The following is a 258,304-nucleotide window of genomic DNA, read 5'->3' as shown; positions in this document are numbered from 1 at the left end:
ATAGATAGATAGATAGATAGATAGATAGATAGATAGATAGATAGATAGATAGATAGATAGATAGATAGATGAACCACTGGAGTCCCAAAGAAATGCTGGGCTGCCAACCACAGTAAAAGGGGCTCATGTGAGCAGGTCAATCACAGGTAGTCTAGTCATGCAACGGCTTTTCCGTAAACTGAGATACCCACCTTTGGAGGCGTCTCGGTTTTAGAGCATCCTGGTCCCACATGGGTGTGGCCTCTGGCATGTTGGGGGTGGAGCTCAGTTGCCCTCAAGGTTTGATTTGTCAGCACTGCAGAGACAAAAAAGGATGACAATTGTTAGTGACTGCGCCCCCTCTCATTCTGAGGTGGTATTACGCACCTTAACAAAGTCCAGATGGTGATCCTCAAATGCCCATGCATGAGAATAGATAGGAAAGGCACTATAAAATAGATAGATATGAAAGGACTACATGCCAAAGGCAGGTAAATATTCAATCTTCTTTATGGTATTGATAAACAGGTATAAATTCATTACATACCATAAACATTTAGATTTAGGGTAAATATACATACATATATACACAGACACACAAACACATATTTTATTTATGTACATATACAGTGGGATGCAAAAGTTTGGGCAACCTTGTTAATAGTCATTATTTTCCTGTATAAATCGTTGGTTGTTACGATAAAAAATGTCAGTTAAATCTATCATATAGGAGACACACACAGTGATATTTGAGAAGTGAAATGAAGTTTATTGGATTTACAGAAAGTGTGCAATAATTGTTCAAACAAAATCAGGCAGGTGCATAAATTTGGGCACCATTGTTTTTGAACTAATTATTGGACCTCCAATTGGCTTGGTAAGCTCAGTGACCCCTGACCTACATACACATGTGAATCCGAGTATTTAAGGGGGTCCATTGTAAGTTTCCCTCCTCCTTTAATTTTCTCTGAAGAGTAGCAACATGGGGGTCACAAAACAACTCTCAAATGACCTGAAGACAAAGATTGTTCACCATCATGGTTTAGTGGAAGGATACAGAAAGCCGTCCCAGAGATTGAAGCTGTCTGTTTCCACAGTTAGGAACATATTGAGGAAATGGAAGACCACAGGCTCAGTTCAAGTTAAGGCTCGAAGTGGCAGACCAAGAAAGATTTCGGAGAGACAGAAGAGACGAATGGTGAGAACAGTCAGAGTCAACCCACAGACCAGCACCAAAGACCTACAACATCATCTTGCAGCAGATGGAGTCACTGGGCATCGTTCAACCATTCGGCGCACTTTACACAAGGAGATGCTGTATGCGAGAGTGATGAAGAGGAAGCACAAACAGAGCCGCTTGAGGTCTGCTCAAGCACATTTGGACAAGCCAGCTTCATTTTGGAATAAGGTGCTGTGGACTGATGAAACTAAAATGGAGTTATTTGGGCATAACAAGGGGCGTTATGCATGGAGGAAAAAGAACACAGCATTCCAAGAAAAACACCTGCTACCTACAGTAAAATATGGTGGTGGTTCCATCATGCTGTGGGGCTGTGTGGCCAGTGCAGGGACTGGGAATCTTGTCAAAGTTGAGGGACGCATGGATTCCACTCAGTATCAGCAGATTCTGGAGACCAATGTCCAGGAATCAGTGACAAAACTGAAGCTGCGCCGGGGCTGGATCTTTCAACAAGACAACGACCCGAAACACTGCTCAAAATCCACTAAGGCATTCATGCAGAGGAACAAGTAGAACGTTCTGGAATGGCCATCTCAGTCCCCAGACCTGAATAGAATTGAAAATCTGTGGTGTGAGTTACAGAGAGCTGTCCATGCTCGGAAGCCATCAAACCTGAATGAACTAGAGATGTTTTGTAAAGAGGAATGGTCCAAATTACCTTCAACCAACTGTGGCCAAGGACCACAGCTCAGCATTCAACACTGTTGGACCCTCAAAGCTGACCATCCAACTTCTCAGTTTAGGACTCAATGCCACCCTCTTCAGCTGGATTAGGAATTCCTAACCAAGAGACCTCTGCATGTATGGAGTGGCATCATCACATCCTCCATGCTGGCCCCCGAGTATGGGCACCTCACAGGGTTGTGTGCTGAGCCCCCTTCTGTACTCCTTATCCCCTATAATAGGTCCAGCTCCTTCATTACATTTGCTGATGATACGTCCACCATGGGCCTGATCACCAAAAAAGATGAGTCCCCTCATCTGTAAGTGGTCTACGTAGTGACTCAATGGTGCCAGGACAACAATGTCACACTTCGTGTCAGCAAAACCATGGAGCTGGTCAGAGACTTGAGGAAGCAGGAGGAAGACCACATGAACATCAACATCGGAGGGGATGCTGTTGAGTGGCCGAGCAACTTGAATTGACCATCACTGCTGAACTGAAGCGGGCACAGCACATCTCGTCACATGTTGAGAAGGCTCTCTCAGATGCCAACCCCCATTTTACCATCTGTTCTTAGGACATTCTACAGGAGCCCGGGCCGATTTTGTCCTCACTGGCTGAATCACACCCTGGTATGGTGCCTGCTTGGCACTGCAGTGGGTGGAGAAGAGGGTCACACCCAAGTGCCAGGACGAGTAGAACATTCACTGCCTAACAAAGGATCATCACCCATCGTTTGCAGCCACTTTTTCTGGTCATCCCCAGTTGGCAAGGCCACCAGGCGATTCAGGGTGGCTTCTGCCCACAAGTCGAAGTTCACTGAAGAGCCAGACGTGATATCAGACAGTGCAGGAAACCCCAAGTAGGTATGTGTGTGTACATGTAAACATCTCAGAAACGTCAAAACCTCAGAAAGAGCAAACACGTGAAAGAATCGTAAATGTGTCATTGGCACAAATAAAAAATAGGAAGCTGGTGCCAAGTGACATTTTGTTGCTTTGTGTTGTCTGGCCGGGAGTTTCATCTTCTTGCTGCTACACGCCTAACTCGTCTAAGCCAGCACACGATTTGAAGTTGAGGCTTCACGTTTTACTGACTTTAGTTCATTCATCTGTGCCCACTCCGCGCTGGCACCTGCAATTATTAGTTAACTTTGGGTCGGACGCTCGAATAAGACGACTGAACCCCGAGGCCCCAGTGGCAGGACTTACAGCTTGGCGGTAGAGCACACCAACCCTCCACCGTGATGTTTCTCCACTCTGTGCTGTGCCAAGGCTCCTGTGCCAAGCTGTCGTCCTGCCCATGGAAAGGCACCCTCGACACTGGGAGTCTTGGAATCGACTGATGGAATCTCTGTCCTCAGATTAGACCCTGTTGTTATGCAGTGACGGGGGTCCCTAGGACTGTGGCTGTGTGCGACTTTGTCTTTTATAACAGACCGTGGACCCTCCAGAGGTTTTTTTTTTTTCCCCAGGGGTCCTGTTGACTGGAGTTTGTTGGGTTTTTTTTTTTGGTTTTCCTCTGCTCCACTGTCCACAGGCCACAGCTCAACAATTCAGTCTTCAGACCCCTCCACACGTGTCCCACTTTGTGCTAAAATCATTTCACTTCATTTTTCAACGGTCAAGCAACATCTAACAGAGTCTTGAGACTTTAGTCAAGTTCATATATTGTGGCAGACGACCAGAGACCTTGACCCACCAGGATGCCTGGATCAGAGGAGGACCGAGAAAGGAGCAGTATCTTCCCTGGACACAAGAGGGCAGCCCCCCGATTTCCATCAAGGGCCACGGATACGGAGTTGGGAAGCAAAACCCTGTGGGGGTTCCATGGCTAAACCAAGGGGCTGCCTGGATGGTTCCTGAGCCCTGGAGGGCAGCACTTCTGCCACACCATCACCAAGCACCTGGAGCACATCCGGGGCGTTATAAAAGGGGCCGCCTCACTCCCTTCGAGGAGCTGGAGTCGGGTGGAAGAGGACAAAGCTCAGAGGAGAGGAGTGGAGGCGGTGAAGGAAGGCTGGTCATTGGAGAGGCCCGGACTGAGGGTGACTGGCGCAGGGGCACTGGACTTTACTCACTGTAAATGATGTAAACAAAACATTGGTTTCTGCCTGTCTGTGCCAGGGCTGGTCTTTCCACAATATATATATAAACTTGCTTCCTCGACCACACCCGGGGCACGCTACGTGCCAGCCACTTTACGTCTCTGCCGCTCGCATTGTGAAGGTTCTAAGGAGATGCGGTCGGATCAGCTGCTGTCTTGCTGCTGCTGCGTGTTCTGCTTGTCGCGCTGCGCGGCGATCATTTAAAAGCTTGTACAGCGGCTGTCCTTTTGTCTCACGGGACGTCAAAGTGCCTTTCCGAGAAGATCACATCTCGACACAAGATTTTTTTATTATAATAGAGAGATATATTATCTATCCAGTGGAACCTCGAGATACGAGTTTAATTCGTTCCAGCACTGAGCTCGTATAGCGAATTTCTCGTATCTAGAACAAACTTCCCCATTGAAAATAATGGAAATCCAGTTAATCCGTTCCGCACCCCCAAAAATATCAACATAAAAATCAATTTTCCTAACAAATAACTCTGATAAATAATATATACAAGTGGAACCTCGGTTTGCGAGTAACTTGGTTTACGAGTGTTTTGCAAGACGAGCTAAATTTTTTAATTAATTTTGACTTGATAAACGAGCGATGTCTTGCAATACAAGTAGTATGGATACACTTTGTCTGCTGAGTGTCATGTGATCACAACTGAGCTGATGGTTCTTCTCGCTCGCGGGTCTCTCTCTCTCTCTCTCTCTCTCCTTATCTCGCTCGCCTCTCTCTCTCTCTCTCTCTCTCGCTCCTCTTGAGTTTAGAGAAAAGCCAAGCAAAATGACACCTTTTATGGCCTAACTAAAAAGATTACAATATGCAAGCTTTCGAGGCAACTCAGGCCCCTTCTTCAGGCGAGATGTAATCAAAGCTTGTATATTGTAATCTTTTAAGTTAGGCCATAAAAGGTGTCATTTTGCTTGGCTTTTCTCTACATTCATAATGGCTAACACGGTACAACAACCTAGTACTCCTCTTGAGGGCAATCGTCTCCTATTCTCCGTCTGCATGTCCGCAATATTTTTGAATACGCTTATACGGAGAACTGCTACAGTGAAACAATGAAATTACAAGCGCACAAACGCGTAGATCCTCACACTACGGGAGAACAAGGAACACTGAGTGAGCCGACGGGCTGGCAGCGTCAGCTTGGGTGTAGGTGCGGAGCGAAATGACGTGAATGGACGGGGAGATGATCACGTGACTCCTCCACCCGCCTTAACTCTCCATCCCTCCACAAACACAGTCTCTCGGATCCCAACTCTCCTTTATATATATAGGATATATAAAGATTAAATCCAATGTCTGTCTGTCTGTCTGTCTGGTATTCACGAGAGATCGGGTTGTTTTTCTATAATTCGCTTGAACATTCCGGTTGATTTTTGCGACTTCTCGCATTTCGCTATGTATCACAGTTCATCTGCAGCACCGATTTATTTGCACAAATCTCAGAGAGAGGCTACGGGCCGAGGGGAGGGGGAGGGGGAGGCGGGACCTCAGAAATGGGGAGCCGGGTGGGGCGTGTCTTACCACTGCTTAGCTAGCGAATGAGAGAACTACTTAACAGATTTTTTCCTAGAGCTTGCTTAACATTCCGGTTGATCTCATCACGCTAAGTATTATAGTTCGCTTGCAGGAGTGATATAGTTGAGCTAAACTGAGACAGAGGCTGCGGGCCGAAGGGAGGGGGCGGGGCCTCAGGAGGGGCGTGTCTTACATCCACTTAGCTAGCGAATGAGAGAACTACTTAACGGATTTAGATCAGGTTTTTTTCTATAATTTGTTTGAACATTCCAGTTGACTTTACGACTTTTCTCATCGCGCTAAGTATTCACTTGCAGGAGTGATCTATTCATGCTAATCCGAGAGCGAGGGTGTGGGCCGAGGGGAGAGGGGAGCAGGTGGGGTCCTAATCACTCCTTCACTCGCCAGCCTCCATTCGAGTCGCTCTACCTCTCGCCACGTGTTGGAGCGCACCTCGTCTCCGCTTACCTAGCGATCCCTGTTTGGTCAGCAGACATCATCATCTAGAGACTGTTAAGGGGTAACGTTTGACGTTTTTCAGAGTGAGATCAGAGCTACGTGTGCTTTAGTGGGTAGCAGTGATATTTTCGTAACAAAAACGAGAAGTAGAACTAAAAATATTGTTTTTCGTTTTACAAGCATGAGAACTTAAATTAAGGCAAACAGAGAAACTAAATAAAAAATAAAAATGAGGGATATGTAAATGAACTAAAACAAGAATGAAAATTGAGTAAAAAACAGAAAAAAACCCAGCAGTTCAGTCCGGTTCAGTCGTGCAGGGGCGTTGTTTGCAGGTCAGCTACGTGGCGGTGTTTACTATGCGGTGATCTTGTAACTTGGGCTTACTAGAGTCCCGTGGGCGCAGCTTCCGTAAAGGACCGCCGTTTGTCCGTTGAGCACATTTGGTTCGTCGGGTTGAAGCAGTAAGCACGTGTGGCTGACGATGGTGAGTTTTGCACAGATGTTTGTGGGTAGGAAGTGAGAAAGTAACGTCTGGAAATACTTTAATTACATCGCAGATGATGATGAAAGCAAATGTCGCGCATGCGAGAAGAAGAAAAAGGGTCTCGGAGTTTGAGCGCAGGACCAACTGGACCAGAACTCACCCAGTGGAAGTCGAGCACTTCTCCGGCACCAGGGCTGCACTTCACTACTGGCAGCAGAAACTCAACCAGGGGCCGAGGACCTCGTCTGTGCACCTCGATCACACGCGTTCGGCGAGCGAATATTTTCACTTTGTGGGTTGCAGCCTGAACAAATCTCTCGAAATGCCTGCTTGTTGAAATCTCAACAGCGAGCGACGTGCTGCACAGGCGGGTTTCTTGGGTTGAAACGTTTGATCCTGCCGACTACGCTCGATAGGCCACTTCATCTGTCTGATCACGGATAGTCAGGCCGTGTTTAACAGCATTATGACCTGTCGGTGTATTCACTGAAACATAACTGGCACTGAAATGCGTGCAGGCCGGCATTTGTGGTCTTGCAATAGAAAAAAAACTAAAATTGTACGTAAATTACGTAAATAAAATAAAAACTAACATTTTAAACAAAGAAGTAAATAAACATAAAAATTGTTGACTTCACTGAAAACTAGAATGAAATAAAAATGAATTTTATAAAATAAAATAAAAACAAATGACTTTGGCGGTTCTCAAGCTGGGGGGCGCGAAGATGTGAAAAAAGAAAACAATGAAAAATACATCAATTGAAACTAAACAAATGAACTTAAACTAGAAATAAATATAGAGTTAGATAAATGTCGATGAAAGTTAAGCAGGTATAATAAAACTTGTCACAGTGCATCTGCAGCAAAAAATATAGGAATACATTTTATTAGGGTTTCAAAAAAATGTTAGGGGGGGCGCAATTAAAATTATTATGAAAACTCGGGTTGCAAATACTTAAAGGCTGAGAAACGCTGAATTACATCATCAGAACTGAAGTATCACTGGAGGGTACCTGCTGGTTGGCAGAGATATCACCGCCATGTGCTTTTCTCCCCACATGGGAGACACTTGCCCGTCAGAGCTGAACACCATCAGCTACGGTGCCAACGTCTGCCGATTTTAAAATTTTGCCCTGTTTCACTCCTACGTGGGTGCAGCCGTGGGGGATAGCTAGTTGAGGTCTCCCATCGACACGAGTGTTCAGACCTCTGGTTGTCCCAATCTGGTGATCGTCGTTGAGATGTTTCGACACCTTGTTTAGAGTCCACCGGTGGGCAGCTCAGTGGAATTGCATGTGATTAATAAAAGCAAACAGCTGCCTATGGGAGGTCACACATTTGACAAAACACAAAGCTGTGGGGTCCAAGAAATTGTCTGGAGAGCTCAGATTGTGCCGAGGCTCAGATCTGAGGAAGACGACGGAGAAAAAAAAAAGTCTGCAGCACTGAAGGTTCTCAAGAGCCCGGCGGTCTACAGGATTCTTAAGTGGAAGACGTTTTGGAACAACCGTGACTGTTCCTAAAGCTGACCACCCGCTCAAACTGAGCAGTCATGGGACAAGGGCCTTTGGTAAGAGAGGTGACCAAGAACCTGAGGGTTACTCTGTACTGAGAACCTGTGTGGAGATGGGAGAAACTTCCAGAAGGACAACCGTCACTGATCCGGGCTTTATGGCCGAGTGGGCAGACACACGTGGAAGGCACCTAAAGGAGAAATGAGATTCTGGAGTTTGATGAAACCAAATTCATCGTTACGTCTGGAGGAAGTGCTCACCACCTGTGCAGCACCATTTGTGTTCTCGTGGACTTGGTGGGACCTACCAGGGGTGTTCACCTGGTTCACCTCCTCACTCACTTGATGATAGACACACAGCAATCCCACCCAGACAAAGTCTCACGTGGTGTTCATCTGCCAGTCCCCCCTCAGTATTCCACGTTGGCTCCTCTTCATGTCACCAGCGCTAACAAACACGTGGGTGTCCACGCGACACACCAGGGTCCAGCAATCTTTTGGTTCTCCGTCGCTGACCACCCAAGCGAGGTCTTACTTTTACTGCACTCGTTCTTATTCTATTGAAGTACGACCACCCAGTCTTGATTAACTCGATGGACAAGAAAGCAGCAATCTTCTCAAAGTTGGTGGCCTTTCGTTACTTCAGTCAGTCAAAATGAAAGATAAAGTATAGAAAATCTAAAAGCAATGAGTCGTTCATAATACAAGGGGAGGGGGGGGAACCCAAAAATAACGAGAATTTAAAAAAAAAATCATATATTTCTCAGAACATTTCCAAACACAATACACTTGTCCCACCACTTTCTCCATTGTTCTAAACTGTTCTGAAACTCTTGCAAAGTGATGGCCTTCAGTGACTCCATCGTTCGCTTCTTGGCCTCCTCTACATCCTGAAGATGCTTTCCTTTAAGGTCCCTCTTCAAACTTGGAAATAAGAAAAAATCACAGGGTGCAAAGTCCGGGGAGTGAGGAGGAACCACTGTCATCCCGTTTTTCGTGAGAAGCTGCCGTACACTCAGTGCTGTTGTTGTGATGCGGAAGCCCCTCGCCTGATCACCACAATTCGGGTCGTTTTCTCTGCACCGCATTAAGCAATCACTTAAGCAATTCAAGGGTGCTGCTTGGCCAAATGATGTAAAGGGCAGTCTAGTACCTGCACTTAGCGGCAAACGTTGGAACTAACGGCTAATTATTTTAGGTCCCCACCCTCTCTTATATAATATAATAATAAAAACAGACAAAAAACATAATAAGAAATAAAATAAATAGCAAAGTCTGGATCTAAACAATCTTAGAAAAGCCGACTGAAAATCAGAAAAGTAACGGGATGGATGTCGTCTTTGGCGGCTTTTGATTTAGTGATCGCCGTTATTCCTAAGTTACGTTGGCCGTATCAGATGCCAATCGATCTCTGATGTCACTTCCTCTTTTGCTACCTTCCTGGTCCCTCGGGCAAGCCCAAGTGTGGTTTTTGGGACATGTGACATTGTACACATTTAATTGGACGAATCTCCTCAAAGCCTTTCCCAGGTTTTCAACTAATCGAAACGGGTTGTGGTTCTTACTTAATTTTCCATTCACAGGTTATAAACGAATTGAAACAGCTGCAGTCATAAACCAACTGAAACAGAGGAATTAAACTTATAAAATATTGGTGCAACACAGTGTATTATGGTAGTATTTCCCTCTACTTACCCTTTACCTGTTCCCTCAAGGGTAAGTGTACTCGTCATGTTCATTATCAAGTTGGTCTACCGTTGCACTTTAAGATGAATACACACATACATAGCTATACGCATACACACAGACCGTAACCACAACAGTGCCCCATGAATGACACACACACGCTGATTAACCTCCAGCACTTTAAACCACACAAGTGCTTTAGGAATAACACAACCTGTCACTCAGCACTTCAAGAGACTTACTTATTATCGGCACGAACAACATACAATGTTTTAATGATATCTCAGACCTAAATATTACTTTTGGTCTACAAGAATACATTTAAACATACAAAGACTCAGCACTCTTGACTGCATTGGCCATTTATCAGCCAAGAATGCCTGTCCTGTTCCCTACTATTGAGTGGAGCTCTCACCCTCAGCCTTAATAAACCTCACAGCACAGAGGTAATGGCAAATCTCCGGCTGCGCCATGTGCTTAAAGAAATCTAACTTATTACTTCAATCACTCTATAGACATTAAGACAAAGCATAGAAAGTTAAAAGCAGCTTGGTATTTATTATAAAAAAAATAATAATACCACTGGAACAAAGAATAATAGAAAATTGGAACTGATAGGAAAGTCTGAATATATATAGTCTTTAGAAAAAACTTACAAAAAAAAAGTAGAGATGACAAGGATGAATGTCCCACGGCGGCATTTGATTTGGCAATTGACATTCATGAAGGTGCTATTAACTGACGATCGGATGAAAGCTGGTCATACATGTCTTTGTTTTCTTCTGTGACGTCGCTCTTCCGTCATCACTGTTCTCTTCTTCTTCTGCTGACGTTGCTTTCAAAATGAGGCATATTTATTATAACGTTTCATGCTGTAGTTTCACAACACATGAATGTTCCATGCACCCGATTGGCTGGCTGTCAATATGATGGATGAATTTTGCTCAAACTCTTTAATCTATCTTTTCCCAGATAATAAAGCTTTTTGATATTGGCTCATGTCCTCCTTTCCCAGGCTGTAAACCAAATTGTTGTCCCAGATGTCCATCCATAAAGTAATCAATAGCCTGAGGTATCGGCAAGTCTTCCTTTCCCAGGCTGTAATACCAATTTAGCACTATGCTGCTGAACAACTGTTATAAAAGTGAGGTGTAAGGGAAGAAGATATGCCTTTTTATTATAACGCCTCCTACATCTGAATTCATCTTGATGGGATTGAGCAAAATATAATAATAAAAATTTAGAAAATAATTTGTAGATTTTATACACCATAACACACAGGAAGAAGGTACAAGAGTGCCTGTGAATAAAGTCCTGTAAATTCACTTCATCCTGCTTCGTTTGAGAAAAAAAGTTCAAACGTAACAGAAGCTGCAGCTCCAAAACTAATTTTCCACTCCAGGACTCCATTCCAGCTTCAGGGACCGGGAAACCAGACAAGAGTTGAGGGAAAGCCGAACGGAGCAAAGTCAAAGTCCAGAGATATCCGCCATGAAAACCTGCTGCAGGAGCTCAGACTCAGCCGAAGGTTCACAAAGCAAAGATGACGCCGGTTTAGTGGCCTGGGGATAACTCTGTGGATGTCCTGGAGGGGCTTTAGAGACTTGAACCCAATGGAACAACTCTGGAGAGACCTGAGCAGCGCCGTCCACCGAACCTGATGGCACCCGAGAGGATCTGCAAAGCGGGGAAGGCCAAACGTGTGAAACTCGACCCGCGTCAGATTGCCAAGAAGACCCGCCTGCTGCAATGGCTGCCAGAGTACTGAGGAAGCAGTCAGAATATTTGAGCCGATGAGAGGTTTCGGTTTCTTATGTAGAATAAATCAACAGACACTTCTTAAATCCTGTCTCCGCTTTGTCATTCTAGGGTCTCGAGGGTTGCTTGATGATAATGAATAATGAATTGAAGTGATTTGAGCACAAGGCCTCAACATCACAAAACGTGAAAAAGGTAAGGCACCCGACATCGTTTAGAATCCGCAGCATTGCTGGGCTCCGTTTATGTTCACCCGTTTCAGACTCCTTTGTCCTGCTGTCTTTTTGCTGTTTGTCCATGGCATATAGTCATTCGTAAAGTTTGTGTCTACCTGAGAACGGTGAAGAGCGCCATATGGGGTGGCCGGCCAGACGTCCTGATTTGAGTCCAACCGACAAACCCCCAAGTCGCGCATGAAAACCCCAGTTGAACAAAAAACGTACGTAGAAAAGAAATGTATTCAGTTTTTGCATTGAATATCTAGATAAAGAGGCTCGCTAGTTTTGGTACACAGCCTGGCGTTCCACCGTCTATGATTAAAATCGTTAGCTGAATCCGCGTGTTTGAATGGCGTGTGTTTACGGACAGCATCTGCTCATCTCGTCGTCATACGTTACTCGTGCTCATCATGGCTGTTCGTGTGTAATGCGTTTTGAAAGTGAAGTGACGCCGATATAAAGGCGTCTCGACGGACAAGGCCGGTAGTATCTGGATAGCAGCGTTCTATTTACATATCGCGTCATATTCTGTGAAATGTAAAACACGTTACAAGTTACATCAAACAAACCCGTGCCTACATTGTGAATGAAAAAGAAATGATAAGCGAGGTCTTCTGTAACTCCACTTATTTACTTCTACTTATATGTTTAGGCTTAGGGTCGGGGATGAGAGCCATGAAGGCGGGCGCTGGTACACTGGTCTGTAAAATGAAAGCTAATTTAACTTCTTCATACCATCCCAAACCAATATTCCTATAAATAATAAGTCTATGTAGCTATAACGCTAAAAATGTTTTTTTTATAAATACTTTAAATATATTTAAAAACGGTAAAAAAAAAAAAAACCCTGCACTTACAATGTAGTGGTTCAAAAAGAGTGCCCCCTACAGTTGATTATTGTAATTGCAGGTAAAAAATAAGTTTATTCCATGGGTGGGGGGTGACTTGATTTGAACCTGGTCTTGTAAAATTTGACTTGCTGGTATGGAATGTTGATTTTAAGAAATTCAATAAAATGTAAAAAAAAAATATATAAAATATTCAAATATTTCAAAAAAAATATTAAAAAACACTACGTTGAGGTACCCTGTGGTTATAAATATTTTATGTTTGGGAATTAAAAAGGTTAAAAGCCATACATTCAGTATAAGGTTTAACATCAGGGCGCCGTGCAGCGAGTCTTTAGCCTTAGGGCCCCTCTTTACTGACTTTAACTTAAGTATTTAAGTCGTAGAAACCCTACACGTTTATATTTAAAATTGAATTACAATGATCTCTTTCTTTGCCTTCCTTAATTCCTTAACGTCTTTTTTGTTTTTCTGCCCCATTGTGTGATTTTTGGAAATCTGCCAGCCGTGGCGCCACATCAGAATAAAGTCAACTGGGACTGGCAACAGCCCAATAATTAGGGAGAAATAAGGAAAAACAAATAAATAAATAAATAAAAACAAAAAGAAGGCGGCAAATACTTCATAAATCCTTCAAGCATGTAGGCAGATGGTTTAAAAAAAAAAAACATACAGCATTTATATTACTAATTCCACCTCAGGGGAAAAAAACATGGCATCCTGACGGCTCTGCGCTTCACACTCCTCTCATCTAACTCAGGCAGAAGGCAGAACTGCTCTGGAATCGTTTACTGCGCCTTTCATTTCAGCAATTAATAGAAATAAAAAGCCTTGACGTGAACCGGGAATGGCCTGCAGCCTCCGTTGGATCGAGGAAACAAACCCAGAAGGAGTCCAGGAGCCCAACGAGCTTCTTCTGGCAGCACTTCCAGGTGTGGCGGATGTGCTGCCAAATAGGGTCCTGTAAAAGTCCAGGCGCCCCCTGGTGAGCTTCCCTGTTGTCAAGCCAAGGGGGCTGCCCTCTGTTGGTCCAGGGGAGAAACAGCCTTGAAAATACACTCCCCCCCGGTCCTTCCATACTCAGGGCATCCCGGCCAGGTAAGGGCTCTGGCTGTCCACCACTATCTCTCTTATGTAGATTTCTCTTCTGGTTCGTCCTGATTCCACTTCAAAACCGGTCCCGCCCACAGGGCATTTCTCGATTCCTATTCGTCCTCTTCCAAACCCTGCGGCCTCCCATACACCTTGCTATTTTCTCTTTACTGTGGCGGTTGTTTCCTAAGCCTTTGTTATAAAATGGACGACAGTATCTTCTCTGTCGACAGGTTTTTGTACAACGTCATCTCTATTCTGAGACCTGGCAACGTCGTCTCCAGCAAAACACCCGTTCACAACTTCACAGGGAGCCAGTGACGTCGAGAGAGAGTCGGTGTGATGTGTTCAGTGGTTTAGAACAGCAGGTTATCATCCTGGCAGCAGAATTTTGAAGAAGTTGTAAGCGATGGATACGTTTTTGTGGGATGCCAGCTAGAACAGCATTACAGTAATCTATAGGTGAGGTGACTCGGGCATTAACTGATACTTCAGTACTGTGTTGTGTAAGAACAGGATGAAATCTAGAAATGTTTCAGAGATGGAAGATGGCAGTCTGAGAAATGTTACTTATACGGGAGGAATTATTTAATAATAATATTTAATGATTGCCATTATTAGTGTATAAATAGATATAAATAATTGCATGTAAATGATTCGCCAAAATCTGTTGAATGTAAACGATACTGTTTTAAACGTTATTGTTTTTTCATCAGAAAACTCGGCTTCCACGTCTACCTGTTAGTTTAAATGGCACTTTTGCCACTCGCAATATGGCGGACGTGCTGACGTATCGTGTCAACTGGGCAGCACAGTGAATGCGGCGTCTATCTATACATGTCTATCCTCTCGACCATTGGCATTGGTTTTCGCTCCTTGCTATTTTCATTATACTGTGATGGTTGTTTTTTAAGCCTTTATTATAAAATGAACGACAGTATCTTCTCTGTTGACGGGTTTTTGGACAACGTCATCTGTATTCTGGGATCCAGCAACTGCCTATCATTTCTTGAAACAAATCGTCTCCAGCAAAACACCAATTCACAACTGCGTCTTTCAAGAACTATTTCTTTCTTCTTGATTTCTAAATTTGTTTCTCACCGTTTTCCGTTCCTATTCTTACACCGCCGCGTGCTACAGCGGGCATCAGCTAGTATATACAGTGCATCCGGAAAGTATTCCCAGCGCTTTATCACTCTTTCCACATTTTGTTCTGTTACAGCCTTATTCCAAAATGGATTAAATTCATTTTTTACCTCAGAATTCTACACACAACACCCCATAATGACAACGCGAAAAAAGTTTACTTGAGGTTTTTGCAAATTTAAAAATAAAAAACTGAGAAAGCACATGTACATAAGTATTCACAGCCTTTGCCATGAAGCTCCAAATTGAGCTCATGTGCCTCCTGTGTCCCCTGATCATCCTTGAGATGTTTCATTGGAGTCCACCTGTGGTCAATTCAGTTGACTGGACCTGATTTGAAAGGCACACACCTGTCTATAGAAGGTCCCACAGTTGACAGTTCATGTCAGAGCACAAACCAAGCATGAAGTCAAAGGAATTGTCTGTAGACCTCCGAGACAGGATTGTCTCGAGGCACAAATCTGGGGAAGGTTACAGAAAAATATCTGCTGCTTTGAAGGTCCCAATGAGCACAGTGGCCTCCATCATCCGTAAGTGGAAGAAGTTCAAAACCACCAGGACTCTTCCTAGAGCTGGCTGGCCATCTAAACTGAGCGATCAGGGGAGAAGGGCCTTAGTCAGGGTGGTGACCAAGAACCCAATGGTCACTCTGTCAGAGCTCCAGAGGTCCTCTGTGGAGAGAGGAGAACCCTCCAGAAGGACAACCATCTCTGCAGCAATCCACCAATCAGGCCTGTATGGTAGAGTGGCCAGATGGAAACCACTCCTTAGTAAAAGGCACATGGCAGCCCGCCTGGAGTTTGCCAAAAGGCACCTGAAGGACTCTCAGACCATGAGAAACAAAATCCTCTGGTCTGATGAGACAAAGATTGAACTCTTTGGTGTGAATGCCAGGCGTCATGTTTGGAGGAAACCAGGCACCACTCATCACCAGGCCAATACCATCTCTACAGTGAAGCATGGTGGTGGCAGCATCAGGAACTGGGAGACTAGTCAGGATAAAGGGAAAGATGAGTGCAGCAATGTACAGAGACATCCTGGATGAAAACCTGCTCCAGAGCGCTCTTGACCTCAGACTGGGGCGACGGTTCATCTTTCAGCAGGACAACGACCCTAAGCACACAGCCAAGATATCAAAGGAGTGGCTTCAGGACAACTCTGTGACAACTTTATTTTTAATAAATTTGCAAAAACCTCAAACTTTTTTCACGTTGTCATTATGGGGTGTTGTGTGCAGAATTTTGAACAAAAAAATGAATTGAATCCATTTTGGAATAAGGCTGTGACATCACAAAATGTGGACAAAGTGATGAAGCGCTGGGAATACTTTCCGGATGCACTGTGTGTAGTAAAATAAACAGAGGGACACTGTCAAAGGTTCGAGGAAATTCCCCATATACTGTTGCACACAAAAAAATGACATCTTTACAGATAAGAGTTCAAGAAAAAAAAGGAATGAGGGAAGTACATATGGGTGGGTCTGCAGGAAGTGATTGGGTGGTTTCTTCAATTCTGCCAGGAGAGAGGAAAGAAGGGATAGAGGGCAGCGCCAACCCCTGGTTTGGTGGGTAACTGCATCTTTTTCAGCCCAGAAACTGTCTTACAAGCGCACGTGTGTGACAATATATAACTATATATACAGTATATATTGCTGTGGGTATAGAAAGGAATCCCCCCATTCCACATTCCCATTTATTTTTGCTTTACAGCCTTAAATGAACACACACACAAACCAATATTTCTTCCCAGCTTTACTTACTCAATGCAACCTCTGACATCCAAGTGAAAGACATCACAGCTACATTTCAGAAAAAGTATAAGAAATCAAAAACAAGACTGGGCGGCACGGTGGCACAGTGGGTAACGCTGCTGCCTTGCAGTTAGGAGAGCTGGGTTCGCTTCCCGGGTCCTCCCTGCGTGGGTTTCCTCCGGGTACTCCAGTTTCCACAGTCCAAAGACATGCAGGTTAGGTGCATTGCCAATCCTAAACTGTCCCTAGTGTGTGCTTGGTGTATGTGTATATGTGCCCTACGGTGGGCTGGCACCCTGCCCAGGGTTTGTTTCCTGCCTTGCGCCCTGTGTTGGCTGGGATTGGCTCCAGCAGATCCCTGTGACCCTGTAGTTGGGATATAGCGGGTTGGATGATGGATGGATGGAAAAACAAGACCTCCTGAGATTCGTAAAGGATCATTGAACCCCTCGATGTCAATGTCATTTGCTTTAATGCCCGCCTTGACTCTGTTGATTCTTCTCTATCAGCTTTGCACACCCAGACTGAGCCCACTCAATATTTGCCCCCCACACTTCTTTACAGTTTAACTCTTCAAGTTCGGTCACATTGAGTGGTGAGCGTTGGTGGTCTGCTATCTTCAGATCTTTCCACAGATTTTCACTGTGATGTCGGTCTGGACTCTGACTGGCCACACCAGGACATTCACTTTTTTCTCCTTCAGCCACCGTGTGGTCAGTTTTGCTGTGTGCTTCGGGTCGTTGGCGTGTTGAAAGGTGAACATTCTGCCCGTCTTCACCTTTCTGGCAGAGGGTAGCAGGTTTTTTTCAAGAACTTGATGGCATTTTGCCCCTTCTAATTTTTCCTTCTACCCTTACGAGAGCCCCAGGCCCCCCACCACAGGACGCTGCCCCCTCCATGCTCTACTGTAGGTATGGTGTGTTGTGGATGGTCAGCTGCATGGTGTACCGTTTGGTGTTGAGGTCAAATAGTTTGATTTTGGTCTCATCTGACCAGAAGGCCTTTTTCCACTTGGCATCAGAATCTTCAAGGTGCATTCTGGGAAAGCTCAAACGAGCCTTAATGTGGCCTTTCTTGAGAAGTGCGACCCTCCTGAACAAGTCACAGTTGTGGAGCGCTTGTGAAATTGTTGTCACATGTACACCATTAATGACCACTCTGTGCCCTCAAATCCTGTAACTCCTTCAAAGTGGCCATTGGCCTCTCAGTAGCCTCTCTTACCAGTTTCCTCTTTGCTCTCCCATCCAGTTTGGAGGATCCAGGGAGGGTCCCAGTAGGACCAAACACTTCATATGATGGACTTTACTGGGCTCCTTGGGATTGATAAAGCCTTTGAGATGTTTTTGTCTCCATCTCCTGCCTCATGTCCGTCCACAGCTCTGTCCCCGAGATCTTTTCAAAGTGGCTGGTCACCCATAGTCAGGTGTTGGCAGTCAGTTGTACCACCAAGCAAGGGAATGAATGGACCAGGAACAGCTTCACTAATCACACGGATTACAGCTGATCACAGGTGGAAGGAAACCAGTAACCGCAATGGAAAAGGTGGGCACTGACACCTGACTGAGTTTTTATTAATCTCACGATTTCTTGTTTTTGAGTTTTTAAAATTCTTCTGAAGTGTAGCTGTCATGTCTTTCATTTGGATGTTAGAGGTGGCATTGAGTAAGTAAAGCTGGGAACAAATATTAGTTTGTGGGAATATTTCGAAGGGGGGGATTCTTTTCTACACCCACTGTATGTATATATTAACACACACATCAGTCATACTATACAGAAGGTACAGAAGACCCCCATAACTGCTACTATTGTACTGTTTCTAACGAGCCGTTTCATGTCTTTATAAGTTTCTTTATCAACACAAACAGAAAGACAAACCCGTAATTAACATTTCTACTCACAGACAGGTGAAGATGTGTCCTCAGGCCACGTGCGGCTGCCCAACTCCAACTCCGATCTCATGCTCTGTGTGTGACAGAGGGGCTGGGCTGTGCCATCTGTAATGTCGAGACCCTCTAGTGCGTCCACAGGGTCCACTGTACCCCATTCTTCTTCTTCCCTGCCTCTGTTGTCGTCCGGTGGAAGAGGTAATGGTGACAGAAGGCGCCCGTGTCTCACTTCCAAGGAGCCTGCATGGACCACCTCGCCAGACCGCCCTCATGTTGAATTGTCTCCGGAGTTTCCTTGCCGTCAGATGCCTTCTTACAGTCAAGGGTCCCAGGTCATGGGATCGGTAGGAGAAACCCTGCCCGCTGGTCACGAAGCTCAGGGGTCCATCGTGGTTTTCTTCCTCACCAGATCCGGACTTTTCCAGCACTTTGTTGTTATCTTAGCACTTTAGAAGCCAAAGGCCCCTTTAGGCCTCAGCCAGCCACTGGAGTAGGGAGTCAGGCTGCCCGGGATTGAGCCTCCTCCGGGTGGGTAGCTGGGAGTCCGTCCTGCTTTGTGCCTCCTGCCTCACACGTTCTTGCCATGCTGATGTGCTATGAATCATAAAACTGGGGGGGTCCCGTGCCCCCCCCCATCTGTGGTACCTCAATGCATAAACATAAGAAGTGGAGCAGATTTAAGGGGGCGCTCATAAGGAGGGAGGGGGAGCGGATGTGGCTGAACTCGGACTTGGAGCCCCCGTTTCACAGCAGCCATCAGCTGGTTTTCGTTTCACCTTTCCTCACGTTGTGCCAGGTGGTGCCAGCAGCAGACGCGAGTGATGGCTTTTTAATTTTTTTTTTCTTTCTGCATGAAAAGGTAAATCAAAGATACTGTAAATTTAAATGACTTTGAAATAAATCCCAGCAGCCATGCCCCTGGCTCTTATTGTTCTAAAAGCAGTCTGCCAATCACAGGACTGGCACCTACCCCATTCAGCACAATAAAACGCTTCTTATCTTCCACACCAAATGTTATTTTTGGGCTGAGCGAAGACCGACTGCTTTGACTTTCCCCAACAGATTTCCAGGAATTTTTTTTAAAACGAGACCACCAATCTGAGGGAAAATTGACGATTGGTACCAGCAGCGCTGCCAGTCATGGTCTTGTGGCTTCTGAATCGAAGATGCTGGAATGAAGGCAGCCTGGTGGCGCAGTGTTTAGCACGGTTGTGTCGTGACTCTGCCGTCATGGCCATAGATTCTGATCCACAAGGAGTCTGCGCCTTCTCCCCTTGTCTATGGGGGGCTTTCCTCTCAAGATGTGCAGGTTAGGGTCACTGGCGACTCCAAATTGACCCGGTGAGTTTGGGCATTAGTGCGCCCTGTGATGAACCGATACCCGCATGAGGGCTGCTTACTGCCCTGCACCCAGTGCTCCACTCCCTGGAAGGGTATTGTTGTAGAAATTTAATGGAAATGTTTGAATCTTAAAAGCCCGAGCCCCTTTTGAAGCCTCGCAGCCTGCCTTTTGAGTTTGGGGTCAGGCTGTCCGGGGTGAAGCTCGCTTTGTGTTACTGGTGCACTGCGACCCAGCAGGCCTGAGAATGTCAGGTTAGTTGTGTATACACAGTGTAGCCCCCCCGGTGGTCCCAAAGGTCACCCCATCTGTAATCTGTCATTGGATACGTTCACTGCCTGAACTCGCCTCATCTAATTTGTTACGGACGGGACTGTCAGAGTTTGTCTTCTCAGTTACTCTGGGCTTATGGGTGTTTTCTGTTTTATTACTTATTATTTTGTCATTGTTCCTTTTTTAATATCATTTATGTTAGCTTTCTTTGTCTCTTTAAATGTCCTTATGTTCCCTTAAATTCTGTGGGTGGGACACCCCCAAGAGGCGGGGCCACAGTGATGTCACTGCTGCTGGGACCGCCCCCTGGTCTCATAAGCCTGCCAGACAGAGGAGACCCAGCAGTAGAGCTCCGAGAGTGTGAGGCGTCTTCTGAGGATTTCCTGCTTACTGAAGTTCGTTTGCTGTCTTCTGGTTGACACTCTGGGACTGCCGTGCTTTGGGTTGCCCTTTTTAACAAAATCCTCGTTGCTCTTTTCAGTATTTTGTTGCATTTTTCTCTTTTGCTAATAAACCTCTCTCTCTTTTTTTATTATAAAGATTCTGCCTTACCTTTTAGTTCACAAGTCAAAGGTTTAATGTCCCCGTCTCCCTTGTAGAGAGCATTGTGATATTTTCTGGGACTTTCTGAGAATACGGACTGACCTCTTACTGCCAGCCCCCCATGTGAGGCCTGCATGTAGCAGTTAGGGAACAACTGGATTAGGATGAGCCTCCTCTGGGCTGGCCAGTGACGGCCGTGGCCTATCGACTTATAGCGCATCATATAGCGCCTTTCACATCCATTTTATTTACTGTCCCTACAAATAATAGAGGGCCTTTCATTAGCCATCGACCTGTCTGACTATTTATTTATTTTCAGGGTTTTGTGATTTTTTTGCTCTATGTTCTGAATTTACTTTCTAAGGATTGTATTATCTTTGCTTTAGATTGCCCTTTGTATGCAAATCTTTTTTGCCCTTTTGAGTATTTTGTTAAATTTTTTTCCAATTTTGTTAATAAATCTTCATTATTTTTTTTTTATAAGGATTCTTCATTACTCTTTAGGACATAAGACGGAGGTTTACGGTCACCCTCTCCCTTGAAGGGCATTTTGCCATTTTCTGGGATCTTCTTGGTATTTTAAACTTTTAATGCCAGTTTCCCATTTGAGGCCTGCTTAGGCTGATGCCAGCAGGTGGCGGGTAGTTGGGGAATTGGCAGGATGACAATGAGCCTCTTCTGACTGAAGGTCCTGGCCTATTGGCATCTATCTCTCTGATTTAATCTATCTATCTATCTATTATATAGTGCCTTTTATATCTATCTATTATATAGTGCCTTTCATATCTATCTATTATATACCACCTTTCATATCTATCTATCTATATAGTGCCTTTCATATCTATCTATTATATAGTGCCATTCATATCTATCTATCTATTATATCCCATCTTTCATATCTATCTATCTATCTATTATATAGTGCCTTTCATATCTATCTATCTATCTATCTATCTATCTATCTATCTATTATATAGTGCCTTTCATATCTATGTACTTACCTACTGTATATGTGCCTATCTATGTCTCTCTCTTATGTAGTGAACTGTATATATTGTCTCTATTAATTAATTAAGTAGCACTTATCAATCTTTTTAATCCAGTGCATACAGAATATGTGTCTATCTAGCTTATATAATATGCTTTTCATAACCACCTATCAAGTTCTCTCTTATGTAGTAAATCCATTCATCACATAGCATCTTTCCTATCTATTCATCTATTTTATCTTCTGTATGTATCTATTATGCAGTATAGTGCCTTTCATATCCAACTACATATCTAATCCAAAGTATCTGCCTATTATATCTGTCTGTCCATTATTTGGTGCCTTTTAAATCTATCTCCATATTTCTACTGTATAATATCTGCCTTTCCTATCTTTCTATGTAGTGTATATACTGTTGTCACCTATTTATCTATTTATTAAATAGCACCTTTCATATCTATCTATTTTTTATCTTTATATGTCTATATATCTGTTTCTTATATAGTGACTTTCATATCTATCCGCCTGTTATATAGCACCTTTCATATCTATCCGTCTGTTATACAGTATAGTGGTTTCATAGCTGTCTCTCTTATATAGTGTATATGCTGTCTCTACCTATTCATCTATTTATTAAATAGCACCTTTCATTGCTCTTTATTTCTCATCCCTCCTAATCAGGATTGTGAGGAGCCAACCTCAGCTGCAATAACTGAAAGGCAGGCGGCTGTCCTGGACTGGACCTGGGGCTACAGAGGGTGGGCGCGCACACACACACACACACACACGCTCAGTTCTGAGTCCTCAGTGGTCTCTGTGTGTGAGATTATTTATTTTTTTCCCCAAATTCCATCCAGACTGTCAAAGCTGACCTGCGGGTCCTAGAGCCGCTGTGCCCACCCTGCTGCCTGCCAACTGCGCACACAAGTAAAGGTTCGAATGAATCGCCCGAGCTGAAAGCGCGCTGAGATCTTCCCTCACTTATCTGACGTCGGATTTTGCTCTGCCAGTTTTTCCCCAGTGAAGTTAAATTCCCAAGTGGCAGCGCTGCCCGGCCACTAATATCCCACGATCACCAGATGCCATGAAAGCGTCCCCTCAGAGGGGCTCGTCCGTGTGGCCTCAGGCCGTCCCCTTCTGCGGCGCGGCGCTCCGCTCATCTCGAGGTCTTTGGCCCGTTCAGGTGGGCCGCCGGCGCCGCTGCTGTCCGTCCGATGAGCGCGCATTGAAAGCCAACGTGAGCTTTAGACGCTGGGACGGCTGTCTGTATAGCGCCTTTGGATGGCGAGTGTTGCGCCGCCCACCTTTACTTTTTGTGATTTTACTGGCACTTTTGCGTTTATAGGCAGCGAAAGGGTTTGGAACAAAAAGAAAGTATCCAGTGGGACTTAAAGGACATTCCGAGGCGATTATCAGGGAGGCAGAAAAATCAAACGTAATGAAAAGAGACGGCCGGACCCCCCAGACGCCAGGCGGTGTCATGAAGATGCAGCAGGAATGCAAAAGACGCTTCTGAGAGTCCCTGAGCGAGGGGCTAAAAATAAGAAGGGGCGGCGGCACAGTGATTAGGGCTCACAGCTCCGGGGACTCGGGTTCAACTCCAAGTCTGTTCGCGGCTTATACTGACATTAGTAACGGGGGGCTCAGTGCTTAGCGCGACGGGTTCATTGGGAGCGAGTGCAGCGGTGAGAGTTAATGGGAGTTTAGCCCGCGTAATGACAATCATGACAAAGGGTGACGTGGTGGGACAGCCGAGCATGACTGCTTCACAACTACAGGGACCCCGAGTTCAATGCCTCGCCGTCTGTAAAGAGTTTGGTCCCATTAACAATAAAAGGTGGCACGGAGTTTGGCACAGCTATGTCACAGTTTTGTCACAGACTGGGTGGAGTTTGACTCTCATAGTGACAATTGTAAAGGGTGGCTCAGTGGTTGACGACATCAGGGACCCGAGTTCAATTGGAAGCTCACTGACAGTTTATGGGAGTTTGGCTCGCATCACATCAATTAAGATAAAAGAGTGAGACGGCGGAACGGAGCTTAGCATGGTGGCCTGACAACTACGGGGACCCCTCAGCATCTGTACTGTAAAGAGTTGGCCGCCTCTGATAACAAAATGTGGCACCGAGTTTGGCACGGCGCTGTCACAGTCAGAGCGAGGTTTGACTCTCATAATGACAATCATAAAGGGTGGCTCAGTGATTAGGGAAGGTGGCGCACAGTTTGTGGGACCCCTGAGCTCAATCCCTCACCGTCTGTAAAGAGTTGAGTCTCTCTAATAATAAAAGGTGGCACCGAGCTTGGCACAGCTTGGTCACAATCAGTGCGGAGGATGAGTCACATAATGACAATTAGTAAAGGGTGGCTCTGTGTTCGTCAACCCCCAAAGGTCATGTGAAAAGACCACTTCCTCTTAATACAGTGTGCTAAATACTAAAACCATATGCTTCATCACAAAAAAAAAAACATTTCCTGGGATGCACTTACTTTTTCACATACCAGTAAATCCCCCACGGAATGTAGAAAAGGAAAGAAATGGAATGTTCTGGAACAGCCAAGTGAAAGCCCAGATCTGAATCCCATCAAAACGCCTGGGGTGCACTTACTTTTTCACAATGTAATTTTTCTTTTTTTTTTGATCTGGCACTAATTCGATGTCGATCGGTCTCGATGTTGCAAATCATTTTTCTATCGTTTTTCTAGGATGAAAGCGAGTGGGGGCCATGTGATGCGTGACGGCTAAAGAGCTCCATGCAGCATACGCCCCTCAGCGGGCACTCGCAGGCGGGCACCTGGAAACACAGCAGAAGGGCCTCACAGATGGAGCTGATGGCTCGTTTGCCTGGGATGGTTTATTATTTATTAAACAAATACAGAAATGGCTCCGACACTCCACCGCGGACAGGGGGCCACAAGTCGCCCGGCTCCGACTACTCAGAAATCCCTCTGTGGAAATAACTGAGAATTCCGATGTTAGCCAGAAATCCGAGGGACGTCGGCACGACAGGCAAAAACAACAGAGCAAGGCATTAAAAGCGGCAAGCGCACGGCTAATTACACCCTGAGAGTGCGAACGGGGGGACGAGGAGGGCGGCTTGTTTGCACATAATGGAGGAGGAGGAGGAGGATAATAACAGCGAAGGCGCCTCTCGGCCGTACGGCAGATCCATGAAACAAAACACAACAACTAATTAAACAGCATGAGGCCCCCCAGCTTATTAGTGCGGCGGGTGGAAATGATTAATCGCTGGCCTGTAATTGAGCCGCTCTTCAACACACGAGACCACCGAGGCGCACGCTTTCCTCCCGCGGGGTCTCCAGTAGCCTTTGGTGTTCTCAACCTTAACGTCCTGCATGCTGATGGGTGACACGATTGAGCCTGGAAATGGAGGCTTTTGTAGCTTTTGCCCTTGAAGAGGAGCCATATTGTGTACCGTTGTCAGAGTGACATGCCGCGTTTCTAGGGGCGTGGTCTCTGGGGTCATGACCTTGACTACACGTCAGCCTTACCCGACCTGCTGATAAAATCCTTCTTTTCTTTGTGACTTCTAGTGCGAATGCTGGTTTTTTGACTTACTGCGCGCTATTTGTCTTTAAATTTTGCCTCTCGTTTGGGTTTCGGTCGCTTCGGTTTATTTTTTATTTTCTTTAGTTTTGCCTTTCGCTCTGTCATCTGCTTTCCTGCCGACTCAGGACAACCCGAGGCTGGCCAGCCGTGTTAGTGAGCGGGCGATGGCCGTCACCTCGGTCCAGTCTAATAGAGATGAGACTGCAGGCTCCAAAGACCCCACCGACAAGGCCTGAGCCCGAACTCCAATGGTTGGCTTTGGCCTACACAGGCCTTAAACGGGGGGCCCCTGGCTTGTAAACGTCAAAATACTCCTTCAGTATTCACAAAATATGTGAAAATGTCCTTCAAGGGAGGGGAACCAAGAAACCTCTAGTTAGAAAAGACAAAACCGTCATAAATATGGCATATCTAACGAGCCACATTACTGTGTTACAGACAGGCAATACAATCAATTTAAAAATTCGGATATCTCTTACCCTATGTGCACCTTCAGTGCCTCTGTTCAGTGTCCACGTGTGTCTGAGCCCCTCTTGTTTGGCGTTCCCTTTCTCCAGCGCAGCTCCTTCTTCACAGACTCAGTCATTTTGAGGCGCCCTGCTCGTCTCTGTCTGCTTTTGTACTTCCCATCTTTGACGCCAACTCTCAGCGTTCCTCTGACGCCTTTATTCCTTCTAACGTGTCTCACACTCGCACTTCCTCTTTCATTCCCACCGCTAAAGGCAAACTGACCATTCAGAACGAAGCTGAACTGACCAATCAGAGTGCTCTGAGGGGGCCGGACACACACACACACACAGAAAGCTGAACTGACCACTCAGATTTATCTGTAGGGGGGCTGACACACACAAACACACAGAAACTACTGAATTGACCAATCAGAGTGCTTGGGGGGGTGGGGGACACACTAACAAACAGAAACTGCTGAATTGACCAATCAGAGTGCTCGGGGGGATGGGGGACACACTAACAAACAGAAACTGCTGAACTGACCAATCAGAGTGCTCTAAGAAGGGCGGACACACAGACTGCTAAACTGACCAATCAGATTTCTCTGGGTTGGTGTTGGACACACACAAACACACAGAGACCGCTGAACTGACCAATCAGATTGCTCTGGAGGAGAGACTGTGTGTGTACGGGTAGGAAGTTGCTGTCATGAGCTGCTTGGGTGCGCATTGAACCAGGGTTGTCTTGATGCATGGGCACGTTAGGCAGTTGCCTGGGGTCCCCACGAGCATAGGAGCCCCATGCTAATCTATGTATGTTGTGACTTGCTGAGTGGTTATGTGGGTAGGGGTCCCAGTGCACTGCTTTGCCCAGAGGGTTATAATGCTGTTAAAACAGCCCTGCATTGAACAGCCATCCTCCCTCTGGGTAAGTCAAGCGAGGTGGGCACATGGAGACCCCTCCATTGCCAGGGTGTTTCTGCTTAATGAAGTCTTCACTCCTCGGGATGCCAGACGTCATAACAGGTAAGCAGCCCCCTGCGTGTCTTTGTCTTTCACTCACAGAAATAAAAACAGAAGAGACGAGACTCCACCCCTCTAACCCCGCCTCTGTCTCCGCCCCCTGACTCCACAAAGCAAGAAATCGACGTTCATTTTGGAGTCAACTGTCATCAGGGGTACACATCACAGAACTAAGCTGCCATATTTTTAACTCATTTCTTTAATGGCCATTAAAAGGGTGTCACACGTGACGTGTGAACCGGGGGCTTCCTCAAGGCTCTGATAAGGTAAGCAGTACCACTCCAGGAAGACAGGGGGTGCTGTCACTAACAGCTTTGTTTTTCTGTCCACAGCCCTGAAAGATGGCAGCCAGATGATGGCTGACCATGGTCATTGAGACCCTCATGCACCAGACCCCCAGACTGAAGTTGGTGTCTTCTTTCAACCTGACATGAGAGACACGGCACAAGACCCTTGCCTGCCATTCTGAACGGGCACTTCATTGTTAATGCTGGTGGCCGATGCTTTTGTTTTTCTACTATTTAATGTGGATTACCAGGCTGGAACTTGAAATTTTGAACCCGTGTCTGACTACTGTGTTCACAACAGGGGTCACATTTGGACCCCGCCTCCTTTCTCTTACAGGATGCTTCACTGAAGGCTTCATTCTGATTTCCATTTCCATGACCAGGCCTGCAGTGAAGCTCTTTTAATTATCTGTGCCCCAGCTGGTGCCAACAGGCTGCCCTCCAGGCCCATTTTACATTCACCGCTGGCCTGTGTGCGGTGGCAAACCCTCAGAAGTTCGATGCTAATGGCAAAATCCGCCCACTGACTGGCAGAATCCCGGCACTTTCAGGGCAGTAATTGCATTTCTCCCTCAGCTGCTTTTTCTCAAGTCCTCCGGTATGAATCACTAAACAGCGTCAGGTTGTATTTTTAGACCAGCCGCCCCAGTTTGAAGGAATGTGTGTGTCGGTGTGACCCCGAGGACAAATCACTCCCAGCGATACCATCGCCCATTCAGGGGGAGATTTGGGTTTTGTTGTATTTTACACAGCAAAATAAGATGTGTTGGGATTTGAAGAGGGCCTGCTGGTCGACGTCCAGTCTGTACGTGGCGGGCACTGTGATCAGCCTACTGGGACCCCATGCCAGGCACTCGCACATCAAATTGATGAGCAAAGCAGCCATCAAGACGTGCATTCAGTTCACTTTGGCTTTGGTGTCCTTTTTTTAAATTTCTTTTTTTCCCCCCACTGAAGGGTTACAGAGAGTCAGAAACGAAACAACATCAGAGCAACAAAAAGCAGCTTACGGGGAGCCCACACAGTAACACGGGGGGACCACCCATATAACACATGGACAGAGACGAGTCAGAGGAGCCTATGGCTTCAAACCCCTGACACAGGGCACATAATACAAGAAATGGAGACACAAAAGGCGCAGGGTCAGCTCATTGTTGTATAGCGCCTTTCACTGAGTGCAGGGCCTAGATAGGCAGATATGACAGGAACTACAATGACAGACAGACAGACTGGTAGATGTGTAAGGCACTATATGATAGATAATAGACACATAGGAATGCACTAGAACAAACATGTCTTAAAAATGTGAAAGGCGCTATATAAAATAGAGATAGAGGGAGATATGAAAAGCAACAGAATTAAATGCTATATAAGGCACTACATAATCTATACTAATAAAAGGCAAAGCCCTCACTCACTCACTGACTCATCACTAATTCTCCAACTTCCCATGTGGGTGGAAGGCTGAAATTTGGCAGGCTCATTCCATACAGCTTACTTACAAAAGTTAAGCAGGTTTCATTTCGAAATTCTACGCATAACGGTCATAACTGGAACCTACTTATGTACATATATACCAGCCATAGCCTGCAGCTCGGTCGCTGTGTGAGGTGGAGTTGCATCCCTCATCGTCACGCCTCCCACGTAATTGAGTGGCTGCCCATATAAGGCCATCCATCAGCGACAATCCAATAGAAACACTCTGCCGCTAAATATTCGCGGGTGAAGGACTGTGCTTATGCAAAAAAAGATGAGATATGAAAGGCATACTATTAATATTTAGATAGGGTTTCATATGATAAAGATGAAAGTCAAGATAGGAACTATAAAGATAGATAAGAATGAATCCTTATAAAATAAAACTTTATAAAACTAATCATAGATATGAAAGGCTTTGTGTAATAGATGCAAAAACAGAATCAGTAAATAGAAATGAATAGCATTTGATAAAATAGACACGTTTAGAAAAAGACATTAAATAATAGAGAGATGAAAGGCACTATGTGATAGATAGATGTGAAAGGTGTTATATGATAGATATGAAAGGCGCTATATGATAGATAGACAGACAGATGTGAAAGGCGCTATATGATAGATAGATATGAAAGGCGCTACATGATAGATAGACAGACAGATGTGAAAGGTGTTATATGATAGATAGATATGAAAGGCGCTACATGATAGACAGACAGACAGATGTGAAAGGCGCTATATGATAGATAGGACCCCAAAACAGTCAAAAACTAAAGCAAATGTTGCCCACTTTAGGGGGCCATTCCCAGAAGCCCCACGATGAGGTGAATTGCCGACACCTCCTAGGGTCTCGTTGGATGTCCCATGCAGGTTGGTCGTGTGCTCTTTTTCTGTCATTTTTGGTTTTGCTTTTCTTTTGTTTGGCTGGAAATCTGTGACCGATTTGTGGGATTCAAACTCCATGGCATGGTGGGCATGACATCAGTCGGGGTGCGACACCACAGAGGCCAATTCTCCATTACAAAAACAGACCTGGAGACCCGACAAGAGTATCAGCTCTTTGGGTTCCATCAGTTTTCTTATTCCTTTTGAGTTTTGCACTTTTGGGACACTCGCTCTCTCCCTCCTTCAGCACCCTGGAGTTGGTGCTCACCATGAGCTAGATGGCTAGGTAGGCTCTCACGTCAGGGTGGCCATAGGGCTTGTTATTTGTTTGTTTTTTCACGTTTCCTGCTGGTGCCGTTTCTTTAGCGACTCAGCAGTCTGTTTATTCGTTTCCATTTCTTTAAGCTGTGCTGTTTGTGTTCTCGGTTCTGTCCCAGACTGGACTTTGCTTGTTCTCTTCATGTCTGTGGTTGGGGGTCACCTCCCACAGTCCAAGGACGTTCCTCAGTGTGGCCTGTGGTGCACTGGCCTCCTGTCCAGAGTTGGTCCCTGCATGTACCCAGTAAAGTTGGCACGGCCTCTGGGTCCGCTGATTCTCAAGCAGGCTCAGTGGTGATGGAATTACGGCTGGTAATAAAGTAATAATTTAATAGAGTGACGGCCCACCATCCCCATATGCCTCCTGGCCGACCCGTGCTTTTATTATTCTTCCATTTAATTTCTTTCCCCTCTGCCTGCTCTCGTTTTCTATTCTTGGTGTCTCCTCAACTCCCAGCGTCTCCATAAGCTGAGCGGATCAATGAGTCGGGTGGGTGGCCGGTGGTGCCGATGACTCACCGCTGGCCCACTCACACTCTCCCAAGCAGGCGGCTGGCAAGCCCACCCAAGTTCCGCTTTTGTTTTACCCGACGCCAGACAGGCTTTCCTGCTGAAATAAAAGCTAAAAATTGAAGTGGTGGTCACTTTCCTGCTGATACGGGGGTGGGGTTTGGGGGTTTTATGGGGGGCAGGGTGTCGTTCCTCATCAACAGGGGGTTCAAACTCGTCTCCTTTATGTATTTAGTGTGTGACGCCAGATGAAGATGCATAGCCACTCATTCATGTGCCCCTGACCACTCTCTGCAGTTGTGGCCCCCTGGTCAGGACCTCACAGTGAACATGTGACAAAAAAATAAGGGAGGACACACTGAAGGAGGAAGACGATGAAGCGATGAAGTCTTAGAAAAGAACTAAATAAATAAGAAGCACCCGTCGAGTCATAGCTCCCGATGCCCAACGTGCCCCCCCACTTCTTCTTCACTAATTTTCTGTCAAGACCCCTGAAGGGCCGTCTATTTTTACTGTACACAGCTATAGGTTACCTTCATGTCACAGGGTTTTCCATTTTAAATAGCAAAGCCATGGAGCCGTAAGTTTCAATTAAAAATCATTCCTGTGCCCAGCTAAGGGCGCCCTTCATCGCCGCCTGACAAGAATTCCTTGGATTGGCCTGCGAAACCCAGAAGTCAACCTATAAATAAAATTTGCACCGACGCTCTGGGTGTTTGGCTTGAAACGCCACACACAACACTCACTTAGGACTTTCACTTGAATTTCAATGTCATTCATCACGGTGGTCCGGTTAGCCGCCGACGTAAAAACAGCTTGTGTGCCCCTCGGGATGATCTCCACTTATTTAACTATTTCTGAGCAGAATGCAAAAACGTCATTTTAGACCACAAGACCACTTAGAGGAGTAAAAAATTAAAAAAACCAAACAATTCAACTTCAAGGTCACTTCAGCTCCCTGCAGTTTTTTTTTTGTTTCGCTTGTCGCCCTTGGGAGAGGAAACGGCTGTGGCGTAGTCGAGTGGATCTCTGAAAGGCGGCGGCAGCGGCCCTCGTGAACCAGCCGTCGTATCCTAAAATGATCCTCAAGAGTAGTTAGAAAGTGGGGAGAAGCTCACAGCTGTTTGTCAAGAACAATAATAAAATTGGGAGCGGACCCCCCTCGACTGTCTCGTATACTCGGTGTCACACACGTGCAAGACAGTAGGAGGCAGCTAAAGGGCTTGAGTAGTTGCAATACCCGCACCTCTTTCTCAGTTACTTGCAGGCCGTTCCCGGGAAATCCTGCCAGGTTCCGGCACCCTCAATGACATCACTCCCAGTCCCAATGACACCACTTCCGGGTCCGCCCCCTAGATGATGTCAATTCCAGTCCAGAAGACCCCACTTCCCAGTCCAGCACCAGAGATGATGTCACTTCTGGTCCTGACGACAAAACTTTGGGGTCAGCCCCCTAGATGATGTTACGTCCGGTCCAAAAAGACACCACGTCTGGGTCTGCCACCATAGATGACATCACTTGCAGTCCCAATGACACCATTTCTGGACCCACCCCTAGTTGACGGCACTTCCGGGTCTGGCACCATAGATGATGTCACTTCCGGGTCCCCACCACCCCCAGATGACACCACTTCCCGGTCCAGCCACCAGAGATGATGTCAGTTCCAGTCCAGAAGACCCCACTTCGCAGTCCAGCACCAGAGATGATGTCACTTCTGGTTCCGATGACACCACCTCCAGGTCCAGCCCTAAAGTTAATGTCACTGCCTAAACGGGCCTGTAAATCCGCCATCTTTACTATATGTGATCAGTTCCGTTTTGGACTCAGTCTTGTCAATAACTCTTTAAAAATGTCTACATTTGCGGCCAGGATACATTATATGGGTGGCGGCCCCAAACCTTCTTGATGTCTGGTGTGTTTATTTGTGACATCAGATATGAGGAGTACAATGATTATACATTATGTACATTAAAGGACCATCAATGACAAATCAAATTACCGTATACAGTAATCCCTCGCTATATCGCGCTTCGACTTTTGCGGCTTCACTCTATCTCTATTACATTTTCTCATTCTTAGTCATTCTGGTGTTAGTTTGGACCATAGTTTGCATGTAGATAGACAAATCTATCTGTTATAGAGTGTCTTTTATGTCTACCTGTTTCTCGATTATAGTGCTTATATTATCTTGAACATCTCCTAGTCTTTTGTTCTTACACATTTACAAACTCCCCATAGCATTGTATATCTATCTATCTATTATATAGTGCATTTCATCCATCCATCTATCTATCTTTTTCTTTATGAAAGAGTGATTTGAAAAGGGGCTTTGACTCTGCAACTCAGATAAAGGAAGACCTTTTATCCCATCAAGTTGTTACCTGAATGTCGCGACCTCCAAAGACTCGCCGCAACAATGTAGAGAACCCAACATGGCGGAGATTACAAAAATCTAAAACTGTACAAGAAACAGTCCAAAAAAAAGTTACGACCCTTAAAGGCACTGGGATTTCATCTTCATAAACCTTATGGTCCCCAAAAATGAGTCTTAGAAAAGACACACACACACACACAAAAAAAAAAAAATTAGACACAGAAACCAAAGCCCTAACAGGACCATGTCCTTTATTCTGAGCAGGACCTACGCTCCTTTGCCCATCTGCTGTCACTCACGACACGAGGAGAAGCCACTTGCTCCGTCAGAGCCGTCTGATTAGCCAGCAGCCCCCTTGGCCGTTGGGAGTGTTTGGAGAAGACGCCACATGTAAATAGACGGTCAGGTTGCGTCGTCTCATCACCTGTCAAATTTGTTTTTCCCAACTTGTCATCTGACACCCACCGCTCGGTGGCAGGTGCCCAAGACAGATTGACCGAGCCCGTGAAATGGAAAGCGATTTGCTCCCAGAATAGCAGGCCATTTCCTGACAGCTGTGAGGATCTGTGGTTACTGTTCTACATTTAGACCTGTGGTTTCCAAATTCAGCCCTAGGGGACCACCGTTGCTTCAGGTTTCATAATCGGAGAGTCCTTTAATTGGTGCTCACATTACTTGCTGGGCTTTTCTTCGTCTCTTCTGCCTTTACAAAAGAGTAATAGTGTAAGAATTATATTCATAGCTTGGCCATTCTTTTTCATTGTCAACTTTCCTATTAATACACATTTGTCTGTTCAGCTAACTCCCTTATATAATAGTTCTGTAATCACCACAAAAATGACTATGGTGTAGTCGGCAGGATAGAGAGGCCCTCTGAGGCGTTATGAAAGGCCCAGGCCTCTGTGTCAGCACAAGAGAAGAAGCAGGGAGCCATAATGGCACAGGGGGAGCGAATACTTCATTTTATTTGCTAATAAACGCGGCTTTGCATTAAAATCCTGTAATGTGTCTGCACATCTTGGGGCACCAAGGAAATCAAAATAAATCCAGGGCACCTGGTGATGGCACATTGTCACTTCTCTCCCACAGGGAGTTGAGCAGCACAGGAACGTGTCATTTGCTGCTGGCAAGTGACAGTATGGGACAAGGGCACACTGGGCACCAGGGACACCCGTTAGGTCTAAGCTGGTGAGTCCTATCAGAAGCATGTTTAGGGGTATGAGTGTGAAAGGACCACTCATGTCTGCTTTAGAGTGTGTGTCAGAATAGTCAGTGATTTAGCGCGTGTGCATTGGGGGGAACTCACTCACCCTGTGACAACACAATGGCATTTCTGACACTTTAATCATTTAATTATCATTAGAAAGAGACCGAGCCGTCACCATCTTTGAATTCTCCTAATGCATTCTCAGCTACAAAAGGGAGAGTCAAAGGTGGGCTTTACTCTTGAATCGAGGGAGCCCTCATCAGAGAAGAAGTTTTGACAGGCACTGTCTGTATTATAATACCTCTTTAATATATTTTAAAAATGGATATACATCTCTGAAAAATGAATAGATTTAAATAAAGTGAGAAACAAGCACCAGGAATTCTGGCAGTTAAGAGACACTCCATTCCGTGACAATGAGCTCGGTATCATTTTTGTTTTGTTTTTTTCCTCTCTTCTGCAGTAACTTGGAATAGAACGTCATATGAATTTCAAACGCATTACAGAGTCATACTCGATACAACATTTACTTACGGCAGGAGGACTCGGGCGGGCGTAGCATCACATTCGGAGATGACAACATTGGAGTTTTCTTTGTCTTCTTCACATTCTTAATTATTCACACCTGAGATGCCCCCCCCCCAGGTTGCATTTGTATACTGAATCCCCCTATAAGACTTGACCCTCCCCAGCCCATGGAAAAGGAAATGAAAAGAAAAAAAAAAAGACTTTGGCAGATTTATCCATCTTGACGTAATCGTATTCTGAGTAAACCTTAACATTCCTGTACCTTCCTTTATAACATTTAAGAAAAAAAAATTATATATATATATATATATATATATATACAGAATATATATATATATATATATATATATATATATATATATATATATAAATGACAACACTTGAAACAAAAGTTCCAAATGCAGCAAGCAATACTATGATGAAGATGAAAGCCCCTTTGGTCAAATCTCTTCTCAGGGTTAACACTTCACAAAATCAGCCTCTCTGGTGTGCCGCTGTGTGGATGTAAACAGTTGCAATACGTGAAGAGCAACGACATGGAAGCCACGTTGACGTGTGAGAAGGGCGACTGGCACTTTAACTGATGACAGCTACTAAGATTAACTGAGCTAATAACGGGAGAGTGTCATGGGTGGGAAAAAAAAAAATTAAAACGATTTTCATACCAAAACCTAAGAGTTACTTGGAGTATAATTTGCTGTCCCCCCCCACCCTAGTGACTTGAATATTTTGATGACTTTTTTTCAGTGCACCCCATTCTTCCTTAATGCTGATCAGGCCGAGTCCAATCCACTTGTGGGGTCTTAATTACTTTACATACTGAATAGGATTTCAATTTCTTTAGGGTTTGAGAGTTCATCAGAGTAAGGAAGGTTCGGCGACATCGCGTGAAACCCACAGTGAAAGTAAAATGCCGTCATCATCTTGCGTATCGCTTGATAAAATCTTGTACTTTAGTCCGGAAATCCTCCTATGGAATAGAAAAACAAAAGAAGAAAAAAATAAATAATTCATTGGCACTAAATATGCCAAACATATGACACAATTCATTGAGATTGTAACGACCAAAACAGAAAGTACTCCTGGAACTCCACTTCATAAAACACTTTCATATTACACAGACCCTCTGTGGGGTCCGTCAGCGGTCTGTTCAATGCTTGTATGGACTGGGTGATGGGGGGTTGTGGGGTCCAGCAGCTGTGGGGCATCTGATGGTGAAGAAAGATTCACGGATCTTGACTTTGCTGACAATGCTGTGATCTTCGCGGAGTCAATGGAGGCTCTGATCGAGGCGCTCGAGAGACTGAGGGAGGACTCTTGAGTGTCTGGGCTTGTGAGTTTCCTGATAAAAACCAACATCCAGGCCTTTAATGACCTCTTGGGCACGGCCATCTTCAGTGTGTTTGTCTGCGGTGAGAGTGTCGACCTCGTCAAGAGGTTTACTTACCTTCGCAGTGACATTCATGTCTCTAGTGATTCCTCCTATGAAGTTAGTAGACGGATTGGGAAAGCATAGGGGGTCATGAGGTCACTTTAAAGGGTTGTGTGGCGCTCCCGATATCTACAAAAGGACGAAGGCCCAAGTCTTTAGAGTCCTGGTGCTTGCTGTCTGGCTATATCGTTGTGAGACATGGACGCTATCCAGTGACCTGAGACGAAGACTGGACTCCTTTGGTACTGTGTCTCTCCGGAAAATCCTTGGGTACCATTGGTTTGACTTTGTCATTACCTGCATTGTGAAGGAGCTTCAGCTACGGTAATACGGCCATGTGTGTAATTCCCTGAGGGTGATCCAGCTCGTAGGACCCTTGTTGTTGAGGACCAGGCCAAGGGGTCACCCACGTAACACCTGGCTGCGGCAGATAGAGGGTCATTTCCAGAGGGTGTGACCGGACCGCATGTCTGCCTGGGGGGTTGCCAACCGGGATCCAGCAACGTGCTGTACCAGTGCATGCTCCCCAGCTTGACTTGACTTGATATTACACAGACGGTGGAGTCAGAAAGTCTTCAGAGCCCTGCATTCACCTCACACCATACTGCGTTGTACATTTCATTTTAAATGTATAAATTTGCCATTTTTGACGATAAATCTATACTCAGTATCCCATAATGACAGAGTGACAACATTAGGGATGATCCGATCAGGTTTTTTAAGGCCGATCACCGATTTTATGTTACTTGATCCCCCTTTATCCTTTTATAAACTTTTTAAACTAAGCAAAGAACCCTAATGTCCCAAGTTAAAGTGTATTTTTATAACTACAGATGACCCCCTAAAGTCGCGGGGGCTTATGTTCCTGGAGAACCCAGGAATTGTGAAAAACTGTGAATTTTGGATGACAGTCATACACGGAGCTGCTGGAAAAGCTGCCACTCACGGTGGCACCTGAGTCATCAAGGGCCTGAGTAATGGTAATTCCACCAGCAACCAGGGGTTGTCTTTCTCAGTTACTTGCAGATCATTCCCAGGAAATCCCACCAGGTTGCTGCACCCTCGATGATGTCACTTCCGGTCCCTGGCAACATTACTTCCGGTTCTGGCCCCAGAGATAACGTCACTTCCTTGACGGGCCTTTAAAGCCACCATCTTGACTGTCTGTGATCAGTTCTGTTTTGGACTCAGTCGTGTGAAAATCTCTGTTTGATTATTGAAAATTTAGCTGCCAGAATACAATATACGGGTGGCTGCCCTAAACCTTTATCATGTCTTTTGGCATTATTTGCCACACACTCCAATTGAGGCCCACTGACTTGGGGGGGAGTTGGTAACTCAGCTAGATGATTAATAATTAAGAAAGTGACTGGAATGAAAAGCAGCAGCCACTGAAGCCCTTCGGGATCTGAGGTTGACATCCCTGCTTTAAGACAACAAGATCAGCAAATACACTTCAGAGTGGGATTCAGGCGATTCTAAATTATTCATAAAAGCACACAAGCACCCACATACACACAACACGGCTGAAGAGGTGAAATTATCCGCCCACACAGAGTGAAACTAAGATTACCTGTTAGCACTTCACATCAACATTTACCCAAACACACGCCTTCCTAATCAGAAAATCCTGAAACCTTCCCTACGTGTCACCACAATTCGTAAGTTCACGCTGCGTGCAGAGTTCGCCTTCTTGCCTTGACACAATCATCTAAGTGAAAAAGCATTTGAAAACTCATTGAAAGCAATGAGCGAGGCTGACTATTGTTCAAACACAGCAGAAAAACTGAAAAACGTTCCACTCCAGTATGAATTCAAAGGGAATTTAAAAAAAAAAATATCCCCCAAGAACACGGCCTTCAATGAATTTGGAGTGCAGGAAGACGGCAGAGAAGGGGTTCACCTTGTTAAAATGGAAGCTGAGCTGAGCTGTGTTATGACAGTTTATAAAAGACAGAAAATAATTTGAAACTGTCGACCTCAGCTTCTGCAATAGGAAGCATTACAGGCCTTTTATCAAATTTCAACAAGAAAAATCATCCTTTGTTCCTAATGTACAACTTTTGCAAACGGGAAAAAAAAAGTCACGTCTCTTGAAACACAAAAGAAGCAGGAATGTGGGTTAAAGATAACTAGAGACACGGGCTTCAGTAGCCGTCGGAGGAAAGAGATAAACGTTACGAGGACGTACGAGGCGCACACCAGCCAGGGAGCGTTTTTATCGACTACACTGCGCCAGGTTAAAGAACCGTCTCTAGAGAAGGAAGGCAGACGGCACACCAAGGCATTTTGGTAATTGTGCTTTAGCAGCGGCATCTAAATTAAAGTCATAAATTAAAGCCAAAGGGCAATGCAATCAGTAAAAGCAAATCTGCTGTCATACTGATATTCTTACGCATTTCTTCTAGATGTAGCTGGCGATTAGAAGTCTGTGTGGTATCTCGACAATTCCAGTGTGCACTGTGCTTAAAAAAACTTATTCACCCCAGCCACAAGTTTCCTTATTTTATTGTTATACATCAGGGATTTAATTTGAACTTTTATTTTGGCCAGCACTCAACAGCCACTAACAAGCTAACAACTCGACACGCTTTTTAAAAGAGCACACTTAGTCATGGCCCGGGACGCCCTTTAGACCTGCTGGAGGTGGCGGTGGAGCAAAGAAAAAACTGAGCACCATTACAAACAATGCTGCACATCCTCTCGCTGATACACTAAACCAGAGGACTTTAAGCCAATGAATCATTCAGTGTCTAGAAGCGCTATGGGGGCACCTATTGGGCTGCTTCATACCTGCTGCAACTTTTAAACCTAAAAAGTGAAGGCAGATCTCTGCAAAGTAGTCTTTCGCTACACCAAAGAGCCTTAGAGCCTGGTCACTTTTCAGGGAGTGGATGAATAGGTGGTGCATTCCTACAAGTACTTTTAGGGGGTCCACATGAACTGGTCTCAGAACACAGAGGAGCTACAGAAGAAATGGCAGAGCAGACACTTTTTTCTTAGGAGGCCATGTTCCTTTGGGAAGTGACATCCTTCACAACTTCTATAATATTGTGATGGCCAGTGTGGTGTGCTGGGCTGGTCACATCACTTCAAGTGAGATCTACTGGATAAACATGTTAATTAAAAAAGGGTAAGCTCAGGTATGGGATGCCCGCTGGACCTGCTGGAGGTGGCAGTGGACCAGAGAATGAAGACAAAACTTAGCATCATTACGAACAATGTTGCACATACTGTCTCTGACACAATAACACTGAGGAATTTAAGCCATTGAATCATTCAGCAGATGTGTCTAGAAACACTATGGGGGCTGCTTCATACCTACTGCAACTTTTTAACCTAAAAAGTGAAGGCAGATGTCTCCAAAGTGGTCTTTTGCTGCACCAAAGAGCCTCCGAGCCTGGTCACTTTTCAGGGAGTGGATGAGAAGGTGGTGCGTTCCTACAAATACTGGCGGGGTCCACATCATCTGGTCTCGGAACACAGAGGAGCTATAGAAGAAGTGGCACCAACACTGAGGACTTTAAGCCAATGAATCATTCAGCAAAAATGCAAAGGGGAGGGGGGCTCATTTATACTAATGTTATATATGGCCTTTATAGCACCTCACTGGGACTGCCAAGTCAGACATTTTCTTTCTTTTTTAATTATTGTTCTTTTTAGTCATTCTGGTGTGTGACCAGTCCATATTATGTGTGTATATTTATTTATTTGTTTATATATCGACTTATGTATTTATTTATTTGAAGAGGTTCTGTAAAAAGCCACATGTTCCCTTGGGGACAAATAAAGTTCAATGTAAATGAATCTGGGTGAAGGTTAAAGGGCATGAATGGCAAATTCACCCGTATGAAGTTACACCTACAACACAATAAAGTGTGCAGAAAATGAAGGAGTCAGAATCCCCTGTATCAGTTCAACCAAATATGCGTGCAAAAGTATTCAGTCCCCTTGAAAGTCATCCTAATTTTTGTTCACATATTTATCCATTCAGTATTTTTAATGTGAACTCTTATGCTGTAACAATACATTTCCAAAGTCTAAATAAACCACTTTCTGTTCATATTCAACTGTACATTAACAATCATGGGGGCTGAAAACTTTTGCACACTACTGTATATCATTCATTGAATTATTTATGTGAAATGGTGGATGAGCGACAATTATTTTTCTTTATATTCATGGGGAAAAAAATTGAAGGGGTCTTACTGCAACTCTGAATATGAAATACAGTACCCAAGGCTCTTATTTTAAAACGATTGAATTTCACTTTTACTGAATCCATCCAACCTGTCCGTATTATCTCTGACACAGATTTAACCTACACTCGTCAAATTTCTGCACAATAATAAAAATTATTATTATATCCATTTATATAGCATTTTTCTCACTAGTCAAAGTGCTTCAGTGAGTAGGAATGTGGTATAGTGGGTCCACGGCTCCGAATGAATAGCCAGTTTTTAAATAAACATTCGCTGCACTTGTGGCTAAATGAGGGGGCATGGTAGTGTGGCCGGAGCGGTTCCCAGGTGCCATACGGGCATGGGCATTTCAGCACTGAAGTGCACAGGTGCGGAATAGCCTGTGCTGGGAGCTGCTAATCGCCGCACTTGTACCACGTCCCCATTATAAATAGGAGAAGCACGAGTGCAAGAGGGAGAAGAAGAAAGAAAAGATAGACGGAGGTTAGAGAGAGAAGATGGCAGGAGGCGAAGGAGCCGGTGCGGGAGCGAGCGAGCGAGTGAGAAGTAGGCAGCTGGGAGGAGAGCCCTGGTCGGGTGTAAGGCAGACACACTCAGGGCAGTCGGAAGCGTCGCTCCTACTGAGCTGTCCCGTTGAGCAGGAGCGACCAGGGATGTGAACGGCTCACCGTATAAGACCAGGATGACAGCGGGAGTCGGAGGTCTGGTATTGGAACTCCAGCGTGAGTGCCCTGACCATTGGTGGAACCTAAGTCTCAGTCCAAAAATGTCACCGTACAAAGCCAGAGGGTGGTAGGCAACCTGTAGGTACGGTGATTCCCCTGTTGCAAAGCCCGATGGGAGAAGCAGAGGAGCCGGCAGCTACAAGGCGGCATCGGGTTTTTTTTTTAAATGAAACTTCTTCCAGCCATTATTTTAACCTTGTTTTAATGGATTTGTTTTTGGATTATTTTAACGTCCACCTTTGACTGTTTTTAGGGATTATTTATTTATGGAACTTTGATGCACTGCACTTTATTTGGACACTGTTTTGTTTGTTTGTTTAAATACAAGCACTTTCTCTCCATCCCCTTGCTCAGTTTGATTTGTCCCCATCAGTCAGCTCATCCAGTCATAGCTATAGACAGTGTTGGGTTTCAGAGGCTCCCAAGTACGAGGAGAGGGAGTGCGGAGTTGGACTTGCATCATCACAAGGGAGCCACTTCAACCACCACTAATGTGTACGCACCATCCAGCTGGATAATGCAACGGCAGCCATTTTTGTGCCAACACACTAACCACACATCAACTGTTAGGTGGTGAAGAGGCCAGTTAGAGACAGCGGGATGATTAGGGGGGCCAGAATGATTAGGACACGAAGGACAATTTAACCAGGACATCCGGATACACCATACTGTTTACATAGGATACCCAGGGATATGTTATGACCACAGGGAGTCAGGACCTCGGTTTTACGGCTCATCCGAAGGATGGCGCAATTTTTACAGTCCAGTGTCTCCATCACTGCATTGGGGCATTAGGATCCAAACTCAGACTACAGGGTAAGCACCCCCTGCTGGTCTCACACTAACACGTCTTCCAGCAGCAACCCCAGCTTTTCCTGGTTGGTCTCCCATCCAAGTCCTGGCCGGGCCCAAACACGCTTAACTTCAGGTAGAGGACCTCTTCTGAAGTGCAGGTGGTATGGTGCTCTGGCGTCAGGTTTACAAATACTGCAAAACAGAGACGTTTTCTTAAGCTACTGGCTCTTAAAAACCTCATTCATTTCTTTATTTCAAGCAGCACCGACTAATGCAATGCTTTATAATCATGGTGTTCAAATCATTCACTTACTGCGCTACGGTTAATTTAAAAAATGTCAGGAAGGATCAGAGCTAAAACGAAGAAACATGGCCATATAACTTCAGTTCATTACTTCAACGGCCTCCGAGTAAAGTCAGAGTTTAAATCCTCCATTTCACATACAAAGATCAATGGTTGAGCCTCTCTCTTTCTGCCTTAACTTGCCAAATTTATTAGTGACTACACTCCAGGGCATACAATGAGATGTCAAGATGCAGGCCTCCTTAAAATTCCAAGGATAAATAAAGCTTGTGTAGGAGGAAAAGCCTTTAGCTATTAGAAACAAAAATAAAAAAAAACTGTAAAATGATCTTCCTACCGTATTAGAGAGGGCCCATCGGCCTCGGCATTTAAATTACAGCTCAGGACTGGTTACTTCAGCGTGGCCTACAACTCTCTGAGCCGCTTCTTCATAATGTCTCTACATTGTTCTCAATCACTTTCATTGACATCTGTCCCAGTGGTTCTCAAACCGTGGGGCAGGCCCCCCTAGGGGGGCAAGAAGTAACAAAAACAGGGGCGCGAAAATGTGAAAAAAAGAAAACAAGAATCAAAAATATGACAAATACATCTATTGAAACCAAAACAAATTAACGTAAACTACATTCTGATACTAGAAAAATAAATATAGAGTTAGATAAATGTCGATAAAAGTTAAGCAGGTATAATAAAATGTGCATCTATGATATATCATTAATTAAAAAAAGAACAAATTTGTATTAGTGGGCTCCTTTAAAAAAAACGTTAGGGGGGCGCAATTAAAACTGTTATGAAAACTCGGGTCGCAAATACTTAAAGGTTGAGAAACGCTGGTCTATCCCATTCCCTTCACTTCTCATAATCTGCCTTAGACGTTTCACAAAGAGGTGGACTCGGCCCAGTTGTCAGACATCTTGTACTGAACTGAGGTTGTTGTCATCTGCCTGTGAAGTGATCTGTTTAGAGCAGGGGTCACCAAGTCTGGTCCTGGAGGGCCCCAGTGGCTGCAGGTTTTCACTCTAATCGTTTTTTTTTTTTTAATAAGTGCTCTGTTTGTGCTGCTAATTAACGTCTTGTGAATTCATTTTAATTGAATTCCTTCATCGTTTCTCTGAATTGCTTCATTTCTTTCCTTAAATGGCACCCAAACAGAAATGAAATGTGAAGTGACGGAGCCAACAGAAGACCAACTAAGTCAGGGCCTCAAACTCCAACCAATTTCACGCCAAGCAACTGCTTAATGAGGTGCCAATTCTTGTTGTTAATTAAACCAGTTCTTTAATTTCGTGGCTTGTTGCTGCTCTTGTGGTGCATTAGCAGACATTTCCGAAATTGCTGACTTCCTCTTTTTAAGAGCACCGTTAAAATGTTCTGTGGACCTGAGGAGATCAGCATTCCTGAGACCTTCATCTTTCTTTATTTTCAGATATTGTATGATGGACACCAGTTATTTTGGCTCATTTTGTATCTCATTATTGTTTGGCTGCTATTTAAGGAAAAAGAAACAATTAAGGGGTCTGAGTCTTCAAGAGTAAATCATTTAAAATTAGTTCAAAAGAAGTTAATTAGCAGTAAAAACAGGTCACTCATTAAGAAAAGGGTCAGAATGAAAACCTGCAGCCACGGTGGGCCTCCAGGACTAGAGTTGGTGACCCCTGGTTTATAGAGTAGCTGAGTTGGGTGGGATACAAAAAGACCACCTGGGACATGCAGTACTGTGTCAACGGCCATTTTAAATCTTCATGTCACACGCTGCATCAGTATAGCAGTGGACACTAGACAGGCCTTTCCTACTGCATTTATGGTTAGGTCCACAAGTAGCTGGACAGTGACAAAAACTTCATAATTTTGGCTCTATTAACCACCACAATGGATTTGCAACTAAGAAATCATCACATGATATGAGCCGTTTAGGAATGACAGACATTTTTCTGCATAGCCCTCCCATTTCCAGGGGTTCAGAAGTATTTGGACATCTATCCCACAAGCTGTTCCATAGCCAGGTGTGGGCAGGACCCTCATTATTTCATTAAATATTAAGCAGGTAGACGGTCTGGAATTGATTCCAAGTGTGGAATTTGCATTTGGAAGCAGTCACTGTGAACTCTCAAATGGAGGTCCAAAGAGCCATCCATGACAGTAAAAACAGGCCATCATTAGGCAGAGAAAACAAAACAAACCCATAAGAGAGACAGCAGGAACACCAGGACTGGTCAAGTCAACCATGTGATAGATTCTTAAAGAGAAGGAACACATCGGTGGGCACAGTAACACTAGAAGGTCTGGTTAACCACAGAAGACAACTGTGCTGGATGACTGCTGTCCTTGGTGAAGAAGAACCCATTCACGACAGTTAGCTGAACAAAGACCACTTTCCAGGAGGTGGGCCCGTCATTGCCAAAGTCTACAATGAAGAGGAGATTTCATGAAAGTAAAGACAGAGGGTTTTACCACAAGGTGCAGACCACTGGTAAACCTCAAGCATATGATGAACAGATAAGAGTTTGCCAGAAAATATTTTCTAAAAGCTTGTGCAGTTTTCTTTGGACAAATGAAACTAAGATCGATATGATGGATAAGGAGGAGTATGGAGAAGAGAAGAAACTGCTCATGATCTGTAGCATACCACATCATCTGTGAAACATAGCGGAGGCCGTGTTATGTATGACCTGATCATGCATGGCTGCCAATGGAAGTCAGTCCCTGGTGTTTATTGATGATAGGACTGCTGGCAGAAGTAGCAGGATGAATTCTCAAGTGTAGAGGGCGCTATACTGTCTACTCAGATTCGGCCAAATGCTGCAGAACTGACAGGATGACACTTCACAGTACAGATGGACAATGAGCCTGAAACATAATGTGATGGCAAACCTGTAGCGGGGCTGCATAGTAATAATGTATTCGATGTGTGAGCTGAGTGCGTGTTATTTCCATCGTCCCGTTTACTGTTCGTTATGTGTATGTCAGTGAACATTGTCCCCGTAAATACAGAGGAGACGGATGAGGGAGAGAGACCGCAGCCCCAGGATGGACGGCACCTGTTTACATTCAGTTACATCCGGCTCTTTACTATCTAAACGATCAGGAGGGAAAGAAGAGAGGAGAGGGAGGAAGGAGAAAGACGGAGATCTCATTTAACGACAACGAACCACCATTTCCTGCTATTTTTCACATCGTGCTTTGTATCCAGTTTGTTTTTCATTCCGCCGGAATCACTTCAGCTCAATCATCGCCAGAAACCCCGGGGTTGGACTGCATTATCCACCATACGCCGAGGAAACATGGCAAGATTGTTCCATTTCTCCAGGAGATTCAAACACATCCATTCTTTGTTGATCAGTCATCCATATTCAGGACAATAATATACCTGAACTCAAGTTCACGATCATTGTCATTTCAGTATTCATTCATTATTGTTATTATTTGTGTTTGTTATATGTTACAGGGGCAAGAGAGGGTTTGTTATTGTAAATATGGTGTTTTCATGTTGCTGTTTTGGTGGAGGGATATACATATCTATATATATATATTTTCTATGTGTGGAATTTGCATTTTTTGTTATTGTGTTTCATTTAATATATTTATACACCTATTTTACATATCTGCTTTTGTGTGCTTGTGTTTAAACCATCGATTGAGGAGAAAATATTATTTGTTAGAGGTACGGTTTGATGTATGTAGGTTAACCTTAGTAATTCATCCAGGCCATAGGTCTTGGTAGTGCCGGCTGGGTAAGGGGTCGGCCGTTACAAACCAAGTGCTTTTCAACACAAAGAAGTGGAATATTCTTCAATGGCCGAGTTAATCAACTGACCTCAACTCCTTGGCCGGGATGCCAATGAAATAGAAGGACCGGGGGAGAGAGGATCACTGAGGCAACACCTCCTCGGGACATAAGAGGGCAGCCATCCTTGGGGGCTGTGACACCAGGGATTCCTGCAGGGCATGGTGGGAGCTGGAATTTGGTGCAGCCCTGTTGGGTTCTGTGGGGGCCGCCATGGGGGAGCTGCAGAGCCGTTTAATGGATTTCCACCGCACCTGGGAGTGATTCCAGGTAATCCTGATGAGCAATCCCAGATTCTGAATAAAAGGAGCCACCTCACGCCACGCTGGTAGCTGGTAGGTGAAGGACAAAGCTTGCTCGGAGAGAAAGAAGAAGGAACTGAGCATTACTGCTGGTGCTTTTGTACTGTGCTCTGTAGTGAGGAGTGGGGAAAGCGCTGGTCTACAAGACTTAAACGTGCATTGAGCTGGACTTGGTGTCTCTGTGCCTGTCAGAGTCCGGGTTTGGGGAGCTGTATGGTCCCCCAGTATTCCACAACAGTTATCTGGTGACGATGTAGGAAAAAAAGAGCATACAGTGGATTCAGGATTCAGAAAGTATTATTGTGTGGTAGATTTAGTTTTAGAATCACCTAACCCTAAATGGGGGGCGGCACGGTGGCGCAGTGGTAGCGCTGCTGCCTCGCAGTTAGGAGACCCGGGTTCGCTTCCCGGGTCCTCCCTGCGTGGAGTTTGCATGTTCTCCCGTGTCTGCGTGGGTTTCCTCCGGGCGCTCGGTTTCCTCCCACAATCCAAAGACATGCAGGTTAGGTGGATTGGCGATTCTAAATTGGCCCTGGTGTGTGCTTGGTGTGTGGGTGTGTTTGTGTGTGTCCTGCGGTGGGTTGGCACCCTGCCCAGGATTGGTTCCTGCCTTGTGCCCTGTGTTGGCTGGGATTGGCTCCAGCAGACCCCCGTGACCCTGTATTCGGATTCAGCGGGTTAGAAAATGGATGGATGGATGGATAACCCTAAATGGTCAAATTCTGGCAAGCCAGAAGCTGCCAGTAATTTACCACAAATTTAACATTATTATTATTATTTTTTTTTTTTACAGTGTAGGCTTACTCTAGACAATATTTCACTTTTTACTTTTTTTACTGTCATTTTACAATAAAGGTATCTCGCTCTTGGTCAGAACTCTGAATATGACAGAAGTACCGAAGGCTCTTATTTTAAAAGGCTTGAATTTCACTTTAGCTAAATCCATCCAACATGTTGTCAAATTTATCAGCTGAAAGTGACATCTACAACACAATAAAGCGTGCAGAAAGCGGAGGGGCTCTGAAAGCTGTCCGAATCCACTGTACATAATTAAAGAGCCTATTCTAAGAATTGTTTTTTCTGTGTTTCATTAATTAAAATATTCCCATCTGGTCAGCAGTAATAGACATGGAGTCCTTAGTTCTCATTTGAGCCTTTTCACTTGAACTTTACTTATCTGCCATTAATGTTGAAGTTGTATTGCCTTATCATATCCAATTATTATTTTGGAAATTTTAAGCAATTTGTATGGACAAACAATTTTGGCAAAACAAGCCGCTATATCCAGACTGAGAGTGTCCACTAGCTTATTTAAGAATTTGAACATTATTGACTGAATTAACTTTCAGGAAATTCATTTTATTGCATATTAAAATGGGAACAATCTGATTCCAATTTTGGTTTTCCATGTATTGGTTATTACTTACTACAACCCCCCTTTCGGGCTCTCTGTCCAACTTACCTGTAACTTTAATATTTCTCTCACCTGTATGATTAGCTCTACCTTGATGAGGACTTACTAACTCTTGCGTTTGGTACACTTTAAAATCCATTAGCAAACTGCACTAATTTACAACCCATTAAATGAAGTCGATCCACCTACACAGATTAGCAGCTACAAATATGTCCTCCAACATTAGACATATTTGTACTTCTAAATAAAAAAAATCCACTCTCCCTTCAGGCATTTATTTAAGACAAGCGATTATGCATTTGAAAAAAAATATGTTACATGGAGAATTGACAAAAGAAAAGGTATTTATTTAAGACATTTTACTAAATGGAAAGTAATTAAATCTAAACTGATGTCGAAAATTCAGTTTAGTGAAGAAAAGGGAAGGTAGAAAATGATCAAATATATGAAGATCAAATAAGAAATTCGTTGCTCCTGCTGCCAGTGTATCCTAAATGAGCTTTTAATCATCACATCACAATCCACATTAAATGAATTGGCCTGATTAAGACTTTTATTTTAATTACGCTCTTATCTGACGCAAAGGTTAGGAATGGTGATTAAATCATCTATAGTAAGGAGAAGACTGGTGGCACATCTGCAAAGTGGAGTCTTTATAAATGACTAGCAAAATACCTGCGCTTCGCAGCGGAGAAGTAAGTGTGTTAAAGAAGTTATGAAAAAGAAAACATTTTAAAAATAACGTAACATTTGCTTTCTATTCGTTTGCATAAGCACAGTCCTTCACCAGCAAGTGATCAAAAGTCTTGTTTATACTCTGCGTCCTCTCAGTAAACTTGTATCTCGCGAATATTGTATTCATCTTAGGCATGACAAACGCCAGCGGCAGTGTGTTTAAGAACTTCATTTAAAGTTAAGCTTTACACCCTGCTTTCCTATTCGTTTGCATAAGCACAGTCCTTCACCAGCAAGTTTAACTCCGTTACAAAGTGATCAAAAGTCTCGTTTATACCCTGTGTCTTTTCATTAAACTTGTATCTCGTGAATATCATATTCGTTGTAGGCATGACAAACACCAGGGCAGCCTGTCTATGAACTTAATTTAAACTTATGTTTACACCGTGCTTTATTTCCGCAGAACCTGCACTTATGAATATGCTTGTATGCGTCACTCGCTTCATATTCTTTTGCTGTCTTCTCAATTGTGTAATGCGTTTTTCGTTCAGCGGTCTTTGGAGCTCTTGCTTGTTGTCTGCGTACTGCGTTCACAATCAGTTCACGTAAGCCGCTCGGAGTACATGCATCGAAGGTTCTCAGCTGTGCTTGTGCTATCTTGTGCGATCTTGTGATGTCCACGGCTTTATTGAATGTTAGCTAAGACCCAGCACTTAAAAGTTTCTCTTGCACTTTCGCCGAGTTTGTGCCAAACACTAGTCCATCCATGACTATCTCATCTTTGTTTGCATAAGCACAGTCCTTCACCCGCGAATATTTAGCGGCAGCGTGTCTATTGGATTGCTGCTGACGGACGGCATTATATGGGCAGGCACTCAATTACGTGGGAGGCGTGGTGATGCAGGACGCAACTCCACCTCACACGGAGACCGAGCTGCAGGCTATGGTCGTATATATGTGTACGAAAGAAGGTTCCAGTTATGACTGCTATGCGTAGAATTTAGAAATGAAACCTGCCTAACTTTTGTAAGTAAGCTGTAAGGAATGAGCCTGCCAAATTTCAGCCTTCTACCTACACGGGAAGTTGGAGAATTAGTGATGAGTCAGTGAGTCAGTGAGGGCTTTGCCTTTTATTAGTATAGATATACCCGGTGAATCAATGGCAGCACAGAGAACAGGGAGGACAAAATCAGCACGCTAAGGTCACATCAGCCACCTTGTTTATTTTATTTAATTTTTACGATTACCACCTGCACTTCAGAAGAGGTCATCCGCCTGAAGATAAGCTCGTTCAGGCCTGGCCAGCACTTGGATGGGAGACCATCTAAGGAAAAGGTGGGGTAATGGCGAGGCCAGCAACAACAACATTTATTTCTACAGCACATTTTCATACAAATGATGGAGCTCAAAGTGTTTTACAGGATGAAGAAAAAAAAAATAAGAAAACAGAATTAGGGAACACTAACTAACATAGAATAAAAGTAAGGTCCCATGGCCAGGGAGGACCAAAAAAAAAAAAAAATCTGCAGGGATTCCGAGGCCACGAGACGCCCATTGGGCATTCTACCGAACATCAATGATCTCAATCAGTCCTCATGGTATTCAGGATTCACATGTAAGAACTTGATGATGACAGTCACGTGGACTCCTAGGGGGGCGCTTACCCCGTGGGGTCTGAAAGTGGAATTGGCACGTAGGCTTATTTTGCTCAAGTGGAAGAATCCTAACTCACCTCTGTTAAGTCAGTGGATAACTGATGTTATATATTATCTAAAATTGGAAAAAATCGAATTCTCACTTAGAGGATCTGATCAATAACATTTTAGAATAAGCATTTAAATTGAAGCGGATTCTCTCTCCTCCTTTTTATTCAATTTATTTTTATTCTTTTAACTATTTACTTATTTTTCAATATTATTAAAGTTTTACTCTGCTGGCCAAGCTCTCTTTCTCATAGGTGGGGGTTGATTTGATTTGTTAAACTTGACTTGCTTGTATGGTATGTTATTTGATTTTAATAAAATCAATAAAATGTTTAAAAAATAAATAAATAAATAACAAAAGTGGAATTCAATGATCCCCCCCAGTGCAGTGATGGGGACACTGGGCTGTAAAAATGCTGCCGTCTGTTGGATGAGACGTAAAACCGAGGTCCTGACTCTCTGATCTCTGGGAGTCCTTCATAAAGAGTAAGGGTGTATCTCGATGTCTACCACGGCCTTGTCATTCTGACCCCCTAATCACCCCTCTATCTCTCACTCCATTACCACCTAACAACTCATATGTGGTGAGCATACTGGTGCATAAATGGCCGCTGTCGCATCATCCAGGTGGATGGTACACATTAGTGGTGGTTGAAGTGGCCTTCTAATCGCTGAAGCTCTTGGAGGCAGTGAGAAGAGTGCTATATAAATGTAAAGAATTCTTATTATTGAACAATTCAAACATCAGCTGAAGTTTCAAAGTCAAACTAATAATCGTTATACAGGTATGCGCTGCTTAATGTTTTCGATACATTCTGTGAAACAGGACGTTAAGTGATTTGATGTTGTATAAACAACATATTCTATACAATACTGTGCAAAGCAATATGGGATATTGTGTGAGAGAGAGGACATGCAGGTGGTGGGTGTGACAGAGCAAGATGTAGAGGACAGGAAGATATGCAGCAAGATGATCCGCTGTGGAGACCCCTAACGGGAGCAGCCGAAAGAAAAAGAAATAGCGTACCTGATTTAATTAAATACAGAGACATTACGCTACAATGCTTCAGAGGTGCATGATACGCACGACTGCATGCTGCTGCGTACGAGTTGTGCTTATAAGCAGGAAAACTTCACATTAAAATAACAATGGCTTTGTATACAAGAGACATGAGATACATACAGAACATGCTGTACGCATGAAGCTGCTGTATGAGCTGCATTCATTACATCCTCTGCTCCGATTGGGATTTCTAAACTCTATCACGGCCTTTACGGAACCACAGATGTACATGCGGTTGGATGTCGCCCAAATGGATGTTATGCGGCGCATGGCTGTATGAGGATACCCGTATTATTACCACAATCTGTGCAATCTCTACAGCACTTGTACTCCACACATCAGGGCATTATATAACCTGACATTCAGTTAGCCTTCTTAACGGCTTCTGTCTGGCAGTTGACAGTGACGAGTCCACTTGTTCTTCTTCCGGCTGCTCCCGTTGGGGATTGCCACAGCGGATCATCTTCTTCCATATCTTTCTGTCCTCGTCATCTTGTTCTGTTACACCCATCACCTGCATGTCCTCTCTCATCACATCCATAAACCTTCTCTTAGGCCTTCCTCTTCTCTTGTCTGACAGCTCTATCCTTAGCACCTTTCTCCCTGTATACCCAGCATCTCTCCTCTGCATATGTCCAAAGCAACGCAATCTCGCCTCTCTGACTTTGTCTCCCAACAGTCCAGCTTGAGCTGACCCTCTAATGTCCTCATTTCTAATCCTGTCCATCCTCGTCACACCCAATGCAAATCTTAGCATCTTTAACTCTGCCACCTCCAGGTCTGTCTCCTGCTTTCTGGTCAGTGCCACCGTCTCCAACCCATATAATACAGCTGGTCTCACTACCATCCTGTAGACCTTCCCTTTCACTCTTTCTGATACCCGTCTGTCACAAATCACTCCTGACACTCTTCTCCACCCATTCCACCCTGCCTGCACTCTTTTTCTCTTCTCTTCTACAATCCCCATTATTCTGTACTGTTGATCTCAAGTATTTAAACTCATCCACCTTTGCCGACTCTACTCCCTTCATCCTCACCATTCCACTGACCTCCCTCTCATTCACACACATGTATTCTGTCTTGGTGGTCCTACTGACCTTCATTCCCCTCCTCCTCATATCTCCACCTCTCCAGGGTCTCCTCACCCACACCCTACTCTCACCACAGATCGCAATGTCATCAGCAAACATCATAGTCCGCGGGGTCTCCAGGCTAATCTCGTCTGTCAGCCTGTCCATCACCACTGCAAATAAGAAAGGGCTCAGAGCCGATCCCAGATTTAATCCTACCTTTGTCACTCCTATCGCAGACCTCACCACGGTCACATTTACCTCGTTCATATCCTGTACCACTCTTACATACTTCTCTGCCACTCCCGATGTCCTCATACAATACCACAGCTCCTCTCAGTCACCCTGTCATTTGCTTTTTCCAGGTCCACAAAGACGCAATGCAACTCCTCCTGGCCTTCTCTAAACTTCTCCATCAACATCCTCACAGCAAAAATCATATCTGTGGTGCTCTTTCTTGGCATGAAACCATCCTGCTGCTCACCAATCATCACCTCACTTCTTAACTGAGCTTCCACTACACTTTCCAATAACTTCATGCTGTGGCTCATTTATTTTATTCCCCTGTAGTTACTGCAGTCCTGCAGATCCCCCTTATTCTTAAACATCGGCACCAGTGACAGTGACAAATCCACTACGACTCCTAAATCTTTCTCATAAGCTGTATATTGAATGTACAAACCTCCCATTGTGTATACAAATCTCACAATTTTACTTCCTACGTGTAATTTAGATTTATTTAGAGTCCTGGAGACCTCGGCCATCAAACTGCCTCCCCCATTTGGCCATTCCACAGCTGAAACAGTGCTTGGCCAGCCAATCCGATGAAAGGACCCCTCTACCCCACGATTCCTGCGATCCTCCATCAGGGATGACTTTACCATAGGCAGGCAAAACAACTTGGCAGGTAGGCTGTAGCACCGAGTGCCACATTTGAGTACAGAGAAGAGAAACAGAATAGCTGATCAGTGTAAAAAAAAAAAAAAAGCCAAATGTGGTTCAATGCTGTTTAGAAATAAAATGTGAAAAACATCCAAGGGGTCAATACTTTTTATAGACACCGTATGAGTGGGAATTGTACTCCAAATCCAACTACTCTGTGAAAAGAGTCAGACACACACAAAAAAAAAAAAAAGATGTGGGTGCCTATACATAGGAATAGGATTAATGACAGAGAGTGCCATGCCACCAGCAGGCAGCGCCATTTGTGTGACACCTGATCACAACCATATGCAAGATCATTTGACATTTGGATTGGATGCACTCACGTATAAGTCGGGTCTTTAAAAACCCGAAAAATAGATCATAAAATCAGTCCCCGACTTATACGGTCGTTCAAATACTTTAATTTTTTTTTTTTTTTTACATCTTCTTGCCTCCTCCAATCTCGTATCAGTTTCTCAGGGACTTCAAATTTTGTTGCAGTAGCGCAGTTTACCAATTTCTTTTGCCACTTCAACGACTTTTAATGTGAAACCATCTTCCTATTTTCTTCTGATCGTAGATAAGGGATGCTCTTACGATAAAGGTGTACGAGATGCGAAAAACACAAAACAGTGCAAATGTCACTTCGGAATAGTTCGGGTATCACCGTGTGGTCACGTAGGCACAATAGAGAGAGAGAGAGAGAGAGAGAGAGAGAGAGAGAGGTTAGGAGTACGTGCTAATACAGAGTATTGCCGCACCCACATAGAAAGAAAAGGCTGTGTGCTCTGTGGTTACTCTCTTAGTTGGGCGATGGCATATCATAATCCCTTGGACCAATTGCGTGAGTTTTCCGCATTCAACTTATACGACCATCCATCCATCCATCCTCTTCCGCTTATCCGAGGTCGGGTCGCGGGGGCAGCAGCTTAAGCAGAGAGGCCCAGACTTCCCTCTCCCGGCCACTTCTTCCAGCTCTTCGGGAGAATCCCAAAGGCGTTCCCAGGCCAGCCGGGAGACATAGTCCCTCCAGCGTGTCCTGGGTCTTCCCCGGGGCCTCCTCCCGGTTGGACGTGCCCGGAACACCTCACCAGGGAGGCGTCCAGGAGGCATCCTGATCAGATGCCGAGCCACCTCATCTGACTCCTCTCGATGCGGAGGAGCAGCGGCTCTACTCTGAGCCCCTCCCGGATGACTGAGCTTCTCACCCTATCTTTAAGGGAAAGCCCAGACACCCTGCGGAGGAAACTCATTTCAGCCGCTTGTATTCGCGATCTCGTTCTTTCGGTCACTACCCATAGCTCATGACCATAGGTGAGGGTAGGAGCGTAGATCGACTGGTAAATTGAGAGCCTTGCCTTACGGCTCAGCTCCTTTTTCACCACGACAGACCGATGCAGAGCCCGCATCACTGCGGATGCCGCACCGATCCGCCTGTCGATCTCACGCTCCATTCTTCCCTCACTCGTGAACAAGACCCCGAGATACTTGAACTCCTCCACTTGGGGCAGGATCTCTCCCCAACCCTGAGAGGGCACTCCACCCTTTTCCGGCTGAGGACCATGCTCTCGGATTTGGAGGTGCTGATTCTCATCCCAGCCGCTTCACACTCAGCTGCGAACCGATCCAGAGAGCTGAAGATCACGGCCTGATGAAGCAAACAGGACAACATCATCTGCAAAAGCAGTGACCCAATCCTGAGTCCACCAAACCGGACCCCTTCAACACCCTGGCTGCGCTTAGAAATTCTGTCCATAAAAGTTATGAACAGAATCGGTGACAAAGGGCAGCCCTGGCGGAGTCCAACTCTCACTGGAAGCGGGCTCGACTTACTGCGGCAATGCGGACCAAGCTCTGACACGGTTGTACAGAGACCGAACAGCTCTTATCAGGGGTCCGGTACCCCATACTCCCGAGCACCCCCACAGGATTCCCGAGGGACACGGTCGAATGCCTTTTCCAAGTCCACAAAACACATGTAGACCGGTCGGGCAAACTCCCATGCACCCTCCAGGACTCTGCTAAGGGTGAAGAGCTGGTCCACTGTTCGCGACCAGGGCGAAAACCACACTGTTCCTCCTGAATCCGAGGTTCGACTATCCGACGGACCCTCCTCTCCAGAACCCCGAATAGACTTTTCCAGGGAGGCTGAGGAGTGTGATCCCTCTATAGTTGGAACACACCCTCCGGTCCCCTTTTAAAGAGGGGACCACCACCCCGTCTGCCAATCCAGAGGCACTGTCCCGATGTCCATGCGATGTTGCAGAGGCGTGTCAACCAAGACAGTCCTACAACATCCAGAGCCTTAAGGAACTCGGGCGTATCTCATCCACCCGGGGCCCTGCCACCAAGGAGTTTTTGACCACCTCGGTGACTTCAGTCCCAGAGATGGGAGAGCCCACCTCAGAGTCCCCAGGCTCTGCTTCCTCATTGGAAGGCATGTTAGTGGGATTGAGGAGGTCTTGATACTCCTCCCACCGACCCTAGCGTCCGTGAGGTCAGCAGCGCACCATCCCCACCATATACGGTGTTGACACTGCACTGCTTCCCCCTCCTGAGACGCCGGACGGTGGACCAGAATCTCCTCGAAGCCGTCCAAAAGTCGTTCTCCATGGCCTCTCCAAACTCCTCCCAAGCCCGAAGTTTTGCCTCAGCAACAACCGAAGCGCGTTCGCTTGGCCTGCGGTACCTATCAGCTGCCTCCAGAGACCCACAGGACAAAAAAGTCCTATAGGACTCCTTCTTCAGCTTGACGGCATCCCTCACCGGTGTCCACCAGCGGGTTGGGGATTGCCGCCACGACAGGCACCGACCACCTTGCGGCCACAGCTCCGGTCAGCCGCCTCAACAATAGAGGCACGGAACATGGCCCATTGGACTCAATGTCCCCACCTCCCTCGGGGCGTGGTTGAAGTTCTGCGGAGGTGGGAGTTGAAGCTACTTCTGACAGGGGACTCTGCCAGCCGTTCCCAGCAGACCCTCACAACACGTTTGGGCCTACCAGGTCTGACCGGCATCTTCCCCACCATGAAGCCAACTCACCACCAGGTGGTGATCAGTTGACAGCTCCGCCCCTCTCTTCACCCGAGTGTCCAAGACATATGGCGCAAGTCCGGCGACACGACCACAAAGTCGATCATCGACCTGAGGCCTAGGGTGTCCTGGTGCCAAGTGCACATATGAACACCCTTATGCTTGAACATGGTGTTCGTTATGGACAATCCATGGCGAGCACAGAAGTCAAATAACAAAACACCCTCGGGTTCAGATCGGGGCCATTCCTCCCAATCACGCCCTTCCAGGTCTCACTGTCATTGCCCACGTGAGCATTGAAGTCTCCCAGCAAAACGAGGGAATCCCCAGAAGGTATGCCCTCTAGCAACCCCTCAGAGACTCCAAAAAGGGTGGATACTCCAAACTGCTGTTCGGCGCATACGCACAAACAACAGTCAGGACCCTTCCTCCCACCCGGCGGAGGGAGGCCACCCTCTCGTCCACGGGGTAAACCCCAATGCACAGGCTCCAGTGGGGGCAATAAGTATGCCCACACCTGCTCGGCGCCTCTCACCGGGGGCAACTCCAGAGTGGTAGAGAGTCCAGCCCCTCTCAAGGAGATTGGTTCCAGAGTCCAAGCTGTGCGTCGAGGTGAGTCCGACTATATCTAGCCGGAACCTCTCGACCTCGCGCACTAGCTCAGGCTCCTTCCCCTTCAGAGAGGTGACATTCCACGTCCCAAGAGCCAGTTTCTGTAGCCGAGGATCAGACCGCCAAGGTCCCCGCCTTCGGCCACCACCCAACTCACACTGCACCCAACCTCCTTGGCCCCTCCCATAGGTGGTGAGCCCATGGGGAGGACTTGGGCTCCCTTATACGACCGACATTATAAAAGAAAAACTAGAAATGATATGGTAAAATCAGACCCGATTTAAATGCCTGTTGAAAAATATGACAATTACATTTTTTTTTTCCTTGCTTCCTCCAATCTTGCATCAGTTTCTCAGGCACATCAAATTTTGTTGCAGCAGTGCAGTTACCAGTTTCTTTCGCCACGTCAACAACTTTTAATTTCAAACCAGCTTCATATTTATATCTGATCATAGATAAGGGATGCTCTTACGATAAAGGTGTAAGAGGATGTGAGATACAAAAAACACAAATCAGTGCAAACGTCACTTCGGAATAGTTGGGGTATTACTTTGTGGTCACGTAGGAACAATACATAGAAATAAAAGGCAGTGTGCTCCGTGGTTACTCTCTCAGATGGGCATTAGCATATCGTAATCCCTTGGACCAATAGTGTGAGTTTTCCACATTCAACTTATATGACTGACATCATAAAATACCGGCAATTATATGGTAAAATCAAGACCCAACTTATCTGCTGGAGAACTTATCTGCGAGTATATACGGTAGTCCTCAATGTTCATGTTTACCAGCGTGACTGACAGCCCCTCAAAACAGGCAAAGGGAATGCCAGCAGAATTCAAAGTATAAGAACGTGCAGATGATAGTCTCACCTTTGTTGAAGCACACGATTTAAAATACTTATCGGGTTTACACCTCCTCGATTACAGCCTGCCACCTCTTGATCCAAATTTATTGTGATAAAGTTGTTTGTCCTTTCTGTCTGATGGAAGGCTAATCATGGCAGGAACACAAAGCCTTTTACGGTCTCGCTGCCTCGCTTGCTTTCCTTTGTTAGCCGAGGCGTCAAGACAAGGTTTCATACTGATGATCCTCCACCAGCTTACCCTTTCATTAAAGCTTAATCTAACACTCCTCCGCTTTCACTGGGATTTCTTCTTCACAATGTCCACATTGTCAGTAAATTGGGACTTCAAAGGGCAGAGAGTTCGAAATTGCACCCAAGTGTGTAATAATATACCAAGTTATCCTCTTCTTTATTTCTACAAGTGTCAAAAGGAATAACCTGAAAGCGTCACCAGCACAGAAATCAAAAAGAAGAAAAACTCCTAAAGTGAAGCGAAGGAATCTTCACTTGCAACTCAAACAGTTCTCTTATATATTGTGGGCGACACTCTCAACCACGATGAACAACAGAGCCATATAAGACACAAGCCCAGAAAGACCAGCGCGTTGTATTCTAATACACACACAGAGTCCCGTCCACAATTATTGGATTAGAATTGTGCTCTATTGTCAGACAAAACAATAAATGAGCTTACTGCCAACACACACTCAAGGTAGGTTTGGCATAAAAAGAAAGATGGCTGCACAGAAAAGAAACTGATCTCCAGTGTCAAGTATGGTGGACGTTCTATGATGTTGTGGGGCTGTATTTTGCTCTAAGGCCCTGGGAACCTTGTTAGTATACTTGGCATCTTGGACGCCATGAAATACCAGGAGATTTTAAAATTTAAACTTGGCTGCCTCTGCCAAGAATCTAAAACTGGCTCGTTGCTGGGTCTTGCAGCAGGACAAACGACGCAAAACATTTGATCAAATCAACACCGAAATGGTTAAAGGAACACAAAATGAAGCTTCTGCCAGGGCTGTCTCATTCCCTGGACCTAAACACCGTTGAAAACCTTTGGGGTTCTTTAGGAACGCCTCATCTATTTGACACAGGAAAGATGACCTTTCCTTCTTTAGGGTCTATCTGACAAGTAACAAAAAATAAGAACAGATGGCCCATTAGCATAATAAAATAAAATGCTGAAGTAAACTATATTATTTCTTTTTGATTAAGTAAAGAGAAGGGAGAGGAAGAAGAAATTATTAAAAGCCAATCGAAAATTTTAACTTTACTCTTCTGCCTTGCAATGTAAAATCCAGGTACTCATCTGTGACTGTATAAAAATCTAATTGACTGAACTTGTCCGGTCTTCCTCGGGGGGGTTTTCCTCCACAACACACACACACACACACACATATACATATACATATACATATATATATATATATATATATATATATATATATATATATATATATATATATATATATATATACACACATATATATATATATATACATATATATACATATATATACATATATACATATATATATACATATATATACACATATATATATATATATATTATACACACACAGAGAGAGTGAGAGAGATACACACACACATACAGTATATATATTTTTTTAATTATATACAAACACGGTATGTGCATCATGGTTTTCTTTGCTGTCAATTTAAAACTAGAGGTTTCAAATCCAGGGGCTCAAGAATAGTCTTTTTCTATTGATAGATAGATAGATAGATAGATAGATAGATAGATAGATAAAAGGCACTATATAATTAATAGATAGATAGATATAAAATATATATATATATATATATAAAATATATATAGTATATATAAATAGAGAGCCAGCATTCAAAATAATGAACTAAGACTCAAAAGGCAAACCAGAAATGACTCTTTTTTTTTTCTTTCTTTCTTTCTTTCTTTCTCTCTGTTGCTAAGTCATAACACACTGGTTGGTATGTTTCCGTCAGCATTGTGATGCATCACAACAGTAACAGCTTGTTAAATAAATCCGAGCAATCTGTTAACCTATGAAATGTAAATCTTTTTATCCTCACAAGAAGCCTAATCCTGTAACATTGCACCCCGAAGATACACAACCCAGTTATGACTCGACGTGCACTAAGAAACATCGTCCGCTCCAAACCTTTTCCATTCTGATATGTTGTATGGTTGACCGAGTACAGAAGTAAATGTTAATTTGTGCCTTCAGGTTACATGATCACAGAATATCTGACCTACATTTTTGAGGATATGGAAGTGGGCTCAGCTCTGTAAAGCAGCATCGTCTTAGACATTTGAACTTGAAAGGTCGTCACCAAGTAGGACCATAATGACTACATGCCAGTAGAAAGGATGCGAGTCTACCTTGTCACGTAGGTGGTGTTCTGCAGCTTCAATATTCAAGGGATCATCAAAGTTCAGCAAATCCTGAAATAATAAGAATCAAAACAAGTCACATTCAGTATAGTTATTAAAAAAACAACCTTGTATTTGTTACATCATAAAGTACTCCTAATTGACTTTATTGATGCTCTATCACTAGCAGCTTGCCAACTGGTGATCTGCTTCCAGCTACTTAATAAAATGTACCAGAAACCTTTAAGAAAAACAATTTTAAACAATAAGAACAACTTCAGTCGCACTTCAATCATCAGACAGATGGTCTCCTATTATCGTCAAGCACTCTCTGGTAAACTGAAGAACACCTAATGGATTCTGCAATGGTGAGCTGCCCAGGCCCTGATGTAGCAAAGCAGTCCCAACAAAATCAACAAAATATAAAATGTATAGTTATAAAATATATAAGTATATATAAGCATAAATATATAGTTATAATTAGAAAATACTGTAGAACGTCAGAATCAGGATTACTTAAATACAACAAAATTGGTGGCTTGAGAGGAAGTTAAATACTTACAGTAAACAGTGAATTCAGGCCCCAAACAACATCCTGCAAAAACAAGAATAGGATGAAAATGAAAAAATAATAAGAACAATAAGAACATATTGCCAAGATATTAATCAATAACAGGCAGACAGAGACACAATAAATGCTACCACTTGTGACACAAATCCTTAAAAGTCTAAAAGTGTCTGTCACGTGCTTTAGCAGACAGGGGCAGACCAAGTGATGAAGAAATATTTAGTCTTCATCACGTTTCTGTATCTTTTACCCTGTTGGTATTGTTAAACCCTATTAGAGTGTGGAGGAGAATACAGAATTTGATATTCTTTTTACGTTGGTATTATAATGATTTGTCAGGTAAGCAAGATAGTAGTTTCAGGTAGGTTTGTTCTTACACACTAATGGTGGTGCCAGCGACCTGCTGCATGCGGATGAGCTTTGCAGTATGTAAGTACACGGGGTACTCTATACGTGTGACAACAAAGACCCTGTAAGATCCACCTTAATACAAGGAGCTGTGTCTGTGCGTCATTCTGGTTTCTAGGTCTCTGTCATTCCTGCAGATGCAGCATCACAAACATTTTTAGTAATAACATTCCATTTGTCATTCCAACAGATGGCATAATGCAAACATTTGTTGTAATAAACTGCATTCCAACAAACAGCACAAACATTTTAGTAATAACATTGCATTTGTCATGCCAACAGATGGCACAACCATTTTGAGTAATAAAATTGCATTTAACATTCCAACAGATGGAAAAAAAAAATTTTAGTAATAAAATTCCATTTGTCAATCCAATAGATGATGCAACACAAACATGTGTTGTAATAAACTGCATTCCAACAGATGGCACATCAAACATTTTTTAGTAGTCCAATAGATGGTGCAACACAAATATCTGCTGTAATAAATTGCACTGCATGCGTCATTCTAACAGAGGCTGCAACTCCACCATCAGCAATGCTTTTATGAATCCCACACCAAAGTGCGCATAACTGAGCCATTTGTATTACGATTCTCATTCCAAGAGATGTTGCTTCACAGACATTTGTAGTAATTAAATGCACTGCATTTGTCATTTGTACAGATGGCGCATCGCAAACATTGGCACCACTTTAAGGAGTCCCAAACCAAATAGCATATGACAGAGGCCTAGCAAACCCGGATGGCGTGAATGCACCAGTGCACATCTCCATCAGTAATTGCAATAAAATCGTCCATGTGGCTGAAATTTCATCGCAGCAACTCCAAATCGTACTCAGTATGATGCCACCCCATCCACCCCCTTCCGGCCTGACAACGTCCTAATGAGATGATGGATGGTGTCCTGGGGGATCTTCCCCCAGATCTAGACCAGGGCATTATTGAGCTCCTGGACAGGCTGAGGCGTTGGATGGACCAAAACATAATGTCCCACCCTGAGGTGTTCTACTGGATTGAGATCAGGCGAGTTTATTGGGGGGGCATGGGGGTTTGTGTTGGGGGAATGGTGGGGGGCTTAGTCAATGGGATCAGTTCCTTCATCCTCCCGCCACATGAGGCCAGGCATTGTCGTGCACCAGGAGGAACCAGCATAGGGTCTGACAATGGGTCCGAGGAGGTTACCGCGATACCTAATGGCAGTCCTGCGGTGCCCTTGTCTAGCCTGTAGAGGTCTGTGCGTCACCCCATGGATATCCCTCCCCAGACCATCACTGACCCACCATCAAATCGGTCATGCTCAATGATGTCACAGGCAGCATGATGTTCTCCACGACTTCTCCAGACTCTTTCACATGTGCTCAGGGTGAACCTGCTCTCAATCTGTGAAAAGCACAGGGTGCCAGTGATTGACCTGCTAATTCTGGTATTCTATGGCAAATGCCAATCGAGCTCCATGGTGCCCACTAGAGGACCTCACGCCACCCTCATGAAGTCTGTTTCTCATTGTTTGGTCAGTGACATTCACACCAGTGGCCTGCCTGCCAGCTGGAGGTCATTTTGTAGGCTCTGCCAGTGCTCATCCTGTTCCTCGTTGCCCAAAGGAGCAGATAGCGGTGGGTCCTGTTTACGGGGTTAAGGACCTTCAACGAGGGGCCCTGTCCAGCTCTCCTGGAGTAACTGTCTGTCTGTCTCCTGGAATCTCCTCCATTCCCTTGAAACTGTGCTGGGAGACACAGCAAACCTTCTGGCAATGACACGTATTGATGTGCCATCCTACCTGTGCCACCACTGTAGGGTCCAGGTATGGTCTCATACTACTAGTAGTGACGCTGACTGTAGCCAAATGCAAAATACGTGACAAAAGAGATGAGGAGGGAAAATGTCCGTGGCCACCCTCCACCTATTTAGTTTATTTAGTTAACCCATTCATTCCTGTTTTGGGGGGTCGTCTCTCATTGTAGCCCCTCTAGTGCACCAAAGCAGCTGAAACTGATGAACAAGCCCCTCTGCTACTTCACTGACCACATCAACAGCCCACAAGTGTCACTGACTTGATGTTATACTCGGATTAAAAAGCGTTCCTTTCATTTTTTGTATATTTTATACTTAAATACTTTATATGCCCACATTGGGTATATAAAGTGCTACTTTTGGACTCTAATGAAAGTGAAGTTTGACGCCCCTGCCTTAAAGCCGACATCTCAGTGACATACTCTTGATGTGCTGCACACTACATGATGATGGCATCACCCATTTTTGTGACACCATTAAAAAAGGTGAGGTTCAACGTACAACTAAGGATATGGCTAACTAAACGCAGTTAGGACGTGCATGCTGGTGGCACACACAAAAAAAAAAATAAAAAAAAATGGGAAAAAGGCAAGAATATCAAAGTCACACAGAGGACTGTTGCTAAGCAACACAGCAAAGCCAAAAGTGACAGCATGCCAGTCTTCAGCAGTTTTTTTATACACTGGAGATGGGATGCTGTCATTATGTGGAGGTGTGGGCTCAATACTCATCCTGTAAAACATTTGCTGCCCACCCAAAACGACAACACTCTCAGATCTCGGCTTAGGACCACCCCAGTGGTGACAGGCTGGTTCACATGGTGTTATGATCAAGTGTTTCAAGATGTGATGAACCTTCTCAAATGTCATTCTGGTTGTTTCTTCATCAAGTAAAAAGCTCAGAGTGCTTGAAAGGGAACGACATAAAACAGTGTGGCAGACGGCCGGGGGTCTTACCCGGTCGGGACGCCCATCTGAGGAGAGCAGTACCTCCTCCGGGAAATAAGAAGGCAGCTCCCATGGTATGCAATGGGGCTTGGAGCTTACCAAGGGGGCATGTAGTCAGCATGGGGCACCGGAACAGCTCTGGAGCTTTGGTCTGTGGCACTTCCGTCACACCAGGAAATGCTGTCAGAAGAGGATCAGGAAGCACCTGGAGCACTTCCGGGAACAGTATAGAAGAGGACACCGGAGTTGGGAGGCAGAAGAACGGAGCTTCTGGGAGAGGAAGAAACGAAGGAGAGAAAGAGAAGGAAGGAAGAGAAGTGTTTTGGGCTTCTACTTGACTGTGTTGAACTTATGGGAACAGGGAAGGTGTTGCCCACAAGGCAAAAAAAAAAAAGAAATAAACGTGCTGTGAAAGGCGCTATATATGCGCCCGACCTGACACAGACTCACAATAGAGGCACGGGTAAAATCAACAAATAAACTTTTCTTCCCCGTGTCCCTCACCCTAACCAAGTCCCAAAGCACACCAAATAAACTAAAGTGAAGCACACACTATAACACACTCTTCTCTGCCACTCCTCCCGGCAAGTGTTGTCCTCCTCCTCCTCCTCCCGACTCAGGCTCTCGAGTGGAGGCCGCTGGCTCCTTTTATTAGGCACCCAGAAGTGCTCCAGGCGCTTGATTGCCGAGTCCCGGCTGCACTTCCGGGTGTGGCAAAAACACTGCCCACAAGGGCCCAGAAGCTCCCACCGCAGCACACCCTGGAGGCGCTTGTGGAACCCAACATTGCTGCATCAAACTCCAACTCCCATGAAGCCCTGCGGGAGTCCGAGGAACTGCTGCAACCCGGGGAGGCTGCCATCTAGCATCCAGGGGGAGGTATTCGGTCTCCCATGCTTGCTCTCCTGGAACATATGCTGAAGGGGCATCCCGGCCGGGCAGGGGCCCCCACCGTTCGCCACAGTGCGTGCTTTTGGACTTCAGCGTGTCCTGTGCCAGACTGTAGCTGGGCTGATCTTCTACAACAGTTAAACCATTTACGTCAAATTACCATCAAAGTTGGATAAACACACAACAGAAGACAAGATGAGGGCGGCAAAGTGGCGCAGTGGTGGTGCTGCTGCCTCGCAGTAAGGAGACCTGGGTTCGCTTCCCGGGTCCTTGCCTGCATGGGTTTCCTCCCACAGTACAAAGACATGAAGGTTAGGTGCATTGGCGATCCTAAATTGTCCCTAGTGTGTGCCCTGTGGTGGGCTGGCGCCCTGCCTAGGATTTGTTCCTGCCTTGTGCCCTGCGTTGGCTGGGATTGGCTCCAGCAGACCCCAGTGACCCTGTGTTAGGATATAGTGGGTTGGATAATGGATGGATGGATAGAAGACAAGATGCATTTTATTACCGATTGTAAATGCATTTGCAAACATTTCCAAAAACATCTCTTCATTTTGCCATGATGAGATATTGAGTGTAGTTTGATAGGCAAAAAGCGGAAAATCTAAATTTAAATGAACAAAAACAATGAAGTGTGCAGAAAGGGAAGAGGTCTGGATATTTTCTGAATCCACTGTATCTTGTGCTAAAGATTATCTTTAATTCCACCGATTCTTTATTTCTACATTCGGGGGGTCACCTTAGCCAGCAACCTTGTGCTTTATGGCCTGGCAGAAAAGACCACACTGATGGAGAAACAGCTAAAGTCCTACAGAGAGACTTGGGCAGATCTGTAGCAGATGAGAACGTCAATGGAGTAAATGTAAAGGAATGACAAGTAGGCTGAGGCGGACCAAAACATAACGTCCCTCCTAGAGGTGTTCTACTGGATTGATGAGGGGGGGGCTTACTCAATGGGGTCAATTCCTTCATCCTCTCGCCACATGAGGCCAGGCATTGTCATGCATCAGGAGGAACCAGCATAGGGTCTGACAATGGGGCCAAGGATTTCATCCCGATACCTAATGGTCATAGCTTTGTCAGCTATTAATGGTCAAGGTGCTGTTGTCTCACCTGTAGACGTCTGTGCGTTCCTCCATGGATATGCCTCTCCAGACCATCACTGACCCCCCACCAAACCGGTCATGCTGAATGATGTGACAGGCAGCAAAATGTTCTCCACGGCTTCTCCAGACCCTTTCACGTCTGTCACATGTGCTCAGAGTGAACCTGCTCTCAATCTGTAAAAAGCACAGGGCACCAGTGGTGGACATGCCAATTCAGGACCTCTGTGGCAAATGCCAATCGAGCTCCATGGTGCTCACTAGAGGACGTCAGGCCCTCACGCCACCCTCATGAAGTCGGTTTCTGATTGTTTGGTCAGAGACATTCACACCAGTGGCCTGCCTACTGGAGGTCATTTTGTAGGCTATGGCAGTGCTCATCGTGGTCCTCCTTGCTCAAAGGAGCAGATAGCGGTGGGTCCTGCTGATGGGTTAATGACCTTCTACGAGGGTCCCTGTCCAGCTCTCCTGGAGTAACTGTCTGTCTGTCTCCTGGAATCTCCTCCATGCCCTTGAGACTGTGCTGGGAGACACAGCAAACCTTCTGGTGATGCCACGTATTGATGTGCCATCCTACCTGCAACACCTCAAGTGTGCAGAAAGGGAAGGAGTCCGGATATTTTCTGAATCCACTGTATCATGTGCTAAAACTTATCTTTAATTACACCGATTCTTTATTTTTACAATCGGTTAGGTCACCTTAGCTGGCAACATTGTGCTTTATGGCCTGGCAGAAAAGACCACAATGATGGAGAAACGGGTAAAGTTCTACAGAGAGACTTGGTCAGATCTGTAGCAGATGAGAAAGTGAATGGAGTAAATATAAAGGAATGACAAGTTGGACGTCCTGACGTAAGGTGTGAATACACATTGGAAGGTCTGAAAGTTCACGAGCAGCAGCTGGGAGTCATGCTGGACTCCTCACTACCTAAGACAGTGGACAAATGGGTTTGGTCCCCTTACAGCCCCCTGAGAAGTGAGGACATGAAAAGCCATCGTCCCCTTTGTACCTGCATTCCTTTAATGTGCAAAGCAAAGCAAGTGTGACAAGAAATCAAGTGTTGCTTATTCTACAAAGATCTTCTAAAATGGCCGTGACACATTTGTTGGGACCCCTAGAAGAGATCCTCAATAATTGGGCTTGAGTGATTTTTCAAACTCGACGTTTTCTTGAATTCGTATTTCGCAGGCATCTAATCATGCAATCGGTCATTCAACCGAAATAAAAGGAGAAAAGTTGCCACTCTGCTGTTTGGTGTCATCGTGTGTCCCACACTGAACCCGGACCAGAGGAAAGCCAAGGAGAGAGTCGTCTGAGGAGATCAGAGAGAAAATGAGAGACCAGCATGATGAAAGGCAAAAGGTAGATGATCATCTGCCATCAGCTTGATGTTCCTGAGACCACAGCGGCAAACATTATGAAGAAGCTGAAGACCCACGGGACTGCAAGCAACCTCCCTGGCACGCAGCCGTAAAAGGAAAATCGACCCCAGAATGGACAGAAGGAGAGTGAGAATGGTGGAGAAAAAGCCAAGGACAACTTCCAAACATAGACAAGTTGAACTCCAAAAGGTCAGGGTTCAGCAGTGTCTGATCGCAACATCAGGACTCAATGGAAGAAGAGCCAGGAGAACTCCACATCAAAAAGCCAGAGTGGGATTTCTTAAAATGTACACTGACAAGCCACAAGGCTTCTGGGAGAGGGTCCTTTGGAGCTTATAGACAAGTCTCATCAGCTCGATGTCGACAGACAAAGAACTTAAGCTTTCAAAGAAAAGACGACCAGACCTGCTGTGAAACATGGAGGAGGCTTTGTGATGTTCTGGGGGCTGGTCTGCTGTGATTGACACACCGGGGGGATTGCTCTTGAGTCTGTGCAGCGGACAGTGAAGTCTCAAGACAGTCCAGACATTCTGCCCAATGTCAGAAGGCTCTGCCTCATGGAACCCTCACGTTTGTCAGTAGATTGGATTACTCTCTTTCTGAAATTGAACGGGGCGTCAGTTACCTTGATATACACTGGAAATGGTGGGAGTCTTACCGAATGATTTAATTAATTACTGGAACTACTGAAGGCAAAACTGATAATTAACAAATTGATTTGTTAACAATCTATTTCTTTCTCTCACATCTACACACCGTTTCCTAGATATATTTGGTGTCCTTGGGTGGTGTCACACACGTATGTGCGCATGGGAGGCAGCTAAAGGGCCTGAATGAGAGCAATTCCATGCCAGACCAGGGCTTGGCAGAGTACACTAACTCTTTCTCTCACTTCTCTGCAGACCTGTTATGGGCTATTCCGCTTGGACCTGACGCCGCCTCTTCCGGTTCTGCCCAGCTCACCGAGGATGTCGTTACCGGTCGCCAGGCCTAATGACGTCACTTACGGTTCCGGCCCCACAGATGATGTCACTTCTGGCCCTGTCCCCAAAGACACCGCATGTGTTCCTGGGCCTACTGATGACTTCATTTCTGGCCCCGCCCTCAAAGACATCACATCCAGTCCTGGGCCTATTGATGACATCACTTAAAACCCAAAAACCACATCCGGTTCCGGCCCTACTGATGATGTCACTTCCGCCATTGGCCCCAAAGACACCATGTCCGGTCTGGGGCCTATTGATGATGTCACTTCCAGTCCCTGGGTCCAATGACACTACTTCCGGTTCTGGCCATACTGATGACATCACTTCCGGCTCCGGCCCCAAAGACACCACAATTGGTCCTGGGCCTATTGATGATGTCACTTCCAGTCCCCGGGCCCAATGACACTACTTCCGGGTTCCGGGCCTACTGATGACATCACTTCCTCCGTTCTCCTTTAAAGCCGTCCAATCAGTTCTGCTCTGGACTCCAACCTGTACACTTCAGTACAATGATTTTCTAAATTTGCAGCCGGGAAATTTCATCCAGGTGGCTGCCCCAAACATTATTGGGGCTCACTGTCGAGTTTGTGACAGTGGGCAAAACAGAAATCCCTCACATCTGAACTAAGTCCCTCCACGGGACCCCACACTCATTTTTCTCCCTCAATTTGCCGTCCCCGGGTGGGCAGACGTTCAACTTCATTTAGTTTCCTACAACTGCATGAGCAGAAGTCACTGCTGAGCTCTCAACACCAAGGACACCAATGGCCACATTTGCAAAGGAAGGCGCCGTACTCGCCGCCGCATTCTCCGTCATCTTCAGTACAGCCGATAACCCAACACAGACCCCCAATCAGACCAATGGCGGCAGCTCATCCTGAGCAAAAAGCAGCTCAGCTACAGCACCTTAACAGTCACTCATTCAAGCCAACGTCACCCTGAAGAGACAGCCATGCCGCATCGTCTCAAGAATTACACGAGCTACTGAAGTGAAAAAACAAACCGAAAAGAAATCCACTTATCGGAATGGAAAAGTCGTGCAAAGATAGCAGAGTGAGGAGCCATTAAAAGAGATTCATGGGCCCTGGAATCCCACTAAAGCACAACAGCAAATCAGCGGCCCTCTCGAGACGAAACTCCCTGCTGCTGGCAATTATCAGTGTCACTTTCCTCGGCGACTAGAAATTGTTCCATTTTCCTCTAATAAGAAAATTGCTTACAATCAAGTGAAAAGGGGGTCCTTCTTCAAGGAATCTTACATTGTTTTAATCAAATCATTATGATATGACTCGTCTGAACGATAGAAACGGGGCCAACGCAAATTGACAAAACACAGTAAAGCATCCGCCATGGCAACAACGTGTACCCGGCTGAACAGAAGGCCGCCTTGTTCTTCTCATTCAAATAAACACAATAAGCAGGTGGACTGGTGGAGAGTTCAGACCTACTGGATCTGCAAAGAAATAACTCCATGTCCAGTTTCTAAAGGTCCATTATGTGTCTGAATAGCCACTGCACAAAAGGTGCTGTGTATGTGGAAACAATGCTACAAAAGGAGAGTTTTTATTCAACCTACATGACAATGGGGGAAAAAAAAAATTCCTTTAGCCTTGGCAGCACACGACCCAATAACAGACGGGGGTCCGTGAGTCCAGTAACATGGCGGAGGAGGTGGAAAAAAAATGAATAAAAGAAATTAGGGTTAGACAATTCTAATAGTCAAAAGTCTGTAACACGCCGGCACACACGTGCGCTTAGGTGGCCGCTAAAAGGACCAAATGAAGGTAATTCCACGCCAAGCCAGGGGGTTGTGGGGCGCACTGATCCTGTCTTGGTTATCCCTGCAGATCAGATACGGGAAATTCTGCCCGATTCTGGACACGAAGATGTCACTTCCAGTTCCGAACATGAAGACGCCATTTTCCAGTTCTGGCTATGAAGACGTCACTTCTGGTACCCACCGTGAAGACGCCACTTCCGGTTTCCGATCACAAAGTCACCAATTCCGGTTTCCCACCACAAAGACGCCACTTTCCGTTCTGACCTTGAAGACATCATTTCCTGTCAGGTACCTTAAAACCCAGGCCACTTCCTGTTTTCAGTCAGTCAGTGGTGGACTCCTCACCGTTCACAACTTTGCTACTTATTTTGCCTTTTGCCAGCAGGGCACAAGTGTACGGGGTGGCTGCCCCAAACCATTTTCTGTGTGTCAGGGCTATTTATTTCACAACTCCAAGAGATGTTTGTGGTTTGTTTTGACAGAAATCAATTGTTTTTTTGTTTTGTCGAAGGTACCATCAAAGTGATTCAAAAATGCAGCCAAGACATTGCTAGCGTTTTACATATTACTTATTTGGCAGACGTCTTTATTCAAGGCCACTTATGATATCGATGATACAACTGGTGACATTTCTTTTGGTTTTCCCAGGCAGGTCATATATATTGGTGTCAGAAGTGGGATTTGAATCCACAACCTCAGGGTTTGAAGTCCAAAGCCTTAACCGCTACACCCCACTGCCTGCCGGTGTTTGTAAAGGCTAGTGCTGCTTGAAATAATTTTTAATTTACGATTCACATCTGACTGCAAAGCCCCATTTTCTGTGTCCTAATGGTCAGCTCCTTTCGCTTACCCTTAAGTTATTTATGTTTCAAAACTAATTGGTTATTAGAGAAACCCCGCTGAAACCCGTCACTCAATTCTCATGAAACACGTCGGTCTATACTTTCTTGCAGAATGAAGTGTTATTCCATGTGACATCATTGAAAAGATAATTCTGAGATGCTAGCCATATGGTTGGGATATACCTGACGCTACAAGACGATGTCACGCACATGTGACTAGGAGGATGCAGTATGGACCAAGTGAAGGCAATTCCACGCCAGGCCAGGGGGTGGCAGGGTGCACTAAACCTTCTTCTGTCGTCTCTGTAGAGCAAAAACGGGAAAACCGGTCTGATTCAATTCTGAAGACGTCACTTCCGGCTGCGGCGCCCAGAAGAGCATCCAGCCCCAGAAACACGTCATTTCCTCTTTTCACATTTAAAGCCGCCTTTTTCCCCCCAAGAACTCTCAGTCTTGTGTCCCTGATGGAGTCCAAAACATCTGACTTGATTTTCATAACCCATTGCAGCCATGGGAAATTATACGGGTGGTATAATAAGTATATACGCTTAATAGGTCACTGTGCTCTGTACAAAAATATTTTATAAATCCACTCACATGACTTAGCACACAGGGGCTCATTATTTAGAACTGCCAGGCAAGCATTAGAAGACAAGATAAGGACAAGTGCAAAATGGGCATTGTACTATTTCTGTGTGTCAGAGTCAGCGTGACATTGGATCTTCTTTTCCTTGTTTGGCATGGCATGATTTATTGAAGTGGGGGTCTGAACATGGAGAGAGAGTATAAAGCCTTGGCACATCGCCCGGCACACCTTTGAAGCCGACAGACGGATGGGAGATAACGTCATCCATTTATGAAAATCCTTCCAGCACAGCGATGAAAAAGTCTTGTGAAGGCTTCCTTCATCTGTTATGCCATGTAAACGGTCATTAAAGAAGGCTAAGTTATTTCTCCTATGTGATTTCTTACCGCTGTATCAAGGGAGGAGTATCGCCTTTGAATATTATATCTATATAGTTTTGGGTTATGTAAAACGCCACAATTACAAAAGGACTTATTCCAACAAGGGAGCTAGCGCCCCCTGCTGGATACAGCCTGAAAGAGACAGACAGATGTGGTCAGAAGGGGTGGAGCCTGAAAGAGACAGAGAGATGATCAGAAGGGGTGGAGCCTGAAAGAAACAGATATGAGCAGAAGGGGTGGAGCCTGAAAGAGACAGACACGGTTAGAAGGGGTGGAGCCTGAAAGAGAGAGACGTGAGCAGAAGGGGTGGAGCCTGAAAGAGACAGATATGGTCAGAAGGGGTGGAGCCTTAAAAAGACAGAGAGATGTGAACAGAAGGGGTGGAGCCTGAATGAGAGAGAGATGTGGTCAGAAGGGGTGGAGCCTGAAAGAGAGACATGTGGTCAGAAGGGGTGGAGCCTGAAAGAGAGAGAGATGTGAGCAGAAGGGGTGGAGCCTGAAAGGGACAGATGTGGTCAGAAGGGGTGGAGCCTGTGTAACATAAGTTTAATATGTCACTGTCCTCTGTACAAAAATATTTTATAAATCTACTTTTCTTTTTACTCACTTGCACAGTGGACACAGATTTAGCACACAGGGGCTCATCATTTAGAACTGCTAGGCACGCAATAGAAGACAAGACAGAGACAACTACGAAATGGGCATTGTACTATTTCTGTGTGTCAGAATCAGCATGACATTGGATTTTCTTTTCCTTGTTTGGAATGGCATGATTCACTGAAGTGGGGGCCTGCACATGGAGAGAGAGAGTATAAAGCCTTGGCACATCGCCCGGCACACCTTTCAAGCTGATGGACGGATGGGAGATAACGTCATCAAACCGTGAAAATCCATCCAGCGCAGTGACAAAAATGGCAGACTGTATATATCAAACTCCCACTTTGGTGAAAAGTCTTGTTATTGACTTCCTTCATCTGTTATGCCGTGTAAACCGTCATTAAAGAAGGCTAAGTTATTTCTCCTATGTGATTTCTTACTGCTGTATCGCTAAGGGAGGGGTACCACCTTTTTATATTATATGTATATAATTTTGGGTTATGTAACACACCACAATTACACAAGAACTTATTCCAACAACGGGGCTAGCGCCCCCTGCTGGATACAGGTGGCTGCACCAAACCTTTGTTTAAGTGTGTCGAGCCTTATCATTTCACAATGGGTTAGTTTGTGGACAGTGCTGCTACTCCAGCCGTGTACTGAGTATACAGTGGGGGTTAATAAGTATTTGATCCCCTGCTGAATTTGAAGAAACGAACAGTCTCTAATTATTATGGTCGCTTCATTTTAATGGAGAGAGACAGAATATCAACCAAAAATCAAAAAAAAAAAAAGAAAACACATTACAGATTTGCATATCATTGAGTGAAATAAGGATTTGATCCCCTACAACCCAGCCAGAATTCTAACTCCCACAGACTGATTGATTGCTTGATTGATTGATTGATTGTGTGGCACACAGTAAGAGGCCAATGGCCACTTTGAAGGAGTTACAGGATTTGATGGCACAGAGTGGTCATTAATGGTGTGCATGTGACAACAATTTGACAAGCGCTCCACAATTGTGACTTGTTCAGGAGGGTCACACTTCTTAAGAAAGGCCACATTAAGGCTCGTTTGAGCTTTCCCAGAATGCACCTTGAAGATTCTGATGCCAAGTGGAAAAAGGCCTTCTGGTCAGATGAGACCAAAATCAAACTATTTGACCTCAACACCAAACGGTCCACCAATGCAGCTCACCATCCACAACACACCATACCTACAGTAGAGCAAAAAGGGAGCAGCGTTCTGTGGTGGGGGGCCTGGGGCTCTCGTTAGGGTAGAAGGAAAAATTAGAAGGGGCAAAATGCCATCAAGTTCTTGAGGGTTGGGTGTTTCAATGATCCTTTACGAATCTCAGGAGGTCTTGTTTTTGATTTTTTATAATTTTTCTGAACTGTAGCTGTGATGTCTTTCACTTGGATGCTAGAGGTGACATTGAGTCAGTAAAGCTAGGAAGAAATATTGGTTTGTGTGTGTGTTCATTTAAGGCTGTAAAGCAAAAAAAAAAAATGGAATATTTCGAATTAGTCTTCTCTATGCCCACTTTAACATTGCCATAAGGGGAAACATTTCAATGTCTTAGCATTTCAGCTTCACAGCAAAAGGGCAAAGCTTTCCACTCTGTGAAAAGTGATGTGAATCCTGAAAAAAGGTTGCTGGGCCAAAGATCAAACCTGGGGGTCTGGGCAGAGAGGATGAAATTGCGCAGGACAGGAAGTTCATTTACAGCAAAGGCACAGGATTAACCCTGCAATGAAATTAAATGACCTGTGAGTGGGCACAGCTGAGGAATAAGAAGCACAGATGCCTGCGGTCTCGAGTGTGACGTCATCAACTTCTCTTAATAATAATAAAAGAAATCACAACTACTATAAATGAAAACGCACAGAAAATGTACAAGAATAAAATGAAACACATTTCACTGCTTCTGGATAAGCGCCCAGCAATGTGATTCATCTGTTAGTAAACAGGCTTTTCAAAGCCTCCCCCCGGTGGGTGGATGTTAAAGCCTCATCATTATGTACCCTGACCGAATATCAGACTGAGTCACACGCACCACACAGGCCACCACCGTTTATTGGACTCGAAGAGCGGCCCCCCGGTCTCCCAGAATCATTAGTGAGAAAAGACAGTCACAGGGTACGCACCGTCTCCTTAGACATCGCAGAGCCGTATGATCAAAACCACCGATCTGCATGCTGTAACTGGGCAACTCGGTGGAGAGGAAGTGGATTTAGCATTATAAAGAAATAAAAAAATGGAGAATTTAGTAACTAATCCCAGTGAGGTCTGAGCTGATGATGTGCCATTCATTAAACGCATGTCTGTTAAAGATGGAAATCTGCGCTGACACACACAGACAGAGTCACACACCGGCCGCTTCCAGGTGGTCAGAACACGTAGGAGAACCTTTGGCAATAACCACACTTACGTATATGTCTGTACTAGCAAAATACCCACGCTTGGCAGCGGAGAAGTAGTGTGTTAAAGAAGTTATGAAAAAGAAAAGGAAACATTTTGAAAATAACGTAACATGATTGTTAATGTAATTGTTTTGTCATTGATGAGTGTTGTTGTCATATCTATCTATATATATCTATATATATATATATATATCTATATATATATATATATCTATATATATATATATATCTATATATATATATATATCTATATATATATATATATATATATATATATATATATCTATACACACACACACACAGTGGTGTGAAAAACTATTTGCCCCCTTCCTGATATCTTATTCTTTTGCATGTTTGTCACACAAAATGTTTCTGATCATCAAACACATTTACAAAGCCTTAAGTAATCTCACTCCATCTTATATTTCAGAATGTCTCACACCTTATATTTCAAATCGTAACCTTAGATCTTCAAATGAGGGTCTGCTTAGAATTCCAAGAGCTAAACTTAAAAGAAGTGGTGAGGTGGGCGGCCTTCTGCTGTTAGGCACCTCAAATCTGGAATACCCTGCCAATAGGAATTCGCCAGGCTGCTGTGGTGGAGCACATTAAAACACAGAATCGAAAGAGTTCAATGATTATTAGAAATTCTACAGCCAATAATGGATACAAAGCCAAACTTCCAAAAGCATCATACTTTACACGAAATTTATCTGAAAAACATGGACAAAGAAGTTTTCTTGGATTTTTATATGAATCTGAAAGATCACGCTCGTATATATAATAAACCAACATGTGATGAATTGTCAGCAGTAATAGTTTCAAAAGACGTAGATATCAAAGACAGAGTTGATGTGTTCGTGTTTACTCAAAAGCACAGCACGATTCGTCTCAAGCAGCAGATCCGGGAAATGACGAGCGCATATAGGGCCCGGGCGGGGTTGGCAAGTGAAGTGAACAGTGGGCAGAGCCCCATAGTATTAAATAATAATAATTACTAATTATATTATTATTATTTTACTATTGAGCTTTTCCCATGCTCAAAGCGCTTAGCCTTGTCCTAAATTCCTTTAAATTCACACACACACTGAGGAGAGGCAAGACACATGACAGCCCGCATGGAGTTTGCTAAAAGACACCTGAAGGACTCTGAGATGGTGAGAAATAAGATTCTCTGGTCTGATGAGACCAAGATGGAACTTTTTGGCCTTAATTCTAAGCGGTATGTGTGGAGACAACCAGGCACTGCTCATCGCTTGTCCAATACAGTCCCCACAGTGAAGTATGGCGGTGGCAGCATCATGCTGTGGGGGTGTTTTTCAGCTGCAGGGACAGGAGGACTGGTTGCAATCGAGGGAAAGATGAATGCGGCCAAGTACAGGGATATCCTGGACAAAAACCTTCTCCAGAGTGCTAAGGACCTCAGACTAGGCCGACAGTTTACCTTCCAACAAGACAATGACCCTAAGCACACAGCTAAAGTAGCGAAGGAGTGGCTTCACAACAACTCTGTGACTGTTCTTGAATTGCCCAGCCAGAGCCCTGACTTAAAACCAATGGAGCATCTCTGGAGAGACTTAAAAATGGCCGTCCACCAACGTTTACCATCCAACCTGACAGAACTGGAGAGGATCTGCAAGGAGGAATGGCAGAGGATCCCCAAATCCAGGTGTGAAAAACTTGTTGCATCTTTCCCAAGAAGACTCATGGCTGTATGAGCTCAAAAGGGGGCTTCTACTAAATACTGAGCAAAGGGTCTGAATACTTAGGACCATGTGATAGTTCAGTTTTTCTTTTTTAATAAATCTGCAACAATTTCAAAAATTCTTTTTTTTGTCTGTCAATATGGGGTGCTGTGTGTACATTAATGAGGAAAAAAATGGCTGCAATATAACAAAGAGTGAAAAATTGAAGGGGGTCTGAATACTTTTCGTACCCACCGTATGTCTCCATTATATAATATTTTGTAAGGGGTTTGTAAAAGAAGTGTTAATGTTTGTGAAGCAGCATCTACTGGAATGACAAATGCAATGCATATGTGTCTGTCATATGGTCATGTCGTATGGCATTCATAAAAGCAGTGTTAATGTTTGTGATGCGCCATCTGTTGGAATGATCCATGCAATTCATGTTTCTGTTATATGTCCTTTGATGTGGGATTTATTAAAGCAATATTAATATTTGTGAAGCACCATCTGTTGGGAAGACAAATGCAATACATATGTGTCTGTCATATGTCATTTGGTATGGAATTCATAAAAGCAGTGTTAATGTTTGTGATGTGCCATCTGTTGGAAAGACAGAGGCACAGCAAGTGGACGGACACAGACACTTCTCCTTTTATTAAGGTGGATAGGCAGCTGAAGATCAAGTTTACTGTAATCTTTCATTTGAAGCTTTTATTAAGGAGACAAACAAATAAATGAAGAAGTGATCTTGATGCTTAAATGAATCACTCATTTCAATGGCAGAACTACACAAAGCCTTTTTGTATTTTTGTTTCAATTTTTCTTACTTTAACTGACATTTTCTTGACAGACAAATGAAAAGAAAGCCCGAGTTCTTGTTGCAAGACAGGCAAGGACATTACTACAAGAGAAACCTGATCTTAAAGATAAACAGCAGAAACGTGCACTGCCTTTGAAAAGCAATGCATTTATGCCTCGTAGTGACTAAGGACACACGCGGCACCTTCCAGAACCCGTCCATGTTTGCGGCCAACTCTGTACAAGACAACTTCGCTTTGCTCTCAAGGTTGACGGAGCCGCCGGTACTCATCCACTAAACTAAACTGTGACCACGTTGCCATGGGAAAACACCTACTCAATATCAGCAAAATCCAGCGACAGCAGGGCTGGGGAATATCTAATAAAAATTTACAAATTGTTCAACAGGAAAGAAAAATTTTAGGAGAAACGTGTGTTTCACAGAATCATCGGAAAAAAACTGAAGACCTATACGTGTGAGCCATTTTGAAAACACACCAATCCAAAAAGTGTGAGTCTACCTAGAAAATACGGTTAACAAATGCAGTATACGCTCGTAGTAAAGCTAAAGGACTCCATGACATATTGGTCTTCATACCAAACTACACTACTTCAGTTTAGCATATCGTGTTCAGAAGGCAAACAGACTGTCAGGTTATATAGCGCCTTGATGTGTGCAGTACAAGTCACAGGAGGATCTGCTCAAGCTTTATAACACACTGGTGAGACCTCACCTGGAGTCCTGGGTGCAGTTTGGGTCTCCAGCACTAGAAAAGGAAAAGAGAAGAGCAACTTGGCTGATTCCAGGGCTACAGGGGATGAGTTAGGAGGAAAGATTAAAAGACTTAGGAGTCACAGAGGACACCTGGTGAGGCCTCATCTGGAGTACTGGGTGCAGCTTTGGTCTCCAAAAGGACAGAACAGCACTAGAGAAGGTCCAGAGAAGAGCGACAAGGCTGATTCAGGACTACAGGGGATGAGTTAGGAGGAAAGATTTAAAGACTTAGGAGTTGTAGAGGACTCGTCACTATAAACTGCCAGACTGTGTACAGAAGTCATTAAGAAGACAGACTGTCAGCTTACATAGCGCCTTGATGTGTGGAGTACAAGTCACAGGAGGTTCAGTTCATGCTTTATAACTCACTGGTGAGGCCTCATCTGGAGTACTGGGTGCAGTTTTGGTCCCCAAAATGACATAGAAGCTATAGAGAAGGTCCAGAGAAGAGCGACAAGGCTGATTCAGGACTGCAGGGGAAGAGTTAGGAGGAAAGATTAAAAGAGCGGAGCCTTTACAGGAGATGAAGAGGAGACACGAGTGACGTGTTTAAAATGATGAAGGGAATTAGTCCAGTAGATCGAGACGGTGACTTTAAAATGAGTTCATCAAGAACACGGGGACACAGCTGGAAACTTGTGAAGGGTGAACATTAGGAAGTTTTTCGTTACACAAAGAACGACAGACACTTGGAATAAGCGACCAAGAAGTGTGGTGGACAGTAAGACTTTAGGGACTTTCAAAACTCGACTTGATGGTTTTTTTACTTCGAAGAAATATCCTGACTAGAGCTGCTGATCAACTGCATCTCTGCACTAAAACATAAGTAATATGATAGTTATAATTTGTTACTAACCCTCACTTGTTCTGTTTCTCTTGTCGGTACTCAAATGTGGCACTTGGCGCCGCTGCCCACCTGCCTAAAGTAAAGTCATCTCTGATGGAGGATGGCAGGAATCATTGGGTAGAGGGGTCCTTTCATCGGATTGGCTGTCCCAGAACTGACTCCGCTGTAGAATGGCCAATAGGGGGAGGCAGCTTGATGGCCGAGGTCTCTCTGAACAAATCCAAATCATATTATGGGATATTATCTACTGTTGAATTCTGCTCCGTACTTGTGATATTTCATTTGCACTATTAGATTGTATTGATGATTACTTGAGTTCTGTTGTGTATTGTGTTGTATTGACCCTCCCACCTTTTTTTTTGACACCCACCCTACCTGGAAAGGGGTCTCTCTTTTTTAGTGCCTTTCCAGAGGTTTCTTCCATTTTTTTCTTATCTTCTCAGAGAGTCAAGGCTGGGGGGGCTGTCAGACAGCAGGGCCTGTTAAAGCCCACTGCGTCACTCCTTGTGCGATGTTGGGCTCTACAAACATAAATTGTATTGTATACCACTCAGGTAAGAGGACTTTGTCTTAAATGCTACAGTACGGGGGTCCTTCACTTCTCGTTTTGGGCAGCCACAGTGGCTGCAGGTTTTCACTTTAACTAATTTCTTAATTAGAACACCACCACTGCAAAAGAAAAACTTAAGGGGGCTTAATTTAAGACAATTCACTTATTACGATTCAGGACCCTTTTAAATAGCTGCGGTGAGGTTTTACTTACTTTTGGATTTCTCAACCCCCCACCAGTTAATAATGAGATGAAAGTGACAAAGGAATCGCCTGCTGTATAACGCAGAAAGGAATATGGAGAAAAAGGGGTGTGAGGCCTCTAAAAAGTCCCACAAAGCAGGCCAGGGCCTTCACTGGCCTGTCCAGATGTAGCCCAGCCTCACCCCAGGTTGCCTGACCCCAGCCAGGCTTAAAAAGGGAGCCCTGGCTTCTAAGATTCAAACAAAAAGTATATGAGGGAGAGGAATCGCAAAAATTCTGGCAAGATGAGACAAGTCCCAACGTGAATCTTTACAAACTGAGAATTTACTGAGAAAAAAAATAGAGGACTCAAAAGACGAAAATAAAGAATTGAGAAGAGGATATGCAGTGGCTATCAAGGCAATAAAAAGGCAAAGAAACTCAAGACAAAGTCCAAGGACAGAAGTGACAGTCAGAAAGAAAAAAACTCCAAGACCACCTCCTTATAAAGGCTGGGGGGTGGGTCCAGCAGTAGTGATGTCAGAGTGGCCCCGCCTCTTGGTTTACTGGAGTTGGTAAAAATGTCTCACTTCTCACTCTGGCCACATGTACTGTACATCCAATTTCACATATTCAAATAAGCTATTTGATCTTCTAGCCTTCTGATAAAAATATAACTTTTAATGTTTTAAGTGTTTAATGTTACTCAAAGTTTCTTTAATAAACAATATAAAAAGTCCGCCGACGGCATCGCTACGGCCTTTAAACGCAAAAATAAACAGGTTAGGGTGGCCAAAAAGTACCCCAGGGCTTCACGCTGGCTTTGTATCGTGTATGTTGGGAGGCTTTCAGTCACATTGTTAGAAACTGCAATCAGCATAACCTGCCGTTGAAAAAACGAGACAAAAAAAATAAAAACACGCAGGCGACTCTCCACCCAGAAAGGATTTGAACCCTGGTCTCTGGTGCTGAAGTACAAAAGCACTGACCCATCACACCCCCCAGTAATTAAATAGCCGACTCCATTACTTCAGCCCTAAAAAATGCAGCAGATCAAAGGTTGGGGGTCTTTTTTCCTGTCCATGTTAGTACAACCCATGCAGACATTTCATTGTAAAATATACCTGAAGTCAATGATTAAAGTCAAATGGAAGTAATTGGATTTTTCACAGTGCTGGAAAATAAACGGACTACAGTTTCAAAAGAAACAAAAAGTCAAATTATCTCAAAAAAGAAAAATAATCGCCTATTTATCTGAGAAGTACTTTAAATTCTACCTTGAATTGCATTTGTAACTGCTACTCTGTCGACAGCGAGTGCTGATGGGACGTATTTGAAGGAGATTAAAATTCTTAGACCAAAATAAGCTGAACAAATCTGGCAGCCAATTTTAAGTGGTTTTAAAAATAGTAAGCTTGAGAGGAATTTTAAACCTGTGAACTTCTGCACGGCACTTTTTTCAATTTGATACGTCAATCATAAAATCCTAGGCATCTTCATAACATACTTGATGGATAAACAGAGAGGTCCTTGAAGAAAACCTGCTCTGGAGTGCACGCCACCTCAGACTGGTGTGAGACGGCTCTCCTTTCAGCGTGACAAAGACACAAAGCCAAGACGACGCCAGAGTGTCCGCGAGTGGCCCGGCCAGAGCCTCGAATTAAACCCCACAGAACATGTGGGAGAGACCCGAGGATGGCAGTTGATGGAGACTTCCCATCCCATCTGACAGAACTTGAATGGAGTAAACTGCACAAATCCAGGTGTGCAAAGCTTAAAGAGACTCAAAGCTGGACTTGCAGCCAAAGTACTGAGTTAAAGTCCGGCATACTTAAGTGAACAACAAACTGTTAGTTTATGATTTTCAATAAATTTGCAAACCTTTCTGAGGTTAGGGATCTGCACTGGTAATCGGAAGTTCAAATCCCATAAAACGCCAGAAGTGACTCCACACCATTGGGCCCCTGAGCAAGGCCCTTAACCTGCGATCGCTCCGTCCTGGGTACGCCATTATTCTGCACCCAGTCCTGTGAGCAGGTCCTCCAACTGGCAAGGAAAACTTGTGGGTTTGGTGGCAGGAATGGCAAACCTCACAATCTTCAGTGTGGTGCTGAGGTGTCACCAGTTGCACGGCTGCACACAGATCTCAATCCGGATGGTTTGCCATGTGGTGGGTGTGGTAACGCGATGTAATCAACTCCCCCTCTCTTCAGAAGACATGTTTTCACTTTGTCATTATGAGATGCGGAGTACAGAGTGATGGGGAAAAAATCGCAAATTTATCCATCCACCTTAATACGAGTTGTTGTGATGTGAGATTTTGCATATAACTTGATAAATGTTTTGTTTGTCTTTATTTATAATTTAGGCAAACCATTGTAATTTAGTGTTACTTTGGCGAGAGGTAATCGTGTTTGCCCCCTTTACCCCCTTTACGACCGTCTCTTTGTAATTTTATGACAGGATTTGGGGGATGCGTCTTAGACCAGTTTGATGAGTATTTCTTTGCTAAAGTCTTTTCTCCCATCCCCCACACAAAGCAAGTTAGCTTAACATATGGACTGGGGGTTGGGTGGTGGGTGGTTGGTAGGAGATAAGATGTTCTATTTCACCCATTGGTCAGAGGTATGGCTGTTAGGAATTGGCTTGTCTCAGAGGCCTTTAAGTACCATGATGTCCTATTGGCTGTAGGGGTTGGACAGAAAACCTATAAGTTTACTTGCTCAACCACATTCTCTCTATCTAACCAACACCAATTTCCCCTTGGGATTAATAAAGTATCTATCTATCTATCATATGATGAAGAAGCATCTCTCTTGCTAACCTGTGATAATGTAGAAGTATCTTTCTCTTGCTAACAACTGAAGAAGACCATCACACCATGAACTGATGAAGACAAAACAATGAAGAGCACAGCTTCAGCCATTTTGAAAAGACATGTGGCTAAAAGCTGAGCACCAATGATGCCTTAACTAGAGACATTAAGTAACTACAAGTCTGTGTGCCACCTGAATTATACATCACCATTTTATCAGGTTGTATGGCTGCCAATATTCAAATGTACTTTGCATTTTGTTATTATTTATAAATATTATCAGCAATACATTATTTTATGTGTAACTTAACTCCTGCTTGTCTTTTTACTACATCTAATTGCCTGAGGTTATAGATATAGAAGGGAAGGTGGGGTTAAGTTATAAACAATAATACCTTATAAAGAGTGGTAAGTCTGTGAGATTAGGCATTCTAAGGCTACATATTAATAATACAATAGGGAAAAGTGGATCAATATATACATTACTCTACCAAGATAAAACACGAGTTAATATGAGTGCCCTCTTCTACGCGGTGGTGTGCTGGGGAGGCAGCATAAAGAAGAGGGGCGCCTCACGCCTGGACAAACTGGTGAGGAAGGCAGGCTCTATTATAGACACGGAGCTGGACAGTTTGACATCCGTGGCAGAGCGACGGGCGCTGAGCAGGCTCCTGTCAATCATAGAGAATCCACTGCATCCACTGAACAGGATCATCTCCAGACAGAGGAGCAGCTTCAGCGACAGACTGCTGTCACCATCCTGCTCCACTGACAGACTGAGGAGACCCCACACTATGCGACTCTTCTATTCCACCCGGGGGAGTAAACATTAACATTATACAAAGTTATTGTCTGTTATACCTGCATTGTTATCACTCTTTAATTTAATATTGTTCTTTATCAGTATGCTGCTGCTGGAGTACGTGAATTTCACCTTGGGGTTAATAAAGTATCTATCTATCTAATAAAAGGATCAGAGTCTCCGTGTCTGTGTATATCTGTATGTCTTTGCCATTCTAAAAGGTGGTGCTATCACAAACATTTTTAGTAACAAAATGTATTGCATTTGTCATTCCATCAGATGGTGCAACACAAGCAGTAACAGTGTTTTTACGAATTCCATCTGAAATGGCATATAACAGAGACACAACAAGGCAAGGTGCACTGCAAACACAGACGCTGAGGTCTACTAAATTAATTAGAGTTCAGCCTCTCAGACAGCTGGAATAGCCAGTTTTTACTAAGAAAATGCATTGCATTTGTCATTCCAACAGATGGTGCATCATAAACATTTGTAATAACAAAATGCCATTCGTGCGTCATTTAAAAAAAATGGAACATCACAAACTCTAACAAGAATCCTATACCAAATGGCAAACAACAGGCAAATTCTGCACAGAATTTTTCATTCCAACAGATGTCACATCACAAGCATTTATAGTCATAAAATGCACTGCATTTGTCATTTCAATGGATGGTGCATCATAAACATTTGTAATAAGGCATTTTAATGCACCATCTGTTGGAATGACAACTGATAAACATTTGTAATAATAACATGCCATACATGTGTCATTCAGAAAAACAGCACATTACAAACATTAACAAAGCTTTTACGAGTCTTATACCAAATGGCATATGACAGGCATCTGCACTGTGTTTGTCATTCCAACAGATGGCACATCACAAACATTTGTAGTCATAAAATGCACTGCATTTGTCGTTTCAACAGATGGTGCATCAAACATTTCTAGTAAGGCATTTTAATGCACCACCTGTTGGAATAACAACTACATTTTTTTACCATACGCATAAAGGAATATGTTCCAACAAGATGGGGCACTGCAAACATTAACACTGACTACTTTGATTTGAACCCATCTTAGACAGGTGGCACAGCGAGTTTAAAATGTAATCAACGACACAATGAAGGGTTTAGGAAGTGAGGGGGTCTGGATGCACTCTGAATCGCTTGTAGGTTCTCTTCAAAAGGCAATCTTAAATATAATTCACACTTTCCTCTGGCCCAACAGTTCTGGACCAGCTGGCTGCTGACAGACTGGAGTGTCACTGTGAAGGTCGGTCAGTCGTTTGACTGTCAAAGCTCACAGAGGAGGTGGCAGACAGCAGATAAAATTTATTAAGGACAGTCTGCCATGCTTATTAAGAGCGAGCAGAGAAGGGACTTTGTGCTTTGAGACCAGCAAAACATTTGCTCAGGTGGCCCATAATGAAAATCGACCAATCAACTGCCACAATGGCCAGGAAATCAGAGGGCCTTAGCTGCTTGTTTAGTTTTTTTTTTTTGTAAGATTCAGAGTGGGCCTCTCTGTCAGCTTCAGATGGTCCATTGTCAGGAGAGTCACAAGGGAGGCAGAGAGCCGCCATCTTAGAACCTGTCAGAGCTCCACAAAATATAAGATTCACTTTGGTCTGCCAAGGGGAAAGGAGAAATGAGAGCTGCTCAAGGATTTTCTTATAAACGAACAGAGAAGGGAGGAAACTTTTATAGGCTGGTAGAGAATGAAAACATGGAAGGACAATGAAGGATCAAAAGAGACGAGAAATCAAAGGACGGACGTTTGTGTTTCACATTCCTTGTCAGCAGTCTGAGACCCGAATAATCTCAGGCGCAACAGAAACAGAACATGAGGGTGAAGTTCTCTCCATTGCAAAACTAATCCAAAATTTTTGTTTTGCTTATGCCCTCTAAAAAATTGGAAATTTAAAAATAAAATAAAAAAAAAAGAATCTAGGCATAATATTTATAAAATCAGGACAATTCCTTTCCTGTCATTTTGATCTAAATATTCTTCCTGTTTGCTGTCACTGAATGCAGAATTCGCTTTGAGAGCAGGCATAAAAATATAAAAATCATCAGGGTTCGAAACAAAGAGCTAAATCTCTCTATTATATAAAAAAAATCCTGCGACGAGACAAGACTATTGACATGAGATTTTCTCAAGTCCCGCAAGATGAGACTTTGGCCATTAAATTTTTTCAAGTCTTGTCCTCCTCTCTACCATTTCCGGTTCACGGCCCACGCCCGCGGTCCTCTCACCTCTCATTCATGTGAATGCTTTTGTCAGTCACAGTTCCTGCACTCTCAGCACTTATAATTTTTTACGTTTTCCTCACTTTAAGTTCCCAACAAAAGAAGACGTATTCTGTCCAAATCTTAACTGAAGAATTTCATACTGAAGGGTTAGCAACAGAAGAAATGAGAACGCGGGCAATCCTAGAACCGAGAAACGATGAAGTTAAATGAATTAACATCAAAAATGATGATCTGTTACACGTCAGATTGGTTAAATGCGTATCAATAGACTATACTGAAACAGTTGGTGGTGATGGTGAGGAAGATGAAAACATCAACTTACAATATCACAAAGAATATCTACAACCGTTAACATCGTCTGGTCTTCCACCGGTCGAATTACTGTTGAAAGAAGGATGTATCGTAATATAATTGTGTAATTTATGTCTGAGCGATGGGCTATGCAGTAGGACGGGATTAGTCGTATTCAAAATTGGTCAAACAAGTCTGACATGTAAAATTTTAGTAGGTGACAAGAAAGGTAATGTAGTCCATCATTAGGGGATAACATGAGACACCAAAGGAGATCTTGACATGCCATTCGTATTAAAACGTTTACGGTTTCCCGTGAGAATAGCTTTTGCTATGACAATCAACAAATCACAGGGGCAAACATTCGAAAAAGTCGGTTTATTTATAAGAGAAAAAGAAATTAAATTTGTTCACGGGCAGTTATCGTTGCGTTATTACGATGCAAGTCCAAACACGGAATCAAAATTTAGTAAGATCTTGAAGAAAAGTTAATTCCAAATAAAGTTTCACAAGAAAAGTGTAAGTTTAATAAGTATTTGCGTGTTAATTTCAAAACCAAATAGAACAAAAATGTATAACGCAACAAATAAATCTAACGCAACAAGAAACAATTTTCTTTCAAATTATTACGTTTTACTCTTTTTTTACTATGGTTAATTACTTGCTGTAATGTAAAATAGTTAGTTCTATTATGCACATGTAATAATTCCCATGAAAATAAAAATCTGTTTAAATTATACATCCACTTCCTCATAGGCGAGCGGCAGATCCGCGAAGTAGCTAGTGTGTAGCGCCCACCGGGGGGTTGGCAAGTGAAGCCAGCAGGGGGGAAAATGAAAAGGCTTTGTGGAGAGCGGCCGGGCCAACATGAGTCACACAGGGACCTGAAGCTTGGTGGCACTCGCCTAGTGTAGGATTTGGGTGGCACCGTGTTCAGCAACGCAGCCTCACAATGCCAATGTCTGATCATCGCCTGGGGAGAGTCTGCACATTATAACTGTGTTGGCATGCGCTGAAAATGGGCTATAACTGGTGGATAAAAATCTAATCCGTTGAATCATCACAGAGAGACTTGGGCAGCAGACAGGCTTGGGTAGATCTGAGGACGATGAAATTTAATGCCAGGAAACGTAAAGAATTACACATAGGAAGTAAAAATGTGAGGCTTGAATACACAATGGGAGGTCTGGAAATGAAAAGTCCACCTTATGAGAAGGATTTAGGAGTCGCAGTGGACTCGACACGATCAACGGTTAGAGAGAAGACATTAACCCTTAAACTGCCACATACTTGGGGGGTTAATGCACCCCTCCGGACGGCAAATACTTTTTTGCTGCACTTTTTAAGGAAACGTCACAATTCACCAAGAAAAAGTGAAATTTTACTGGAACACTTTTTTTTCATGCAAATAGCATCACAATTAGTGCAACACTGATCATTTTACACACAGCCAATGAACTGCAAAAACTATTAAAAAAAACTACTGCAAAAACCTATTATTATATGTAGATGGTGCAAGTGACGCCATTGATGACATTCAGTAAATCACTGAGCCAACTGCGCTTGAACTGGCTGCACACAAGCACACAGACACCAACGCTGATGCCAGCAGGACAGTGATGCTGATTTGCCTTATTGTGCCAGTGGTCACGAGCTGGCTGCGCAATGAATGTCTAGCACTGACTGCTTAGCTCTTGTGGGTTGGCAAATTGCACTGGGAACCAAAGCTGGCAGGGGACTAAAGCCGGTTGCGGTGGTTTAAGGGTTAAGAAGGCTAACAGAATGTCAGGTTATATAGCGCCTTGATGTGTGGAGTACAAGTCACAGGAGGTTCTACTCAGGCTTTATAACACACTGGTGAGGCCTCATCTGGAGTCCTGGGTGCAGTTTGGGTCTCCATAAAGACATAACAGCACTAGAGAAGGTCCAGAGAAGAGCAACAAGGCTGATTCAGTACTACAGGAGATGAGTTATGAGGAAAGATTAAAAGGCTTACAAGTTGTAGTGGACTTGACACAAGAACTGCCAGACAGCGTTCAGAAGCCATGAAGAAGGCTAACAGAATGTCAGGTTATATAGCGCCTTGACGTGTGGAGTACAAGTCACAAGAGGTTCTGCTCAGGCTTTATAATGCACTGGTGAGGCCTCATCTGGAGTCCTGGGTGCAGTTTGGGTCTCCGTAAAGACATAGCAGAAGGAGAGAAGGTCCAGAGAAGAGCAACTTGGCTGATTCAGGGCTACAGGGGATGAGTTATGAAGAAAGATTAAAAGAGCTGAGCCTTTACAGTTTAAGCAAAAGAAGATGAAGAGGAGACCTGACGGAAGTGTTTAAAATGATTAAGGGAATTAGTGCAGTGGATCGAGACTGAGACTTTAAAATGAGTTCACCAAGAACCTTGCACGGCCTCAAGGTGGCCCGTCAGCCTGACCAGAGCGGCTCCCACCGTCCACTCTACGGACCACACTTGAGCCTGGCAGGGGAAAGCCAAGTGTGTAAGCTGGATGTGTCCATGCAGCTGCTTTGTAGACATGATGTGGTTCTTTCTGGTGCCTTTAGATTGATTTCCGTCTCTTCTACTCTGCATCAAGTGTCGTGAAAACTTTCAAATTTCATTTCGTAGTTATGAACAAACATGCAGACGCAGCAAGGTTTTTATATAAGTGATAATCGATTATCATCTATATTAAAAAGTTTGTATGCAATACTAGCTAACGTGGATTTGAAATCACCTAGCAATATAAAATTAATAAAAAAAAAGTGCCAAGCACAAATAAAAGTACATAAAGTTTGATTCCTGCTATTCTCTTGTGAGCCCCCGTCTGCCTTGACATTCAGATCCAGGCCTACCTGTGCTTGCTGGCTTTTTATTTGCCCTCCCTTCATGTACGAGGTCTGAAAGCCCCTCTGGATTACTGGGATGCCACCGCGCTGTTTGCTAATCTTGACAGCTCACGCTGGCGGCTCCACCGTAAACGCATTTTACATTGAAATGGCCGTGCTGCTCCGTGTCTTTTAAACAGAATTTATATTACAACTGCGAATTGTGAATCACTCGTAAAGCTCCTTTGATGGTAGGTGACGTCTACATTTGTTCTGCTAACTCTGAAGCCTCTCCTCAAATCTACTGGTGCTGCATTTTTAAATTCTTACCAGGGTTTATTTTCACTGGTCACTTGTCTACTCTACCAAATGCCAATGTTATGGTGCCTGCCATTTAATGGCACTTATGTCATGGAGGACAGATGGGCATCTCCAGCTGGACGACAGCATGTCCTCTTGCCAAGATGGGAGATGCCTGGGGATGGACAAGCAGAAGCTGGGGGCCAGGAGCAGTTCCACCCCCCCACATTAGGTGGCAGTAGTCCGCTGGCAGCTTGTATACCTGCAGAGTTTCATAGGAAATGGAGTCCGGAATTGCAGACTTGTTAGGGTCACTGGTGGCAGCAAGGGGGCACGGTTGGCGATTTCCCAAAAAAACCTGGAAGTGCTCTCCACAAGTCATGCCAGGTCACCAGAAGACTTTAAGGGTCCAGCATAAAAGGAGTCCAACTCAAGGGGTCAGAGGCGGGTGGCAGCATCGTCTTGTACGATTATTGGCTGTGCCTTATTATATAAATGTGTTTGGTGGATTAAAAATCAATTACTTGAAGCCATGATTGTGTCTGTGGTTTGGGACTCAGTGGCACCCCCTACTGGTTGGACTCCATAAATAATCAAAAAGGTACAACTTTTAAAGTGTAAAGAACATGGGGATTTTGTTTTAAATATCTACAGAAAAAGGTTTACTTTGACTTTGGAAATGAATTGTTACAGCAAAAGACTTCAGAGTGAAAGCGCCGAATGGATAATCGTGTGGGCAAATATTCTGTCAGGCCGAAAATGACGAGGACTTTTGAGGGGGCCGAATACTTTTGCATGCCACTGTAGATGAACTTCCAGACCCGAGAAACAATGACAGTCCGGCAAGTCGCGCATCTGGAGTTACTCAGATGCCAAACGTGCTCTTTGCTGTTTCCTGAAGCTGAATGCCAAAAGGCCCCATGGGCCTAGTTAAGCAGGGCCTGCTAGACGATTCACTTCTATTAGAGTAGAATACGAACATCTGCATGGCCGATGGCAAGTGCAGTGATCATAAAGCTTCTCCCGAGTTTCCATTAGTCCTTTATTTTTCAGATACAGCATTATAAATGTAAGATTCACTCATAATCAGTCATTTAGAAAAGTTCATGTACAGTAATAACATGACGTGACAAAGTCGGCCCCTCTCTTTCAACTCCATCTTCTTAAAGACATTACTAATAATCTTGTCAGCACTACAATAAGTTAGACCTCACAACAGCTTTAACAGATGAAGTTATTTTTTAAATTAAACAATAAGTGAATATGACAAAGCCATGTGCCCACATTTTCACATCACTGGATAAATTAGAACAGACTGTCAAAACGTTTACATGAATAATCCTTGTCATACGTGCACATCAGAGGATAATAATAATAATACATTTTATTTATATAGCGCCTTTCCCATGGCTCAAGGTGCTCTCCTCATGGGCTCGATTGCGGTATGTGTTATCCCGCCAGGATGAGAGGGGGCGCTGTTGCCAACGTTCTCTTCTCCCAGTGAGAACACTTAGCCCCGCCCCTTTCGGTCCGTGCATTATAAGCAGCCTGGCTGACCAGAAGGAGGCGTCATTTTCCGCTAAGAGCGAGTGGCCGGACGGAGCTCTTACTTCGACAGCCTGGCACTTGTTCCTTTGTCATTGTGCCCGAGAGGCCATTCACTTGATCGCCTGAAGGTGCGAATTTCGTTTTTGGACTCGCGTATGAAACACGACGAGCAGGTTGGTATCCTAACGTTCCCTACACCTGGACACATTCCATATACTCACTTTATACAAGAATGTCCGGACCCTTCTGGCCAGGTTGATTTGATACAAAATGTGCTCTGTTCTGTGCGGTTTAACATATCGAGATGTAAAACCCGGCGAATAAAAGCTGAAACTCTGACCGCTCTTCTCATCTTTTTCTTTTGATCTGCCACACAAATGTCTTCAGTGCGCAGCAAAAACAATTTAATTGTTGCTCCATTACTTTTGGAGGGGACCGTATTTATATTTTCTATTCCAGTCACCTCTACTGGTATTATTATACTGTAATAACTGGCACATGGCTTTCAAGTTTGTATCCTTTGTCTTTATATCTAGAGCAATTTAAGCAATAATGTTAATTTTAGAGCATCTACTGTGTGGGAGATCGCCATCTGATCCAGCCTGGAGGGTTATCAGGTTGAGGGCACCCCAATACAAGGAACAGCATGGCAGAAGTAAGATGCATTTTGTTGGTTGGTAAGAGGCATCTGACCAAAAAGAGTCTGAGCTTTCATGGTCCTCGGGGACGCCTGTACGTGGCTCATGCTGGAGATGGGGGTCCTTAAGCCGAGTAATAGAGAGTGACTGGCAGGGCATGCATCACTCATACTGTGCTTATGGGGATGGGCGTCCGAAGGCAAAGCCCGGGCACACTGACTTCCAGTTTAACAATGGGTTCCTGTGTGAATTACTACAGAGTGACTGGCAGTTGGGCATCCCTCATATGTCGCTCTGTGTGTGCCTTATGTTCAAGCTGCACAAGTAGACCAATCTAGAAATGAATGTGGTGCATCTCGACTCACTCATCCTACGGCAGTGCTTCTCAATTATTTTCTGTCATGCCCCCCCTAGGGAGAAGAAAACATCTCGCGCCCCCCGTGCGACTATAAGTAGTATCATTTGTCTATAAAATTGTTATAAGTACACCTCTGCATAACACTGTATCCTTATTAACGTATAAGAGAATAAAAAAAGAAATATTTACAACAAAGAATAGCTTTATTAAATGTAACAGAAAAGATTTAAAGTGCATTCTAAATTCAAAAAAAATTTAAAATAAAAATAAAAAAGCATGTTCCCCAAGGTCAAACGCGCCCCCCCTTGATGGAGCCGGGGGGGCCCCACTATTTGAGAAGCACTGTCCTACGTCAATGCATGCAGACACTCTAAATCGGGGGTCTCTGTTGTGGTGTGAATTTTGCATACAAGTTGATAAATATTTTATATGCCTTTATTTGTAACTTAGGCAAAGTAAATGTAATATTAGTGTTACAATAGTGAGAAGCATTCATGTTTACCCCCTAGGACTAAGTCAGGATAGTGAATTTTACGACAGGGTTGGGGGAAGCGCCTCAAATAATTTTGGCAAGTGATTCTCTGCTGGACCCTCTCAGTCAACCCCCACAGTAAAGCCAGACTGCCTAGCTGGCAAGCTTCACCCTAAAAAATGGTTTTTGGAGGGCAGGTGTGGAGGTATTCTGTGCCCCATTGGTCTGAAGTATGCCTCTTTGGAATTGGCTTGTATCAGAAGCCTTTTAGTAACATGACACCCTATTGGCTGTAGGGTGTGGACAGAGAATCTATAAAATTTACTTGCTTTACCTCTCTTTCTCTCTCTCTCTTACCAATTGATGAAGGAGCATCTCACACACCATGAACTGAAAAGGACAACCCAATGAAGAGCACAGCTCGGCAGACATATTGAGACAGGCATGCAGCCTGTTCTGGGGAAATCTGACCACAAATGAGACATTTTAAGTAACTAACAAGTCTGTGTGCCACCTGAAACTACACATCAGCATTTATCAGGTTGTATGGTTGCCAATATTCACTTGTACTTTGCTTATTGTCACTATTTATGAATATTATCAATGATACATTATTTAAAGTGCAACTTAACTCCTGCTTGTCTTTTACTACACCTAACTGCCTGAGGTTATAAATGTAGAAGGGAAGGTGGGAGAAGTTGCAGAGTGGTGGCTCTGAGGCTAGGGATCTGAGCCTTCCGATTGCCAGTTCGAATCCCATAAAATGTCAAGAGAGACTCTGCTCTGCTGGGCCCTTAAGCAAGGCCCTTAACCTGCAATTGCTGAGCGCTTTGAGTAGTGAGAAAAACGCTATATAAATGCAAAGAATTATTAAGTTATAAAGTACAATACCTTAGAAACAGGGGTAGGTCTGTGAAGGTACATATTAATAATACAAAAGAAGAAAGAAGAGGAATAGAGAACTCTACCAAGACAAAACAGTCTACAGCTCCGGTCCTGGAGGGCCGCAGTGGCAGCAGGTTTTCATTCTAACCCTTTTCTTAATCAGTGACCTGCTATTTAACTCCTTTTCCTTCCATTTTAATTGACTTGCTTATTAAAATTTGTTCCCCTGAGCGTTTTCATCGTTCCTCTGAATTGCTTCATTTCTTTCCTTAAGTGACACCCAAACAGAAATGAAATCTGACGTGAGCCAACAGAAGACCACCTAAGTCAGGGCCTCAAATCAGTCCAACCAGTCGCTTAATGAAGTCTTGTTAATTAAACTCGTTCTTTAATTCCATGGCTTGTTGCTGCTCTCATTGTGTCAGAGCAGACATTTCTGAAATTGTTGATCTTCTCTTTCCTAACAGTACTGGGGACCTGAGCAGATCAGCATTCCTGAGACCTTCACCTTTCTTTATGTTCAGGTATTGTGCGACGGACACAGTTTGCTGCTCATGTTTTGGTTCGTTTTGTATCTCATTATTGTTTGGCTGCTAATTAAGGAAAAAGAAACAATGAAGGGGTCTGAGTCTTCAAGAGCAACTCAATTAAAATGAAAGGAAAAGCAAAACCAGGTCACTCATTAAGGGTTAGAATGAAAACCTGCAGCCACTGGGGCCCTCGAGGACCGGAGTTTGAGAACCCTGACCTAGGGGTTCATTTTCTCCAGCATTCATGCCCTCCCCAAATCCGGTCCTGGAGGGTCTCCGTGGCTGCAGGTTTTCATTCTAACCCTTTTCTTAATTTAGTGCAATGGTTTTGCTGTTAACTCTTTTAGAGTTTCTAGAGTTTTTTTGCAGGCAACTCTATTTACTGAAAAGCACGCAAGGTTTCACATGTAAATCAACGTAAAACGTCTGTTGCTGTGGCTGCTGTCGACGCCTGATCAGTGTCTCTGGTGGCTGTGGAGGGACAGCTCGGTGGCCAGTAGGAATGCGTGGAGGGCCAGCTGCCTGGCCTGTCTTTGAGTGGCAGTGTGACACAATCTGGTTTGTACCTCTTCTCGTCGTAACTGGTGCTCCTCCCAGGCAAAAATGGCAGTGGGCGCATCAGCTACACAAGCACGTTCAGCACCATGATCAGCTGAAGCCGGTACCTCACTTACGTTTTCATCTCCATCTTCAGATCACTTGCATCAAAATCGGAGTCCAACAAGTCAGAGTCCGATTCGGCGATAATACACAAAATGTCGTCCACGGAGTATTTCACTTTGTGCATTCCCTTTGGTTTCTCGCCAGATGTCGATGCCATTTTAGAGGTTGTTTGCTCTTCGTTACTCACGCATACGCAGCTAATCGAGGTCAAATCAACAAAGCTAACTTTCCTTCTAGCAAAAAAAGTTGAACTAAAACCGGTTATCGTCCTCTGCCCCTGAATTTCGACATCCGCCCTGAAAGAGTTAATTAACTTGTTTAGAACGAAGTTTAACTGACTCATTCTTTATAATTTGTTCCTCTGAATTGCTTCATTTCTTTCCTTAAACAGAAATGAAATGTGAAGTGAGGGAGCCAACAGAAGACCACCTAAGTCAGGGCCTCAAACTCTAACCAATTTCACTCCAACCAGTTGCTTAATGAGGCGCAGAGTCTTCTTGTTAATTAAACTCGTTCTTTAATTCCATGGCTTGTTGCTGCTCTCGTTGTGCCATAGTAGACATTTCTGAAATTGTGGATTTTCTCTTTCCTAAGAGCACTGGGGACCTGAGCAGATCAGCATTCCTGAGACCCTCACCTTTCTTTATTTTCAGATATTGTATGTTGGCCACCAGTTGTTTTGGCTCATTTTGTATCTCATTATTGTTTGGCTCCTAATTAAGGGAAAAGAAACAATTAAGGGGTCTGAGTCGTCAACAGCAAGTCAATTAAAATGAATTCAAAAGAAGTTAATTAGCAGCAAAAACAGGTCACTGATTAAGAAAAGGGTTAGAATGAAAACCTGCAGCCACTGGGGCCTTCCAGGACTGGAGTTAAGTTATTAAAATCTGACAGAAAAGGCAAAACTCAATAGCAGGACTTCCATTATTTATTCATTGTTCCATTGGTTTGTGAGCGTAAAGCAACTTAAGAAATGACAATTAAAGACAAAACTTTTTCTTTTTATCAAACCAAAAAAAAAAAAAAAACACACATCGCTGAGCAAATGAGGTATAAAATGCATTATTTGTATTTATTGCATTTAGCAATAGCTGAACAAAATGAAGAAAACCGGTGCTTCTCCTCCTGTTCAGTGAACTTAGAAAACAATTTTATTTACAAGCAGGAAAAGGCAAATCTTTAAAGACGTCACTTATCAAAAACGGGAAACAGAAAGGCAAACTGAGGACCTGTTGCACCATGTCTTTGATCAGCAGCTTCTGAAGGATACCTGGCCTAATAAAAGAGACGCCATGGCAGTTGATTTGAGAGTCCAGAACAGCAAAGATTAAAGAGACTTGGAGGAGACGGACACGTCAGGAAAGTACGGGTAAAAATAAAATAAAACAACAACTGACTGTGATAAAAAATGAACTGACATCACAAACAAGAAGCCAGCCACATGTAAAAGCTTCTGTAAAGAACCTGATCACACAGTTCATGACTGCCAAGTAAAAGCAACATATCATAGTTGACTGAAATACGACACAAATAAATGTAATTTAATGTCAGCTAATAGAATACAAAAAAAAATAACAAGCTATAACCTACCAAATGAAAACATACTGTGCCTCAAACCTGTCATAAGAAGAAGAAGAAGTCAAAGCCAGCAGTATTTTCATAATTACTGTCGTTACTAATAACCGAGGAGTGAAGAAACAGCAAGCACAAATATTATTACAGACTGACTAATGCCGTGTGAAAGAAAGAAAGACGACTCCATTTATTTTGTACGATGCTTTTCAACAGTGAACTCAATCCCAAGGCGCCTAATAAATACACGGCAAAACTGGTCATAATATCCACGGCTCGCTATTTATAAATCGAAATAGCTCCTCACTGAATACGGGGCGCTTTATTTATTCTTTCATCATGTTCTACCTCATTTTTATTTATTTATTTCACCAGGCTATATGTTGTTGGCTATTGCGCCATAGCTTGTGCTCTGTAGTTTAGTTTTTATTGTCCTGTATTATTGCACTGCTACCCTGTTAATAATAATAAATAAATGTTTATATTTAAATTGTGTTCTTCTCACGACTCAAACTGCTTTGCAAACTCCACGCAGGGAGGACACGGCATGTGAACCCCACGATGCGAGGCGGCACCGCTTGATGGTTGTATTCTGAGAGGCAGACACTCCAATGTGAATTTCATGACTCTTGTATACTGGACATATGACAATGAAGCTCTGACTGGAATGAAGATATTCAGACATACTGTACGCATACCTCATATACAGGGTGGTCCAGATCTAACTATGCAACTCTTAATGCAATGCAGGAAAACAATACAATTTCGGGTGATTGGCGCTACCAGTCTAGTCAAACATTTTGTTGATTTGGGAGATTGCGTTCCTGTGCACTGCAGGCGGTCCAAATTCCTCCAACATCCTGCGTTGCACGCTGTTATACCGTAATGAAAATTGCACAATTAGATCTGGACCACCCTATAGAAGCGACATGTCCTGACTAACAGGTACAAATCTCCACACATAACACAAGTAAAAACGGTTCTCACTACAGTAACGGATTGATCTCAAGGCCCTGACAAAAATCTGACATCATCAAAAAGTAAATTTAATAATGGTGAACAAGTAAGAGAAAAACTGCCACAATGAACGGGCAGGTGGACTACAGTGGCTGCACAATAATAACTGCACCCAAGTCTGTGGCATCCCACTTATATCCTCCATATATTTTTTTCAAACATTATGTTGATATTTACAATTCACATACAGTATAGAAATATGAATTCCTTTGAAATTTCTGTTGTCATCTTCTGTATCCACTACTTTAAACCAGGGCTGTGGAGTCGCTAGATAAATGCTCCGACTCCTCAGTTTCTAAATATTCCGACTCCTCTATATGTATATACTATGCTAATGTATTTTCTACATCCATTGAAGGAAAGGAAGGCAACATACATGTCATTTCACCACAGAACTACTGGCTAGGAAGCCAACACTCTACTATAATGCCAGATTAAAGACAAACACAATTGATTGGCGGCCGCTGATTGCGTGTGTCCACATGGACGGGCAGATCCAGCTTGCCGAAAATCTCGACCACCGCCTCCATCCAAAGTAATGTGATGCCTCTGTCTGCTGCAGTGGCTGTCTCCTCTGTCAGCCAGCCGGAAGTTTAGTGCATTGTGTCAGCAGAACGAGCCTCTGCTGGAGACAGGTAGGGAGATCTGTGTTCTCGGCTCCTTCGGCCCCCTTCACTAGCGCATAGCAAAGGGGAGCCGACGGAGCTGAGAAACACCAGATGATTTTCAGGCGTTTGGCGTGATGACTCGTTGAACGGCCGAAAAATCGTCAGTGCATCTGTAAATGTATGGGGGGCTTTAGGCTAGGTTCACAGTTCCCTGTAACAGTGGAACACGACACAATGGAAAGCGGTGCCGCACCTTACCTGTGCATTACATCCCATATAGTGGCGCATACAGTCAATGAAAAGCATGCTTCATGGTTACTTGACATGTTCGTTTTGTGGTAACATTATGCACTGCATGCATTGGGCTTTATTCTTACAGCAGAGAAGTAGTTCATTATGACTGTTTGTGAATTGGGAAATTTCAACTTACTTTTTTAATTCCCATTTAAATTTAGTAGGAGTAGGAGTCGGAGTCGGTTAACTTTTTGCCGACTCCGACTCCAGGTACCCAAAATTGTCTCCGACTCCACAGCCCTGCTTTAAACTGATTCTGATGTGTTAACCATTCAACAAAAAAAAAATCACTAATAGAGAGAGAGAGAGAGAGAGAGTGTGAGTGTATATATACTGTATACTATATATATATATATATATATATATATATATATATATATATATATATATATATATATATATATATATATATACACACACACACACACACACACACACGCACACACACACAGGGTGGTCCAGATCTATGGATGACTTTGATTAATGCGGGGACCGATTCCAGTTCGGTGCAAAGACAATTCTTCATGTCCTCAGTTCGCACACTTCTTGATGGTCTGGGATTTTTTGGGTGATTTTCTATGTAATAAACTTATGTTACAGGGTAATGAAAATTGCATAATTAGATTTGGACCACCCTATATATATATATACACACACACATACTAGGGGGCTTCGCTTGCCAACCCCCCCACTGGCCTGCACTACACGCCAGCCACTTCGCATCTCTGACGCTTGCATAAGTGGATTTCACTTTCAACCAAATAACAAAACTTTAAATTCTCACGGATTAACTCTTCATTGGGAAGAAACACAACTTTTCCCTGATAGCAACATGAATTAGATGATCAACAAGTCTCCGACTTAAAGTTTAAAGCCAAACAATATCTAAATACTTCTGTCATATCACCTATGTCCATATATATATATCTTTTCGCTGTTCCGTTTTTTCACCGAGTAATAATTTCCATTTGTTTGCGCTAATGCGATCTTTACTATCATTTTTTTGAGACTTTCGAATTTTAGTACTTTCACTATCTCTAACCCACTCTATATGTGTATTGTGTCAATATTTTTGAACCTCTTTAGGACATTCTACTTTATCTTCTACTCTTTGTCTTTTATTTCCGGCCCTGGGTGTGGTTAAATCTCTTGGCACAAAGTCTCGTCCCGGGATATTTTTTATTATAATTATATATATATATATATATATATATATGTATTTTTTTGTTTCATATGTCTGAATTACAGTGTGATTATTTGGATGGTTACCAACCAGGTAACGTTTGTAGTTGGTCGGCCGGTCAGTAAACATTCACCACGTCCTCTCAGTTGTGAGAAGCAGATTATAGATATGTGATACAGTATGTGCCAAATAAAACAAAGAGCGTCGAACCTCGGACATCAGTGCCTGAGGTAAAGCCTGTGACATTGCGCCACAGCAGTATCCAAATAATCAGATCGTGAGTCAGGACTATGAATGTAATACTCTGATCTTCATTCTGTCAAGTAAGCGAACCAGCCACCATGGCACAAATGCTTCCCCTCAGGTACAGACGACCGAGGTTTGATCCCTGTAAAAGGGGAAGCAAAGGTGCGTACACCTGATGAGCCCCAATAAGGGTAAAACACGTGTTGTGTACTCTTTGTATTATTTGGCCTCTATTGGAATGGATTTTGTAATTATAGTGCAATAAAATGCATTGCACCATCTGTTGGAATGACAAATGCAGAGTATGTGTCTCTACTCTATGCCATTTGGTATGGGAGTCATAAAAGCAGTATTAATGTTTGTAATGTTGGAATGAGGGACATACAGACAAACAAATGAAAATCTTTTAAACATTTTCCATATAAAATCTATAACTAAAAACAAGTGTTAAGAGTAGGATGCAGCATGGTGGCCCAGGGTTCAGCTTACATATTCAGCGTCGCTCTGTGTGTTCTCCCCAGGTCTTTCTCTGGGTACTCCAGGTTCTCTCCCACATATCTGTATATATGCAGCGTGCAGGTGTGTCCGTGTGTGTATTTATTTGCTGTGCTACCCGTCTAAGACAGGTAGAAATCTGAGTAATCAACGTTGACCTCGCCATCAACATTTGCAGTGCAAAACTGAAACGTATTTTGTTCTGAATATAATAAAAATTGCAATGCATTTGTCATTCCAACAAATGGCACCTCACAAACATTTGTAGTAATAAAATGCATTACCGCAAATGTCTGTGATGTGCCGTCTGTTGGAATGAGAGACACAGATACACACAAAGGGACACACAGATACACAGACACTTGTTCTTTTTTATTAAGGCAATACATAATGTTTACTGCATATAGACACACACACACAGACACATACATGTATGATATACTGTATGCACGTAGTGTATTTCTATTCAGAACGAGATCAGCGTAGGTTACGTGACCAACTATCATTCAGGGAGTCAGAGGTCTTCTCCAAGACACTCATTAACAGTTAAGCAAGTTACAACAATGAATAACTGATCTGATGAGCATCATCAAGGCTAGCAAGACCCAATCCAAGCAGTTTGGATAAGATGCGAGTTCACAGACAGACAAAACAAATGCTCTTTGTGAATAAATCCAATACGAACAAATACATCAGCATAAAAGTAATGAGGCCCAAAAGAACTGATCAGGAAAGTCGTGTGTATCACAGGACTGACCTCAGGTTCGCGTACAGTGAACAAGTACAAATGTACAGTGCACGGAGTCGAGCGCTGCCCGTTTCCAGCATGTTGGTGCAATTTCAGCCAAGAGCTCCGTCTAGGAGTTGCTAGTAAATCTTTTTTTGCCCACAGCCATCAGACAGTGTCATGCTGGCCCCTACTGTGCTGAATGTCACCCTTACTAGTTATGACATTCACCCTTCCATAGGGACAATACACAATAAATGCATTAGCTCTAACAATTCAACACCAAACGTGGGCAAACCTGACAATGAACAAGTACAATTCAGACGGATTTCAAACCGAGATGAAAAAAGTCTACAAACAGGGAAAATGAACTGACAGTTTTGCAAGTTAACTGTTACTATCAACACCATACAAACCAGGGCTGTGGAGTCGGTAGATAAATCCTTCGACTCCTTAGTTTCTGGTACCCTGGACTCCGACTCCTCTGTATTTAATATGCTGATGTATTTTCCATGTTGACTGAAGGAAGGCAACATCCACGTCATTTAACCATAGAACTACTGGCTAGGACGTGGACTCTCTACCGTATTGGCCAGTTTGAACCCCTGAACACACATCACCTCCACCTACACCATTACACTTGTTTACACTCAAATCAACTTGTTAGACACATTAGATCTGAAATCAAATGAAAACCCTTTTTGTAACGTACCATAATCCAGATTACAATAAGTGAATGTCAGGATGTATAATCGCTCAGCTGAACTTCACGCTAGTAGTAACACAACTATGCACTGGGCTTTATTCTTACATCAGAGAAGGACTTCATTAGGACTATTGTTTGTGAAATGGGACATTTGAACTTGCTGTATTATTTTTTCATTACTATTTAAATGTATTAGGAGTTGGTACTTGTTTGCCAACTCCAGGTACCCAAAACTGTCTCCGACTCCATAGCCCTGATACAAACCTAGTAACTTCTTCAAGAAAATGTTGACCTTCACCATTTGATGAAGCCATCAATTAATACGATTGTGCACTGATGTACCTGCAGTTTGTTATCCTTTCAAGTCGGCCATTTTCACATACTGCTTCTGTAACTGATTTATACTAAAGTTCAGCATAACAGGTACAAAAAACGACACTCAATAAGAAGGCCATCATTGTCCTCCAAAAAAGCACCTTCCCACACACAGCTTCCTGGCGAAGACAGTGACTTAAAAGAGATGCAAAGCTGACTCTCAGTGGCCATCAAAGGTCCCTGGGCATCCTTCATAAAGCGCGGGTTGAATCCCGATGTCCTGGCTAAACTGCCCATCACAGCCTTGTCCATTCCGGCCCCCTAATCATCCCTTGTCTGTAACTGGCTAACTCTCACTCTCAGCCCTTACATCACCTAATGTGTGGCGAGCGGACTGGCACAAGAATGGTTGCCATCGCATCATCCAGGGAGTACTACACACGGTCTATGTAAAGTGCTTTGACTAGTGAGAAAAGCGCTATATAGATGTAATAAATTATTATTTTATTATTAAGAAATGCACGTATCACGATACTGATGGGTACAGGCATCCAAATAAAGTGAGAACTCTAAAGTGTTGTATATTTATGTGCTTATTCGCGTCAGTTAAATGGGTTGAAATCAATAATTATTATAAAACAAGATAAAGAAAAGTGATTACAAAATGGTCACATGTCCAATCCTTTGCACACAGCACCTTAATTGTCTAACAGCTGAGAATTAAAGTGCAGTCCAAATGAACCAAAACAGCTTCCATCGGTCAAATATTAAAAGGCCAAGCATGAAAGCTTAAAAGTTTAGCTGAGCAATTTAATGAAGATAAAAACAAAATACCTTTAATGTTCTGGTCGGTGCCCAGCCTGTTCCATCTATCGAATGTTCTCTCAGCAGACTGCAAATAAATCACCAAAAGATCAAATAAAAACACACAAACTGAAAGACATGAAGTGTGATTAATGCACATTAGTGCTAAGGCACCCAAACAACACCAACTACTTGAGCGCCATTTCTTTATTAATTATTCATTTCTAAAACATGCAGTAAATGACAATTTCCGCCAGCAATGCGTTGTAACATTTTAAACTTATTTACAAGATACAAGAATTTCAACTAGATTAATAAGTAAGGGCTTTTTTTTTCCTTCCAGGGTACAATAAAACAGACACAAAGACTAATGGCGCAGAATACATTGATAAAGCGAGTGAATCAAGAAATCAATCGATTTGAAAACAGGCTGGAGAAATGCAGACGTTACGGCAATATGTCATAACGGTCACATTTTCCATTACGTTCGACCACAGTTCAGCACATGAATTGTGAAAATAAAAAAAAAATAAAAAACAAAGACTCCCTTCTACTTGTTTATCTAGTGGTGTATGAAAAGCAGGAATGTCTGAGCCCGCATAATTACAAATCAATGCTTTTATTGCTTCACATCGTGCGGTAAGTGAAAAAGAGGAAACGAGAACAAAGCTACAGTGCTGTGACTGTGCAGGCCAATTACGCAAACTGGATTATGTTGGCACGGCGTAACATTCTGGTGCGTTCAGCGACTAAGTCAACTGATATAAAACTTGGAGCGGTCCTCATTTTTTATTTACTTCCTATTAATCTGTTTTGTAACAATAAGCACCTATTCAAATAATTAATAGCAATAGCAGAATACAATTCTATGTGTTAGTAGACTCCATTAAATAAATATGTCAGTCATTTTCTAACCGGCTTTTTCCTGCACAGGGGTGCTGGGGCCCATCTCAGCTAGCATAGGGCGCAAAACAGGAACGATTCCCAGGACATCGCAGGGCAGCACGAACCCATATGGGCTAATTTAGGATCGCCAATGCATCTAACCTGCATATATTTGGACTGTGGGAGGAAACCTACACAGACACGGGGAGAACATGCAAACCCCACACAGGGAGGACTCAGGATGTGAACCCTGGTGTCTCCTTACTGAGAGACAGTGGCGCAGCGCTATCACTGCGCCACCATGCCACCCTAAATAAGTGTGTGTTTTAATCAACACTATATAGGGTGGTCCAGATCTAATTATGCAATTTTCATTACGCTATAACTTACCGTATTTACTCGTGTACCATGCGCCCCCCATGTAAGACGCGTACCCTAATTTTTACAAACAATATCTCGAAAAAAGTTTTGCCCCGTGTACAACGCACATTGCGATTGTATAATAAGCGTTTAGAGAGAGAGAGAGAGAGTGCTGTCGAGCGTGAGGGAGCGCGAGTGAACAAGCGAGCAAGAGAGAGAGAGAGAGAGAGAGAGAGCGAGCGTGAGTGGGCGGGCGGGCGAGTGAGTGAGCCCAATCAGAAGAAGTAAACATTACAGAATTACATTTCCTCGTGTATGACGCGCACCTGATTTTCTAATGCTAATTTTCGGGAAAAAATGTGTGCGTGGTACACACGTAAATACGGTATTAAGTTTATTACATATAAAATCACCCGAAAAATCCCGGACCACTGAGAAGTGTGCAAACGGACAACATGAAGAATCATCTTCGCACCAAACTGGAATCGTCCTCACATAAATCAAAGTCATCCAGACGATCTGGATCTGCATAATTAGATCTGGACCACCCTGTATATATAAAAGCCCAAGTCTGAAAGTGCAACGATTTTATGTCACGCTTTAAATCTGGCTTATTTTAAAACCTACATATATATGTTTGGTATCATTCTTTTCAGAATTTATCGAACTTTGATGTGATGTTGTAAGATTTTCAGATTCTTATTCCGTTTTTAAATTATAAACTAAACTATCAAGAAAGTTGCGGTTTTGATTTTTGATCGAGTAAACTTTCTTTCACAGGAATAATAATAATAATAATTCTTTGCATTTATATAGCACTCTTCTCACTACTCAAAGCGCTCAGCAATTGCAGGTTAAAGGCCTTTCTCAAGGTCCCAACAGGGCAGAGTCCCTTTTTGGCATTTACGGGATTCGAACCGGCAACCTTCCGATTGCCAGTGCAGATCCCTAACCTCAGAGCCACCACTCCACCTCCGGAATAAAGAAGGTCAAGTTACGATGACCCATTGCATACCACTTTAGTTTTTTTGTGATTTTTCCTGTTATTTAAATGAGTCATTTTTAAAAAAAAGTTTGTTTTTTTTTATCTATAAGAATGTCAGTTAAAATGAATGGATCGTTTATTTAGTCCAATCGGTAAGAAAGTAAATATTTGATTCTCATTTCATGATTTTTACTCCGTTAAATAATAATTTTTCTTTTACATATTTATAGACATTCATGATTTTGACTCCAATATATAATCATTTTTCTTTTGTACATTTACAGATTTTACTAATATTCTGGCCGCAACTGGAGGTTGGGTTCCAAAGGTGCCAGGGGGCTTTGGCACCCCTAGTAATAATAATTGTTTACATTTATATAGCACTTCTCTCACTACTCAAAGTGCTTTACAAAGAGGGTAAGGAGCAACTTCAACCACCACTAATGTTGTAGGATCACCTGGAGGATGCGATGGCAGCCATTTTTGCGCCAGTACGCTCACCACACATGAGCTATTAGGTGGTGAAGTGGTGAAAGAGATGGTCAGTTAAGAGACAGGGGGTGATTAGGGGGCCAGAATAACCAAGACACCGGGACATCCTTAACTCTTTGCGAAGGATCTTTAATGACCACAAAGAGTCAGGACTCTCGGTTTTATGTCTCATCCGAAGAACGGCGCCATTTTTACAGCCCAGTGTCCTGTCACTGCACTGTGGCATTGGTTTCCACATTCAGAGCACAGGGTAAGCGCCCCCTGCTGGTTTCACCACCACCTCTTGCAGCCGCAGCCCCAGCTTTTCCAAGTGCTGGCCGGGCCTGAACAGGCTGAGCGTCAGGTGGGTGACCTCTTCTGAAGTGAATTTTTAACAGCAGCACTTAACAATTGAGTAAAAACGAAGCAAACAAATTAGCAAATGTGAAATTGGAAATTTTAACACATTATATTACAAGTTGGAGTCGGTCTATCGATAACCTAATGATTTGTTTTCTACTTCACGGCCCAATACAGGACTATAACCGAGTGTCCTGCCGTTGTGATTTCTGCACTAATTGTGTCTGAAAATTGTGAATTGCAGTTTTTATTTCATTAAGAAGGGGAATCCATTGCAATTTTAAATGATATGTAATCTAATTTGATAAGATTAAGGGTTTGTTTTTTTTTTCTTATCTAAAACTATTTTATTAAACGACATCTCACGAGTCTTAAATGTGTACTTTTTCTCTCTCGCTCTCCGAGTTAAGCCGCATGTTGTGTTCCATTACAACTTGTCTTGAATGAGAAAGGATGAGTCACCGGTGCTCACTGTTAGTCCCCACGCCATCTCCTGCAGAATCCGCTCCAACTGTTTGTGTTTTAAGCCATGTGCTGGTGATGCCACCGAGAGGGCAGATGTCGGTTGTACTTGCAGACATACAGGGCCTAAAAAAAGTATTCCACCACCTGGATATTTCCAGACTTTATTGTGATACAACATTGCATCCCAATGGATTTAGTTAAGAAAAAGACTGAAATCAGATCTCTGAAAAGTGAGCTTCATGAATTACAAAAACTGAAAATAACTGACTGCAGAAAGCGCTCACTGCCTTCAAGTTGGTATTTAGCAGATGGCAGCCACGCCAGCCTTGTGTCTGTGCACACAGGTCTCCGTCAGTTCTGCCACTTCTTCCCCAACTCTGTTTTTCTTTGTAAAACTCTGTCAGGCTGACTTTCTTCACAAAAGCTGAAAACACCCGTAAATATGGCGCTGCTAAAGGCGGTTCGTTCCGGTAATGGGTGATTCCTCAGAGGAAACCGTAAAACACTTTGTGTTCCTGCCATGATAAGCATTCCTTCGGCAGAAAGGACAAACAACTTTATCACAATAAATTTGGATCAAGAGGTGGCAGGCTGTAATCGAGGAGGTGTAAACCCGATAAGTATTTTAAATCGTGTGCTTCAACAAAGGTGAGACTATCATCTGCACGTTCTTATACTTTGAATTCTGCTGGCATTCCCTTCGCCTGTTTTGAGGGGCTGTTAGTCACGTTGGTAAACATGAACATTGAGGACTACCGTATATACTCGCAGATAAGTCGGGACTTGATTTTACAGTATAATTTCTGGTATTTTATAATGTTGGTATAAGTCGAATGCGGAAACCTCATGCTATTGATTATGATGGGATTATGATATGCTAATGCCCACCCGAGAGAGTAACCACGGAGCACACAGTCTATTTTTTTTTGCTATGTATTGTGCCTACTTGACCACACGGTAATACCCGAACTATTCCGAAATGATGTTTGCACCGTTTTGTGTTTTTCGTATCTCACACCCTCATACACCTTTATCGTAACAGCATCCCTTATCTACGATGGAGCGTTCGATCAGAAGAAAATATAAAGTTGGTTTAAAATTAAAAGTCATTGAAGTAGTGAAAGAAATTGGTAAGTGTGCTGCTGCAACAAAATTCAATGAGTCTGAGAAACTGGTGCAAGATTGGAGGAGGCACGAAGTAAAAAAAAAATTTAAGTGTCGTATTTTTCAATGGGCGTATAAGTCGGGGTATGATTTTATGATTGATTTTTCGGGTTTCAAGACCCAACTTATATGTGAGTATATACGGTAGTTCTTGTTTATCTACCCATGATCAGAAAATGAAAAGAAAGATTTCTTGCCGGAGATGGAGCTCCTTGGAAAGAGTCCAGCAGATAAGCAGATTGTAAGCTCCACTTAAATGTCTGTGGCTTGTCTTATAGAATTTGCCAGAAACTAATCAGTAAAATCAAGCCCAGACTTATCTGCGGGAGAACTTAAAATGTGAGTATATACGGTTAGTAACTGGGCCATCGGGGAACTGTGATCTGAAGACTGCATGAACCCACCCAGGTTGCATAATTTGGTGACACTTTACATTAAGTGTTCATAACTACACTGTAACTACTATGTAATTACCTGTATAAGTACAGTGTAACTACTCTGAACATACTGTGTAATACAAAGTAACACTATACAGTTACAGTGCAATAATTTATCACTAGTTACGATGCATCCGTACTGTCAAAATGTAATAAAAACTTGTTCACGAGTAAGGGAAGAATGGCGCGTGAGATCAACAGGCGGATCAGTGTGGCATCCATAGTGATGCGGGCTATCCATCGGTCTGTCGTGGTGAAAAAGGAGCTGAGCTGTAAGGCAAAGCTCTCAATTTACCAGTCAATCTATGTTCCTACCCTCACCTATGGTCATGAACTATGGGCAGTGATCGAAAGAACGAGATCGTGAATATAAGCGGCTGAAATTAGTTTCCTCTGCAGGGTGTCTGGGCTTTCCCTTAAAGATAGGGTGAGGAGCTCAGAGTAGAGCCGCTGCTCCTCCACATCGAGAGGAGTCAGATGAGGAGGCTCGGGCATCTGATCAGGATGCCTCCTGGACGGCACCCTGGCGAGGTGTTCCGGGCACGTCCAACCAGGAGGAGGCCCTGGGGAAGACCCAGGACACGCTGAAGGGACTATGTCTCCCGGCTGGCCTGGGAACGCCTCGGGATTCCCCCGGAAGAGCTGGAAGAAGTGGCCGGGGAGAGGGAAGTCTGGGCATCTCTGCTCAAGCTGCTGCCCCCGCGACCCGACCTCGCATAAGCGGAAGAGGACAGATGGACTAATAAAATGACTGCATGCAAAGTGCTTCAAAACTACTATTTACTTCTGGTACCAAAATAAATGAAATGCTGCTGCCGTACCGTTTTTAATGTTTCGGTGCTTTCTCAGTACCAGCGTACTGCACAATCCATCTCCACAAGATTTGAAATCTATAATGCTGGGTCCAGGAGACAGCACTGCTAAGCACTGCATCATTGGGCCTTCCCTAGAAACACAAATTAGTTTAGACTACCAGTTGTAAATTCTGACAGATATCTGATTCCGTTTTGTGTAACAGCTACTGTATCAGTTATTATAAATCAGACTTTGATTCCGTTGCAAAAACAACAATAGTTGATGTGGCAGTCATAAGACAATGTTAAAAGGTATTCACTGCAGACTTTTAATATTCACTACACACAAAAGCAAAACACTTGCAGAGATCGGCGGGCGGTGGCTGTCACCGCATTACTTCATCCTATGGGCCCTTCACGTGTATCAAATATTACATCTGAATGTCACCCACATCACTTCTCCGAGCTCAGTGCCTGGCATATCTGCTGGTACTGCATGTGCAGATACCATACACAGTACGTGGGCCTTGGTGACTATCTGCTTTTAAAACGATGAATCATTTGATAAAAGCAATGGGTAAAAGTTACAGGCAACAGATTAAGGCCAGCGCAGTTTTTCTGAAGCTAATCACGCAGCACGGTCTCGACAGCGTACTCTCCTACATTTTTTTAAATTTCTCATCAGCAATCTTTTTCTTAGTATGTGTTTGTTTTAAACGCACAGTATGGCGCGGTTCTTGTTGTTATGAGCATTTCAAGGGAGTGTTACAATCTGTCTTAAATCTTGGTAGCTCTCAGCACCCTGACCTGACAAAATGACATAGGATGTAAAGAAAAAGCTCCAACTTTTAAACACACAGGGTATGTTTTGCCCCCCACATGTGGACTTACCATAAAATGAGAGATATTATCATCTTACATGTCCTTCATATACAAAGAATGAGGGAAACAACTCTGCTGTATTAAAAAGCGACTTCTAATTATGGTGCCCTTGTGCTTCTCTCTCAGCACAGACGTTAAGACTGATGTGCTGCTGGCGCTGCACGTTCAGTGACACCTGGCAGAGAACGAAGTTGACGTCATCCACACTACAGTTAAATCGACTCCTTTCCAATTTTTTTGCTCACACGGTATGTTTTTGCTTTGGCTGTTCCAATTTAAGGGCATCATAGTGGCGCAGTGGTAGCACTCAGTAAGGATACCAGGGTACTCAATGCATGGAGTTGGAATGCTCTCCCCGTGACTGTGTGGGTTTCTTCCCACAGTCTAAAGAAATGCAGGTTAGGTGAACTGGCGCTCTTAAATTGGCCATTTTGTGTGTGTAATTGTTTGCCCTGAGAGGGACTGGTACCCTGTCCAGGGTTTGTTCCTGCCTAGTGCCCTGTGCTAGATGGGATAGGCTCCAGCAGACCCATGTGACCCTGCTCTTCAAAACCTCATACGAGTCTGTAGAGATAACAGTTCCTTAAAAACGTATTCAGTCTCCTTGAAAGCCATCTTCATTCTCTCAATTTCAAAAGATAAAATACAATTATTTCTCCTGTAATGGAAGGTGTGGCTGGACTGGCATACCAACTTGGACTGGAGGTGTTCTCTTACCTGTCCAGGAGGCCATTATGGGAAGGACGGGCATCCCGATCCAGGATGGTTGCTGTTCCCATTGTAAGTTCGAGGGGCAAGTACTACAGGATGAGAGGAGGAGACTGCCACCTTGGGCAACTGAGTGTCACCCCCGTGTCCGGTTATTTTTGTGTCTCAGTCCACATCTCCCACTTGGTCACCTGGAGGGTTGCATGGGAGTTTTAGTTCTGGGTTGGCGGCCCTGGTGGGATCTTTGAGTGCCTGTAGAGGGTGCCGTTGGGAGGAGACTCCCCTGTCAGGTAGAAGTTCCACCCGACTCGGAAATGCTTCCTGGGTGCAACATGGTGGCAGCCATAGTGGCTCCTAAGTCTGGCATAAACGAAACCATTCCATCCCATCTGGGAAAGTCAGAGGTGGGGACACGCTTGCTCACTGTTGCTGTGTGGATGGGAGAAAACGGCGGACTTGGAAAATGCACACTCTAGTCGCACTCTGATTGGGTCATACTTATCATGTGGCTCTTTTCCGACTGGTTTCTGCTCATTACATTTTCTCAGCCGCTTTGCTTGCCTTTTACTGATGTGTTACTCTCAATAACAATTCAACTCATGGGCAGTCCAAACAAAAGAATCCGATTGTTTTGTTTTACAACCCCTGGCAAAAATGATGGGAGTCATTACTCTTGCAGTATCTTCATTCAGATGTTTTACTTGGTTGCAAAAAAACAAACCACAGATAAGACATAAAACTATTTTATTTAACAGTTGAACATTCTGGCATTGTAAAACATACCTCAAAAAGAGATTAAGTGAAATTATTGTAATTATTGGCACATAAAACAGCTGACTGAATACCCTCCGAGAGTAAGGATTCCATCATTTTTGCCAGGGGTTGTATGTATTTGTGATTGCAGTTTTCTGTATGTAAACACAAGCTGCCTAGCATGGAAAATATTTCAGCCAATGTGTGCATGCCCAGTAAAGGCGAATGGCTATAAAATACGGTTTGTGTTTTTGGCCATTTTAGTGTTTGGCTGAGATATCTTAGTAAACACCAGTGTGGCTAGAGATTGACTTCATTTAAAAATGTAGTTTTTTAATCTCCTAAGCATTTACCCTGCCTGTGTCTCAGGCTCAGAAATCTGTGCATTAACGGTTAAACCCGAGTCAAGCTCAGGATGACATGTAATGATACATATTATGGTGTTAAGCCTTAATAACTCTCCGCACAGCATTTAGCGGTTATCTAGCGGATACATTAACAAAAGGCTATAAAACTCATGAGTATTTCTATGCACTCTGGCACTTTATAGTAACACATAAATGAGTAGGGCGGAGCCTCCAACAGAAAACGAAAAGCCGTAGAGGCAGTTTTAGAACAAACTGAAACCGCACCATTGCTCAATTCAACGGTAGTGATGGTGATGTGAACTGGTCATCAGACGTAAACAGCACTGTACGATTGAATCACTCCGATATGCCAGGTGAATTCAGTTGTGTGAAGCTTCACCGTGGTGCAACAGTAACTGTGAGACAAGACTTTCTCGTATACTCAGATATGGGGATGGATATTTGAGAAGTAAACTGCAAGACAATGATTCTATTTTTACTTTATGTACATTAAAGAACCATCAACAACAAATCAAATTAATAATAAATTGAACAGTTATTATAAAAGTAAAGCTGCATGAATAAAAGGTAAAGTACCACTTCTGGTTAGTGGACATAGCCCAAAGGTTGATAGAAATCTATGTTTTGTAACTTATACTTGTATGCAAAATTTGGATGATCTAAGTGAAAGCATACTCAAGTTATTGTGTTTACATACACATACAGAATTCCAAAAATGGTATTCTTCTGACTCAGGGAGGTCTAAAATGTCGAGATTCATCAAAATCTCGAAAAGCAATTTTTAGAGAATTCCAATAGTTTCTCTACACTACATATACGAGACAGTCATAGAGGTCAAAATCTCGACATTGAATCTTTGGGTTATTCCAATACTTTCCCTATACTTCGTATACGAGAAAGTATAAAGGTAGAATAACTGCAACAGAATGCAAGGACAAGCAAGACGTCAGCCCCCTATGGTCTGTTCACAAAGTGGCAACCGTTGAGTCAGGGGAAATGTGGACATCACGAAGCTTTGCACCACACGATGGCCTGCAATAACACAAGGGACGCGTCGATCGTGCAGATCAGACACTGACATTGCACCCATGCATGAGAAAGCAACAGAAAAAAAATATAAGAAAAGTGTATAAAGAAACACGCATCTGCTGTCCCGATTGTGACGCCGGGCTGTGTGTCGGCGAGCGTCTCAAAACCCGTCACATGAAGGACGCATTCTAAATCTGCTTCAGTGCACTGACAGGAGTGCACTGGATGCTCCTTTCATACGGTATTTATGGTCATGTTTTGGTATTGACATGCTTCTGCTACACGTAATGACATTTTATCTTGTTGAAAAAAAAAAATGTTAACATTTTTGGTTTGTTTTTCCGGGGAGAAACATAACATTAAGGAGGGAAATGAAAATGCACTCTGTGTCACGCATGAGGTAAACTGTGTGAAAGTAGCCATTGTGCGGTTTTCATATTTCAGATATTTTGCGTGCAGTGGAGTGAGACACACATACAGAATGCTAGGTACGGTCAGGCAGGGGCCTGGGCAGACAAACTGATTGAATTAAGACCATTGTAGAGTATTCTGATATCTTATAATAGTAAAATAAGGGCCCGGTGCCTTTGCTGTCTGTTTCATGCAGGTATCAGAGGCGGCCTATGACTTCTACTATGGGAGGTGTTTGCTGCTAAATAAATGAACAAAAAGTAAAAAGACAAACAGCAGCACATCTATCAAAGATGGCTCTTATCCTCTTTATATTCAGATACCTTTTTGCATCCCAACACTAGAGAAATGTGCCACTTATCATTGGTAGTGTTGAAACAGAAAGCACAAATCATTTTGATGGCTTGTCAAGAAACAAATAATAATAAATATGGGACAATCACAATGATGAGGTGATAATGTGAATTTGAACAAGAAAATGACATCCATTAAAACACTTCCAGACAGGAACTGCTCACCTATAAATGCAATATCATTCAATCTTCTTTATACTGCACTATTTAAAACACATCAAGTTACAAGATCCTCACATAACTCTGTTTAATCATTCAAACTGGCAGATGGTGGGACAATTTGCCAAATGACTCTAAAACTGGTAATGGCCCAAAAATGCATTACCATCCAATAAATTTACAATTCAGCTAACTGATGACTGCAGTATCACAATATACTCTCACCGGCCACTTTATTAGGTACACCTGTTTAACTGCTCGTTAATGCAAATATCTAATCGGCCAATCACATGGCAGCATTTCGACATGTAGACATTGTCAAGATGACCTGCTGAAGTTCAAACCGAGAATCAGAATGGGCAAGAAAAGAGACTGAAGTGACTTTGAACGTGGCAGGTTGTTGGTGCCAGATGGGCTGGTCTGAAGATTTCAGAAATTGCTGATCTGCTGAGATTTTCACGCACAACCATCAGTAGGGTTTACAGAAAATGGTCCAGAAAAGGGAAAATATCCAGTGGGTGGCACTACTCTGGGCGAGAAGGAGTTGTTGATGTCAGAGGAGAGGAGAATGGCCAGACTGGTGTGAGCTGACAGAAAGGCAACAGGAACTCAAATATGCACTCGTTACAACCGAGGTATGCAGAAGAGCAGCTCAACATACAACATGTCAAACCTTGAAGCAGGTCGACTACAGCAACAGGAGACCCCACTGGGTGACACTCCGGTCAGCTAAGAACAGGCAACTGAGGCTACAATTCACTGGACAACAGAAGATTGGAAAACGTTGCCTGGTATGATGAGTCTCAACTTCTGCTGCGACATTCGGATGGTAGGATCAGAATTTGGCATCAACAACATTAAAGCTGGGATCAATCCTGCCTTGTGTCAACGGTTCAGGCTGGCGGCGGTGGTGTAATGGTGTGGAGGATATTTTCTTGGAACACTTTGGGCCACTTAGTACCAACTGAGCATCACTTAAATGCCATTGCCAACCTGAGTGCTGTTGCTGACCATGTCCATCCCTTTATGACCACAGTGTACTCATTTTCTGATGGCTTCTTCAGGCAGGATATCGCAACATATCACAATGCTCAAATCATCTCCATTGGTTTCTTGAATATGACAGTGAGTTCACTGGACTCAAATGGCCTCCAATCCAGTAGCGCACCTTTGGGATGTGTTGGAACGGGAGATTCACATCATGAATGTGCAGCTGACAAATCCACAGCAACAGCGTGATGCTATGAAGTCAAAACAGACCAAAATCCCTGAGGAACGATTCCAGCAACTTCCTGAATCTACGCCATGAAGAATTACGGTGGACAAAAGGGGGTCCAAGCCGGTACTAGCAAGGTGTACCTAATAAAGTGGCCGGTGAGTGTAGTATTCTCGATGCAGCTTAACCCAATTGAAACTTACTGAGTGCCAGTCCACACTACGGGGCCTTCTCAGGTCGACCAATTCAGAATGGCCAGAAAACCTGGCAGGGGAGGGAAAAAAAAAACCAGAAAAGCCCAAACGGACATGAGAAGAGCATGCATGCTCCTGAGTCAGGGGTCGATTGTGGTATTCAAACCCAGGAGACGCTGGATCCATGTGCCATTACTATACTGCCCAACTGTAATTACTTTGCCCAAAATGAAATGCCAACAGCTCATGGTTTGGTGGGGGTATCAAATGCTTACCACAATGTGCCTTACCTTAAACAGATTTCACCCGTCTCTGTGATGTTCGGATGCCATATTCTAGTTAGACACTTGACTCTAGGAGGCTACAGGGAAAGAAATGGAAGTTGTAATAAACTCTATAAATAATTTTGTGACATACTAAGACACTGAATCCAGCCAAGCAGCATCAAGCAGAATTCAACACCCAAGCCCAGGTAAAGCATCAGGACCCTTTTGTCGTCCTTTCCTTCTCTCTCATTTACTTCAGGGCTTTGCATTAACACGGACACTTCATGAAGCGTACACACAGGTTTAAATGGACGCATGTTAGTGGATTCCTTTGTCATTTGCATCTCATTATTAGCTGATGGCTGGTTAAGAAAATAGAGGAGACAATTAAAATCTAAATACAGCAGTTTAAAACGAAAACAATGAATTCGGGGTTGTGAATCGTAACAAACGAGTTAACTAAAACTAAACCCTTAAAACAGATGACTTTATTAGAAAAGCCTGCTATCCGCCGATTCCGTCACCATGGGTTCGCTCATCCATTATTATAAAATCGTAACACTGTTCATGACGCCAACGGTCTAATTGAATGCATTCGTGAATATGATCCTGGCTGCGGTTGTGCAATGCGGCAGGGACGGACATGGGGAAAAATAAATTCAGAAAGGCCCCATCACACATGAGCGACACGTGACATTGAGTGAAAACAAAAGGGTCTGTGTGATGTCCTTAGATATCTGGGGCTTAGCGCAGCTACACTAATTGAATCAACGTGTGTGTAACCAGCACCAAGAGGGGTGAGTAAGCCATTTGAACCCGACCTGTGATGAGGACAGGGGCTTGCAGTTGTTCCCAACGATAAAGGAATTTCCATAAATAATCTTACACTGATTATGACCTTGCCCTTTGTATACATTACTGATTGGATGGTTTGGTTGACGTCCTCTAATCAGCCCTGCTGCAGTCACTTACGGCCTTGGATGGGCGCCTAGAAGATGATCGAATTTGACTATATAGTTGTGACAAGGTTTCCCATAGGTGAACCTGTGGAAGTACCATTGTCAAGGCTCAGGGGGCCAGCGCGTCGGCTCAATTCTGTCTCCCTCTGCCGATCCTCCCTCCGAGCTGGTGTCCCACTAGAACCTAACCCCATTTTCCGATTGTATCAATGCTTCAGTATCCACGTTTTCTGTATCTGTGAGGCTTTTCAAAAAACGTAACTCCCGTGAACAATGAGAATGTACTGTATTATAACAAACAGCTCCTCTCAAATACACACGAAGAATTACAAAAAAAGAAGAAAACAAAAACGAGCAGTCAGTGTGGGAACAATAAAGACATGCTGCCCTAAGAATGGAGGAGCCCCTGCAATGTGTCTAGGCTCATTTCTGTTGGCCTAAAGTATCAATGTTGGTGTGTCAAAGAGAGGATGTGTAGCTCTGTTCATGATGGCCCTCAGGTTTGTTGTCATTTTCTGCTCCACCGCCACCTCCAGCTGGTCCAGAGGGCGTCCCATAGCTGAGCCCGAGAGGAGCTCACCCCATGGCTTACTGTGAACTAGTTTGTACTTGTAGTTTAAATATAACAATAAAAACATTAACATTACAGCCTAAAAGAAAAATATATAATACTTACCACCATATTATAGGCTTCAGGTACATCTATTTCAAATTGGAATTTTCCTCCTTGATAATAACCTTCATCTATAAAGATAAAGACAATAAATACAGCAAATGAAAAAGATGGCTTTTTAACACGTTGCATATTAAATTAAATGAATTTTTGAACAAGAGTTTTTTCCATTTAAAGTAGTTGTATGTATAGATGATGGAAGATGGATCAACAGCGAGAAATCAACAAACTCAAAAATGCAGTCATCACACTTTAAATATTAAATACATGAAAATACAACAAAAACGCAGGATTAATTGTGCGACTTCTTTTCACATTTAGGAAAATTAGCTCTACTTCTTATGAATAATGAAAATATTTAAAGCATAATACTAAACTGCTTATTTCGTTTTGAGGAAGGAGAGGCCCACGTTTCTCGTCAAACTAACTACAGACTGACCGCGGTGGAATATTAATAATCAGTTAAAAGATACATTTGGTATTCTTCTTGTCAAAGTTATTTCTTCACAAACATGCCATATGTGCATTTATGGTGAAATTGTGTTCTAACGTTGAGCATTTTCTAGAAATGTAAAAAAAAAAATAAAATATACATATACAGTGGAACCTCGGCTTGCGAGCATAATTCGTTCCATAAACGTGCTTGCAATCCAAAGCACTCGTATATCAAAGCGAATTTTCCCATAAGAAATAATGGAAACTCAGATGAGTCGTTCCACAACCCAAAACTATTCATATAAAAATGATTAATACAAAATATAAAGTAAAATACGTAATACAAATTAACCTGCACTTTACCTTTAAAAAGAATCATGGCTGGTGTGAGTTTCTAAACTCATGTGGGATTCCACCCAACGGGACGACACGCGGAAGAGCGTCCCAAAACAATCGCAGTCTCCCAGCGCTGTAGCAATTCACCGTATAAGCGCATCCAAAAAGATTGCAGACATGCTATAAGCGCCTGTTGTCAATGGGTCATACAAGGAACATTATAAAGATCCCGCTACAATAAATAACAGCACTGTTGCTGTTTCAAGCTAAATAAAGCTGGTGTTAAAGTACTGAGACTCAGCTTTGTGTTTTGGGGAGAAAGATGGGGACTCGCACTTCACAGCGTGCACACACACACAGTCACAATGCTGTAGTAAACAGTGTACGCTCGTACGGATGTTGACTATATGAGTGAGGCACACAGACTCAGACGGAGAATAGGAGACTATTGCCAGAGAGAGAGAGAGAGAGACGGGCGAGCGGGATAAGGAGAGAGAGAGAGAGAGAGAGACGCGCTGGCGAGCGAGATAAGGAGAGAGAGACCCGGTGGGCGAGCGAGATAAGGAGAGAGAGACCCACTGGGCGAGCGAGATAAGGAGAGAGAGAGAGACGCGCTGGGCGAGCGAGCGAGATAAGGAGAGAGACAGAGAGAGACGTGCTGGGCGAACGAGCGAGCGAGATAAGGAGAGAGAGAGAGAAGAACCATCAGCTCAGTTGTGATCACATGACACTCAGCAGACAAAGTGTATCCATACTACTTGTATTGCAAGACATCGCTCGTTTATCAAGTCAAAATTTAGTAAAATTTTTTGCTCGTCTTGCAAAACACTCGTAAACTGAGGTTCCACTGTATATATATATGTTGCCTACACTGACGCTTTACAATGGAGACTGTGGGGCACGGAAGAAAGGCTTGAAAAACTTACCAAAAACGGCCATTTTCAACACAAAGACGGTTGTCAAGTATTCATCTTAACATCTGGCATTTACACGCATTGAAAATAGTTTATTATATATTGTCACACACGTGCGCATAGGAGGCAGCTAAAGGGCTTGAGTAAGGGCAATTCTCGAGTCAGACCGGGATGTGGCAAAGTGCACAGACTCTTTTGCTCGCTTTACTGCAGACCATCCCATACCACCTGGTCCTGTTGACGTCACTTCCAGGTCCAAGCCTATGAAGGAAGACCTTGTCGGCTCTGGCCCCTATGACGTCACATCCGGACTTGAGCCTATGGCTGAAGACCCCGATGAGCCCGACCCATCCTACCTTACTTCTTGTCTTCCCCTTTAAAAGCCTCCACCTTTTCCATGTTCCCTCAGTTCTGTTTTGGACTCGGTTTTGTGTACATCTGTGCTGTTATACATTTTGCAACTTTGCAGCCAGGATACCAATATACGGGTGGCTACATATATATATATATATATACTAGCAAAATACCCGCGCTTCGCAGCGGAGAAGAAGTGTGTTAAAGAAGTTATGAAAAAGAAACGGAAACATTTTAAAAATAATGTAACATGATTGTCAATGTAATTGTTTTGTGACTGTTATGAGTGTTGTGTCATCAAGGATTTGATTATCATTATTTCTTTCAATCAGGTTCGTATTTGGAGGATGTGTTGTGTTCAAGTTATATTCCGTGTTTGTCTAGTCTATCCCTGACCATCTCATCTTTGTTGTCAACCGTTGTAAAGATAACCGGTTTCATTCATTGAAGTGTACACTACCCAAATCGGTACTCGTGAATCTAAGATGTTTAACAGGCATTCCCGGTATTAAGTTGTGGATTTGCCTGTGAATATTTAGCGGCAGCGTGTCTATGAACTTAATTTAAACTTAAGCTTTACACCTTTCTTTCCTATTGATATGTCTACAAAGGCTTGTTCAGATTCAGAGGGTTGTTCCTTTCTTGCTGCATCAATAAACAGCTCGTCTTCCTCTTTATCTGAGACATCACACACTGCATGCACAGGTTTACCTTTCCCAGTCCTGCAAAGTCAGTTGAGTTGAGCCGCTCGGAGTACATGCATCGAAGGTTCCCAGCTGTGCTTGTGCTATCTCGTGCGATCTTGCGATGTCCACGGCTTTATTTAATGTTAGCTCAGACCCGGCACTTAAAAGTTTCTCTCGCACTTTTGCTGAGTTTGTGCCAAACACTATTCTGTCCCTGACCATCTCATCTTCGTTTGCATAAGCGCAGTCCTTCACCAGCAAATTTATCTCCATTACAAAGTGATGAAAAGTCTGGTTCATACCCTGCGTCCTCTCATTAAACTTGTATCTCGCGAATATTACATTCGTCTTAGGCATGACAAATGCCAGCAGCAGCGTGTGTATGAACCTAATTTAAAGTTAAGCTTTACACCTTGCTTTCCTATTCGTTTACATAAGCACGGCATTTCACCAGCAATTTTAACTCCGTTAGAAAGTGATCAAAAGTCTCGTTTATACCCTGCGTCTTCTCATTAAACTTGTATCTCGCGAGGCAGCCAACTACGTGGGAGGCGTGGTGATGGGTGACGCAACTCCGCCTCACACGGCAACTGAGCTGCAGGCTATGGCCATATATATGTACGTAAGTAGGATTCAGTTATGACCGTTACGCGTAGAATTTCAAAATGAAACCTGATTAACTTTTGTAAGTAAGCTGTAAGGAATGAGCCTGCCAAATGTCAGTCTTCTACCTACACGGGAAGTTGGAGAATTAGTGATAAGACAGTGAGTCAGTCAGTGATGGCTTTGCCTTTTATTAGTATAGATACTGTATATACATATATATACATATATATATATATATATATATATATATATATATATATATATATATAGTTTGTGAACAAAAATTAATAAAACACCAATCCAATATTATGAGAGTCAGCAATTTTAAAAGAAGACTGGCTCTGCACACCATCTCAACGTTTGTCTTCTTCCACAATGATCTTTTACTGCCTCCAGGTCGTGGTTTCCTCTTGAAACACCAAATCACTGAAAACGTTTTGTGCCACATTGTTGGTTTGTTTAATTTACTTCAGTATTTACATGAGAACTGACAGAAGCAAATAAAAACAAGATAACCCTACCACAAGAAAAAAAAACAGTACTAAGAATATGCGATACAATGATTACTTGCAGATATCTTTTGTTGACACAAATCCCGGGACAATAATGAGAAGAAATACGAGGCCATCAAATGGGCTAGTGAGCAGCTACCTGGACTAGCAGGGGAACCTGTGGTCCCCTTGGTCTGACAAGAGTAGAAAACCGAGCAGCACTGTAGGTTTAGTAGATAAGGCGCTAAATTACAAGAAAAGTCCACAGAATAATGTGCACAACCTTATCAAACGGACATTTGACCCAACAGAGGTGTCTGGATAGATTTCAATGAGATCAACAGTTCAGAAATTTCCATCCAGGAAACTGAGCTGTGCCAACAACAATAGAATAACGCTGACAAAAAAAAAATTAAAATATTCAGGCCGGTGAGACTGGCAGAGCTGTAAGCCTGTAGAATAAACATCCAGAACACGCATGACACAAACGCGCAGAAAGCTTCTGAGAAGAAAACAGACCTAGAGGCCCAACGAGAGGCAATGTCGATTTGTCTTCTAATGGTCAGCACTGGCTAAGCCATCTTGCATGTTTAATTATGGTTTTTATTCACCAATTTAAGGGCTTATTATTGATTTAACATATGTGCCCCGATTTCTTTTATTATTCAGAATTGGATGACTCCAATAAGGTGAGCAACATTTTTTTTATTTAATGTAGCACCCTTCACATTGAAAACATTTTTTGTTTATTTTTTTTAACATTTCAAAAAACGATTCAAAGAGCAGCAACAAGACTGTTTTTCACTTCATCATCATCTGAGGAGAACTTCTTTCAGTGCAGTTGCTTCTTCAGTGTTCGGAATACCCAGAAATCACACTGGGCGCTGACACCGAGCAATATGGAGGGTGTAGTTCCACCAATTTCAGTCAGTGCTGCCAATGTATCAGCAGGCATAATGCAGCCGAGCATTATCATGGAGCAAAAACCACCGTTTCTTGAGCAAATCTGGTCTTCGCTTCTTCATAGCTCCACACAAATGGGTTTCCAGTTTCTCAGTCACAAGGTGTTGGGACCATTCAAACGAGATGCCACGAGATGTGTTTAAAATTATGAATGGAATTAGACCTGTGGCTCGAGTCTGTGACTTTAAAAATTAGTTCATCAAAAACACGGGGACACAGTTGGAAACTTTTTGAGGGGAAATTTCACACAAACATTAGGAAGTTTTTGTTTAGACTGAGAATCACAGACACCTGGAATAAGCGACCAAGTAGCGTGGTAGACAGTAAGACTTTAGGGACTTTCAAAACTCGACTTGATGTTTTTACTTTCTCGTATACGAAGTATTGGGAATTATTGTAATTGTCCAAAAATTTGATTCAAATATGTAATATTCAATCATTTTCATTAATAAATAAATGTCCAAGTATAATATTTGTGTCTCATTTGTTTAACTGGTTTCTCTTTATGTACTTTTAGGACTTGAGTGAAAATCTGATGATGTTTTAGGTCATATTTATGCAGAAACATTGAAAATTCTAAAGGGTTCAAAAACTTTCAAGCACAAATGTACAACAGCATTTCCATGGACTTTTATTTTTGATGAGTCGGGGGAGCTGCTATACAAAAAAATGTGAAATACCACAAAACTGATCTAAAGTGAGAACCAACAGATTAACCAGAAAATCAGAGAGAAGCACTAAACCTCACGATCTGTGCTCCTCATTCAGGGAACTCAGAAAGGCAAAAGGAAGACTGGCCGATTTTAATCAAATGTATTGAGAGAACAGCATGAGCTGCAGCCATCTGCAAGCTCCGCACATCTCAAGATAACCTAAAGAGAGCTTCACTGAAAGGTTTCATGAAACTCTGGAATGGTTTCATTATTTGAATTTTCTTCAAAATATCCACAAACAGAGCCATAACATGAGGGTAAGATTAACTAAATGTTCACTTTAAAATCGGTATATGTGAAAATCTGAATTAAAAAAGAGTGTGGAGAAATAGGCATACAGTGAGAAGATCCACCGCCCTGCGCTCAAGGCCCGCACCAAGTTGTTAGCTGTGTGGATTCTGCATGTTCTCCAGGTGCCTCTGCCCGCGTGGGGGTTTACCTCCAGCTTACTCTGTTTATTCTGCCCGTCTCCCACACGTGTAAGTGTTGCTTAACTGGAGATGGCATGCTGGCCTCATGACAGCTTGGTGCTAGCGGCCCAACAGTAAACCAACACCCTGTAAAGTCATATATATAAAAAAAATACAATATAGTATAAAAATACTTTTTCATTTTTAGTACATGTAGACACATCAAAATCTGACCTTCACATAAACAACTTCTATAGATAAAGGTGAAGAAACTGGGGGGAAAAAAATGAGAATTTGACTTTATTCAACAAAAAACAGATATGCCATTTCCATCTGTGGAAAAGTGAGCCAACCCTTGTGTCACTAATAGCTGGTATTGCCCCTTCAACTTGGCATTTCTGAGAACTGTTTAGCAGTCTCTAATAACGACCAGGAGAAAAGTTCTTCCCCGCTCCTCCAGTTGTGTGATGTGTGATGGGGTGTCTAGCATGCATGGCGCCATTTCAAACACCACCCAGAACATCTCAGATCCGGGCACTGACTTGGCCATTCCAGGACCCTCCACTTGTTTCTTTTCACCCATTCCTTGGTGGGTTTTACTGGTATATTTATGGCCATTGTAACGTTGCAATACCCTTTCCAGCCTCCAGAAACTTCTCCCACCAATGATTGTGCATATTTGGTCTCTTTCAGGCCCTTTTCACTTTACTTTTCACGTCACTTGGATGCTAGAGGTTGCATTGAGTAAGTAAAGCTGGGAGGAAATATTGGTTTGTGTGTGTTTTCATTTAAGGCTGTAAAGCAAAAATAATGGGAATAGGTTGAAGGGGTGATTCTTTTCTATACCAACTGTATTTACGAGGGACGTTCAAAAAGTTTCCGCACTTCTCTATTTTCATTAGAAATGGTGAAGGCAGGAGGAGTAGTAATTGGGCATTAAAAAGTCTGTATAACGCTGGGAAAATTGCAGAGGTTAAAAAAAAAAAAAAAAGTGGAGCCTTTTTGAACATCCCTCGTAAAAAGAAAAAAAATGGAGTTTACTTTTTTTTTCCCGCATGGCTGTAATTGTGACTATTATCGCCGCAACAGGGCGGCACAGAAGTGCAGTTAGAAGACCTGGGGTTCGCTTCCTGGTCCTCCCTGCATGTTCTCCCCGTGTCTTCGTGGGTTTCCTCCCATAGACATGCAGGTTAGGTGCATTGGCGATCCTAAATTGTCCCTAGTGTGTGTGTGTGTGTGTGTCTTGCGGTGGGGTGGCACCCTGCCCAGGGTTTGTTTCCTGCCTTGCGCCCTGTGTTGGCTGGGATTGGCTCCAGCAGATCCCCGTGACTCTGTAGTTAGGATATAGCAGGTTGGATAATGAATGGATGGATGGATAGATGGCTGTAACATGCTCTGAAATGGTTTAAGCCCGTCTGATAAAGTCGGATTATGTCCGGAGATAAAAAAAATGAAAAGTTACAACAGGCTGCCATACAGCATATAACAGGAGATTAATGGACCAATTATGCAGGCAATTATGCAAATAAAAAAGAAACAATAAACACATAAATACATCACTGCATCAGATAAGTCTGGGTTTTAATGTTAAGTAGAGTAACATAATGAAAATGGATGATAATGCTTTACTTTTTATTTAAAATATACATAAACGATTAATGTGGACACCTATTAAAACATTTACTTAATACAATTTCCTTAATAATTGCCATTTGTATTTCATTGTTTTGTAAATCATGGCTTACAATTCATTAAAAGAAATAGATTTCCGACCCCGATGAAGGAACAGCAGGCTCCATAATGGGCAGAAGGAGCGTTGAGTGCTGTTTGATGAGAGGGAAAAAAATGAATTTTTATTACGATTTTAGCACAAGGCTGCAACTTCACAAAGTGGGGAAAATAGTGAAGGAATCTGAAGACTTTCTGAATCTACTGCATATACGTACACTTTATAAAGACGTCCGTAAGAAATACAAATTAGCAAGATAAAAATAAACAAATAAATGAGACGCTACTATGCCATATTTATACCATGTTCACTGAAACATACGCAAGCTCTATAAAAGCCAGAGGATATTTTGCAGCTCAGAATTGTCGGTGCTTTGCACATCAAAAATAAATCTACTCTCTATATATAAAGTCCTAAGCCTAAAAGTGCAACGACTTAATGTGACGCCTTAAATCTGGCTTATTTTAAAACCTAAATATATGTTTGGAATCATTCTCTGCAGAATTTACTGAACTTTAATGTGATGTTGTTAGATTTTCAGATTCTTAATCCGTTTTTAAATTATAAACTAAAAAATATCAAGACGAGACTTCTGTGCCAAGACATTTAAATACGCCCGGGGCTGGAAATAAAAGACAAAGAGTAGATGACAAAGACAGCTGCTGTACAGTCCTTTTAAATGTTCAAAGCACCGCACGAGATGCTAATCACACGGCACAGCAGCAGCACGTCAGCTGATTGAGCAAAGAGGAGGTAAAAATAAAAACTATTCGTTTCCCATTGTATCACCGTTTAAGAGGGGGTTTCAGAGGAGCGACCGCGTCTCTTTGTGGTGCGTTCAGCCCCCATCTTTACAACGCAAGTAGCAGACATGCAAAGTGGCTGGTGGGTAGTGCAGGCCGGGGTGGGGTGTTGGCGAGTGAAGCGAGCAGAGGGGAAACCCCCTAGTAAATAAATAAATAGACAAACAAACCACCAACCAACCTGTGGTAATCAGCTGAGCCCCTGACGACCTGGCAAACTGAGACATGGCACCATCCCAGTGTCTCTCTCCATTTTGTTTGTCAATAGAAGCGCAAATCATTTCACGATTGCATGCTGTTTTAAAACTGACAGACAAATTAGTATTTTTGTAAAAGAAGAAACTTCTTGCAGTGAACAAACCAACCATAACTCCTCCGCCGCTGCTCTGCGTATTTGACCCGTCCTGTGATGCTGCTCACACTGCATTTGTTTTCTTCAGGCATCTCCTTTCATAAACGTCTTGCATGGATGCGAGCTCAGCCTCTCTGATGTGCAGGGCCTTTTCAAGCCTAGAAAATAATTCTGAATGTGCAGCCGAAAGGCAGACAAAATACTTTCAAACGTTCAGCAGGCCACTGGGTTCAAATATTTTGGAAAACAGTGTCTTTTGAAATATCATTTTAGCTGAAAACTGAATAATTTATGAGAATTATTCTTGATTTTCTATCGGGGTTCATGAGATTATGGTCTCTGTGGTTAAAATTCTGCCTATCAGTTGTCTCTCTGCCACGACTGGGTTTTATGAGATTACTAGCCATGGTTCGTGTTGAAAACAGGTAAAACAATACTTAAATATTTGCTATCTGTTGCCCTACACGTGCCCTCGGTATTCACATGTGTGTGAACGTCTCTTCACCAGCGCCCTTCCTCTCTAGTGTGTTCCTGTAAACCAGGCTTTCCAGACTCTGTCCTTATTTTTGAGGAACCTTTCTCACCTCCCGTCTGGTTTTGCAAGTTCAATCTTTGAAGGTGACTCTGTCAGCGTGGTTCATGCGCCTTTATGAAGGTCTCTTCACTGGCGCTGCCCCTCTTCAGCACATTCCTGTAATGCCAGCTTCTCTGACTCTATTTTGAAGGCGCCCTTCTCACCTCTGGTCTGGTTTTATACTTTCCGTCTTTGAACTCCCTCAGCATGTGCCTTTGCTACTCCTCGTGCGTCCCACAGTCGTAATTCTTCTTTCGTCACATCACCAAAGCCAAACTGACCAGATTGCTCTGAGGAACTGGACATGCAGGCCTTAGTGTTTTATTACATAACTAGCTGTGTAAGCCTGTGCTGTACAAATCTCGGGCTCATGGAAACCATGGATTCTGGCACTTCAATCAATCGATGGCACCGGTTGTGCAGTTAGCGGCTAAGCGAGCTTCTCTCTCCTCAGAAGTTTCGTTTTGCTGATGTGCTCGTCACGCTTGTCTATTAGCAGCTAAGCGAGTTTCTCTGTTCTCGGCGGTTTCACTCTGCCGCTTTCTTTGAGCTTCATGCTGTAGTCCTGCACTTTCGGGCTGGACTAACCGGCACACACACACTTTCACACACAGACGTTTATATATAGTATAAGGCTAGGGGGCTTCGCTCGCCAACCCCCATTTTGGTTTTTCCGGATGCACACTTTTAAAATTTTTTTTTCTTTGAATTGTTGCCATTTCATTAGTTTCACTTTTATTTCAGAACTTCTGTAAAAACAATATTTGGAATCTTTGGAGTCCCAATGTGCTGAATCATTTTAAAGAGGTCAGTGAGACACGTGTGTTTAATGATTAATTCAGGACAGGTTTCTCTGTTTGAAATTTCAGCGCAGACAAAACGATCTTCAGCATCAGCAGTTTATAACTTTATTTGCAAAGTAACCAATAAATGCAAGTGAGGTGAACTCTGTTTTTGAAATTCTCTTGACTTAAACTTCAAAGCCTTACAATATTTCCATACTTCTGACATATCACCTGTGTCCATATATTCGATCTCTATTTGCCTGTTCGTTATTTCTATGAGTAATAATTTCTCTTTCTTTGCACTAATGCGATCTTTACTTTCTTTGTTTTGTTTTTTAACCTTTGTGACGTTTTACTTTGTTTTCTACTCTTTGTCTTTTATTTCTGAACTCGCTTTATCCTGCTTTTGTTTCAGTGACACCTGGTCCATGGTGATTATTTTCCCTTTTTCTGTGTAATAATTTCTTTTTGTTTGCACTCCTGCGATCTTTACTTTCTTTTTTTTATACATTCTAATTTTCCTATTTTCATATTCTTTAACTTTCTCCACATGTGTATCGCACCGTTTTTTTTTTTTTGAGCCTTTCGAATTCCACTGCTTTCATAATCTCTAACTTGCTCTGCATGTGTATCGCACCAACGTTCGGATTGGACCTGCTTTTTTATTCAATTCCACTTGTTCAAGGCTGATAATTACTTTCCTTGTTTTCTGAATTTGCACCCCGATTATTCTTTTTCTTTTTTGTCTCTCCAATGCTTTTGAGTCTCTCTTCTCCGTGCTGCTTTCTTCATCGCTTAGTCGTCTACGTTTCATTTATAACGTATTGTCCTTATACGCTTTATATGCGCTGACAGCCCTGGATCTGCGTGTGCTCAAAGCCTCCTTTACACGACTGAGTGTGTGTCTGGCTGCCCGTGCTCTTATTTGGTTGTAAGTATGGCGTGTCTTGCAAGAATCTCGTGTTCTACATCATCGCGAGACGGTCCTGAGTCAATCTCTTGGCACAAAATCTCATGTTTAAGGTCCCCGCAAGACGCTCCCTGGCCAATCTCTTTAGTCTCGCGGGTCTTTTAAGTGCCTTCCAAGATCTTCACATGAAGATCACGTCTCGACACCCTACTGTTTCTCTCCAAGATTATTTTTTTTTTTTATAATAGAGAGACTAGCCATGGCACCTGTCAAAAACAAGTAATAGAACATAACTTAAAAATATTTCATATGTCTTGTTCTATGCATATCATCAGTGCTTGTCTTCTGAATTCAAGCATGTCTGAACAAATACAAAAGTATATTAAAATTGGTCTGCTATATGATAAATCACTGTGTGTCCAGTTTGGCTTTGATGTTCACTGCTTTATCTGTGTGGGTTTCCTCCAGGTGGTCTGGTTATGCACCACACTCCAAAGACATGCAGGTTAGGTGGACTGGCCTGTGAAGAGACTAAATTGACAAGTGTGGTGTGTGTGTGTTCACCCTGTGATTCCTTCTGCCTTGCATCCAATGCTTGTTGGGTAATACTGCTTTTGATAATCACATTTGGAAGATGGATGGATGGATGGATGGAAGGATAATATAAAGAAAAAAAGACAGAGAAAAAAACACTTTTTAGGGAATGAAGACAACGTGCAAGTAAGTATTTCACTGTATTCTGTACACACAACAACAATGACCATGTAAACTATCGACTGCAGGCCTTGGTGATCTGCCAACAGTGTGGTTGCTCCACCAGACTAGAATGGAGTGCAGTGTTTTCCAACCTTATTTCTGTGGTGGCACACTTTTTTGAAACCAAAAAACACACCACTACTCTACTAACCACAAACACATCACATTTCAAACACGTCCTCAACTGTCCAAAGGGGTGGCACAACCAGAGAAGTCGGGGAAACGAAAAAGCAGCTCAGAGATCAGCGTTTGCAGAAACAGCACTTTGGATGCTTCTCCCTACTGCTTCATCCCATAGCCCGCTCTCCTCAGCCTCAAAGGCAACTCGAAAGCCCACTAACCACTGGCGAGCACACACCAAAAGCCAGATGGACTCTAGCAGTCAAGAAGCGCGTCCAAAGTCCTGTGTCTGCAGCACAGCGATCACGGAGCTGCTTTTATGCTGGCTTCTCCAGGTAGTTCTGTCCTCCTCTGCAAGGTCTCAACCACCTGTGGAGTGCGCCCCTCTCAGGTCCAGACCCAGGTGCGCTACAATAATTTTTTTTCCATGGCACACCTGGGTAGCTCTCACGGCACACCTCTGGTAGAAAAACACTGAAATGCTTTTCACTGTCCATCCATAGACTAAAGCAGGGAGGAACACTTTCATCAGTCTAATCTAATCTGTTGAGGGATTTTGTAACAAGTCAGATGATACTGAGGGATCACCCAAAATCCTTGCTGATTCAGACACTTAAGAATCCAAAGGAACTCCATCTACTGCAGTCCCATCAACCTACCAAATTTTTTTTTTGAATATTTTTTACTTTATTTCTATCCATCTACATCTGAACTGTAAGAAAAAAAATCTATTTTCAATTACGCCACCAGAAACTTTTTCCGAAATTTCAAATTTTAGTCCGACTCTCATCTATCCAATTTTAGTCTGATCCCCGTTTATTTCTGATGCCATTTTTGAAAGCATTCCACGTGCAGTCCAACAACGCATCTACCGCACTTTTCTTACATACTGCAAATTTCCTCCGTTTGCCCATTTCTGCGTGTCCCATGCAGTGAAATCCAGATTTTCGGATGTCAACAGGAATGTGATTGATTGACGATTTATGGCAGGGATCGGCAACCTTTCAGCGGTGTCGTACCGAACCTATGCTACACTGTTGTTCCACATGCAAACATAATTCTACAGTTTTTGTTATATACAGTGGAACCTCGGGTCATAAACGTCTCTGAACACGTACAAATCGGGTTATGACCAAAAAGTTCGCCAAACTTTTGCATCTGTTCATGACCACACACTCGGCATACAAACAAGCCAGTTTTCCTTTCGGTTTATGCGCACCGATGATTTCCACACGTGTTGCATTGTTCTCGGTCAGACGTGCGTGCTTTCACTAAGAACTCTTTGTGCTCTACTTCGTTTTCCTTCTGGTTCATACATGCCGATTACTGTTTTTAAGCACATGTTCAGCCTCTCCCTGTGCATCCTTCTCAGTCAGACATGCGTGGTTTCGCTGTGAACTCTTTGTGCTCTACAGTATTCCGTGTGCTTTTGCAGTTAACCTTCTAAGCAAGTGAAGAGTGGCGAGAAGAAAGGTTTGAAGAAAATTGAAATCGAAGTAAAGAAGAAGTCAAAATCTACGATTTCAACGAGTCTAAAGCAGAAAGAGGCCATTACAGCAGCTGATGTTGCAAAGGAGTTACAGTGTCAACCAATCAGATGCCTCAAGTGGTGGAAAAACTGTAACCTCCTCTCCGTCCTCTCTGTTCCTCTTCACTTCCTTCACGCCAGAACTCGACTCATGCAAGGTTAGTGTTCTTGGTGGTTTATGGTTAGTTTTTGTAGAACGGATTTTTCAAAAGTTTATTTTTCGGTTCGTAGCGTGAATTGTTGCAATGTTACTTTTCTTGGTTGTTTATTGTTACGGGTTTTTCAAATCTTCATTTTTTTCCTGTGCTTAAAACTCATTAAAAAAAGTGTTTACAGTGAGCGGTGCATAAGGCTGTAGTGTAAATTCTTGCAATGTTAGTTTTCTCTGTTGTTCAAGGTTTTCTCAGTGTTATTCAATGTTTTTTACATTTAGTTTACTATTACGCTGTGCATTCTATTTTATAATTAACTATACTTGTGTTTAAAATTCTTTAAAAAAATATTTACATACAGTTCATATGGTCTGGAATGGATTAATTGCATTTACAAACAATCCTATGGGGGAAATTACTTCGGGTCACGACCAGAGTTTTGGAACGAATTACGGTTGTGAACGGAGGTTCCACTGTACAGTGATCCCCCGCCTATTGCAGAAGTTATGTTCCAGACCCATTAGTGAAAGGCCATATAAATAAACATTATTTTTTATAGTTTAAGCCTTAAAAATACTGCTCCTACATGCTTTAAACACATGTAAACTCACTTTGTAAACATATATATGTGGATGTCGGGCTAAGGATATGAGTAACATCATCATCATTATAATAATAATATAATAATTATAAAAAATTCACAAAAAGTTTGCTCACAACAATCGGACTACAAGCAAGGTATATGATACGTAGAGAATTGAGATGCGTCGGGGGCCCATGCTTGCTGTTCTTGTGAGATTACACCACGTTAGCAGCAGCCAATCAGAGCCCAAGAGAATGAAACCTCCGCTCTGATTGGTTGAGTATCCTCTTTCAGCCAATAATGGGCCTTGTAAGAAATCATCTAGGTACTGTAACGTGAAACTCTTTGTCTACCATAGTGTACAATGTACATATAGTTAATGATTTACTGTATTGCTTAAATGTTCATTGTTTTATATACATAGACTTTTTACTGCATTTTGGTCAATATTTACAGTTGTGTTATAGTTATAATAAATTATAATACATATTGTTATAACGAACTCTTGCCTAGCACGCGTAGTGACAAATGAAAAGCATATGTACATTTTGTTATGAATTGCAACTCTGTCTACGTATTCCTATACGTAGCAGTATGTTTTATGATTTACTAGTGTATTGCTTAAATGTTACGTATACATTAGTTATTAGAAATTATAATATTGTTTTAACGGACTTTTGTCTAGCACAAGTAGTGACTGCTGAAAACAGTATGCTTTGTTATGAATTGGCTGCAAAGTACACTACATGTAGGATGTACTTATTGAATTTTTACTCCATTTTTATTTACATACAGTACAGATATATATATGTTATAATTACAGTAATACGTTGTTATTAATAGTTTAGCATAGAAAAATGCTTGTTACAATGTAGAAAAGTTATCAAAAATGATCACTATAAAACCACCGATTTCCGTGATATTGTGGAATTTCAGATACAGAAAATTAGATATGTTCCACAGAAAAATCTGCGATATAGCGGGGGCTCACTGTATACCGTATATACTCACGTATAAGTCGGGTGTTGAAACCTGAAAAATCTATCATAAAATCAGACCCTGACTTATGCGCCTGATCAAAAATGTGATGCTTACATTTTTATTTTTTTTTTATTTATTTATTTTACATCTTCTTGCCCCCTGCAATCTGAAGCTCTGCTTCCTCTCTTAGGAAAATGTTGTACTTCACGAGGCCACTTTATATTTTTCCCCGTTGGACATGCAATGTGTGACGTGAATTTTGACCGGCAGCATAACTGGTTAGTTCAACTACACGCTGGTTTCACAGTCACCATTTGACCGGTAATTTATATGTATACTTGCATCTATTTAATTTCTTTTTTGACCAGGAGGATATTAGCATATATGGTTTGTTGCTGGGTATAACTCAAAGTGTATTTCAATAAAAAAAGTCTTCATAATTATTGTATTTTATTCAAGAACACTGTAATAGCCTAATATAAGGCATGCAAAACTGAAAAAAGTAAATTCACGGGTCATTTATTCTCTGAACATGAACTAGTTCAAAATTGAAATGGCGAACTATGAAAGTGAATTTATTCATTTTAATCGGTGTGAACTGGACTTTCAGCGAGTGCTTGTGAGGGGTGAACTCACACGCCACTGCTGCCTGCACGAGGTCACTTTAGGTTCCCTTTCACAGGCAGTATCCTTCTGGAGCAGGTGAATATCCTGGTTTTTCTACGGGACTGACAGATGGCATTACCAGGCGGGTTAAAGGACATGATCCCCAAATGGGAGCACAGCAGTTAATGGGTTAATGTTAACGATAATACGACCCTCTCCACGTCAACTACCAGTCCCCGTGTTTGGCTGATTTTGAAGGAAGGGTCGATACTTTACTAAAAGTTGTGCTTTTGTGGAAGTGCAATACCATGTGCGCTTACACAAAGATGATCTCTTTGCTACACGTGTGGGGAATTCTGTAGCGCACACAAAAGTCGCTTACGCTGCTTCTGGAAAAAGCCTACCATCTTTTTATCGCCTGCAGATTTGTGCAATCAGGACAAAGGCTAAGCTTCTATATTTTATTCATTTTTTTCTCTTTTTGAAATTTTAAACTCTCATCTTTCAATAACCAGATATGATAGAGCAAACCAGTTGCCAGACTTGGATTCTGCAACCATCCACAAATCTACAAAGAAGATCAAAAATATTAGACGGAAGCAAAATATCTTTATTTTGCAGAGCAGTCTTATTTTACATCTACACTGGGATGTTGTCTCCTTTAAAAACCGATAATAGTGCTACGTTCTGCATCCCTTTCTATCTAGCCTGTGAGTGAAATGGTCCTTATCAATCATAATCAGAGTCATCCTTGGGATAAAACATTAAGTGGCAAATATATTATATAAAATATATATATATATATATATATATATATATATATATATATATATATAAAAAACAAACAGAGCAGTTCCATTATTGTGCATTTCAAAATTAATGGGCCATATTAGAATGCAGCCAAACAAAATCATAACCCCAAATAACATTTTAAAAGCACCATGGGTTCAGGTTATGATTTTTTACTGGCAGATTTTGATGAGCAAAAATTGAGATATCTGTCAATGGAAATGAAAAACTGGGCCTGGTGCTCCATGTAGTGAAACAGCAGAGACACACACAAGATGTATATATGTGTATATATATATATATATATATATATATATATATATATATACAGTATATTTGTGTGTGTATATATATCTGCCATTTACTTTACGCTGCTGAATGTGCGTCATGGCTATTTTTAGGCTGTTGTTGGGGGCGATTAGTAAAGCATGCACAAAAATAAAAACTAATGTGGAAGGCTTTCAGGTAGACAAGTCTTTCATTCGAATTCTGGAAGTACACTTACTGAAATGGTCTTATTATATAAAAATGACACCAAATAAAACACTGGGCATTAGTACTTTGCTGTTAAGGACAAATGCATTTTTGCAGTTAGTCGTCTTACACAGAGCACTTTTAGATAAACAGAGGAGTCCCAGCTCTACACAGACAGTATGTGCACAAATTCTCAAACCATCCATCCATAATCCAACCCGCTATATCCTAACTACAGGGTCACGGGGGTCTGCTGGAGCCAATTCCAGCCAACACAGGGCGCAAAGCAGAAAACAAACCCAGGGCAGGGCGCCAGCCCACCACAGATTCTTAAACCATCTTAAACCAATTCAGGGGTGTGTGGGGGCAACAAAGCCCACCCAGGCAGCACTATGGGCAAGACAGGTTCCACAATTTGGGGAAAACTTTGCACGGGCATGGAGAACATGAGCAAACTCTGCCCAGATAACAACTGTGTGCCTGCGTATCACTCAGTATTTTGCACGTTTGTATTATTATAAATGTCCAACATAAAACCTAACAGTATTGATAGTCACTCAGTTCTGTCTCTTCACTAGTTAGAAATCTTGAAGATAAATTGGGTTCAACTCTCTCATTTCAAAGTCACTTGCGTCCTTGTACAGAATGCCATTCTATCACTTACAGAATGCTGCAAGAATTACACCATTTCTACAAATGAATGATGCCGAGCAGCTGGTTAGTCTTGACCACTACAATTCCCTGTTAGTTGGTCCTCCTGGAAAGGCCATTCAGAGGTTACAGTACTTTACGTCCAAAGCAGGGCTGCAACCAAAACCCGTACATCAACCCCAATCACAATCATCCCTACACTGGTTACTTATGAAAGACAGGATCCATTTTAACATCTTACACTTAGTTTACAAATGGACTGCTGGTACTGCCCCGGTCTGCTGAATCTTCTAGACTTAAATGATCGCATTTACGCCTGTCGGGTCTTTGTAGTGGGGGTCCACTACTGAAACCACCAGACTGTTCCACAGATAAGACAGCACACAATGGGGACCAAGCCTTTTGCTGTATTGGACTTCCTGCAGTCTGTCTGAAGCTCTGTGACAGTGACCATCTTTTAAGAAGCAGTGACCCTATACAGTATGTTTTGGATGAACAAATGATCATAATAAAATAACTTTTGACATGCTTTGGTAGTGAATTAAAACTAATAAAGTACAAGGGACGTTCAAGGGATGGAAAGGTTTCTGCACTTTTTTGTAATTCTATTTATTAAGAATTTCAAAAACAAATGACATCATTTTTCTACATAGTCACCTTTCTTTGTGATGCAATTTTCCCAGCATCATACCAACTGTCCAATGCCCAATTACTACTCCTCCAGCCTTCGCCGTTTCTAACGAAAATACGGACACTTTTTGAACGTCCATTGTACATCGGGGATGGATCCATACATATCAAGTTATTTATCCAAGAGGTTTTCTCCTGAAAACTTAAGGTGATGGATCAAAAACATTAAAGTAAAGAAATATTCAAAAGTCAGCAGTTGACCCTTCTGGACTAAAGAACATAATAAAATTGGCATCCCTACACCCACACTTTGAGGAGAAAGGTAATCTACACCACGCCATTGTAGCGAACCTGCCTCTCTCAATCACACGGCTGACAAGAGACACAACTAGTCCAAACAGCAGTGGTCAAAAAGTAGGAACCCACCCTGGCCCATCACCAGGAGAGTCACTCACAGTCAAAGTGGGTCCTGCTCTTTAATCTAATATATAAAGCAGAGTCGATGGATGCAAGTATGTGCGTATGTATGTATGTATGTTTGTTTGTCCGCCATACAAATCTGCACCGGGCGTTCGATCACCACCAAACTGGGGATGGGGCTCCTTTGTGACCAGGAGTAGGTCATGGGGTATGTTTGGTTTGGAAAAATGTTTGTGGTGAACCGCAGGGCATCTTTTCACTGACACAACCTTCAGCACATGTCCCCATACTTATTATCGACAAGATGGCCGCACGTTCCAACAAACGTTCACCGTGGCGCCATCTAGCGGCAGCTTTGGTCTCTGTGCATCGCTCTTTACCCATGCTTCTTTAAATTGGTAACAGATTGCAGAAGTGTCCAAGTGTGAAAAGGTCAACTGCTTTGATCGGGCGAAGAGGAACTACCGTATGGATGTAAAACATGAACGACCCAGTGCATGTGACCGGCTGACACACCTGCATTTCCACGAGTCACACTCCCAAAGGCACTGATAGTACTGTATTTCATTCGCCAACGCACATTAGATAGCATCACGGTTCAACACAGACGCTCCTTACAAACAGAGCACCCCTCCCCGCCATTTTTCCCAGTACGGTTTCAGTGCTACTCTTTCTCACTGGCGTTCCGTATTTGTGGTGCTATTTCCTCACTTTCTGACTCGCAGTACGATTTTACTGTTGCTCTCTGACTGACTGCTGCTATTTGTTCACTTTCTGACGTATTGTAAATAACAAATGAATCTCACTGTAGTGCTTATTCTGTGCGTAATATCATGTAACACATTATAATTGTCCTGCTTTTCGCTAATATACCCATGCCACCGAAAAAAGACGAAGAATTGGAAGGTCCACTTCAGATGCCAGAAGAAAGTCTATTTCAAGGGCGTCTGAAACGCCACAGCACACAGAATCCAGAGTGAAGGAACTTACAATAAAATCAGACAAATGTTTGTTCTATTTCTATGTTCTGTTTCTTTCATTTGGGAAATTTACCGGTTATAGATTCCCAGGTACTCCTGCTGGTACCAAATAAAATAAAAAGGTGTTGATTTGAACAGATAATAAAATTCAGATATGAGGTGAACATCCAAAGAGAAGAAACCCCACAAATTCTGTAACATTACCATCCACTGGGCCATACAGATCTAAGGTTGTGCTCTAAAGGTTATTTGAGTTACATTACAGTTTAACGTTCCCTTTACTCGGTTTTTATTTAGAGGGGTGACACAGTGTATAGGATTCAACCTCCTAGGTTCACATCTTGTGCATGGATTGAAGTTTGCACAAAGTTCAGATACGTTCAACTGAATACCATCTTCTGAATTGAAGGATACATCCACACTATCACATTTTCATTTACAAAACCAAGTTTTCACAAGAAAAATGATCTCCGTCCACACTGGAGTTTTCACATCGTTTCCAAAAGAACCCCTGTCCATACCGAAAAACCCAAAAACGTGTATGACGGGGATCTTTGTCTGCATTGAGCATCACTGGGAAACTCCTTGAAGTAGTTGTGGAGTGAAAAGTTCAAAGCCTTGTGAAAATCAGATTCCTGTGTGCTTAAAGTGGTGCGTTCACAGCATTGGAAAAGAATTTCTTTTAAGGAGTGAATCGCCCCCGTGCCACATTCATGCGCCAATTACAGCTGAAGTTGACAGTCTTCAGAGCTGCATGGCGATGGTCGTCTTATCATTAAAGGAAAACAAAGCAAATGTTAAAGTGACACTTGAAGTGTTCGGCTCTATGGTCAATCGCAAGATGGTTGATTACAAGCCGTCCACAGCAATCATAGCGTATTGCGTACCAAACAACGTTTGTAAAACCAACTCAATAGAGAAAAGAAATAAAGAAGTCGATATCCTCGCTTTACTGTGTTGTGCTTTCTTGCATTCGACACCAATCCACTTTCTTAGACACCCCGCTTCTCCTTCCTGAACAGAGTAATAAACAATGATAAGTAGCTACTGTTACACACGTACGATTAGGAGAAAGCGGAGTGTACCAAGTCAAGTCAAGTTGGGGAGTATGCACTGGTACAGCGTGTTGCCACACCCACTACACGATGAAACAACTCGGGATCCCATTTGGCAGCCCCCCAGGCAGACACGCGGTCCAGTCCCACCCTCCAGAAATGACCCTCTATCTGCTACAGCTAGCTGTTATGTGGGCGACCCCTTGGCCTCGGCCAGCCACTCAGGTCCCCAACAATGAGGATTTTACGAGCCAGATCACCCTCAGGGAAACGCGCCACATGGCCGTAGTGCCGTAACGGACACTCCCTCACAATGCAGGTCATCAGCCTCATTCGGGACTCCATGAGCAACCGCTCATTCGACACAAAGTCAAACCAATGGTACCCAAGGACTTTCCGGAGAGACAGTACCAAAGGAGTCCAGTCTTTGTGTCAGGTTACTGGATAGCGTCCATGTCTGGCAACCATATAGCAAGACAGGAAGCACCAGGACACTAAAGACTTGGACCTTTGTCCTTTTGTAGAGATATCGGGAGCGCCACACACCCCTTTAAAGTGACCTCATGACCCCCCTCCATGCACTCCCAATCTGTCTACTGACTTCACAGGAAGAGTCACCAGAGACAGGAATGTCACTGCCAAGGTAAGTAAACCTCTCTATGACAAGGTCGACACTCTCTCTGCAGACAGACACCCTGCTGATGGCCGTGCCCAAGAGGTCATTAAAGGCCTGGATCTTTGGTTTTTATCAGGACCCTCCAAAGCCCAGACACTCAGACTCCTCGCTCAGTCTCCCAAGTGCCCCGATCAGATCCTCCATTGACTCCGCGAAAATCACAGCATCGTCAGCAAAGTCAAGATCGGTGAATCTTTCTTCACCAAAAGATGCCCCACAGCCGCTGGATCCCACGACCTTGTTCAACACCCAGTCCATACAAGCATTGAACAGAGTAAGAGCAAGACCAAGTGAAAGTAATTACCTGCCAGGCCAGGGGGTGGCAGTGTGAGCTAAACCTACGTCTGTTGTCTCTGCAGGCCAAATATGGGAAAATCTGATTCAACATTGGCGATGTCACTTCCAGCTCCGGCGCCAAGACTGGTGTCGCTTCCGGTTCTGGAGGCGAGAAAAACGTCACTTCCGGGCCAAGCCCTAGATGACATCACTTCCGGTTTTGGCTTTTAAAGCCGCCATCTTTTCACCAATCAAGCCAGTTCAGTTGTTGAACTCGACCAGTACATTTCAGTGCTTTATTCAATACTCTTATATGGGTGGCTGCCCCAAACCTTTTTCGGGTGCTGAGACCGATTCTTTTACACTATCCACCGAGTTATTTACAATTTGATTTTCATTGAGTTCTGAATTTTTCACTGCAATGGTAAAGCCCAACCGACGATGGCACTTACTGCAAAACTGTAGCGACCATTAAAAAGTTTGCTTGTATGCAGCATTCAAACTTTACAAAATATAATTTCACTCACTAAATGATCCAACGGCCCAAACAAAATGAAATGACTATACTCTTCACTTACCATCGGAATATAAATCTGGTAAGCAGCACAGCAAGCGCCATGGAAATCAATTCTTCTATGCTCGCTATGCTGAAAAATGTTTTTCTTCTGCAAAGGGTGACCAGTCAGGGAATGAACTGTTGTAATGAGCAAAGTCCAATCAGGGAAGGAGCAGGAAATAAGCACAAACCAATCAGAGTGCGTTTTTTTTTATTTTATTCAGAAAACACTGGTTTTGCTTGTCCACACCAAAACCCTGACGCTACGTTTTCTGTAGTATTAGGCCCTGGAAAAGGGTTTTTAAAAAACTTTCTTTTCATGGGTTGAAAATATCGGTGTACTGTGGCTGAAATGCGAAAAAGCAAACATGAAAACGTATTAGTGAGGACGGGACTGAAGACGGGGCTCTTGACCAGAGAATGAGGAGGAAGACGGGTCTTCAATTGAAAAGCTTGTAGCGCTGCTACATAAATAAAACAAATATGCTTTTCTGCGGTCAATCGGGTTTTGTGCGGATTACACTTAAAGACTGAGATTGACAGCGGTGTCCCACAGGTTTTCGGAGAGCAATTTGCATAAAGTGCGCCGTTTAAAAGGGAGAGAAGACAGCCAAGAAGATGGGGAAAATCGAACGATCTGCCTGGGGCATGAGACGAAGTCCTGACAGTTAGGTGGAAGTTGGCAATTATTTTCTGACTGGTGAATTGGGCGTTCCACTATTTCCCATGGACTTGGGTGAGCTTCTCGAAAACCTTACTGATCTTTACCATGGTGCAAACTGACTGTATAGCTTTTACCGTGAAGATTTTTTTGCTGCTAGGAGTCCACATCTGTTAGTACTCTTCATTTCACCTGCTGCCCACAGGGACTGGAACTGTGGACTTACTTATAAGTTCTGGAAGGGGAACTGGGGGAGGGATATTCTTATTGTATATAGATATTGTAATAATAATAATTCTTTGCATTTATATAGCGCTTTTCTCACTACTCAAAGCGCTCAGCAATTACAGGTTAAGGGCCTTGCTCAAGGGCCCAACAGAGCAGATTCCCTTTTGGCATTTACGGGATTCGAACCGGGCAACCTTCCGATTGCCACTGCAGATCCCTAGCCTCAGAGGCACCACTCCGCCTGTGATGGAGATTGTGACAAAGGTGCTATGCCAGTGTCTGACCCGACACAGACAGACGCAGGAGGCACAAACAAATAAAAGTTTTATTTTCTTTTTCTTCACCTGTGGGCAACACCTTCCCGTTCCCACAGGCACAGCACAAACCCAAAACTTTTCTTCCTCTTTTCCTTGTCTTTCTCTTCCACTCTCCCTCTGCCAAGCTTCGTCGTCGTCATCCTCCTCCTCCTCCCGACTGAAGTGAGGCGGCCACCTTTATGTTGCACCCAGATGTGCTCCAGGTGCGTACCGATGAACATCGTGCAGCACCTCCTCCTGGTGTGGTGGAAGTGCTGCATGGGCACCTGGAAGAACTCCAGGTGCATTTGTTTCCTCTTCCGGTAGCACTTCTTGGTGTGGCGGAAGTGTTGCCATCCAGGGCTCAGGGATCGTCCAGGCGCCCTCTGGCAGTGGCCACATAGTGGGTTGAATTTCCAAGGTCCCCATGCAATCCAGGGAGGCTGCCCTCTTGCGTTCCAAGGAAGACTTCTGCCCCTCTCCCAGTCCTTCCCTTCTCTCCAGGCATCCCGGAGGGGAAGGTCCCCTGACGTCTATCACAAAATATTTTTGCATCGTCATATATAAAGGTTATTCTGGATTTGGGGTGGGGAGGGTAGATGAAAGGGATTATGTTTTTTATTTCTCTCCTGATTTAATATATTCCTCATGTATTTATGGATACTGACCACTAGTCTTTTTTTTTTTTTGTCTTGGACTATAAATGCTCCAGCATCAGGTTTGACTGAACATTTTAAAATAAGGTGTGTACGGGGGGCTCTACAGGGGGTGATATTGGCCTATCCTTTAATCATCTGTCACAAATTAGGACAGGTTAGCAGTAACGATCGTCTCGTGTCAGCATGGTGGGCCGAAGTGTTACAAGCTTGACACCATAAATACATGCCAGTCTCGAATGAACTAGCAGCCCCTTCTGGGACAAATTCCTTCCCACCTTGTACCCAATGTTGCTTCTGAAATCGAAAACCCGTCGGTGATGAAGGTGTTGAACTGTAAGCCATAAGGACACTAGTTCAATCCCCACCAATGACTGCAAATCCTCAGTGATCACTTAACCTTCCGCTGGTCCAAAAGGTGAAACAGCAATGGTAGACTCTTGTAATCTGTATGTTGCTGCTGAAAATAAATCAGTTTATTCAGACACAACAGTAATATGGTCATATTTTTGGGAAAAAAAAAATTCATTAGAATGTGGGTGATACACCATCAAATTATTCTGTGTAAATGAGTTTATTTCCATACAAAGGCTGAGAGTGAATTGTTTTTCTGTTGACCTCAGTGGCACTAAAAGCAGTAAAACAATGGTGAATCAAAGCAGACTTACCTGGAGTGACAGTTAACTGAAAGTAATGCAGCTTGTTTACATCTGGGAAGTTCACTTTACATGTATCTGGAAAAACAAGATGAAGCGTTTCAAGAAAGTCTAAGAAGACGTCTTTTGTCAGGTAGCTGACGGTACATCTGCCATCTGGCTGGAGGCACCGACTAATCAGAAGATAATCTAGCAAAGCAGACAATTCTGTCAATGTTATGAAATGTCATGATGTTTTTAATACAAGGGATAGGAGCAATTTAGTCAAATAAAGACCTAGGCAATCCCCAGCTGGTTTTCTCCCAAATATCAAAAAGATGTCACAGCCAGTGTGTGTGCTTGGTGTGTGTGTGTGTGTGTGTGTGTGCTCTGCTGTGGGTTGGCGCCCCACCCGGGGTTTGTTTCCTGCCTTGCGCCCTTGTCTTGGCTGGGATTGGCTCCAGCAGACCCTCCTGACCCTGCAGTTAGGATATAGCGGGTTGGATAATGGATATCAAAAAGAAGGATTTTTGCAGAAAGTCTGTAAAGCATTGTGACGTCCCATCCCAGACATGTCCTTTACAGGATATTGGGGCTGTGAAAGAAAAAAATAACTTGTTGCAAGCTACTTAGGGTTAATAGCTGACAAAGCCATTTTGCTATAACATCAGATTATTCATACAGGAGTCTGTCATAAGACAGGGTGCAGCAAGCTGACCGATCCTTCTTTAGGGTATATCTGATCATTGAAAAAAATAAGAACAGATGGCCCATTAGTGTACTAAAACAAAATGCTTAAGTAAGCGACATTATGTTTATTTTTGAATAATAAGGGGGAGGAAGAAGAAATTATAAAAAGCCAATAGAAAAACATTGCAACATAGAATCCACGTACTCATCTGTGACTGAATAAAAACCTAACTGATTGAACTTGTTCCGTCTTCCTCAGGGTTTTTTTCTTCCACAGGGCCTACTTTGGGAGCAAAGTGGGCTCAGAATACTGAGAGATGAATGAATGAATGAATAGATGGAAGGCTATAACGAGCTTTCTTACAGACGTCGTATCAGAAAAGCAAAAAGACCACCAGCACTCAACAGAAACTGTAGGAAATTGGAGCACGCGGCATTAAGGAGATGACGTCTGAAGATACTGGCCGAGGAGCATTTTTGTTTTTAGTCGACTAGATTACTATAACGCACTCCTCTCTGGACTGAGCAAAAAAAGACATCAATCAGTTACAACGAGTGCAGAATGGAGCTGCCAGAATCTGAACTAGGAAAAGAAAATCCGAGCACATCACACCAGTCTGAGCGTCACTACACTGGTTACCGGTGCCATTTAGAATTGACTTTCAAATCCTGCTGATGGTTTACAAAGCCTTCAATAATCTGCTCCATCTTATATATCGGAGTGTCTGACACCTTACACTTCAAATTGTAACCTGAGATCTTCAAATGAGGGTCTGCTTAGAATTCCAAGAGCTAAACGTAAAAGAAGTGGTGAGGCGGGCGGCCTTCTGCTGTTATGCACCTCAAATCTGGAATAGCTGACTGAGAGAAATTTGCCAGGTTAATACAGTGGAGCACATTAAAAAAAACTGCTAAAAACTCATCATTGTAACATGGCTTTCTCAGAGCTTTATTTTAGTGTAACCCTGATATTCTGTATGTGCATTGAATTCTAATTTGTTTCATGACTCCGCTCTCCGTACTAACCCCTACTTTCTTTGCTGTTCTCTTTCCAGTTTTCTGTGGTGGTGAACTGTGGCGCCATCACCTGACCAGGACGTCATGCGGTCCCTCCATTGATGGATTTAAGGCCAGAGGTCCATGTGACCCTCATCGTCTTATTCTTCTAAGCATCTAAGCATTTCATCTTATATTACGCAAATCGGCCGACCGTTTCTTTTCTTGTGTACATGTCAAGAGGGGCCCCAAAGAAGGAAAGGTCATCTCTCCTGTGTCTAACAGACGCGTTCCTAAAGAAGGGACTTGTCCTAGGTCAGCTTACTGCAACCTGTCTTATGACAGACGCCTGTATGACTAACCTGCCATTATAATAAAATAACCCTTAGTAGCGTGCATTCTCTTTCACACTTGTCTACCATTTCCTTTCTGATCTCCTCAGACAACTCTCTCCTTTGCTCCCTCTGGTCCATGCTCAGTGTGGGACCCACGATGACACCAAACAGAAGAGGGGCAACCTTTCTGACGGTCCAGTCGTAAGGAGTTGAGAATAACTCGACCCAAAGATGCCACTTTGATCTTAGCCGAGCTTTCAGCCCTCCATTTAGCTTCTGTTGGCGTAAACCAGCACACCCCATTTCTCTGCATGATTACAGCCTCAGCGGTCAGCCCAAAAAGGACAAGGGGCTTTACAATAGCCCACTCGCAGAAGCATTATTATCAATAGGCATCGACAAATTAATACAGCTCAGCTAATTGCCTTGTTCTGGTGATAACGTTACCAAACTTCAATTAAATCGGCCAAAGTATTTTTGAGATTTTACGGTTTTTAGCTTTTCTATGGTGGGTGCAGGTGGACACCCCTAAATATTTATATATCGAAATGTCCTAAATGTGCAATCCCACCAAATTTCAGCTTTTTAACTGAATTAGTAATAATAGCATTTATCTCGATGAGCGAGTTGGTCATCTTTCCAATATACGGTACGTGCACCGATTGTGACATCAACTGCCTTGACGTAAATTGCAATTTATAGACTGTGCCGACACGTTAAGCTATGCTGGTCTTTGAATATTTCAAGAGAATGTTAATAAAAAATGTGTACTTACTTGGAAGGTTTGCTTCAAGCTCGGCAACCTCTGAAAATAAGAAGAATAAAAAGACAACACTTAACCTTCATGGCACACATTTCAAGATCAAAAGACGTTACAGCTGACAAGTTTCCTAAACATTATAAAATGTATACAGATACTTATGATTGATACTTAAATAAGAGATTTCTAAACAAATCTGTCGAATGCTGCATTCAAGTGCTGGCGGACAATCAGTAAATACCAGAAATTCCATAAAGACTACAAGTCGGACAAATTGGGGAAAACAAAGCTAACCAAACTCTCCAAGTCGTGACGTACCGCTGACCTTTCACCTTAGTCAACCATATAAAATAAAAAAAGTAAAAGCTGCTCTGCCGGAGACGCCAGTTTTGTGGTCGAATTGCATTTGGAGTGAAGTGAGACGCATTCAACATATTTAGTTTGTTCTTTATTTTTATAAAAAAAATAAATAAACAAACACAATTTATCTGGCACTGCCGTTTTGCAGACTGTGGCGGACGGCTGGGGGTGGCCTTCTCCAGACCACGAGGGGACGAGCGCCCTGGTTGCACTGGGGACCACGGGTGCAGAGCTTGGACGCTCAACCCTGTAAGTTGCCCGTGGTCACCTCCAGGGGGCGCCCCGGTGCCTGAAGTGCCTCAGCACTTCCGCCACACCAGGAAGTGCTGGGGGGAAAAAAAAAAAAAGACTAGGAACACCCGGAGGGGAGCGCAGCCGGCACTTCCGACACACAGGGGAGTGTCCGCGGAGGAGTGTCGGGGAGCAGCTGGAGCCCATCCGGGCAGCTATAAAAGGGGTCGTCTCCCTTCATTCTGAGTCAAGAGTCGGGTGGAAGTAGACGGGAGTCTAGTGAGAGAGGAGTGGAGGCGGCAGGAAGGCAGGCACTGGACTGTAAGACCTGGACATTGGGGAATCGGTGCCGAATGCACTGGGTTTGTGCACGGACTTGACTTTACCTGTAAATATTGTAAATAATAAACATGTGTGTGCTGGGTGACAAACTGTTGTCCGTCTGTCTGTGTCCGGGCCACGTTCCACAAGACAAAGTAACAAATCAACAACCTCACAATTTCCCCAATTAAGTCAAGTCGGGGAGCATACACTGGTACCGCACCCACTACATGACAAAACAGCTCAGGATCCCGGTTGGAAATCCCCCAGGCAGACACAGACACAGATATGAGGGTTTGGGGGGGACAGGGGGGCGTTTCCCCAAATGGTTAGACCGGAAATTCCTGTGAACCCACGGAAACGTCTCATCTCAGAGCTACGAATACTCAGAGAGCAAACAAACAAAAATACTTTACGTTGCATTTGTAAATTTAATGTTTATATCTATGTTGACAAAGTTAATAAAAAGTTAATGCATTTAATAAAAATGTATTTAAATATAGAAGAATGTACTTAAATTACATTGCTGATCCGAGGAGACCACAGAGGAAAATATCTGGATTAAAGAGACATTCGACCGAAAAAATAACTATTTCGTTTATCTCTTACTTACTGTAGTGATGGCCAGGCAAAATTTTTTAGTCTGATGCTTTTATCAGGATGCAGATGCATATCAAGAACTCACATCCCGCGGGGCAAGATTCTGTGCCAAGTGATTTAACCACACTCGGGGCCGGAAATAAAAGCCAAAGAGTAGGACAGCTGCTGTACAGATTTTGAAATGTTTGAAGCGCCGCGCGAGATTCAGATCACACAGTACAGCAGAAAGCCAGCAGCTGATCGAGCAAAGAGGAGGTAAACTGTATTTGTTTCTCATTGTATCACCGTTTAAGAGGGGGTTTTGGAGGAGCAACCGCGTCTCTCCTTGGGGTGCGTCCAATCCCTATCTTCACAATGAGAGCAGCAGAGGCACGAAGTGGCTGGAGAGCCAAGCGAGCAGGGGGCGAACCCCTAGTAACAATTATCCCTTTATAGTTTTGCGAATGAATAGTTGTAAAGAAAGTAAAGTGACAAGAAAAAGCTTTTCGCTGGAAACTAAATGCATGTGCTCTGACGATTAGATGCAGGGTAACACCAAATTAGGCCTTCTGGAGAAACAAATGGAACTTTCAACGGATTTTCAAAAAAAAAAAAAAAAATTATGGATCAAGTTTATACAAAACGATCCAAATTTTGCTAGAAGTTCAAAGGCTTCCTATCGACAATTGCTTGCTGAACGTCACAGAGAAAGGCAAACGACGTTAGAGGGCTTCTTCACAAAAAAACAAAAAGAACCTTCCTCATCACAAACATAAATTATGTAGTTACGCGACTATTTTTGATTTTCATGAATGATTTATGAATAAAAATCGATATTAGCAATAAAAAATGTCTACGATTAATGTAATAAAAAAGTATTTTATTATACATGTTAGTAGTACTAGGGTGTTGTACCGTGTTAGCCATTATGAATGTAGAGAAAAGCCAAGCAAACCAAACTAAAAAGATTACAATATGCAAGCTTTCGAGGCAACTCAGACCCCTTCTTCAGGCGAGATGTAAATATGTATACATGTTACAAAATAAAACCAAAAAAAAAATTATCAACTTTTGTATTTTCTGCCCTGTTTCTCCTATCCCCATCATTTATGTGTTAAGATGACCTCGTTTAACGCTGGGATTTCTTAAGCGGGGTCTTACTCTATAGGGTGGTCCAAATCTAATTATGCAACTTTTAATACAATGCAGGAAAACAATACAAGACAAAAAAATTGCTGAGCGACTGACAGCCGTCTCCCCGCCATTTTGGAATGCAGGGCAGGTGCTGCCATCTATCGACAACAAAAAGAATATTTTGTGAATTCTCTATGTAATAAACTTAATAAGTTATAGCGTAATGAAAATTGCATAATTAGATCTGGACCACCCTGGTATTTACAAGCTTGTAATACCTGATCTGTTGTCATACTTGTTTCATGTTACTCAGTGCCATCTCCAAGGCATGCAGGTCTACAGAGGACCATAGCTTCTCATGTCATCGCTTTTCAGGGGGCATACAGCACTTTGTTGATGGGCTGCAGGGGGTCCGACACATTTTGTCCAATCCTCCTTGCAAAAACACAACTGAAAACGTGTCATCCATCGACTCCTAAAAGGAAACTTACGTACGTCAAAGCGAGGTATGGATTGTTTTTTTTCCAAAACGCAAATTTTCATTTTCCGTTCACAGTGTATTCATTTCAAAGATCCTATCTTTGTGCCTCCACTGCTCCCAGACAGGGCCACGTCAATAACACGAAATGTAAAAGCAGCGGGAAAACAATAATCCAGAGCGAGACAGAATGTCAAGCACTGAAATGACTGCCTCTGCCAAAATGTCACTAATGAATATCAAAATGGCATTGCTCAGTCGGCAGCACACATCATTACCCTGAACAGAGACCCGGCACATTCTGACTATTGATATATCAAAGCGTTGTCAATCAGCGAGGCACCGTGTGTGTGCAGAAATAAGTCATCGCCACCGCGAAAGAAAGAAAGAAAGAAAGAAAGAAAGAAAGAAAGAAAGAAAGAAAGAAAGAAAGAAAGAAAGAAAGAAAGAAAGAAAGAAAGAAAGAAAGAAAGAAAGAAAGAAAGAAAGAAAGAAAGAAAGAAAGAAAGAAAGAAAGAAAGAAAGAAAGAAAGAAAGAAAGAAAGAAAGAAAGAAAGAAAGAAAGAAAGAAAGAAAGAAAGAAAGAAAGAAAGAAAGAAAGAAAGAAAGAAAGAAAGAATTTGAACAACTCAATTACTTTAAACAAACAGCACTATACTATTATTTATCTGTAATCACCAACGAAACTAGAAGAGGACGACACGCAGATTTCACAAACGCTTCTTTACAATTTCCAAAAACAAACGCTACATAATCTCAGCAAAGAAAAACTCAAAACAAAGTGATGTTTAAACATTTCACGGCATTAAAGGGTTAACCGGGGACTCCCATAATGCATCCCAAATTGAGACAAGCAAAAGCCGCTCATCCATTTTGTAAGCTTGCAGCTCAGGGTTACAGGGGGGATTCACAGTACTATGTAATACAAAGGGGATGCGAGTGAGTGGGCGCAGACAGGGGGTCACTAAACACACACACACCTGAAATGAGCTACCAGTAGCTCGCCACCCCTTTCCAAAGGGTTAATGAATCCTACATAAAACTGGATTAGTCAAATTAGAGGTGGGCGATCTTTCCAAAAAATCATATCACGACCCACGATCTGAATTGCAGTCTCTCTTTTCAATGTGGCAGACACTTAAGGGAATATCCGGACTAAAACTCATCAAGACCCAAGTAACACTTTAATTTAAATATCAAACAAAGTTGAATTTAATTGCTCTCTCATTCACTACATAAGCGGAGTTAAGGAACACATCCCGAAGCTGCCGAGTGAGTGAGGAAGCCCCAACCCACTGCATGTTTCTTGGATTCGCGCAAGTGAACTGTGATACATAGCGACATGAGAGAAGTCGCAAAACTCAACTGGAATGTTCAAGCAAATTATTGAAAAAAAACCCAATCTAAATCCGTTAAGGGGCGGCATGGTGGCACAGTGGGTAGCACTGCTGCCTCGCAGTTAGGAGACCCGGGTTCACTTCCCAGGTACTCCCTGCGTGGAGTTTGCATGTTCTCCCCGTGTTCAAGAGATTCAAGATTCTTTATTTGTCACATGCATAGTTACTGTATACAGGACAGCACGCAGTGAAATGCATCCTGATCCGCTTATCAAAAACTGTGCAAAGTTAGACGAACATCAGTGAGATTAACAAAAAGTCATAGATTGAAAGACAACAATAAAATAGGACATAAATAAATAAGTAAAATTATGTGAATAAAGAAGAATTAAGTGTTAAGGTGTGGGTTTCCTCCCACAGTCCAAAGACATGCCAGTTAGGTGCATTGGCGATTCTAAATTGTCCCTAGTGTGTGCTTGGTGTGTGTGCCCTGCGGTGGGCTGGCGCCAGGCTGGCTGGGATTGGCTCCAGCAGACCCCTGTGAACCTGTAGTTAGGATATAGTGGGTTAGATAATGGATGGATGGATAAATCCGTTAAGTAATTCTCTTGTGAAAAGCAGACAGACATTGGATTTTATATATTATATATTAGTAAACCTTCAAAACGACGTGCAGTTAAAGTCTCAACAGCATTTCTGGAGCATAGTAGAGCCAGATAACTAGAAGAATCTTCACCAAGCAGCTCTGAAAATGTCTGCATTGTTTGGGTCTCCATACCTTTGAGAGTCTGTGACGTGAATGTCATGAAATCCAAGTTCAGAACAAGACTGACAGACGAACATTTAAATGACTCCATAAGAGTGAACCTGAGGGGCTCCACTCCACCAGACACCTCAGTGCCAGTCATCTGACTAACTAAAAAACACAACACACAGGTGACTGGACTTGTGAATAAAGTGACATGCGACAAAATGACAAATGAAGAAGTCATATCTGTGGATTTGGAATTGCAATGGACATGTGCAGAGGAGAGATGAGGGGTATAATGGGAAAAGGGTGATAAGGATAGAGCTGCCAGGGAAGAGGAGAAGAGGAAGGCTTAAGGGAAGGTTTACGGATGTGGTGAGGGAGGACCTGCAGGTGATGAGTGTGACAGAACAAGATGACGAGGACAGGAAGATATGGAAGACGATGATCTGCTGTGGCAACCCCTAAAGGAAGCAGCCGAAAGAAGAAGAAGTGTATTTGGAATTGCATTGTTTTGCTTTCACGTGCATTCACGTTTTAATTCAGTGGTGTGAGATACACTGGAAAATGCACACAGACATACAAAATGCACTTGCAGGTGATCTGAATATTTTTTATGTGATGTTTTAATGCAAAATGTGAGTTGTGGACACCAACACTTTGTAATTGTTCAGGCAAAACAAGCGTATTCAGTTTGTATGGGCTGAAATAAGCTATGAGAAGAAACGTTAGAAAACATGAGGAGCTCTCGGCCATTTTCATTTTGTAAAAGTAGGTCTCGGGGGAGAAAAGGTTGGAGACCCTGACGTAGAGTCAATCAACCAAAACAATCAATTTGGAAATTAAAAAACAAAAACAGAAGGTTTTGAGTTTTGTGAATCTTTCTTGTAAAGACGGCCACACAAATAATATGCTAATGAGAAGAGCCAAATATCATTTAAATGAATGAATATATGAAAAGTTGTTTGCTCAAAGGGATAAAAACAATTTCAGTTGGCTCTCCAAAACAAAAGAAAACAAAACAAAAATGAAGGTCCAAAATGCAAAACTTGAATTAGTCGCGCATTAAGCATGATGCGGAATCCACACAAACGAGGCGATGTTATGTGCAGGCCTATCACGCTGTAGCCTCCCTCCGTGTCACAGATCCACAGCCTCCCTCCAACACTCAACACTACAGCATTATTCTGTTCGCATCTCGTTATGTGCCACCCGCCTCTCTTTATTTCCACTTCCACCTATTCAACAACAGCATTTATTTCTAGAGCACATTTTCATACACATGATGGAGCTCAAAGTGCTTTACATGATGAAGAAAGAGTAAAAAAGACAAAATAAATAAGAAAATAGAATTCGAGAACACTAATTAACACAGAATAAGAGTCAGGTCCGATGGCCAGGTAGGACAGAAAAAAAAACTCCAGACAGCTGAAGAAAAAAAATAAAATCTGCAGGGGGTCCGAGGCCATGAGACCACCCAGCCCCCCTCTAGGAATTCTACCTACATAAATGACCTCAATCAGTCTTCACTGCATTCAGGGTTCTCATGGAAGAATTTGATGATTTGGTCATTCGCCCTACCACCACCCAAACCTACCGCGTTCCGGTCACAATGTACATCCTTTGTTTCTGTGGAAATAACGGCTCCTAAAAGCCAATTAAGCAGTTAAAGTAATCCCTCAAAAGCGAAGAGGGAGCATAAAATGCAGTCTCTCAACGACAAAATAAAAATCTTGGATCTTTAAAAAAGCGGCATGTCGTATGTCAGAGTGGGCCCTGTTTCAAGTAGGTAGGTAGGTATGAAAGGTAGGTACAGACAGACAGACAGACAGACAGACACTTTATTAATCCCAAGGGGAAATTCCCATACTCCAGCAGCAGCATACTGATAAAGAATAATATTAAAATTAAAGAGTGATAACAATGCAGGTATAACAGACAATTACTTTGCATAATGTTAACGTTTACCCCCCGAGTCGCATAGTGTGGGGTCTCCTCAGTCTGTCAGTGGAGCAGGACGGTGACAGCAGTCTGTCGCTGAAGCTGCTCCTCTGTCTGGAGATGATCCTGTTCAGTGGATGCAGTGGATTCTCTATGATTGACAGGAGTCTGCTCAGCGCCCGTCGCTCTGCCACGGATGTCAAACTGTCCAGCTCTGTGCCTACAATAGAGCCTGCCTTCATCACCAGTTTGTCCAGGCGTGAGGCGTCCCTCTTCTTTATGCTGCCTCCCCAGCACACCACCGAGTAGAAGAGGGCGCTCGCCACAACCATCTGATAGAACATCTGCAGCATCTTACTGCAGATGTTGAAAGACGCCAGCCTTCTAAGGAAGTATAGTCGGCTCTTGATGACTTAAATACATCCAGTTGCTCCATCGGTAGTGCTCCTCTGGACCCTTTTCCAGCCCTGGGATGACACAAATATGCGCCTAAAAATGAAAAAACGAGTGACCAACGCTTCTTTGCTGCTAACCTCGTAACAAGTTCAGAGCACATCAAGTTTTCATTGTAAGCAAATAAATTGGCCGTTTACTCAAATCCTGTGCTGCGGCGCAACTCCAACACTGACAGACAGATGACACTACAAGACACTCCGCTAATAACACACGAATACATTAAATAAGAGTGAGGTTTAACAAAAAAAAATAAAAAGATCCTTTGAATGTCCATCAGTTTTATTTTTCCATTATTGTGGGATTTTACACTGAGCCACACACTTCATGTTGATCCCACGCTGCCTCCTCACACTGACGCACACATCAGGCCCTCTCCTGTGTCCTCCATCAAAAGGTAAAATGACTCTGTGTGTTGCCAAGTCTCCTCGCCTTCCATGAATGAACCCGAGTGTTACGTCCCCCTCAGACTCCTTCTGTAGGCAGTGCTGTTTGCTCCGTGAAACTTTTGCTGCTGCACATTCTTACCAATTCAATTAGGTTAAGCCCCTCCCCCTTTTCACTTTTATTGGCCATCCCAGTCAGGTGGTTCTTTCCAGGCGAGTCACAGGTTACTAATTCCTATACTTTACTGCAACGATGAAAAAGGAACGACGAGACAAATTACACGTGGCAAATGCGTCCACACGCTGCAGCCAAATAAACTTTACAGCGAGCACAAACAAAAGCTGGTGGCCTCGCAGATCCAGCACTCTACCTTCATATCGTACATCCGGGGGTTTCTCACATAGAGTTTTGAATGTCGTCCCGGTGTCTAAACTCTAACTTACCTTTGCTCCTGACCCCCAACATGTGCCGTTTTGGTGCGAGTGAATGAGCAGACACGGTGCCAAAGGGCTCGTTTATACTTCACGCTCAAAAACGCATACGTTTCTGCATCATGGCTGCCACAGGTTCCCAGCATTCATTTGATGTGTCCTCTGAGGAGGTCTTTAAGAAATTAACTCGACGCATGTGCGAGTTGCAGTATCAGCAAAAAGTCGGGGGGCGCAGTGTGCTAAAAGTTGGAATGTGACGTCCGAGTCTCTGCTTACTATCAACATGCGACCGAAAGCCCCTTTGCGGATCGTACGAGATCGATGTGCGCGCTTCGATGTTTGATGAATGGTTCGATGTGTTGAAGCAAAATGCCAACATACAGATGTATTTGTGGTGCTTTTATATTCAAGCTTCGCATATTCCAGATCGTAACAACACGATAGCATTTTAAAAGTCTCACCTACCATCTTCTGTGCCGTCTTTTTTTCCGAGGGCTTCCTCCCGACTTGTCAGGAGCGGATCACCAGCAATAGATCGCCACCCTGAGCACATGAAATGTCTGATATTCCAACTCTCTGCACATCTAGAATCCTTAGATTTATACTTGATATCACTTTCATGATGAAATGCATTAAAGTATGTATGTTACAATTTACAGATAAATTGTTAATTTCATTTAAATAATGAATACTCATAATAATTACACACATGGGCACTGCTGTCTCATAGGGAGTCATGTCGCTGATATTCCCTGCCTGGAGTTTCCATGTTTTCCTGCTGGCTTTCCTCAGTGTGCTGTGGTTTCCTTCCAAAGATATGCAGATTTGGTGACACTAAAATGACGCCAGTGTATGGGAGCTCTTGTAGTCACCTTGCGATGAGCTGATGCCTCATGGACTGATGGATTTAATCATTAAATATCCTTTTCAGAAATATTGCAGTAAGGTGTCACCGGAATTTAATGGGTGTTCTTGGTAATTCGCAACACAGCGAAGGTGAACCTGTTCTCACCGTGATAATATCTCGCACTGCCACCTGGTGGATTCCTCCAGATTTACGTAAAGTAGGCGTACAAGTACAAACAGTATAACACTTGCGTAGCAGGAGCGTCCGCTACAGCATACGTCGCGTAAGTATAACCCTGGCCTTACTCGCTGCCCACAAACGTCATGACTGCAGTTTAAGAGTTAAGGCAGCCACCCAGTGCCACTTTAAAGCAATAAATCCATAAATAAATAACTTGCCCACAAAAACTGTGCTGCCTTTATAACAAATAATGAAAAATCTAAAGTCTCCAACGAATGAACAGACTGGACATCACCAGGATGTCTCTGACTGAAAAGACGAGCTTAGGAACCGAGCATTGATCTTGGTAAAAAAAAAAGCAGATTACAACATCGACTTCTGACATTTGACAAACTCATTTGCTGCTGTGACAGGTTAAAAAAAAAAAAAAAATCAAATCAGCATTACGGGGAGTTTGCCGAGACGATCGAGAACGGCACACTAATGTGCTGCAAGCCAAGTAAGTAGCAGCTGCGTGTGCAACACTGTTTATCAGAATAAAAACGGAGCCCCGAGAACAAAGACAACAAAAAGAAACAGCGATCAAGTGACAGCCGTCAAGCGGAGCCACCATGAAAAGGGAAACGCCAGGAGCAGAGTTTCTCCAGATTTACATGCGCTTTTATATTCTTCTCTGTTCTTGTTTTGTTTATTTTGCACCTTCGGTTTTTCTTATTCAGTAGTAAAATAACACAGCAAAAAAAAAAAAAAACACCTACCTGCGCTAAAATATTGTTATCTTCTCATCTGCCATATTTAGATTTTTTTTTTTTTTATCTGATTTGAAATAAATGTCCAACACTGCTGATGTAATACCATCTCTGGGTGACTTTATGTCTGGATTATGTGACACAACAAACACAAGATACAACAACAAGATATTTTTCATAGTTTGCTGTTGGTCACCGCAGACGCCTGCTCTGTCAGATATGTTATCTCTATAATGATGTGAGATTGAATTTTTTTTCTTGGTAATCACTACAAACCAAATAGGGGTAAATAACATGGAAAAAACAACTGTGTGGATTATTAAATTATGCTATGTTCGATATTTATTTTTTTAGTGTTTATTTATTTACTAGCCGTCTCCCGCAGCTTTACCCGTGGAGAAAGAAGTGAAACAGGACAGCGAGGAGGGCCCTGCCCGGCTCTCTACTCCCGACGTCACACTTCCACCTCCTCTCAGCCCCGCAGCCTCTGTCTCAGATTAGCACAGATATATCACTCCTGCAAGCGAACTATGATTCTTAGCGCAACGAGAAAAGTCGCAAAATCAACCAGATTGTTCAAGCAAATTCTAGAAAAAATGCCCGATCTAAATCCGTGAAGTAGTTCTCTTATTCGCTAGCTAAGCAGACGAAAGATACCCCCGGAGGCTGGCGTGTGAGTGAGGAGGGCCCTGCTCCCCCATTCCCTCGACCCACTGAGTCTCTCTCTTTGATTTGCGTAAATAAATCGGTACCATTAGCGAACTATGATACTTAGCGCAATGAGAGAAGTCACAAAATCAACTGGAATGTTCAAGCAAATTACAGAAAAAAACCCAATCTAAATCCGTGAAGTAGTTCTGTCATGAAAAGCGGACAGACATTGGATGTTATATATAAATATATATTCAGTGGAACCTCGGGTCACGAACGTCTCAGACCACACACAAATCGGGTTACGACCAAAAAGTTTGCCAAACTTCTGCACCTGTTCACGACCACACAATCAGCTGACAAACAAGCCAGTTTCCCCTTCCAGTTTGTACGCGCCGATGATTTCCGCACGTGTTCAGTCTCTCCCTGTGCATCGAGCGAGAGCGAGAGAGAGAGAAGGCAGTTAAAGAATACACTGGGCTTGTTTTTAAAGAGACTGTTCTGAGCATTGTTTTAATCTCGTTGTATTCAATGAAGACTTTTTTCTATTGGATTTTAACCTCCACTTCACTTCTGTTTTTATGGGATCATTTGTTTATTGAAGGATTCTGAAAACACTGCACTTTATTTAATTTGGACTTTGTTTCTGATTGTTGCTTTGTTGATTTTAATAAAAGCCTCACTGCCGTGCTCATCGGTAATATTACCGACGGTGACGGGTTTAAGGGCTCCCGGAAGCAAGATGGGAGCAGGCAGCAAACCGGCATCTTCACAGACTTTACCTCAAAACTAACCTCCTCTCCACCCTCCCTGTTCTTCCTCGCTTCCTTCATGCCAGAACTCGACTCATGCAAGGTTAGTTTTCTTGGTTGTTTATGGTTAGTTTTTGTATAAATTATGGATTTTTCAAATGTTCATTTTTTTCCCCTGTGCTTAAAACTCATTAAAAAAAGTGTTTACAGCGGTGCGTAAGGCCGTAGCGTGAACTCCTGTAATGTTAGTTTTCTCTGTGCTATTCAATGTTTTTACACTTAGTTTACTATTACACTGTGCTTTCTATGGTATAATTAACTATTTTTGTGCTTAAAAATCTTTAAAAAATATATATTTACATACAGCTCGTACGGTCCGGAACGGATTAATTGTATTTACATACAATCCTATGGGGGAAACTTACTTTGGGTCACGACCAGAGTTTTGGAACGAACTCCAGTCGTGTCCTGAGGTTCCACTGTGTATGTACTGTATATATACACAAGATGTACGTATGTTAGATAAATATTTCAACTTCAGCAGACCATCTCTTAAAAAGCAATACAAGTACGAGTTGTGGCAATTTAATTCCCAAAGAGGCCATATAGTGTCACCTGTGTGTGTGTGTGCGCGTTTTCTTTGATCACAATGGGACAGTCCATCATGAATTCTATGAACAGGGACAAACAGTCAACTAACAAGGCGCTTCATAAGTGCCAAAGAGGAATAGGAATTCTGACAAGTGGCTCATCAATCATGACAGTAACACAAGCCGTGACTTCCAGATAACTAAAAACTCAAATATCAAAAATTCGATCTACCACCCTGTAACGCTTGACTGAGCCTCTTGTGATCTCCGACTCTTTCCAAAAGTTAAAAAACAACCATGGAAGGACACAGATTTTCAGACATTTTCTGACACCCAGCGTAACATCACAAAGGAACTCAAGAACGCTAAAATCTCAAACATTTTGGTATCAGTGCACCAGTGACTCCTGTCACTTTCAAAGTCACCTCCTTCTGCAGCTATGTGTTTACTTACAGTGGTATGCAAAAGCTTGTGCCCCCGACATGGTCATTACTCCGTAAGACCCCTTTGGCAAGTGTCACAGCTTGTCAAGGCTTTTTGTAGTCTTTCCATTTTTATTTGAAGTCTTTTCACCCATGCATTCCTTGCAAAAGCCTTGAAAAAAATCAAGCAAAATGACCCCTTTTATGGGCTAACTAAAAAGATTACAATATGCAAGGCTTTCGAGGCAACTCGGGCCCCTTCTTCAGGCGAGATGTATTCGACTTCTCACTACATTCATAATGGCTAACACGGTACATGTTTTGTTACGGGAAAATGGTTCCAGGGATATGAACATAAGCAGGCAAAGAATCAGAGAGAAGAGGTCCAATACTTCTATTTTATTTACTTAATCAACTATAATAATCAAACACATATAATGCAGACATACAAAACAAAACAATACTTACAGACATACAAAAAGACATAGAGCCATCATCCCAGACCAGTAGACTGAGGGGGCCCGCTTGTCAGTCTTGTCAAAGGACCAACTCATTTTGCCTTTCATTTACCGGGCGGTGCGCGCTGTCCCCACGGTTGAGCCTCCAAAGAAACTGAGGGCGGAACCTTCCCTTATATACTAATTGAGCGTCCTTGCCCAAAGCGGCTTACGTGTAAGCAGTGTATACAGAAGTGATTAGTTTCAGCACACACACCTTTCCACGGGACGCGGTGTTGTTTTGCACTTGGTCCTGATGATGACGACACCTGGTACCAGGAGGCACACAAAAATAAGAATTGCGTAGTGAAGCCCCTTGAAGTGAAAAACAAGTCAGCATGACCCTCTGGCCATATTCCCAGTACTTTTCCTTCTTGAAGCTGGTTTTTGCGCTGAGCGACCAACGCCCATCTGCTCTCTTGATCCCCCCCCTCTCTTTAGAAAAATCCTTCCATTACAGTACAACACCCTGGTATTGCAAAAGGCTTCTAATTCTGCAAGATTCTTGAGACGTCTTACATGCACTGCTGCTCTTTGGAGGTCTCTCCATAGATCTTCAGTGATGTTGAGGTCAGGGGGTTGTGAGGACCATGGCAAAACCATCAGCCTGCACCTCTTGAGGTAATCCATTGTAGATTTGGAGGGGTGTTTCAAATCATTATCTTGTAAGATTGTAACTTCAACTTTTTTTACAGATAGTGTGGAATGGAGAACAGTGTCAGGAGTGATTTGCGACAGACGGTTACCAGCAAGAGTGAACGGAAAGGTCTACAGGACGGTAGGGAGACCAGCTGTGTTATATGGGCTGGAGACGGTGGCACAGGAGACAGAGCTGGAGGTGGCAGAGTTAAAGATGATAAGATTTGCATTGGGTGTGACGAGGATGGGCAGGATGAGGACATTAGAGGGTCAGCTCAGGTTGAAAGGTTTGGAGACAAAGAAGAGAGATGTTGAGTATATTGGGAGAAGGGTGATAGGGAGAGAGCTGCCTGGGAGAGCTGCGTTGGTTTGGAGAGATGCTGGGTATACTGGGAGAAGGATATTAAGGATGGAGCCGCCGGAAAAGAGGGGAAGGCCTAAGAGGAGGTTTATGGATGTGATGAGAGAGGACATTCAGGTGATGGGTGTGACAGAGCAAGATGACGAGGACAGGAAGATATGGAAGAAGATGATCGCTGTGCTGTGGTGACCCCTAATGGGAGCAGCCAAAAGAAGAAGAAGATATTAGACCATTACAGTGTTCTTGAATAAAATACAATAATTATGCAGACGTTTTTTATTTAAATATACTTTAATTGAGTTATACCCAGCAAGAGTACGGATAACCATATATGCTAATATCCACCGGGTCAAAAAAGAAATGAAATCGATTCAAGTATACATATAAATAACCACTCTGTGTGACACAAATGGTGACTGTGGAACCAGCGTGTAGGTGAACTAACGTATTACACTGCCTCTCTAAATTCGTGTCACAAAGTGTAAAGTGGCCTCACGAAGTCCAACGTTTTTCCAAAAGCGAAAGCAGAGCTTCACCGCGTGCTCATGTCACTGGGGGTGCAGCTTAAGCACAAGCCGGCAGACACAGACAGCACCGATTTGATTTGACGTTATTTTTTCCCCCGAATACAAATAAATGGCAAAACAATCGTAAGAAATAAATATTTGTAAAAAATTCACTATTTGTGATTATCTGAATACCGTATTCGGATTCGTCTCCACCCCTACATTATAGGGTAAGGCAAAACGCTTAATCTAGACCAAAACCAGATCTAAAATGTCACCTAAAACTGAACTCGCTCACGTTCAAGGTCTTCGGTTACAAATGCATTACGTTAAGTTCACCGTTATTAGAAAAAGGAGCTTGTTACATTGATGGATTAAAAGCCAGCATCATCAAGTCCTTCCATGAGAACCCTGAATACCATGAGGACTGATCATTTATGTTAGGTAGAATGCCTAGAGGGGGCTGGGTGGTCTCGTGGCCTCAGAACCCCTGCAGATTTTATTTTTTCTCCAGCCGGCTGGGTTTGTTTTTGTTTTCTCTGTCCTCCCTGGCCATCGGACCTTACTTTTATTTATATTTATGTTAATTAGTGTTCTTGGATTTTAATTCTTATTTTCTCTTTTTTTCTCTTTCTTCATCATGTAAAGCACTTTGAGCTCCATTATTTGTATGAAAATGTGCGACAGAAATAAAGGTTGTTGTTGTTGAATGAACGCACTCTTTTGAACTCGTTCATGCACAGCACTGGCTTCCACCTGATATGCTTGTAAACTTATTTTTATTTATTGATATACTGTGTGGCGGCTAACCGGGACGCCCCGAGTATGGAAGGACCGGGACAGAGAGTATTTGAAAGCCCCTTTCTCCCCCCCACCCCTCTGGCTTGCAGCGGGGTCTCGGGTCATAAGCATAGAAGTTCAACCCTGTGGGCGGCCGTGGCCACTGCCAGGGGGCGCATGGACATCTGCAGGGGCCTATTTGGCTGCACTTCCGGGTGTGCTCGTTGGGTACCTGGAGTCCTTCCGGGTGCCCCATAAAAAGGGGCCGGAGTCGGGAGGAAGAGGACAACGCCTGAAGAGGAGTGGAGGCAGAAGGGACTGTGGTGGGCCGTGAGCCTGGTGTGCTTTATGTGCTGTGGGTAGGGAGGAGGGTGAAACGCTCCCCAATTGTAAATACACCATGTGCTGGGTGCTAAAACCTGTCATCCCCGCCTGTCTGTGTTGGGGTTAGGGGGCTGTACGCGCCCTCCGTTTCACAAAGGACTGATTGATGGATTGGCAGTATTATCTGTCCTGGGAGGCTGTATTCTTGTTTTTCTTTGTTTCTGCTGTTGCATGCAACTGAATTTCCCTCTGGGATCAATAAAGGTTATCTAAACTAATCTAATCTGCCAGACAGCAAAGAGGATTCCTGGATGCTGGCCTTACAGGAAGATTTTCATAGAAAAAGTCACACTTGAAACTGACAAAAAGAAAAGGTTCAAATGGGCAGAAAGAACATGGACATGGAAAAGAAGATGACTGGAAAAGGGCATTAAGCTCAACATCCTGCAGTCGTCCTTCCTCTGTTGCAGACAACACTGGGATCCTGTGTGTGTGTGTGTGCAATGAAGACGACGACCAAGGAGAGTCAAGGAGTTTATTTCTCAGGCTACACCATCTGATGGCCTCCTCCTCTATTTTTTGGACCTTCCCATGCTATTCCTATCCAGCTCGCCCTCTTCTCTCAAGACAGTCACAGACACCTTAGGATGAAATCTTCACTGTTTTGACAATCTGCCACATGGAAGAACCTTCATTCCATAAAGAAACCAAGAGACGGACTTGTGTCTTGTGAGAAAGCCGCTTCATTTCGGCCATTTCTGAACCCAGAACTGAACTTCAGAAATGTCAGTCCATTGCAAAGCAAAGTGAACAGAATGGTGCTAATTACAAAGGTTTCCTTAACAGCCAATTGACGTAACTAATTAGAGAGAAACCAAGGGAGCGGACCAATGGGACACTGAAGAATGGCTGTTGTAAATGGGGCGCTGCAGTCCGAAGTGAGTAATAAATTGAAAAGCAGTTACTGCCACTTACACAGTGTAGTAAGATCTCAGCGGTGTCTGTAGCCTCCTTAGCATTACTTTTTATTTCCTTGGAAAAAAAAAAAAAAAATGTAATAAGCGTTGGACTTTTTGGCTTGAAAAAATTATTTATCAAATCTGACCATTCTACTGTAAAATGTGCAAAACACTAAAAGTACCAAGTCAGAAGTGTAGAAAATACAAATAATAAAATTAATGCTAATATGGTATACACTGCCAAAATGTGTGGTGTACCTTGAAGCACAATAAAATACACAATCCAGTGTCACAGTCGGGACAATAGTTGTGCGATTCCATGTGCATTTTCTTTCCAGTTTTTGAACAGCACTCTGCACATGTGCGACCGACACGAGCGTCACTTTCAGATTCATCAAAATCACCATCGATTACATTGTCCATTTCAATTTCACTTTGTCATCACTATTCGGGTCTCTGTCAAGAGCGTGCAACACCTGAGTGGCTAAAAAACATTTCTTACGAGACGCCATTATGAGGCCAGGAGAAGAAGTGTCTCCACTGTTGTCCAGGTAACTTACACAAGACAGGCCCATATCGTTTCTTGAACAAGGTTCGGCACTGACGCGGTTGGCACATTTACAGCCCGAGTTATCCTCGAGCCTAACGCAAGACGCATCTCTACAGCTGCCCAGGTGACGCTCGGGTCTACTGTTACAGAGAATAAGTCACTTTAACGGTATCTTGATAAAAAAAAAAAAAATTAAAAAATAATCAGGAGTGGTCTCTCCTCAACTTCCTCGTATCCTCAGATATGGGGATGGATATTTGACGAGTAAACCGCAAGACAAGGATTATATTTTTATATTACGTACATTAAAGAACCATAAACAACAAATCAAATGAATAATATATTGAACAATTATTATAAAAGTAAAGTTGCATAAATCAGCTGAATGAATATTTAAAAAAAACTGAGTGTGTGTTCAAGTAAAGTAGCACTTCACGGTTGATGGATTTGGCCCAAACATTAACACAGATCTACAATTTTGGTGTAACAACCACAAGCCAAATTACACCCATCTACCTCGTCGTATTTTTGAGTTAACGGGTTTATAGACACACACACACAAACATAATTCCAAAAAACTGTATTTTTAGACTATGGGGATGTCTAAGACGTTGAGATTCATCAAAATCTTGAGGTCGAATTTTTCCATGATTATTATACTTTCTCTGTACTTCATATACAAGAATGTAAAAAGGCACACATGTCTACCAAAAGTGTGAAAATTTTAAAGCGACTCCAAACACTTGACCGGTAATGTACGTTTCCAGTAATGGTGACAGTCGTCTAACACAAAGCTGCAGAAGGAGACGACTTCAAAAGGTAACAAGAGCTGTTGGCGCGCACATATCTGCACAGGTTCATTCCAGAAATCAAATTGTCACCCCTGATATTCATTGAGCTAAAACATCAAACACCAGTAGGAATAAACAACCGACAAACCGAGAGTTTGCCACGTCAACTTAACTACAAAACAAAAGCACTCCACAGATTTCTTCAGCGTATTCTTTACCGAGTTGCTCATCCTCTTCTATTACTTTTGCCATCTGAAATTCACTTGTTCGCAGCTGCCATAAAGATTCGGAGATGCTCTTTATTGAAGATAAGCCTGCAGCAAACCTCAGCATGAATTCCCTTACATGAAAAACAGGCTTCTACTAAAATTTCTGCTCGTCTTTCTTCCGATCCATTCACAGTAGAAACCGGTTCAAAAACCCCATCCCTCAGAACATCTCTAGTCTTCTGATCTTATTTAAATAAGGAACGTATGCTTCATTTACAAATAAAGCAAGCAGAAACTTATGTAAGAAATGACACTTTTTATGCAACTCCAAAATGGAAAGGATAAAGAAATGCAGTCATGTGAAATAAAAAGAGATCACACCTTAAAACAGCTCTATGGCTTTACGTATCTGGACATAAAAAAAATTAATTAAAAAATCGGGAGTCATCCCCCCGGATTTTCTCGTATCCTCAGATTTGGGGATAGATATTTGAGGAGTAAACCGCAAGACAAGGATTATATTTTTAGATTATGTTCATTAAAGAACCAGCAACAACAAATCAAATGACTTTTATAATTATTCAATATATCAATAAATTGGACTCTACAGCTGCATGAATAAAGGGTAAAGTATCACTTCTGGTTAGCAGAAATAGCCCAAAAGTTTTGGTATAAGAAAATGATCTTGAAAAAAACTGAGAATTTCACAATCTTTATTACTGGTTAGGGCTGCACTTAGAGGTGCCCTCACCCCATATGAAATACTTATAAACGCCAAACACAAAACCTTTACAAAAATATTTATATTAAAGAGTAATGTGAAAACAAATTACAAAAATAGGGAATGGTCTCCCCTGGACTTTCTCGTATACTCAGATATGGGGACAGATATTTGAGGAGTAAACTACAACACAATGATTATATTTTTATATTATGTACATTAAAGAACCATCAACAACAAATCAAATTAATAATATATTGAACAATTATTATAAAAGTATAAGCTGAATAAATCAGACTCTGCAGGCATTAATAAAAAAGTACCACTTCCAGTTAGCGGAAATAACCGAAAAACGTAACCCTCTACGTTTTGTACCTCATACTTGGATGCAAAATTTGGTTGACCAAAGTGAAAGCGTACTCAGGTTATCATGTTTACACACACACACACACACACAGACAATTCCAAAAATGGTATTTTTGACTCGAACGTTAAGATTCATCAAAATCTCGAGGTGGAATTTTTGTATTTATAAAGCCACATCAGGAATGTGGTTATAAGAAATAAAGGGTAACCACACAGGAACAGTAGCACTGCTTTGACGCTGGGTGCCGCCAGTCTGCAAAACCGAGCGGAGAACTTGCGTACGACAGGGTATGAGGTACCGTGGAAATGTGCGTGGCTTTATGGCAAGTTTAGGTTTTATACATCGCCATTTGAACGTGGAAACGTTCTTACACAACAATTCTGTGCGTACGCACCGTTTGTACATGGGGCCCCTGGTCTTTAACAAATTCTAAAATTATTTAAATCCAACCGAACGTGTTAAACAACACACAACAGATTCCACCAAGCATGTCATTACTGAATTGACAAAAGTGAAGCCAAAATGGAGAAGCCATGTGTGAATACTGAAGCACACCCCATAATTCAATAGCTTGTAGAAACACCTTCAGCAGTCATAACTTTTCTGTCTGACTTTATCAAGTCTCTCATATCGTTGTGCCGGAGTTTTGTCCCCCTCTTCTTTACAATGTTGCTTCAGTTCATTTGTTTCTTCAGCTCTCTTTAAGGACCCGCCACAGCATTTCAGTCGGGTTCAGGTCTGGACTTTGATGGATTCTTTTCTCAGTCAGCCATTCTGTTGTAGATTTCCCGGTGTGTTTGGGTTCATTGCCCTGCTTCATGACCCAATGGCCAAGCTTTAGCTGTAGGACAGATGGCCTCCCATTTGACTCTAGATTGCTTTACTATACAGAGGAGTTGATGGTCAACTCAAAGACTGCATGGTGCTCAGGTCCTGTGCTGCAGAACAAGACCAAACTATCAGCCCTCCACCACTGTGCTTGACCGTTGTTCTGAGGTGTTTGTGCTGATGTGCTGTGTTTGATTTTCACCAAACATGGAGCTGGGCATTACGGCCAAACATCTCCACTTTGGTCTCGTCTGTCCAAAGGACTTTTTTCTAGAAGTCTTGTGGTTTGTTCAGATGCAACTTTGCACAACCTAAGTTGTGCTGCCATGTTCATTTTAGAGAGAAGAGGCTTTCTCCTGGCAACCCTTCCAAACAAGCTATACTTGTTCAGTATTTGTCTAATTGTACTGTCATGAACTTTAACACTGAACTTGCTAACTGGGGCCTGCAAAGTCTGAGATGGAGCTCTTGGGTTTTTAATGCAACTTCTCTGAACATTATCCTGAAGAATTTGTTGATATTGGGTTGAATTCATCCGACCCCCGACTTTAACAAGGGCCCCAGTCCCTGAACTAGCCACACAGCCCACAGAGTGATGGAACCTCCACCAAATTTGAAAGGAGGGTCACGCACGCGCGAGTAGGGGGCCGCGGACGGACCTTAATATGATCGGGAAAGTCATACGCCAGGAGGGAGTGGCGGGGCACTAACCTTTCTCTCTTTGTCTCTTACAGAAAAGAAAAGACGCACCGCCGCCATGATTCTACCTCCTACAGCTTCCCGCAGTATGATACTTCCGCCGTTCGTCTGTCCACTACCCATGACGTCAGCAGTCCCATCATCCGCCATGGTTCCTACCCAGCATTCCTCCACTTCTGGCCCCGCCTTCATAAATACTCCTTCGACGCCATCTTGCCTCCGTCATCCAAATACTGTTTTGTTTATGTATTTTTTGACTGGATTATTTTTGATACTGTGGATAATTTTACAGTATACGGGGCCGGAAACCCCAAACCTTTATGTGTGTCTCTGATCTCTCTTTTACAGGAGGTAGCAGGCGTTTTTCTTGGAATGCGGTGTTCTTCTTCCGCCACACAAAGCACTTTTTGTTATGACCAGATAACTCCATTTTTGTCTCATCAGTCCAAAGCACTTTGTTCCCAAATGAATCTGGCTTGTCTAAATGAGCATTGGCATACAACAAGCGACTCTGTTTGTGACGCGAGTGCAGCAAGGGCTTCTTTCTCATCACCCTGCCATACAGATGTGCTGAATTGTAGAGCGATGTACAGATACACCATCAGCAGCGAGATGTTCCTGCAGGTCTTTGGAGGTGATCTGTGGGTTGTCTGTCACCATTCTCACAATCCTACTCATATGTCGCTCCTGTGTTTTTCTTGGCCTGCCAGACCTGCTGGGTTGGTTTAACAGCAACTGTGCCTGTGGCCTTCCATTTCCTCACTCAATTCCTTGCAGTTGAAACTGACAGTTTAAACCTCTGAGATGGCTTTTTGTAGCCTTCCTCTAAACCAGGAGACTCAACAGTCTTTGTTTTCAGATGTTTGGAGAGTTGCTTTGAGGATCCCATGCTGTCTGTCACTCTTCAGAGGAGAGTCAAAGAGAAGGAAGCACAACTTGCGATTGACCACCTTAAATACCTTTGACCACTCATGATTGGACACTCCTGTCTATGAAGTTCAAGGCTTAACCAATGTGGTGTTACAAGTAATCAGCATTGAGCGGTGACAGGCATTCAAATCAGCAAAATGACAAGGGGACCCACATTTGTGCACAGCCAGTTTTTCACATTTGATTTAATTTCACAAAACTAAATACTGCTTCACTAAAAATCTTTGTTCGGAAAACACCGCAGTACTCAGATGCTCCTAGGAAATTAAAGACATACCACTGATATCTTTGTTGTTGAAAGGAGAGTCAATTATTACGCAGGCTGAGAGGGGTACCCAAACTTTTTCAAATGACTGTACCTACCTTCTTAATTCTGATGGAAGCTGTAAGGGTGGACTTCATTTTTCACACACTGCGTCTGCTTTTTGGTTTAATTTTTATGAAATAAATAATGACATGGTGTCATATGTCATGTGTTGTTGTTCGTCTGAGGTACCTAATTTTAGGACCTGCGGAGGCCCAGATGATTTTTTTTTTTATTATGTCCCGATCCGTAAAACCTTAGAATTGAAAGAGGGTGTACTTTCTTTTTCACGTGACTGTACACTGAAACAAGCATGACATAACCTCTTGCACATAAAATATTCTAATAAAGTGCTTCACACAGTCAGTTAAGTACAGACTCCGCCATGCCTACGAGACGCTCTCAGGTACCTTTGACTAGCAGCCGGTCTCTAATGGACACTCTCCGAGTAGATTCGGGGGCCGCGTTTGAGGAGCGCCCGCTCTTCACTCCATCGTCTCGTTTCAGCTTGCTTGCCAGTGTCAGCATGGCTGCTTTGTTGTCTCTCACCTATTCGAAAACAGCAGGAAAAATAAATAAATAAATAGATAAAACCCATATGTCAGGCAGAATCAGAGCCATCTTAAGAACTAAGGTGCAGTTATTTGAGACAACAGCACAGGCTCAGTGTGGACCCAGAAAGTCTTCAGCCCCCCCAACACCCCCTTCACTTTATACACATTTTGTTAGATTACAGCCTTGTGCTCGAAAACCTCAGACAGACAAAGTGAAAACAGGATTTTGAAAATGTGTGCCTATTTAAATTATTACAGCCTACAGATATCGAGGTCAAATCCCATCACAACGAATACCGAGGTAGTGACATTTTTAGATTAACAAATACTTTTTGTGGGCCCAGACAGCACTCATACGACATCATGATTAACGGACGTCGTTTTAACGAAATGTAAATTTCAGTAAAACAAACAGTTTTTACAACCAAAAATGGCCACCGAAGAAGATGATGTGATGCAAAAAACACATAAGGACTCGCTTACACTTTTTGCCGAGTCTCAAGAACCCTGCAACAGTTTGTCTCTTTCTTGTTAGACCAAGCAAACGTGACAGTCTGTTGCGAAATGTCCGGTCTCAGCAAGAGTGCAGGCGCGACACAAAGCCGAATTCGGAGTCAGGGCTCCACCGAGTGTCCATGTGGGTAGCTGTGTCATGTACAGATAGCGTACTGTTCAAGATTCCTAATGCTTCTCAAAGTTTTATTTGCGAAGTGAGAAATGGTGTCAGTTTAGGCTGAAAGAAAAATTAACAATCCTGGAAAAAGTTGATTCCGGAATGAATAAAAACTTCTTCTTCTTTCAGCTGCTCCCATTAGGGATTGCCACAGCGGATCATCTTCTTCCATATCTTTCAATCCTCGTCATCTTGCTCTGTCACACCCATCACCTGCATGTCCTCCCTCACCACATCCATAAACCTTCTCTTAGGCCTTCCTCTTCTCCTCTTCCATGGCAGCTCTATCCTTAGCATCCTTCTCCCAATATCCCCCTCATCTCTCCTCTGCACATGTCCAAACAAACGCAATCTCGCCTCTCTGACTTTATCTCCTACCCGTCCCACCTAAGCTGACCCTCTAATGTCCTCATTTCTAATCCTGGCCATCCTCATCACACCCAATGCAAATCTTAGCATCTTTCACTCTGCCACCTCCAGCTCTGTCTCCTGTGCCACCGTCTCCAACCCATATAACATAGCTGGTTTAACTACCGTCCTGTAGACCTTCCCTTTCACTCTTGCTGATACCTGTCTGTCACAAATCACTCCTGATACTCTTATCCACCCATTCCACCCAGCCTGCACTCTCTTCTTCACTTCTCTTCCACAATCCCCATTCCTCTGTACTGTTGAATCTAAGTATTTAAACTCATCCACCATCGTCAACTCTACTCCCTCATCCTCACCATTCCAATGACCTCCTTCTCATTTACACACATGTATTCTGTCTTGGTGGTCCTACTGACCTTCATTCCTCTCCTCTCATATCTCCACCTCTCCAGGGTCTCCTCAACCTGCTCCCTACTCTTGCTACAGATCACAATGTCATCAGCAAACATCACAGTCCATGGAGACTCCTGTCTAATCTCGTCTGTCAACCTGTCCATCACCACTGCAAAAAAAGGGGCTCAGAGCCGATCCCTGATGTAATCCCACCTTCGTCACTCCTACCACAGACCTCACCCACTGCCACACTTCCCTCGTACATATTCTGTACAACTCTTATGTACTTCTCTGCCATTCCCGACTTCCTCATACAATATCACAACTCCTCTCTTGTCACCCTGTCATTTGCTTTCTCCAGGTCCACAAAGATGCAATGCAGCTCCTTCTGGCCTTCTCTAAAATTCTCCATCAACATCGTCAGAGCAAAATTTCCATCTGTGGTGCTCTTCCTTGGCATGAAACCATCCTGCTGCTCACTAATCATCACCTCACTTCTTAACCGAGCTTCCATTACTCTTTCCCATAACTTCATGCTGTGGCTCATCAATTCAGAATCGCACCTTCATCTAACGTCTCGTTTCATTCTGTATTCATATCTGAATTTCTAGAATAGAAAAAGTTACCTCTAACGTCTCATTTTCAAATCAAATATTTTTTATTTTTGCAATTTAAGAAGTTCTGTATTTTATTTATAAAAGCATTGTCAAGCTTGGGTAGCAGAGTTGCATGAGAAACGGGAAGGAGAGTACAGGATTCCAATGAAAATACAGGAATGTTATCACTGTATACAGAAGGCAGGTGAAGACTGAAGAATTCATTTGAAACAGGAGCAATGAAGCACATGAGATTGGAGCCGCGACACGGCCACGCGTCCTGCTTTAGCTGCCAACTACGGATTAGAAGAACACCAGCGGCTCGGAGTCACCGCTGTGACAGACCAGGAAGAGTGCGAGGAAGAGCAAGTCAAAGCCCGGTGTTAACGTTCTAAACATCGTGTGACAAGCACATTACAGGGCAAACCTGATCCCGTGGAGGACAACCAATTACTTTGCCCTCAGTTTACTGTTTCTCAGATGCAGCAGATTAGTTACGGTGCTGTCCTCACGCCACCACTGTTAAGAGATGGCGAATCACCAGGCAACCCTGGTCAGAACAGCATACGTATTTTCCTCATATTCGTTATAATGAAATACTTTTATGGTCCCATGAGTTTCGTTACAATGGGATACCACCTGCACACATGTGGGCTGAGGAGATGATCCATGATATCTTCTATCACTGATTGGCTGACCACATCCAACCATGTAAATGAAAAACGACGATTGGCTCCAAACATTTGCAGAGATCTCCACAAAGTACCAAACTGCAGATGTCACTCATCTTACCACAGCCACACCGGTACAAGTTAGCCTGACGCCCCCCTAACTCAAGAAGCAGGCTTTTCAACCTGCACAGGCCAGGGCTTCAATATCTTCAATATCTTAAGTGATGGAGGGGAAATGCAAAACCGTTGCTCAAATTACATAAACAATGGTCCTTTATAATTAAATATTTAAGAAAACTAGGGGGCTTTGCCCACTGCTCGCCTTTCCCCCGCCTAACGCCTATGCACCGTTGTGATGAGGGGGCTGAACGCACCCCAAGGAGACGTGGTCTCTCCTCCGAAACCCCTCTTAAACGGTGATACAATGGGAAGCAAATAACATTTGTTTTTTTTACCTCCTCTTTGCTCAATCAGCTGCTGGCTTGCTGCTGCTCCCATGCCGCGTGATCTGCATTATGTGCAGCGCTTCAAAAGTCACTGCCTTGTCTCTCTTGTCCCCCAGACATCCTCAAACACTATTCAATCTCTTTTCACTGTTCCGTTATTTTACAGAGTAATAATTTTCAGATTGCATGTATATCACGGGACTTGTGTCTGATGGTTGGAAGTATGACATGACTTGACTGTCTCGTGGAAGGTGAAAGTGCCTCTCAAAGATCTCTCTTCCAAAGATCATGACTCGCCTCAAGTTATTATATAAACGAGAGAGAGAGAGAGAGAGAATTGCAATGGGTTTGTCCTCAAGAGGACACTTGAGTGCAGTTCCATTTATTGCACACTAGCAAAATACCCGCGCTTCACAGTGGCGAAGTACTACCTTAAAATTTTTATTAAGAAGAAAATTAAACCTTTTTAAACTGAGGGAAAATATACCAGTAATTATTTGTTAAGGATCTCTTTGTATACCACATTGTCAGTTCGGCACTCTGGTTGTAATATGACCAAGCTGTGCGCTGAGCTTACTCTTGAGCATGCAACGCACATTTGGCCATGTGAAAAGCAATCTTGCCTCAAATCAATGCCAACCTTTTGTAGAGTTTGTCCCTGAGTCTTATTAATTGTCATTGCGAAGCAGAGCCTTACTGGAAACTGGAGGCACTTGAATTGAAATGGGAGATCAGAGGGTATAACGGGGATGCGAGGAATAAAAACTCTCTCCCCTGAGCCACTGCCAGTAAAAATAGTTGCCTCAATTAGGTTCTTTTGTAGACACGTGACCTGAAGTCTCGTGCCGTTACAAAGTGTTTCTCAGTAACATTATTGGTGCCCCAACCTTCAAAATTAGATTATGCTCAGGAGTGCATGGAGGATTCAGAGTGTGGAGAAACTCTACTGGATAGTGCACCGCGTCTTCCACTTCTACAACTGAATCCACAGACTGATATGTTTTCGGTTGTGAAGGTAGTTCTTGAAGTAAAATGTGGTTTATAGCCGTAGTCATTTCATTTCTTGGTGTCAGGATAGCTCTCTCCCTCAACCATGACACGTCGTTTTCGTTGGAAAGTTCAATATGGTGGCTGACAGTGGCGTCATACCACCGAAATAAGTATGTAGATCGATTTCGGTTAGCTTAGGGAAAAAGCCTACCAAATTTCGTGAAGATGGGGCCATAAATAAAAACATTTAACATGGCGGATGTTGTCAACCGTTATACATAGAATTACGTAGAAATGAAACCTGCTTAACTTTTGTAAGTAAGCTGTAAGGAATGAGTCTGCCAAATTTCAGCCTTCTACCTACACGGGAAGTTGGAGAATTAGTGATGAGTCAGTGAGGGCTTTGCCTTTTATTAGTATAGATTTAGTGTTGGAATGGTACAAAACTGTTGACTTCCATATCGCTATCAGCTTTCAGGCTTCAGTGCTGGTAACAAAACGATCCAGCAACTCCAAACCCCCCCCAACCCCCTGCTGTCTTACTCCAACCTCCCTGGTACACCACACTACACATTGCTTCCCTATTAGATAGATAGATAGATACTAATTGCCGTGAAGTTCCGATCACAGCCCAGGGTTGGGGGTCAACTGTGAAGTCTAGATTGTCTATGCAATTGTGCCTTGTGAAGTCCCAATCGTGACAAAGCAAGGGTTTGGGGGGGTGGGGGTCCCTGTGCAGTCCAGATTGCCTATGCAGTTGAACCCTGTGAAGTCACGATCACATCAAAGCAATAAGGGAGAGAGGGAGGTTTGGGGGTCCCACATCAAGTTCAGATCGCCTATACAGCTCAGCCCTGTGAAGTCCTGATCATGTTGAAGGGGAGGCGGAACAGTTTGTGGGTCCTCAGTGAAGCAATGTGGTCGGGGTGTTTGGAGGTCCCCCGTGTAGTCAAGATCACCTATGCAGCTGTCCACTGTGAAGTCCCTATCGCGTCAAAGCAATGGGAAGGATGATGGTTGGAGTTTGGGGGGTCAACTGTGAAGTCCAGACCACCATGCAGTTGAACCCCCATGAAGCCATGGTCACATCAAAGCAATAGAAGAAAGAGAGATGAGAGCTTGGGTATCCCCCATGAAGTCCACATTGCCTACGCAGTTGAACCCCATGAAGTTATGATCACGTCAAAAGAAATGGTGAAGGGGGAGAGTTTGGTGGTTCCCCATGAAGTCCCGATTGCTTTGAAGCAATAAGTGGGGGTGTTTTGGGGGGTCCCCCGTAAAGTCAAGATCGTCAAAACAGTTGTCCCCTATGAAGTCTAAATTGTGGCAAAATTTGGGGAGATAGGGGATGGATGGAGTCTGGGGGTCAAACATGTAGTCCAGATCACCAAACCCGTGAAGACATGATCACATTCAAAGCAATAAAGGAAAGACAGATGAATATTTGGGGGTCCCCCATGAAGTCCTGATTGCATCAAAGCTGGTTGTTTTCATTTTGTGATGTCTACAAAACCCCTTCGTTTCTCCACATCAACAGTAGTGAATGGCAAGTTGGGTTAGTGGTGCAGGGGACTGAGGGGAAACCTGACCTTTACCAAAGATCCTGAAATGCTGGTACCGTACCCTTTTGAAATTTGTTTTTCTCCATGCTGCTCCAGTACTGGTGTACCCTACAACCCCGCACACGTTACATTTTGTCTACGGATCTGAAGCCATTCACTTGACAAAATGTGCAAAAAACTGAGATGTAAGGAATTGGGAGAACACAGCACTGTAAAGACCAAACATTAAAAAGGAGTAGAAGATACAAAAGAGAGACTCAGGTGAAGATCTGACCGAGTGATGGAAGGCCTGAGCTCAGGGTGCGAGCCACACAACCACCATCACAGGAAGCAGCCTGGACATTACCACAGATTTCTACATCTCCCCTGGACGTTCGTCGTTGGCTTTTCTAACATTAATGATCCTCTTTTTTTTCTCATGAAGCGGAGATTTGCTGGCATTTAAAACTAACCAATCGTTTGTCTTGGTATGCGCCGTGATCTCCTGCACCACAGCTCAAACTATCGATTTTCTATTGTTCTGCCTCCTTGCTGGCTCAGCTTTCTCGGCCATATTCATTTAATTTTTTTTGTTGCTACTGTAAGGAGCTCTGCTTTTGCTTCTGAGACTTTAGCCGTCAACGCCGTCTCTCTGGATTTCATTACTTTGTCACGGCCTGTCATGGCTTTTTAACCTCGGAGTAGACTTAGTACTTTGTGACAGCAGAAAGATTAAAAACAGCACACATATTTATTCTGCGGACACTTTTAGCCAAAGTGAATTTGTGTATCACAAATGAATTGTTACCTCAGTTCCACCGGAACCACTCAACCTCAAGTCGCTCCAGAGCCTTAATTTGCCACGAAGTTTGCACTTTAGCTCGGCCACTTGGACCTCACTGCTTACTGAGGACATAACTTCATCTTGTCAGTTTCTTAGCTATTTTGACTGTCATGGATTGGGTGGCATCCCAGCTGGACCCAGAGACCTTCCCTTTACCTGGCCGGGAAGCCATGAAGGAGAAAACGACTGTGAAGGACGGAAGAAAATCCTGAGGCAGTGGGGTTTAACTTGTATGGAAGTACAGAATAATGAATGCACTGACCACGAGCTGGACCTGCTGCATTCAATTGTACATCTGGACAGGCCCGACCATCTTAATGTCCCCTACAAGGCCGTTATTGACCGCGGTATCCCAGCAGACGCTCTCATGTTTGCTTAGCAGTTTGTTGTTCATTCATGAGCGTGAATCAAAAAGAAAAGGCAATTTGAAGATGACGTGGTACCCACAATGGACAGAAGCTGATGCAGTACAACACGTTCGCAATGGCTTATGGGTAATTTGAATGCTCACAGTGCACTGCTGTTTTCTAGTTCAGTGGTTTTCAGCCAGTGTGCCACAGCTTAGTGGGGCACCACGAGCGCTACCCAGGTGTGCCATGGAAATAATAGTGTAGTGTACCTGGGTCCACCTGAAAGTGCCCGAGGAGGACCAGACAACCTGGAGAAGCCAGTGAAATGGCAGCTCCGTGATCACCACACTGTAGACACAGCAACGCATCCTGCTGCTAGAGTCCATCTGCCTGGATGTGTGGTCACCAGCGGGTCTCACAGGACCAGTGGGCATAAGAGATATCCCCGAGGCAGAGAGGGATGAGCACAGGGACGAAGCAGGTAGGAGATGCCACCATAGTGCTCACTAAATGCCATGTCTGTGACCTCCGATCTCGGAGCTGCTTTAGGAGTGCGCAGGAGGCAGAATGAGTTTGTGGCCAGTAGAATACACTACCGGTCAAAAGTTTTTATGGAAATGCGCAGTTAAATGTCTTCATGTTTCATGAAACAAAGGCATACAGCAAATAAATAATGGCAAATAATAAAACAAGTCAAGGAGTCATTACATATACAAATATTATTCAAACTTTGGATTCATCAAAGTAGCCTGCACCTTTTGCTGTATAACAGCCAAACCGCGGTGACCCTTCCGATTCAGAATGCCGGTCACTCTGTGAGGGTCACCAACTCTCAGACCATCACACATCCTCTTCCACGTCTGACAGCTGGTGTCACACACTGTGGTGCCATCCTGTCACCAGCTCGACGGCGTACAAAACACCCTGCATCAGTGATGAACCGAAGATTTCAAATTTGGATTCATCGCTCCATACGACTTTCTCCCCGTCTGCAGCAGTCCACAGCCACAGGTATTTCAAGGCCCTGGTTTGTCCTTTTAACTCTTTTAGGGCTAAATTTTTTTTTTTGGTTTCTTTTCTCCCAGGGCTGAATATTTTTCCAAAAACTAACTTAAAAAAAAAAAGAATATAAAGCAATTGTTTAACATATCAAATCAACAAAAACTATTGCATGTTGTAGGAGCCTGCCTACTCTATGATTTCACATCCATGTTACACAGCAAGGTCTGATCTCGCTCAGAGCAGCCAACTGCATGCATTGCCGCGTTGCACTGGCGTTTCCTTTCAATTGTCTGTTGCTACATTTTCTCACATATACAGTATCTCACAAAAGTGAGTACACCCCTCACATTTTTGTAAATATTTTATTCTGTCTTTTCATGGGACCACACTGAAGATATGACACTTTGGTCCATGTACAGCTTGTATCACAGTGTAAATTTGCTGTCCCCTCAAAATAACAACACACAGCCATTAATGTCTAAACCGCTGGCAACAAAAGTGAGTACACCCCTAAGTGACAAATGTCCAAATTGTGCCCAATTAGCCATTTTCCCTCCATGGTGTCATGTGACTCGTTAGTGTTACAAGGTCTCAGGTGTGTTAAATTTGGTGTTCTCGCTCTCACACTCTCTCATACTGGTCACTGGAAGTTCAACATGGCACCTTATAGCAAAGAACTCTCCGAGGACCTGAAAAAGAGAATTGTTGCTCTACATAAAGACGGCCGAGGCTATAAGAAGATTGCCAACCCCCTGAAAGTGAGCCGCAGCACGGTGGCCGAGACCATACAGCGACAGGTTTAACAGGACAGGTTCTTCCACTCAGAACAGGCCTTGCCATGGTCAACCAAAGAAGTTGAGTGCACGTGCTCAGCGTCATCTCCAGAGGTTGTCTTTTGAAAACAGACACATGAGAGGTTATTCAGCTTGTCAGTTCTCAGACCACACGCCCGCCGCACACGGCGTCAAATTGGTCTGCATGGCTGTCGTCCCAGAAGGAAGCCTCTTCTGAAGATGATGCACAAGAAAGACAAGCAGACTAAGGACATGGATTACTGGAACCACGTCCTGTGATCTGACAAACCTATTTGGTTCAGATGGTGTCAAGCAAGTGTGGCGGCAACCAGGTGAGGAGTACAAAGACAAGCGAGTCTTGCCTACAGTCAAGCATGGGGGTGGGTGGGAGTGTCATGGTTTGGATCTGCATGAGTGCCGCTGGCACTGGGGAGCTACACTTCATTGAGAGAACCGTGAATGCCAACGTGTACTGTGACATACTGTAGCAGAGCGTGATCTCCTCCCTTCGGAAACTGAACATAACGACCCCAAAAACACTGCCAAGACGACCACTGAGGGTAAAGGTGCTGGACTGGCCAAGCAGGTCTCCAGACCTAAACCCTATTGAGCATCTGTGGGGGGGCATCCTCAAACAGAAGGTGGAGGAGCCAAAGGTCTCTAACATCCACCAGCTCCAGAAGTGGAGACGCCTGTGCTAATCGTTTGCTTCAACTTGCAGGTCATCATTGACTTGAGTTACTGCAGAACATCAGCAGGTTGTAACCAACACTATTTGTAATATTCTGACATTTCCTTTTCTTCAGTTTTTGTTAACCTAAACTTTAAATTTAAACCTCTGCCAGTTTATTGCTTACCTTTTCTCCCATTTTAGGTCATTTATTGCATTTCAACTGATTACATTTGAAGAAAAACTGAGGTGTTCTCAAACTTCGGCCCGACGGTGTACGGCTACCCAGAGGAGGCGTCTTTTGCATTCTAAGCGACCCACCGGACGGAGCTCCAGTGACTGACCTCTTATTCTGCACCAAAGACCCCCAATACTTTTGCGGTTTTGCCAGTTACAGCGACGCCAAGAGGACTGCTTTAATTAAACGGGACGACCCGGCTAGTGTCCCAAGTTTTCATTTGTTCTGTGACCGGTCATTCCTGCACCCAGCCACAATGTGAATGCACCAAAATAAAAAGACCCATCCATCCATCATCCAACCCGCTATATCCTAACACAGGGTCACGGGGGTCTGCTGAAGCCAATCCCAGCCAATACAGGGCACAAGGCAGGAAACAAACTCCAGGCAGGGCGCCAGTCCACCGCAGGGCACACACACACACCAGGGACAATTTAGAATCGCCAGTGCACCTAACCTGCATGTCTTCAGACACGGGGAGAACATGCAAACTCCACGCAGGGAGGACCCAGAAAGCAAACACGGGTCTCCTAATTGCAAGGCAGCAGCGCTACCCACTGTGCCACCCTAATAAAAACACCCACCCTGGGTAAATTTTAATTATTACAAAAATAAAATAGTAACTGCATCAGCAGGTTGGAAAATGGACAGACAGATCAAAACAACACGAAGTCTTCTTACAAACGCGTTCTTCTTTTTCCAAAGCATTAAAGAAGCGCACTCTGAATACAAAACAAAAAGGTACTAACGTCTAAAGAGCGTTTGAGAAGTTCTCATTATTCAAAGTAACCATAAACGCGATTTCAACACCATTTAATTCTGCTTTGAAATAATCTTCAATGTGAGGATTCATTATGAATAATTCAGTAATTCGCGTCCCCAGACTGGCATCCATGGTGGGGAAAAAAAAAAAAAAAAAAAAGCACAGAAATGTGACATTGAATGAAGCCACAAAGACGAGAAGAACTTCGACTGAAGCCTCAGAATACAAGATGGAGCCGTCTGCTTCGTGGGATCTTACGTTGCAGATTTTTGCTTTGCCCTTTTACTTGCTTAATACAAATTACTGTATATAAATGTCAATTAAATAAAAAGACATCGAAACAAATTACTTTTAAATGTCACTTGGGTTACTTTGCTCAAGTAGACAACGCACAACAATGGCAGACACAACATGCAGGCCTCGAGCTGATGGCCCGCAGTCAATCTGGCGGAAAAAACAAAAAGCACGCCTCTCGATTTCTGAAAATCCGACAACTCAGGCCGACAGTTGATGCTTTAAGAACTAACTAAATTACCAGGATGTAAATATCAGAGTTTGTTAAGTGCAAGTGCGACACCACGCTGAGCCAAGACTGCACCACGCCATGCGGCTAAGTGACAAAACGGTCACGTCTGGAAATATACAAATCGGGAGGGGTCTCCCCTCGACTTTCTCGTATACTCGGATACTAGTGGTGTGGTAGTGAAACAGGACAGCGAGGAGGACCCCCGTCCGGCTCCCCACTCCTGATGTCACGCTTTACCCTCCCCTCGGCCCGCACCCTCTGTCTCGGATTATTACGAATAGATCGCTCCTGCAAGGGAACTGGGATTCTTACCACGATGAGAGAAGTCGCAAAATCAACCGGAACGTTCAAGCAAATTCTACAAGAAAAAAAAAAGATCTAAATCCGTGAAGTAGTTCTGCATTTACTTTTATTTATTTACTAGCCATCTCCAGCAGCTTTGTCCGTGTAGAAAGAAGCGACACAGGACAGCGAGGAGGGCCCCGTCTGGCTCTCTACCCCTGACGTCACGCTTCCACCTCCTCTCGGCCCACAGCCTCTGTCTCGGATTAGCACGAATACATCACTCCTGCAAGCGAACTATGATTCTTAACGCGAGAAGAGAAGTCGCAAAATCAACCGGAATGTTCAAGCAAATTCTAGAAAAAAAGCCCGATCTAAATCCGTGAAGCAGTTCTGTCGTTCGCTAGCTAAGCAGAGGTAAGATACGCCCGGAGGCAGGCGCGTGAGCGAGGAGGGCCTCAGCCCGCTGCGTCTCTGTAATCAGAATACAAGTTTAATGTCACTGTGCTCTGTACAAAAATTATTGTATAAATCCACTCACATGTACAGGTCAGGCCAAAGTTAGCACACAGGGGCTCTCAGCATTTAGAAGTGCTAGGCAAGCATTTGAAGAAAAGAAAGGTACAACTACGAAAATGGGCATTGGACTATTCCTGTACGTTAGAGATGACATGGAATCCTCTCCTTGCCTTGTTTGGAACCCAAGTAAGGGGTGACACGTGGAGAAAACACTCTAAAACACTTGGACAGCAGCCAAACACCACGAAGACGGCGGACGGATGGGAGATAACGTCATCCGTCCTGAAAATCCTTCCATCGCAGCGACGAAAAATGGCAGACCGTATACATCGAGATCCCACCTGGGTAATTGTCTTGCCATTTGGCTTCCTTCGTTTGTAACGCCACGTAAATCGTCATTAAAGAAAGCGAAGTTATTTTCTCTTATGTGATTTCTTACCGCTGTATCACTATGGGAGGGATATCGCCTTTTTACATTACATCTATACCAGTAACGGCGCACTGCACGTTACACTCGACTTGAGCATTCCTAGTTCTCATCCTCTTTCTCGGTCCGTTTATCATTCGTTCGCTCAGAGGTCGATGCGTTTGCCGATTCCTGAGCTACTCTTCTTTTCTCCACCCTAGCGGCCTGCGGCTTCTCTTCTTCCGTAGGCATCTTTTCAGGTTAAAACTCATTACGTTAGTTTTTGTGTTCCAATTACTTAGTACGTTTTTCTTAATTTTTCACTTCAATCTGCCTTAAGAATGATTTTAGATATGAAGAGGTAGGGGAAGTGTCTGCGGAGGTGGTAGGGAATGAGAACGGCACCCATACACGTGCGCCGCACGGCCGCCCTGCCGAAAATTGATTCTACAATATAAAATAAAAAGAGTAATAAATATCATCACCCCGAAAGCGGATAGTAGACATCACGTAGTATATGTGTACCGAATTTTAGGTCAATCGGTGACACGGTTTGCGAGCTACAGGCGATTTAAAATCCCGGACAGACAAACAAACAGTCACGGTAGCGTATGATAGAAGAAGATAGTTTCAGTTACTTAAAATGACGCAATTAAGAAGAAGTTATTCAAGCTAGGGAGCTAGCAACCCCTAGAGGAGAACAGTCTCTCTCGGATTCATGCAGATAAATCGGTGCCGCAAAACAAACTGTGAAAATGTGCAATGAGAGAAGTCACACAATCAACCGGAATGTTCAAGCAAATTCTAGAAGAGAAAATAAAAAAAGATCTAAATCTGTGAAGCAGTTCTCTCGTTCGCTAGCCAAGTGGATGTAAGATACGCCCCGAGGTTGGTGCGTAACTGAGGGGGGTCCCCTACTCTCAGCCCGCTGCGTCTCTCTCAGATTCGTGTAAGTAAATCAGTACCGCAAGCAAACTATGATGGGAGAAGTTGCAAAATTAACTGGAATGTTCTAGAAAAAAACCCGCGAAGTAGTTTTCTCGTTTGCTAGCTAAGCGGAGGTAAGATACGCCCCGAGGCAGGCGCGTGAGTGAGTGAGTGAGTGAGGAGGGTCCCGCCGAGGGCAGACTCATCAAAAATTTTCGATCTCCGGTTTTTGACGTTTTTAGGGTCCCCTGATATCGTGATGATGGGTGTGTGTGGGTGTGTCACAGTTTCTCGAGGACGGTCTAGAGTTAAAACGGCTGGACGGAAAAAACACCAAACTCAAAAAAGTCAGCCTGTTAGGAGATGACGAGGTGCCAAATCGTTCAAGAGACAGAAGCGCTCTAGAGGACCCCTCAGATCCCATCATTCTGTAAATAATTAGGAATTCTTCTCGTCGGTTACTACCGTAATGACCCATTTGATGATCAGGAAGATCACAGCGGTAAATAATCACTGACGCGTTACAGCTAACTTGGTTCCGAGGGCGTCTGAATTTTTACTGTTGTATTAAAAAAAAGAAAATAAAACTCAGCGTCCACAGCCCCCAAACGCATATTTGAGGTTTTCCAGCGTAATGCGATTCCCCGCACCTGTTCAGCCGCGACAAAACTTCCCACCGAGTTAATGCGTTTTTCCATGGACCCAACGCTATAATTATGAACGAAACGGAGAGATTTTTGAAGTTGAGGCGATTTGTTTCACTGCTGTGACAAGCTGTCATTTGCGCCAGACGTCTGCTTTATTATGTAAAGCCGCTTTCTGTGCTGTTATTAAAAAACAGAGCGTCTGCCACAAATGGCTTCTAATTGCGGCCAACGCCGCGCTCGTCCAAACACGACTCAAAAGCCAGGAAAACATCCCAAATACTGGAGGTCACCTTCCCAATTACACAAAGGGAGGCTACATGACAGCAAAACAAGAGTGGGAAATCATTTGATCGCATATTGTTGGCAGCCTCTTTTCTCAGGGAAGGGTATGACAAGCAGCAGACTCCACCGTTCCCAGCAGCCACTTGGGTGGGAGTTTAACGTAAATGGTCAGAAACAGGGGACGGACGCACAGGAGCCACTTGGAAACCCACCACTCATCTTAGCTACTCGCTTCCAGCTACGCACAAATGACTGAAAATTAATTGCAGTGGCAGATGAGCAGGCAGGGTGGCGCAGGGGTAGAGTGGGGGCTGCGTTTGTGTGGCGAGTCTTCGTTTGTGGATTTTGCGTGTTCTCACCCGTGTCTGCATGGGTTTCCTCACATAGTCAAAAAAACATGCAGCTTAAGTGGACTGGCAATACTAATTGGCCCTGGCGTATGTGTGTGTGTGGTGTGTTCACCCTACAATGGACTGGCATCCTGCCCAGGGTTTGTTCCTGCCTTGTGCCCTATGCTAACTGGGATAGGCTCCAGCAGACCCCCAGGACCCTGTGGGTTAGAAAATGACTGACTGACAATGAAGTGATGGCACAAGTCAGTTCTACAAGGGTAGCATGGTGGCACACCTGGTAGTGCTGGGCAGAACAGGATCCACGTCCCCAGGTCCCCCCTTGTGTGGAGTCTGCGTTGTCACAGTTAACAGTCCACAGACATCAATAAGGTTTGGGGCAGCCACCCGTATTATCATGTCTTGGCTGCAAATGGGTATTTTGGTCGAGTTGTTCACCGGTTGGAGTCCAAAAACAGATCTGATATAAGAGTACAAATATGGCAGCTTTAAAGGCTGGACCAGGAAGTGACATCATCGGGGACCAGACCCGGAAGTGTTGTCTTCAAAGGCGCCAATACCAGGAGTAGCGTCATCATTGGCACCGGGACCAAGCGGGATTTCCTGTGGATGGTCTGCAGAGGATTAAGAGAGAAAGTCCGTGCAGCTCGCCACCGCCTGGTCTGACGTGGTACTACTACTACTACTAGTATTCAGGCCCTTTTGTTGCCTCCCAATGGCACATGTATGACAGAGTGTTCTCACCATGTTGGTGTGGGCTTCCTCCCACAGTCCAAAGACACGCAGGTTAGATGAACTGGCAGCACTAAACTGGCCTTGGTGTGTGTTTGCCCTGTGATGGACTGGTGCCCTGTCCAGGGTTTATTCCTGCCATGCCACCTGTGCTAACTGGGATTGGCTGCAGCAGACCCCCGGACCCTGCGGGTTAGAAAATGACTGACTGACAATGAAGTGATGGCACAAGTCAGTTCTGTAAGGGTAGCATGGTGGCACCCTGGTAGTGCTGGGCAGAACAGGATCTACGTCCCCAGGTCCCCCCCTGTGTGGAGTCTGCGTTGTCACAGTTAACAGTCCACAGACATCAATAAGGTTTGGAGCAGCCACCCGTATCATCATGCCTTGGCTGCAAATGGGCATTATGGTCAAGTTGTTCACTGGTTGGACTCCAAAAAAAGATCTGATCTAAGAGTGCAAATATGGCGGCTTTAAAGGCTGGGACAGAAGTGGCATCATCGGGGACCAGACCCAGAAGTGGCATCATCAAGGACCAGACCCAGAAGTGGCGTCATCAGGGACCAGATCCAGAAGTGGCGTCTTCAAAGGCACCAATACCGGGAGTGGCGTCATCATTGGCACCATGGCCTAGCGGGATTTCCCGTGGATGGTCTGGAGAGGATTAAGAGAGAAAGTCTGTGCAGCTCGCCACCCCCTGGTCTGGCGTGGTACTACTACTACTACTACTAGTATTCAGGCCCTTTTGCTGCCTCCCAATGGCACGTGTGTGACAGCGTGTTCTCACCATGTTGGTGTGGGCTTCCTCCCACAGTCCAAAGACACGCAGGTTAGATGAACTGGCGGCACTAAACTGGTCTTGGTGTGTGTTTGCCCTGTGATGGACTGGCGCCCTGTCCAGGGTTTATTCCAGCCATGCGACATGTGCTAACTGGGATTGGCTCCAGCAGATACCCTAAGTGGGTTAGAAAATGACCGACCATGGCCTGTTTGGACTGACTGTCAGTCTTTCCTATTTGCTTCCTGCAGTGCCACATGGTGTGCCATGGGGCAGATCAACTTTTTTTTTTAATTTTTATTTTGTATAGGGTCCTTCTTTTGAAAACACCCATCACATTCCCACAGTCACTTAGAAGCACAGATACAATAAAGTGTAAAAGTATTTGCCCCCTAAATGATATCCTCCATTTGGTCAAATGTGTCGCAATGATTGGGTTCAGAGGTTTACCCCAAATGCAGTCTCACTGAAGCCAGACGTCCAATAAACACGACAGCAGACAACCAGGGGTGCGCTGTGCTTAGAAGTAGGTGGGAACAACTCGGTGAATGGCACATTTCTAAACCAATCCAACGCTTCGTGAAGGCAGAGCTCAAAGCAGCACATCAGAAAAAATGTTCGAGTATAAATCAGGGGACACTCGCCGGCCATTTTATAAGGTCCACATGCTCAACTGCTTGTCAGCGCCAATATCCAATCAGCCAATCACACGGCAGCAACTCAGTGCATCTTAGCCTGTAGACATTGGCAAGACCACCTGCTGAAGTTCAAACTGAGCATCAGAATGGGCAAGAAAGGTGACTGAAGTGACTTTGAACGTGGCAGGTTGTTGGCGCCAGACGGGCTGGTTTGCTGATCTACTGGGATTTTCACACTCCACCAACCCCTAGGGTTTACAGAGAAGGGCCTGAAAAAGGGAAAAACACCCAGTGGGTGAAGATGTGTTGTTGATGCCAGAGGTCAGAGGAGAATGGCCAGACTGGTGTGAGCGGATAGAAAGGGGACAGGAACTCAAAGCAGCACTCGTGACGACTGAGGTGGGCAGAAGAGCAGCTCTGAACACACAACGCATTGAACCCTGAAGCAGGTGGGCTACAGCAGCAGGAGACCCCACCGGGTGCCACTCCTGTCAGCTAAGAACAGGCAACTGAGGCTACAATTCACACCAAAATAGGACAACAGAAGAGAGAAAAAAAGTTCCCTGGTCTGAGGAGTCTCGGTTTCTGCTGTGACATTCAGATGGTAGGAGAAAGTAGGGTGAAAGGACCCGTTTATTGGCCAAGCCAATAGGTTACAAATGCAAGCTTTCGAGGCCCCTTCATCACGCAAGGCGTAAGATGGTGGGGTCAGAGTATGGCGTCAACAACATGAAAGCAGGGATCCATCCTGCCTTGTATCGCTTCAGGCTGGTGGTGTGTGGGATATTTTCTTGGCACACTTTGGGCCCCTTAGTGCCAACTGAGCATTGCATAAACCTGAGTATTGTTGCTAAACATGTCCATCCCTTTATGACCACCATCTTCTGATGGCCACTTCCAGCAGGATAACGCACCATGTCACAAAGCTCAGATCATCTCAAACTGATTTCTTGCACTTGGCCATGAGCTCACTGGACTCAAATGGCCTCCACAGTCACCAAATCTCAGTCCAGCAGAGCATCTTTGGGATGTGGTGGAACGGGAGATTCACATCATGGATCTGCAGCAACTGTGTGATGCAGTCATGTCAACTGGAACCAAAAATCCCGGAGGAACAATTCCAGCATCTTCCTGAATCGACGCCATGATGAAATACAGCAGTTCTGAAGGTAAAAGGGAGTCCAACCCGGGACTACCAAGGTGTACCTAATAAAGTGGCCAGTAAGTGTATATTGCATCATCGAGACCACCATAGCCTGGTCATTCTGGCCCCCTGATCATCCCGTCTCTTATCAACAATCTCTCTCACCACTTCACCATCTAACAGCTCAGGTGTGGTGAGCAGACTGGCACAAAAATGGATGCCATCACATCACTCAGGTGGGTGATGCACATCAGTGGTGGTTGGTGGCTCCCCACTCACTGAAGCGCTTTGAGCAGTGAGGCAAATTGCTCCATAAATTTAAAGTTTTTATGATTATTAATTAGAGAGGCTGCTGTGCTCTGGAGAACCTCTCCAGATATGAGCCTCAACACCTTTCTGGCTCGGAGCTCTGCAGGCAGCTCCTTGGACCTCATAGTTTGGTTTGTGCCCACCTGGTGGACCCCTCTATAGGCCGCACTGCTGTGCGCCGTTCCTAATCAGTCCAGTCAGCCGGATTGAGCACAAACAAGGTGTAGAAACATCTCCATGACCAGTAGAAATGGGACCCACCTGAGCCAAATGTCTAGCGTCACAGCAGAGGAGCGGAATTCTTTTGTCGGTGTGAGATTTCGGGTTTTTACTTTTAATAAATTTGCATCTCTGGGGAGACCTGAAAATTGCTGTCCAGGGCCATTCATCCTGACTGACGTCGAGAAGATCTGCTTAGAAGAATGGCAGAAAGATCCCCAAATCCAGTTGTGGGGCTTCAGTGGAGTAAAGGGTCTGAATACCTGCGTTCTACATTTTAAATACGTATCACTTTGTCATTCTGGATGATACCGAGTGTTGCTTGATAAAGGGACAAAAATGATTTGAAATGACTTTAGCACAAGATGACCACACAACAAAATATGTAAAAAGTGAAACCTCTGAAGACTTTGAGTCCTTCACAGCACTTCCCAGTTCTGCCAAAATACATAAAACTGTAAACTGGGATTGATGGGCAAAAGTGTACAAAAGTCCATCAGGAAGCAAAAGAAAAGGAAAACGTGCAGCCTGCGTCTCTGCCGCCTCCTCCAGTCCCCAAAAACACGCAGCAAGCAGCCTTAAAAACTCCAAATGTGCCCGACACAGGCGGCCTCTGCTCTCCGCTTCAACTCACAAACCAAACGGCACCGGTGAGGACCTCACTGGCCATGCTGTACCTACGTGGAGGTAAAGAACAACTGCTGCCAATCCCTGTGACTGCCCACACGGTGTGCCCCTCCCAAACAGTACACGAGCCGTTCGCCACACAGCACGTCATGCCTTACAGGTTTACAAGGTTATTAATATCGCCGCCGTTCAACGGGGGGCTCGCTGGACCTGAAGATATGTGTACGTTTGTGTTCGTACGTGGAACACGCGTATCGGATTACGTCCATTAAAACCGTTCAGAAACAACCCCCGAGTAACACCTGCTACCTGTGCAAATTAATATCGGCAATAAACACCGCGAACGTGCTGGACACAGCGTGAAGACACAAGCGACACGAAGCCGTTCTTTTTTTCTTTGATTCTTACCTGCTGTCGCTCAACAAAGTGCCGCTGGTTAAACCATAATCGGCACTAAAGAATGCAGAACCTCTTAAACGACACTCCAGTCTCGCTCTGCTGAAACGCTTCCAATACGATGCACAAGGAAATGCTTATTTTATAAAAATAAACTTGTTTTTTGTTTTACTTGTTAAACTCTACAGAGTTGTCAGAAATATAGCGGACCAGCACAGACAGCGGAAGTGCAGAGTCCGTGTGCGCGCAGCCAAAATCTTCCGACCGAATGAAGCGACGCGAAAATTCGTTCCACGTCACAATTTGAGAATCTGAGGGTCTTACTTTAACTGGATCAAGCAGATTATTATTATTATTATTATTATTATTATTATTATTATCAGAGAAATGAAGAAATATATTTGTTCCGATAGCATTCCATTCATCCACTTTCCTAACCCACTAATCCAGGGCAGAGTTGTTGGGTATCTGTACCACATTGTTTTTTTAATTAGGAAAGCATTACAGGTGTGGCTTCTTAAATGAAAACTTATAACTCTATAAATTATAATTAGGGGTTTGTTGTTTGTCATAACATAATAACATTATTTATTTATTTATTTAAATTTATTACTGAGCGTCTGTAAAAAGCCTGTGGAAAATAAAGATTTTCTATCTATTATATAGTGCCTTTCCTATCTATTTATCTATCTATCTATCTTTCATTATATAGTTCCTTCACTCTATCTATCTTTTATTATATCTATCATTATATAGTGCCAATCTATCTATCTATCTATCTATCTATCTATCTATCTATCTATCTATTATATAGTGCCTTTCACTCTATCTATCTATCTATCTATCTATCTATCTATCTATCTATCTATCTATCTATCTATCTATTATATAGTGCCTTTCATTCTATCTATCTATCTATCTATCTATCTATCTATCATTATATAATGCCTTTCATTCTATCTATCTATCTATCTATCTATCTATCTATCTATCATATAGTGCCTTTCACTCTATCTATCTATCAATCTATCTATTATATAGTGCCTTTCACTCTATCTATCTATCTATTATATAGTGCCTTTCATTCTATCTATCTATCTATCTATCTATCTATCTATCTATCTATCTATCTATCTTTATATAGTACCTTTCACTCTATCTATCTATCTATCTATCTATCTATCTATCTATCTATCTATCTATCTATCTATCTATCTATCTATCTATCTATCATATAGTGCCTTTCATTCTATCTATCAATCTATCTATCATTATATAGTGCCTTTCATCTATCTATTAAAGGGGAAGCAAAGTTGCGTACACCTGACAAGCCCTAATTAGGCCAAAACATGTCTTATGTACTCTTTGTATTATGTGACAGGTACCGTGTATATATATATATATAGTAAGTGCCCTCAAACATGAACAGGCATCCCTGCCAAGATGAAGGATAATTTCTCAGAACGGAAGAACAGACGAGCTTGCCAGCTATACTTTGTGCCCTGTTTAGAATAATACACTTGATTGAGCACCAGGAGCCGGGGGCAGTTCCATCCACCATACAGCAGGTGGCAGTGGTCCTCTTGTGGAATCCCAGTTTGGACACCCACAGGGGTGCTTGGATGTTGGGGGTCCAAGAGTGCCGGTAGAGGGCGCTATTGGTGTAAAGAACTTCCTGCTTTCCATGTGACCCAGAAGTGCTTCCATGAGGACAGTCTGTGACACCAACAGCTTTCCCAGGTCCAGCTTGATGAGGAGCCCATTGCCTCACATTGGGGAGTCGGAGTCGGCAGGCAACAGTCGACAAATTCAGAGGAACAAAGGAGGAAAACAACAAGAATTTTGTTTTTAATTACTGATCTTGTGGAGGGTGATTGTTGGAAAGGTGCGGTGGATGAAGAAATATTTTTTACTTAAATTGAGAATTGTGTTGGGCATTACTGTGTCTGTGGTTTGGGGCTCAGTGGCACCCCCTGGTGGTTACTATTTATGGCACTGCTCAAAAGATGAAGGGAACACTTAAAAATGAGAGTCTAACAGCAAGTCAGTGAAGCTTCAGGGATATCAGTCTGTCCAATTAAGAAGACAAAGCTATTGTGAATCAGCTTCACCTGCTTTGGTGCAAGTGACAGTGACAACAGGTGACCTGGAGAGGCAACAGCAATAGACAATTGCTCTCTTGCTGTCCATCCTGACTGATTCTTCTGTAGTGTTGTGTTTTGCTAGTGTCCTCGTCACTACTGGTGGCACAGGTAGTCCAGCTTCTCCAGGATGGCACAAGACGTCACAAGGAGGTCTCAAAAGCATGGTGGAGATACCAGGAGACGTGCTGGTCAGGGCTGTAGGAGGGCATCAACCCAGCAGCAGGACTGGCACCTGCTCCTTGGCATGAGGAGGAAGAGGACGAGCACTGCCAGAGAATGACCTCCAGCTGGCTACTGGTGTGCATTTGTCTGACTAAACTGTCACAAACAGACTCCATGAAGGTGGTGTGAGGGCCCGAACGTCCTCTGATGTGCACTTGATTGCCAGCTCCATTACTGGCGCCCCGTTCTCTTCACAGGTGACAGCAGGGTGACACTGAGCTCATATGACAGATGTGAAAGAGCCTGGAGACGCCGTGGTGAACGCTGTGCAACCTTCAATGTCATCCAGCATGACTGGTTGGGTTGATGGGTCAGTGATGGTCTGGGAAAGGCATATCCTTGGAGGGTCCACATGCTGGGCTACGTTACCCTGACTGCTGTTAGGTATCAGGATGAAACCCTCAGAGCCACTGTCAGATGTTACGCTGGTCCAGTGGGTTCCTCCTGTTGCAGGACAATGCCTGTGTCTCACCTGGCCAGAGCGTCTAGGCACCTCCTGGATGATGATGATGATAATGATGATGATAACATTAATGCCATCGACTGGCCCGCACGTCCCCCTTTACCAGAATCTTAATGAGAACCTCAAGGACTTTACTTATCGTTGTCCAGGAGCTCAGTGATGCCCTGATGCAGGTCTGCCATCCGCCATCTCATAAGGAGCATTGTCGGGGGTCCAGTCATGTGACTCTGGTGACTCTTCCTATGAAGTCAGTAGATGGATTGGGAGAGCATGGGGGGGGGGTCATTAGGTCACTGGAAAGGGGTGTGTGGTGCAAAAGGACGACAGTCCAAGTCTTCAGAATCCTGGTGCTCGTTGTTTGTGAGACATGGACACCATCCAGTGACCGGAGACGAAGACTGGACTCCTTCACGTGCGTCACGTCAGAGGGTCCTTGGGTCCCGCTGGTTTGACTTTGTGTTGCTCACGGAGTCCCGAATGAGGCACATGACCTGCATTGTGAGGGAGGGTCAGTTACGGCACTACGGCCACCTGAGGGTGATGGGGGCTCACAGGACCCTCATTGTTGAGGAGCAGGCCAAGAGGACGCCCAAGTAACACCTGACTGTGGTAGATAGAGGGTCATTTCCGAAGGGTGGGATTGCACTGCATGTCTACCTGGGGGGGTTGCCAACTGGGCCCCCGAGCTGTTTCATCATGTGGTGGGTGTACCAGGGCATGCCCCCCCAACCCGACCTGACCTGTGTGATGGTGCAGGTCCACTCCAGACTCCCCCTTCACATATGGGAGCCCCTCAAACCCAACACCGTCGATAGTTCTGACCGAGCTGAGCTGACTAATGGGGACAAATCTCACATGGAGCAAAGGGGACGGTGGATAAGTGCCAAACTATTAAACGGAAAACAGCAGGCTCACGCCAGCACGCTGCCAAGGGGGAGACGCCGACGTGGATGTTGAGTTGAGCCCTCGATGGGGTTGCTGATTTTCGGTTTCCGTTGACCGTCGGTACTTCATTTTGTTCTCAACGAATGACGCAGGATTACTCAGTCGAGATTCTCCACTCGAATATTCCGTTCATCGAGATCCGATGTGTTGATTGAAGCGTTCCCTTCGTTTTTTTTTCATCTGTGCATATTTAGCCTCCTATTGATTAGGAAGGCACGTTGAAGCCCAAATCGAGTTGTTTCCCTCTGAACTTCTGCTCCGCCGGATGCCATTTTATTCTTAGTAATAAAGTCAGGTTTCTCCCTCGGTTTCTATGGCATTCGCTTGGTGAGTAATAATGGGAACAAATCCTAGGCAACCATTAGTCAGCCCCCAGGGGGCCGTGGGGTATTCTTAGAGTCGTTGTGCTGCTGAAAAATATGTGAGAAAAAAAAAGGTGTGAGGTTTCCAGTCAAAGAGCCGGCGATGAGGGCGCGGACCCTGGCAGGCAGCCTGTGGTCCCGACACGGTAAGGAAACTCAGCCGAGGTGACGGTAAGGAAGCCAGCGGTTCACTTCAACTCTTCCTGCTGCTGGCATCTCACCCTTCATCCACTTAACTGAACCACTCAACCCATCTCTGGGGGGCTGCCTGTGATATCCCAACCCCCGAGCAGGCAGACCCCAGTAGGCGGCCATTTCTGAGGACTTCCTGCGTCTGCCCACCGCTCCACCCATCCGTATTCCGTACTCAGAATAAGACCCTGGATGAGATGCCAAATTATCATGGGACGCATTTGGTCACACACCTGTGCTAAAATAATAAATAATAATAATCATAATACACCTCTATATGTCTGTCTGCATGTCCCCTATGAAGTCCTAAACACTTTGACCCATCTGGACCAGTTTTTGCATCTGCAGGACCACACGGGCATGAAAGTTGGACACCCCTCGCCCACACTTCATCCCCTTGTTGACACATGAAATAATAATAATAATAAATAAAAAATAATAATCATAATAATAAATAACGTTAATAATCATAATAAATATAATAATACATAATCATAATAAATATAATAATAATAATCTGCATAATAATAAATAATAATAAATAATAATAATAAATAAAAAATAATGATCATAATAATAAATAATGTTAATAATCATAATAAATATAATAATAATAATAATCCACATAATAATAAATAATAATAATCCATCCATTTTCTAACCCGCTGAATCAGGGTCACGGGGGTCTGCTGGAGCCAATCCCAGCCAACACAGGGCACAAGGCAGGAACCAATCCTGGGCAGGGTGCCAACCCACCGCAGGGCACACACAAACACACCCACACACCAAGCACACACCAGGGCCAATTTAGAATCGCCAATCCACCTAACCTGCATGTCTTTGGATTGTGGGAGGAAACCGGAGCGCCCGGAGGAAACCCTCGCAGACACGGGAGAACATGCAAACTCCACTTAGGGAGGACCCGGGAAGCGAACCCAGACGGGTCTCCTAACTGCGAGGCAGCAGCGCTACCACTGCGCCACCGTGCCGCCCTAAATAATAATAATAATAAATAAAAAATAATAATCATAATAGTAACTAATTATAATCATAATAATAAATAATGTTAATAATCATAATAAATATAATAATAATACATAATCATAATATAATAATAATCAGCATAATAATAAATAATGGTTATAATAATATTAATATTAATAAATAATAATAAGCATACTAATAAAGAATATTCATAATACATCTCTATATGTCTGTCTGCATGTTCCCTATTAAGTCCTAAACACTTTGACCCATCTGGACCAATTTTTGCATCTGCAGGACCACACGGGCATGGCATCTGGACACCCCCTTCCCCTGACTTAATCCCCTTGTTGACACATGATAAAATAATAATCCTAAATAAATAAATAAATAATAATCACAATAATAATAATACTCGCTACTCAAAACAGTTTACACAGTGAGTGGGCAGCCACTTCAGCCACCACTAATGTGCAGCACCCACCCGGTCGATGTGATGGCAGCCACTTTTGCACTCATCACACATGAGCTGTTAGGTGCTGAAGGGGTGAGAGAGAGACAATTAGAGACAGGGGGATGATTAGGGGGTCCAGAATGACCAGGCGGTGGTGGGCACTGGGATACCCTCCTTTCCTCTTTGTGAGGGATGCCTGGGGATCTTAAATGACCACAGAGAGTCAGGACCACCGTAGGGCAGCACCACGTTTAGTATCCCTGTCACTGCTCTGGGGTGCATTGGGGTCCATATTCAGACCACAGGGTGGGCACCACCCCCTGCTGGCCCCACCAACACCAACCCAAACTTTTCCAAAATGGTCTCCCATCCAGGGGTCCGACTATGCAGAGCTTCAGGTGGACGACCTCTTCTGGAGTGCAGGGTCCCCACGACTCTCGGACCGGGCCTGGTTTGCTGGCGTCATTCATCTTTTTACTATCTGCAGTGTAAGCCAACATTAAACAAAGTTCAGTTCTCTCTCCTACGCGATTTCTTACCACCGTATCACTGGGGGGGGCCTTTTTTGTTATATCGATATCAATTTGGGTGAAGTAACACACCACAGTCACAAAAATACTCATTCCCAGGGAGCAAGTGACCCCTGCAGGACACATTAGCACCACGACGTTGTTGTGTGGTGGCCTATGCTGCACATGGGCCTTTTGTAGTGAAAAGTGAAAGGCATGCGTGCGCCACCTACTGGCTGAAGTTGAGCAATAGCAGAGCAGATGGCTCCCTACACACACACACACACACACACACACACACACACACACACACACACACACACACACACACACACACACACACACACACACCGAGGTCTTTCACAGTCAGGAGTGAGGGGCATGCATGCGCCATCTAGTGGCTGTGGTTCAACATGAGCACAGCAGATGGCTATAAACACACACAGATCCTTCGTAATGAAGAGTGATGTGCATGCAAGTGCCATCTACTGACCGTGCCTGACATACACACACGCATGCAGGTCTTCATAGTGAAATGCATGCATGCGCCATCTACTGGCTGTGGATGAGTGTGAGCAGCACGGATGGCTCCCTACATACACACACAGGTCTTTCACAGTGAGAGGCATGCAAGCGCCAGCTAGTGGCCATGGTGAGCAATAGCAGAGCAGATGGCTCCCTACACACACACAGAGGACTTTCATAGTGAGGGGCATGCATGTGCCATTTAGTGGTGGTGCCTGACACTGACAAACACTGTGCCCACTTCAGATCATCAGTGAGGGTTGATGTATAAGAGAAATTTTAAGCTGCCCATCGACTCCACAGCATCCCCTCAGTGCTCCTTCAGCTCTCTTATGAGCCCCTCGGTGGACCCCTCCTCTGTAAGTCGTCTCATCCTGGTGAGGAGGGGCCATTGGCACCTTTCATGATGGAGCTGCAGCTGTCAGAGCTGAACAAGGGGTAGAGAAGGGGGCTCAGCACACAACCTTGTGAGGTGCCTGGGCTGAATGCCAGCGTAGAGAATGTGATGATGCCAGTCCATGCATGCTGAGGTCTGTTGGTTAGGAAGTCCTAAACTAGCTGACGAGGGTGGCATTGAGTCCTAAACTGAGGAGTTGGATGGTCAGCTTTGAGGGTCCAACAGTGTGTGTGGTCCATGTCCCCGACATTATTTTGTGAAGTGCAAGGGGTGCGCCATCCTTTGTGGTACTGTGGGGACAATCAGGGTGAGAGGAACGATCTGGAACTTTCCTTTTAATGTGCCCCGGTGCCAGTCTGTCAAAGCACTTCATCACACGTGCCAGCAGTTTGTTGCCAGTCAGACTAAACCCAACATCATGGCACAAGATAGGGTGGCATGGAGTTCAGTGCCACTGCCTCTGCAGCTTTAGGAGGACATCTACGTGGCACTTGCGTGTTCTCCCGGTGTCTGATCCTCAGTATCTCCATTTTATCACTCAAGTTTCCCAGCCCAGAATAAGTTTGCGCGAGTGAATGTGTCCTGTGATGGCCTGGCACCTTGTTCACTGATGGCTTTTCCTTGAACCCAGCACCATAAGGGCAGGCGGTGGCTCCCCACAACCCTAAAACTGATTTACATTAAAGGGATGAACGGACCACCAGAAAGGGCTGAACATTTTTGTAAAACATGGAAACCTGTAGCAACATTGAGGCCAAAAAAACAATCTTGAAACCCATGAAAATAAAGGAGGTGAAGCTGAGCTGGTGCCAGGTTGAAGGGCACCATATACTGGCATCAATGGGGCAGCTGACACAAAGTCTTTTAACTCTGTCGGACAACATGCCAAAGCCAAATCGATTCATCTCCTGGTAGACCCCAAGACAAAAGAATACCACATAAACAAGTCGCGCCACGGAATGCCAGCTGAACGGGTTGAACAAAACCCACCAGGGGGGCTGAGCAACTCTTTTAGAACAAAGAGTGAAGAGCATTTGACTGGGTGTGAATTGGGTATTATGGAGAGGAACTCACCAGGCAGGGGCAATAAAACATCAAATAGCCATTCCAAGATAAATTGTGCCCGCTGCTGAAAAAGCTGTTCATGAAAATGACAGAAAAAGAATGGCAGGCCTTTTAATATCAAGCAGCTGGCACAAAAGCCCAAATGGCTTGGGCACCTTGAATGCTGTGGGCTTTCTTTATATGCAGGGTGTATTTCTCACCCAGCCAGACGCCAACAGTAGAGAGAATGAGGGGGTCTTAGAACAATACAGACAAACCAGAAAACAAGGAATAAACCTCACCATCCATCTTGGAGCCTTTTAAAAGCAGCGAAGGGTGCAGGGAGCTGTTCCAGTGCAGGCAGTGTGGGGTATAAAGAGGGAACTGAGCATGGGTGGGGTGACAGTCCACTGCAAGAGACATGTTCACCCAGACAGATGGGCACTCGGAAAATCTGCAAATTCCGCTTAGCACAACAAACACGGGCAGAACATGCAGACGCCACGCAGACAGCAACCAGGAAAGAAAGTGAACTGGAGAGCCAGCTAAAGACGAAAGAGCAAAATGCCAACCCTCGAGTAAATAAATATGACAGGCAGGTAGAGAGATAGGCATGAAAGGCACTATATAATAATAGATAGATAGAGTGAAAGGCACTATATAATGATAGATAGATAGATAGATAGATAGATAGATAGATAGATAGAAAGGTAATGAAAGGCACTATATAAAAGATAGATAGATCTGAAAAGCACTATATAATAGATAGATAGATAATGAAAGGCACTATATAATAAATAGATTTGAAAGGCACTATATAGATAGATAGACAGATAGATAGATAGATAGAGTGAAAGGCGCTATATACTAAATAGATAGAGATAGTGAAAGGCACTATATAATAGATAGATTTGAAAGGCACTATATAATGATAGATAGATAGATAGATAGATAGATAGATAGATAGATAGATAGATAGATAGATAGATTTGAAAGGCACTATATAATTGATAATGTTGTAGATTTCACTTTAAACAGATACATTTGCCCAACCTGACAAAGTGACAACCTGTTTTCAGAATTTATTAAAAATCCCAGACCTGCAATCTCTCCTTCCTCGACATATTCAGACCCTTTTTCTGTGTCACTTCACATGGTTCTCAGGTCCCTCTCTTCTGCTTGAATTCTCCTTGAGATGTTTCCAGAACTTGACTGGCACCCACCTGTGGATAACTGGACTGACTGCACGTCGCTCAGAAAGGCCCACGTGTGCCTGCATATTGAAGGTCCCACAGTTCAAATTGCATGCCAAGACAGACACCAAACCATGGAGTCCAAGAACTCTCTGTAGACCTCTGTGATTAAACTGTGGTGAGGCTCAGATCAGGGTTAAGGGGATTAAAACATTTTTGAAGCTCTGAGTGTTCCCACTAATGGTGGTCTCAACAGTTGTGAAATGGAAGAAGTTTAGGACCAGCAGGACTCTTCCCAGAGTTGACCGTATGACCAAACTGAGTAAACATGGGAAAAGGGTCTTGATCGGGGAGGTGTCCCAGACCCCAATGCTCACTCTGGCAGAGCTTCTGAAATCCCCCTCTGAGATGGCAGAACCTGCCACAAGGATGAATATGTCAGCAGAGGTCCATCAGGAGCGGCTAAGCAGCCCTTGGGGTCTTAGTGTCTCTGAGAGCAAGTTGAAGATTCTCCGGTCTGATGAGAACAGTACTGAACTCTGCGGGTACAACGCCATGCACTAAGTCTGGTGAAGACTGGGCACTGCTCCTCACCCACCTAATCCCAGTACGGTGGTGACAGCATCATTGCTATGGGGGTGCTTTTCAGTGGCAGAGACTGGGAGACCACTCAGAATTAGTGAGAGGATGAGGTCCCTGAACTAAACCTGCTCCAGAGTGCACCCATCCCCAGACTGGGCAGACAGGACAACGCTGGAGTGGCATCAGTTTGTGTCTCCGAGTGTCCCCGAGTAGTCCAGCCAAAGCCCAGACTTGAACCCAAATGTGTGAAGGGACCTGAAGATCCCACCCAATCAAGCCCAGCGTGAAGAGATCTGCCGGGAAGAATGGAATCAGTTGGTGAAATCCAGGGGTACAAAGCTTGTAGAGATTCATCAAGAAGACTCCAAGCTGGAATTTCTGCCAAAGGGGCTTCCACAAAGTATGAAGGATCTGAATAATTCAGTGAAGGAGAGATTTCACTTTTTTAATTCTTAATAAATTTGATGACCTTTCTAAGAACATGTTCTCACGTTGTCAGGATGGGTTATTGGGTGTAGACCGATGGGCAAACATGGCAAATGTATCCATTTAAAATAAAACCTGCAACATAATAAGGTGGGCAGAAAGTGAAATGGTCTGAGTGGTCTCAATGCATTTTCAGAAATCTGGCAGCCATCTGCCTAGGTGGGCCATACTGAGCACTCAGTAAAAGGAGGGTTGGTTGGCAGAGGCCGGGGGTATGGGGGTTCCACTGTGTCACCCATCTTAGAAGTGACCTGCCTGGTCTTGTCTCGCCACATGTTCTTATGGCCGTATGTTGCGCCACAGCACCTCTTTGACTCCATTTTACACCCCCAGACACGCCAGTTAAGTTAATTAGCAACTCCAAATCGGCTCAGGGCTGCGACTTCACCTCAAGAAGAGTTTGGATTCACAGTAACATCATGTGGCCACCCGCTCTTAAAATCTGACAGCATTCATTACAATGTAAGCCGTCAATTATTTGTTAAATTTAAATTCTGTGACACATCTGTAGCCAACTTCATTATAGGCTCTATAAATAGACTGTGATATTATCTGCGATGCCAGCCTAATGCCACAGTCACACAAGCCAGTCAAACGGGATATCAGCATATCTTTCATTTTCAATCAAATCCTCTGGGGACGGCTGACGCAAAAGAGGAAATTACATTTAGGTGCCTGTCATCGTTATTAAAGAGGCACACAATGCCAAGAGATGATGATCTCCATCAGGAACGCGGCAAAGGAGAAACACAACTCTCGAGCCGTTAAGAACTAAAATAACCTTCCTCATCAAGACCGACCCTCAACGAATTATCACCACCTAATGAATGTGCCAGTGACACGACTGCACAAAAAGTGCGCCACTGCTTATTAAAGGCCGTCCAAGTGACAAGTGGGGCATCCTAAGTTTACTTCATCTACTTTAAGAGTCACACATTAAGAGTGGAAAAAGAAGCACAAGAGAACAGTGGCCGCTGTCTGATGGTCCTCACGGGCCACTCGTCATCAGAACAGGCGGCAGCCCAGTGCTGCACTGGTGTCGATGTGCTGGTGACGAACTGCGAAGAAGGTAAGGGGGGTAGCATGCCAACCAGGAGACAGTGGCCTATAACAAACAAGATGACAGAACGAACACATATGAAGAGATTAGTAAGAGTTAGAAATAACAGATTTAATGTTTTATATAGTTCCTGACATAATGAATGATCTATTTATGATGCATCGAGCCTTCATATCGTTCTGTGATATAAATATATAGTGCCTTTCTGATCTGTCTGACCTGTCAATCTAAATAGTGTCTTTCTTATCACCATTTTAGATTGTACCGTTCATATCTCTGAATGCTACCTGCTGACTCTTCTGGCCATCTGTCCTTCTCTGGAATTCAACACCTCTTGTGTCGATTCAACTGGTTAGCTAATCTACCTAATAATGTGGCATATAGCGCCTTTCATATGCCTCTATAGTACAGCACTCGTTACATATTTACTTACCTGTAATATAGTGCCTTTCATAGCTATCTATCTATAGTATTATATAGTGCCTTTCACATCTATCTATAGTATTATATAATGCTTCATCTATCTATCTATCTATCTATCTATCTATCTATCTATTTATATTATATAGTGCCTTTCACATCTATCTATCATGTTATATAGTGCCTTTCACATCTATCTATAGTATTATATAATGCTTCATCTATCTATCTATCTATCTATCTATCTATCTATCTATCTATCTATATATCTATCTATCTATCTATATTATATAGTGCCTTATCTATCTATCTATCTATCTATCTATCTATCTATCTATCTATATTATATAGTGCCTTATCTATCTATCTATCTATCTATCTATCTATCTATCTATCTATCTATCTATCTATCTATCTATCTATCTATCATATTATATAGTGCCTTATCTATCCATCGTATTATATAGTGCCTTTCATATCTATCTATTTACAGTTAGGTCCCTAAATATTTGGACAGAGACAACTTTTTTCTCATTTTGGTTCTCTACGTCACCACAATGAATTTTAAATGACACAACTCTGATGCAGTTGAAGTGCAGACTTTCAGCTTTAATTCAGTAGGTGAACAAAACGATTGCATAAAAATGTGAGGCAACTAAAGTATTTTTTGAACACAATCCCTTCATTTCAGGGGCTCAGAAGTAATTGGACGATTGACTCAAAGGCTATTTCATGGGCAGGTGTGTTTAAGTCCGTCGTTACGTCTTATCAGTTAAGTAGATAAAAGGCCTGGAGTTGATCTGAGGTGTGCTGCTTGCATGTGGAAGATTTTGCTGTGAACAGACAACATGCGGTCAAAGGAGCTCTCCATGCAGGTGACAGAAGCCATCCTTAAGCTGCAAAAGCAGAAAAACCCATCGGAGAAATTGCTGCAATATTACTAATGGCAAAATCTACAGTTTGGTACATCGTAAGAAAGAAAGAGAGCACTGGTGAACTCAGCAACGTTAAAGGACCTGAGGAACTGAGACAGACAGTCAGCACACTTCGCCACCCTCTGGTCTGATGTAGTATTACAATTACTCAAGCCCTTTAGCTGCCTCCTAATAGCACGTGTGTGACACTATCTATCTATCATATAGCACCTTTCACATTTATCTTTCTATTTACTGTATAGTGCCTTTCATTATCTTCTATCTATCTATCTATCTATCTATCTATCTATCTATCTATCTATCTATCTATCTATCTATCTATCTATCTATCTATCTATCTATCTATGACATGTAGTGCCCTATTATTATTATTAGAATTCTTTTTTTTGTAATAAAATCCACAGCAGTTCTTAGAGTTGGTAAGCAAACTGTAAATCGAATGCCATGTTGTGCTCCCCCTTTTCACTGCCCGACTCGACGGCTCCTCTCCTCTCCTCAAGTCTGCTTCTCTTATGGTCACAAGTGGATTCCCAAATGACCGGCAGCACCGACGCGTTTTGACTTCTGTGTGTCTTCCTGATTAATAGCAAGAGCTGCCATCGACCTGCCAGGAGAGCCAACAACTTCTTTTATTGATAAAATGTTAGGAGTGGTGCGAGCTCGTGATTGATTAAAGTAATCAATGGCGCAATTATCGGATTAAGTGAAAACAAATGGATAGGCTAACAGCCGAGCAGCCCTCACTTTGATACCCTGGAGGAGCTGTGCCACCTCATCGTGTCCTGCCATCGCAGTGCAGCCATGTCCTAGAAGTAAGCAGTAAGGTTTGCAGCTGCAGGACAATCCGTCAGGTTTTACATTTATATTGCATGTATTTATACATATTTATATTTATCTGTCTATTTATTTATTTCAAGACCTTCTGTAAAAAGCCAAATTTCCCTCTGGGTACAGATAAAGTTCTATCTACCTGTCTATCAATTATATAGTGCCTTTCATGATCTATCAATTATATAGTGCTTTTCGTTATCTATTTATCTAGCATATAGTGCCTTTCGTGATGCCTCTATGTATTTTATTGCACCTTTCATGATCTATCAATTATGTAGTGCCTTTCATTATCTATTTATTTAGTATATAGTGCCTTTCATTATCTATTTATTTAGTATATAGTGTTTTTCATGATATTTCTATTTTATAGCGCCTTTCACTCTATCTTTCATAATGGAGCCGTTATCTGTAGGCTACATGATGACATGGTGTAATTGGGGGCACAATTGGCATGGCACCCACCACCCACACTGTGATGGTCTTCCACAGAGCATCGTGAGGCGTCTTTTTACAGCGAAGTGAAGAAGCTGCCCCTGCAGAGCAGATTGGGTGCCATTTGGTCTTTAGGTGCCATGTATGCAGTACCCGCTTTAACTGTGGCAGTCGCCTGGGTGTTTTTAGCCCACACAGCCGGTCATCCTTCATAACTGGTCTGCTGAAGCAGGGAGCAAGGATGGTGGTGGGCAGACGCACGGTTTGCGGGTATCAACCAGTGAGGTGGTGAAGGCCGACAGCCCAGCAGTACACGTTTGATGGCGATGTTTAGGCTGCAGATTCAGCGCAGGGGCGATGTGAGGACACCCAAGGGGAACCACGGGCTAAAAAAATGAAGGCAAACACCGCAGGAAGAAGGAGAGGATGAGGCGAGTGACGATGAAGCAAAGGGGTCTCATCCACAGATGGATGTACTGCCGCTCTGGGGAAACGACTGTTTGGACATTTCTCCTGGTATTTTGAACTGTTTCTGATTTATCGCTTTCATGGATGGACACCTTGATGATCTTTGGTTTTCATGTATGCATTTATTTATTTATTTATTTATTATGAAGTTTCTTGTTTGCACCTTTTGGCACATTGACATTTGGATTGTTAATAAACGTATGCTCTTTCGTTGCCTGCAGTGGGCTTGCGCCCTCCCAGGGGTTTGTTCCTGCCTTCCGCCCTGTGCTGGCTGGGAGTGGCTCCAGCAGACCCCCGTGACCCTGTGTTAGGATATAGCGGGTTGGAAAATGACTGACTGACTGACTGACTTTTGTTGCGCATGTTGGCACAGCGGTGGCGCCGTTCCCTCGCAGTAAGGAGACTGGGGTTCCCGTCTCCCGTGTCATTGCTGTGTGGAGTTTGCGTGTTCTTCCCGTATCTGCGTGACTTTCCTCTTACTGTCCAAAGACAGGCGGGTTAAGAGATGACGGTAACCTGACCCGTCTGTGTGTGTGTGGATGGGCGCCCAGTTCAAGGTTTGCTCCAGCCATGTGCCCTGTGCTAACCGGGATGGGCTCCAGCACCCCTTGTGACCCTAACTTGGATGAAGCGGGTTAAAAAACGACACCACGCGCCTCCTCACTTGATTTTGTTGCCGTCTCCTTGCAGCTTTCCTGTCGCTAGGGGGTGTGTCCCCCGGGGGTCGTGACCCAGCGAAGGCGTTAGAAGGGTCACCCAGTTCGCGGTGTTCTCGCCCAAGCTGTGGATAACAAACCTTCGTCCCTGCCCTTGTTTGTCTGATCTCAGGTTTTCTGACTTTTGCTACGTTTGACTATTTTGCGTCTCATTTTGGTTTTCTGGATCTCACAGTTCAGACCCCTTTTCCCATCTTTCGGTGGTCCTCCCGGTTGCCCTTTGAAAACGTGTTGGCTTGCTGACATCACACCCACGTCCATCCTTGGCTTAGGGCAGGGGTGGTCCAGCTCTTGGCCTGGTGGGCCGCAGTGGCTGCAGGTTTTCATTCTAACCCTTCTCCTAATTGGTTTTCTCTGCTAATTAACTCCTTTACCCTCCACTTTAACGGCCCTGTTTTTAAGGATTCAGTTCTCTAAATGGATTTGTTTCTTCATTAAACAGAAATGAGACGTGAAATGAGCCGACAGATGACCAGCTAAACTGGGATTTCAAACTCCAGCCACTTTCACTCCAACCAGTTCCTTAATGGGAAGCCGATTCTTAAAGCCGTTAGTGAATATCAGGACTTGTTGCTGCTCTCATTCTGTTGAAGTTCTGTTTTAACGAAGACCACCATCGAGATATTTTGACCGAGACCTTCACCTTTCTTTATTTTAAGGTCAACTGCTCATGTGGGGCCTTGTTTTGTGTCTCAGCTGCTCATTTATAGAAAAAGAAACAACTATGGGGGTCCGAGTCACTCAAAACAAGTGAATCAGCAGCCAAAACGGCTCACTAATGAAGACGATGGTTAGAATGAAAACCTGCAGTTCAAAACTCCTGTTAGGGGCTACAAGATGCCCATGCAGGCGCAGGTGGTCAAGGCGATGGGCATCACACCACCAAGGTGACACTTAACACAACTGCTTAAAATTATTATGACAATGAGACAAAAACATTCAGCTGGTGAAGTCCGTCGTTGAGAACGTGGGCTGCATGGGCAAGCAGACCCCAATTACAAAACGCCAATGTGTTCTTGGCAATTTGTCTTCATCTACAAGAAATGAGATCAGCTGAAAGTTTATTCAGGGGGGGCTCCACGGAGGCGGCAGCGACACAATTGCATTCAGCGCGCATCGTGCCGGCGTCTGCAGAGCTCCTGAAGGGACACCACTTGGATCTCAAGTGACTCGGGACAGACGGAATCAGGATGCAGGAGCAGCGCGCTAAGCCGATCGATAACACGACACCTTTAGCGCAGGAGCCGTCAGCGGTGACAAGGCCGCATTGATTTGCTTGGCAGTCGGGGGACTTTGGCGGCCAGGTGTTAATGCGGGAGGACGCGGCTCGACGTCATTGGGAGCCGAGCGACTGACAGACTTGTGGCGTTAACAAGTAGGGATTTCGACAGCACCCCCTCGGTCGGCTTGTGTGTCTGCCATTCTAGCCGAACACTTAATTAGTGAATAAGGGTCTACTGTGGCACTAGATGGCGCCATACCTGCGTATAACCCAACACAGACAGGCGCAGGAGACACACTTGATTTTATTTTACGCCTTCCACGTTTCCAGCAGGCACAACAAAGTCCCGAGCAAAGCACACAATATTCAATCCTTTACTTTTCCTTCTCTTCTTCTCTCTTTTCATTCTCCTCCCGACTCTGGCTCACCCAATAGTCTCCGCTGGCCGCTTATATAAGTCACCCGGAAGTGCTCCAGGTGCCCGTTGCCCCACTTCCGATTGCACTTCCAGATATGGCAGAAGAACCACCCACACGGGCACAGGAACAGCCGCAGTGCCCCCTGGCGGCACCCCAGGATCCTAACGGGGCTGTAGAGAACTCCATCTCCCATGAAGCCCTGCAGAAGTCCGAGGCACCACTGCAACCCGGGGGATGTACTGTTCTGCCCACGCTTGCTCCCCCGGTCCTCTCAGTGAAGAGGCGCCCCGGTCGGGCAAGGACCCCGGCTGTCTGTGACACCACGTTCATAAAAGAAGCAAATTTTGGGGATTTTGATGATTTCTCCATTACCTGCACTGGCCTACAAAGCCCTGCTGGTAGGACATCAAACTTCAACTTCAGGCACATTATCTGCAAACATATGAAGTGAAATTGTGATGGGTACTGATCCTTCAGGACATCAAGCTCATCCATCCTATTCACCAAAAAACATCGAGTCAAAATGTGGGGGTCCTTAAAGTCCTAATGTCTACCACTTATTCTACGTGTCTGGGGTGGGTTCTGCTTTCTAGCATTTCGGTGAGGTCGGCCCTTACCAAGTCCCCAATCACGTCCTCATGTTCAAAGTAATATTGGGGATCCTCTGGACTAATTCCTTTCTTAACTTTAAACAATTCAGTCGTCACTTCTTAGTCTCCGTTTGCTTAAACTGAGAAGGTTCAGCTCCTCCAGGTCTCTACTCACTCCACTCCCGAGTCAGTCGACATGCTCTCCTCTGGACTTTCTCTAGTGCTGCTGTGTCTTTTTAAATATGGAGACTAAAACTTCACACAGACCTCCTGGTGAGGCCTCGCTACCGTGTTATATAAATTAACCGTAGGCTCTCTTGGCTTGTGCTCCACTGTTTTCCTCTAGGGGGCGATAGCTCCCTGGTTGGAATAAGTTCTTTGTAATTGCTGCGTTTTAAGTACCCCGAAACTATAGAGATATAATATAAAAAGGCAATGGCCCTCACATAGTGATACAGCGGTGAGAAATCACATAAGAGAAAATAACTTTGCTTTCTTTAATGACGATTTACACCGCACAACAGATGAGGAGGCCATGACAACACTTTGTGTAGAGTCTGCCATTTTCGTCGCTGCGCTGGAAGGATTTTCTGGATCGGATGACGTTATCTCCCATCCGTCCGTCGGCTTCAAAGGTGTGCTGGGCAATGAGCCAAGGTTTTATACTCTCTCTCCATGTGCAGGCCCTTACTTAGGTCAATCATGCCATTCCGTTCCATGACTCTTAACACACAGAAATAGCGCATGTTGCCCATTAGTCTTTGTCTGTCTTGTCCTATGCTTGGCCTGGCAGTTCTAAATGCTGAGCCCCTGTGTGCTAAATCTGCTCTGTACATGTGAGTGGATTTATAAAATATTTTTTGCACTGAGCACAGTGACATTAAACTTATATTCCTATTACATCCACACATCATGGCAGCCTAATAACCCAACCCCTCATTAGCTTCTGACCACTGGCTGGATGTACATAGTGATGAGTCCACTGGGACTCCCAGGTCCTTCTCATGAGGGGTACTTAAAAGTTTCAGACTCCCCAAATGTTTATTCAGATCTCCCACTTCTTCGTCCAACATGTCATACTTGACATTTACTTCAATTCAATTTTGTTTGTCCAAGACCCTCTACATTATCTGCCCTCTCGACATAATCACCCAAGGCCGCGATCTTCGCTGCATGTCTTCTGTCTAAAGAGCTGCCATTTCTTTTCAGCTTTTTCTTTTGGGAAGATGTTGTCAGCATGCTGGAGTAGTTGGTTTGCTGCTTACCCACAACAAATTTTATAATACAGGTTCCTAACAGGAAATCCTGCCAACTACGCCAATTGTGGACACTAGGGGGGCATCACCGAGGCCCTAACCCCAGGCACAACTCCACAGACACCAGTCCTGGGATTGAAACAAGTGCTTTTATTTAACAAATGCAACTTTAACAGGTTTCTTTTCCTTTACTTCAGCACAGTAATACAATTCTTTCTCGTTTTTCCCCTCCACTCCTCCCAGGTGAGTTTCGTCCAGCCACTCTCCTGACTGCAACTCGCCAGGCAAAGTGGAGGGCTCTCCTTTAACTCTGACCAGGAAGTATTTCTGTTGGTTAGGCCATCGTCTGCAGGAAGGACTGGCGGGACTGGCGGGACTCCTGAGTCAAAGGCGGTCAATTCCTGACACCCTAAGGAGCTCCCTGGTGCCCTGTGGGTGTCCAAACTGGGGCATCGATAGATAAATGTGAAAGGCACTATATGACAGACAGACAGACAGATAGATAGATAGATAGATAGATAGATAGATAGATAGATAGATAGATAGATAGATATAAAAGGCACTATATGATCAATAGATAGATATGAAAGGCACTATAAGATAGATATATAGAAAGATAGAAAGGCACTATATAATAGATATAGATAGAAAAATGTGAAAGCACTATATGATAGATAGATAGATAGATAGATAGATAGATAGATAGATAGATAGATAGATAGATAGAATGGCACTATATAATGATAGATATAATAAAAGATAGATAGAGTGAAGGAACTATATAATGAAAGATAGATAGATAGATAAATAGATAGGAAAGGCACTATATAATAGAAAATCTTTATTTTCCACAGGCTTTTTACAGACGCTCAGTAATAAATTTAAATAAATAAATAAATAAATAAATAATGTTATTATGTTATGACAAACAACAAACCCCTAATTATAATTTATAGAGTTATAAGTTTTCATTTAAGAAGCCACACCTGTAATGCTTTCCTAATTAAAAAAACAGTGTGGTACAGATACCCAACAACTCTGCCCTGGATTAGTGGGTTAGGAAAGTGGATGAATGGAATGCTATTGGAACAAATATATTTCTTCATTTCTCTGATAATAAAGGCACTATATAATAGAGATAGCACTATATGATAGATAGATAGATGTGAAAGGCCCTCTGTGGTGTTTACTCGTCTTCATCAATGTTTTGCCCTGCTGACTTTACTGTGTTGTCGTTTCAGTAGTTTGACCCTAACCCTATGGTCGTTGCAGGATGCTGTAAACATGAAGCACAACACTTGGCACACACCATTCATATACCTACAGACACATTTCACTTGAAGGGTCCTGGTGAGGATGTTTACCATTGTGGGTACAACTCAGCCAGGTTGACCAGCACCTCGAATACCAAAATCAAACAAAAATCGGGTCACCTAATGACTTGGGTGCCACTAATCGGTTCGACATTAAAAGCTGACTACCCAAAATTGACTGCAAGTTTGATTTCTAAAAGTCGATAACAAGAGCAGAGTGGACAATGCAGCGTCGTTAATCATGTCTTTTGATCTAGAAATAGCTGCCATTACTGGATTCAGACTCTCTGATATGAGCAGCGCTTGGTCAGCAGAGTCCAGCGGCCAGCGGTAAGCAGATGTACTCTGTCAGCTACTTAGGGCCTCAGAGAAGAAATGCTGAAAATGAACACATCGCGGGCTCTTGTTTGCTGTTGCCTGACTGACTGTCAATTTAAAGTACAGTAAGTAAAGCTGTAACAGACACACACACTTGCATACATAGATAAAGATCCATGCATATGCAGACACAAAAATGCTAACATATATAAATGCATATGTCTGTAAGCATATTTGTGTGTGTTAATCTATGGAGATGCGTGAGTGCGTATACATGCATGTACTTGTGTGAATCATACATACCCACTTTCAAGTCATGCATGCGTACTGCAGGAGTGTATACGTGATTCTGTTCATATGCAGCACACAAGTGGATGTATGTATGTGCACTCACAAATACCATATATAGTATCATTGGTGCTTCATAAGCCTTAGTCAAATCAAATATTTTGTTTGTGTTAAATGGTACATTGTACTTTTTGGGTGTGGCCAGAAGAAAACCAAATGTGGTGGGTGTGGCCAGAAGTGAAATGGCATGATTGTGGCAATGTGTGCATTGTAGGTATGGCCACATGCAAACTGAACACGGTGGGCGTGGCCACCTGCAAACGGCATGTCGTCCGAGTAACCATATGCAAAGTGCACAAAGTGGGTGTGGCCTGTGGCTTCTACACTGCTTATTGTGGACATGGCCACAGGTGAAAAGGGCGGCACGGTGGCGCAGTGGTAGCGCTGCTGCCTCGCAGTTAGGAGACCCGGGTTCGCTTCTCGGGTCCTCCCTGCGTGGAGTTTGCATGTTCTCCCCGTGTCTGCGTGGGTTTCCTCCGGGCACTCCGGTTTCCTCCCACAATCCAAAGACATGCAGGTTAGGTGGATTTGCCGTTACTAAATTGGCCCTAGTGTGTGCTTGGTGTTTGTGTGTGCCCTGTGGTGGGTTGGCACCCTGCCCAGGATTGGTTCCTGCCTTGTGCCCTGTGTTGGCTGGGATTGGCTCCGGCAGACCCCCGTGACCCTGTATTCGGATTCAGCGGGTTAGAAAATGGATGGATGGTCACAGGTGAACTGGTAGCAGTGTAACAACCAAGTCCACGTATCTCAGTCAGCCTCGTGTTTGTGTGGTAAGCCTTCTTGTGGCTTAGTGCCCTACATAAAATAAAGACAGGAAAGAGGAAGAATCAACTTAGTCAAAAAATAAAAGTAAGAATAAATAAAATATCAAGGCATTAATAACGTTAAAATGAAGGCAAATATGACAACCTTTTGTTGGCTATTGGCACTTTCTTTTAGCTTGATGGAACGAAGTGTCATTAACAGTGCGTTTATCGATCTACGTGTACTGTAAAGTTAATGACATAACAGTGTTGATAGGATTCACAATGAAAGGCACTGCAGTATGTAAAAAGGAGCACAGCATAAAGTAAAGAACTTCAGGTTTAAATGCCTTAAATGCTCTCATTTCTAAGTTTTACCCCAACCACTGACGTACTGCAGTGCCCACCTATGAAAGAAAGAAAAAAAAAAAAAGTGACCAAATGTGATGAAACAGCGCACTCTGGTGGCTGTTTTCAAAATAGCAGCACAAATGTAGATAAAGGAGAGAGAGGCGAGGTTAGCAGCCTGCACACAACAAACCACTTCAGGATCCCAAATTAGGATCCGAGTGCAGCCGTGCAGCCTCAGCACCACACCTCTCAATGGAGTGGAACAGGAGCAGGAGGAGGCCTCCCAGAAATATCAGCCCATCCATTCTCTGCATTTGCTTCAGTTCATTTTGGGTCAGTAAAGAACTATGAACTATACCTGGATGGGATACCAGTCTCATACACCTGCTCATACTGGGACTTTTTAGAGTTCCCAATTAATCAAACGGGCAAGCATGGTGGCACAGTGGTTCTCCTGCCTTGCCACAAGGAGGCCCAAGGAGTTTGCATGTTGTCCCCACGGGTTTCCTTTGGGTACTCCAGTTTCCTCATCCAGCTCAAAGACACACAGGTTTGGTGGACTGCTAATTATAAATCGTTCCCTGATATATGTGTGTGTGTGTGTGTGTGTGTGTGTGTGTGTGTGTGTCGTCCTGTCCAGGGTTTGTTCCTGTCTTGCAATGTGATACATGTGATCCTCCCGATTTTGAGCATTTTGGTAAATAAACAACTTTAATAAAAACTGAGAATTTCTCAAGTTTTATTACTGGTTAGGGCTGCACTTAGAGGTGCCCTCACCCCATATAAAATACTTATAAAGGCCAAACACAAAACCTTTACAAAAATATTCATATTAAAAAGTAACGCGAAAACAAATTACAAAAATTGGGAGTCGTCTCCTCTCGACTTTCTCATATACTCAGATATGGGGACGGATATTTGAGGAGTAAACCGCAAGACAATGATTATATTTTTATATTATGTACATTAAAGAACCATCAACAACACATTGAATCAAATAAATAATATATTGAACAAATTATAATAAAAGTAAAATTGAATAAACCGGACTGTGCAGGTACATTAATAAAAAAGTACCGCTTCTGGTTAGCGGAAATAACCCAAAAGTTGACAGAAACCTACGTGTTGTACCTCATACTTGTACGCAGATTTTGGTTGGCCGAAGTCAAGTTATCATCCACACACACACACAATTCCAAAAATGGTATTTTCGGACTCAAGGAGGTCTAAAACATCAAGATTCATCAAAATCTGGAAATAGAATTTTTAGATGATTACAATTCTTTCCCTACACTTTGAATTTTTAGATGATTACAATTCTTTCCCTACACTTTGTATAAGAGAAAGTAAATAAAAAGACCCGATATTCACAAAAAAACAGAAATGGACTGCAAACCACATAAAGCGAATTCCCTAATAAACCCAGAACAATTAAGAGACAAGTCAGTTCTTAATAATTGGACATTGAAATTGAACCCAGGATGCTGGATAATGAGGTGGGTGACACTAACCTCTCTGCCACCGTGCCACCCAAATCTAATCTAATTGACATACTGTATGCAGTGCGACATTCAAAAAGTGTTTTTATTTAATTCTGGGTTGTGCTTTAAATCCATCCATCCATTCATTATCCAACCCACTATATCCTAACACAGGGTCACGGTTCCAATTTAGGGCATAAGGTAGGACCAAGAAAGGGACAGAATGCCACTCGCTCACACAAGACTGAAACAACAACAAATTCAACCCACAGCACCAACCAGCACTGAGAGCACCACCTCTTCTGGCAGGATAGAAACATCAAGTCAAGTCAAGTCGGGGAGCATGCACTGCTACAGCACGTTGTCGCACCCACCAGACGATGAAACAACCCGGAATCCCGGTTGGCAAGTCCCACCGTCCGGAAATGCCCCTTCATCTGCCGCAGTCAGGTGTTATGTGGGTGACCCCTTGGCCTGGTCCAGCCACTCGGGTCCTCGACAGTCAGCTGGCTCACCCTCGGGGAATTGCGCCACATGGCCGTAGTGCCATAACAGATGCAGGTAACGTGCCTCATTTGGGACCCCCGTGAGCAACACAAAGTCAAACCAGCGGCACCCAAGGACTCTCCGAAGAGACACACATGAAGGAGTCCAGTCTTCGTCTCAGGTCACTGGAGAGCGTCCATGTCTCACAAACAGGAAGCACCAGGACTCTAAAGACTTGGACCTTCGACCTTTTACCGAGATATCAGGGGCGCCACACACCCCTTTAAAGTGACCTCATGACCCCCCATGTTCTCCCAATCCGTCTACTGACTTCATAGGAAGAGTCGCCAGAGATGTGAATGTCGCTGCCAAGGTAGAAACATCAATTTATTCAAATACAGAAATTACTCTACTGAAGTTTTAGTCTGATATCTGAGGATGGTGTTTAAGACATGATTTCATTAAATTATTTTATTATTCATTTACTTATTTAAGAAAGGCGTGATATAAAATGAAGGCTGCCTGATTATTGTATGGAACTGGGAACAGCATGAACTGGATGGCCAACTGGGATGGATACTAATTGATGACACTGGAAAACGTGTTCAATTCAGTCAAAAGGATCCAACCTGGAGAGATGAGAGACTCAACTCAAGGCAGGGATTAAAAATAGAAGCAGCAATTATTCCTTTAAAGGTAAATTGTCTTCACATGTCGGGCCGGCTTTTGATCATCTGTGTCTCAGAGCTGAAATTCTACTAAACTGAGCCGTGTAAGCACACATATTTTCCAAACGCAAGCAGTCAAAATACCAAGAGTGAAATGAACTGATCAAAGGCAGTTTGTCAATTTTCATTTCACCGTGCAGTGATATAAAATGGAAAATCACAGTGGGACGTAGTGGGGCATTATTGGAGCGTACCTTCCGCCTTGACGCTGCCTTTCAACCAGAAGAAGCAGCTCTGCTAGCGATCAGCAGGAAGAAATGTTTGTACGGGTGGGCGATTTGAACTTTCGGGCTGCAATTTTCACTTTCTAAATGCTGCTCTCCGAACAGACAGAGTCAGTCTGAACTTGTTCAAGGACAATGCCATGCTGAAATCGTCCCAGCTGTACGCGTGGCGTGAGGAGGTGACAATTTTAGGGACACCGCAGGCAGTGAGTGAATAGCAGGAGGGTACATAAGGTCGGGTGGGTGTGTTAAGTTGGCCAAGGATAAACGCGGTCCGCGCCTCATCGTGTGTTTGCTGTTGTGACGTTCATATTGAAATCGGTAACAAAAAATGTTGGGAAAGTGAAAATGTCGTGCCATGAAAGAATTCATTTTTGTTACATTTTACATCAGTCAGACATATTTCAGTCTCCTGGCAGTGTGAAGGGCGTATGCTTTGGACCATCAAGAGCTACAGGAACACCAGGAAGTATCAAAAAGGGTGTTCAGCGCTCCAGTCACATTCGACATTTCAGAGCAGGTAAATCAATTACGCTGATAAATCATTTCTTTGTACTCCTTTATTTCTTTTCTAACTCAATTCAACTGCTCATACTAGCAGCCTGCTAATTCAGACTTTTTTCTATTATACTGCAATGTATATTAGGAGTGAAAGATGAATCAAAAAGGATGTTAAATATATTCTCTCTTTGGCAACATATTTCTCGTTTAAATTTTTTGGTTCTTCATTTCTCCTTATACAAGTTCTTCTATTAGGAATTTATTTCTTTGTTTTCGCATACTCCTTGGGGTCAAAGTGCAAGGTCAGCCATTATACAGCAGCCCTGGCGCAATTGCAAGTTAACGGCCTTGCTCAAGGGCCCAGCAGAAAAGGATCCCCTTTGGCAGTAACGGGGATTTGAACCTGCAGCTTTCTGGATACCGGCGCAGAACCAACATCTCTGTCGTGGTTACTGGGAAGGGATACGTTATATAACGGTTCAAGTGTGAACTGCATTTTCAAAAAGAACACTCTCCCGGGGAGCATGTGCCCATGTTGGATACATGTGTCTGCTGCCCGCACATTCACACTGCAAGCTCAGCCTCTCACCATTCATCATCATATACATTTACCCCAACTTCATGAGCCAATCAAAGCCAGGACTCCACATATTCCGGGCCTGTGGATTTAGGCAGAAAAGCAGGTCTGGTAACTGCTGCTCTTTTAACTGCTTCATTATACCTCACCGTCTCACTCAACCCCTTGAGCACAGCTTCTCAGACAGGCTCCGCCCCTTCTGACAGCATCTCTCCATCCCAGTCTCCGCCCCTTCTGACAGCATCTCTCCATCCCAGTCTCCGCCCCTTCTGACAGCATCTCTCCATCCCAGTCTCCGCCCCTTCTGATGGCATTGCTTCATCCCAGGCTCTGCCCCTTCGGACAGCATCTCTCCATCCCAGGCTCCGCCCCTTTGTACCACATCTCTCCACCACAGGCTCCGCCCCTTCTGATGGCATCTCTCCATTCCAGTCTCCACCCCGTCTGACAGCATCCCTCCAACCCAGGCAGCATCCCTTCTAAAGGGCACTGCTCCATCCCAGGCTCTGCCCCTTTGTACCGCATCTCTCCATCCCAGGCTCCACCCCTTCTGTCAGCCTCTCTCCATTCCACTCTCTGCCCCTTCTGACTGCATCTCTCCAACCCTGGCGGCGCTCCTTCCGATGGCATTTCTCCATCCCAGACTCTGGCCCTTCGGACAGCATCTCTCCATCCCAGGCTCCGCCCCTTTGTACCACAGGTCTCCATCCCAGGCTCCGCCCCTTTGTACTGCATCTCTCCAACCCAGGCGGTGCCTCTTCTGAGGGCATTGCTCCATCCCAGGCTCTGCCCCTTCGAACAGCATCTCTCCATCCCAGGCTCTGCCCCTTCGGACAGCATCTCTCCATCCCAGGCTCCGCCCCTTCTGACAGCATCACTCCATCCTAGGCTCCGCCCCTTTGTACTGCATCTCTCCAACCCAGGCGGCGCCCCTTCTGATGGCATCTCTCTCCCCCAGTCCTTTCCAAGCTCTGCCCTTTCCGATTGCACCTCTCTGAAGCTTTAAATGCTCAGATCAATTCGACAAAATTCTTTCTTGAATCTGTGGAAGAAAATATTACTTTTATATTTTATATAAGTAAAATAAACTGCAAACAAATTTCCCTTTGGGCTTATAAATTCTAAATAATTTATGCAGATTTTTACAAACAATTGTTCTTTATCTATAAACTATCTAAATATGGCATTTCCAACAAAAAATGCTACATAAATATCACTGTGAACCTCGCCTAAGGCCCTAAAGTAGAAACACAGAAACAAAGCCCTGTGTCTGTAAAGTACCTTGAGATGGTGTTCACTACAAAGAAGCCCAATATGAACCAAGCACCAGCTCCAACTCACAGTATGCTCCAGTAGCTTTCACTATGGAAAGACGTCATTTAAAATGTCCTAACCACTGACTCACTGACCCAGGGGACGTCGCTTCACCACCCAGTGCCAACAGTGTAGAGATGTGCACAGAAATAAATACATTATGCACTGCAACTGCTTTGAAATGATATTCATTACAGAAAAGTGCTACATAAACATCCCACCGTCCCAAGGCTTAGTTCTATCACTCCAGGTGAGTCATTTCACTTGCAAGCACTCCCCTTGTAGAAACCTGGAAACCAGTGGTACTCCTGGGATGGTGTTAACTAAGGCGAGTACCCCAGAAAATCTCGATCCTCATCAGTGGCTCACTAAGTGAGCCCATTCAACTGTGGAGAAATAAGAGCTACACTGTAGCGCAGGGGGGTCCAACTCCAGTCCTGGAGGGCCGCAGTGACTGCAGGTTTCATTCTAACCCTCGTCTTAATTATTTTCTGCTGCTAATTAACTTCTTTTGCCTTAATTAGCAGCCAAACAACAATGAGACACAAAACAAGCCAACACACGACCAGCTAACCTCACACAATATCTGATAATAAAGAAAAGTGAAGGTCTCAGTATGGGTGACCTGCTCAGGTCGGCAATACATTTTGACAGTTATTAGAAACAAACAGAAAATCGACAGTTTTAGAAACAACTGCTGTGGTAGAATGAGAGCAGCAACAGGCATGGAATCAAATAACGGGTTTAATTAACAGCAAGAACCGGCTTCTCATTAAGAGATTGGTTGGAGTTTGAAGGCCTGATTTAGCTCTTAATTCACTTCACGTCTCATTTCTATTTGGATCCCATTTAACCCTTTTGGCCCTGGATTTCCTGCTTTTATGGCAAAAATTATTTTGTGACATTATTCTACTTTTGGGGTGTCTAGAAAGCTCAAAAATGAAAACAACAAGAAAATGATCAATATTATTATACAACAGCTGGCAAATACTTCAATCTTCTTGAGCAAATAAAATTAAAAGTGGAGCTACTTACTATGTGGGAAGCGTCCATTTTCACTTCCGTGTTTCGCTGAACTGTATGCCAGTCTCTCCAGTGTGCGCTAATAACGGCTGCAAATGTACCTGTGCTTTACAAAAACGGCTGCGTTATAGGCTGTCAGGGCCGAAAGCAGGGCTGTGGAGTCGGAGACAATTTTGGGTACCTGGAGTCGGGGTCGGAGTCGACAAAAACGTACAGACTCTGACTTCTAATAAATTTAAATTGTAATGAAAACAATACAGCAAGTTCAAATGTCCCATTTCACAAACAATAGTCCTAATGAAGTCCTTCTCTGATGTAAGAATAAAGCCCAGTGCATAGTTGTGTTACTACTAGCGTGAAGTTCAGCTGAGCGATTATACATCCTGACATTCACTTATTGTAATCTGGATTATGGTACGTTACAAAAAGGGTTTTCATTTGATTTCAGACTAGGGGGCTTCGCTCGCCAACCCCAGTTTTTGTTTTTCCAGATACACACTTTTTAAGATTTATTTTTCTTTGAATTGTTGCTATTTCATTAGTTTCACTTTTATTTCAGAACTTCTGTAAAAACAATAGTTGGAATCTTTCGAGTCCAATTATGCTGAATCTTTTAAATGAGGTCAGTGAGACTTTTGTGTTTAATGACTTTGTACCCTAATTCAGGACGGGTTTCTCTGTTTGGAACTTCAGCGCAGACAAAACGATCTTCAGCATCAGCAATTAATAATTTTTTTTACAAAGTAACCAAATATTTCAATTTATGAAATTCTCTTGACTTAAACTTCAAAGCCTTACAATCATCTGTGTCCATATATTCAATCTCTATTCGCCTTTTCATTATTTCTCCAAGTAATAATTTCCAATTTCTCTTTCTTTGTGCGAATGCGATCTTTACTTTCTTTGTTTTGTCATTTTTTCAGCTTTCATATTCTGTATCTTGCTCTGCGTGTGAGTCTTTTGAATCCCAGTTGTCATTTTCTCTAACCTGCTCTGCGCGTGTTTGTCCCTCTTGTTTCTTAACCTCTTTATGACGTTTTACTTTGTTTTCTACTCTTTGTCTTTTATTTCTGACCTCGCTTTCTCCTGCTTTTATTTCAATGACACCTGGTCCGTGGTGATTATTTTCCCTTTTTCGAGTAATAATTTCTATTTGTTTGCGCTCCTGCGATCTTTACTTTCTTTTTTTTTTTATACATTCTAATTTTCCTATTTTCATATTCTTTAACTTTCTCCACATGTGTATCGCGCCGTTTTTTTTTTTGAGCCTTTCGAATTCCACTGCTTTCATAATCTCTGATCTGCTCTGCATGTGTTTAGCGCCAACGTCCAGATTGGACCTGCTTTTTTATTCAATTCCACTTGTTCTGGGCTGATTATTACTTTCCTTATTTTCTGAATTTGCACCCCGATTATTCTTTTTCTTTATTTTCTCTCCAACACTTTTGAGTCTCTCTTCTCCGTGCTGCTTTCTTCTTCACTTTGTCGTCTACGTTTCATTTATAACGTATTGTCCTTATACGCTTTACATGCGCTGACAGCCCTGGATCTGCGTGTGCTCAAAGCCTCCTTTACACGACTGAGTGTGTGTCTGGCTGCCCGTGCTCTTATTTATTTGTAAGTCTTGCAAGAATCTCGTGTTCTACGTCATCGCGAGACGGTCCTGAGTCAATCTCTTGGCACAAAATCTCATGTTTAAGGTCCCCGTGAGACGCTCTGTGGCCAATCTCTTTAGTCTCGCGGGTCTTTTAAGTGCCTTCCAAGATCTTCACATGAAGATCACGTCTCGACACCCTACTGTTTCTCTCCAGGATTTTTTTTTATAATAGAGGGATATAATGTGCTTAACAAGTTCATTTGAGTGTAGACACTTATAATGACGGAGGTGGAGGTGTGTGCTATGGCCTGATGTGTGTTCAGGGGTTCTTGTCTTTCGTTTAAACTGGCCAATACAGTAGAGAGTCAGCTTCCTTGCCAGTAGTTCTGTGGTTAAATGACGTGGATGTTGCCTTCCTTCAATCAACGTGCAAAATACATCAGCGTATTAAATACAGAGAAGTGCCGGAAACTAAGGAGTCAGAGTCGGAGTCGAAGGACTTATCTACCGATTACACAGCCTTGGCTGCAAGCGTTAATAAGGAAAAGAATTAATTCAGGGGACAGAATCTTTAAAAAACAAGGACATTAAAATGATAGGAAAAAAAAATAATTAGCAGTGAAAACTGGTCACTGATTAGGAAAAAGGGTTAGAAAGAAAACCTGCAGCCACTGCGGCCCTCCAGGCCCGGAGCTGGACACCCCTGCTGTAGCGGTTCAGCTGCTCGAGCTGGTGGTCTCTATAAAACTGCGTGTTTTGTCACAGAGTGGATGGGAAATGTCACTTCCAGTCTGGACATTTGCACAGTGGTATCTGCCACTGGTCAGTCACAGACCCTCAGTAACAGCACCCCTGTAAACACTCTGAGTTTCTGAGTACAGGACGAGCCTTAAAGTTCTGGCAAGCAGGGCGCCTCCTAGTGGTGACAGCTACACTCTAAGGCAGCGCGCAGCACCTTACCTCACTACAAGTGTAATAAATAACATTTTAGATCACAAATCTCAAGATTACAAATCCAGTACTCGGTACTGAACTGATGGATAGCCCAGGATGAGTCACTTCAGCTGCAACAGCTAACATTTAAAAAACAAATACTGAAACAAACAGTTAAATCACTTTAGATAATCAGTATCGTTTAATCCTGCCAAGGCTCCATGCTGAACAGAACAACACTTTCTCATTCAGTTCAAGAGTTAACAATCACAGTATGGGGCAGGCCATTATTAAAAAAAAAAAAGGCTCAATCCCCCTTGCCTTCAGTTTTCTCACGGCCCCCTTTTAACTGCACACTGCTTTCTGTTTACTTTCAGATCATTAACAGATGAACACCAAAGTAATATAACAGTAAATAAGACGGACCACTGACTTACATGAGAAGAATACACGGCTGAAAAAACAGCAGCAATGTGGCATTCATTTCACTTTTCCTAGTGCTTTAACGGTGGAAAGTCTTCATGTACTGCGGTGGGTTGGCACCCTGCCCAGGATTGGTTCCTGCCTTGTGCCCTGTGTTGGCTGGGGTTGGCTCCAGCAGACCCCCGTGACCCTGTATTCGGATTCAGCGGGTTAGAAAATGGATGGATGGAAGTCTTCATGTAATTTCCCAAATTTGGATTTCAGTTTTTCAGTTTGACGCGTATCTGTCAACATAGAGGTACAAGTCAGTCAGTCAGTCAGACACAGGGTCACGGGGATCTGCTGGAGCCCATCCCAGCCAGCACAGGGTGCAAGGCAGGATTAAATCCCGGGCAGGGTGCCAGCCCACGGCAGGGCACACACACACTAGGGAGAATTTAGAATCGTCAATGGACTGTGGGAGGAAACCCACGCAGACACGGGTAGAACATGCAAACTCCACGCAGGGAGGACCCGGCAAGCGAACCCCAGGTCTCCTAACTGCGAGGAAGCAGTGCTACCCACTGCGCCACCGTGCTGCCCAGAGGTAGAAGTGAACTGTCTAATTCGTTCCATTCTTTTTCAATACGTGGCTAGATGCTGGGTAGAGCCGGCCTGCTACACTCATGCATGCAGCGATGTCTTACTCACACTGGGCACATCCACAATCTCAAATGGGAGAAAACTGAAGTATCAGGAGCAAAACCACACAGACAGCTGGCGGGCTCGGATTTAAGACAGCGGCACTCACCAATGTGCCAACATGCTGCCTATCAGTCAGTGAAGTCCTTTTTGATGTAACACCTTTCACAAAGGTAGAGATCACAAATGGCTTTGCAGTGCAGTGCAGTTTGAAAACACAACACAACACAACACAAGGCTTAACTATAGAAGTAACAGTGACATTTCAGAAGAGACACAAACAGGGCCCTCTGAAACACTGCTAACTTAAAATGACAACTTTGGCAATTTATGTCTGTAAACTCAAATTGACAAAGATGATATTAAAAAGTAAAACACAGAAAAGATGGACAGAATGACCATTAATAATAATAATTCTTTACATTTATATACAGTGATCCCTCGCTATATCGCACTTCGATTGTCGCGGCTTCACTCCATCACGGATTTTAAATGTAAGCACATCTAAATATATATCACAGATTTTTTGTTGGTTCGCGGATTTCTGCGGACAATGGGTCTTTTTACTTCCTGTACTTGCTTCCTCAGTTTGATTGCCCAGTTGATTTCATACAAGGGACGCTATTGGCGGATGGCTGAGAAGCTACCCAATCAGAGCTTGTACTACATATTAACTAAAACTCCTCAATGATATAAGATATGCTTCCCGCGCGGTGCTCGATTGTTTGCTTTTCTTTCTCTCTCTCTCTCTCACTCTCTCTGACATTCTCTGCCTGACAGAGGGGCTGTTTGCCTAAAGGATACGGACGCTCCTCTAAAAATGCCGCTTTATCGTGGTGCTTCGGCATACTTAAAAGCCCAAAAGCATGTATTGATTTTTTGATTGTTTGCTTTTCTCTCTCTCTGACATTCTCTGCTCCTGACATGCATTCCTTTGAAGAGAAGATACATTTACATTCTTTTAATTGTTAGAAAAAACTGTCATCTCAGTCTTGTCATGGAGGACAGTTTAAACTTTTGACTAAAGGGTGTTATTTCATGTCTAGAGGGCTCTAATAATGTTAACAGTGTGGGAGAGTTTATAAGGGCTTAAAATATATAAAAATAACCATACAAACATATGGTTTCTACTTCACAGATTTTCATCTATAGCGGGGGGCTCTGGAACGCAACCCCCGTGATCGAGGAGGGATTACTGTAGTGCTTATCTCACTACTCAAAGTGCTCTCCATGCAGGGAGGACCCGGGAAGCGTGTAGCAAGGCTACATAACACGACAAGAAGGTTTACGTTCTGGACTGGCCGTCACTGTATTATACATCTAAGAAAGATCTCCTCAGGCACAATTGTGGACGACCAAGTTCTGGGAGGACCCCACCCGGTAAGGATTCCAGCTGCCAGTTGCTGGCATCATGTTGGCATAGCCTCTAAGCAGGGCGAGAAATTTTTTTTTTTTTGAGGGGAATGGCGGATCGAGTCGGGGGGTGGAAGCAGAAGGTAAAGGAGCACGGCTATCAACGTTTAGAGAATATATCATGATCAGACTTCACCCAGAGACGTCTGCTATTTGTTGGTGACCACCCTGAACTTGAAACAGTGAGGCAAATCCCTGAGAAGAGGCCAGGGGTGGTGGCATATGGGCCTGAGGGTCTCTCGGTGCTCCCGTGGGCAAGTCAGACTCGTGTCCAAGTTCTTCGGGACAGTCAGCCACTAAGCCGTTTTCGCCTCGAGGACTGTTTTTTCCCCTCCTTCATGCAGTAAGAGCTGTACTATAGGATTCTTCGCTGTTTCACGGCCTACGTCTAATCTTTCTCTTTTTGAGATCCTTTTTTTTATGTTTTTTTCAAACCGGGGATTCAGATTTGGCTGCTGGGGGTATGGAGGCTGGGGAGGGCATCTGGGGATAAAAGGATCACTAATGAGCACTCAGTCACCGGGCGTGCAAATGTACCAACATTGGATTACAATACACTTAACCAGTCCAACTTCCATCTGATTTGGGTGGGGCGCATATGGCGTCCGGATAAGTTGCCCTCCACATTTTGCTGCCAGTAATTTTCACCACCACTATATTTTGCCCCGGTATTTATGTCCATATCTATAATTGCAACTAAAAATTTTATAAACCTTACCCAACATTGAAAATAAAAAAAGTTCACTCAGGTAGTGTTCTTATCAACATGTTCCACTGAAAATAGTATGCATGATGGCCACCATAAAAGGTGAGTATTGTACTTAAAATTTAAACTGTGTTATGTGGTATAGTATTGTACGATTGTACTGGATTTCACAGTTTTTTTGCCAGTAATACGGCCATTTCACGGTCACCACTCACCCCATCGAGTATTACTTTCTCACTGAAAGTGTTATTTTTGCATCATGACTAAACCTAAAATCAACTTTATAAAGTTTCACTATGGCAGAAAGAATTTCATCAGTTAGAGGTAAAAGAAAATTGATAAGATGATCCATTCATCCATTAACCAACCCGCTATATCCTAGCCACAGGGTCACGGGGGTCTGCTGGAGCCAATCCCAGCCAACATAGGGCGCAAGGCAGGAAACAAACCCCGGGCAGGGCGCCAGCCCACCGCAGTGATAGATGATGATAACCACATTTACGTGTTTTCAAAGAAAACAGTCGATGAATAACATGGAGTCTGGGTCTGTGAAAAACGTTCCATCTTCAAAGGACGTGTTTGGACAGTTAGTTTGGAAGGCCCAAAAGTGGTAACTAAGCATAATCATGCAGCTCAAGCTGCAAAACCGGAAGCATTGCGATTGGTTGATGAAATCCGGCAACACGCAACAACCACAAACAAACGACCACAACAAATTGTTGCATCCGTTGTTGCAGAGTCACGGCATTGCTTCCTGGAAAAGACTCACTGAAATGAACCATTCGTTACGTTTGAAATCACAACGGTGCTCCTGCTTTGCCAAACAGCGTTCAAGACTTTAGTAATTCCACAAAATGATCAAGAAATTATTGTTGATGGCAGTGCGCAACAATTTTTGATGTACAACTCTCAAGACGAACTGCTCCCAGGTCACATGCTTATTTTTTTCCACTCTTAACAATCTTCATTTACTGGCGAGTAGCCAGGAGTGGTTTTCTGATGGGGAGGGGGTGAAAATTACCGGGGGAGAAATGTGAGGGGCGAAAATTCTGTAAACTAGCGTGTATGGAGGAGAAGAGGGGCAGAGGACCGAATATTTTAATGCTATTATATCCTTTGTGGAGCATGCCCCGGACACAGACAGGCGGACGCCGATGGTTCACCCAACACACGTTTATTTTATACCAATAACGGCGTAACGTGCAGGGAATACACTTGACTTGAGCATTCCTAGCTTTCCTCCTCTTTCTCTGTCTCTGGTTATCATTCGTGTGCTCAGAGGTTGATGCACTTTGCTATTTCCTGAGCAGCTCTTCTTTAGTCCACCCGAGCGGCCCGCTGCTTCTCTTCTTTCGTTTGCATCTTTTCACGTTAAATCTGTTCAAGTTAGCTTTTGTGTTGCAATTAGTACGTTTTCTTTAATTTTTCACTTAAGCCTTCAATCTTGCTCAAGAATGATTAGCAAAGGTGGTAGGGAATGAGAACGGCGCGCTGCGCACTGCTGAGAGTTGATTCTACAATAAAATAAAATACAAATAAAAAGAGTAATAAAAATCATCACCCTGAAAGCGGATAGCAGACGTCACGTAGTACCAAATGTCAAGTCAATAGGTGAAACAGTTTGTGAGCTACAGGTGATTTAAAATCCTGGACAGACAAATGAACAGCCACAGTAGCGCAATATATAAGAAGATATTCTATTTACAATAAGTGCACACACAACCCCAGTACCCCCCCAAAGTCCAGGCCTTTCTTATGATGCTTTTCTCAGGTCCTCCTCCCAAAGTCTTTCTCCGCTCCCGACTCCAGCCATTGAATGGAGGGAGGCAGCCCCTTTTATATCCACCCGGACGTGCTCCAGGTGCCTCCCAATAAAGCTTCCACCAGCCCTCCCAGGTGTGACGGAAGTACTGGCTACGCACCCAGAAGCACTCCGGGAGTCCCTGGTCTTCTTCCCCCCCAGCACTTCCGGGTGTGGTGGAAGTACTGAGGGCCAGGACTGCTCAGGCATCAGGTGAATCCTGGCGATGAACACGGGTCCCTATAGGGTTGAGCTTCTAAGCTCTGTTCCCATGGTCCCCAAAGCCACCAGGGCGGTCGCCCTTTCATGGTCTGGAGGAGACATAATCCCTCCTCCGGTCCTTCTGGGCATCCCGGCTGGGTACAACCCCAAGCCGCTTGCCACACCTTCAAACAATGTCCACTTCCCCCTTGGTTGGTGAAGAGTAGTAATCACATCCCGTATCGGGCGATTGTTACAAGCAAAGCTACAATATCTTTAACTGCAAAGCAGCAGCACTACCGTGGTGCCACCTGCGTGGATTCTCAGGCACGCTGAAGCTGGCATATACAGAACTGGAAAATCCCAAAGACAGACAGACAGACCACAGCACAAACCTGTCTCTGTGACCACTGAGTTACTTCAGGATGGAGGGGGGGGTCACTTATAGTAAACTGGGTGAAATAAATTTAACAACATACAGAACATAGACAGAGGAATTTCAATGTGAAATCTAAAAAGTGAGGGGGAAGAGAAACAAAAAAAATCAGGGCTAGCACAATATACTGCACATCGCACTTTATTTTTGGTTTTAAATTTCATTATGGGTATTTTTTATTGTATTAAAAAACTGGTGGAAGAATAAAAAAAAGAGACAGAAGACTACAAGAACGATATGGAGCTGCAACTTTAACACACAGCCGATAGAAAAAATGAAAAAGCAGAATCTCGTCTAAGTGAAATGTCGACTGACTGAATAAATATGCCATATGTGATCAATCAAATCATAAATCTGTGTCGTCCTTATTTTGGTTTGGAGGCCAATATACAGTAGTAATGCAGCCACATTTCCAGCTCTGTCTCAGGTGATGAGACCTTCATCTCCTCTAGAAATCTAGAAGGGAAACATGAATATACAAATTAGGGAAATCCATAGGCTGTTATCAGTTTCAACAGTAATCTACCCAGCCGATAGCATGGATGATGTTACACTTTACCACCTTTGACCAGATTTTAAAAATGGCTGCTGTGATAGAAGGCTGTGAGAAATAGTTACATTTTTCATGACACCATGTCTGTATGCTGATAATTTAAATTATAAGCTATCCTGGGTCACTGGATTAAACATTTCAAATATTGCGATCACAAACTAGTAAATATTCCTACCTAACACGCCACCTTTTACATTTTCTGCTACTACTAACTGCCTCATTTCTGCCCCCCACAACTCAGTTGTTTCCCAAGTTCTCGTTTGTGTCATTTCTTAAAGTGGTACTCATTAGGCCCAGAAACACAAGGCCTTGAACAGAGAGAGCGCTTCTGGATTTGCAGAGCAATATTTTCACACAGCTTTCTTGTTTCTTCAATACATTATTATTAGCAGAACACACATTGTTTGTAATGTACATAACAGTACTGAATAATCCAGTTGGGAATGTACATTAAAAAAGTTCTGAAAGGATGAGAATGTATCTTTTTTAAACAGTATGTGTTCATGTATGGTGAGCGTCTCCCACACTGTTCACCTTGAAGTGAAAGGTGGGCTGTAGATTTTAACAGAAGAGCCGTAGACAGAATATAAAACACAGGAGTACCTTTTGGACAAAACCAAAAAAATGTATCATTTATACTGTACAGTACTGTAACTGAGCCCACACTGGAAAATTAGAAAGAACAAGTTGAACTCTGAACACCCCAATTAAAACAAGAAAGGCTTTAATTTTCAGTTGTTATAGGTGAGCGGGTGCTTCACACAAGACAAGCACACAGGCTACTAAGCCTTTATTTCTGTTTAAGAATTCACTATAAAAAATATCATGTTAAATAATAAAACATATATGTCTGCTGTATCAGAAAACTGTAAAAAGAAATCACTTGTAAGCACCTCTGTACACAGTGGATTATAAGGACAGCAATCATCTTTTACTACTACTTGCAGGATCACTTTTTTGCCAAAAGTGCAGAAGAGCACTCACAAATGAAAACACTGCTCTCTGTAAGTTTAACAAGTCAAGCATCCTGACTGTACTGTACTTGATCTGCACTGGACATAAAAAAAAAACAACTTGAGGGATCTTACTTATGACACTACAGTACTAGTGTGTTGTACTGTGTTAGCCATTATGGATGTAGTGAGACGTTAAGCAAAATGATGCCTTTTATTGGCTTACTAGAAAAATTACAATGTGCATGATTTTGAGGCAACTCAGGCCCCTTCTTCAGGTGAGATGTAATCTGTAATTGCTTTGTAATTGTAATTGTTTGCAATTGAAATGGCTTGCAATTGTTGTAATTGATTATTTCTTGCCTGAAGTAGGGGCCTCGAAAAGCCTGCATATTGTAATCTTTCTAGTTAGCCAATAAAAGGTGTTATTTTGCTTAACTTTTTATGACACTACATAAATCTACACTTCTTCTGGTTGCTCCCGTCAGGGGTTGCCACAGAGGATCATCTTTTTCCATCTCTCCCTGTTCTCTTCATATTACTCTGTCACCCCCATCACCTGCACGTCCTCTCTCACCACATCCATAAACCTCCTCTTAGGCCTTTCCCTCTTTTCCGGCAGCTCCATCCTTAATATCCTTCTCCCAGTATACCCAGCATCTCTCCAAACCAACGCAATCTCGCCTCTCTGACTTTGTCTCCCAACTTGAGCTGACCCTCTAATGTCCTCATTTCTAATCCTGTCCATCCTCGTCACACCCAGTGCAAATCTTTGCATCTTTAACTCTGTCACCTCCAGCTCTGTCTCCTGCTTTCTGGTCAGTGCCACCATCTCCAACCCACATAAGATGGCTGCTCTCACTACTGTCCTGTAGATCTCCCCTTTGGTTGTAATTTTGTTACTTATTTTTTTAATGAAAGACAAGACCATGGCAACTTTTATAAATTCTGGGGTATTTAATGGTGGAAACAACTTTATCAAGAGCTCTGTTGAATGACTACACAAAGGCACGTATGATTTACATCTCAGGCTCTTATGATCCAGCAGGGCCATTATCAGTAAACCTGTAGGCGTTACTACACAGTTAAATGGTTACACTGCTTGTTGCAGATGAGATGTAACTTAATACAAACACACAGAAGAAGTTCTCTAGTTCATGAATATCAATTTCCTCCAACCACTTGAGCCCAAAGAAAGGGAATTTTCCTTCTAAAGGTTGTCAGTTACCCTGGCAGCACCACCACATGTGAACAGTAGGGGGTACTGCTGGGAAACATCCTGGTCGGACAAGACCCTGAAGTGAATTTGTTAAGGACAGTTGGAGGACTCCACTCCAAATTAACAGAAAAAAGGAAGGTCACTAAACAATTATACGCACAGTATATCAAAGGCAAATAGTATGGCTTTTGTTATTGAGCTTATAAAATAAATTTTACCAGTGCAGATTTCCACAAAGAATGGAAAGAAATAACCAATAAGCACTTTTCTTTCCATAAAATAAACCACAATCAGTACATCTTACCTTTGTTCTATTCTCTGCAAGACTGTCTTTGCAACATCCGGCTCTGCCTTTACGAAGTTCTGATATGGTGAGAAAGACTCGGTCAGCCCCACAATATCAGATAACGGTTTGCGTATCTTGTAGATAATATCTTCGATTCTGCAAAAGGGAGAAAAGGAAAATGTTTTATATGCATAAAAATAAAGGGTGTGAAATATTTTAATTGGCATGGATTCTTTTTGTATAATCTTAAACACACAGTTAAATAAAGCAAACATGCGGACTTCAAGACCTTATTGCCCTGCGTGGTACTATAATGTGATTGGATTTTTCAAACACACACCCAGATAGCATGTTTGTTCATACAGTTGTTCATTACACATTAACTAAATAGCAACGGACAATCTTTAGGGCTAAGAGAATTAAATAGAATTTAGTTCAAGTTTGCTAAAAAAAAAAAAAAAAATTAAATGCACAGCATCATGCTGTTGGGCTAAAATCCAACATCTGTCTGTAAGTATGTCTGTCTGTTTTTGACGAGAGAACTACTTCATGGATTTAGGTCGGGTTTTCTTCTAGAATTTGCTTGAACATTCCGGTTGATTTTGCGACTTCTCTCATCACGCTAAGTATAATAGTTTGCAAGCAGGAGCGATATATTTGCGCTAATCCAAGAGAGGCTGTGGGCCAAGGTGAGGGGGAAGCGTGACATCAGGAGTGGGGAGCCGGGCAGGACCCTCCTCACTGTTCTGTTCCACTACTACGCGGATGGAACTGCGGGGGACGGCTAGTGTTAAAATAACTTGGAAATATGTTAATTTATTTAATAGAGCTGATAAAAACAAACTTTATTAAACTAACTTTATTATTCCCCACTGCAATACCAAAGCCTTTTCTTCACAAAGGCAGCAAAGCGGCAAAAAAAGCAGAGAAGCTAACAGACATTCATTGCACTATGTGGTGTATGTTTTCCCTGGAGAATTCATTTTCTCCCTAAACATGTGCTGTTAGGGTAACTGCGTGGGTGTGCCTCATACTGCCAGTTCAACTTTTAGCTGCATGTTTTTACCCCAATTTTTGTAAAATATGATCTTTCCTACTCTGAAATGCTGTTAAAAAATTCTTACACAATAATGAAGCTGAGCTCCACTTGTGCCTCTCCCATGTATATAATAAACATAAAATATAAAAGGGGTAAAATATAACACAACATGCACTTGCAAGCAGAGATTAAAAATAAATTGCAGTCTCCAACAATAAATTATAATCTTACCTTTCTTTGTCAGGGTAGGTGATAGCTTCAAACATCTCTTGTAACATTGTGTCATTTTTGCAACCTTGAACTGATATGTAGGGAAAGAAAGGCCTGCACTCCTACATAAAACACAAAAATAAATAAATAAAAATAGTTCATTGCCAGAATTAAAAAAAAAAATGTAATTTCAGATTGGGAACTCAAAGGACAGCAGGTGCTTAGCCACAGAGCTAGCCTAAAAGGTATTCATTAACAACTTTGAGGAAAATGTCATCAACAAACAGCACTGATAAATGCAATGTGCAACAGTCAGGTAATCAGTTGGGGGTACAACAGCACAACAGGGCATATTTTATATAGAAATGGGTCTTAGTGTAAACGGCATAATAAACTTTATAAAAAACTAGCCATCCCATCGCCCGCGTAGTACTGAAACAGGACAGCAAGGAGGGCCCTGTCTGGCTACCCACTCCTGACATCACTCTTCCACCTCCCCTCGGCCTGCACCCTCTGTCTGGAGTTTGTGCAATTATGGATCATTCCTGCAAACGAACTGTGACTCTTAGCATGATGAGAGAAGTCACAAAAATCAACCAGAATGTTCAAGCAAATACTAGAAAAAAACCCAATCTAAATACGTGAAGTACTTCTCTCGTGAAAGCGAACAGACATACAGACATTGGATTTTATATATATATATATATATATATATATATATATATATATATATATATATATATATATATATATATATATATATATATATATACTAGGCTGACCCGCCTTTTAAGGCGACCCACGTTTAAGTTGACCACTTCTTAAGGCAATTCAATATGTAGATCAATTTGATATTTTATACAAACTCATTAATTTGGGTATATTGCATTTGAGCAGTATTACTTTAATACTCGTAGTTTCTGTTATTTTTGTGATGAAATTTTAACTTTTTTTCAATATTGAGGTCGCCCTTTTGAACCCCCCTGATATTTACTACGCGGTGAGGCATTTGTAGTCCATTAACATTAATTATTTCCAGAGACATAATTTTGTCTATTTTTCCAGCGCATCGCGCATAAAAGCAAGGGAATGGTGGGAGCACCAGAACTCTGCTCACATCATGTCGCTTCGTACCGCAAGCTGCAAGTAGTAAGTCTGTGATAAGCGGAATACCGCTACGCTTTCCACTCACGGGACGGAAGAACAATCCCGACCGCTTTTATACAGTAAGAAAGAAGAAGAAGATATCGCACAGTCTGGAGTAGAAAATCATCTTTTACCTGGAAAAACGAAACTACAAATCCCATCGTGCATTGCAAAATGGACAAGGCGTGTGTGAAACTCCACACCTGCGTAGCTTTCACGGGACGGAAGGACAATCCTGACCGCTTTTATATAGGAGATATATATATACATACACACATATATACACTCACCTAAAGGTTTATTAGGAACACCTGTTCAATTCCTCATTAATGCAATTATCTAATCAACCAATCGCATGGCAGTTGCTTCAATGCATTAAGGGGTGTGGTCCTGGTCAAGACAATCTCCTGAACTCCAAACTGAATGTCAGAATGGGAAAGAAAGGTGATTTAAGCAATTTTGAGCGTGGCATGGTTGTTGGTGCCAGACGGGCCGCACTGAGTATTTCACAATCTGCTCAGTTACTGGGATTTTCACGTACAACCATTTCTAGGCTTTACAAAGAATGGTGTGAAAAGGGAAAAACATCCAGTATGCGGCAGTCCTGTGGGCGAAAATGCCTTGTTGATGCTAGAGGTCAGAGGAGAATGAATGGGCCGACTGATTCAAGCTGATAAAAGAGCAACTTTGACTGAAATAACCACTCGTTACAACCGAGGTATGCAGCAAAGCATTTGTGAAGCCACAACACGCACAACCTTGAGGCGGATGGGCTACAACAGCAGAAGACCCCTCCGGGTACCACTCATCTCCACTACAAATAGGAAAAAGAGGCTACAATTTGCACGAGCTCACCAAAATTGGACAGTTGAAGACTGGAAAAATGTTGCCTGGTCTAATGAGTCTCGATTTCTGTTGAGACATTCAAATGGTAGAGTCAGAATTTGGTGTAAACAGAATGAGAACATGGATCCATCATGCCTTGTTACCACTGTGCAGGCTGGTGGTGGTGGTGGTGGTGTAATGGTGTAGGGGATGTTTTCTTGGCACACTTTAGGCCCCTTAGTGCCAATTGGGCATCGGCTACCTGAGCATTGTTTCTGACCATGTCCATCCCTTCATGATTACCATGTACCCATCCTCTGATGGCTACTTCCAGCAGGATAATGCACCATGTCACAAAGCTCGAATAATTTCAAATTGGTTTCTTGAACATGACAATGAGTTCACTGTACTAAAATGGCCCCCACAGACACCAGATCTCAACCCAATACAGCATCTTTGGGATGTGGTGGAACGGGAGCTTCATGCCCTGGATGTGCATCCCACAAATCTCCATCAACTGCAAGATGCTATCCTATCAATATGGGCCAACATTTCTAAAGAATGCTTTCAGCACCTTGTTGAATCAATGCCACGTAGAATTAAGGCAGTTCTGAAGGCGAAAGGGGGTCAAACACCGTATTAGTGTGGTGCTCCTAATAATCCTTTAGATGAGTGTATGTATATGATAAGTTTGTTTATTAAGAACAAAAATTAAGATTCCCTGAATATATAACACAACAATCTGGTGCTCAACAAAAGAACAGAAGGGTAAGAAGAATATTTATTAACAAGTTTATAATAAAAAAATATTAACAGTGAGTGAGCCACTTTAACAAACAATCCACTACATCGCAGGAGATAAGCATTTACCTCCTCAAAACAGGAAAAAAAGAAAAAGATCACATTAGAGAGAACCTGCACATGCACTTCATACAGTTAATTCATATTTTGAATCTGTTAATAAACATGCACAGATCCATTAAAAATGTTTGCCAGTAAATCAGGCATATTATATACTATATATATATATATATATATATATATATATATATATATATATATATATATATATATATATATATATATATATATATATATATATATATACACACATATATATTGTGGCGGGTGGCGGAATCCTTACCTGGCCAGAACGCCCTGAGTGTGGAAGGACCAGGGAAGAGAGTATTTGTGGGTCAGTGTCTCCCCTGGGCCAATTGAGGGTAGCCCCCTTGGTTTCCAGTGGGGCCACCGCCAGGGGGCGGATGGACCGTTCCAGGATCTTATTTGATCACGCTTCCGCCATATGCCAGTGTGGCCGGAAGAAGCTTGTTAGGCACCTGGAGTCCATCCAAGTGCCCTATAAAAAGGAGCCGCCTCACTCCATAAGTTGGTCAGAGTCAGGAAGAGAGGACAAAGCTTGAGGAGGAATGGAGGGAGAAGGACTGGTGGCAAGAAGGGAATGAATGGTATTGGTGTGTTCTGTGGACTGGTATTTTGGGCACGTCAAAGCTGTAAACAAACGTATGTAGTGTGGCAAAATCTGTCTCCTTCCTGTCTGTGTCCGGGTTAGGGTGGCGGTACACCCCCTAGTGGCTATTTGTCACACACCTGCACATGGGAGGCAGCTAAAGGGCTTGAATGAGGCAAATTCCGAGCCAGACCAGGATGTGGCAGAGTGCACCGACTCTTTTTCGTGCTTTTCTGCAGACCGTTCACGGGAAATTCTGCCTGGCCCTGCTGACGTCACTTCCGGGGCCGAGCCTATGGATGAAGACCCTTCCGGTCCCAGTCCCTTTGACATTACTTCCTATACTGGCCTTTAAAAGCCTCCACCTTTCCCCTATCCCCTCACTTCTGTTTTGGACTCCAATTTGTGCACATCAGTGCCATCACTTATTTCAGTTTTCGCAGCCAGGAAATAATATACGGGTGGCTGCCCCAAACCTTTCTATGGCTCTTTGTTAAAATTTTGTGACAATATACTTGACTGCAAGAATACTGACCTCCTCATAAATTTCACTTAAACGTCCGTGGTGAGCTCCAGGAAAAAAAAATTCAAATTTTGAAGTGTAACTAAGTAAAGCAATGCACCCCTGAGGCTTTAGAATTCTCTCCACCTCCTTAAGGAACGTATCGGTGTCAAAGTAGTGAGCAGCTGTAGCGGCGGTGATCAAATCCACTGAGCTGTTGTCAAAGGGGAGAGTCTCTGCAGGGCAAACCCTGGAACAACCAAACAAAAGAAATTATAATCTGAATATCACAATGGACAGGCTGCATTCACTTCTACATCAACATTATTCAGAATACGTACAAAACCTCCTCATACGAACATCCTTTTTGGAGACTGCAGTAAGTCAATATCTGAACAAAGGAAGTAGAATTACATGCTCATAAATCAATCACTTTGAGAATGGTAGGCATTTTAGGCATGTAAACATACGATTCTGATTTTAACAGAATATTTCATTTTTGAGTACTTGTATCGAGTACAGTAGAGATGCAATTTTTTATAACTGACGAGGTTACACAAAACTATTGTCATAATCATCATAAAACAGAAATGGCGTATGTACAATAGCATACTGGACCAAAACGTACTTCATTAGCCTGTACAGTTTAAAAAAAATGTGGTTTCTGTTATCTACTTACTAATTTTAATCACAACAGTTTCTTCCAAATGTTTTTTGCTCTAACCATTGATCTGCCATGCTTTATTTACATGAACAACTTGACATAATAAGTTTTCAGACTGTGAAAGTTAGGTTTTAATGTATGGGAATTCTTTTTATTTGAAATCTTATCTTTAAATAAAAGGTTTATAATAATTGTTACGCATACCGCCACCTTTTGAGCTTCCATTGAGTGTTAGTTTCATTGCAATACGCACAGCACCATAAAAAGCTGCCCTCACTTTGTTTATGTGTTTTATACTTTGGTCAGCTCGTTCTGTGGACAGTGGTAGGTAGCATATCAAGGAGAACTTGAGAGGGTAAAAAAACGCTCAAATATGTGATGCCTTTTTTAACTTTTATGTGGTAAAAAGTAATCCTGTATGCATCTCTCATAGTAAACTCAACTCACCCGACGATGAAGGTCAGCTCATTAAAAAATTTGATTAACACCCAGCAATGATTTAGGCCAGCGCTGTACAGCAGAAATCTGATAAACCTCACCACTCACCCTAACAGAAAAGTTGTTTGCACTGGCACTTCACGTCACAATCAAACAAAATCCAAAAATAAATTGATAAAGAGCTGCAAAGCCAAACCTCTATGTGTGGATCCAAGACTCCATTTTACAGAAGTACACTAAACTGATTTATTTTCTTTAATGTTTAATGTTTGCAATGCATTAAATGAAGGAGCGTGTCATGGTTACAGACAAACCTCATGTTCATACCTTCAGTAAACTCTCTCAGCACAGAAGAATAACGCTACTCCGAAGGAATGATGGAATCCCACGAATAAATGTATTTATAAATCATTGCAAGTAAAACAAATTCAACAAAAGTGCTCTTTAGCAACTGCCATTTTTGTACCTTTAACAGTTTCCATACTTACTTGTAAGAGACATTAGGAAAGCCAGGAACCATCCTGGCCTCATGGATCTGAGCCTCGCTGATATCAGTCCCCACCACCAACTTAAAATGACAAGCAATTTGTCTCGTCAACTGGCCAGTCCCGCAGCCCACGTCCACTGCCAGGTCATGTGGTTTTTCTTTCTAAAAATTCAAAAAGGAAATTTTACAAATCTGATTTGGTAGATACTCTGTTCTCTATGATTAAAAAAACAGCACTCTCAAATGATGTGTCGCATGTTTTAAATGATCAGAACGCTGTCATACCTTAGCCTTTGAAATGTGTTGTTTTGCACTGAACTGGTAGCCCTGATGATTTGTTACAAACAGGTGTCACACACGTGCGCAGGGGAGGCAGCGAGAAGGACCAAAAGAAGGTAATTCCACGCCAGGCCAGGGGGTGGCAGGGTGTAAAAACCCTTTCTCTGTTATCCCTGCAGACCAAACACAGGAAATTCTGCCTGGGTCCGATGATGTCACTTCCAGTTCCGGCCCCTGATGACGTCATTTCCACTGGCCTGCCTTAAAAGCCTGACAACCTCCTTCAGTTCTCAGTTCCTGTTTTGAACTCAATCTGTACTCTACTGTAATACCAATTCCTCAACTTTGCAGCCATATTCAAGTCTATTTGTGGCTGTCCTAAACCTTTTTCTGTGTCAAGCTGATTTGTTTTCACAAAGGAAAGCCATACACTGTATTATGTCTAATCACAAATATTTTTTTTCTTGCATCAGTGGCTGTATCCCATTAATATCTAGCAAATATTCCATGTACATATTTTGCAAAGTGCTATATACTTTGGTCCAATCTGCATTTTCTCAAAATATGCTCTGAAGTAACAATTTATGATTAATTTAGAAAGCTGTTGTGCATAATATACACTACAGCTAGAGGGCAGCACGGCAGAGCAGTGACAGCGCTTCCGACTTGCAAAAAGTTGATTGGGGGTTCAAGTGCTGGGTACTCCCTGTGTGAAGTTTGCATGTTCTCCCCGTGTCTGTGTGGGTTTCCTCTCACAGTCCAAAGACATGCAGGTTAGGTGGATTGACGATGCTAAACTAACACCCTGGTGTGTGTGTGTGTGTGATAGATAGATAGATAGATAGATAGAAGAGGCACTATATGATAGATAGATAGATAGATAGATAGATAGATAGATAGATAGATAGATAGATAGATAGATAGATAGATAGATAGATAGATGAGGCACTATATGATAGATAGATAGATAGATAGATAGATAGATAGATAGATAGATAGATAGATAGATGAGGCACTATATGATAGATAGATAGATAGATAGATAGATAGATAGATAGATAGATAGATAGATAGAAGAGGCACTATATGATAGATAGATAGATAGATAGATAGAAGAGACACTATATGATATTTTAATTTTAAACAGACCTTTATTAACAATTATAACATAATTGCATTTAAATTAACAGTCAAAATTAAACAACATTTAATAACACACTTTTCCTACTCATACTTTAAGACTAGACATTCATCTTCCAAGGAGCATAAAACATCATTTACAGCCCAAATTTCTCTAAATATATCTAATTGATTAATAAGTTTAAAATATTCAAATTCGATTCTCAATCTTCTTTGAAGGAGGACCTTAAACATTAACAGAGCATCAGTAGTTTTCTGATCTTTATCTCTATTTCTTCTCGTTTTTAACGTTGCCATCTTGGCCTGGCCTAACAAAAAATTGCAAAGTAAACATTGTCTTTTACAAAGTTTTGACACAGACATTCCAAAAATATAAATGAGGTTATTAAATATAATTCCCAAATCCTTGAACAATAAATCAAGAAAATGCAGCAGTGGTTGTAATCTGGTACAATACAGAAATAAATGATAAATTGTTTCTTTCTGAAGGCAGAATGGACACTGATCTGTTGTGCTGGCACCAATGGTTTTTAAAAATGAATTGGTGGCTATTGCTCCATGTAGGATCCTCCACTGCAGGTCCCCAACTCTTTTCTCAATTGGCGGTTTATATAAAGTCCTCCATGCTGGAGATGTCGTGTCATGCAGACACAGAGTGTTCCTCCACAGGGTATCAGTCATGTCTTTCAAATACATAAAATGGGACACTTTAAGACACCAGTCATACAATTCTTTTTTTGACAAATTTTGGAACGAAATTCCATTTATGTGATTAATTGTTAAAATGGAGTTATTAGAACTGATAAAATCTTTTACATTTGGTTTAATTGTAATGATACATTCAGGAGGTTCTGCCTCTTTTATAAGATCTCCAGAGATATAATCCTCACACAGAGGACCTGCACCCAATTGCACTAAAGAGACTTTAAGTTTGTTGATTATCGACCCCCCAAGACGGACAGACCTAATCCCGAGCTCATGTGCCACAGCTGCCCCAGACTTCCACTGGTTGCTGACCGGATCAATAAAGTTGGCTACTTTGGTAAAGCCTTTGTTCATTAGCAGTGAGTTTAAACTAACCGAGTCAAACTCCAAGACTGGATTCCATATTACCGGTTCTTCGAGTAACCAGAAGACTGACTCCACATTAATACCCACTCTGTTTGTTTTGGTGTGCCAAATCAATAACATGTTGCAGTAAAAGGTGGGCAGCACAGATAGCCAATCGCTTGATATCAATGAAAAGGAGTTGCAAATCAAAATTGAGATTTCCGACCCTGTGAAAAAAAGCGAATGCTAAACTCCTCCACAGTAAAGGCTGAGGGGCATACAAGAGACGTTGTAAATCTGTCAGCCTAAAAGCTTCAATTCTACTCAGAATGTCCACCAAGCCCTGACCACCTTCATCCACAGGCAGATGTATCACACTGCGTTTAACCCAATGAAGTTTATCCCAAAAAAAATCTAGTAATATCCCCTGAATTTCTTTTAAAAGCCAAAACGGAGGATCTGCACACCTAAATTTATGCCAAAGCATTGAAGCAATTAAATTATTAATAATTAGCACCCTACCCCGAAAAGAGAGCTTGGCACCACCCATTTCCATTTCTTCAGTCTCCCTGAATTTGATCAATTAAGCCCTCCCAGTTATCAGCTGTGGCTCCAGACTTCCCAATGTAAATTCCCAGATGTTTAAATACCTTAGAGTTCCATGTTAGACCACTTGGGAGGTTTGGGGGAGGACAGTCCCAGTTGCCCATCAGAAAGGCATTACATTTGGACCAGTTGACCCTGGCAGATGACACCGTTTGAAACACCTGTAAACAGTCCTGCAGCAGGACAACATCATCAGGTTCAGTGACGACAACTGTGACATCGTCAGCATATGCCACCACCTTAAAAGATGCAGTGGGACACACAGGCAATGACAGGCCGTGAAGACATTGGCGAAGTCTGTGGAGCAGGGGCTCTATGGACAGCGAGTATAGCATACCGGAGAGTGCACACCCCTGACGAATGCCCCTTGTAACAGAAAATGGGGCTCCCAACCCTCCATTAATTTTAAAACACTAAACACATTCGTGTACATTAATTTAATATATCCTAGAAAGGTCTCACCAAAACCAAACCTCTTTAGAACTGTAAATAAATACTGGTGGTCTACCCGATCAAAGGCCTTCTCTTGATCCAGTGAGATGAGACCCGCCTTAAAACCAAAAATCTCAGAGGCAGATACCAAATCCCGCACAAAGAAAATGTTATCAAAAATACATCGTTCAGGGACACAGTATGACTGATCGAAGGCCACCAAGCAGTTCATGACAGTCCTCAGACGAAGAGCCAGCGCTTTAGAAAAGATTTTATAGTCTGAGCAGAGCAGGCTGACCGGTCGCCAGTTTTTTATGTTGCAGAGATCCCCTTTTTTAGGTAAAAGAGTCAAAACTGCTCTCCGACAACTCACAGGAAGTTCTTTATCCCTGATGCTCTCCACAAACACAGTCAGGAAGTCCTTACCCATGATATCCCAAAAGGACTTGTAGAATTCGACGGGAAGTCCATCGATCCCAGGGGCTTTGTTCTGATTTAAACTCCCAAGAGCTCTAGTGAGCTCCTCCAGTGATAGTGGCAGGTCGAGCTCTTCCTTGGTGGATGGAGTCAGCTGTGGTAGGTCATTAAAGAAAATTTCTGTATTTGAAGATAAGTCCACTGTTTCTGCAGAGAATAAGTCTTTGTAAAATTTTAAGGCAAATTCCGGATCTCCTCGGTCTCCGTCATTTCAGTCCCATCTGCAGTTTTCAGACAGTGAATGATTTTTGCCTGAGCAACCTTCTTCTCCAATGAAAAGAAAAACTGCGTAGGGGCGTCTATTTGGGAAATATTCTGGAATCTCCCCCTGACAATGGCGCCCTTCACCTGTTCATCCAGTAGGGACCTCAGAGAATCTTTTTTGTCTTTTAGAGACTCAAGCAAATTGGCATTAAAACCGGTTTCCAGTTTGGTTTGAATTATCCCAATGTCCTCTTCCAGTTCTTTAATGGCCATGGTGACCTTTCTAGAAGAATGTTCAGAATAAAACTGGCAAAAGAGTTTAATTTGGACCTTGGAGACGTCCCACCATTGCTTCAGAGATGAGAATTCATTTTGCTGAGTCTCCATTTGTCCCAAAAGAGACGAAAGTGTTGAAGAAATAGAGAGTCTTTAAGAAGTTTAGTATTAAAGTGCCAGAATGATTTAAAATTACGCTCAGACCCCAAAGAGAAACGAGTGAGAGCTAAACTATGGTCTGAAAACCCTGTGGGCAGAAGACAAGAGCCCAAAATGAGGTTCAGATTGTGCCGTAACGTATAAATCCTGTCCAGCCTTGCCATGGATAACATGCCACTGGAGGCCTTGAGCCATGTGTACTGTCTCGCCATTGGGTTCGACTCTCTCCACACATCCACAAGTTCTTGCTGATGAAGGACCGACTGCAACACCTTGACTGACCCGGTGAGGCTCAGCTCCATTCCTGTCCATCTCTGCATTTTCAGTGCAATTAAAATCGCCAGCTAAGAACACAACGTCCTCTGAACTGCACTCAGCTAGCACATCTTTTAACAAAAGAAAAAGAAATTCTCTCTTTGCCTTCATTTGGAGCGTAGACATTTAAGAAAATAATGTTTTTCCCCTGAATACGTACAACGACCTTCATGAGACGACCTTTAATTTGCTCAAGACAGTCAATGGACTCCGGGAGAAATGCCTTACTGAAGAGCACTGCCACCCCTGTGCTGGCACTGGAGCCGTGGCTCAGAATCGATGTCCCACTCCAGTCCCTCTGCCACTCCGACTCATTCATTGGGTCAGTATGAGTTTCTTGAAGAAAAGTAACATCTAGTTTTTTCTGTTCCAAATATTGAAAAAGTACGGCTCTCTTTAAGGAGTCTCTGCAGCCGTTAACGTTCAAAGAGCCCAAAGAGAAAACAGGCATTAGAAAGAAAAGAAACGGAGCAGCAATGACAAGAAGAACTTTAACTAATGAAAAGAGAGGAGCTGGTGTGGAGCCATTATGTGCTGGAGGTGAGAGACTTTCTAACTTTGCTGATAACATTCTTTAACCGATTAAATTCTTTTCTTTCCATTCCCAAAGGAACAGCATTGCGCATAACTCGCTTGGCTGAAACCAAAAAAAGTTCCAGGTCAGGAAAATGTTCTACAACATTCACCTTCCTTTTGCCTTCAAGAAAATCCAGAAAGCTCAGAATGCTTTCAGTGCTGTACTCGTTTTCCAAGAGTGCCAGTTAAATTGTCACTTGACATACAAGAGTCACTGTCCTCACCACCCTGCTGACTCCCCTCACACTCTGGGCTAATTGTCACCTCTCTGGTACTTAGAAGACGATTCTTTAAAGACACGTCAGCCCCCTCTGTCAGGTTCATTTTGTTACTTCTCTTGGCTCCTACTCCACCGTCTGAGGTTTCTTTCCTCTTTCTGGGGAGTGTCGTCCATTCTTCTTCGACATTCATTTCCTCAACAATTCCAGCTTTTTCTTCCCTAACTGCACTGCCTGAATTAGTGCCTGGTTCAGTTTCTGCCACAGCTTTGACATTTAAGAGAGGGCAAGCAGTTTCACTGTGGACTGTGGACTCAGGACTGGCCTCGGTCTGCTCATCCACCTTAGATGGCTCACAGGTAGCAGCGGCAGCATTCAGACCTTCAATGTCATCCACCTCAGTTGGTGTCGTTTCAATGACAGGCTGCATAACCTCGGTCTTAGCTTGGCCCTTTTCTTCATCCTGATTTATATTCACAGTAGAGGACTTCAACTCGGCCTCGGCCGATCCATCCACTTCAGGCATTTTTGTCTCAGCTTTCTTTATTTCACTCCTTTCAACTGTGGAGCTACAACTGGGTATCTGATTATCAGAACTTCCTACAGTCGAGCTAAGAGTACCTGTGGATACCTCACAGACAACAATCTGCTGATCTTCAGCATCGGAGTCGGAGTCTTCAGACTCATCCTCTATATCTGACTCGCTCACTGCATTTGTGTTTCCACCCATAGCATGACTACAATCAGCTCTTTTACAGTCAACTGCTTTGTGCCCTGCACGGCCACATTTAAAACATTTCATTGAATCAGAAGATATAAACACAATATAATCACATCCATCTACTTTGAATTTCAGAGCAACATCTAACTCATTGTAACCTCTGTTGAGGAGCATAAAAACCTGTCTCCTAAATGAGACCACATGTTTTAATTCTGGCTGTTTACACCCCAAAGGAATCATAGTAATGTCAGAAATAATCTCGCCATACCTTCTCAATTCAGTACGTAGCAGTTCATTCTTCAAGAAAGGAGGAATATTAGAGATTATAATCCTCTTTGCAGGAGTTGAAAGCGGCAAAACAGAAATGAGGGTTCCATTAATGACTAGGCCTTCCTGAACCAGTTGGTGAACTAAGGCCTCTTCATTTAGAAATATCACGACAGCCTTATTCATTCTTGAAGCAGAAATAATGTTTTTACATCCAATTATTTTTCCAATTTCAGTAACACACTTCTCTACTGAAACTACTGGATCAACAATCAATTTGATGCCATTTCTTCTGCTAAGTTTTTCGAAGCCATGTGGCAAAAGGCCTGGCTGTATCCCTCGGGACACAGCCATCCTAGCCACTTCTTTTAAAAAAAAACACTAAATAAACTTGAAATAATGACTATATATAAATAACACAGCAAAGAATTAAGAGAAATGACTAGAAAAAAGAAATAAAAGAAAAAAAAGGAAAAAAAAAAAAAAGCTAAACTCAACTCACTCTCCTGCTAGCACAAAGGCCACTTCCACTCCAGACCAAAGCAATCGACACACAGAGAAACAGCAAGACAAGATAGATAGATAGATAGATAGATAGATAGATAGATAGATAGATAGATAGATAGATAGATAGATAGATAGATAGATAGATTGATAGATAGATAGATAGATAGATAGATAGATAGGTAGATAGATTTGAGAGGCACTATATAATAGATAGATAGATAGATAGATAGATAGATAGATAGATAGATAGATAGATAGATAGATAGATAGATAGAAGAGGCACTATATGATAGATTGATAGATAGATAGATAGATAGATAGATAGATAGATAGATAGATAGATAGATAGATAGATAGATAGATAGGTAGATAGATTTGAGAGGCACTATATAATAGATAGATAGATAGATAGATAGATAAGGCACTATATAATAGATAGATAGATAGATAGATAGATAGATAGATAGATAGATAGATAGATAGATACTTTATTAATCCCAAGGGGAAATTCACATAATCCGGCAGCAGTATACTGATACAAAGAAACAATATTAAATTAAATAGTAATAAAAATGAAAAAAATTAAAATAAAATGAATGTTACCATTTATTCCCCTGGGTGGAATTGAAGAGTGTGTGTGTGTGTATTCACCCTGTCGAGGGACTGTAACTGCCTTGCACCCACTGTTTGCTCGGATAGGCTTCAGCTTCCCTGCCGCCCTACTCTGGATAAGTGGGTTTACAAAATGGATGGTGGGTAACTGATGTTATCTACTATTTGACATTGGGGAAAAAAAATCAAATTCTCACTTCGAGGATCTGTGCAGAACTTTTTCAAAACCTGGCAGGATCTCAATAATAACATTTTAGATTAAGTTCTTAAAGCACCGAGGAAGCAGATTCTCTCCCCTTTTCTTTTACTTCTCCATTTATCTTTATTCACTTATTAATTCATCTATCTACTTATTTTTACTAGCTTTAAGTTTTATTCTGCCAGCCATGCTCTCTTTCTCAGGGGGGTTGATTTGTTTTCGATCCTATTTTTGTAAAAACTGATCTATTTGTATGGAATGTTGTTTGATTTCAATAAAATCAATATATTAAAAAAAATGGATGGATGGGCTATAACAAGACTTTCTCAAGCCTAATCAATTTTTTATGCTGCTATTCATTAACTTGCAACAGAATCCTGCAATTCAGAACAAACATGTCCTGCCCAGATTTGGATCCTGCTTTGCACAAACTTTGCTGGCAACACACATCTCTGCAGGGTTTAACTAGTTAAGTTGGTTGGAAAGTGAATGAATGACACATGATAACATTTCTACCTTATCACTGTTTAATGATTAAACAGTAGCTCACCAAGACTTGTAATAAATACTTGGTTTTAAATAACACTTTTTTATCTTATTATTTTAGTTTTCTTTTGCAGGATGTTTATATTGACACTGATCAGACCATTTTTCTAGTAAACTCCACACAGACAATAACCAGGCTTGATGCAGGTTACGGCCTCCAAGACCTTGAATTGGCTTATGCGGGTTTTTATTAAAATTTTATGATAACTTTTCCAGTACAGGGTTCATTACTGGGCTGCAGGCTAACCCAAAAACAATGCAGGAATCATCTCCAGTTGGAACGAAAATTCATCAAAGGCCGTGTCAGTGTCACCACATCTCTGTGATGAGAAAGTATGCTATACACTGGGTGGAAACTTGCAAAACCTTACATGAGATGTGACTGAAGTGGGAACTGATTAAAGGTCTCTAAAGTTGCAAGAGAGCAAATATTACCACTACACTGCTCTGTTACTCTCATTTTCACTAAGTTAAACTTAACAACCGGTTAATTCAGGTTAATACAAAAATAGATGGTCAAATACCATTACGTTATAAAAACGAACACATTTAACAAAATGACAATAAAAATGAACACTCTAAAGAAACATTCGCCCGTTTTCTCACCCACTGTTGTGGTTCACAGTGGCCTGGAGTTGGTGTCTGTTGTCACACACGTGCACATGGGAGGCAGCTAGAGGGACCAATCACAGGTAATCCCACGCCAGGCCAGGGGCTGGTGGGGTACACTAATCTTTCATCTGCTATTTCTACATATCAAAGATGGGAAATTCTCCCTGAGTCCAGCCCTGAAGACATCACTTCCGGCCCCCAGATGTCGTCACTTTTGCCAATCTACTATAAAAGCAAGACAACCTCCACAAGTAGTCAGTTCTGTTTTGGACTCAAAACTGTTCACAACTCTGCTTATATTTGCCCTTTTGCAGGCAGGGATTAAGTGTACGGGTGGCTGCCCCAAACCTTTTTGTGTGTTTTAAGGCCGATTATTTCACACTGTCTGAAATTATTGGATGCAAGGCAGTAACCAACACTGGATGGGATGCCAGTGAAATAAAAACCTCAATCCGATCAACTTTGAACTTGTATAATCAGTACAGGGATGCAAAGAATTTGCGCCGATCTTTGAATCCACTCGTATACGGTTGGGACCATCTCTAGAAGGGGTGCCAGTTATTTGTGAACCTAAGTTCTGCCTTTAACACGATCGTCCCTAGCAGGATGGTCACCAAATTGCTCGAACTGGGTGTCAGTCAGCACACATACAGAAGGATCAAGGACTTAACAAACCAACCACAAACTTGGAAGCCCCCCTCCTGACCCCGACACTCAGCACTGGAGCTCCACAGGGCTGCGTGCTGAGTCCTCTTCTTTATTCCTTATATACCCATGATTGCGCTCCAATACAATTGTCAAATTTGCAGATGACAATATTGTGGCAGGACTGATACATAACCATAATGATTTTGCCTAACTGGATGAGGTCATCAAACTGCCTGAATGGTGTTTTATTAATAGCTTGAAATTCAAATCCTCCAAAACAAAGCAACTGATTATCAGTGTCAGGAGGCAGGAAGAGAAACCTGCTCCTCTAGACATCAGAGGAGACACAGCGGAGAGAGTGCCTAGCTTTAAATTCCTTGGCATACACAACTCCCAGGACCGCACACGATTTGTAAACACAACTTTTGTGATGAAGTAGGCACAGAAACAGCTCTGTTTCTTAAGGATACTGAGGAAGGCTAGCCTGTCCTTGCAGCTGTTGGTGGCCTTCTATCGCTGCTCTGTGGATAGCATACTCACCTGTGACATTTTGGTATGACAAGCTGGCTGCTCTATGTCTGACAAAAAGGCATCAAATCAGCACAAAAAAATATTACCCACACCCTGTTACCTTCACTAGAGGGCAAATACAGAACTCGATGTTTACGAAAGGCCAAAAAAATCATTAGGGACCCATCTCACCCAGGGTGCCTCTTGCCTTATTCTAGGTTTTATTTTTCTATTCTTCATTATGTAAAGCACTTTGAGCTACATTTTGTGTGTGAAAAATGTGCTATAGAAATAAATGTTGTTGTTGTTATACAGGGTGGGGCAGAAAGGACGGACGTTTTTTACAAAATCACAAAATTGTAAATTTTTTCTTACAAAGAAATTTATTGAAAGATTTGAGTTCATATTGAAATAGCATTTGACAATTTGTAGGGATGGAAATGCAAGTCTAAATGCAAAATACGCCTTACTGTACGATTACTGAGGCCAAGTTCAGAAGAATGCTTCCGAGCAGATCGACTTGGACTGCGCAGCAGGGCTAATCGTACGCTCTCGACATTTTCGGGGGTACGTGCCGTTCGTGTAGCCCCCGGCAGTCTTTTGTTCACTAGTGTACCTCGTGTACGAAGTGCTTTAACCCAACGTAGGATAGTGTTACGAACGGGAACAGCTTTATTTCTGTGGATATTGAAATGGCAACGAAACTCACACTGAACTGCGGTAATACAGTAGATTGGTTGTTCTTGACAAAACGGTCGTATGTAAAAACGTGGTGTTCTGTCGTCCATGGCTTCATTGCTTCAACTAAAAAGAAAATAAAAACATGCTAAGACTTCGCGAACCTAACGCCACCTACCGCACATCTGTCACTCCACCTAGTGGTGAGTTCTAGCCATTTCAAAGATGTCTGTCCTTTCGGCCTCACCCTGCAGTTACTATTAAGACGCACACTTCCAGACTACTGGAAGGCTTCTACCCAAATGCTATTAGAGAACACACATTTTTCTTAAATAACTGTTCACTGCACCTAAGTGCTTTTGATCTTATGTCTTTCATGGTCACCCACTGCATCAATGGGGCAAAAGTGCAACATCTCAAAGGCTCACTGCAAAATGGAACTACTTCACTATTTACTATTTATATGTTAACTCCTTCAATATTTTATTTTTTTACTGGTTTTTCATTAATGTAGGTGAGTAGTTTCAAATGCAGAGCATATGATGAATCTGTTGAAGACTCTGTTTTTATTATATTGTATGTACTATTTTGGGGACACACCAACATTTTGTTGTTTATCTGTGCAACGACAATAAAGGCATTCTGTTCTATTCTAATGGACAGATAGTGCTGGGCCCTATTTGTGTTAATCATTTTTGAGCCACTTTGTTTCTGTTTAAATACTGTGTCTTGTGTGTATTTATTATGTGATTGGTAATTTGTAAATTTTGCATTGATATCTTCCTGTGAATGTGTCACTACACTCTGTGCCAGCACTCAGTAAAGAGTGCTATACACAAATAAACTGAACTGAAGGGCACACTTGCACACACTCACACCTTTGGTAGCGGATAAACACAAACAAAATAAATAAATAAATAAATAAATAAAGACGTGTCTGTGTGCTCCATATGTGGTCCACTTGGGCAGGGAGGCCGCAGAGGCTGTGAGACTTTACTCTTGCTTGTCTCCACATTAGAAGTTTGTCAGTTCCTGTCGCTAATGAAACAAGTCATTTAATTCTGTGTCTCTTTGTGCTCTCACTTTGCAGATTATGTTTTTTCTGAGAGTGATCCTACACTTCCTGGAGGACGACAGTGCCAGCAGGTTTTCATCGCAGCCAGTCATTCTGGCCAAAGCAAACTATTTAATAATAAAATAATAATACATTGTATTTATATAGCGCCTTTCCAATGCTCAAGCCGCTTTACAGAGTTTAAGAAAGGGTAAACAGTATATAGCATTTTACTAAAACAGAAAAATAAATAAAGAAGAGTAAGACAGAACATTCAGAAAAACCTAGCCGACGACGTACTCGATGATCTAGCACACACACACACAGGTTACATGAGCATCTTGACATGGAGGTAAACTGAGAGAAGGGTAATAAAGTCAAGCAGAGCTAAAAGCCTTCCTGAACAGATGACTTTTGAGTTGTTTTATAAAAGAATTCATGGAGTCAGCTGGTCTGATTAATTTCGGTAGGTCATTCCAGAGTCTGGGCACTCGCTATACAGCTGAAGGCCCTGCTGTCACCCATGGAGTGTAGATTAGTGTGGGGCACAACAAGATGACCAGAATATGAGGACTTTAGTGGGCGGACAGGCACATAGTGATGGAGAACGTCACTGATTCACTGTAGTTTGATGCAAGGTCATTTATGGCTTTGTAGGTTATGAGCAGAGGCACGGGGAGCCAGTGAAAGCGGAGCAGGATGGGTGTGATGTGCTCGCTGCTGCTGGTTCAGGTAAGGACTCTTGCAGCCGAGTTTTGAATAAGCTGGCTTAGTTTTAGTTCAGTTAAAGAATTATAAAGTGTTGTGAATCAAAACTCTTAGAAATGATAAATCCACACTTGTAATTAATTCACCTGTTCCCACATAATAGGGAAATCAACATCTCACTAGCTCGGCAGTAGACACATTTACACCCGAGGTTGTCCATCATGAAATTACTTTTTCATTGAAGCACTTGGAGTGGAAAAAAGTGAAGGACCAAGAAGAGGCAATCAGGTTTTCAAAAGAAAGGAAAATTATTTTGACCCTATTAAACCAAGAAGGTGTTTTAAAAATTTAGACCACATACACAGAATATGACAGAAGTATTAAAAAGAATGCGTCCTTTGAGAGAGTTTATAGAAATGGTGGAACACTGCTGTAAAAGTCAAATGAGCCAGGTTTTAGTTAATAGTAATTTAACTCCAAAAATCCCTATAGAATCTGCTGTAAGACAAGGATCTCTTTTTCATTTGCACAATAGAAACCCTGCAAGAAAAGATAAGAAGGGAGAGAAACGCACACAACATTAAAATTCCCTGAAGTAATGGAAAGGAGGTCAAATGTGTAGCATACGCACACGTTATTACAACTGTATGCAAACATGTAGGCAGGCAATAGGTGGCTCTAAAGCAAAGGATCTGCACTGGTATCTGGAAGGTTGCTGGTTTGAATCCCCGTTGCTGTCAAAAAAAAAAGAGATCCTACTCTGCTGGGCCGTAACCTGCAATTGCTCCAAGGGGTGTTGTACCATGGCTGACCCTGCACTCGGACTCCCAGGGGTATGCGAAAACAAACATATTCCTAATACAAGAACGTTTACAAGGTGAAATAAGGAACAAAAAAAAAAAAAAAGCTGAGCATTTTTACAAGACATCTTGGCTTCTTTTAAATAAAAGGGCATCTGTCCCTAGACGTTTCTACAGCATACCTTAATGGTATTAGTTTATTACGCAGATTATTTGAATCCTCGCTGCTCATTTTTCTGTTTCCTTGGTTTAAAAAGAAAACAGAAAAATGAATCAATCAGTCAAACTAATGTCAGAAACCTAGGTATCATCTTCAAGTCATCACTAAGTTTTGAAAAACAAATCTCCATGGTAGTAAAGTCCAGTTTTTACCAAATGAGGCAAATTTCTAAACTAAAATCCTTTCTTTCACAGAAGGACTTGGAAACAGTCATTCATACCTTTTTTACAGTTTGGACAGATTACTGTAATTGCGTATATGTGGGGCTGCCAAAATCTGCTCTGTCGCACCCGCAGCTAGATTCTTAATTGGGTCGAGAAAAAAGGATCACATCTCCTACATTTTAGCCTATCTGTCCACTGGCTACCAGTGAGGTGTCCCTTTGATTTTAAAATCTTGCTGTTTGTTTGTTTTGGGTTTTTTTTTTTAATTAATTTTATTACAATCCATACAAAGCAATCGAGTTTTTACAAAAAGAAAAATGAAGTTAAGAACAGATCGACCCCACCCCTGAGAGAGAGAGCAAGCAAGCCAAGCCGTGTTAAATTTTAAGGCTTGTAAACAAACCTAAATTAATAAATTCTCTGTGCTTCATGAACTTATTTTAAAATATTACTGATTAGATCCTGCCATGTTTTGAAAAAAGTCTGTACAGATCCTCTAACTGAGTATTTGATTTTTTCCAATTTCAAATAGTATAACACATCGGTTTCCCACTGACTTAAAAGAGGAGAGTTTGGGTTCTTCCAGTTTATCAGAATGAGTCTGCGTGCCAACAGTGTCGTGAATGCAATCACAATTTGTTTGTCTTTCTCCACTTTAAGCCCCTCTGGAAGACCCCCAAACACAGCTGTTAATGGGTCAGGAGGGATTGTGAGTCCAAGGCTGTCTGAGAGGTAATTAAACATTTTTGTCCAGAATAATGTTAATTTGGTGCAGGCCCAGAACATGTGACCCAGTGAGGCTGGGGCTTGGTTGCAACGTTCGCAGGTTGGCTCTCGCCCTGGAAACATTTTGGAGAGTTTTAGTCGAGACAGATGTGCTCGATATATAATTTTGAGTTGTATAATTGTATGCTTTGCGCATATGGAGCTCGAGTGAATTCTCTGCATTGCTACTTTCCACTCCTTTTCTGATATATCAATTGAGAGATCTTTTCCCAGTATCCTCTTGGATCTTTGAAAGGGAGGGATTGTAAAATGATTTTATATTTTGTAGAGATGGAGTCTAAGTCCTTGAGATTGAGCAATATTTTTTCCAGCATAGATGAGGGTTGTTGTTTTTAAAGCCTCACAGGGTCTCACTGCAAAATACATCTGTGACCTCCATCACCCCTATGTGGCACCGAGAGCACTGAGGTCATCTGGACGACGACTCCTTGTAGCTCCAAGATCTCGGCCAAAACTTTCTCAGTTAGAATGACCTGCCTTTCCACATCAGGTCTTCATCCTCTAATCGAGGTTTTTAAAAATCAACTTAACACCTGCTTGTTTTCTTCCGCCTTTCACTGTGTATAATAGGAGTGTGGTGGATGTTAAAATCAGTTGTTTTATTAATCTGCTTCTTCATGATTGTTTGCATTGTGTTTATTTTAATGCTTCTTTGTACAGCACTTTGGCGCAACCTCTGTTGTTTTAAATGTGCTTTTATAAATAAATAACAATAATACATTTTATTTATATAGCACCTTTCCCATGCTCAAAACACTTACAGAATATAAGAAAGAACAGCCGAGTATACAGTATATAGCATTGTACAAACCAAATAAATAAAGAAGATTAAGTAAATTCAGAGAAAGCCTAGCAGACAACATAATTGATGATCTAGCACACACACATACAGGTTACATGAGCATCTTGACAGAGAGGTAAACTGAGAGAAGGGTAATAAAGTCAAGCAAAGCTAAAATCTTTCCTGAACAGATGACTTTTGAATTGTTTTTTTAAAAGAATTCATGGAGTCAGCTGATCTGATTCATTTCAGTATGTCATTCCAGAGTCTGGGCGCTATACAGCTGAAGTCCCTGCTGTCACCCATGGAGTGCAGATTAGTGTGGGGCACAACAAGATGGCAAAAATCAGAGGACTTTAGTGGGTGGACAGGCACATAGTAATGGAGAAGGTCACTGATGTAGTTTGGCGCGAGGTTATTTAAGGCTTTGTAGGTTATTAGTAGGATTTTATATTTGATTCTGTAAGACACAGGGAGCCAGTGAAGACGGAGCAGGATGGGTGTGATGTGCTCGCTGCTGCTGGTTCGAGTAAAGACTCTTACAGCTGAGTTTTGAATAAGCTGGAGCTGTGATATAAGAAGGGGCACCTGCCAACAGCGAGTTACAATAATCGATGTGGGATGTGATAAAAGCAGGGACAAGTTTCTCAGCATTAGAAAAGGAGAGGAAGGAGCAAACAAGGGATATGTTACGGAGGTGAAAGTAAGAAAATTTCTTAATGTGATTTATGTTGCGGAGTAAGAAAGGGAGGAATCAAAAATGACACCAAGATTCTTTGCAGTAGAGGCAGGTCTGACGAGATCACCACCAAGATGGAAATAATCTAATCTAACTCCAAATCATCTTATGCATGTCATAGATATCGATGGAGAAAGCGTTACAGAAAAGAAACAAAAGTTTTAAAAACTGCATGGATTTAAACGAGTTGTGAAATAAAGCCAGCAATATGCACACACACCAACAAATCAGCTTACTGACTGACAGCAGAAAATGTGCTGCAACACCTCTAATAAAAGCCTAAATAAAATAAACTGAGTGTCAGAAATGGCAAACTAAGCAGGAAGAGGTATAACAACAGACTTCTCAGATTTTAAAAGTAATCATTTTCATTACAGATAATTACAGTATATTTTTATATTGCCATGTGTACGCAGTACAACGCATTTCTCATTTGCACATCACCTCAGAACAGTGTCTGTAATTCAACAGCAATAAAAAAGACAGAGAAGCGGAACTATAATAATGTTTTGTATTTTTTTTTAAATAAATATTAGTAGTGAAAGCAAGTTCGGAAAATGAATTGATGGACTGATTGCCACCCCGTTAGGCAGCAGGCGTATGACAGTGAAATTCTTACCTGCCCGTTTACACCTGTCAGGTTCTGCAAGTTACAGTATGTCGGCTCTTTAACGTGAACACAGCTGTCGAGTTCGCGTTAACCGGTTAACATCTGCCCTGCACATTTAAAGAGGTAAACGTAGAATGAATGTAAGCCTCACTTTTTTATCCAGATACCCGAGAATTAACTTTTGGATTTCCTCCGGTGGATCAATCCGGTACTTCTGATACACAGAGGCGTGCTTCTTCCCTTCGAAACCCCGGTAGGCCATCTTTCTCTGTTTGCTCCGCTCTCCTAAATCGTGTCTGACACTCTACGCAGAGCTTAACTTTGGCCATTCGCCATCTGTAGGGGTGCCCAAAACCTTCAAGGAGCGAACAAAGTCCACCGCTACAACACTCCCTCACTGCTCAAAAAAACAGTGCGATGAATAAGAGAAGCGCGTGCGTAAGCAAAAAGCGCGCCCAGCTGCTTTCCCGATCCCACAATCCTTTTCGCTGTACAAAAGTTCACGCGCAGTTCGCTGGCTGTCCCGCCCAATAGACGCAGACTGGCGGTGTAGCTGCGCCGCTCGCTGGCACTTTCGCTGTGCACGATACAGCAGCGGCAGGTTTGTGTTCTTTACTAAGTAGTATATTTAATTTACTTCAATTTTACTATCATTTGTACTTCGCATTCACATGCTGGTGTACTTTCCAATACTTAGAAGAAAAAAAAACAGAATTAGCCATATTCTGGGCAATTTGTTAAGAAGGACGGCACACCGGTAACGTGCTTAGCAGAGTACAGGCGGACCAAGTCAGCGTACCTACACCTCTTCCAGTTTCTCAGTAAAGTACCAACACTCCATCTTTTAGTGTAACCAACACCCGCTTTTCCATCGAATATTATTGCATCATCAAAAAAGCAGAGTACCACCTGGAGTTTGGTGCCACTTCAGGCAGGGCCGTCTTAAAGTATGGGCACAATGGGTACTAGCCAGGGGCCCCAGGAGCTTAGGGGCTCACAGTGTTTCTGATGCTTAGGTATGTTTCAGTTTTGTCATCAAAACAGGGGCCCCAGCGCCGTGACTTCAAGCATTAAAAGCAGACACTTTTTGTGTTCTCCTACCTGACAGGAGACTGGCATCTCGACCAGGAAGGGTTCAAGTCTTACACTTGAATTATCAGGATATGCGCCACCTCCCCACAAACCTAAACCTGAGTTAATAGGTTCAGTAATCACATCGAGATGTGTGTGGTGGTGATTAGTGAGGCTGCCACATTCAGAAAGTATTCTGACCCCTTCATTGTTAACACAATTTATTGTTTTGTAGATTTCATTTTAAATGGATAAATTGCTTATCAATCTGTACTGAATAAGTCATAATGTCGATGTGTTTTCAGAAAGGTTAGCAATGTGTTAAAAATCAAAAACTGAAATCTCTCGTTTATTTAAGTACTAGCAAAATACCCGCGCTTAAACTGAGGGAAAATATACCAATAACTATTTGTTAAGGATCTCTTTGTATACCACATTGTCAGTTCGGCCCTCCGGTTGTAATATGACCAAGCTGTGCGCTGAGCTTACTCTTGAGCATGTAACTTACAGTTGGCCATGTGAACAGTAATCTTGTTTCACATCTCACAGCTTGGATTGCTGCTGTCATAATCGGTTTCAGTTTCATGGTTTGTTTCAATTACGACAGTATTTGTAGGACTTGTTGTGTTGAAGAGACATTCGGCATCTGTCAAGCGTTGTGAGCACACAACCGGTTTCATCGATAAAAATCACATCCAGCTTCTGAGAGTTTAAACATTCATAAACATCAAAGTGTCCACTACTGAAATCGTCACCTGTCAATCTAAGATGTTTAAGAGGCATTGGCAGTTGTCGAAAGGTGTAAAATATTTGGCCATTTCGGTACACTTGAAAGTGACAACCAAACAATTCAGCGGCAGCCATCAACTCACATGCAGAACCATAGGTGAAGGGCTTAAGCATTTCACTCTTCTAGTGGTCCTGTGTAGTCTAATTATCTCCTGTACCGTCATCAGTCCACACCTTGAACCTGTCCCAGTCATTCAATACATAAGACACAATGGATATCAAGAGTGAGCCTGATATGGCCGTGCAATATGTAACACAGAGAATGGAAAAGGTAGGTGCCATCTCCGGGCATGGAAACCAGTCGCTAAGTGACAGTTCTTTGATCGATGGTGATCACCTCGATAGACATGTTAATGGGGGTACGGTTGGAATGATAAAGGAAATGGGTACCTGAGAAATGTAAAGTAAGTCTAAAATACCTACACAATAACTATAATCGTAATAAACGAACAATAAAACAGCGGAGAAGCCGTGGATTAAATAAAAAGGCTGCAGTTATCAGCAGGGAGACGTAAATCCCGTGGCGAAGCAAGGAAGGGAATGAAGAGACCGGAGCGACGGACTGCCTTATATAGGCAGTGTGAACGATAGGGGGCGCTCTCGCTCCCTTGAACCCCTGTCCACGACTCCAGACACCAGGTAAAAGTACTCAAGTTGACTTTATTCTTATGCCACAGTGTACAAAGCACACTCTCCTCCACAATACTCATTAAATCACCAATAAATCAATCCTCCAGCTCCCAGACGCGTCGCCACCCTTCCACCCAGCTCAGCTCATTGTCTGGGAGTTCCCATAGTCCTTTTATACTCCCTGACCCGGAGGTGTTTCTACCCAACAGTCCACAAGTCCTTATTCCTTCCGGGTCAGGGTAAATAGTCCTTTTCTACAACCCGGAAGTCCGTCGCTCTTCCTATGACGAACCTCCGGGTCACAGGGCACGAAGAAGCCCTCGGTCCTCCCTGCAGCTCCCTCCTGTGGCCCCCACGGCATCCAGCAGGGCTTTGCATAAAAACTTCATTGTCCACGATGCCCTGCTGGTCTTCTGAGGACCTCCATGCTGCAAGGAGGGCTCCACCTGGCGGCTTGGGGGTATTGGCCAGGATAAATGGCTGGCCATCCTTCACAGCAGGCATTCAACAACGTGGGAGGCGTTGGGATGGGGGACCCAACGCCGCCTCACACAGCGACTGAGCTGCAGGCTATGGACGTAAATATATGTAAGTAAGTAGGTGTGGAGGACTGCCGGCTTCATACTCCGGTCCTCCTCCCCAGGCCGCCAGGAGGAGCTCTCCTGACAGCAGGAATGTGCCCCGACTTCCAGCAGGGCATCATGGACCTTGGAGTGTTTATACACAGCCCTGCTGGATACCTTGGGGGCCGCTGGGAGTCGCTGTAGGGGGGCTCGTGGGCTCATCTGTGCCCTATAACCCGGGAGTACGTCACGGTCACGTGACAGGAAGAAACGACGTGCTCCCGGGTTGAAGAAAAGGACTGTTTACCCTGACCTGGAAGGAATAAGGAACTGTGGACTGATTGGGCAGGAACACCTCCGGGTCAGGGTGTATAAAAGGACTTTGGGAAAACCCAGATGGTGAGCTGAGCTGGCAGGTAGGAGGGTGAAGTGTCTGGGTGAGGAGGAGAGATTATTGAGTTTATTTGGTGGTTAATTAAATATATGAGTAGTGTGGAGGGTGCTTGGTGCACTGTGCTCAAGAATAATAAAGAATATTGGACTTTTATCCAGTGTCTTGCGTGGTACCTGAGGGTTCAAGGGAGAACTAGCGCCCCCTACTGCCACATAGGATTCAGTTAGCGTTGGGAACCTGCGTGCCAAATTTCTTGAAGATGGGCCCGTAAGTAACAAAGACTGTTGGAAAGTTCAATATGTCATACCACCAAAATAAGTACGTACATCGGTTTCGGCTAGTGCAGGGAAGCCGCCTACCAAATTTCGTGAAGATGGGGCCATAAATAAGAAAGTTCAACATGGAGGACGTTGTCGACCATTGTGACCATTACGCGTAGAATTTCGAAATGAAACCTGCTTAACTTTTGTAAGTAAGCTGTAAGGAATGAACCTGCCAAATTTCAGCCTTCTACCTACACGGGAAATTGGAGAATTAGTGACGTTGGAAATTGCAATATGGCGGCCGACAGTGGTGTCATACCACCAAAATAACTACGTACATCGGTTTCGGTTAGCGCAGGGAAGCCGCCTACCAAATTTCATGAAGATGGGGCCATAAATATGAAAGTTCAACATGGCGGACATTGTCGACCGTTATGACCGTTACGTGTAGAATTTCGAAATGAAACCTGCTTAACTTTTGTAAGTAAGCTGTAAGGAATGAGCTGCCAAATGCAGCCTTCTACCTACATGGGAAGTTGGAGAATTAGTGATGAGTGAGTGAGTGAGTCAGTTAGTCAGGGCTTTTCCTTATATTATTATAGATTGAGACACTTAATTCATTGCTTTATAGAAGCAATTCTAACTTTGAGTCTCCTTGGCGAGTCTCTACAAGCTTTGCACACTTGAATTTCAGCAGTTTATCCCATTCTTCCTGGCAGATCCTCTCAAGCTCCGTTAAGACTGGGTGGGAAGTGTCTGCACGCTGCCATCTTCATATCTTGTCTCCATATATGTTCTGAGTCGAATCAATCCCAGTAAGGCAGTAGGCCCTGACTCTATCCCGGGGCGTACACTCAGGGTCTGCTCATCAGAGTTGACTGGGGTCCTCATGGACATATTCAATTTTTCAATCTGTCCCTGGCACAGGCATCCGTGCCCTCCTGCTTCAAGACCACTAGCAGAGGTGCCACAAATAAATGATTCCCTATCTTAAAATGCTTCATACATTGGTTCCATATTCTGAGTGAATGAAGCACTATTGGGTTGCTGGTATACTGGTGATAACTTGCATTTATTGGGGCGCAAAGCAAGGAATATAAAGAAGTACTGCAGGATTTTATTTCTATGGCAGACCAAGCCTGCATATGTTCATCTATTTGTGTCCATGTCCAGGTTTTTATAGTTTGTATGTTTGCTGCCCAGAAGTAAAATTGAAAGTTAGGTAGAGCCATGCCACCTTCTGCCTTTGGCCTTTGTAGGGTCGCTCTTTGGATACGTGGATGTTTTGAATTCCAAATAAATGTGGTTATGGTTGAATCTAATTTCTTAAAAACTATTTATTTATGTATATTGGGATGTAAGATTCACGGAGCTTGACTTTGCTGACAATACTGTGATCTTCATGGAGTCAATGGAGGCTCTGATGGGTGCTCTCGAGAGACTGAGCGAGGAGTCTGAGTGTCTGGGCTTGCGAGTGTCCTGGATAAAAACCAACATCCTGGCCTTTAATGACCTCTTGGGCACGGCCATCAGCAGTGTGTCTGTCTGCGCAGAGAGTGTTGACCTTGTTGAGAGGTTTACTTACCTTGGCAGTGACATTCATGACTGGTGACACTTCCTATGAAGTCAGTAGATGGATTGGGAGAACATGGGGGGTCATGAGGTCGCTGGAAAGGGGTGTGTGGCGCTCCCGATACCTGCAAAAGGACGAAGGTCCAAGTCTTTAGAGTCCTGGTGCTTCCTGTCTTGCTATATGGTTATGGTATAAGACACATGATATTCTATATGGTGTTCCACAAGGCTCTATCCTGGATTCGCTGCTCTTCTCAATTTACATGCTTCCGTTAGGTCAGATTATCTTGGGGCATAACGTGAGCTACCACAGCTATGCTGATGACACACAGCTGTATTTATCAATAGCACCTGACGACCCTGACTTTCTTGATTCACTGACCCCAATGTCTTACTTGTGTTTCTGAATGGATGAGTAGTAATTTTCTCAAACTAAATAAAGAGAAAACAGAAATTTTAGTGATTAGCAATAATGGACATAATGAGGTTATTAGAAATAAACTTGATGCATTAGGATTAAAAGTCAAGACGGAGGTAAATAATTTAGGGGTAACTATTGACTCTGACCTGAATTTAAAATCACATATTAATCAGATTACTAGGACGGCATTTTTTCACTTAAGAAATAGAGCAAAAATTAGACTTCTTATAACATTGCAAGATGCTGAGAAATGAGTTCACGCTTTTGTTTTCAGTCGACTATATTACTGTAACTCACTCCTCTCAGGACTACCCAAAAAAGACATCAATCGACTGCAACAAGTGCAGAATGGAGCTGCTAGAATCGTAACTAGCAAAAAAAATCCGAGCACATCACCCCAGTTTTGATGTCACTACACTGGTTACCGGTGCCATTTAGAATTGACTTTAAAATCCTGCCTATGGTTTACAAAGCCTTAAACAATCTGCTCCACTTTATATTTTGGAAATTCTGACACATTATACTCCAAATCGTAACCTTAGATCTTCAAATGAGGGTCTGCTTAGAATTCCAAGAGAAGTGGTGAGGTGACCTTCTGCTGTTATGCACCTCAAATCTGGAATAGCTGACCGATAGAAATTCACCAGGCTGATATGATAGTGCACTTTAAAACACTGCTGAAAACTCATTACTTTAACATGGCTTTCTCAGAGCTTCATCTTAGTTTAATCCTGATACTCTGTATATGCATTTAATTATCAATATCATTCCTGGTGGCTCCAAAATCCTTACTAACCCCTACTTTCTCTTGTTCTTTTTCCGGTTTTTTGTGATCTGCGCCACCACCACCGTGATGCCCCTCCATTGATGGATTAAAGGCCAGAAGTCCACATGACCGTCATCATCAAGTTCTTCCATGTGAACCCTGAATACCACGAGAACTGATTGAGGTCATGTATGGTAGGTAGAATGCCTAGAGGGGGCTAGGTGGTCTCAAGGCCTCGGACCCCCTGCAGATTTTATTTTTTTCTCCAGCCGTCTGGAGTGTTTTTTTGTTTTTTCTGTCTTCCCTGGCCATCAGACCTTACTCTTATTCTATGTTAATTAATGTTCCCTAATTTTAATTCTTATTAATTTTGTCTTTTAACTCTTTCTTCATCATGTTAAGCTCTTTGAGCTCCATCACGTGTATGAAAATCCATCCATTATCCAACTTCAGGGTCATGGGGGTCTGCTGGAGCCAATCCCAGCCAACACAGGGCACAAGGCAGGAAACAAATCCTGGGCAGGGCACCAGCCCACCGCAGGGTACACACACCAAGCACACACTAGGGACAATTTAGAATCGCCAGTACACCTAACCGGCACATCTTTGGACTGTGGGATGAAAAAGGAGTACCCGGAGGAAACCCACGCAGACACTTAATTAATTCGGACCAATTAAGTGAAATTGGATAATTTTCCACGGTACACTTGATGATCTCTCATGGCACACTAATGTGCTGCGGCATAGTGGTTGGGAATCACTGTTGTAGACTACCATTGGCAGTGAATAAGTAAAAAATCCACTATTTGTTTAAATAAAAACATTGCATTGTTCACAGATAAAAAAAAAAAACATTTAAGTTCTTTGTTTAAATTAAAAAAAAAAATCAACCAGAAAATTATGTTAATCTGCCCCATTAACATCACTGCCCTAATAAACGCTTTCCACCTTTATGAGCCAACCTGCCTCTCCAGTCTCTGATTCCCTTCATTGTAAAGTCTGCTGTCATACAGTCCAGCCACCTCACCCTCACTCATTGTCTCCTGGAGTTTATCCTTCCTTTAAACATCCATCCATCCATTTTCTAATCCCGCTTGATCCTGAGCAAGGTCACAGGGATGCCGGAGCAGCAAGCATAGGCTGCAAGGTAGGAAGAATCACAGGACTTGGCGCCAGATGCAGAATCTCAGGGTAAAACAAAACACTACCTGCACACACTTGGGGTCAGTTATTCACCTAACCTGCATGTCTTTAGACTGTGGGAGGAAATCCACGCAGACAAGAGGAGAACATGCAAACTCCACGCAAAAAGGACACAGGGTGCGAAATCCTTCTTCCAAATTCTCTTGGAAATTCTGCAGTCTTCTTGTCTTTCCACACATAGCTTTGTTCTTAAAGTCGTGTAACTCTTGCAATGAGTTGATTCTTAAAACAGTGACAAATTACACTCTGTTACCATAGAGCATCATTTCTGCCATAGATTTACTCACAGTGGTGTCACTGAATACCAAAGCACAGAGACAAGTATAATGGGACACTCCTGTAAAACACCTTCCAGCCACCATCAGATCTCTGAGGCGGACATTTTCACCAGGCTGTCTCACTTAGCTTTGGAAAACGACTCAAATGAAATTGCCTTAATGGAACATTTTTCAACTAGTAACAAATACAAAAATAAGTTGACCATAGTTGAAATGAATGTTGTTTATTTTTTAAAGACAATGTTGAACAGAAATGCACATACATAATGTGTATTTTGACAGTACTAGAAAGTCAAGTGTCATACATAATGCCACAGATGTAAATCAAGAGTGCATGTCCTGTTACACTAAACTGTGCAAAGGTTTGTGAACTTTCATAGTCTGAAATAAAACAGAAGCTGAAAGTAAACTTAGTGTCAATAAAGGAAAAGTGATCAGAGCCAAACGTAAGATCTTAGAATCGGGAATTGTTAAAACACCGGCGTTTCTAAGGTGCTGTCTACTAGGACGCAGTCTTATCACAGCAATCACATATAGTACAGTCACACAGTACTTATACTGTATTTCCTAACACAAATATCCAGTTTAGGTTTACAGGAAACTGGTGTCTATCCCAGTAACATTGCTGGGAAGGAGGGGACCAACCCTGGATCAGTCACTGCAGTGCCCACTATCCGTCACCATACAGGGCCAATTGAGAGTCGTCTATTGACCTAGCATGTCTTTAACGTGTGCTAGTAAAGCCAGAGTACAGTGGTGCCTTGGTTTGCGAATAAAATTCATTCTGGAAATGTGTTTGTAATCCAAAGCACTCATACTGTATATCAAGGCAAATTTCCCCATAAGAAATAATGGAAACTCAGATGATTGATTCTACAACCCAAAAATATTCATATAAAAATGAATATCCATCCATCCATTTTCCAACCCGCTGAATCCGAACACAGGATCACGGGGGTCTGCTGGAGCCAATCCCAGCCAACACAGGGCACAAGGCAAGAACCAATCCCATGCAGGGTGCCAACCCACCGCAGGACACACACAAACAAACACACCCACACACCAAGCACACACTGGGGCCAATTTAGAATCACCAGTCCACCTAACCTACATGTCTCTGGACTGTGGGAGGAACCTGGAGCGCCGGAGGAAACCCACGCAGCCATGGTGAGAACATGCAAACTCCACGTAGGGAGGACCTGGGAAGCGAACCCAGGTCTCCTAACTGCAAGGCAGCAGCGCTAAATGAATATCTCTCTATTATAAAAAAAAAATCCTGGAGAGAAACAGTAGGGCGTTGAGACGTTATCATCACGTGAAGATCATGGAAGACACTTAAAAGACCCGCGAGACTTAAGAGATTGGCCAGGGAGCGTCTCGCTGGGACCTTAAACATGAGACTTTGTGCCGAGAGATTGACTCAGGACCATCTCGCGATGACATAGAACACGAGATTCTTGCAAGACACGCCATACTTACAACCAAATAAGAGCACGGGCGGCCAGACACACACTCAGTCGTGTAAAGGAGGCTTTGAGCACACGCAGATCCAGGGCTGTCAGCGCATATAAAGCATATAAGGACAATACGTTATAAATGAAACGTAGACGACAAAGTGAAGAATAAAGCAGCACGGAGAATAGAGACTCAAAAGCATTGGAGAGACAAAAAAGAAAAAGAATAATCGAGGTTAAAATTCAGAAAATAAGGAAAGTAATTATCAGCCCAGAACAAGTGGAATTAAAAAAAAAAGCAGGTCCAATCCGAACGTTGGCGCTGTACACATGCAGAGCAGGTCAGAGATTATGAAAGCAGTGGAATTCGAAAGGCTCAAAAAAAAAAAGTTGGTGCGATACAAATGTGGAGAAAGTTAAAGAATATGAAAATAGGAAAATTAGAAAGTATAAAAAAAAAGAAAGTAAAGATCGCAGTAGTGCAAACAAACAGAAATTATTACTCGAAAAAGGGAAAATAATCACCACGGATCAGGTGTCAATGACACAAAAAGCAGGACAAAGCGAGGTCAGAAATAAGAGACAAAGAGTAGAAAACAAAGTAAAACGTCACAAAAGGTTTAAAAACAAGGGGCCAAACACATGCAGAGCAGGTTAGAGAAAATCCACCCATCCATCCATTATCCGACCCGCCATATCCTAACTACAGGGTCACGGGGGTCTGCTGGAGCCAATCCCAGTCAACACAGGGCGCAAGGCAGGAAACAAACCCTGGGCAGGGTGGGTTAGAGAAAATGAAAACTGGAATTCAAAAAACTCAAAACAAACGTAGATGTGAAGCATGCAGAGCAAGATACAGAATATGAAAGCAGAAAACAACGACAAAACAAAGCAAGTAAAGATCGCATTAGAGCAAAGAAAGAGAAATTATTACTCGGAGAAATAACGAAAAGGCGAATAGAGATTGAATATATGGATACAGGTGATACGTCAGAAGTATGGAAATATTGTAAGGCTTTGAAGTTTAAGACAAGAGAATTTCAAAAACAGAGTTCACCTCACATGCATTTATTGCTTACTTTGCAAAAAAAAAATGATTAACTGCTGATGATGAAGATCATTTTGTCTGTTCTGAAATTCCAAACAGAGAAACCCATCCTGAATTATGGTACAAAGTCATTAAACACAAAAGTCTCACTGAGCTCATTAAAAAGATTTAGCACTTTGGGACTCGAAAGATTCCAAATATTGTTTTTACAGAAGTTCTGAAATAAAAGTGAAACTAATGAAATAGCAACAATTCAAAGAAAAAAAATTCTTAAAAGTGTGTATCTG

General features: G+C 43.2%; 2 protein-coding genes across 2 annotated transcripts; both read right to left on the bottom strand.

Moving 5' to 3' along the window:
* Nucleotides 1-34,756: 34,756 nt before the first annotated feature.
* On the bottom strand, nucleotides 34,757-184,693 carry ube2f (ubiquitin-conjugating enzyme E2F (putative)). The gene is made up of 10 exons (XM_039755316.1): nucleotides 184,442-184,693; nucleotides 165,161-165,299; nucleotides 142,710-142,739; nucleotides 139,947-140,012; nucleotides 115,147-115,214; nucleotides 113,536-113,606; nucleotides 101,282-101,339; nucleotides 59,942-59,974; nucleotides 59,389-59,451; nucleotides 34,757-35,090 (listed from the first exon to the last, which is right to left on the bottom strand). The coding sequence occupies exons 2-10, from the start codon at nucleotides 165,276-165,278 to the stop codon at nucleotides 35,040-35,042; spliced, it is 558 nt and encodes a 185-aa protein (XP_039611250.1). The 5' UTR covers nucleotides 165,279-165,299; nucleotides 184,442-184,693; the 3' UTR covers nucleotides 34,757-35,039.
* A 36,300-nt stretch (nucleotides 184,694-220,993) lies between these two features.
* On the bottom strand, nucleotides 220,994-248,055 carry LOC120530756 (putative methyltransferase DDB_G0268948). Its single transcript, XM_039755315.1, has 6 exons — nucleotides 247,717-248,055; nucleotides 230,673-230,833; nucleotides 229,116-229,332; nucleotides 225,160-225,260; nucleotides 223,908-224,045; nucleotides 220,994-221,334 (listed from the first exon to the last, which is right to left on the bottom strand). The coding sequence occupies exons 1-6, from the start codon at nucleotides 247,825-247,827 to the stop codon at nucleotides 221,244-221,246; spliced, it is 819 nt and encodes a 272-aa protein (XP_039611249.1). The 5' UTR covers nucleotides 247,828-248,055; the 3' UTR covers nucleotides 220,994-221,243.
* Nucleotides 248,056-258,304: the final 10,249 nt, after the last annotated feature.

The sequence above is a fragment of the Polypterus senegalus genome, chromosome 6 (assembly GCF_016835505.1).
Source record: "Polypterus senegalus isolate Bchr_013 chromosome 6, ASM1683550v1, whole genome shotgun sequence".
Taxonomy (NCBI): Eukaryota; Metazoa; Chordata; class Cladistia; order Polypteriformes; family Polypteridae; genus Polypterus; species Polypterus senegalus.
Note: the sequence above shows the minus strand (reverse complement) of the source record. Positions and strands in the feature narration are given on the sequence as shown.

Coding starts and splice junctions, on each gene's coding strand:
- ube2f (XM_039755316.1), bottom strand. CDS start 165,278: ATGCTGACACTGGCAAGCAAGCTGAAACGAGACGATGGAGTGAAGAGC. Junction 140,013..142,709: donor GCTTGAAGCAAACCTTCCAA/GTAAGTACACAT, acceptor TTGTTTTTCCAG/ATACATGTAAAGTGAACTTC. Junction 59,975..101,281: donor CACCGACCAGAACATTAAAG/GTATTTTGTTTT, acceptor TTGTTTTTGCAG/GATGTTGTTTGGGGCCTGAA.
- LOC120530756 (XM_039755315.1), bottom strand. CDS start 247,827: ATGGCCTACCGGGGTTTCGAAGGGAAGAAGCACGCCTCTGTGTATCAG. Junction 224,046..225,159: donor ACCTACCCTGACAAAGAAAG/GTAAGATTATAA, acceptor TCCCTTTTGCAG/AATCGAAGATATTATCTACA. Junction 221,335..223,907: donor TTGCAGAGAATAGAACAAAG/GTAAGATGTACT, acceptor TTTCCCTTCTAG/ATTTCTAGAGGAGATGAAGG.